This window comes from Manacus candei, unplaced genomic scaffold (genome assembly GCF_025592945.1).
Source record: "Manacus candei isolate 608988 ecotype Guabito, Panama unplaced genomic scaffold, ASM2559294v1 h1tg000043l, whole genome shotgun sequence".
Lineage (NCBI taxonomy): Eukaryota > Metazoa > Chordata > Aves > Passeriformes > Pipridae > Manacus > Manacus candei.
The window spans coordinates 4,046,631-4,311,531 of NW_026138091.1; the positions used below are offsets into that span (position 1 = coordinate 4,046,631).

Here is a 264,901-nt window from a genome sequence, read left to right on the forward strand (position 1 = left end):
ACTATAACAAAATTAGAAAAGCAACCTCGTTCCCCTGAATGTCGTCATGCTTGTGCAGCCTCCTTCTGCAAGAAGGATGACCTTACTTCCTATTCTTATGACCCTAGGGCCAGCAAAGCATGCAGAGACAAGTAATTGTTTCCTTTCAATGACATACTGCTGAAACAAAACACCAAGCATTTGCTTATCATAGGAAATGTCATAGGAAATGCACCTATCCATGATGAAATAAATATCAATTTACTCAATAAATTATAGAGATTAATGGAAAACCTCAAAAAGAAGTAAATGGTCCTGGTGAGAAAACAAAAATCTAGAAATCACATTGCTTTATGTAATTCAAATCAATCAGCAACAATTTAAAAACATATGCAAATATCACTTAAATTCATTCTTTTCCACTGAAATCTGTCGGCCACAAGAACAATAAATATCACTGGAGGATGACATTTTGAATGCTGAGTGCGTTTTGTACTAATTGTAGTATTTTATTTTGTCATCAAGTGAAGTGAAAACTATCAATGTTCTCAATAGCTGTGTACACAATAAATGCCTGAGAGAGGGTTGCCATGAGTATTATCTGTCAAGCAAATATCAGTGCCTCAGTTATTGTTTCCTTTCAGTAAATATCAAATCAACCTACAGAGAGTGATAGTGGAAGAGCATTGCCATCTTTATAGCTCTGTAATTATGCCAGATAATGATTTAGCCAAATACCCATATGGTGTGAATCAACACCATTCCATTGACTTCTGCAGAATTAAACTACTTTAGACCATTCAAAAACATAGCCCATGGAAATCTCCAGTAGGTCTTCCTGTCACACACGAGTGCAGAGGTGTCCACTGTACTCTCAGCCTTCCAGCCTCTCTCAGACTTACCCTTCATCTGATGCTTTCCAGGCGGTGCCACCACTGATAGGAAACTTCAGCATCCATGTGGAAAAAAACAATATTCTGTTTATAGCCTAATGCTTGAAGAAGATTGGTATCAGAAATCTTAAAAAAAACCCACAACCAAACCAAACTAAAAAAAAACCAAAACCCCAAAACCCAAAACCAAAACAAACAAAAATTCAAAAACCAAACCAAACAAACAAAAAACCCCAACAAACAGCCCCAGAAATCAAAAGGTGAATAAAATGATACTGCTATTTGGGAATTTTTAACTACAGATATCATCTCCTAACTTCTAAACCACACCTACTTATTCTTTGGACATGACACAGTCTTGCTACTATGTTTCAATTGGTTAAGATATTAAGACAAAAAAATCATGCTGCTTTCACATTTTCTGCAAGAAATCAGCATGCACTCTTCATTCTTCAGGATGTTTTTCCAGACAGTGTCACAGGTTTTTTCTTCAGAATTTCTCTTCTCTGAGTATTTGGGAGCATTTCAGATTTCAGGCACTTGATATTACCTATTGTTTGAAATTCTCTTTTGGAAGTTGATTGCTGTCCATTTATTGGACAAATGGACCAAGAAAGGGATGGCATTCAAGGAAAAAACTCCATGTCGAAAGTTTTGCAGAGCTAAAAATGCATCATCCACACAGACATATAACTTAATCTTCAGTTGTAAGGACTGCAGTAGCTGGTAGTACCAATGTGGCTTTAAATGGTACCCATTTTCAGAATCTCTTTGACTTTTTTCTGCGTGCAATATCTCCTTTCATGAAGTCTTCAGTTTTGATCAAGTTGCATTTATGAAAAGAGAGATGACTCCTGCAACCAGGAACCACTTTTTGAAGTAAATTCCTCCATCTTTTGTGTACACAGGCTACTGTGGAACAAATCAGCCTTAGCAGAGTTGATTTCTACTGAAATACATAGGGGGATATGTAAAGCACTGAGAGGCCTTTATGAATTACTGGTAAATACATTGCCCACAAGATGACTGTGTGATAGTCTGAGTAAAGAGTTCTTTAACATGTTAAAAAACCATTGTTGTCTATTTCAGTGGTTTTCTGACATGTTATAATTAATGACTTTTTGTGCTGATGAATTTTTTCTATATTCATTAAAATGATATAATCAAGTCATTTGGGTGAAATATTTAATACAGTTTTTTGAAAGGGAATATCGTCTTTAATTTTCATGCTACTGAATAATTACAGAAAAAATCAAATAAGAACTTGTTTACATGAAAAATTAGAACAGCTATTTCATTTTAAATTCATGTCCTTCCTTAAGCCTAAATAACCCTCAAAAAGGCCTAATTTAGGGATTGAGTAGGATAGTGAGGTTACACAGGTTATGACTGTGTAACTTGGTTTATATTCAGGACCTAAAATATATTATATTCAGGCCTCCATTTGCATTTTAATGAAATGTTATGACAAGTAGGGGATTTTCTAGGCATATGCTCCCACCCATGTGCAGGGCTGTGCCATCAGCAGTTTGTCAGTCCTACTCTTAACACGCTGTGTGTATGTACATATCTGTGAGTACATACACAGCATTTCCTACTGCCTCAAACGCCTGATGTGCACTTCATGTATCTCTCTGCTGCTAGACATAGGGCTCCATGCTGTGGCAACTAATGAATTTTTTCCCGGTCAAAGGATTGTGGGTTCTGCTTATACAGCAGCAGGTTTTACACTACACTAATGCCCTACACAGCTTGATAAAAGACTCAGCCACTGTATTTCAAGGTATTTCAAAATTTCATTGAAATCCCTTTGCACATCCTTTCTCCCTTTAATGTATTTAAATTTCTGTCCTGAATGATTCAAGAGCAACCTCTGAATTCAATCATATCCTTTCAATTGTTTCCCAGTATATTTCCAGCCCTGCCTGAAGTCAAGTTCAAATAATGGCCCAACAGGAATGTTGTGAAATTCAGCAAGGACAAATGCAATGTGGTTCTCCTGGGAGGAATAAAGCATTTCAACAAGGCAGTCTGGTGAGCAGTTCTGCAGAGGAGGTGTGCCAGTGGGTCAGCCCAGGCCCACAGTGAGCCTTGGCAGCAATGAAGACCAACAGTGCCCTGGGCTGTGTTGGCAGGAGCACAGCCAGCGGACAAAGGAAAGCGATTATTCCCTGTACTCAGCAGCTGTTAGACCACATCTAAAGCACTGCATTCAGTTTGGGGCTCCACAGTATGGGAAAGGCACTGATAAACTGGAGCGAGTCCAGTGGAGGGATTCCACGATGATCAGGAACAGAGCATATGCCCTATGAGGACAGGCCTTGTTCACCTGGAGAGGAAATGTCTCTGAGGGGACCACAGAGAAGCCCCCAGCACCTACAGGGAGCTTGTCAAGGAAATGGAGATAGGCTTCTCCCAGCAGTGTGTGTCTGGAGGCTGAGAGACAAAGAATATTAAGTGAAACTATAGAGGTTCAAACTGGACAGAAGAAATGTTTCCCATGAGGACAACCAAGCAGAGGACCCAGGCTGCCCAGAGGAGATGTGCAGCCTCTGTCCCTGGAGGTTTTGAAGCACATGCTCCAGGTACATCCCAGAGCAATCTGTTCTGAACTTTTGAGCATGAGGCTGGGCTAGAAGCCTCCTGAGGCCTCTTCCAGTCCAAATTACCCTGTAATCCTCTATGTGTTGGAGAGGAATTAGACTATGCAATATATTCCCTTTGTGATTAGGTCAATACGAAATGTCACTGATGTCTTTTTGCTCCTCAAGACATGTATTGTTTCAACTCTTGCAGGTATGTCATAAAGCTTACCTAAGCAAGTCTTTAAAATAAGCTGAAAAAAATTCTTCCTTTTTTTTTTCATTCTGAAAGATATGAAGCATGAGCCCAAGATGAAATAATGCTTTGCTAAAAACAGAATAATTTGCAGCTGCATTCAATCAGATAGTTGAGGAGGAAATAAAGCCCTAGTATTGGGTTATGTTAAGTATAAAGGGCCAAACCAAGTCTGGGCTTCACTCTTTAGGGTTTTGATTAAATAACTTGATACCTGAATGGAATATGAAAATACTTTTGATTTTTTCTACCACATAGCTAATGCACTACTGGCCTGGAAAGGGATTAGAAATTGAATGACACAAGGAGAATTGTGCCAGAGCAAGAGTTTGGCTACAGTGGAACCTCAGAGCATCTCATAAATGCTTTAACTTAGTGATCTGTCTATGACTAAGTGTCTCTGCCAAACATATAGAGCAGAGAGAACATTGAATTAACACGAATGTCTTATCTGTCTGACTTGGATATTTAGACTGAAATCTTCAGATACAGAACTTAGCACAACAGAGTCATTGCTTGTTGATTGAGTTTCTGAATAATTATCTCCAGACAAAAATTTAATTATTAGTTATTGGCAATATTAGCATTCTATGATACTACTACTAGTTCTTATCAGCTGATCTTTACCTGTCTTGTACCAGAATCTAGCAAGAACTCTGAATCTCCACACCATCGAGAAGGCATGGAAACAGAGCTATGTAATTGTAGTATAAAACCATTGCTATATTTTCTCAGCAAAATAATCAGTCAGTATAAGCTATTGGAAGCAGAGATCCTTTTCTGTTAGCTACCATTAGCATTCCTACTACTTAGCAAAATATTAAAACAAAAAAGCATCTTAGCCCGAAGTGAGAAAAAACCAATATGTACCAAAAAGCAATCTTCTCAGGTTCTTGACATGTCAAAAACAGTTAACTGCTCAGCAGTCCCAGCCCTAAGTTCTAATGGGATAAATCTAAAACCTCTTTGTCAATTAATTAACTTATCCCTGCATCTCAAATTAAGAAATCAAATAAAGATAAACATGTAATTTTCTTTCCTTCCATGCTTCAATTCCCAAAAGTAATGCAAGCACTTTTTTTTTAAACATCCTCAAATTATGCAAATTATGCAAAAGGGACAGTACATAAATACAGACAGAAATAACCCTCTGAAATTATGTTCTCTATATGTCTAAAAGAAGAAAAAAAGGAAGAAAAAAGTGCAGAGGTGTACAAGAGTAGGTGAATAAGACTCTATCCCTGAAAACTGACTGCAAAATTCCCAATGAAGTTATTTATGCACAGGGAAGGACACAAGTACAAAGGGCACCCTCCAGCACCTGGTTAATAAAATGTCAAACAAGGCTTCTCCTGCCATTAATTTCTAACAGAAAGATAAAAAGCCACTTATTATCCTCCTCTTCAAAATCCTTATCAACTTAGGACCTCCTCACCCAGAAGGGACTTGAGTCCACATCTGCTGCAAGAGTTCAAACCAACAGTTTTTCAAGAATGTTGACAAAAAAGTAGTGAAACTGAGACACTTTCGCTCAAATAAGAGGAGAATAAGTGCTGCTATCAGCAGCAACACTGGGTGTTCTGCTGCACTTCCCACACAGGTGTGTCTCTGAGCCAACAGGAAGAACAGCAGGGCATGGCAGTCACAAGGATCTCTATGATGGTGCAGCTCTGCCTGGACTGTAGTTCTGTGCTTGGGACCTTCAGAAGAGAGACAACGCCATTAATTTAGTTCCTGACCCTGGGACTTTCTCTTTTACATAAATGTGTGTTCTTAATTCCAAATTTCAAGGAAAGAGCTGTCAGTCCCCTTCTTTAATCAAATGGGTTCCAGGGACTATCCAAGAGAGAAAAATTTTGGCTGAGGATGGTGGTGCCTTTCTATCACCTTGAATTCAGCGCCAGAGCTCCAAACTGATGTTGAAAAAGCAGCTTTGAATGGGTTCCTCTTGAGTAATTCTGAACTGGTTCTTGTGACTAACTCTGCTTCGTTTTCCACTTCAGTGTAGTGCTCTTCCTTTACCACTCTGAGGCACAGTGTATGGGAGAGTTAAGTATTTTGCTTCAGGAGCTGGTAACCAGATACTCAAAAAGTTTGCAGCTTGGCACCTGACTCTTTACCAGTCATGTCCAGTACTGACAAATAATTTATATGCTCCTAGTGAATTCTGTACCTAAAATTTGGCACTGGGGAGTTCAAATCATGTGATTTCTTTTTTTTTTCTGAGAAGCCAGGAAGGAAGACTGTGGAAAGGAAAGGTACTTGTGGGGGGAAAGCATTTGGTTATCAATTAATAGATAATCAAACAGAATGGGTTTAAATGTGAAAATCCAGCTGAAGTAAATAAATTCTTAATCTATCTAATTTTGACAAGATGCTGGTAGGTTTTTTAGACTTTTTTCTCTTAATGGAGTCAATTTGGCACTTCTTCTGCACAACAGAAGCCTCATCAACCAGTGGTTGTTCTTGAGATATGTCCCTATCTCAGGGAGATTCCCTGTTGCTATTTAAGTCATGTTCTTTTCTAACACGCAGATCACAAATCCGAAAATGAAACTCTTCTATTTCTCAGTATAAGGTAAAGATATAAATAATTAATGTCAGCAGTCACTATATGAAACAGAAATTATTTCAGATTCCTTTAGGAATTCTCTAAGCCTAAGCCTATCAGCCCAGCAAGGTATTTGGATGTCCTAGCTTAAAGCATATGAGCTACCCTAGGATTTCATGTGATTTAGGTAACTTGAGTTCACTTACTGAATCAGGTTGGCATGAAACACTAATCCTTTTCTTGCCTCCCTCTGACATATATTACTGTGAATGGTAGGTACTCGTTTCATAACTGGGCTCAGAATTGCAACAGGAGTTGTGATTTTCAGAGAAAGCATTAAAAATGATGCTCAGGAACAGTTTTAACTGTTGCTGCATTCAAAAAGGTGACATCCAATTATAGGATTTATATATAGTGTAAAATTCTACATGTATTACATATTTGGAAAAGAGATCATTTTCTGTAGGCATTCAACTATGAGTCACATCAAAAGCCCTGCTACCCAGTGTGAACTGACTCCCTCAAGTTATCCATAGAGATAGCTTCAATTTATGGCTGAGGTAACTCCTAAGGCCCCACTGTTTTGACAGTTGGCATAGACCACAGCCCTGCTACCATTTTTCTTTGCTTTTTTTTTTTTTTTGGTAGCAATTATGCCCCAAGACCTCACTCAACTGATACCTACAGAAAGAAGCTGTGATGATGGACATAGGCTGGGTGTTTCTGCAGGCACAGCATGCCTAGGGAACTACGCTGACATCTAAAAGGTGAGTGAAGCTGCCCCCCGGGAGAGTGCTGCCTCTCCAATGAGCCTGGGTGTCAGACCTCATCCCATTCCTTCTCTTGGGATATTGAGTTTTTTCGTCAGCCCCGATGCCCTCTTTCCCTATAGCCCCATGCTATGTCTCCACATAGCCAGAAGGAAGCACCTTCACCCCATAACCGAAACACCAAGGCTGGCTGGCAGGTGCCAGTTCTGTGCTGCACTGTATGGTCAGGTCTATGTGGTGTCCTCTTATCCAGCTGGAAACACAACTTATGTAAGGAGAATACATGGCTGAGGTTCAGGGATCTCCCTGTCACGTGGAGAATGACCACCAATCTGCCCACATGATAGAAACACATCCTGGTTTGTGATGACAAGGGGCTAGATTATCCCCTCAGAATACCCTATCCAACCTTATCCAGTTGAAAGATTCCTGCCAGTGATGCATATCCTGATGTATTTTTATGCTGTTGTCAGCTGCTTCCAGGCCACTGCTTACCACGTAGTTAGTGTATCTTTGTCAACTTGATTCTGCACTTAAAATGCGCATTTTTACCCTAAAATCCTTGTTTAGGAGTAAAATGGGAGTCATGCACATGCTCAGGTCCTTGCGTGAACGAGATCAGGTTACCAGGAGAATGGCATGACCAAGCTCTACAGAAATATATGTCCAAGCCACCCTTTCCAGCCTTCTTTCTCTACCCACTTTTCACAGAAAGGAGGCCACATAGTTGCACCACAAGTGGACGGGCATCTCTTCTCTTTTTATCAATGGACCCAGCATATAAACAGAACTCAGCAGAGATCACAAGCTTCACACCATTCCCTTAACAAGTGCAGCCATTTAATGGGAGAGCCACTTAAAGGACCAAGTAAAGTGAAGCGAATTTATTAAAGCAGAGGCACAGAAATTTCAATTAATGTTGGTTGGCATCACACAAATTGCTCCTTTTCTGAAATATATGTTAAAAAGTGTCTTCAAAGGAATTATTTGAGTTTCATTAATACATTTCTATGATTATAGCTCCCAGACTTATCTCTCAACCTTCTTTATTTTCATTCACAACAAAAAGAAAACAAACAAACAAACAAAAAAAGTTGTAGGTTTTTTATTTTCCACAGAGGAATAGAGTTTATATCTCAGAGTTTATTTTGACAGAGTAAGAATCAGGGTGAGCCTAGTAAACAGTACAAAAGAGACATTTTTTTTGTTCATAGAAGGACTGGAAATTCCACTTGCTAAAAAGTGACAATTATATACCACATGAATAAATTGACTCTGGATACACCATGTCATATACATATCCTGGTCAGACAGAAGTAAATGTTTAATTCTTCATACACACGAGAATCTTAAAACATTCACTTTTAGCAAAAGAAAATAATCTTGCTTCCAAAGCAGATGAGTTGTGGTAGCCTAAAGTAATTTACAAAGCAGAAAATGCCTCGCTATTCAGTCTTTTGTTATTCAATGTATGTGCAGTTTACAATATAGAATCTTAGAATATCTCATATGTACTAAGCACATAAATATTTATTATAGTTTTATAATTGCGCTTTTACTGTGTGGTTCACTGATACGGGGCTTAGAAGCTTTCTCTGTTTTCCATTTTTGAATTTAATAAAATGTACACCAAAGTACACTTCTCAGATCGAATAGTGCTGAATGAACTGAGATGTACAGGCACTTACGTCTAGCTCTGCGTGTACTACATAAAACTGCCAAAGTGTATAAGACAAAAAAAGAGCATCTTAGAGGACCTACTATGATGTCTTCTAACAACACGGCAGATTTGTTTCAAGATGAAACCTTCCTTGCTGGCTACTTCTTCTAGAACTGTAAATATAAGCAAACATGTTTAGTAATGACAAATGTTGCCTTCCAAATTCCAGTCATATCTGGTTTTAGTTACAGCAATTTCTACCAAAAAAAAAAGCCCCCAAACCATTGCAGCTATATAGGCACTTATCATTTTTAAAACTTGGAGTAAAGACAGTCACTTAAATTGTGAGAATGTCCATTCTAAGTATATCTTCCGTAGAGATCATCACTGACTTGTCATTGAGATCTAATGGCTTTCTACAGTTTCTTTACTGCTGAAAAATAATTTTATTTTTTAGTATTTGACCTGTTACTTTTATAAGATTTTCTTTTAAATTAATGGAATATATTAAGAAAAAGAAGTCTTAGGGACAAAATACACATGCTGCATCCAGAATGCCCTTAAAAACTGAGATATACAAAATCCAGAATCATAGCAAAGGACAGTAACAAAAATTCTCAACTCACTTTGAAAAATTTGTTGACCATGGTATCTCTTTCCAAGAAATACAACCTCTTGAGAGGGGGCTTATGTCAGCAAAGGAACCATCTTCTTTTGACAAGACAGTTATATTCTTGACAACAGTGTATCAATGAACTTAACTTCAACCTTCTTTTAACATGTTTTATACATAGATTAATATTTAGGCATTGGAAAAGCAAAAACCACATATGCAAGCAAAATAAAACAAGGAATTAATTCACTGCTTCCCACGGGCAAGCAGGTAGGTATTCAGCCATCTCCAGGAGAGCAGGGCCCCATCACACACAGTGGTTACTTGGCAAGACAAATGCCATCACTTCAAATGTCCCTTCCTTCCTCCTTCTTTCCCCAATTTCATATACTGAATTATGATGTCATATGGTATATAACATCCCTTGAATCAGTTGAGGTCACGTGTCTTGGCTGTGTCTCCTCCCAGCTTCCCACGTACCCCCAACTTCCTTGCCAGCATGGCAGTACAGAAAGCAGAAAAGGCCTTGGCTCTGTGCAAGCACTGCTCAGCAATAACAAACATCTCTGTATTATCATCACGATGTTCAGCACAAATCCAAAACACAGCCCCATACTATCCACTGTAAAGAAAACTAACACTGCCCCAGACAAAAACAGCACAGCATGATATACAAATTGCTACCCCCTCTTCTCTGCATATTGGTGGAGAATAGTGAGTGGGCCAAATAACATGTTGAAGTCAGAACACCATCAAAAAGGCAGGTACAGGTTTTTCTCCTCCTTAAAAAATTTGTAAACCCAGACAACAACTGTGAATCTCCAGGAGATTATTCATTAAATTAGACTACAGCCATTAGCACAGCTTAAATAGACTTCAAGCAAGTTCAGGGCAAACAATGAATAAAGGGTTGAATACAGACACAGTTCAGCTGCTATCAGATATGAAGAAAGGGAGTCAGCTCTGATGCTCCAAACCTGCAGTGTCTCAGCTCTGACTGGGGAGTGAGATAGCTGGATCTCCTCTTCTCTTGCTGTAGCTGACAATATTTATAATAGTTTGCTATGTTAATTTCCAGCAGGTCCACATGGATTTTATCAGCTTATATATTTTCCCCAAAAACAGTTTTTACTTTATCTGCTTTACTAACATTGTGATTTGCAGCAAGTGGCTTTGTTTTGATCTACGGATTTCTTGTCTTAACTTTTCATGCTTTCTCAAATATAGATTCAGTTCTACAACTGAATAAACATACAAATAATGCAGCTTGTGGTCTGGTGATTGTATTTTTAAAGAAAACAAGGAATCATTGAAATCGTCTTTTACCTTTAGAACCAGTTATTCTTTCAGCTCTGCTCAATCTAAAAAAGAAAACTCTTTTATTTAACACAAATAAAGCATTTACAAACAGCATGATCTGTTCATGCTATGTTTTTCACTGACAAGTGTTTACAGAGGGTATTTTCATCCCTTCCTTCTTTCCTTAGTGTTCTTTAGCAATCTCGTTCAAGACTAGCACCAACTTTAGTAATATTCACTATATTAGCAAGTAAATGAGAGTCCCACTCAGCAGTAGAAAATTGATGTCAGTACCATCTGACATGTTTATAGCAGCATTTAATTATTTAATCAATTTAATAACAGAATATTTAAACCAGCATTAAAAAAAAATCACTGAGTATAACCATTTCAGTCTATAAATCAGACATTTTGCTCTCTATTCTCATTCTTCAATTACATTCTGTGAACTAATCAGCAACATTTGATGGGAATATAGGATGTAGACAGACTATAACAGGTGGAGCAATCAGCTCTTCACAAGAAATTAATTTGTACAGCCACTATTACTTTCTCATACACACACATTCAGATTTGCACACACAGCCAAGCAAATAGCCCTGAGTATTGCTAATTGTGATTACAGCCAAATGTCATAAAACACATTTCATTATATTCAAGGGAATAATAGCTGTGCTCATTCATTATCTTTTTATTTTCTTTTAAATTATCTTTGTAATCTTCAGATATGCTTTTGCTTCATTTTCTTCTTGATTTTTGAACAAAAAAATTGTTTTGCATTCCAGTATTCATACTGGGTTTATTTGAACTTCATTAAAACTACACTGTTAATTTCTGAATTGAATAAAAAGTATGTCAAAATGTCTAACGATGGTTCTCATGAGACACAATGAACACTTCAGTGCAAAAAGTAATAATAAAATGTTTATAAGAATATTCCATCAAGACTAAATTTCTCCCATCACGCATCCTCATTTCAACCAGCTAAAATCCTTACTTTATTAAAGCAAGCAAATCTGGCCATGGGAAACTCTCTTAGGCATTAAGATTACCTCTCTGGGTGGCGTGCCATCTTTCTGAAGCCCCCAGGTGCTTCTTTGCACTCACGGCACGTCTGCTGCTTGGCCCCTCCAGTAGGAGTTGGAGCTGGTGACTTGTCCATGGGCTGGACTTTCACCAGCAAACATCAAAGTCTGGCAGGCCTGTAAATGGTGCTTGGGAGGGTTCAGCAGCTCATAAGAAAGCCTCTTCCAAGGCAAACTGTAATTGAACCTCTTTTTCAGAGAGCTGTTAAAATCAGCATACAAAAGATAGCACTGCATACAAGGTATCCTGTACTGTGTTTGCTGGTCCCAGGGACCCACACTTCTTAATGAGCTGAACTGGGAGTTGAAGGATGGTCCAGGTTATTTAAAATTTGGGGATGGCTTCAGGAGCAGAGTGGTTAGTCAAAGCACCTTGTATGGACTGGTTCTTCAGAAGTTCAGCACAAGAAACTGCCAAACAGCCATTCAGAATGGAATTAGACAGGAATGCTTAAATCTCTATCCTGAATAAAAACTAGATTTCTCCTTTGTGCAGCATCACTATGCTGGAGCAGTGTTGCAGCAGAACCCTTGAGATTCTCATAGGAAAGAATAGATACAAGATGCATATTCGCAGCCCAGACAAAAGGACTGGCAGCCACATGTGGTTTCTAACTCCCACCATCTCTTATGCCACTGACATCCCTTCTCAGTTCACCCACACTGCACATCTCCACTCACACAGGAACTCTCTAACAAGTGGGACTTTCAGATTCCTGGAGGGACAAAATCCTCTCCATCCTATGTTTGAATAGTGTCTGGTCCCCTGCATCACCCAAACAGATCTTGTCTTCAATTTACCATCACTGTACTGAAGTACATCACTGAAAGAGGGAAGCATTTACCTTTTAATCATCTGACTGGAGAATAAAAAGCCACATCAGTCATCACAGTTGTATTTTGTGTTTCATTGTATTTTGAACTGAAAGACATCCACTTGCCCAGAGACTCTGGGGCCGCTTTATTGGGGTTTATCTTTCGTTCTTTCTACCTGCCTTTAAGAAAATGGGGAAATACTCTATTATTCTCTGGGTAGAAGGAAAAGAGGAATAAAACAGAAGGTGATAGAGGAAAAAAAAGGCTCCTTGCCATCGGTATGTGTCTATCTGAGTTCCCAGTAGAGCAGAGACACGTCACCAAGAAAGTTGTGTCTAGGGGTGCATTCTCTGAAATCTGTGCTTGTGGGTAGTAATAGCTCACATTTAGCAACAAACTTGTTATTGCCATAGCTCAGCAAGATGCTCTGTCTTCCTCTCGCACAAGCCTCCCATTTTGGCTGACATTACTGACATTTCCAAAGCAATCAGAGCTACAGACAGAGCCTGGCTGGCAGTCAGCTTCAAGAACCACCTTTGTGCTGAGTACTGTCACCCAGAGGGCATTTCTAGCACGGTTTTCTCAACATCAAACGTTGTTCTCCCATTATTTGGTGGTCAATAGTTCATCATTCTCCAAAGAGTAAAGTGAAGCCCATATATCTGCTGTCAGGGGGGAAAAAATGACGGAATTCTGTCATAATACCATCCAGATCATATCCATCCTCCTGGCTATGTCATAATACATGCAGGTTATTTGTTAAGAAGTAATCAGTTTTTATAACCACATTTACAAGAAGTGTTGGAGCACCTACAGCAGAGAATTCAGGCTGCCTGCTTTCATTTTACAAGTGTACAAATGCAAAGAAATACATTTGGAACCTGAATTTACAGCAGCTGAAATAAAGACCTTTTGTTTTCACTTTCAACTAAGCTCAATAGGAGATGGAGGACAGTCAAGCTAACTTTTGTATATAATAACTTTACAAAAGTAAAATAAATTTTGTACTTAATTAATAGCAAACAGAATGGCTGCAAGTGATAAATCATCCAGAGCCAGGAATGCAGAGTGAAATCTGACGTGGTGTCTCTGCTTCACACCACTAAGTTTTTGCCACAGCTTTGGGGGTTAGAGGCAGAGCATCAGTCTTAGCCTTAAAATAGGAAATATGTCTCATCCTTCACATTTTTTCAGTTTAGCCTTTATATTTAACTGTAGATCACCCTTCTTATGCAGAGAGCTTATTACGGTTTTCATTTTCTCTTGTTTTCATACCAATATTTTCCCACCAATCTGCAATTTAGAGGCTGTCCAATGACACTAATGTTAATGGCATATATTACACTTCTGTTCCACAACAGTGCATGTTTTTTAAAATCATGAAGTGCCCATTTTGCAGATGCTCTGACAGTCTCATACTTTTATCCCTGCCTCCACTCTGCAGTTATACAGAACCTTGACTTACCCAAAAGCAAACTCAAGAGATCAGAAATATCTAAATTAATTCTATCCAAAGTTTTCTCTCACGATCTCACCACAGTCTTGTCAATGCAAACAAACAGCTTTTGAAGAGCTAAACAAAAGTGGAAGAGCAGATGTTGAAAAGAGGAATTGTTCCCCATTTATCACTGGGGAACTGTCCAGTGTCAGGATGTCATTGGAGATCACAGCGAGACTGTGAAGGGGATAAAATACAGGCAGCACATCTGCCTTCATAGCTTAACATTCAAGAAAGTTTAGGTGGGGAGGGCTGCAGTGTTCTCAAGAATAAGGAGATTAAGGTCTTCCCTACTCAACCCAAGTTGAGTATTTTTCCTAAACAAGCCTGTGAAAACACAGAACTGGCAATCCCACTGTACTTTATACCCCAGAGTGAGGGCTTTTGTCAGGCACTCACAAAGCTTTCTGAGAATTTGTAGAAGTCATTTCAGAAAAGATTCTCGTTTCATGGGATTTTTTTTTAAATAGCTGTATGGGGCCAATACAAAGGGTCTACCCAGTGCTTGCTACAGACAACACCAAGGACAAATGTTGATCTGTCATGCTAGCAGTAATGGGAGAGCTGTAGCTGTTCTTACTGCTGAGCAGCAAGATCAGGTCTGCTCATACTGAGAAAGTATTCAGAACCTGTTCCAAGGAAAACGGATGTTCACTTTTATTGCTCTTTTTCAGCAGTAGTGGTCACAACTGCTGATTAGGCTTTTTGTTCCTTCACAGAAACTCGAGTTCGCACATAGGTGTGTGTAAAAGGGAGTGGTGTAGAGGTCGCAGGGGCTGTTGTGGGAAGGAATGTTTCAATTTTTCATAGAACTGTTTTTCATTACAAACTTAAAATCCTAAACATTGAAATATTTTGTATCCAAAGCACTAAAATAAAAGGTCCATTCTTCTTCCCATGCCTTCCATAAAGTCTCTGTTTTGCCTTACCTTTTCAATACAGGCTACATATATCCCTCCCCTTCTCTCCTGATCAGAATAACTGGGTCCACAAGAGATGGATTTATTCCTTGACAGAGGAGATGGGATACAGTTTTCCTACTGCTGCATCTAGGAAATTTAGATGGCCTTATGTCATTTGTGCATGTCACTACTAACATGGGGGACCTTGGCTAATAGATTCTACTTGTTATCTTGGACATACAATTTTTTTTCCCTCCTGTGAGGAAAACTAGTGGACTACATCAGTGGTTCAGACTGTGATGTATAACACTATGGGGAAAGGGATGCAGTGTGCATAGATGGACCGAATGTTCTCCAGAGACTTGATCTTACCTCTCATGAATGAAAACAGAAGACCTCTGCTGTGCTAGCACTGACCAGGTCAAACAGGAGAAATGTTATTTGTTGGTTTACTGGTTTTTCAAGGTATTGCTTAAAGTATGAACAGCTGCCTACATACATTCACAGCTGGCTTGTCCTCATTTCTCGGTTTTCCTACCTACATGCAGCTGTGAAGAAACAAACTACAGATTTTGCTGTAACTTTGCACTAATCTTCCCCATTTCATCCAGGCTGTTTCTCCCTTTTATTTTTTTTTAATTAGTTTTGAGCTTGATGAGGCCCATTAGAGGCAATAATTAAGACAGTCTTATTTTAAGATTATGCCAGATACAGGTAACTGGCAGAATTTTAGTTCTTTTAAAATTAAAGTCAATTCCTTGTACTACTACAGTTGAAAAAATATTTACTACCCCGAATTTTTTCAACTCTCCGTCTTTTTTTCTTGTAAAACTAGCAAAGACAGAAAAGTGATATACTCTGGTCCACCCACTGCAGCAAGATATAAACACTTGATTGTGTCCTACTGACAGGGCTATTTTAGACTTTAATTATATGAGTTGTCCTTGCTCATTAGCAGTATACTACTGCAGTGCAACAAAAATAAGTGATTCATTGCTGACACATGGCACTTCATGAGCAGTCATTAATTAGCAAAGTAGCACTTGGATATAAATTGGTGAGGAGCATCAGTAAATGGAACTTTAATCAGGATCTCCCTTAACCCTCCTCTTTTTATGTGCCTCCATGGCATCCAGAGGCTGAGCTCCAGTGGAAGCACAGCACATCCCCACAGCAGCATCCCCCTGCCAGCATCACCACCACTCCAGCTGCAGCTGTGTTGACATACACCAGCCAGGGCCAAAAACCTGGTGGGGTGTTTTCTTCTTTAAATGAAGAAAAAAGGAAATTTGTTCCTTGTCAGACACCCTTCAAAAGCCCTTTTCATCACTGAAGTTTGCAGGCTGGGGGAGGTGGGGGGTGGAAGTGAAGTGGGTCTGCCTGCTGCATGCAGTCCTTTGCTCCTCCCACATCCAAATGAACACTGGCAAGTGTTCATTCAACACTTGATGTATTTGCAATTTTGACATAAAGTGCATTGAGTTCAATAGACAAGAACAAGCAGAAGGCTCCATAATCTAGTACTCCAGGTTCTTTACAAGGTATGTGTAGCAGGCTGCTCTGCCTAAGTAGGAGTGAAACAGCTCAAACTTTACCCTATTTGCATCAATGGATGGAGAAGGGAGGTCATACTGCTTTTGTTGTTGAAGAGTGCTGAGATCAGCCTAACTCAACAATCCCCAAGTTAAACACTGAGAATGTGAAAAAACAACATTTCCTGACAGAAACTGTCACTGGTGAGGATGTGGCAGAAAAAGTTCCTGATAAAGAAACCAACAAGAGATAGTACTGATAACTTATCTAAAGCTGCTGAGCTGAAGGCTGCTGAGCTGACACAGCTAGGCTAGAAACATATGACTGACAGTCAATCATTTTATACTACAAAAAGCACAGTCCCACTTTTTAATGGCAGGGATTTCTAGCATCCCTGTAAGGACAAACCTCAAGGTTACACCTGGAGGCTGAGTGAAAGATATTTGGTCACAGTCTTTAGAGTAACATCAATCTCTACTTACTAATTATTTTGCTAGCTTTGAAATTATTGATTTAATAAATAGTTCACTGTTAAAATCATGAAGTAATTGTACTTGTAATTGTAAATATCTATATTGTGTAGTAACTGATTCAGATTAAAGTCTTTTAGTCTAATCATTATTATCATCAATTTAAATACTTTATTGGTTTGCCATCCTTAATCCTGCAAGACAAAGTCATACAAAGGCTCAATTACACCTACATAATCCATTAGACATAAACCGTTAACCACTTCTAGGACTAGGATTAGATCCAGCTGCACCTAGCCTCCTCCCTGAGAAGGAGTTCAGAAAGCAAGGGGGGTCCTTTCTGCACCTCATGACTCAACAGAAGGGTCTCCCTGATAATCTTTGTCTGAAGCTTCTAAGACCACAACAGTATGTAACAGTGCTTTAAAAAGAATAAATAAATAAAGGTGAAAGTATAAAAGCAAGAGCATGAGAAGAGGGATTTCCTCACCATGACATGTAATTTTTGCTAATACAAATGGACTTAGGTTCGATAAATTGCACTACAGTGAGAATCAATGGAATTAATGATTTGTCAATTCTGCAACAAGGCTAGGACAAATCTCTATTCTACTTTCCAGTCCCAAGAAATGGAAAATCAAACTTTTACAACAACAGATCTTTGCGGTCCCCTCGCAGTTAGTAAATGAGGCATTTATCCACATGACATTACAAAACTGGAGAATGTCATTTACTCAAAAGCACTTCGCTTTAAAGGGTTTAAGAGCACTTTGTAAGTTTGTGCAGTGATTCTGTGTATTGCTCTAGTGCAAGCACCTTTTGTAGGAATTGTATTTATAAGAGAGATGTAAAACTTGTGCTGGTTTCAGCTTAGGCTGATTATGTATTCAGGATATACTTGCGGATACCTAAGGCTGCCAGCTAGTAAAGCAGAAGAGTTTAAAAATCAAATTGTCTTCTGAAAGTTACTGTTATTTTTCTCAGCTGGAACATCAATTTAACATTTTAGGGGAACTGCTTCCTTTTTAAAGTGATGCTGTGAAGAGAAATTTCCACTGGTAGGTGACTGAGAACAATTTATTCATCCTTTCATAGCTATGCTAAGTTCTATCATAGATAAAGCATTATTAGACAGCAGATCGAGGCAACTCCCTTCCTGGAATGGTCCTGCTCTCTCTGCAGGAACATATCTGATATACTCTACCAACTTTACTCATGAAATTATTTTAGAGACAACTTATCACATAGAAAACCTCAGGGAGATTTTTAGAGGAGTTGTGAGGAGTAGGCATTCCTTTAGAAAAAAATACAGGTTCCACTAAAACAAAAACAAAACCAGGAGAGAACTTCTAGTGTAGGCAGTTTTGGTGATTTGTGCCCTGAGCTAACCTGTACATGTTACAGTGTTATTCTAGACTCACAGGGGAGAGCAGATATTTACAGATGCCACAGCATACTAAGTCTACAAGGAAAGAAAACTGTTTGTTATTTGAGAATTCACACTTGTAATGTCAGGGCTGTAAATATAAGCAGAGGGGTCTAAAGTAGGGGCACTTAAAAAGGATTGACGAAATAAGCACTGGCTCATGGGTTTTGGCAAAGGCAGCCCCAAATGCATTTTGGAGAATACCCAGTCCAGTCTGACAAGGAGGATCAGGAAAGGTCAGAGGTACGAGGTCCAGCTACATTAGCTACATTATTTCAGATCCATAGCAAAGTTTAGCCATCACCATGAGATGTGGCCCAGCTTGGGAGTCTCAGGGGATCAATAAGCAAATATAAATCCCTTTATCCTCAGGCAACCAGTTAAATTCTTGTTCCAAATGTTGCCATTAGTTGACCCAAGCCTTTCATTTGCTCTCTAAGCCAGAGTGAGGGTGTTTTGAATTCAGCTTCACACAGAGTTGCAATGTCATGGCTGCAGATCCTGAATGGCAACTGTGAGACCGAGGCCAATGATTTAACAAACACAAAGACACTTCACCTTTTGTCGTGGATAATGAAGAATAAAGGTGAAGTTTATAGAGTTGGGCATGGATTCAAATTTGGCTTTCTTGCACTGTTACCTTTCTTTTCCAAACTCCCTCACAGTACAATTCCTCTTTCATGGATCAGGAGAACAAACAGACCTGCATTTCCAACTCTCCAGTATTCCTGACAAAAGCCAAAGCCATATAGGAAACACTGGTAAGGAACTGTGCAAGATTTTTATTCAAAACAAACTGACTGAGGAGTGAAATTTAATTGCTACACCTGTGGCAATGATCCATCAAATGGTTGATATTTACTTCTATGTAAGAAAAAAAAATCTTCATTTTCTTGTGTTATCATCTCTTGAAACAAAATAAGATGCAAGAAAAAGATACTTCTTTTTAACCAACATAATGATCAATCCTGCGAAAACCTTGGGATTGTTTCTATTGCATTTTCACATTAAATGAAAAATGTACTGTCCTTTGATATAGCCTGAGGCACATTTAAGATACCAATAACAGAAGATGTCATTAGTCTCAGCACTAAAATGGATCACGAGTACTATCAGATCACTAATTATTTAGAAAAAGTAATAAGCAATATAGAATTTAGTAGACATTAGAATAGATCAATTAAAAATTTGCACTAAAATTTTAGCTAACAACTAAGTTCAAAACTGTGTTTCCTGAGAGGAAAATAGAACAGCCTCTGCAAATTAGTAAGAAATACACTACATACAGAGTATATTTTTTTGCACATACATTACGAGGTCTGTTAGTTTATGAATTCATCATTTAAAATCATCCTTAGAATACTCTAGGAATATTTACACCATTCTGACAAACAAATCAATTCCAGGTCTTTTAGAAGTGACAACTGACCTACCTAGTTTGTATAGGTTTCTAATACATTATGCTAAATTACATTTGTGTTCTGGTTTATGTTTTACATATGTCACAAGAAACAGAAGACATTTTATAAAATAAAGACAAGAGAAAATCAGCATCTCAACCTGTAATTGAGGTTAAGCATATATCTCAGTTAAAAACTTATTCTTCTATGAGTATGTAAGGTGTTGCTTTAAGATCATACAGATCTCTATTTGAGATTCAGATGAGATATCATGTGGAAACCAAGTCCTGTTTGTTGCAGAATTGCCTCTGATTTTGAGACCAGAAGACAGGACACAGAACTTAAGTCTTCTCCAATGCTCTTATGATCCTCTGAAAATCACTAATAGTTTCCATAAGTGAATTGAATTATTTTGTTTTAAACTAGTCTTCAAATACATGCACATGCTAAACCACAAGCAACCTCATAGTCTGTCCTCATTGGATGCTGACCTGTTCTGGCAAGGACAATCTCACATCTAATGATCTACCAGAGAAACTCAGTGCAGCTCCTGTTCCTATTGCAGGCATCGCATGTGACCTTAAGAGCTCATTTACTCCACCTCAGCTACAGTTCTCTTTTGTGAGACTGAACAAAATATCCCACAATAACACCTGGAGACCACACTCACTTAAGTGCTGTGTATATTATGAGTGTAAACAAGAAACAGGTAGATTTCAATATGAGTTTGTATGTGGTCTCAGTTAATGGTGAATCATCCTTTGGTCTAAAAACCATTACATATTTTAATAAAACATATTAGAAGCATGAGTTTAGGTAAAGTAGAATACATAGAAGAGATCAGCTTGGTTTGTTTTTTTTTTCTTTTATGGTAAAATTTATGATTTTTGACTAGTGGTGCATTATCACTGCACTAAAGGTCACTGATGTGATGGTATACCTGAGCTGCAGCTGTACTTGCCTAATGTTTGGTGATGCCTCTAGCAAGAGCCCTAAATGTTTTCTCAATTTAGGATTTTTTTGCACTTCAGATTTTGTGTTTTTTTTCAAGACAAGTGCTTGTGCAGCCTTAATTCTCTGTGCCCTGTTTGTCTGTCTGCAGCAGTTATATCAGAGAAGAGGTTACAGATAGACAAATACATTTGTAAGAGCCACAAACAGCTTTAAATGACAATCCCTTCCTAAAACTTTGAAGACTATCACAAACATCTTCGCTAAAAAAAAATGGGCCAAACTCCTTGTACTCTGTGCCACCATGTCCCCCACCACCACCCCACAGAGGATGAAATTATACATTAGCTCAGCACTTGACATGCCTCAAACACAGTGAACTCTGCAGTTGCTCAGCCCAAGCTCAAGCCAGAAGTCACAGCAGGCAGTGAAGGAGATGGAAATGTGAAACAGGACAAAATTACAACATGAGGAAAAATTGTGCCAAGAGTTCTGCCTCCGAAATGTTTGTTGTCCCTGCCTCTGAGCTAAGGATGGTGAGCTTCAAAGAAAAAAGTATGGCTACTATGAAATCACATCAGAGTAAACCCCAAAGAGAGGAAATATGAGACCAATGCTGATACATTCTAGATATATCTATTTTATTTCTCTGATGGAAAGCTGTATTCCCTGAATGCATAAAGTATTTTCTAACTCCCTTGCAGACAACTGATTTGGATTACACAGAGATCTCATGGGTATATGTATCATTTCTCTTCTTTATTTTTGATGTTTATATCCTTATTTTCATCTGTGATATAGGAACTAATGTTCCAAGAAGCCAGAGTTGCCACTAAGGCTCCATATATTTACTGGCCATATCCTAAGAAACTAGCATATATTCCCCCAGTTGCATATTTAAGCGAGATTGAGTACGTATTGATATGCATTGGTCCATTTTGGTTTTTTTCTTGTTTGCCTATTTTTATGACATTTCTTTGTTAAAAGAAAAAAAAAAGATACTACCAGTAAATCATGTGTTACCATTTACATATACATAGTATAGCTGCAAATACATCTTCCTTTCCCTTCTGGGTTTCAGATTTTATCTTTTTATAACATCTGTACATCCTGAATTCAAGATACAATATGACCTTTATTTTCTTAGTCTGCTGTGACCTCTGGGATAGAACCAATAGTCTCTTTTTTTTCATAAAAGCCAATTCAGATGTTAATTGAGCTGGATTCAGCAACTAGCTGACTCATATAAGTGAAGTGAAAATACATAGCTCTCAGTCAGACTCATTTTATGAGTTTACAAAGGAAAAAAATACTGAGAAAGATTATACATCATCTACTACTGAAACCAGAACTGCACTCGTGCAAATGAGTACAATTGGATTGAATCACAGGTTTAGGAAGAGTCCAGATCTAGATCCATCAGACATGACAGTCTATCTGGAAGCTCTCACCACTGCCCCACAAAAAAACTGACAGATGCTCATCAGAATCATTACAAAATTTTCTGGCTAATCCCTAACAATTTCAAAACAGATGCTAAAGTCCCTACTTTAACTCATGCTGAATTCAACAACTGAGGACATAATAAAACTGGATCAGGTGGGTATTTTAAAGTATAAACCATAAAATGGTATGTCAAAGTGCTGTTTTCCCAATGATAAGAGAACAGGGAAATATAATAGCGGATAAATGGTCTGTGTGGGAAGAAGATACAACACATTGTAGCCAGCTCCCCATTGATGTCAAAAATAAAGGACATTGAATATAAAGGAGAGGTAAGGAGAAAATACATCTTAGAGGATTTAAATGGCACAGTCCAGAGACCATTTCATTAGCAGTTTTGAATAATATGATGTTCTTTTTGCCAAAGTTTATGACCAAAAAAAAAAATCAAAATAATTTATGAAACCATTATTAAAACATTTCAGCTTCTGAAAACTGCTTTTCCAGGGTATCTTTTTTTTCTTTTATTAGACCATAAATATGTCAATACAATTTCATTAAAGGTATAATGAAAGACATTACCAGCAATGGTGGAAAATGGGTTCATTTGACAATTTGCAAAACAAGAACTGTCAGTATTCCTCTAGCTTTTCCTAATGACACTTCAGGCTTTGGACTACTTCCCCAGGGGAAAAAGCTGATAAAATGAATACATGGCTTACATTCAGTGATGTGAGAAGTCTGTTAGATGGCTTTGTGACTGTGTGCTTTCTAGGAACAGGTGTTTGGCACAGCAGAAGGCGACAGCCTCTTCTGAACTAAACCAGGTAAAATTTAGGCCAAAAAAAGGGGCTCAATATCTGCCTCCTCCCTAGGTGCTGCCCTCCAAGGGGGTAGCACAGCAGCACATTTCCAAAGGCATGAAAAGCTCCTGGGTAGGGTCACTGCATTGGCAGAGGAAAGGGGAGTTGGTGAGGGACAGAGGACCCAAGAGGCCAGAGTGTACCACCAGATCAGCTCCCCAGGGAGGAGAGGTGTTCCCTGTCACGGAGGCAGAGCACCAGGAGCTGGGCCACCAGCTGGCCACCCAGTGCTGGGTGCTGGCAAGGCTCCCTAGGGGTTTGTTCAGTTTCTCTTACCCTCTCCCTGAGGACCTGCTGACAGCCATCAGCACAGACAGGCTATTTGGCACTCTTCATTTCTTACAACACCGCGGCTTGGTAAGGCAAACTGTAATTTTTCCATCTCTGAATCCAGAAACCATAGGAGGGCAGCAAAAGCAGTGCAGAATTGCTAGAAAACATTTTTTTAAATAATCTCAGTTGAATCCATTGCATTTCAGGGGTCTTGTTTTGATCAAACTGCTCTTGAATTCTTGACAAACTATCTCCTTTTCTAAATATACTCCTTCTTCCTACTTCCCCTACATCCCAAGGGGGGACCAGTCTAGGATATTAAATGACATGGACTGAAGCTACAGTGCAGATATAATTTTTCCTACAAGCAGAAAGAAATTAGAGGAAAAGAGAGGAACACATATTAATTCACAATTCCCTTAGGAGAAATAGCTCCAGCCTCAGCCTCCCTCATATGTACTATTACTCTGAGGGTTGCCTTCATTAAAGAATATTCCCAGTGTAAACAAGTAAGTCTATATTTCCTCAATATTGAAAAACACATTTTTGCTTTGGTTTAGTTGAATGCTTCTGCCCTCTTCCTATTTAAGGAAAATCAAGCAAGAAAATGGCAAACACATCATCCTTCTGCCACCTTTACACTATGCATTTTAATCTTTCAATCACCAAATACTTGAAACCTGTCACATCATGAAACACCAAAAAAAAAAAAAAAAGCCACGCAGAACAAAAATATTTTATCCCTAGAGATACACAGCTCAAGCACAGGTTCATGAAGGAAAATATTTTTACAGCATTCCCTGAAAAATTACACATAATTGGATAGCCTCTACAGTGGAGCTGCCTCTTTTTCTGCTGGCACTGAACAAACTCTTGCAGCATGGAATTACTTAGTGTCTGGCAGTGGGACTAGCAATAGTCTCTCTCTGTGTCATTATGACTGAGGTTGGACATGGCACTCATGTTAACACACCTTGTGTTTGAAGTCCTGCAGACCACAGGCAGGCAGTTTTTGTGCTGGAATTCATTCATGGGAAAGCAGAGTTTGGGATGCTTTAGGGTTTGCTTTATGAAAGTTTTCTATTACCACTTACAATGAAATATACAGATTGGAGAAGAATTGACTGTTCTTTTCCCATGACCTTAAAAGTGGACCAATTTTTGAGAGCTTTTCTGGTCATGTGGAGGCTGGATATTAAGTGAAATTGGAGAACACACTGAAGTGCCAGCAAAGAGGGTACGTGAGCAATTAGATTGTATGAAATCTTGAGAGGGGCTTCAGAATTGTTTGAACAAATATTAGTCAAAAAATACCTAAAATGTGCCAGTCAATGCACCTCAAGTTTTTGCTTAATCAGTCATTCTGACTACTGGCACACCTGGCCCAGACTGGAGATGCTGAAAGCTGTGTGGTCCCTCAGCTGGAGCCAGTCTGCTGGTGGCTTCCCTCAGAGTACCTTTTCATGGCAGACACTGGCAGCTGCTCAGGGAAATTGGCATAGCTGCCCATTCACACTGGAAGTGGCAGTAAAAGTGACAAGAACACCAGTCTCAGCTGAAATGCCCTGTCCTGGGAGCTTGTCACTTGGCACAAATTTCAAAATCAGACAATTGCTTCTACCCCAAATAACACTATCATCAAACCCAGAGAGGGAGGGAAGGAGAAGTTATTTCATATTATGGAAGCTTCTCTTTTAGGCTGGCGCTTCTCAAGGATAACAAATATCTTTGGTGGTTTGAAAACATGCCCTTTGCTTGGCTCCAAAACTGCCACACCATCTTTCAATTCCACCTTGATACTTTCCCCCAAGGAATCAAGAGTTTTCCAACCCATCTGAATTAATTTGAACACAATGAATTTCAATCAAACAAGGCTTCCAAAAATGTATCTTAAACACTTCTGATTAAAGAATGCAATGAGTAAAAGTGGCTGGGAGGACTGACAGAGATTTACTTGGGAAATTTCTCCTGCAAAGGAAATAAATAGAAGGTTGTTAGATACTTTTGCACTGCATAATCAGTTTGTACTGCTAACATCCCCAGACAGTGTACAGAGGATGCTGCAGTTGGGATCATTACTCCTCGTTGGCAACAGCTGCAGTAGCATCTTTCTGACACCAGTTTTCTGCAAGAGACCCAGAGGACAGAACAGTGGTAGATTATAAAATTGCTGTGAGTATAATGTTATTGTCCTCTCCCCGGAGTATGACCTCCACATGCAAAAGCTCCCTCCCCAGGCCCTGAAGTTACAGTTAATAAACTTCAAGTCTCTGTCCTGCCAGTGAGACTGCTCTCCTGGAAACGGGGACTTGGATCCCACCCCAAATCTCAGGACCATCCACAGATTTTACATGAAGCAGTCATTGCACAAAACATGGAAATAGCTGGCAGAACGAGGTGCTGCCTGCAGTGGATCTCCAGCAGTCCTCCCTCTTCCACATGCATCTCCCTCCTGCACTGTAAATTAACAGGGATCCCCCCACTGCTCTCTTCTTATTTCAGTACTAGATTTGAGCCTCCTCCTCCGCTCTGGGAAGGTCTCTCCTTCTATTGTACCTTGTTGTGCTGGGCTCCTCCAGGAGCAGAAGGAGGCTCTCACTATGAACCTGTGCATCCTGAGTCCATAGGAAAGGTATCCATATGCTGTAACACAGCCTGAGATTTCAAATCAAGAATTCTTGCTGCAGCAGAGTTGAAGCAAAGCTTTGGAGGCTTTCTGTGGCTCTGCTAAGTGAAAAGTGCAGAATGGGTAGGAGCTGGGTCCAAGTCTTTCGCCAACATGCAGCAAAACAAAACCTCCACAAAAGTATTCCAGATCTATGATAATCATTTTCCTACATTTGAAAATTACTCCCACTCTGCGTCATTTGAACCACGTCTGTCTTCATAATAGAGACTTCCCATCTTCCACATCAATACATTTAATTCTTTAGTGTTCTGGTGTCAGCAAGGACATGGTTTAAAACTGTTAAGAAACATGCCAGTAAAACATACGCCCATTAAGTAAATTCTATGAATGCAGTGGTACTAAAAGCTGTGCCATTATGTTAATACTATTGAAAACATGTATGTAAATGAATAGATATATGTATGTGTGAGTAGCTATTTTGATACAGTAAGTGTATGTGTGAAATCCAGCCTAGTGCTGTCAGTACCAAAATTCCCTGTGGATCCAAATAGAACTTCATCTTATATCTAATAAACAAATTTATAGGCATTCTAGCTGAGATTTTGAAGACCACTAGGAGGAATTGGTATCTGAATTCCATATGGAATCTCAAAAGTTTTTGCTTTGCTTTGTGTCTATGTAGTCAACCACGTTAATCAGTAGTCATATACAACTCCAGGTTGATGTCAAATTATTGTTCACTAATTGCAAATAATTTCATGTGCACATTTGTATGAACTTTATTTATGAACATGTTTTCCAAGAAGCACAGCTGTGAGTGCAAATGTACACATCCTGTCCTGACAATTCAGTCCTTATCTTGGATCTGCTATTTAGTCTCTCAAAATAAAAAAAAGCCCACAACAGCAAACAAACAAACAAAAAGAATTAAAAAGCTTTTCCTCAGACTTCCCCTGGAGCAATATCCAAAATATACTGTTGGGTTTATTCCTGATGAAATCTTGAAACAAAACAAGAAACCTCCCTTGGATGAACTCCCCAGGCCTGAGCAGATCTAGTTTAATTTGCCACAGTCCTTTGTGGAGCTGCTGTTCCTGGGAAAGCAGCAGGTCTTGATCTTGGCCTCTAACAGATGGCCCCAACAATATGACAGTAATAGCATCTGACATGTGTTGTTTCAATAATCTCTCTAACTCTTGGAGAAGTATGCAAGCGTTACATACCGTGTGCTGCTTCAGGTTGCTATTTTTGGCATGGTTCTGCTGGCATATGTTATGATGAAGCATTCACAACATCTTACATTTCCATCATAAAATAAAGGGGAATTAAGAGAGTAGGTCCATAAGCCTATCATTTAACCTTGTTCCCAAGGTAACTCTTCCTTCGCATAAGGACCAGCTCCACAAAAACCAGAAGTCAAACTGCATTTTGAGAGATTAGCTGTATTGCAGAAAGTGGAGTCCTGGGGGTGTAAGAGACACAAGTTGATGGAAATATTTATGGCCCAGCTCTCCAAGTGTTTCACACTGAAACATAATCAGAGTTTTCTACAATATGTATTAAATAGCAGCAATCTACAATCTGAATGGCACTTGGTGATTAGGGAGCTGTGAGGAGGAGTATCAGAGGGGACTGAGTGCCCTGTCAAGATGAAGTTTTCCTGCTAATTACAAGGGTAATGAACACATTCCCTTTCAAGCCCAGAGGACTTTCTTAAGGAACTTGTGATTTTACTCATTGCCAGGTTTAACAAAATAGTATTTCAGGCAGGGAAATGCTTTCAACTGCAAGCAGCAAAACCTAAAGGAGAAATATCACTGATTTTCACTGAGTGCAAGTCATTGAAATGTCTTAGCATCATAAACTACTCTTGATCGCTTTTTTCACAAATGAGCTGCTGCCAAATAGAGGACAGACGGCAACAAGGAAACCCATTTCAGCTGCTTTCCTCCTCAATTTGCAGTTACACCCCCTACCATTTTTCCCTTAAAATCTTACCTAGCTCCTCATAAAATGATTTATTGTTATTGTCATGTGGGTTGTTTATTCAGCCGATGAAGGACAGGCTCCAACAGCCCTCCCTTGCCTATCCCTTCAGGCCCTTACCTCTCCGTGACTTCGGTCGACTGCCTTTTCCTCTGTCTTGACTCAGCCCTGCTCAGCTCCTGTATCCCCATCTTCCCCTCACAGTCCTGTGCCTTTTTAACTATCTCTTCTCAAAGAAATAAAGACTCCTTTTAGTGCCTCTGAAGCGGTTCTTAAGTGGAGAGGTGTGAAAAAGCTACAGCATAGAAAGAGAGGCAGAAAAAAATCGTGGAGTTTGGTTCTTAGCTTTAAAAGAAGAAAGACAACTATTTTGCAGCATAGCCATGAACTCTCCTCCATCATGCATCCAGAACAAAGGTACCAAAGCTGGAGCACACAAAGCTACAGTATTCCCACCAGAAGCATCAGAGGTATTTCAGAAGTCATAGCCCCTAAAAGTGGCCACTTTTCTAATTCTGGTACAGATCAAGAAAACAACTTAGAAAAAACCTGAAACTAAAAACAAAGAGTCTCATTCAAGTGACATGTAGAAGAGTGTCTGACTGAAGTATTGAAAACCCTCCGGGGAAAGGTGAGGGAAAACACAGAGAAAGCAGGGAAGGGGAGGTAGAAGAACTTGAACAGGAAAGGAACCACTGTGATGTAGACATGGCCAAAAGCAGACTGCTCTTTGGATATAGGGAAGACAGAAACTCGAGCCTCCATGGAGCTGCTGGGGTGTCACTACCAATGCCCATATCTCTGCTCAGGGTGTTCACAATACGGGTACTCACACGGGTCTCCGTGATGGCTCCAATTACAGCAGAAAGAGTGGGACAAAGCAAAAGGACAAGAGGCAAACAGCCCACTTTGCAGGAGGGACAATCTCAGCTGGTTTTGGGGAAAGATTTCTACCTTTGGCAGCAGCGCAAGATGTGAAGGGGCTGCCCTCAGGAGAGGTCGTGACGGGTGAGCTGGTGAGAGCTTCAGCTCCCATTTGTTCTGCTGTCACCAGAGGGGCTCAATCCAACAACTATGTGCAGAGGACAGCTGATGCCTTCTTCCTTTCTATGACATTGCTCTTCTTTCTTGTGCTTTTCCTACCCTGCATATCCCAGCATGCCCTTCCAAACCTTCAGATAAAACACTCAGCAATACAACAAGCGGCACCAACACTGAGCGAAACTAAGGAGTGTGAGGCTGGTACTTTGCTGAGAAGAATGGGGTGGAAAGGGTCACTTTTCTGATAAGGCTGTCTGCAGACTCAGACAGACAACATTAATTAGACTGTGGGAAGGAAGATTCTCTTAAACAAAATGGTTAGAAATTCATTTGTTTTCATAGAAGCTTAGGTTTGGTACTCTATGATGCAGTCATGTCAGTCAAATAGCTGGACACATTGCAGTTAAAACAACATCCAGAATTCTTTATTTTTTTAATCAGGGAAAGAGAGTTTTTATGCTAATTCAAATTCCCACTGTACCTCTGGGAGGAATACTGACTCTAAATAGTGATAGTTAAGCTAAAGGAGAAGTAAAACGCAAGTAACTATGTCCTAACACCAGGCTTCATATTGCTCCCTCCAGTTCTTAATGCACAGTGCCCAAGATGGACCATCTCTTGGAAGAGGTGGACCATGCACTGGTGGCTGGGATGTCCAGCTGACGAGCAATGCTGGGCTCTCTTCTTATAGGCAGAAAACCTCTTATGCCTTGGGTCAATTCTGCTTCCAGATGGTTCCTGTATTTTGGAGGATGAGGGAAGAAGACCCTCCCTGCCTGAGTTTTAAAACGGAAAGATCACACATTCCTAATTTTGTGAAATTAGTCCTGATTCAAATCAACTTGTTCATGACTTTCAGACTTGCTAAGGGAAATGCCTGACTGGAAATCCCATTTGAACTCAGGCAGTTTTCTAGTCCTAATAATGGCACTTCTGGGTTTTTCCCCAAGATTTAGGCACTGGGAAATGCCAGAGTCAAGCCTTGAGGCCCTTAAGGAATTCAAACACCTTTCGAGTGTAAACAGGAAAGGAGGTGGTATTTTTCATGTGTTTCGACTTAGGTGTCTACACTTTACCTAAACTACACTTTTACACCCTCTGTTTTGACACTGATGCCTAAGTTCAGGAAAAGACCTGTGGAAGAAACAGCTATTCTGCCACATTAATTAGCTCCTACGTGGACAGAAAATTGATAGCCTGTTGTCAATGCTGGTGACATTAAGGTTGACAGTAAGTGCTGACAGTAAGTGCTTCTCCGTTCCATAATGAGATTGGTACTTCATTGCCTCAAGAAAGCTGGAGAACAGGCAGGATTAGGCTGGTAGAAGATGAAAATTTTATTGGGAGAATCAATCAAGGAACATTATAAACAATCTTTGAATAGAAGGAGTATTACTTTGGTTTGCAACTGAAAGGCCTGGTTAGCTGCCCAGCCAGCACCCGACAATCATGTAGTTGCATTAGCTAGCATGGGGTCTCTCAACTCCAGCTGGTCAGGAGCTTGCAAAACTACTGTTCATTACATCTATTATCTCCCAATTATTCTATTTACAAGATGCTCTCCCCAGGGACCCTCCAGGACAAGCTGCTGCAGAACCACTGAATGCAGCAGTTGTACTGGGGAGGCTCCTCCTGTAAGCACACACCTTGGGCACCCAGGAATCTGCACTGGCAAGCTGTTAGTTTTCACCTATAATTACCAAAATGGCTTGGGATCTGCCTGTCTGCAAGACACTTCTCTCCCCAGGTGATCAGACTGTCACAGTGGCACTCAGTGAATGTGCTCAAGCTGTCACCTTCCCAATTTAAGAAAGGGCAGGACCTGCTCGCAATGATTTTGCTGGAAAGGGCTCCAAGCTTTGAGACACTTTCCTTAGCTTAAACAGAAAGGTAAAATTCCCTGAAATCTCCTGACTTTTACAAGTACCCCATAAAATCTAACAAAGCTTTTGTAATGCTGATAGCAGTGGCAAAAAGGAGGCATGCAATCAGTATGTGTGAGTTGGGCAGATTATTGTTTATCTATATTTTACTACTCAGCATTTAGTCTGTAAATAAAAAGGACACCACTGGATTATGCATCCAAATCTCTTTTTGGAGAACTTTAAGGAGGAAGGAAGGAAGGGAAAATAGGGCACTGACAAAAAATAAATCAAATTAATGGTAAGACTTGCACTGGCAAAGAAATTTTACATTTAAGAGTGGGACATGAGAGCCCTTCACATTTTCATTAACAAAAGAACTCATGACCTACTATTTCTGAACAATCCGCCCACAGCATACAGATCAAACACCCAAACTATCCACGCAGTGAGAACAAAAAATGTAGCTTGAACTTAATTTGGTTCAATTTTTTCCTTTGAAAATCACCACACATCTTAACCTGATATTCGTTTTGCCTGCAACTCCCTACCTGATTTACATTCACATGCCAATATACCTGCTATCAAATTTGCTCACACCATTTCCTTGTAGACCTCGAGAGCTGAGCACAGAAAGTTAATGCTGGTAGTTTAATGCCTTGAGAAGGAGAATTAAAAGCTGTTCTGCTGGCATCAAATTAACCCCAGGTTGTTTGAATATAAAGTATATAGCATCACCCATCCTTATCAGATGGGTGAAATATGCCCACATGTATAGAGACTGAGATTAGCATGAATTTACATTAAAGAATACGGACTTGTGTGGAAGAGTGGGCTGTATGAGGAAATACAAGCACAGACACACTGCCCATAGGCAATTGCTATTCAGTAGGAACAGTCACGTTTGTGCTATGTGATCGATGAACACTGACTGTGTTTTGGCACTAACTTTGGAACAGAATCTTGAAATTAGCTGAAGTCTAGATAAAGAGGTCAAAGAGATTGACGATATGAACTTACAGACTTCAGATAATAATTTTTCCATCAATAAAATATCCTTGCTATATGTCCTACTTCACCACCTCCAGCAGCTCAGGAGAATGAGGTTCCACCTGTGGCTCTCTGGAAGCTCCTCTAACCCAAGAGATTTCCAATGCCCTCAATGTGAAGGGTGTGACCTGGCACAAAGTGACCTGGCCTTTGGACTTTGGGCTCTGACACACAAAGTGCTAAGAAAATTCTTCTGATCTTTGTCCACAGTGGGAGAATCTTCACAAGAATTCTTTGCTGACCTGAAGGAGCTGTTAGACTCTTTAACCAAAGCTTCAGCTCACTCTTAGGAATAAGCCAGTAGCAGCATTATAAATTTAATGAGCTCTAAGTTGCTGCTTTCTTCTGCAAAATCGCATTGCTCCATGCAAAACTTTGTTTTAAAGAAAATTTAAGATTTCTTTCATCCACAAGAGAAGGAGGAGAGAAGGATGTCCTGGTGCCACCTCGTGCTATGGACTCTCCTTCCCTCTCCTGCCTGACCAGACAGGGAGCATAAACTAAAATGCCACCCATCCTTTGTGCGAGTCACAGTAACAAAATACAGCCTCCTCACACTTTCCACACATGCATCAGCTCTGAGACATCACTCAGGCAAAGATTTTCCCAGCTTTGCCACTAAGATGGTGACTGACCTCTGAGGACTCCCATGAGGAGAGCCCTCAGAGCAAGGACATGAACCTGTCATCAGTGGTTCCCTAGGGTTAATTACCTCCTTTGACACAGCAGCTGTAAGTTTTTCAGGATTATATAAACAATGCCTCTCTTCTTATCTATCGAAGTTCCAATCTAGCCCCCCATCACTGTACTTTCTGGGCTGTAATTTTAACACTATTAATGGTTATCCCTCCTCTGTGAAGTAAAGTAATCTTGAGTACACCAATTAATCAATACTTGGACAAATGAACTGAGCTTTTCCCTGGGCTAGGATAGTAATTGTAATTATGAGATGTGATCAGCTGGCAAAGTATGGTTACTAACACTTGCATCTGGCAGAGAAGTGAAGTTTTAAATATCTATCAGAAGATTCTTGTTTCACAGAGACAGTATTTCTTTAAGTCTAGTTAACTGCTTGTCAGAAGCCATTAGCTTTAGCTAATCGGTTATCGTTCTTCTGAGAAATGACAAGCAAGAGTCTAGTGGACTGACTCCTGAGATCCCTTGTTGGCACCATCATCCATCTGTCCATGAGCACTGAGCAGAAGGCATCGCATTTGCAGCGAGGTCACAGGGCATCAAAGGGAAAAGCATCAGAAGGCAGAAGGGAGACAGACCAAAGAAAACAGTAGTTTACTACAAGTCCTGAACACTTTGAGGCATCTGGTAGTCAATATGGGTTAGTTACGTTATGTTTGCTCTGTTTTCTGCATGAGAACCACACGTGTAGCTTTGCAGAACCCTGGGCAGCAATTGCGATACAGAAGACCATGATAAAATCTGCTTGGAAAATAATCTGGCCTCTTTTTAATTTACATGTACATACATACACACACTGGAAAACTGTATTGCCTAATTGAGGAGCCACACAAGATTAATTAGGATGAATGGCAGTAAAATATCAGCTTGCTTGTTTGCTTCAATCTTCTAAAAAGACCAGAATAGGTTAGTTTTTGTTTAGGGTTTTACAGGTCCCAGAACTGTGAAATGTTCCGACAGTGAAGCACTTACGCAAATGTGTGAAAGTAGATTTACTGACATCTCAACAAAAAACATTTTTCAGGAATCTGCAAGAAAGAAAGTCTCTTTCTGCAGTACCAAAGATGAAGCCATCTTCTGAAAAGGAAACACAAGTCATCTTTCACCATGTTGTAGTGCTCCAGTCAACTGAAAATAAGGTTGTAAGAGGGAATCACAGGGAACAAATGCTGCCTGCAACAACTTCTGAGGTGAGAGTGGCAGGGAGGTTGAAAGTGGAGCAGTCACTCTCTTGAACTTGCTGATGCTGGAAAGGGAAGTTTTCTGTTGGTACCAGTTTCTTAACAACAGAGGAAAAACACTTTTTTCCCAGTTTGTGGTTTCATTCCTTTATGCTATGCCCAGTAGAAAGTAGAAACTCAAGAATTTAAGGGAATCCAGAGAAATCTGCTGTAGCTCCTTAGTCACAGCAATAGTTCTGTGCAAATTCTGCCCAGACAGCCCTGGAGCCACCATGATCTTCTTAGCTCTAAGAGTTACTGCCAAGGACCACCACAGCATGGTAACAATCTGGGCAGATTCCTCCTGCTTCTCCAGATACGTGACTTATTTCAGAGCTAACAAAATGGCAGATTTCACTTAAATTCAGAGCACTGCCAAGGTTTGTCTAGAACTTGCTACAGGCAGAAAGATATGGAGTGAGAGCCATCCAACTGAATGGAGGTACCTAGTAATAGCACATTTGTAGAAACTACCAGGACTAACTTCACAGAAAAAAGCACTCACAGGTTATGTTTCTTTCCACCCTGTAGTAAACACCTCGTAAAATTAACTTGTCCCTGTTGTCCTATAATCCAAAGAGAATGCTGCATTTCTCTGTTTTACAGGGAGCAGATTAATTGTACCACTGCAAATTCCAGCACCACATTAATTGTACCACTGCCAGCACTGCTGGCTTGCCCAGCTAACCCAGGCCTAGTGCACTGCTTCCAGAAAGGGCAGCAGTAAAATCACCCAGAGACTCCGTGCACATTTAACCCAGCACCTCTATCCCAGTGTCATTGAGGGAGGCAGCCCTGGAACTGAGGATTCTCCTCTTGCACTTGGACAGAGGTACTTATACCTTGCGACTTGTAAGGAATTTTTAAGGATTTATAAGAATGCTTTTAATAAATACTATTTTCCTTAATAGGCTAAGATTAGATAACTCTTCTGCTATTGATAATCCCCTACAAAAGTCATGTAAGACCTTCTATCCTTTTTCTATTATATCTATAGGAAAAAACCACATACTTTACCCCTGCTCTGCAAAGTTCCCCCTTGGGTCTCCAGCAACAATGTGCAAAATGGTGCTATGAAATGCATGCTCTTCAGGTGCTCTGAAGTCACAGGTGGATGCCGTTCCCAACAAGGGCAGGTCACCTCTGCTGCCCACCCTACCTCCTCAGGCAGATCCCAGATTTCAGCACCCACATTGACAACTGCTGCTGCTGCTGCCGGTGCCATCAATTTAAGTGGCTCTCGGACTAACAGCATTTTAGCATCAACTTTATACTCATATTTTATGGTAAGCATAAGGAGTCTCAGGTTCTTCCATGAAGTGACAGTCTCGTCACCATTTAGCAGAAGGGGCTGCAACAGGTAATTGCTGCAACTGACCTCTATTTTTTTTTCCATTTTACCTCTGCAATTAGAAATAAGACTCCTAAATCCTCAACCATTCAACTTGTTACGCTTATTAATAACTTTCGTATCCATCTTTATAGCCATAACCTTCCTCCACTAAACCCACTGACTCTCACTGTTTTTTAAAAGCTCTATGGAATTTATAATTTGGGACAGGGATTTCCCTTTTACAATATCTTTGTCCAGAATCTCCTTCCAAATAACTCTATCTGATAAACACTAATATATCAAAAATAATCAAACTTAACAAGCAACTAATTACACTTTTCTGGGAGGCTGTTCCATTCAAACACACTGTTCCCATGAGCAAGAGATATGTGCAGTCAGGGCTGGCTCACAAACATTTCCAGTTTAAAAACTGAAACTCCTCATAGTCCAAATGATTTCTGTTCTCTATAAAACTGGGGTTAAAGGCAGAAAAATATCCTCCTGTCTTTTAAAGCAGCTTAGCACATTTACCAAATGCCTCTGGGAGAAGCATCCCTTTTTCACTAGAGTTTTATGTGACCAATTCAGCTGTAACAGTTCTGGCTACTTTACTATTGACAATTTGACAAGTGGACTCAAATGAGAAGTTTTTTGTGATTTCCTTTCACAAACCTGTATGGGGAAAACATTAAACAGAAATTGAAAACCAACTTCCATTAGCATTTTTCTTTTGTACCTATTTTCTCTGGGAATTTAATTTTAGGGGAATGTTCCAATAGACTGCAGGAAAGGTAACACCTGCTTCATTTCCCTTCCCTCCAGCCTTAAACATGCAGGATTTATACAGTTATTTTTCTTCTTTCCTGATACCACAGCCTTGCCTGTTTATAAAATGTAAGAGGTAGATAGATAATTGTACTATTTCACTAGTAAACAGGGAGGTGAACATGAAACTGAGCTCAGAATTGGAAACTCTGTCAGAGTGTTGGTGAATCACTGTATGAAATAAATTGTTCACTTTCTGTTCAGTCCATTAGCTACAAGGACGGAAAGAATTGCTCTTACAACGCATAATGCTGCAATTTCCTACATTCACTTAGCACTTCCCCTCTCCCTTCTGCAAATCAGAAGCATTACATTTGAGGTTTAATTTGCTCCCTCTACCCACGTTTTCATTCCTAACCAAGCTATTGCTCAGTGAAAATGCACCAGCTTTTACATAGCATTCATGCATACAGTGCTCTTCCTCCCCTTTGGAAATTAGGTAATGGCAGGAAAATAGAGGATATATAGAGGCCCCTATGCCTATCCATCAGCAAACAGATGATCTTTTGTTTCTCCTGAGCTTTTTGAGAGATGGTGTAACACAACTGAATTCACAAGACCCTCATGTCATGTGTGTGCCAGATTTTGTGCTGACACTGTAATGAGAAAATCCATACTTGCCTACAGGTACCACACAGTTGCCCATGCCCTTTCCTTGTAACTCTGGGGGAGCCACTGACATTTTTAATAGTCTCAAGAGTTAGGCTTGCTAAACAAGCTATTTAAAGTAATTCTTCCCTGAAATGGGGCAAGGAAGATTGTATTGGCACCGAGACCCCTGACTGCCCTGGAGGGCTTCACTCCAGCAGTGAGGCTGGGTTTAACATCTCAGACAGACCTGTACACTACCACACTACTCAGTGCAGACCTGCACAAGGCTGCCCACCTCTGCACAGCAGTTCTGCAGGAGGACTGCAGTGGGAAGGAAGCATGGAGGGATGGTGCTCCTGGGCCTCTATTTTGCCTTTTTTTTTTTTTTTAAAGCAGAAGCCAGGTTTGAGAAGATTTGAAAAAGGAGATCTATGAAATAAAATTCTTGGCACTTCTCAGCTTCTCTTTACTACTTTTCCTGCACATATGACAGCATGTGTTAACTGATCCCGCTACACAGACACCCACAGACAAAGCCTGAGGAGTTGCTCCTCAAGTCACAGGAAGACAAACAGTGGCTATTTGAGACCACAGGAGCAGCTTGGGGTGGGAGCTCTTCTCTGGGACTCAGGTGGCTTTGTAACTTCTGCCTGTCAATTAGCATGGACCAAGAGTCTTCCCTTGGATGCAGGAACTGTGCTGACCAGCACTCGAAGGGAGCAATGAATGAGATCTCAGACAAGATCAGACCATGTTGCCTCCCCATCTTCTGCACACTGCATTTTTATTCTGGAGTTAACATTTTCTTTTAAAAAATACCTACAAAAGAAATAAGGAACAGCCTTTGCATGCCTGACTTATTACTCTAGCTCTGCTCCAGCAGACATGGATCTATTTCAGAAAACAGTGGCTGAGTTGAGACCTGCAGGTAAAATTTAGCCTTTCTATTTCAAGCTACTTCTAATTGAACTGACTGGCGCTGGCACTAGAACGCCTCTTGGAACATGTGCTGGCTTTGACTCCCTGATTCCCATTTGATGAGAGACACTTGTTTTTTCATAACTCTACGGGCAAGTGATCTATCAGGGGTGATCATTAAAAGGGAACTCAGATTGATCCTCCTGACAAATTCTGCTTGAGTGGCAAAACCACTGTGTGTATAACCTTAAACTCATTTACCATTATCTGGCCTTATTCACATCTCTGAGGTTTGTAATTCACTGCAAGAAGGGATAGTGAAGAAGGGTAGCACTAGATGTACCCACCAGTTGTCAAGCCCTGGGAAATGGCAGCATCACATAATCAGCATTACTCTCACATAAAGTATCAAGACCGGGTTTTAGTGGCAACTAGAAAAGCTTGAGGCAGAAAACGCTAAGAGCATCAACCATTCCATAATTAACATGTCTTTACAACCATTATGAAAAAATAAAATAGTACCATATTCCAAAAGTTCTAAAAGGAAATAAAAGTGATTTTACTTCTGTCTTGTTGGTCTCAAATCACTCACTTTTTCTCCTGTGGGAGAGGAGGGCTGTTTGGCTCTAGAGCGCTTGATTGCTGCTCTGTTATAAGGATTGTATTCATGCTGGAACTCTCATAGAAGCCGGCGATGCAGGCATATTTGGGTTGTGTTTCAGGTCATGTGCCAGTTTAACACACTGAAATCCTGCTGCTTCACAAACCCAACTCCTTACCTCCAAAGGTGGAGTGTGGCAGTGGCAGCTTCTTCTCCATTATTTTCCTGGACATTTGAGATTTCTGACTATATTAAAAAAAATGTCCACCAGAATATCCATCACCCACTTGCATTTTAAAGTATGTGACTATGTAACCATTTCACACTTATTCCACCTGAACAGTCCACTCCGGGCCAAATTCCAAGAAGATGCCAACACTTATTTTTAGTGTTACCCTACCTCAGCTGTTGGCAAAGAAATATGAATTCTTACTCTAAGACGCTGGAGGGCCTTTTTAAACTAAATGTAGCTCTTTTGAATAGACATCACTGAATCCTGATTGTTTTGTGTTTAGTTACCTTTTCTCTAGGACCAGATCCAAAATGAAATAAAAGAGGTTTCATAGAGCATTTCAACTGAGAACAATGTTTACTCTTCAAGCTCAGAGAAAATTGCCAGTAAGGATGCCAAGGACACCTCTACAGCCTTCACTATGTCATTAGAGGGACTCATTTCTAATAAATATGTCCTAGTATAACCAGAACTTTTCTCCTCATGCCCTGTCCCAAACATACTTTGAAACCCATAAGAGGAATCAGTCATTGTTATCCAACTCTTCACTGAGAAGGTGAGAATTTGCCTGTGAAACATCTCCAGAGTTGGAGCGATCGATACCACAGAGCATAGTCATTATACAATAGCAGAATTACTCCCTTCACAAATTATTTGGAAATATGATCATGGTTCCTACTGAGATAGAAGGGAAGCTGTCATATTTCTAAAAAGCAACACACTGACAGATGAAACAAGAAGAGACGTTTCCACGTTGGTAAAGCTGATTCCCTGAAAGGAAGAGCATTGCATCAATCCTTACCTGGCCCTTAATGGGACACCAGGCTGGACAGCAGGTGCAGTCCCCAAGTTCCCCGGGAACTTGGACCTAAACCAAAGTTCCCTTCTGGACTACACCAGTGGGTTTCTTCTCCTTGGAAATCAGGGGAGTTAGGGAGAACAGGCTGCTCTGCACCCAGATTCCACCAAGACACAAGGCTTATATCTGGCTGGAGCACTCAAGTTCAGCAGCCTGGAAGACCTCCAGATTCTCTGCATTGTCCAAGGAAGCACAGTCTTCCTGACAGCCCAAATGCAGGCACAGATAGGATGAAATATGCATTTCTGTTTTGTTTATGAAGTTGAACAGATTTAAACCTTGTTTGTAAAAACCACAAATGCTGACTGCACCTCAGTCTTCTGACTCTGGGCAGCTGTAACTAGCAGGTAAACCACATAGAGAGTTCTCTCAAATGGCTGATGAACTTAAAATAGAACACCATAGTCAGTCTTTAAGGCTACACTGAACATGCATTCTACTCATTCTCTAAGCAAAGACGGAAAGATGAAGAACCACCCTTTAGGGCTGGTCAAAGACTGAAGGAGGAGGCAGAAGTGCAGGTGACATATAAATGCTCTACAGTGGTGGCTGTTGACCATTACTGCTCTTATGAGCCATCTGAAGCCTTTTCCAGGTTGTTGCTCTAAGGGACTTCAAGATGTCATATTCCCTCTCCTCTGTTCTCAAGATGGGACTGACTGTGCCAGCATCTTTCCTGAGAGGCAGCAGCCTAACCTTGTTCACTTAAAAAATTATGGAGGCTCTGCTGTCTCCCCAGGTAATCTATCCCTCACATTTCACTGTTACATAACTTAATGTTCCTTTCCTGCAACTTAAGTCCATTAGTTCTTGAGGCTGGAGAACAGCCTGTCCCTTCCATTTTGCAACTATTTCTACGTGTTTGAAAAAGGTTATCGTGTCTCCACTCAGCCTCCTCTACTCCAAACTAAGCAATCACAGCTTCCCAGTTCATCACACAGAAGCCAGGCTGCTGCTGGCTGGTGATAGCTTTCAGTAACTGCTGACTGGGCTGGATTTGCACCAGCAGCCTGTAGGTGAAAGCCTTCAGCAGCTTTAGCTCTCTGAGCCAGGCTGTCCATTCAAAGACATGAAACTTTTTTCTGTAATCCAATACAGTGCATCAGTAAATATGCATTACAGTACAGTAAATTTCTGGAATTTTCTCCATCACATTAGGATATCATAACAAGAAGAAAGGAAAAGACACCTTATTTCACAAAAGTGCATTTTAGGGCCAAACTTAGAACAGGATTCCCAACAGGTCTTGAAGAGTGGAGAGGGAAAATGCAATATATTGTGTTAATACCTTCCCCATTCCACCCCCTCTATCAAGTAAATTAAATGAAATGCATGAACCATGTCTCGGTTGGCAAATGAAACCTGGTATTTGTATTTGCTGCCATGTCTCAGTGTTGTTTTTCATTTTAGACTTTGCACGGTAGTAAAACACTGCAATGCTTTACATTCATTAAGCTTGGGCCCATTTAGTCTGTGCAGGCAAAGCAAGTGCATATATCTCAGACTCATAAAGCATCAGTTCAGAATTACACAGGAAATAAATGAGACTAAGCCAGAAGTCCAATTTCCAGAGTCCAGCTCACTAAAGCTAAACAAGCACCTTAGATAAATATGGCCTATTCTAAATGAAATGTTAGTGTAATTTTGATAACTGTCAATAATTCCTGCATTATGCCTAAATGAGCTTGTCATCCAAGGAGATTGCTGTATGGCTGATCTTAATTTGCTAATAAAAACTGCAGAGAAGAATTTCAGCTAAACTGGAACTATTTGATTCATAAAAGTGCAACAATGCACATTTTAAAGCATTCCTTCCCAGTCCTGGCTCCTGACTGGCTGAAGCCCAAAACCAGTTTGCTCTGCAGCCTGTAAGAAGGCCGCTTTGTTAAGTAAGAACAATGAGTGATTGTCTCTCTAAATCACTATTATTCCTTACCCCATTATAGTTAATTTATTTTTAATCATGTTATATAATAGAAATAAAATCATTGGATTAAGCATATATCTAGCAGTGGGAGCCCATTATCCTTTGACAATGTTCTGTTTCATTGACATTATATCTTCATTGTAGACAGTTTCCTTGCCATCATTAGTCCTAAAATGACTATTGGATTTCAAGGGTTTCTCCCTAATCCATAATAAGATTTACTTGCTAACAGCACAAAACAAAACAAAGATATGCTTCTGTTATTTTACTGCTGTTGAATACTTACTTTAAGCTATTAAGAAAATTCAAGTACAAATTCAGATATTATAAGTATTTAAAGTTTTCCTGCATAATTCTGATTCAAGGGAAAGCCTCAGCAACTTTGAAGCTTTGGATCTTTGTGGCTCTATTTTACTTAAGCAAGCAACAATACTTTGTCAGTTCTTGAATCAAATAAGATCTACTATTTCTTGCACAATGATTTTTTCAGACCAGTTAAAGCAAATCTCAGTACAGTTCATTTTCTCCAGAAATGGCTACAAGGGTTCATCAGATTTCACGTGAAGAAAGAGGCACAAACTTTCCTGCTAAGGTTGCCAGCAATTCCCCTGTGCTAAGTGCTAGCGAGCAGTCAGCACTAATGTTGGGAAGTTAAAAACTCCTTTGGCATGCTGATTCCCATGGGATAATTCAACAGTTATCCATTTGTACAAATGCCAGTCACAGTTAAATCTAAAACTAGATTTGTCCAAACCCTATTAACAGCAGCATAAGAATGCAGCAGGGACCATCCACAGAAAAGAGCCTTTTCTGTTATCTCATAGTTATCTTTGAGGAGGTGGCAGATTTCCCTGTGAAAATTATCCTTATAGATTGCCTCTTATTTAAGGATATGCTGGCACTATCAAGTGGTGCTCTTTTTATGCTGAAATTGCTAGAAACACTTAAGAGTCTTTGCATGACTCTTTCATCTGGGAGAGTAGCTTCAATAGATACCTATTTTCCATATATGTAGACAAGCTGTGACACTTTCACCCATATTGACATAATCCACGTAAGCCATATGGTTTCCATTAAGAAGGGTCCATATAATATAGTCAATTCTCCATTATCTTGGCTAATAGGAGAATAGAATAACCCAGATAAAGGAAGGACATGCATAATTATTGCTTCCAGATAAGAGCTGGCTCAAATATTTCTGCACTGTGCTCCCCAGACAGAGCTTGTACATCTGTCAGAGCTTGACAACTTAGAGTTTATTAACTCAGGCGTTACCTGCATCCATCCAATATAAGCAAGGCAGTTTGGGTGTCTCCATGATTTAATCACTCCACAAGTATTCTACTAACTGAAAATAATTTTGTCTATAATTAAATAACAGCTTCCATATTCACCGTTTTATATGTTCTGATACTAATACAGCATAGACCCAGTCATGCATAGACAAGTCAAGGTTGAATGGGGAATAATGAGGAAAAGTAAATTATGCATGAATTGCAAGAGGAGTACGTTCAAAACACAAGGGAATGCACAAGGCACACAGTGATGGAGAAGGGCCTGTGGAATTATCGTATTCTCAGACAGCACTCGCAGAGGAAGCATGCTCAGGACTGTCACAGGTAGCAAGTGTGAATCAGAACTATCTTTCTACGTGAATTGTCAGAGGTTTCTTTTTTATTGTGTTGCAATTACTCAGCCACACTGAACTTTTGTCAGTTGAGAGTTCTCATAACGTGTAATCTCTGAGACCTTTTAGTACCAATACACAGCCTTCCTGATCTCAGCACTGGTACACAAATTGTATTGTTCAGTCACAAGAGACACTCAGTTCTGTTACAGATATATGGACAAAACAGTGTCTTTACCACCATAGAAAGAAATACAGATTCTCTTACAAAGAAAACAAAAGTGTCACAAATAATTTTTTCTGGATTCTTATGGAAGGAAAGGAATTATAAAGAAATAGACTTAATGAAATCAACAACATCATTTCTTAAACATTGAAGTGAATCATCTTACGGAAACGAAACCATTGCCAGTCAAATTTTTAATGGTATACTTGTACATGGCATCGTGTTGAGGAACTGATGATTATATTCTGCCACATTCCGTGTTGCATTTACAAATTAGCATTGCCTTGGTTTGTCTGCACATTACATCTAGACAGAGGTACACAACAATGCAAGACACAGGCCGAGCTGTAGAGGGAAAACTGATGGGTAAGAGAAGTTAGCCATCTCATGTGATGTAACTGGCTACAGAAAGAGCAACTGAGAGTAAATCACAGTGCCAGACATATCAAATCCCTAAATATCTGTTCATTTTGCTTAAAGCATCACATACAGTGTTCAGATCGCTGCGGAGGTCTTGGACAACATTTTCTATACTCCTGGTATCCTTCAGAATCTCAACGCTTTGCGTATATGGATTGAAATACACAGAGAAGGGACGATTGATTGATTTGGCAAAGTCCCTGAAAGAAAAAAGAAAATTAACATAACTTTTTTTTGAACTGCTAAAGAAAAGAAAATTGGATTTTTGAGTCAGGGGAAATAATTTACCTCATCTTTTCTTTGGCTTCCTCAAAACTTTCTGAAACAAAGTAAGCCTCCTGGAAAGTAGTGATAAGGCATTCTTGCAAACAGGTTGTCTTTGGATCGAATGCTTTCACATTGGCCTTGTCAGAGAGAGCATGCTGCAAAATATACCACAGGACCTGTTAAACTGTGTTTTGATACTGCTGTGTGTCTACATACAACTATTCATATATACAGCTTTTATATCGCTGTGCTGTATATTTCCCATGAGCTGGTAGCCCCTCTTGTTTTACTACAATGTTTTTTTCAGTTTGACTAGTGAACATGGTGAATTTGCTACTTAAAAGAGCTCTTTCTATGGAAAAATTTTTTTCCCCTAATAATGAAATAATAAGGAGGAGATTAGAAATGCACCTGCCATGAAGATATACAGATGTAAATGTTCAGCTGGAAACAGGAAAGTCATCAAATAACCATTCTTGAAACATTATCTGTACAACTGCAAATATGTATGTCCCCAAAATGTCATTTAACTGGTAGAATTCATCATTGTCTTGATGGGTAAATTGAGTCTCAACAAGCAGTTCATACAATCTGTGCTTTACATTTTCAGGACAGCATCATATACTATTTTCCTGACAGTGAAAGTGAAACTATATATCTGAAAACCCATTAAATAATGCCAGTGTATTGCATAGTGATGAAATGCACTGCCCTTCTGCCACATACACCTGAGCAATAATGCTCCATATAGTACTGCAAAAAAATAGCTAAACAGACACAGCTAACTACAGGGCAGACACTGGGCAGATGAGGCATCAAATGCTGCTACTCAGAATAGAGATTTCTGATTAGATTTCTCTTTAAATGACTTGCACAGGCCACTAGAAGGACACGAAGGTTTCAAAACTGGAAAGCAGGTACTGAGACATTTTCCAACACAATCTTTTCTAGCTCCCCTTTCGACTTGAATACTTGTGTTAGCTTTTGGACCTACCTTATCTTCCAGAGCATACATATTTTCATTCTCAGTGCTCTGTTATGGCAGTGCAAGGTAAGGAAGAAGAGTATATTTAGGTCACCTTTCAACCTTCTTTAGTCCCCTTATATCTATACACAGTGGAAGATGTGCATGAAAAGCATAAAGAAATGACAGTGAGGAAGCAGATCCCTGAGGTCCAAAGGTGTCTCTGATTTCTTTCTATCTGCATGGACATTCTTTATAGTAGAGTAAGGTATTAACCACAACTTTTATCCATGCTCTTGCTTATGCTCATTCCTAAATCCCTGTGAAAGGCACTGAAAATATCACATCAGCTCTCAACCTGCAGTCTCCAAATAACAGGACAGAAAACTGGAACAAGAGCCTCTTCCTCCCACCTCCTCTCTCTCCAAAAATAAATACATGAAAAATTAATGTATGGAATCATGAAATGTCAGAGAATTACCTTTCTTTAGTGAATGTATCTTTTCCTTCTCACAAAGTTTGCTGTTTCTAGCCAGCCATCAGTTGAACAGGTTTGAAAACAAATATTCAAAATGGTCTGTCAACCAGCATCCTCTTCTAAATGGACTGCAGATCAGGCTCACCTTATTAGGCTACTGCCTATATCCCTGTTGTCACTTTCTCTTTGCAGAGCCACCATACCAGTGAATGCCTGTAAATTTAGGCACTTACCTCCTTCTATCAAAATGAATTTGCTTTTCTTCACTGAAAATTATAATAGATTCCCTGGGAGGTTAACTATAGATTAATAAAATCTCCTCTTAAGGTGTCTTTGTACTTCCAGGTGAGACTTGATGCCTCAAATGTCTAAAGCACAAAGTTTTAAAACTCTGACAGGACTGAGTGAAGCCCTATGCCTGGAATCAAGATTATGATACAGGCCATGATTTCTTAGGAACTGAATCAGTAGGTGACCGCTTCTGGCTTATGGATTCTTTCTTGTACTGTGAAAGCTTCAACAGAAGGGTTGACAGTGTTATCTTCTCTACTTACTAATGGCCTCTGCCAGGCCAAGTCTAGTCTTTGGGACTGAAGCCATCAGAGACGAGAAGGGATTTAGGCTGTGGCTCCTACATCATGAACAACTCCTCTAGTCACTGAGCCCTGATTTTATAAAAGGAGAAAGTTTAAAGAGGAGGAAAAGTTGATTAGTTATCACAGGGGACATCCTCTGAGAAAGCCTTTCTAGCTATTCTCCTCAGATTAACCATATGAAATGACTCATACACTCTGGATTCCAGTCTAGTTTACACATGAGCAGAGCTGTTGCTTCACAAAGCAATTCTGCAGAGACTGGGATGTGAAGACACCAAAGAATGTGCAACCTGGAAACAGAGGGTAAAGAATTCAGACATGCCTTCAAAGTTAGGTGACAACTGATCAGTTCTTCTTAAGATTGCAGTTTGGGAATGAAGTGCCTAAATTCCGATGAATTCCCACCTGAGTCACCTGTCTCCCTTCTAGGACATAGTCTTCGGCTCTTGGATCAATTAGGCATTGTCATGGCTACCAAAGCAATGTTTCCACCTTTGCAAGTCTGGATGGTGCTTTCAAATTCCACAATCTGGCATCTGTAACATCTGCTATTGAGTTGATACGCTGACACCAGCAATGCAAGACTTCAGCAACTGAACTGAGCCTGCAGACAAACCTTCAGAGGGATCATAAACTGTTTAGTGTAAACTAGAAGGGTCAGGACACTGACTCAAAGCTGACTATAGCATTTTACAGAAACATTACAGTGTTCTAAAATGTTGGTCCTTGGCACTCTCAACATTATGAAGTACATAATCTCAACAAAAAAACTTGGTCTGGTGAGTCCAAAAGCTTTCAAGTTCATGCTATTCACTTATGGTTTGGTTGGACATTCAGTTCTTCAGTGAATTCAAATGAGAAAGTAGATTTCTCCAACAGAAACCTCTTTTGTTATCCCCCTCCAATGAGATGTCAGGGCTAATACAAGGAAAATAGGTTTTGGTAAAATAGAGCATCTTACCATCTTGTGGATCTGTAATAACTGTCCCTAATGGCCCATTCATATGAATCATATAACTGCTTATACCAATAAAACTACTGGGGATTCTCCTTCCATTCGAGAAACAAGAATTTGGAGTGAAACTTCCAAATTAATCATCACTGATTCTGAGGAAAAGCAGCAGTATCAGACAACTGGACAGCTTAAGAATTAAACCATTACTCATTACAGGTCTCTCGGGTCTAGGTTGTCTGATGCATTGTACAGAAGATGGAAGATATAGCACAAGATCTAAAGAAGACTTACATGTTTTTGCAGTGGCAGCCGGTCAGAAATACTGGAGCATGTCAGATGGCACCAGGCATTTACACACTGCACAACAGTGAATCATTTCTTAAGTGACCACTATCACTGACACATGAAAAAAGTTTGGTCTTGTAATTTCTCTTGAGTATAAAAATTGGAGTGTAACAATACAACCCAGAGCTTTTCAGAATTGAGAAAAAATAAACAAAACAAACCCCAAAAAGTAAAAGTTTCAGCCAGCAAGGGGAAAACTTGAGTTGAGAAGTTGTGTGTGTACCAGTACTGATTTTATCGCCTTGTTATTCCTGGTAGAGTACACACAGTCTTGGAAAACCCTGCTCTTAAATGTTTTCCTGCTTATCTACAACCTAAGTTGCAAATCTGACAGTGTCCTGATATTACCAGAAATTCTTTTTCAGTGGTACAATTTTATATATTGTCTAGACAAATAAGTAAAAGACTTTCTAAAGAGTACTAAAATGAACATCTGGGATCCAGGAGTTGTTTTCTTCATCCTCTTCAGAAAACCGAGCCAAAATTTGCATTTGAATCTTTTTGGTGCTAAAGGCTAATGCTGGCTCTTCTTAAAATAAACGATCATTAAAACAAAATAATACAACTAGATATTGTATTCGACCTTAAAAATTTATACAGAAAGATTTGAAGACTACCTCTCCGTTTAATATAGAAGCATACAACAGGGATATATGACTTGATCTACAGCCAACTGAAATGGATAGGAGACTCCTTTAATGAAAGAGTTCAAGAGAGCATCATACAAAGTAAATGGATTAAAATTTCCAAAGACATTTGAACTGCCTTTTAGAAATAGTTTTAATAATTGAAATGTACATTATTTCCACCTTATCTCTAAGCCCCAAATACATACTGTGTAATAGTGTTAGCTAGAGTTAACCTGACTATATTAAGCAGAAATTTTATAACTACTTACTGTATTATTCGTTTCCCCCAGGCTTCATTTTTAATCTTCTCTTTCTCCTTATTTTGTTGTGCTTTCCAAGTTTTTTTTACTTGATGCTTCCCTAGCATGCACATCAGGAAATGCACTTTTCAGTATCTGAAATTCTAACTCTAAGTACTGAGTGGGGAAAAAAATTTGAAGGGAATCCTATATTGATAGGTTGGTGCCCACATTTCTCTAGCTTTTACAGTTCTTCATTACTAAAACTGTTGACCAGATTTGCAGAGTGAAGCAGTGTAATACAGAAACAGAGAAGACTGAACAAGCCATTCACTGCACTGAAAGGACCAAATACTGCTGACCACCCTGCAAACAGTGTGGCTCATTCATTTCTAGAAATTATACATAAAATTGGTCACCATGTTATTTCCTGTGAATACCACTGCATTGAAAAGAGAGTTGATGGGGAGAGCAGTTGGAGAAAGCCTTTTCTTCTTGCCCTCAAAAGCATATTAATAACAAATGCCTCTGCAGTCTCGAATGCACCCTCAGTAAATTTGGAGACAAGACCAAGCTGGCATTATTGTTCTGCTGGAGGACAGGAAGGCTCTGCAGAGGGATCTAGATAGGATGAATTGATGGGCCAAGGCCAATCGTTGAGGTTCAAAAAGGCCAAGTGCCAGGTCCTGCACTTGGGTCACAACAATCCTATGCAGAGATAGAGGCTTGGGGAAGAGTAACTGGAAAGTGGTCCAGCAGAAAAAGACCTGGGGGTGCTGGTTAACAGCAGCTGAATATGAGCCAGTAGCATGCCCTGGTGGCCAAGAAGCCCGATGGCATCCTGGATTGTATCAGCAATAGCATGGCCAGCAGGACCAGGGCAGTGACTGTCCCCCTGCACTCAGCACTGAGGCCACACCTCGAGTTCTGTGTTCAGTTTTGGGCCCCTCACTACAAAAAGGACATTATGGCACTGGAGCATGCCCAGAGAAGGACAGTGCTGAGGTACCTGAGGTTGTTCAGCCTGGAGAAGAGGCGGCTCAGGGGAGACCTTATCACTCTCTCCAAGTACCTGACAGGAGGTTGTACTGAGGCGAGGGTAAGTCTCTTCTCCTGAGTAGCAAGTGACAGGACAATTGGAAATGGCCTCAAATTGTGCCAGGTGAGGTTTAGACTGGATATTAGGAAAAATTTCTTCACTGAAATGGTTGCCAAATATTGGAATAGGCTGCCCAGGAAAGTGCTTGAGTCACCAATCCTGAAGGTATTTAAAAGATGTGTGGATATGGCAATTTGAGGACATGGCTTAATGGTACTTGACAGTGCTGGGTTGACGGTTGGATTCAAGGATTTAAAGGCCTTTTCCAATCTAAACTATTCCATGATTCTATAAAGTCAAGGTATAAAAATTCAAAACTGAAACAAGATCTGCCTTCCTAGTGACAAGGATACTTAAGTACTTGAACTTCTTCACAGAAGTGACTGTGGGCCCACAATCACCCTGTCTTAAGAACGGCAGTAATTGTTTCTGAAATATTTTCACTCTGACACCTATGAGAAGTACGTGTGTTGCACACACAAGGGTGAGGCTTCCTGGCCATGCAATCTGACTCTCCTATTCATCCCCACTCACCACTGAAATAGCTGGTATTGTCATCATTTTCAGAACAATTGCTGCCATCCATTAGGATTTTGGTTATAATCAGGATATTGATATAATCAGTATCTCCAGAACAGTCTATTAGCATGATTTTTCAGAAACTTTCAGATGAAAGAAGACATTTTCCCTCCCGACAGGTGCTAAGAGAAAAGGCTAGTAAGGGAGGTTGCTTTCCCACGAAACAGCAGAGACTGGCAATGGCTTGTTGCAAGGCTGTGCACCGAAGTCATGGGTGCCCAGACATTCTCCTACCTAAGCACCTGCCTGATGTATCTTGTTGACAAGAAGCACATTCATGCCCATGAATGTGGTCTAGAAACAGCTTCTCCCATGGTCACTTTAGCAGAAAACTTAGTCATTTTTTGCAATTTTTTCCTTACCTTTTACCTTCTTTTCTACTCTGGGGCACAGTCCCACAAAGGCTTTCTGGACATTTTTCACCTTATCAGGCCCTTCATGGAGACTATGTCTACTTGTGGTATAGTGCTGTTCTGTTCCCACAATACACAAATTTTCAGTAACCAAAATGTCTCATTTAAGTCTCTAAGCATATGCACAATCTGGTGAAATTTAATATCTTATGATACACAAGAGATCAAACCAAATGGTCTAATAGTCCCTTCAGGCATCATATCTACAAGATATATATGTAGAGTAATAGAAAAGTATATAATGTTACTGATTTATGGTAAAATTACTATTTTATATATATATATGGCCATACCTTTGAAGAAGATCAATATAGTCCATTAATGGGCAAATTATTTAATTTATACTGTTGCTTTTCAAAAGGATTATTCTTTGCACTTAAACTCTGAGATTATTGTTGAGCAAAGAATACGGACCTGGGATCACAAATGTGTGATACCAAAATATGCACACTTGACAAGAATAATGCGTTTATTTATAACAGTGATGGTAGAAGACTTATTATGTTCTTGACTATCCATTTCCTCATTTTTATGCCCTTAGATTTTGTAAATTATGTGACAGGTATTTTCAGGGTCATAACCTAGCAACTATATCTCTTAGTTTAAATAAAAGGCCTGATTCTCTGCAAAATACTGCACAGAGTTTGGGGCTCAGCACTGAATGTTGCTAGGCCAGATGAAAACAAGCAGGACATGTTCATCTCTTTGCATTTAACCATCTTTGCGCTGTGAGTATAGAATATTGCCAGGCAGATAAGGAATGCTTCTTTGGCTGAAGTATGCACAGAACTCAGAGCATCTCTAGTGCAGCCAAGGAAAAAATACTGGAAAAGGTAATTTTCTTCAACCTTTTTCCTTCTACTGAAAGAACAGCAGTTTGACTAAGGAGCTTCACCACAAATACTCTGTTATAGGTGAAATAAACAGCAAAAAGAGACTGGGGTATTTCTATTAATCTGCCAGACAGTTCACTGAAAGCCAGCCCAGGAGGCTGGGAAGATGTTTTAACACAAATAAACAATAGATATATTGCAAAATAGTTTGAAATACTATTCCATATATGCTTTTGAAAAACAAATATTTACCTGCAAAGCCACCAAGAGGTCATTTGGGTCCCTGAAGATAGTACTCTTACCTCTCTTTACCCTTCCCTCCCATCTTGCCAACAGAGAGATGTACTAAGTCTCAAAATACTACATTTGTGACAAAATACCTTTTGCTTGTTTCCCATGTTTTGTAGGCATAAAAAGAGGCAATAAATCATCTGCTACAACTAATCACACCATGCAAGGTTAAACAGTTTCACCTTTATAAGAATGGGGCTCTATGTATTGTCTAATAGGCAAGTCTAGCATGAGTTTATACACATTCCTTAATTGTAAATATGAATAATCTACTGAATGGACCTTAATGAATGTTGGTTTTTTTCATATCAATAATGAATCCATTCAAATACACTTACAACACAATCATGTCTGATTTCTAACACTTTATTGTGGGTGTTAAAAATATATGCTTCTCATACAAACAAAGCTTTTAGAGGCCCAAGGCAACCTTACCTGCTAGAAACCATAAGCCTCCTTTTACAAGAAATGAAAATTCAAACAGAAATAAGTTTTGTAGTTTATAGTTGTTTTGGTACTTTGGGACTTACAAGTCCGTTTCATGCTTCAAGTGCCAGCTGATACTTTTAACAAAGCTTTTAGGTCAATACCACATTTTAAGTATCAGTTTTTTATCTTGAGAATTTTAAGTGTTATTTGAGAGTCAATATATCTATATCCAACTATTATTTTGTTAAGATTAAAGGTTGATTCTGCTTTAATGGTACATACCTTTAATTCTCCAATAGAAGACAGAAGTCCTGCCCCATAAGCACGTAGTTGTCCTTCTTGCTTGCAAAGGCCAAATTCAATCGTAAAAAAATAGCACTGTAAAATATACAGATATTCAGATACATATAGTGTAGTTGCAAATGGGCACTTAAGCAATGACAATCAGTACCATATTCATTCACTTGCCCCACTTCTTCAGGATTACCTGTCTTGAATATAAACTCAGATACAGTACATTATTACTGCCAAGTAATTTAAATGTCATGTTCTGCAGTAAAGGAGCTTTGAACAAAAATGTGAGATTCTGCTTTTTTTCTGGGCAACCAAGCAGTTCCCAGGAATGGCCAGTTAGGAATGGACAAGCAAGATCATTTAGGTATCAAATGCATTGATAGGAATCTGCAGAGATTTATGAAACCTTCTGAAACAAATGAGATGACTTAAAATAAAATTCTGCAAGGAAGTCAGTCCGACTGTCTAGGAACCTCCCAAGATCTCCGGGATCTAGTTCAGTTTTACACTCAAGCTGATACCCCTTTAAAGTCTGCAACATAGTGAATTTACTTAAACGCGTGTGCGTAGGAGCCTTCTTGAGTTCAGGCCTTAGTCTTCACTAGATTTTACTCTGTCATAAATGTCTGTCATAAATGAAGAACTAATATGGCATTTGGCTTCTTAAATTACAGAAAGAAAATTATAGTCAGTCAAATGAGTTTACTTGACCAATCCATTGCAGTTGTTTTTTAGGTCTACATTCAATCAGGTAACATATCTGAGCTGTAAAATTGATGAGAAGCTGTGAAAGAGATATGCTAACTGAGAATAATATTGTGGTATTTAACTTTGCTGTAGCCACCCAACAAAGTTAAACGTTAGGAAGACCTTAAGAAGCACAGACAGCCCACTGTCCACTAAATGCAGAAGATGACTCATCTTCTGAGTTTTAGTTTGGTTTTGTTATGAGACATCGAGATTGCTTTTTGATATTAGATCAAACAGTTGAGATTAAGATAGTAACTATTTCTACATATAAAGGTTTTAGGAAGCTGATTTCTAACTTACATGAAAATATTGCACATATATACACACACATCTGTACATACTTGAGTTTTTTACATTATCTGACAATTTCAGGTTTTGTGTAAAGAGACATAACTTCACTGAACCTAGCAGATTTAATTGTCTTTGCAGGAAACATGAATTTAAGATAAGAAGCAACCCAGTATTTTGTACTAAATCTTGAATTTTTCAAATAACTTAAGAATGGATCCTAACACAATGATCTTTTCCCATACAGGTCCTCCTTAATACCCCACTCTTCCAGTATTTAGCATACTAAATGTAAAAGAGTAGAAATTAACACCTCTTTTAAGTTCAATAAATGTTTAGAAATTCAGAAATTATTAACTGCTTTGCCGCATCAAAGTTTCTGCAGAGCTAGTGATTCATGCAGCATGGCACTGTGCAGAAGGATGTAATGAAAGAAAAAATAAAAACATGAGCCCTGTGTCTGATCCAAACCTGCTAAGTCAGCTGAGAAGAAGAATCAGTTGCAGAAATTTCAAATGTTTTAAGTCAGATTCCATCGCAGCAGTCAAAGGCACAGACATCCACAAGGGGAGGTGAAAACACAACATCATCAAAGAGAACCAAAAAAAAAATCAAATATCCACCTCTGGCTTTGCTATTGACACAGCTAAGTCAAGCTGGCATAAAATTTTTCAGTATATGCAATGAGCTAATGTCCCCACTTAGAAGAAGACAACTCATTTCCAAAAATGTCATCTCAGGGACAAAACACCAGGTACACAAAATGACAAAGGTATTGCTGTAGGAGCAATGAGTGAAGCTGAGAGACCTACCACCAAGAGTACAAACGCCGCTTTCCTGCCTAAATATTTTGCCAGAAAAACCTTCAGGAGGCAACAGTCCTTGTTCTCTACATGCTGACACTGTCAGCAATGAACTACTCAGCTTTACACTTAAATCTCATCTTTGAATTTGCCCCCTCCTTCCCAACTCCTTTAAAGGAACCCATCAGGCCATATGCTGTAAACATAAACATTCTGACAGATACACAGCAGGATTTGGCTCCCAATAAAACACAGTGATCATGCTCATTTTCATTCTTAAAAGCAACAGTGGCTAAAAAGTCTAGTGTTTGTTGAAGACCTGTAAGAGCAGCCATGACTTTGTCCCCATATGTGAGACACCTTTCCTGTCGACCTTTCTCAGGCTGAGGAAGACAAAATCAATGTCATGCTGGTCCCTGGAGAAAGTCCAATGCCCACTTAGCAATCTATAGGACCAGAGGAGCAAGGGAAGAGAAACATTCTCCACTCCCCTGAGGATGTGTGCTCCAGGGAATGAAAGGGGCAGAAGGCAGAGAGCTAACACAGCCACAGGAGAGAGCAATCCCTGCCGTCCAGGGTGAATGGGTATCCTGTTCGCAAGACAGAGAGACCTAAATTCCACTTCCTCCTTGAGCTTCTTTTACTTTAGTTCAAAAATTATTATAATCGTTACTATTATAAAAGGGAGTTGTATTTATGAGCCAACGCTTGCTGATGAGAGCCAAACTTTATTATTTACAAGACTTGTACTCGCAGTATAACCAACCCAAGTAAAACACATACAAAATGGCAATACATCTGCCTACTACTAACTTGTGGCATCCAACTATAGCACTGAGAAAAGCCCTTCAAAAGAAAAGCTGATTTTTTTATAAATTTGCCATATGGAGCAATTACAATTTACTATTTAAGAGAGTTCTGCTTAGCCAAGAAAATGCGATAGTTCACCCAATGCTGCCATCTTCAGATCATTAGTAAGTGATACACGATTCCTCCCACCTTCCCACTCACAGACATGCAGAGATGGCTCAGTGCATCAACAGAGTTTGCAGGCTCGGTAAGCTGTGCTCTCAAGTCTACAAACATCAAGGCATACTGATAAGGAGGTTAAATACTAACTATATAGAGCCACTTTTCATAGACCAGACACAGAGATACCCACTAGATGCCTCTCTTTGTATGGTAAACCACAATTGTGTTACTCTATATTTACACACAGGATAACCATTTTGGAGTGGGAATGACTGAACAAAGAAATGGCTGTTGAGATAAATACATTTTTTAAAGCCTCACCTGAAGACAAAAACTGGGTATTACACTGTTGTTACAAATAGGCTGATGAATGCAAGCACAAATGGGGGCATCCAGGTTCTCCTGTTCTGATTTCAAATCTTGGACCTGTCTCTGGCATACTTCCTAGACTGCGGCCCCAGACATTTGGCTCCACTACAAACTACAGCAATATCCTGTCATCTGCCTTTACATTCAGTTCTACCTCATCTTTGGGGTGAAGTGTGGGTTTGCTACAACCTATAGAGAGGCTCTTGAAGTTTCTGTAGTTTTTGAAGAGCCTTACACTAAAGTGCTCATCTTGTCCAGGAGCTGCTTTATGCTGATGACGCCGCCCTTGTTGCCCACACAGAAGCAGCTCTGCAGCGTTTAACATCCTGCTTTGCAGATGCTGCTGAGCTCTTTGGGCTGGGAGTCAGCTTAAAGAAGTTCTCTATCAACCTGCACCTCAAGGAGTCTTCCTTCCTCCCCATATCACCACTGGCAAATCAGTGCTCAGTTGAATCAGTCCAGCAGTTTAATTACCTAGGCAGTCTCATCTCCTCGGATGGTAAGATTGATGGAGAGATAGAGAACAGGTTAGCAAAGGCATACAGTGCCTTCGGAAAGCTTCATAAAAGAGTTTGACAAAATAAACACTTGAAGAAAAGTACCGAGATCAGTGTTTACAGAGCCATTGCGCTGTCTACTCTCTTATACGGTTCCAAATCATGGGTCATCTACTGCCACCACCTGTGACTCCTAGAACGCTTCCATCAACGCTGCCTCCGTACAATCCTAAACATCCACTGGTCAGATTATGTGACCAATACATCTGTTCTAGAACAAGCAGCAGTCACAAGTATTGAGGCCATGTTGCTGAGAACACAGCTGCGTTGGGCAGGGCACATCTCCAGGATGAAGGACCACCGCCTCCCTAAGATCTTGCTTTATGGTGAACTTGCCACCGGCTGCTGCAAGAGAGGAGCCCCGAAGAGAAGATACAAGGACTCCCTGAAACAACATCTCAGCCTTGGCCATATTGATCAACATAACTGGTCTACTCTGGCCTCCAATCAGGAGACCTGGAGACATACCATCTATAATGCTGCGGATGCTTGTGAGAAAGCACGCAGGATCACTCTCGAGGAGAAAAGACAACGCAGAAAGAATCGTGCCTTGCAGAATACACCATCTAAGGAGTCTTTCTGCTCTGCCTTTTGCAACTGGACATGTCTATCTCATATTGGCCTTTTTAGCCACCAACACGCCTGCAACAAACATGGGTAGAGCCCTTCCCAAATCTTTGTTCGCGAAGCCTGGCCATGATGAGGATGACACTAAAGTGTTGCTCTGTTAGCAAAATGAGCAAAATGAGATGAAGAATCAAAGTGCCAAATGAAGGATTAGAAACAATTTTTATGCCAATTGACATCAATGTAATGATCAAGACTGCGCCAGGAGCACAAGACAGTGTTCAGTATGATTTTAATTTATTTCTCTTATTTATCAAAAATATGTGAAAGATACTTTACAGTCCTGTTCATAAAACATTGTCTACATGGGTTTAAAACCTGTTAATCAGATGCATGGAAGAAAATCCTATTAAGAGCTATAAAATACTAATACAGATTTCTTCCTTCAGAGTCCTTGAAACAAAAGTCATTGGCAGCCAAAGCAGTACATCAAGAAAATATCACCGTATGGCTTTAGACATACACTGTCCTCCAGATGTCTGCAATTTGCCTGTGTCAGAGACAAGATATGGGGGTAGCTGGTCTGGCAAAGTATATGTGTGATTTCAAGAGTCAGATCAGTTGTCCTGCTATTGACAGGAAAGATACAGGGAAGATCAAGCCCTGGCAAACTCCAAAGTTGGTTTCCAGGGTAAACACAATGTCTGTTCTTCACAATCAGGTACTGCCCTGCATTATAAACTGGACTACCAAAAGAAAAAGAAAAAATCAGTGACAGCTATGACAGCTAACAGAAAAAATCCTTATTCAAGGGTGCTTAGAAATTTTCAAAGGCAGGAAAAAAGGTCTGATAAGCTCAACTCTTCTCACCTGTCTGATTTCTAAGGCTTTGAAAATCACTTCTCACATCACATCATTTTCCATTTGAGAATCTCCCTCTTGGGACCTGTGCAAAGAGCTTGTGTATGGTATTGGATGCTAGTGTCATAGAGTCAGTAGTTCAAAATCTGACTTGTCCACAAAAAGGCCTTTCAAGCCTTTCCACTTTGCCTAACTTTCTTACGGTATAGCTTAGAGACCAATACTTGTGTTCACTCGGCAATTTTGAGCACGATGTATAGCATGAGATTTTATCTGTTCTCTAAAAGTACCTTATAAAAATGTTGTCAGGATGAGTCCTGAGAACACCACGTCAAGCACCGATTTGTTTGTGCTCCCTGTCACGAGGGGGGAAGAATGAGAGATTGAGTAATTGCATGACTGCAACCCTGGCACATGGGCAGGAAGAATCACCACTACAGGAACTGCCAGTGGCAAAGGGCTACAATCCCAAGCTGACATGTAGTAGCACAATCACATTATACATATAGAAAATTAGTTGCTATGAAGACAATACAATTACTAATGTATGTAAGTACTTGCAAGACCAGGGCCAAATAAATATCCTTAAGAAAACATCTTTACATTGTTTCTACTGGATTTAAGTTTTCAAAGGATATTTGAATAGACCACTCAATTCAAATGCATGTGATATGTTCACAATATGCAAAGATTAATTCCTTTTTCTTTAGGAGTCCTTTGATATTTTAGCTCTAAAAACATTCACATAGAGATAAAATCTCTCATATAGTTGTAATTATCTCATAAGTAAATAGTTATATATAGCTGAAAGACTTTTTCTAACTCCAATTATTAGAAATTAATCCTAAGGATTAATGAAATAAAGGTGTTTTCTTTCCCCCTGTAAAAGTTGCTCAAATTGCAACCAACTGTTGACTCAGAAATATCTGTGACTCTCATCTGTGCTTTCTTTCTTCATTCAGAGCTAGTGCAAATAAATTTTTGAATAGTTGCTTATTTTTCAAAGACATCAACAGTCTCCAAAAAAAACCAGCTGGCATTTCACATTTGACTGAATTATTCAAAATTCACAGTCTGTTGAGTAGTATCAGGAGTGCTCCACTACAAGAAACAGATAGATGTAACACAGGTAACCCAGGCAACTAGCCAATACAGCACAGTGTTAGAGTCCGGACATCAAGCAATACTGGCTATTTGACAGCTATTCATGCAGGAACATTACTGAGTAGAAATGCAGGGAGATTTTTGAACAACAAATAAATCTCATGATGAGCTTGTGAATAGATCAAAAGCAGAAAAGAAGTAAAATTCAATAGCTAAGTCTCATTATAGACAATTCACCTACCTCCAACAAAGGCAGTGACCCTATTCACAGCCAACAGCATTTCTAAATAAGAAAACAAAGTTTAATTTTTCAGAGTTACCTTCTTAAACTATTTTGTTTAGTCTGCCACTTTGAAATGCATTTAGGCTTAGTGAAATGAGGTTTCCTTTGGGGATTTCAAAGTGAATATATTTAACAATATTATCCTTTTTCCCTCAGCTGACTGCTTTGCATTCAGACCTTTCGCTAAGGGTGAATGCTCGGAACAATCTCTTTATAAACAGACATTTGGGTAGATGTGGTGCTGCTCATTAGAGCACTGGGGTACAGATACACACCAGCCTTCGCATTTCTGTTGACAGCCACAGAACTCAGCATCACCACATGCAAATTCCTCTAATGCAGAGGCTTGACATACTCAGAGAAAGCACGGCCTACAGTGAGCACAAGGGGACTCAAGCCCTTGTGAATACTTTGAAATTATGTTTCTTTATTCAGGAGTTACTGGAGAAAAACTCATAATGGTAAACCAAATAAAATTATCATCATGAGTTTGTAAGGAAGCAAAAGTGTACCTCAAGCAACACAATGCTACAACAGTATCAGTAAGGAGGTAACTCTCCAACACTGGGGAGCCCAGACAAGACAAGACAATGTCTATGGCAGCTGCCAACCTTGCAGGTGCAATACAACTTCTGAAATAAGATCTGGAGGACAGCCCTACTAACCATATTGTGTCTCCTGAGAGAATGTGTCTTTCTATTGTTCATTCTCGCATGAAGGAGGCCCTCTTGCTACTCTGAAGAGCAAGCAGAGAGAGCAGAGGAATGAAGCATTTTTGGGATTTTTCTGCTGTTCCAAAAAGTTACATCCCACACAGTTGAAGCCACTGGATATCCCACTCCATGTTTGAATTACTTCAAAATAATCTGAATTTAGGTTTGCTCTGCACAAAGATGATGTCTGCCCAGCCTTCTCATTTTATCTCAGTTGAAAACCTTGGAAACCTTTGGAGGTGCAGAATCAGGAACTTCAACACTTACACAGAAAGTCTTTCTGTACAAAAAGCTGTGTTTCCTGGCAAGGCAGCAAATTCCTTTCCACCAAAGCTAGCTGTCACACAGGTGGTGCAAAAAATGAATGCCCCAAAAAGCACACTTGCCTCAACTTGCTCAACATGGCCAGAGAAAGAACTTTTAGCTTTTCCAACATAACTAATAGTGCTGAAGCTTAATATGCAGCACTTAAACTGTAAACTGCTGTTTAGGTCATTTGTTAAACATAAGGCCTAATGCTTTGCCCTTCCTATTTCCCTTCTCTATCTCATTTGACTCTTATCTTGAACAACTTCAACTTCTAAAACCTAGGGGTTTAACGTTTTTTAATTTCAAGTGGAGTTACGAAGAAAAAATGATGTGCAATAATAACCCATTCCACTTTATTTTACTACAGATAACATGAATTCACATTCAGCACTCCGTACATTTTAGCTAAGTGAGTATTTGCTCATTTCTTTTTCAAGCTGTTGCTTCAAATTTCAGCCATGCAGAGATTTCACACAGGTATTGTAACAGGGATAGTGAGGTCTTCTGACATGATAGTTGAGACTCCAAGAGATGGGGTCCTCTGAAAGTCAAACCATTAAAAAAAAAAAAAAAAGTTGAGTAAACACATGTCACTGCTGTCCAACCACAGTCTTCAGTCTGCGCTGCTTATGTGACACACTTAAGTTTGTTACAATCCTTCACAATTCACAGGCTGCAAGCAGGCATTGTCTTTACAGCTTTGCCATTCCTGTTTTCCAGATCTTTGTCCTGCTACTCTTACAAGTGAGGAATTGGCATAAACACAACCTATCAAAGCAAGAACAGTCCTGATTTTATAGGCTACAGGGACAAGGGTTGGCACCTCGTAAGTGTTCTCCTCAGCCTTGTAACTTATGCTACAGCTTGGAGAGTATGACTCCTCCAGCATGGGCCGGGAACTTGAACACTGACGTGTGGACATGGAGGCATGACCAAAGCGAGAGCAAAATTTGAAACAAATAAACACACAAGAGATCATTTGTCTGTCCTTTGCCTGACAGCATGCTCGTTTTATGGATCACTGACCCTAGGAATGTTGCCCCAAACTGAATTGCATTGCTTAGGAAAACACTCAGAGAACAGACAGGAACAAACTCACTTTTCTTCCTACAGCATCCAGAGCCAGAATCTCTACAGAAGCCTAGCCCAGTCATCAGGATCCATTTATCACAGTTACCTCTAGACTTCAGCACTGGTCCAACATTGTTTGTCCTCTAAAAAGACCAACTTCTACACGCTAAGAAGGACACTCGGAAGAGAAGGCATAAAGTTGCAACACTCCATGAAATACCAAGAAAACATCTTCAGACTAGGGAGGCAGAGTTCGTTCTTTTGAATAAGCTGCAATGCCAGAAGGAAAGCTTATGGGGAAAACTGGCAATGCCACAAGGAAACCGAGTAAGGGGAAAACTGACACAGGATTCTCTTCCACTTATCCTGGGACAAGCTTTTGACAGAATGGTAAAGTAAATCCACAGCTTATCAAGAAGCAAAGGTGCAGCAATTAATCACAGTACAGGCAATCCTCATTTTATAAGCAGGGAGTTTACTGAATCACTGCCCTATGCCAGTCCACTGTCAGAACTGATTACTGCAAGATACAAGGCCTCTTTAGTAACTACCCTTGGCCAGCCCAGAGAAAGACCCCAGTGTCCTCCTTTACCGGAATTCCCATGGGGAAGGCACCAGGCTCATGTGGTGCTTCCCACAATGCCATTCCCTGGAGCAGGTTGTGCCTCCTCTAACTGACAGGCCAGTTACTGTAGATGACACTTGCACTGCAGGGAGTGATGCAGGAGAGCCACTGAGCCTCCCACAACATTTTAGCCAAGGAGGACTACGAGGTTCTTGTATACACGATCAGCTCTAAAAGTCCTAATGTACCTGCTAATGAGAGAAAGTCATATCTTCAGAAAGGGGAGAAGTCTCCTGGGGTTGAAAGGATCTCAGAACTTTTGCAAGCCCTGAACCTGTGTGGGCAAAAAAACACATTGAGGAGACAAGAACAACTGCCCAGTGAAGTTTCAGAATTCTTATTTCAAGGAGAAAAAACACTCTATTTCTTCACAGTCATATCAATTTCAAATTTATTTCTGAAGAGAAAAAAAGGGTAGGACTTCATTTCAAAATTACCAGCATCCACACTTATTTTCTAAATATTTTAAAAGAAAATTAAGGTCTTGCATCTATTTACTGAAAACTGATTTAATAGCTAAGACTTGTTTTCAAACATCACAGTTTCTAACAGCAACACTGCATTTAAACTCAATGTTCTTTTAATCACATAAATGCCAAGGGACTCCCAAAAGCTTTTGTGACTCTTAATGCATTAGCTCAACCTGCTTTGCAAAAAAGAAGCAAAAAAAGATAGCAGGCATAAGTACAAAAGTGTTAGTTCTATTCATGTCAAGCTGACAGACAGATCAAAGAAGAAAAGTAGCTCTGGGAATTTTAAATATCTATTAATTTTGCTACTAAAAATATATTCAAATTGAACATGTTTTTCACAGCCCCAAACAAAATCTTTCTCAAGTGCAGTTGAGCATCTCCTTACAGCACCCTGATTTTCAGCAGTTAGGACATGAAATGAATCTATCATAACCACAGAATAGTCAACTGAGTCACCACTGAGTTACTTGCCAAAAGTGTGTAAATTCAAAGTGAATCACATTCAGCAATACATGGAAAAAAGTTATACTGAGCAAGTACCTGTGAGCAGAGAGATCACAGTTCTTCACTGTACCAAAGTCAAAGGAATTTCCAGTGGCTGTGGTCCAGGAATAACTTACCAAACATGAAGATCACTCTGAAATGGTCACTAGTGATCAGCAAGAATTCTGTGCTCGTATAGGTCCTAAATTCATTGCAGATGTATAGTATGGATCTGTACGTAAGCTAATATGCTTACTCAAAGTCAAAAAATTAATCCTGCAAAGGTGTTTACATTCTAGAAATGTAAAATGTCTTGTTAAACTATAATCTTAGCCACTTTTATGTAGTCAAACTATATAATTATTACAATTACAGCCTACTGATTCAAGGGAGGGAAGAAAAATCTTCAGGGAAAAAAGAGTAGTATGTTTTATGGGGGAAAAAATTGTAATATGTGAGTGCCCATTCTTTCCAGCACGTCTTGAAAAAGGTCTGAGCTCAAACTGCTTTATTTAGCACTATGAGCAGATGCCATCTTTATGAATGTCATAGTGATGATCTATAGAAAGTTCTCTGTAAGTTACAGAATATATAAAACTTACAGCTAACAACTGAAACAAGGTTACCCAGTCTAAACTGATGCTTTGTCTGATGTAAAAGCAACCTAACAAACAGAATGAGGAAGTGGAGGGGTTGTTCAAAGTGTGCCTGAAAGGGCGCCACGTTGATGTTCTGTTGACCTTGACAACTTCAGCAACATCTGGAATCAAACCAAAACAACCAGTCACAGTCACAAGGAGGCTGTAACCTTCTCTGTAACTTTTTCTTTGGCTTCAACAGTGCTCTCAGGTTTAGAGTATTTGCTTTAACTTCCCAAAATCATCAATAAATCAAACAAAAACCTTTACAGAGTAACTTCATAAGGCCTACTATGTCTAAGGAGTAGCTAACAATTTTGTTGTATGCTGTACCACACAAAGCTGGACAAAGTTTGAGTTTGGACAAAGGAAGAGACACAGCTGCAAAATCATGTGTCCTCCGGAGTTAATTCTTTTTCCACCAAAATCCATACTCCTAAATAACCAGTTTGGGCAAGCAAATGATAAACATTAATTTTACAGCAACAAATTCTCTTTTGTTTGCCTGTGTACAGCTCTATGAGCTTTTAGGAAACAGTGCACATAGAAATGAGGTTAGTATTTCGCCCACAGACCTAAACTCATTGAAAGAAACAGCAAAGTCCCCACGGTGCTCTGTAGCATCAGCATTGGACCTATAAATATATAATTAAGATATACTTACAAAATTATTATGGTAGATCATCCAAAAACATATCAATTAAAAATTTATGGGACCATATTCCATCCAGCACTTTGATGCCATTTGATAGAAAGATGATGACAGGCACAAGAACCACTTCCAAAGTTGCAGCATTAAGTAATTAAGCCCTAGGCATACTTAGCTGTTTATGGATACCAGCCATATTTTGTCTTACTTCCATACTTTAATCTCTGCATACAACGAAAATACCCAAGAATATGCTGGATGAAAGAATTAGACTGAACGCATGAGTCAAGTCCAGTCCTTGAACCAACATTTAAACCATTTAGGTTGTGAACATTGTTAGGATTTTTTCATCTCCGTACAGATATGTATTTGAAGACTCTTTCCATAAGGTAGTATTTGGGTTATGCATAGTAGCTACATGTATGAATGTCCCCTTTTGGAAGTAAAATTATTTACTGAAATATTCCAGACAATAAAAGGAATAGTGCATGGTTTCAGGACTTCAGTGAGGCTGCATCTGGAGTACTGTGTCCAGTTCTTGGCTCCTCCATACAAGGGAGACACAGAGCTCCTGGACAGGGTCCAGTGAAAGGTTACAAAGATGATTAAGGGACTGGAGCATCTCTCTAATGAGGACAGGCTGAGAGAGTTAGATCTGTTCAGCCCCAAGAAGAGACAAATGACAGGGGACCTCATCAACATCTCTATCTGCAGAGAGGGTGCCAAGAGCATGGACCTATTGCTCTGCTTGGTGGTGCCAGGCAATAGGACAAGAGGCAGTGGGCAGAAACTGATGACAAGAAGTTCTATCTGAATTTGAGGAAGAATTTCTTTTTTGTGTGGGTGACCACGCACTGAAATAGATTGCCCAGAGAGCTGGTGGAGTTTCCCTCATCAGAGATATTCCAGAACCATCACGACACAATCCTGTGCAATGTGCTCTGGGATCATCCTGCTTTAACAGGGAGGCTGGACCAGATGACCCACTGTGGGCCCTTTCAGCCTTACCCATTCTGTGACTCTGTGATTACACATAACTGGTTTAGTTTCTGCCTGAATGCAGAATCTCCTGGCTTTCTTCTCCTGATGTGGTCGCCGACCCCCAAAAGAAGGGTGGAGGGTGCAGGATGGCAGCCATGGTTGCACCACACAGCACAGCAGAATGCACAGATCCCTGAGTACAGGGAACCTGGAGCTAGTCCGCCCCAATACCACTGTAGGTCCCAGTCAGCTAACCAGGTACCTGCATTCAGGGAGCTGTTCCCAAGAGAACCCCACCTGCAGTCATCAAAGCTATTTTTGCACAGAACTCCTCGGCTGCTATGGCTCCATGGAAAGCATGGGGAAAGCCAACTCCTCCACCTGCACACCCACAACACAGACATTCCCTCGGCCCTAAGCAAGACGTAGAAATGGCTGAAATGCGCCACCACATGCTGAAGTCCTTTACTTCCCCATATACCTGTGTGCTGCTGCCAGAGCATGTCTTGTACAAATGACTCAAATAATGTGTCAGTATGAATGATACCAACACAGAGCCCAGGATTATCTCTTTCCTTCTACATACACATGCAGTTAGGAACAGCAGTAGCGATATATTCCAAATCTTTCCTCTATTGCTTTTTTCCCCCATTATTTAAACCTTTATTCGTGTAATTTATGAGTACTTTGTTTATAGTTGTTACCCGAAATGTTTGTCCTATTGTTGTTCACTGGAAGCTTATGCTGAGTACTTTCTCTTGTCCCACTTACATATGTTGTATAAAAGACACTTTATGCCTTTTTGCTAATACATTATCTACTCTAGGTCAAAAGCAAAAACAAATACGCAAAAACCCCTATCAAAATTCATAGACTCCTTTCACCTATTCCTCAACCTATCTCAACTGGATCCCACACCAAATCAGCAGATGTTTGCCAGTTGCATGCACTCCTAAATTCCACAATTTTTTTCAAAGCTGTTCTTCAGGCTCACTTTCATTACTGTTGTAGCAGAGCAAACATTCAGAGTGTGAGCTATTGAACTACCAGCAAAGATTACTATTGCAGAATCTGCAATTTCTTAATGAAAATGAAGTTGCTTCCAAAAATAAACAAACATAATTAGTAAGCCAGTGCTGTGTGAAATTTGCACCATTCTCTTGTTAACCTATATGTCAAAATGTATACTTGTGTGCATGCAAATTTACATTCGCAGTTCAGTAACCTCACAGATTATGATCTAACCACTTTCGGAAACAAAATGCTACAAGAAGTAAAAGCAAATCCAGTGTCTGGTTGCAATTTGTTATTTTAATAGAGCCTTTTTCTTTAGCGTTTCTAAGTGCTTAGGGCTTGATCTTCATAAATCACATCCTGTATAAAAGGAGCTATATTATTTCTACAGCAAAATTTCTAATTTCTTCCCTGATCCCAATTAAGTCAAATTAGTTCTCTCTTGCATTGAGCTCCCTCATTACAGGGCTGGGCCCAAGCATACAAACTTACAAGCACATTATAGAACAACACTATTTCTAGCTACTTGTGAGCACAAAATTTTGTCTCTTAAGGCAACCTGAGATCCTTTCAAGAAGCAGGTTACTGACCTGACCAACTGGTCACCCTCACAGCAACAGGTGAATCCCCCTTCACCTCCTTAACTTTGAGTGACACAGTACAAAGCACAAGATGTTTATTTTTCACATTAATATATCCTGCATTGACCTACCCTTTGTACCTTCTGCTGATCAGAAACTGAAGGGACTCATATCCTTGAATAGCAATGGATCCACTGAATCCTACTTCTCTCCTGCATGCAGCCTATTTCTCCCATCTCTAAACTGCAAACCATGTCAGCCCTACAACATCAGGTTCACTTTTCTACCATACGAAAGGTTCCCACTTCTACAGCAAGCGCATCCAAAACTGGCTTAAGTCCACAGTATTACTCTTAATGAAAACTCAGATTAGGGTTCAAACTGCTCATTTACCCTGCTCCACAGACCGGTGACTGAGATATCCTCCCTCTTTTCCAGTTCTAGCTGGAAAGGTGGAAAGGGTTCTGGGAAGGAATAACATCTCAATAGCATGAGGAATAACTAAACAAACTATTGGGTTTTCAATCCAGAAAAGGCAAGAACTAAGCAAGAAAATGTGTTCTGTAAAGTCATGATGGCATACAGAAAGCCTACAGGGATGATTTGATCATTCTCTCCTCAAATACAAAAAAACCCAGCAGGAATCAAGTTGAAAACAACAAAAGGAGAGAGTTCACCAGATAGTGAATAGTTGAACCACAGAGCTCGTTGCCAAAGTTACCACAGGTACCAAAAATCTATATGTCTTCAAACATAAAGAGCTGTTTCTGGACAGAAATCTTTTCAGGTTGATTACATACATAGAAACTACATTTGGTTCCCAAGTTTCTGAATGGTCACAAGCTTGGAAAAACTTTGAAAATAATCAGAGATGGTCATCTTGTTCTTACATCTCCCCTAAGTAGCTATTTATGACTTGGGTACAAGGCATCAGCCATGGCCTGACCAGCACAGTAAATCTTACAGATTTCAAACCTGGAAACAGACTCTTCAAACACAGAAGAAAGGCCTCAGCAGACTATCACAATTCCTGTAGAAAACATTGTGCATTTGCTCCCATTCTAGCAACAAAACTCTTCAAATTCTCCTTGTAGTAACTTCTCTGGAGTGCTAGCTTATTTTTATGTAATACACAGCCACCTGTGTATTTGAGCTACAAAGCTGGTTAGATATTTCTGCTAAGATTGTTTTTTCCCTTGTGCCACGAATCCCTGATGTGATGACCGTGAAAATGCACTGCAGGAGAACACTGCAGTATTCTAAAATATTAAATACTGATCCCTGGAATCTACAAATTTGTTTTTTCCCCCTTTAGTCCTGTTCTGTGATAAATGTACTATCTTTTCTGCCCATCTGCTTGATTATGCATACTGTAGGAAGGACTTCACATCAGTGCTTCAGCTACTTTATCAAAAAGTATTGCTGAAAGAAACCCTTAAAAATGGACACCATTACTTTTTATTAATTCTGTTGTAACATTTTGCAGAGCAAATCCACAAATTTTGGAATGGTTTTAGAGCAGCAGTCAGTGAGCCCAGCAACACCTCACCAATCAAAGGAAAGTAATCCATCAGTAAGTAATCCTTCTCTCCTGATTCAAACACACCTGTGTGACTCTGTAATGGTTAAGAGAGCCACAAAGTTTCATCAGGTTCCTCTTCTGCTTCTTCTGTAAGTTTCAGGTTTTCTACCTGGGCAATTTCCAAATACATCTGCATATGGGTGGTTTTGCTTGGTGAAAGTCAGGAACAGAAACATAGTCCAGGCCATTTACTGATGAACAATACAGATCATAGTATTTTGAGTCTCAAGCTGAGTAGCAGGACAATGTCTGGCTATAGTAATCCATCATACCTGATTGCACATTTATAGTTGTAGCTTTTACTCTGGGAATTGATCCATCTTCCCTAAGGGACACACAGCCAAAATCAGAGTAATTTCATATGTCTCCTGTAAGCCCATCAAAATTTACTCAAGCAGTTTTTAAGTCATATTCACTCCCAGCTCTTCGTGCTGCAGCTCCTTTATTCACTAACTACAAGTGTAGCTGGAAGTAACTCTTTTGCTGGAAGTAACTCAATTATGTCACCCCTGGTACTCACTCTTGGGATCTGTCACACACGCACACGGCATGCTACTGGGATACAGAAAAAAAACCAAGTGGAGATTTGAATGTTAAACTTCAGTATGCTCAGTGACTGCCACAGCTCTTGAGCTGTAATACCAGGTTTCAGTTGACCAATACCTAAGTATTTTTATATGTCAGAATAGCTTCAGCAGGGGAACTGGTCACAGACCTACAATGGTGGTTAGTTCTCTATCTATCATTTTGCACCTATAAATGAGAAACACACGAGTAGTTCTGATTTGTCAGACATATAGTTGGAATGTTCAAAATCTCACCTACTTTCATACTTTTCTTCTCAGCTCCATTTGCTCATCCATGGAGGAAGACAGTAATCCAGTTCACAAGCTGTACTTATGGCCTAGCACAACCAGTTAGCCCCTCCGGGAAATCTAATCTTATGTTTGTGAAGATGAGAGACTGCAACAGTCAGTTCTGTCTAGTGAACTGACCACGAATGCTGTATCTTCCCAAAGTTACCAAATGCAATTCAGTCTTTATCCGCAATGCTCCTGTTTCTTCCATTCTGGTTATCTCCTCAACAAACATAACGGAGAATTATCCTGAATTATGTGCCAGTTGTTCAGCATGAGAATAGGACTAGAATGAAGCAAACAAGACCAGATAACACAGATCCTGAGGGAAGACAGGCAAGTAAACTCACAGGAATTACCACCACCCGGAGAAGCAGCTCTGAATGTTGGTTTTATCCCATCACATAATTTTAAAATATTTTGTTTCTGATACATACACAGCTTTAGAAGTGAACAAGTCAGCTTTAGAAATGAACCATTGTCCTCAGTCACCATGCAGGCCAGATAAAACACTCAGATCCATAAAAAGCCTGAAATGCATTTAAAAGATCTCATCACACACAATTCCTTCAAATTCAGAAGCAACTGTTGTGGTTTTCCACATAAAGGATAGTAAGTACAAGACTAATTTCTTGATTTCTACACTGTCCCGTGCTGTTAAAATACAAGAACTAATATTAACAAGAAAGATGAAAAAGTGACAGTTTTACAGCTCTAAAGAACTTAATGTTTAAATGTAACTTCCAGTGAGAAATAATTTGAAAAAAACTTGCTGCAATTAATTAGGCCCTAATGACCAAATTCTTGGGTAGAAAGATTTGGTGATAAACTGCACACAAAGACACTCTCTTATCCTCTTTTCTGAAACACCACCAGTTACTGTGCCCCACTGAATTTTATCTATACAAACACATCCTATTCATAGAGCATCTCAAAGAGGCAACCTGAGCTGTGCTGAAACAACTTAGCAGGACTCAGGTATCATTTCTGCCATTAGCAAGAGAGGCAGGTTCCTGCTTATCAACTTGCAGCTTCACAAAGATAGCTGCTCTCTGGCTCCCAAGTCCACAAATTACAAGGTAACACTGAAATGTAAACCAAGATGTACTTTTTGTACAATTTTCCTGACAAAACCTTATGTTATGTGCTGTTAAATGTGTTGTAAATTATATACTATATAAATTAGTTGAAACACCTCATGTCAAGTCCTCTCTACAGCTTATGGTTTGATAGGTAAGCAGAAAAGACAGCCTTTTTTATTTTTGTACTATGTGAAAACAGAAAGACCAGGCATGCTTGAAAAAGCAGCTCAAAAGTGGTTTTAGAAAATCAAAGAGAACAGCATGAGTAATGAGGATGATAATAATTAGCACCCAGACGTGCACAGCCAAATTGTGTTCCTCAAACAGTAACTGCATTATACCACACTACAAGCAAAAAAGTGGATTGTACAAATATTTTGTTCTGTTTCAGTAACATATCTCTCAGTTACTTTTTCCTTTATGTTTTTCCTCTTTCTTACTGTCCTAAAACATCGTAAAGGAAATGGAATCTCTCAATAAACCTCTACAAAGACAGCCTTTCAGCTCTTTCAATATTCCACTCTCATGATAAAGCAAAAGCAATTCCTTTCTCCTTTTCCCTATCTACCAGACTCCAAGAAGATGAAGGGACTTGAATACTTTCTTTTCAGCCCTCGTCCCCTGCAGTCATCCCTCTCCCTCCAGCCGGCCAGCACCAGGGCCTCTGCAATGCTCTCCCATTTAATTCTTGTCCTCAGTGGGGCTGCACAGACATAACCAATTGCAATTTACCAAACACTTCTAGTCTGCCCAAGGCACCAGACTCCAGCTTGTTCTACATCTAGTGTGTCAACCCCGTGGGGACAAAAACATCAGACATTTCCTTTGCAGCTCAGGACTGATGGGGACAAAGAGCAGATCTATCAAAGCTGATACACAGTGTCTTTTTGAGACCAGAATGGAACAAAAGATTATGAAATCACCTACAATAATTCTTCTCTTTCTGGTTTGAATTCCTAGGAGGTGTTTTCCTGTCTTCCTAAAGCCATTGTCCTCCCTGTAATGGCTCAGCTGTTAATGTCACTGTCTTTTGAAACAGGTCACCCTAATGGCAAGTTTGCTTTAGGCATGTTGATTCAAGCTCATTAATATGCATGCTCTCTCTCCATTCATTTGTTTCTCTATTTACTTTGAAGTCGCTTTGTTGGAACCTGCACTGCTTTTCTGTGTTAAGACTCTTGGCTGGCATTTCTCAGCTTGCTGCATCTCTGTTTTTTATCCAGAACGGAAATGGGACCGAATGTTGCAAAAGCTACTAAATGGCACCTCAAGTGACATTTGGTGCCCAGCTGAAGGAATTTCTTGGCCTCCTCACCCTCACCACTGATAGATATTTTTAATACTTGTTCTCAAGTTGGCTGTTTACATTGCACATTTTAGGGCAAGTAATATCTCTGTATTTGTTAAGCATCTGCCCCAGGAGAGTACAGCCCCTCACTGTGCTTCTACAAAAAATAACACCACCTGGGTTACCTTAAGTCTCTTTCTAGATATTTCTTCCACCTGAAAGAGCTATTTCCAGCATGAGAGGAGAAATCAACTTTGACTCAGATATAAAATTCTCAGTGTGATAAGGGAAAGTGATTCAGCTGTCTTCTTTTATTTTTGGCTTTGTGATTCAGGAGCAGCTCATTGTTCAGATGACACAGTCAGTCATAACTGGAAACTTCTGTGAGGGGGAGGAGTAAAAGCATTTATATAATATTAAGAGGTCACTTTATATTAAGATCTCTACACAAACAGATCAGTATCAACTCTGTCCTCAGCAACAGGCCTATGTCATCCAAGGTTATTTTGGGGTAAAATATTTGGACATACCATTTTCCTCGAAGTACCTACAGGAATGGTCAGTTAGGTAGTTTCTCTTGAGACTGCATGTCATGTCAACATAGGTCTGCTTACTACTAAGTCCTTTCCTAGCAAACGTGGAAATAGCCACACAACCTTCATGATTCCCTCCTACAAACACCACTTTCTTCTCCAAAGCCATCTATTAGAAACACCCTGAAGTATGTGAGAGGAGATGGCCATGAGCAAGACACTGAGTGTATCTAACTAAAGGAGTGAAGCCAGTTTGAATAACTAAATTTAGTGGCCTTTTCTAGAAGGCTGCAAGACTAAAATCAAATAGGTACAAACACCTTTTTTGGCAGATGGGACTCATAGTCTCCACTAAGCCAGTGCACCAAAACTTCTACAGTTTAAATGAAACTGCTTTGACTCCACTCCAGCTTCAGCACAGTTGTTCCCAACCCTTTAAATCCCACTGCGCTTCTTGTGGAGAAAAGCAGTAGTAAGCTGGATAACGTTTAAAGTAGACAATTCTTCCATTTGATCTCACAGAATTTTTCAGGAGATAAAATACTTACATATGGAGCGGGTTTTTAATTTAATATAATTCATTAAATTATTTACAGCATTAGTTTTAACAGGATCCACAAAAGGAAGCATATAGTAAATTAACACAACCAAACAAGAGCGAGTGGTATAGAGCAGGAGTCACTAACCTATGTCACAATGCAAAGGGCTGCATGAGTTACTGGAATATGGCAAGACAGCAGGGCTGACAGGTGGTCACGAGCTGAGAGTCCTGACAGTTTGACAGGGTCCCTCACACAAGGGCCAAGAAGGCTCCAGTTACAATAGCATCTAACAGCTTTAACACACAACCTCTTCCAGTTCACACTGTCTACTGGCTTGTGCCTCACTTGATGTAATACAGAATCCATCTCCCAGCTGCTGGCTGAAGTACTTGATCTTGGTCTAGATCTACTGCTGCACAGCCTTGGCTTATTAACTACATATTCTCCAACAGGAGCAGTAGCAAGGATGCAATGTCATCTGAAAATCCATCACACACTGCAATACAACGAAGAGCTGCAAAACACAACAGTGAGTACAGAAATACCAGTGCTATGAGCCAAAGTGGCCACCTGTGGAGGAACGAACAGCGTAGGGATGAAAGCACACACCAAAATGTTTCAGGTTAATTTTTTTTTCCAGGTTACCTTCCCTACTTATTTTCAGCACCTTAAAGTATACAAAATCCATCTCAGCTAGCCCTGAAAATTGCTGGTTATTGCACTTAAAAAGTAAAACTCACTACCTAGTGTGACCAGCTTTTGTCTTACTAGAAACAATGGAAAAACACCTAAAGCTCTGTGATTGTCATGTCATAGTCACCTGGAACCTGAAAATGTAGTCAGCTCTAATAAGACAATGCCCATCACTTCATCAACCAAAGAGGAGGACAGATGAAAGAGCATGCCACAAAAAGATTTTGACTCACAGTGGCTAATTTCTGAACATCTTCATCGGATGCTCCCAGTGAAGCAAGTCCTATCTCTTGTGAAAACTGTGCAAACTTGGGATCAGCAAGTAGAGGCACATGTCCCAAGAGTTCATGGCACGTATCCCTAAGGAAATGGAAATGAAAAGAATGTCATTACAGAAATTAATACCATAATAATTCCATAATTAATTTAACATAAGCCATTTTACATGGGTCTGACTCCTACTTTAAAAGTCTTAAAATGAAACACGGTTTTTAGTGTAGTAGTTCTTCCCTGTGAATGGTTTCTGCATGTATGTAGAAACACACACATTTGCTTCTGTTAAATAAGTTATATGTCATTTAACCCTACCTGTTCTGTGATTTTCTCATCATTTCCACATTGAGTGGGAGAGCCTGAGCACTACTGACTTGTAGACTTAGTGACATGAAGACTGAACTGCCCAAAGGCAAGAAAGCCAGGTGTTTAAGTATAATTTTCAGCATTTCTTTCCATACGAATCAAGTTCAAAATCCAACATATTCCCTCTTCCTCTTCTCCATTCCCCTTTCCATACCTGGGTAGATCTCTACACCAACATTTTGCCACTTGGCCCTAGAAATTTGGAGCAATATTCACAGAGGTTTCTGTGTGCTTAGTTTCTCATTTAGTCATGAGATCCTACTGCAATTACTGTGTACTTTTGTTATGCAGTCCACTTCTCAGCAAATGGATTTAAGAAAAAGCAGGAAACCCAAATCATTTCAGAAAGAACAGCTGTTCACATCTGTACGTGCATTATTAGTCATGACAAAGTGCAGACATAAGTGCACAAAAAACTCCTAACAAAAGTGCACATGCATCATCTACAAAAGCTCTCAAACAATTCTGAAAGTTTTGGTGTTTTGTTCACAAGAAATAATGGACTTGATAGTAAAGTTCACTTTAAAAATCCAATCTGACATTTCCTTTGCTTTTGTCTCTTCAAAGACATTTCTCTTTTTTTTTTTTATCCTAAGCTGTAAACAAGCATTTTAAAGGCAAGGAGAAAACATCAAGTTTTCTGCCTTCTACCCAAAATCATCCAATTTGTGTTTTATAAACTATTTTTGTTTGAAAAGTCACAGAACCTGACACTTCAGTTAAATAATGAACAGAAAAACAACCTCTACGTAATTTAAAATCATCTTACTCGGTATCTTCACCAAAAAGTCTGCACCAACTATGTGTAAGTAGAGAGCAGTAGACATAGTTTCTAAATATGCAAATGAAGATTAAAATTTTTGGTATTCCTAGTCTGCCTCACCCAAAGTTTATCAAATATAGTTCCAGTGCTGGAGGGTCACATACAAGCTTCCTTATGAGTCCAAATGGCCTCACTGACAGATGTGTAGCATCATTTGCTCATGTTATAGTCACACTTTTCGGTGAGACAAGCATCTGCCTGAAGTTGTGTGTGACAAGTTTGAGCCAACGTCATATATGAGTAATTCATTCAATGAGATCCACAGCTTAGACAGGAGTCCCTTTCTCACTGAACCTCAGACTTGAAAAATTGGTTAGCTCCGCTGGTATCCATTTCTTTGTTCCCAAGGTGGTTTGCATCACCTGAGCAGATAATCATTAAAGGTTAATGACCCTTTTTTAATTAATTTAGTTCCAGTCACAACGATTTCTTCTATCATCTCCTGCAAGACTTAGCTTACTAACAATACAAAGGACCGCTGGAAAATGTAGTTTGAAGTCTGACAGATACGTCCCAAGAATTCTCAGTACCAAGTAAACCTCAGTTTACTGGAGGAACATGACTTCTCCAACCATCATCTTTCAACACAGAAATGGGCCAAAAAGCCCATTCTCTGGAAGCCCAGAGCTCCAACTCCAATTCTTGCTGTCACTGAAGAATCGACAGTAATTGCTGAGCACCCATGCTACACTGTATCAGTCCAGATATATTTAGCTTTGTATCAGTAGTTCAAACAACAAAGGCAAAGACGATCCAGTGGGACCGGCTTCAAGTTCCTGGCTTCAGGTAAGCGTGGTTGTCTGCAGGCAGGCTTCTGCAGCAGCAGTACTGCTACTGATACCTGAGCAAGTGTCTACATCTCTGTTTTCCTGTGCTGAAGCCGCAACTCCCAGAAACAGATAAGCAAAGATGTGTTATTCCCAGTTCTGCCCTGGGACACATGGTCTTTGTTGCATCCACCTTTGCGGACAAAATGAGAACAGACAAAGCCTAATCCTATTAATTTGTCTCTCTTGGCAAGAGGAAGAGAATGAGGAGGCAGAAGATATTTCTCTCATGCTTTTAGCTCATATATTCTTCCATTAAAACTAGGCAAAGTGGTATTTTGCTTGTGCAGTTATAAAGAGGAGAGCCTGAAGTAAAAAGAGCATGAACAAAAAAAAACAAACCCAGAAAGTCTTTCAGACAGAAACACGAACCAGCATTTGGGATTGTCATTAGAGACTCTTAGACTTCCTGCCACTCTGGTCCTTTATAGATAGTCTAAACAACATAATTCTTTGCCTAACTACCAAAGCTTGATTCTTTTGTTTTGTTTTATTCAGAAAATAATTAAGTTCCTTTAATTTATTCACACACATTGCTCTGAGAAAATAAGACTTTTGTAATGCACTTTTTACAGCAAAAGATTTTTCTTGGAGTAAATTAGCTGAGCAGAGGAAATCTACATAGCCTTGTGAATGTAGCAGAAACATAATGAAAATCAGGAAGGAATGTTTTAAAATGCATACAGTAGTGATACAGATCAAACCAAATGAACTCTCCCATTTTTATCTATAGCCTGGGTGTTAAATCTGATGGAAAGCCCGCTGAAGTCAAAGGGAGTCTTTTCACCAGGTTTATATCATTGAAATGCAATATTCACCAGCCAGGGACCTGCAGCAAACCTCATTATGACCCCATATATCAACCAGCAGATCTCAGGGCATAGCAGCTACTGCAGAAGACGAAGAGCTGTCCCCACTCAAATCAATTTAGTTTTGCCATTGATTTAAAAAAACAGCCAGGATTTCACTGTACATTTCTGGTAACACTTACTATTTGCTCTATGCTATCAAAAAAACCTAAACATTTTAAAAGGGATTTTCAAATTTTCCCTATGGAGTTCCTGATAGTTAGTCTACTTTACTTAACTAATGTGAACAAGTAAGTCTAGAAGAAGAGAGTATAACATCATTAGAAAATGACAGCTTAATTCCTCTGTTAGTCATATTTAGCACTGTTAAGACCATAACCTGGATTTTTAAGTTCAGCCCAAATAAGGAATAAAAATCTTCATTCTAACTGAACTATTGTTCAGACTTCCCAGACATCTAGACCAGAAAGGTTACAAAAAAAAAGTAGCTGCCATTACTACTGGGGATCAGCTGTGATCCACTGCATAATTCTGAATGTAAGCAGCATCCTGAAAACTACAGAGCTCTCAAATGCACAAATCAATGAACCAGAGAACATCAGCAAAGGCACAGACACGCTTAATTGCTTCTTGGAAAATATTTCTTCCTTTCATTCTGTTGAAGTTATGCACCTAAATCTCCTATCAGTAGATGAAAACATTCTTCTAGTTTGTACTAAGCTAATAAATGTCATTATCCTTTTACTGAACATTGGTACATGCTGCAGTCTGAAACTGGCTTCCCACAGGAGAAGAAATCATTGGTGCAAAACCTGGTACTTCCTAAGTATCATTTATTTTTTCGAAATATCTACAGATATTTTTAGATGGACTGGAAGAGGTTCAGCATCACATATCCAAGCCCTTCTTTCAGGATTTTATGTTGTAGCAATTTGGCTACAAAATTAAGAGATTAAAGCTTAATTACAAAGGTTATAGAAGTGAATGAATTCCTTCAGGGATCACCATCTCCTCCCCAAAAGAAACACGTATACAAAACTAGCCTCAGAGCATTTCAGCAAATACTTTGCCCAGTTCAGATGCTGACGACAAAGGTAGATAAGTGTCTAACAGCACCACCTGGTGACTCCTGCCAGAATAATACTAGCACATTTTTAGATACAGCTTAATATGCAGTTCCGTGAAACCTTTTATATACAAAAATATTACTCCGTGGTTTTGGCTGTCAATTCATCAAATCCAAGTTAGGCATGAGTCCAAATATTTACAGAATTGGAGCTGAATATATATGTATAAATCCTTTGTGTAAATTTGGGCAAAAAAAAATCAAATACACTCAGGTAGTCCAAGCTGTTTAAACCACAGCTACAATTTCATGCTAACTGCCTAATGACTGATTCACTGCAAAAATGTCAGTCCTGTGGTTACCAGATCAGCAGATGCCTTTGGTAAAACTACCTCCATATTATCTAACTGACATGTATTGTTCTGTTATTAGTGCACAGAACACACAAGACAAGAACTATAGTCACTTTGATCTTCTTCCCCACTTTTCATCAAAAGATCCTATGCCAAAATATTTCATACAAACTCGCAATATTCTGTTTTGGAAAAGCTGCACTGCTGTCCCATGAAAGCTGTAATTAAAACGTTTCTTATTTCTATCATGTTCCCTGTAACAGGTTTCATATCTAATATTCTCTCTTGGTGAGAGACCAGTGCCTCATGACTTGCTTGCATTTTGTTACAGGAGAGAAACAAAGTTCAGCTGTGAAGCCTGGTCCAAAAAGAGAAAAATGGGAACACGGAAGTCCAAATTATAATTCTAAAACCAATGTTTTTTCAGGAGATTCAGGGCTTTTTTTCACAACTTCTTTCTAGTTGTCCAAGAGAAAATAAAACTTTATACATTTTTCTCAAAATTTCCAATTGAAAATTCTATTTTCCCCTGAAATATAATCCAAATAGGATTTTTGACACACCACAATATAACCCAGTTATTCAAGATCATTGTAAAAAGTCACCAAAAAAGTCTTTGAATTCAATTTTGGCTCACCAACATAAAGTATTTTGTCATCAAATCCTTCATCAATGCCATCATGGTGTAAGAAGATTTTCACATTTGTAGGAAGGTTCCTCTTTTCAATCTTGGCAAATTCAGTTGGGTCTTTTAAGAATCTAGTGAGTGTATTTTTTCAGTACTAAAGCAAATGCAGCAACTTACGGTTCCGGTGTGTAGAGAGGATCCGAGCCATGTCGTATATACTGAGTACAGTGAAAAACTCTATATGCTAAGCCAGCTAAAAAATCCCGGGGAGACAGGTATCCAGCAACTGGTCTCACTGTGAAGCCAGACCTTTCTGAAGTGAAGGACATAATAAAAGACCACATTATACATATATCACTATATCAGTTTCTGGTGACAGATCTGTTGTTAATTATTCTACCAGAAGCATGACATGAAGAATCTTGGCTGAAGATCACTGCATATCATTTTCAATTATTATGCACAAGAAGCATTTTGCATTGCTAGCATATGTATAATGAAAACAGCTTAAGATATTTCAAAGTTGGTTTGAATACCCCTGTCTGGAAAAAAAATGCTAGGGTGCCATAAGTGATGTTCTTAATATTTTTATATCTAGTACCAAATGGGAGAGAAGTTTCCATATCAGAAGATGGTCTCTGTAAAATATGTTAAAAACTAACAGAATAGGATTATAACAAATTTGTCATTATTTTTACAGATAAAATATTGCTTGTGACAATAAAATACTGGTTTTTATAGTTGAGGTCCTCATTTAAACATTTAATAGTGTTCCTTTGACAGATTAGTCACAGAGAACAGCTTCAGATTCAGTGACTTTAAAAAGCCTGTTTCTCTCAAAAATTAATTCTTCACTCTTTCAAAGTTTTTACAGGAGAATGTTTCAAGTTTTTCTGCAACAGATACTACTACTGCTATATGTAGTCTGAAAACATAGTTCTGAAAGAAGTGTGAGATCTTGAATTTCTAGCTAGGGAAAAAGAATTTAGCATCATTCCTTAGAGACCATAATACAATATATGACAGACCCAGAAAGACACAGTCAAATTCAAAGAATGATGAATCAGCTATTAGTAAATGCAGATGTTCACAAAAAAGATTTATGGATGAAGCACGGACTGAGGAAAGTTACCCTGTCATTACAAATTTCATTATTTCTTTTAGCTAAGGATTTTCCACATATATTTGGGACAAAATGCTCTGCTAATTATTCTCTTAACAGCACATAATTTTTTTTTCAAACACTCATCTCTATAATATTTTAGTTCCTGAGCAAGAGGATTAAGGAACAAATATATGTATCTGGGGGGACCTTTGAGAAGAAATTAAAATCTTAAATTAACTCTTTGGTGGCTTTTTCTCTACAGCTAAACCCAACAAGTTTGTGTCTGCCACATCTTCCATATGGGATACATTTCCACTACAGATGAAAAATAACACTATTTTCAAACTTAAATATGTAATATACTGATCCTTAAAAAATTAATATGAAAGAGAAGTATCAGATCATCTAAAGTGATATATTTTTTTCATCATACAAATATAACAACTAGCTTCATGAGGTCTTAAGCACTCAGGAAAGCTTCATATTCATCAGGCTGTAAAACAATATGCCAAACCTGCTTCCCTCTTTAAATTCAGTTATCTTTGCATGTGATTCCCTCTTTTACTTTCCTGGATATTTGGGGGATGCCCACTGCACTTATGAGAACTCCCAATCTGTGGCAATGAGAGAACACAGCTAACTCAGCTCTTTCTTTTCATTATACTGAAGGGCTTTTCTCCCCATGCAAGATAATCACAAAATCATAGAATCAACCAGGTTGGAAAAGACCTCCGAGATCATCAAGTCCGACCCTTGATCCAATACCACCGTGGTTACCAGACCATGGCACTAAGTGCCACATCCAGTCTCAGCTTAAAAACCTCCAGGGACAGAGAATCCACCACTTACCTAGGCAGCCCATTCCAATGTCTGTTATTCTCTCTGTAAAGAATTTCTTCCTAATATCTAACCTAAACCTCCCCTGGCACAGCTTAAGACCATGCCCTCTTGTCTTGCTGATAGCTGCCTGGGAGAAGAGACCAACCCCCACCTGGCTACAACCTCCTTTCAGGGAGTTGTAGAGAGTGATGAGGTCTCCCCTGAGCCTCCTCTTCTCCAGGCTGAACAACCTCAGCTCCCTCAGCCTCTCCTCATAGGACTTGTGCTTGAGTCCCTTCACCAGCCTTGTTGCTCTTCTCTGGACCTGCTCCAGCACCTCAATATCCTTCCTGAACTGAGGGGCCCAGAACTGGACACAGTACTCCAGGTGTGGCCTCACATCATGCTTTACATGTTCAGCTGTTTAACTTCTCTCAATTTCATACATGCAATACATACATAAAACTGTCTTGACTAAAAAAACTCCCTGCCATGGAGAACATCAAAACCAGAATATTTCAGGCTAAACCAAAGACCACTGACAATGCTGAGAATCTTTTCATTTAATGTGCTTTGCATTCCATACTAAGAAAAAAGAGTGTTTTCATTGAACTATATCTACTGATAAACCAAATATGAATCTTACCTTTAAGAAAAATAGAAACATCTTCCAACTGAGGCACATTATCCTCTCTGTATCCACAGTACTTGGTCAGCAGAGGAAAGTTTTTTAAATATTCACGACAGGCATGGGTGGGATAGAGTTTACTGAGTTCCCTAAATACCACCCCCCACGTTTTAACTTCTTCAGCTGTGTACTCCACTCTAGGAATGGGTTGACCACTGTAAAAAAAAATTAAATACAAAATACATCTGAATACAACTAGGTTCTAGACAGATTATGGAGAGCAACATTTCTGCAAAAAGTATTATTTAAATAAGGCAAACAGAGACTACTAAAACTATTTAAACTATTTTAAATTGACAACTAGATGCTTTTTTCTCAGATTTATTTCTTGATGTTATGATGTACATATTCTATCATTTTCTTAAGAACTGTATTTCTTTTTAAACAATCACATTGTTTCTTAATCTTTGTACATATCATAGTAGAAAGATGCATTTCTTATATGCCATATTCCTATATCATGCTAGTATTTCTCCACTTATTGCCAAAGATGCCTTTGCAAGTGGACAGCTGAAGATCCTGATTCAATCTAATGTGTAGTTTCAGTAAGACAGCAGACTGCATGCTCTATACATTCTTTAAAATACACAATATTCACACAGCATCATTACCTAGCATTTTGTGAAGATTAGGCAATTACATAGATGCTTAGAAATGTATAGATCCAATTTAAAAATATATATTCATTGTTTAGACTGTTGCTTACATGTGAAGATATGTTTGGAATCCCAAATTCATCATCAGGAAGCTCACCTCAGAGCCAGTTTCACCTGCCTAGTTGAAATTAAGTCTGTAAATACATCTCTCCTTTTTTTTTTTAATTCTGCCCTGTTCCTCTGCCCTCTCCCATTTACAAAGATGTACAGAAATTGCAAAGCAGGAGCCTTCCAGGGTACCTGCTAAACTGTTTCTGACATTCAAGATTTGCCTTGAGTAGTTACAGCTAATTCAAAACTGACTGATAGTGTGAACAGTGCAAAGAGTTCCTTCCAATTTGCACTGCCTTGTATTTAGCTGTAAGGAATTTTCCATGTCATGGTCATGGGGCATCATCTCATGTCATTAATTCCCCCTAGAATGTTATAATCTTTCTCTAGATTTAATATTCGCAATCTATGATATGTAATCTCTGCCATCTGCCTTCTCCTCAGGTATCTTCTTTTGCTGCACTGTAACGATGATGTACAGACTGGCAAAGGGATTCATATGATCCTCCTCCCTTTCATCAGTTCTTATGTCCCATCCCCATGCCAGGGCTGGACAGGTGGGCACTTCCAGCCCAGTACTGCAGCTTCCACAGTATCCCAGACAGCAGCTGAACAGGTATACTGGGCACGGGGAACCCCACTGCAGCAGAAGAACTGCAGTGCTGGGATTTGGCTAGAGGTTGTTGCCCAGTTCATAATCCTGCCTCCACTGTACAAGGTAACAAGGAACGAGCCCTCATGTCACATTTGATTGGTGATATGCAGTCCCTTCATGCACACGAGAGGATCACCTGCCCTACATTCATTGTGGTTGTCCCCTCATCTTTACAAAAAACTTACCATTTAATCCCCCTGCCTTTTGCTATATCAAAGGATTTTCATCCATGGCAGTTATCTGTCAGTCAAAGGCTACTTTGTATGAGGTACTTATACTTGTTAAGGTCTCACTGAATACCCAATACATTCACTAGTGTCCTGTCAGCCACTCTTGCAGATGTGACAAGAATTGCAACACATTTAGTGAAGTATTTCTCATCCACAGAAGCTGCACTGGGTTCGTGCCCATCCTGCAGTGGGAGTCAGTCCTACAGGTCTAGTATCTGTCTTCCCCCTTAACACTTCATCAGCCTTAAACTGCCTGCCAGCTCATGGAAAGCGTAGCACAACTATTCTAAATTGTACTTCACACGACAAGCACAAGTAGGTTGCTACTCCATCCACTTGGTGTGCCAGAATACCCAGCCTCATCCCTTTTCCTTAGGTCTGACCTCTACGATGGATACTGCGGTATGGGTCAGCACTGGCCCATCAAGAAGACACACATGCACCAGTGGAAAAACTCATGTTTCTATTGTCACGAGAAAGGTATAAACACAATCAAGGATTTGAAGCTTGTCCACTGCTCACTAAAAGGTTTGTAACTTAGTTATTGTTTCAATTAATTCATTAGTAAGTTCAATTAATTAGTAAGTTTCAATTAATTCATAAAGTAAGGTTCACTGAGCATTAATTCCTTAATAGGATTTATGCATAGGAGAGCTGATCTTACTTCCAGCTTATCATACTGCTTTCTTTATCAAGAGAATCAAGGCAGCCAGACTTGAGGGAGGATCTACGCCTTTTTCCCTCAGCCCTGCAAACCTCATTTTTCTTACCCTCATATTTCAACAAGCAGGACCCACCTTGCACTCAAACATTTCAATAAATCACAGAAAAAGTCAGCCTGCATAGCCAGCTTCCTCGTGGCTAAGATGACTCTACAAGCTAACCGAATCTGAATTTTTATTTCTCCTTATTAAAATAGGGTCTTTCCATTTTGCCATGGGCATGAGCTATCAATTCATATAATAAATTCCGTCTTAAACATCATATGTTTCCTCCACATTTAATTTTCTCAACACTTTTCCAATCCCTAATCAGTCTCAAAGGACTAATTAGGAAGATTAATGCATTTTCACTATCTTTAGGATAGAAGCTAAGTGAAGGAGGGAGAAATATGGGGGTTTATGGGTTTTTTGGTCCATTTATTTCATACAGCTGATCTTCACTCCTCTGCTCTATTAACATGTCTTCCCCTTTAACACCCAGCTCCAGCAAATATCTGCTCCTCCAACCTCACTTCTTAGTGTTTTTCTCTTTCTCTCTCCATTACAGATGCCACTTTATGTTCAAACAAAGCAGAGCATCTACCACTATAGAACAGTCACAATTCATAAAGAAAACGCTGATCTGGGCTTTTCAACTCAACAACCTTTTACGGAGACAATTCCTTGCAGTCAAATATCTTTGTTAATTTTTTTAAGGAAACAAGTGTGGTTAGGGTTTTTTTTACGCTGGAAAATGAAAGGTAGAAACACATCAAGCTTCAGTAAGTGATTAGGAAGGTCACTTACCCGGAAGACACTGACAGGTGTTTATCCCCAAGGAAGCAGCCTTTATAACAGAGCTGGTCATTTTGCATAAATAAGTAAAGAGACACTAGACCACAGAGGTGAGTGTGATGAGACTGCAGTGCAGTGTCAAGACACCTATAACTCTAGGCTCCACAGCAGGGGTAGCAGAAACAGCTCAGCTGTAGCAGCACAGAGTCCTCCCTGAGCTGATTTGCCTTTCCTCTGTATGGCTTAGGCTGTGCTGCAGCAGAATGCCAAGCATGTCTCTACACACATACCCAGACACATCCTGACTGTACATACCAGCACATATGGCACATCCCTGGGGTTAAGGATAACCACTGCAGGAAACCTGACTATGAATGAGATCTTGACACGTTAGGTAACTGCCCTAAGCACTGGTCTGCCAGTTATTGTGGTCCTGGCTAAGAATATTTTAAGCCTCCTGTTTTCTCTCTGCTTGCAATAAAAGGACAAGTTTGAAATCTTTTAAAGGTTTGGAAAGAGCAGTGAAATAAAGGAGTACATCTGAGTAACTCTGCTGAAGTACAAGATCTGGCCCCTAAATAATCTCTAGTTATTTTATTTTTGTAATGTGCCTGCAAAATGGTTCTTAAGCCTTCAAAATCCAAAGAAGGAAAAGATTTTTCCTTTCTTTTATCTGTTGTTTTGGGGTTTTTTTTCTGGGAATATGTAGGATTACTTTATGCGATTTTGTGAAACGATGTTTCTCACTAGTTTCAGGGTGAAAAAAAATCACATTTTGAAGCAGAAGACCAACTACACCTTAGTATGCCAACTGCATGACCTTTCCAGCACTAAGCTGAGAGGAAGAAGGGAGGAAGATATTTCCAGCAAGTGAGCAGGTGTGAAATGCATGGCACTACTGCTACTATCATGGGTAAATGGAGAACTATCCAACATACTGAAAGAGCCTAGGAGCACACACAGCCTGTCCTCATGCACAGGTATCCACTTGACATTTCTCACTGCACTAAATGCTAGCACTAACTTCACTGCAAGCATTAGATTGAAAAAAACCCTAATAAATCAATCAGCTGAAAACAAATATACAAACAAAAAACTGTCTCGATTTACATCTGAAAGCTGCCTAAACTCAGGACTTACCTGGGCAGCCTAGAGAGCTTCTCTATCAAGCAACACTGTCCCAGCAGGCAGCAGCTCAGTGTGCTGGGTGGATGTCATGAGCATCCAGCTAAACAAATGCCACTGTGGGCAGAAAGGGGAACAAACACTAGCACCTACACATTTGTAAGATTGGTAATAGCTTAATGACAGGAATGGGACAAAAGTAAAGGAGAATTATAATCACAATTATATGGTCACAAAGCAGATTTAATACTTCTGTCCCCACAGCCTTCTGCAGGCCCTATACTAGCCTTATAATGAAAAACCTTCCAAAATCCAGTTTTGAATGCTTCCTGACAGGACGTGCCTTCTATAAAGGGAGAAAAAAATTGTGTGTTTCATCTTCTTTAAACAACGTAGGTAGAAATCTCAAAGGAGAAAAATGAAAAACCTGAAGAAGTGTGGTAAAATGAAAAAGATCATGAAATTAGTATGTTCTTTCCCTTGAGAATGAGTGCTTAAGCCTGTTGCAAATAAAACCTAGAGTAGGATTAGAATTAGTTGAATGCTTCTGTGACAAGAAAATTGCAACACAGTAGGTGTTTGTAGGTAGAACAGAAAGTTTCTTAACTTCCAGGGACTGTAGAAATTGAAAATACTGACTTGAAATGGGAAAAAAAATCAAAATGAAAAAACACATGCAATGCATTTATGCACAGGCACCAGCTCCACTGCAGAGAAATGCACTGACTAAATTCTAAGAAATTTGGAGCTGTGTAGGCAAAATTGATAAATGGCACTTTGTAGCATGCAGTATCATCATAGAATTATTAAGGCTGGAAAAGAACTCTACAATCATCAAGTTCAACTGGTAACCCAGCACTGCCATATTTGCCACTAAACCTTGTCCCCAAGTGCAACATCCACCCATCTTTGGAACACTTCCTGCAATGGTGATTCCACCACTTCCCTGAAGAGTCTACTCCAATATCTGACCACCCTTTCAGTGAAGAAATTTTTCCTAATATTCAATCTGAACCTCCTCTGGTGCAACCTGAGGTCATTTCCTCTCATCCTGTCACTTGTTATCTGGGAAAAGAGACCAACTCCCAACTCAGTGCAACCTCCTTCCAGGTAGCTGTAGAGAGTGGTAAGGTCTCCCTAAGCCTCCTTTTTTCCAGGCTAAACAACCCCAGCTCCCTCAGCTGCTCCTAAACCCTTCTCTCTAAACCCTTCACTAACTCCACTGCCCTTCTCTGGACATGTTCCAGCACCTCAATGTCCTTCTTGTAGTGAGAGGCCCAAAACTGGACACACGACTCAAGGTATGGCCTCACAAGTACAGAAGGATAATTACTGCCCTGGTCCTGCTGGCTACACTATTTCTGATACAGGCCAGGATGCCACTGGCCTTCTTGGCCACTGGCTACACTGCTGGCTCGTTCAGATGCTGTTGAACAGCACCCCCAGGTCCTTTTCCGCCAGGCATCTTTCCAGTCACTCTTCCCCCAGCCTGTAGCTCTGCATGGGGTTGTTGCAACCCAACCTGGCACTTGGCCTTGTTGAACCTCACACGACTGGCCTCAGCCCAGTATAGTACATGCATCAAAAAAAGAAATAATAATTTTGGGTTTTAGTGAGCTCTTTCAACTACACTGGGATGCTAGATATGTGTACTCAGAAGTGTGTCAGTGAGACATGCAAACATTTGTAAAATATTTCCTTAAGTCTAAGCATCTGTGAATAAAATGCTGAAGAGAAAGTGCTTGCCTTTCAAATGTTTTACTTGCCTGTATCTGTATCAAAAATGTAACAGGATTCAAGCATCAGGTTTGTAATTTATAGCCCACACTAAACAAGTCCAAGTTTAAAAGATGACTTTGTCTACCGTTAAACTTTATTCTACAGAATTAAATAGAGCATGAATTCTAATTAGTCAGCAGCACAGGGAAAAATTATGCCAGTACTTACTATTTATAGCTCATGGCAAGATCCACAAAGTACTTTCTTCTCTGTCGATAGACATTGTCTTTAAATCCCTTAAGCAAGGAAGAAGAGAGTCATTTACAATAAGGACATAAAATTAGCTGTGAGAATTATAAAATAAACCATTACAGTGTTTATTTAGTACTTAGTTGCACTGTATTTTGATTAACACTGTCTACTGGACTGCAACAGAAAAAAAGGATTTCTTCATTTTTTTGTTCACCAAAGTCCCATAGGAGACCATTCAAGACAGTTTTGTGCATAGGTACAGTCATTCATCCAAGATGTTGATAAGGGAAACTTTTTCTTGTCATTTCATCTCATTCAAGTTTTCCTTGATCTGAATGGAGATCTACATGCAGGCACATAGCAGAAGAATTTACCTATCCTTAATACATCTTTCTTCACTAGAATCAAGCGTCTAGAGATCATAAGCAACTCATTTTGAAGATTCTTATTTCAGCAGTTGCCATCCTAACCAACACATTAGAGATTGAACCATCAACATCCAGCACTATATAGGCATATTGCTTCAGTCTGAGTTACAAAGGAAGGGCTCTACCTCATGGGCTACAGTAAGTTCATACCTTTTCTATATTAAGTGCAAAAGAGTTGTATAGCACATACACACTGGCCATTTACAACTCTTTGTGCTATTCAAAATTAGAACAAGATCTGTTCTACACATATAAAATATGCAGACACTTCAGGTTTTGCATTACAAGAGTTAACTTTTTTCAAGGTAGAACTGTCAATCTCTTGAAGATAAAAAGGATAAAAACTTATCTAAGTTCCCCAGTTAGTGGTCCACAAAGTGCATTTAAGTTTCCCTTATTCAAAGCTGAAAATTAAAATGTCTTTTTTCCTTATTGTTCACATACACAAACGCAATCACTGAACGGAATGAAAAGATAACATGGCTAGATTTGAAATATTTGTATGAGGTTCCATAAAGCTCTGAAGACATTTTACTGCCCCATAACCAAAGCTGTGCTGCTGGGGGAGAGTAAGTGAGGATTTCAAAGGACTGCAGAAAACCTTCCTACACAAAGAAGTTTGTTTGCTGTAATGTGGGGGAGTCTCCTTGTCTCCTTAATACCTTTTGACATAAATGATGAGTTACTCAGGTGAAGACCATTCAAGACCTGGAAAGTCATGGAAGACAGCACAGGGGACTTAAATGCCTGTCAAGTGTAGTGAAACTGAGACTGAAATCATTAGCCAGTACAGAGTGGGTTAGGGCTATGCTGCTGAAGCAGTACTATCCTTACAGGTTCTGTACTAGGATAATTGTCTTTGGTCCTCTGGCACCAAATGCCACCGCTAAAGAAAAGGGCAGATATTTTTAAAAGCCAGCCACAGATTTACAGGTTTTTACCCCATTTCTAACACCTAGCATACTGTATGGTGTGTAAATTATGTTTGTAAGAGTTCCCCCAAGGGTAAAATATATATTCATATAATGCAAATGTCTTTTTTTCATTTTCTGTAAAACTGAAGGCAAATCTTCAGCAGAGTGCTACAGTATTTAATGAAGGTACCAGCTCAAAATATAAACAGTATCCAATAGTCTGTCACAGTCATAAACTCAAAGTTGGAATGAGCTGTCACTACAACCTCTGTTTGAACCAAATTATGGTTAATGGATGAAGATAATCAACAGGCTTTTCCCTTCTGAGAAAATGTGAAGCAAATCCTAGTTTGTCATCAAGAAGCACATGGCAGAAACCAGGATCCTCAAACATGCTCCCTGACTGTGGGCCCACAATGTGGGAAGGGCTCACACATGGCAGAAGTAGCTGTGAATGAAGCAAGATGATGATTATTATTGATACATGGGCAAGTGACACCAGACAGGGAAATGGAGCTACCAGGAGACATTGTGATGGCGTTCTCCTGGTATGAGTGCAAAGGTGTGAGAATCTGTGCCTAAACTCCCACTGGACCACAGACTGTGTGTAACAAAAAACAAAGCAGACTATCACCTACAGCTGCAGTTTAATCTGACTGTATTACAAAACAGTCTCATGGTCAGATATCTTAGTTTGCCGCCTACTTCCTTTCAGCTGGAAGTTTCCTACAATACTAGTTTAATCCAGCCTATTTTAGGAATTAATACAACTAGCTACCACCACTATCTTTCAGTCAAGTCGTACAGAGGTAGAAACTGGGATTATAAACAGAGAAAATATTTTAACACAAATGCTTTCAATCATCTGCCATCTAAAAACTCAGAGGCTAAGCGTTTATGGAAATTAGCTGAAAGAAATAAAACAATAACAAAACCATTTTTCTGTCTTTTGCACTGAGCATTTGGCAACACTGCAAACACAGCTTGTGTGAAATGCAGGCTCATCTCCTGCCACCAAAGTCAGGAAACAATGTGAGACACCTTCCTACCTGCTGCATTCATCAGAAGCAGGAACATATTGCTCTGTTTTATTTTGTAGTTACCTCCTGAGTGACAAACTATTCCTTCATATTTCTTTCCTTCATATTTCCTTTGTTATTCCTTCATAATTCTTTCTTCTCTGACACCTATTGACAATATCAGTTCTTATCTAAGAGCTACTTGTGGCATAACTGAAGGTCACATTGATCTAAACTCTTTAAAGTTTGAAACCTTTCTATCAACTAGGTAATTTAAAAAAAACAAGCAAACAAGCATTACAAAAGGGGACATACTTGTTAAACAAAGAATAAGTTTTCTAGAGGACCTCCATCTTGTGTATCCTTCTACAGAAAAGGAAAATTAATCTACTGAAACTACTGAAGAGAGAGTAGTCCCCACGTTCTGAAAACAATCAGCAGTCAACAGACTTTTTATCTGACTGGTAAATAACCTGAACAAATTATCTACGGGATAATTTTGTGTTACACTTACAGGGTGATCTGCATCCAGCTCAGATCCATACATCAAAACTCTCTGGGAGCATTTGTCCAATTCAGATATCTTCCTGGGGAACCAAGGGACACAGTCGAGATCTGCAGAAGACAGAATGCAAGTTGAATGTCCTGGAGTGTAAGATTATGGAGAGACTTGTGCAAAACGTTTGTCAGTGCCTAAACCAAGTGATATGAAAACAGCCTTGCCTTCTTCGTCAGTCCAGATGTTTTCTGGTGGATTGAGAGATACGATATTAGTTTGAAACTTGAGCAATTGGATTAGTTCATTAAATTCTTTCTTACTGCAGTCACAGTCCACAAAAATTTCCACCTCCGAATTCCTTCTCTTTGATTTTCGTGATTCAATATGAACCATACTCACATGTTTTTCCTGTGGAAAGATGAAATAACAGATGAAATACAGGCATACCAGCAGAAGGGCAATATTGATAGCACATTCTTCAGGAAAGTTTTTCCAGTTATTAAAAGACCGTTTTATTGAAAGTAGTCCCTTTTTGTATTTATAGAATCAGTTAGTGACACATAAGAAATACTGATGAAAAAAAATCTGTACAGAAAGTAAAAATAAAATTATTATATAGTTAATGAAGAAAACAAACTAATGATTTCATTTTATCTACAAAGACAGTCTCTTACAGAGGACAATATAACAATTTTATATTATTACTTTTATATTGCTATATTAAATTCTAATGCAATTTTACTAGGTAATGTGCATAATAATAAATAGACTTGAGTGTGCTTCTTTAAATAGATGCTATTAAACATGTATGACTTTAGTCTCTCTTATAAACATGCGAGGAAGAAAATATTTTTGTGAGAATGTGTATCAGCCTCACCTATCTATTGTGTAGCAATTATTGATAGCAAAAAGCATTAACAGTAATAAAATTGTATTAAAATTGAAATGTAATTCAATTTATTTTCTATTATAATGTCCCCAGCGAACTCAAATCATGCATCAAAGATGAGAGTGTAAGTACTTCTAGCATGAAAACTTTCCTTTGGGGTACCTCTCAACACAACTACTGGTCTGCCAAGGGTGTAATACAATGACAGACAACCATAATGTGCTATGGTTGTCCTGATCTAGTGCTGTGACAGCCTTGCTTCTAAACAGAAGTTGGATTAGATGACTGCTTTCTAACAATACTTCTATTAACTCTGATTTTTTCCTTTTTTTTGGTCAGACAGAAACTATCTGTTACTTTTCACAACTATCCTTTCACTTACTCAGTGAAGTCAATAAAACATTTTTTGATATCCAAATGGGATGAACTTTGTTCTTGTACTTCCACTTGCCTGCTGTATTTTGAAAAAAGGCTTAATACAATTTTACATAAATACCATTTCAGGTGAAGGTCTCCTCTGGTACCGCCAACTAGCAGTCTCTGCTTTTACACCTCTGGCTGTACATACATAATTCTTTCACTGGCATGCTCCATTACATATGTATACATTGTAGCTAACTCAACCATATAACAAATTCACTCTGATCTACCCTAGGTTAAGTGGAGAACAAAACCCCACACTCCCCCGTACAATACTCAAATTGTTGTGACTATATGAATGGGGGTGATGTCTCTGCTACATCTTCCAACCATATTTTGAGAGACCAGAGTGACTTATACACCTATTCCCAAGAAGGGGTAGTTGATGTGCAAATACAAAATTTCAGATATAAACTCACACAAGCAATTAAGCCAGAGCTGCAGTCAGACATTTAACCCTTGGAGAGAAACTGCATTGAAAACGTGACTCCTTCTGAAACTTCTGTTCACTGCCTTAGGCTTCCCCTCTTCCTATGAAACACCCTGCTTCCTGGCAGCCTCCCTCCTGTGGGTCTAACTCACCCCTTTTCCCAGGCTGGGGAATGTAAGTATCTAATCTACATCAGCCTTGGGGATCTGCTCCCAGAGACAGCAACTCTGAGTGAGGACTGGCAACATCTTCTAAGCCCTCTTCCATTCATTAAGGTGGCAAGCAGACTACAAGCAGTACTAGCAAGCAGTCTGACTGAAAAGCATCAACTGCATTGGGATCTATGAGGAAACAATACTTCACAATTTACCTTCCAGTTAGACACATATGTCCCCTACCCTGCACGTACTTAAAGGTCTCTTTAACTTTGTGACCAAATACTGTCCTGCAGCAAGGCTGCTGCCACCACCACCTGATTGTGTGTAATTTAGGTTTCAAAGTGCTCTCTGCAAGTGCCTCATTTCATTGTGGCCTGCACAGACTGCAAATCTAATCCCCGGTGTTGAGTCACACATCGGAAACCTAAAGTGAACGGTGTAAACATCAGCATCACTGTTAAAACTTCATTCCAGAAAACCCTTCACGAGCCCAAAATGCTTTGTTGAATGGTCCATAAAATTTTAAGTTACTTTCATTCAGTTCTGCAGAGTGAGCGTAACTGCACTCTATTCCTTCCGCCGCAGTCCATTAGATTTATACCAACAAAGAGCCTGACCTCAGTAGCCTTCATCAGTTCAGTCAGTGTAGAGATCTGTAAGCTTTACCTGGAAGAGTCGGAGAGCTTTCACCAATCCACCAACTTCATTCTTCAGGGAAAACACCACAGCTGTCTTTCCACCTTCAGAAACAGATTCATTTTTCCCATTTCCCTTATTCCCTTTCTTTTCCTCATTTTTCCCAGAACTCGATCTGTTTAGCTACAAATGGATAAAGAACATCATTTCAGATGAAATTGGGCATTTCCCACAAAGAGAAATTTTTGTTAGAAAACAACTGAACGGAACTCATCCAGACTTTACTTATTCAAAAGGTAGTGTGTTTACTTAAAATCAGAATCACAGATCAAAGGTAGCTGCTAGAGACAATTGTGTAAGAGGCCATTCCATTAAAAAAAAAGCTTAAGGAAAAGCATATAAATAGGATACAAATACGATGGTATTACTAGGGCAATACTATCATTAGTAATAAATATGAAGCAAATGAAGACACTCTAAATTACTGGAAAAGCCGGCAGCTCTGTTATTCTAACCTGACTATTGCTGCAAAATTGCAGGGATGCTATTCTAACCTGTACCAGTCAATTTACGAAGATTTGCATTGGTCTGTACATTTGTATTAACCATTAAATTTAAAACATAAACTTTACGGTCTCTGTTGCAGTACAATTTGCTGTCATGTAACTTTTCCTGAGAAAACAAAACCTCTGTTCATTATACAAACAAGGTGGAAATACAAGCTCAGACTGCACCACAGAATATCAAGTTGGACAGGACCTCAAGGATCATCTGGTCCAACCTTTCACAGCAAAAGCACGGTCTAGACAAGAAGCCCCCAGCACCCTACCCAGCTGAATCTTAAAATTGTCCAATGTGGGGGATCCACCACTCCCTTGGGAAGATTATTTCAATAGCTGACTGTTCTCATTGTGAAAAACTGTACATCCCATAAAAGAGGAGTTAGCTGAGGAACTCAAAAAAAAATACAGAAAATTACACCATCCTTGGTGAGTCCTACATTCTTTTCACAATCTGGGAGTCAAAGACTGCTTTAAGCCAAACTTCAGCCAGCATTTTCCAAAAAAAATGCAATTTTATCACCTTAGATCTTGTCAAGATGCAAACAGTACAGTTTTTATAGACAATTTTTATAAGATGATTTTCAAAAAAACAGCCTGTATTTTCCAATACTGTGTCACAACTTCAGAAGTTTTGACTCCTGAAGAAATTAAATCTCCAGTGAGATGCTGCTTTTTCATAATCCATAATACAGTCACTAAAAATACAAAGATTTAAAATCATACACAACTATTTCACATGTATTGAACTGTCTTTTACTAATTTATAAAGCAGCTTACAGAAAATAACCTGAAAATGAAGCTTTTCAAACAGGTCTTAGAACACCCTTCAAATGGCACAGGTTAAACCAGCCACATTTAAACTAGTTACGGGACATGCTAAGAAGCCTCCATGGTCTTTTCTCACCATTTATTAGACTACATGGAAACAACCTGGAAAAGCAATTAAGTTTGCAGAATGATATATGAGTGATTTCACACATGTTTATTTTTTAGCAATTGAGCTCATATGATTCTGCTCAGTAGGAGATTTGCCCAGGGACAGTAATGGGGAAGGTCACTTTCAACTTCAGTAATATTTGGGATTTGGCTAAGTCATATACATCAGGCACACAACACCCACATGAAGCGACAAAGGTTCCATTTTTATAGCATCTGTGGTTTTTCCATGTGTGCTGCTTTCTAGAAGCTACATACAGATGATCATGGAGTCAACTGAGTGTCTGAGAATCTCAATATCACCAATTCCTCTGGAAAACAAGGGTACTTGGCACCTTCCAAGACTGTCACAGGTTCCCTAATACCCTGATGAAATCATTAACTAAAGTGATGACAAAACCCTCTCGAGCATTTGAAACCTATAACACCTATTTGTTATGAGCCCAGTAGAAGAGGCTGAACTCAAATCTTATTAGCCCTGCTAATCAGTACATTTCATAATTAAATAACAAGTAAAAGATCAACTTTCCTAATGAAAATTAATTATCTGGGGCAAGGGCAAGTACTCAGGAAAAAAAGTCATCTATAGTGGAACTCAGTGAAGAAAGTAACTCAAATATAAAGACAGTAAAACAGATTTATTCCATTTAATTCAATACTTCCAATAGAAGTAAAGCATGTACAAATAGCAATATTTCACATTTCAATGTAAAGACAATATGCCAGTTCACAACTGGTAGAAACTGGTGCATTCCATTGGTTCTACTCAATTGATCCAAATCTTCATATGCTGCAAAATTCTATAGGAGGCAAAATCTTCATAATCCTAAATATTTCACATATTCAGATCAGGTTGCCTTATTAGCCCCTATTAACATTCTTTATTCTTAGTTAGGCATACATACATTTATTTACCTGTAAGCACACAGAAATTTATCCCATGCTTGAAATGACCCAAGCATCTCTTGCACCCATACCATCACCTTACAGAGAACTATTTCTACCTCCTGACAGGGTTTTCAGCAGTCTCTGCACGATGCTCCCAGTTGCCCCTGCACCCCTGCCAGCAGGCAGAGGCTGGGAACACAGCAGCACAGCCATCGGCACCAATGCAGTGTGAGTGCAGGCGACTTCTATTTTACCAAAAAAGCTTTATATATCGTCCTGTGAGGTTTACGAGTGCCTTGAAAAGGCAGGTTCTGCTGATGCAAATAGCCCGCAGGATTTACCACAGACTTCCAAAATCCAAGCATTTAAAACCCTCTGAATGGGACCCTGCTGCTTTTCTGTTGTTCCAGTAGCAATATGGTTCCTTTCTGTAGTAAGGCTTGTATCACTAATGAAACTTTTTCCGTTATTTACAGACACTTTTCAGGCAGCGTTCTGAACGAGGCAAAGTTAATTTCACCGGGCCCTGCAACTGCTGAAAAACTACTGACTGGACCACGAAAAGAAGCGGACGGGGGACGCACGGCGCCCGGCATCGGGTCCCGGAGGCGCCAGCGGACCCGACCTCGACCCACTCGGCGGCTCCCTCCCGTCCCCGCCGGGGTCGGGGCTGCCCCGTTCCCAGCCCCGCCACTTACGGTGAGGCTGCCGGCGGCGGGGCGCTCCTCCGGCAGCGCCGAGTCCAGCGAGAAGCCCCTCCGCGCCCAGTACTTACTGGAGAACATCATCATGGCGGGCTGCATGGGGCCGGCGGGCGGGACGGGGGCAGCGCCGCGCTCTGCCCGCCTCGCCCGCGGCCGCTCCTTTTATACGCCCCCGCCGCGGCTGATGGAAACACGATTAGGGGACACCCGTCTCCGGGTGACGAGAGCCGCTGGCAGGCGGACGCCCACGGTCCCCGCTTACCTCCGCCGCCGGGACGGGACGGGACAGCACAGCGCGGGAAGCGAAGCCGCCCCGGGCGCTGCCCGCCCCACGCCGGCGGGAGCCCCCGGGGGAAGCTGTGCCCACAGCAGCCGCGGAGGTCCCGCTGCGGAGCGGCTGCCCCCGCCCGCCCCCGGGTCTGCCCTGGGCGGTGCCTTCCTTTCCCCTCACACCGATGCCCGGCCCGAGCAGCGGCGCCGGCCCGCCCTGTGCCCCGGCACGGCAGGGTGGGCAGCGGGGCAGGGCCGCGGGGCAGGGCGGGCAGCGCTCACAGCGTGGGGGCGCTGGGACAGGGCCCAGCAGGGCAGAGCACTGCGGGAGCTGAGCTTCTGCACAGGGAACTTGTGCAGAGATAGTGATGTGAGAAATTCTTCGATGCAGAAATTCGTCTCTCTCCATTTTATAGAGTAATGCTTTGAAAGATATATTAAGGGATAGAAATTAGATCTTGTAAGGAGGACTTAACGTGCCTTATATATCGACGGTAGGTAAAGTCTGACTGCAAGGAGTACTTCCTCTGAAAAAGCGCTTCACTGAACAAAGCTGTTTGACCGAGGCAGCAATGGCTGTGGTTTATGCCTGAGCTGTGCAAGGGCCAGATGCTGATCATGAGACTCTCTTTTAACCACAACATCAGTAAAACAATTAATTACTTGTGAAGGTAAAACAACCCCATAGCACTCCTGAAGGTCTTTTATATATATGACAACTTTACTTGTCTCTAAAATACTCATGTCTTGGGGTAAAGATTTATTTATTGAGGTTAAGAATTTGTTTACTCCTTAATTTCAGATTAGTACCGGCTCAGAAATTTTAAGTGAACAGAAGGGGCAACCATTGAAACAAGAACTTGACTGCAGTGTTAAAGGTACTCAGTCTCTCAAAACTACTTGTGAAATTTAGGATTTTTAATTTCTCTTACATTCTGAGGTCAATGCTCATTTTGTGACCTGCCACTGTCACTTGCTCTCCCACTTCCTTCTCACTTCTATCATTTTCCAAAACTTCTCCTCTACATCCTTTGAATAAACCTTACAGCATGTAACACTGAACAGCTCATCTGGATTGGGAGCATTATGCCAGTTTCCTTTAAATACATACCGTTTTCTCTGTTCCAATGCTCCAGGTGGGGGAAACTGTCACCACTTCCCCTTGAAAAGCACCATCCGTGACTCACCCTGCAGCCTGCCCAAAGAGGGGCAGCCCAGCTGAGTGCAACAGCTGGCTTCACATGGCCCTGAATTGGTATGCATACAGATCACACAGATTAAGCAGGAAAAGTTTAAATGAGATCCACCGAAGGTGGGACACTGAGCAGGGAGCTGCACAAGGCAAGTAGCAGGAAGTGTCACTGACAGTACAAAGCTTCATGTCACATCTAACTCAGCCTTCCTTCACAACCTCAAAGCCCTTACTTTTGCAAGACAGCACCTTAGAACTAGGATTTACATATCAGCATCAGCAGGGAATCTGTGTTGTTCTTCTGCAAGCCAAGACAGAAGCACAACAGAAGATTTGAGACTGTTTCTCCCATGGAGTAGCATTGAATCTTACATTTTATCATAACAAAGAAAAAACAGCAAAAGTTTCCAGACTAAACTGACTGCTGTCAGTTAGATGCCCCCCCTTCTAAAAACAGATGGTCATGCTTGATGTTCAGGACCAGGCCAGGTTCACAGATGCCTCAGAACTCCTGGGAGACCTGAAGTAAACCCTTTTAAACTCACCTCTCCAGAGTTTCCCAAGTGTAGCATGCGATAAGGATCCTTTCGTCTGGTTGATACTAAGTTTGTAATAATATTTGGTTCCTCTAACCAAATGATTTGCCTTTAGTGCAAATCAATAATTTTTGTTATGCTAGCCCACGAAGTTTTACTTCATTTTCCCAGTCAGAGAAAAGCATGTCTTCATGTATTATTAGCTCTGTGTCATATCCTAAGTTATCGAGATACGTTCTCTGTCCTGTTTTTTCTTTACTTTTGATGATAGGAAAGCAAGTTGGAGTGTTTGGATTTTGATATTCCTACCTACTATGCATGAGATACATAGACACTGTTCCAGCAGTTGAACAATTTATGAGAGTAAGATTGCTTAGCACTCTTCAAATGCTCCACTGACAAAACTGAGCACTACTGAGCTGACTTTTCACCTACTGGCATGACAGAGCATGATTTTATCTACTCTTAGATGCTGGCTCTGCAGCTGGGACATCACACAATTCAACGACTCTACTACTCTGTAGCCTTGCTACTATCACAGCTCTGTGCAGTAACCAGAGCACAACAAAGGTTTTCTGTCTCTCTCAACCCCTTCAGGATGACTCATGAACGCAAAACAAACAAAGGTACATTGTGTCAGCAGGTGCTATGTAACAGGCAGGGAAGACTCAAGTGCTTCAACTATTTTAACCATGCTGTCTGCCCATGTATCCCACAGGGAGATTGCTTCTCCCTGGAGAAGTATTGCAAGTATTTTATAGGTGGACTTTTCCATATCAGTGTCACATCAAAGAACATTTATGGACTGAGAGTTTATTTCTTCTTTGTTCTAGCTGCTGTACAATAGAGCTGGTATATGGCTCTGGGAATACTGCTAAACTACAGATTTTGTTTAGAGCTCAGCTCCTTTTTCTATAGTTAACAGTGCTGTATATGTAAAACAAATGAGCACTCAAAATCACAAAACAAAACACAAAAAATTAGAAGTGTATTCAAGCAATTCAAAAATATGTGTTCTAGAAAATGTCAGGGTGGCACACAGCAATGTTTTGTCACCTTGGGAAATAGAGCTAATGTTGGTAATAAGAAAGAGATAAGCTTACTTTTATTACTAAAAGGCACCTTATTCACCTATAATAAGAATTCAGAAACTGCAAGGTCCTCTTTACACACATATTTTCCTATCCTCTCACAAACAGTAGAGTCACTGTTGCCTGAAATCCTTAGCTATGCACTTTTTAAGCTTAAAAAATTGCTGAATTCTCAAGTGAAAATTTAAATCTAAAGCAAACCTATGAGATATTTTCAATGTTTGAGTCATATCCCCCTGCTGGAGATACTGGTGGCCCATTTCAGCATAGTTTTCCTTAAAACTATTTGTAGCATTTACTGTAGTTTAACAAGAGGATTAAATTTGCAGTGCAGAGCAGCTAGTATTGACCAGGAAACTATCTGAATTTACCTCTGGCTCTCCCAAATCACCACCAAGTCTTTGTCCAGAGGCACTACAGCAGGAAGGAGAACTCTAAAGTCATCATGTGGCAGGACAGAGAAAGAAACAAAGCTATGAAAACATATTAAAAAAACCATAAAGAAAGATGGACTCCACAAGGATCTTAAGTGAAAACAACAACATTATTCAATGTAAGGTCAAAAAGACAAGGTGGAGAACAGATGGGCTTATTATTAATGTAAGAGATGCTAACACAAGCAGAAAATAGAAGTCTCAATACCTAATCAAACCATAACTTAGTTGGCAAAACAACAACTTTGTGAAACAATTGACAAGTAGACTAGCCAAAGGAGCTTTTTCAATAAGAAAAGTTATACAATCTGTTCCTGTTTATCAAACATACTCACATCAACTCCAAAGTCCATTTCTCTGAGTGATGTACGCCTGGTGAAAAATCTGTGATAAGAATGTACACTTAATTTTTAAGTCATGAAGATATGGGAAGCACAGGTTTTTAAGCAGCCAGCAAAACCATCCCAAGCTCTAGAAGCACTAAGGGGATTTTAATCAATTAACAACTACTGGGAAAGGATATCTACCAAATGATAGACTGGCTAGGAAGACCTGGAAATACAGGTGATATGAAGAACATAAAGTGGATTCACAAACTTTGGATAAAGAAAGGTTCTGAGAAGGAAGCAAAAACTGACAATTTCAGAAAAAAAGAACTTCAATAAATTCAGTTATTACAAGTCTCAAGGAAATGAAACCTAGAGCAGAAAGACAGTTCTTTCCTTGCTTCAGAAAAAAAAGCATTTTCATCAGGAAACTATTTCATTATAGAGGAGTTGTGGTCCTCCAATACACTTTACTAGTAGTATCGAAAGTCATTAGTTGTCATTACCTTCAGTTCAAAAGAGGTACAGGAGATGAAAACTAGGATCAAGCTAGTAAATGCAGGCAGCGCAACACATATACAAAGGCTGTAGTACAAAATTCAAAGTAATTAGTACAGGACATCAAAAGCAACTATTTAAAAAAAAATATATAAATACAGCAGCAGTCAGAAGAATTGAACTATCAGACAACTACTGAACACAAATAAAGGACAAATCAGAAAATAAACTTGAAATTAATTAAGTATTTAATGCACTCTTTTTACATCATTCTTTGCTAAAGAATCATCTGTGACCAGCTGTCTATCCTAATTAATAGCAATGGCAGAGAGGTAAGCTCTTTTCTTTTAACAAGGTGAAGCAATGTTGGAGAATACTTGGGATAAGTCTGACCATAGTAAATGACAGCACAGTAACCACACTTCCAGAGTAGGCTCACTCAACCTCTGCCATCAATAACTATTTTAAGAACTCAGGGGATGGACAAGTGACAAAAGACTGGGAAAAGGCTAAAATAATGTCACTTTCCAAGAAGATACAGGGAGAAAGAAGGGATGAAGATTTATGGACCAGTCTAATTTCATTTGTTTGAGAAAACAGAAGTACCAAAATTATTTGTAAAGATCCAGAAGATAAAAGATGATTAAACAGTCAAGACAGATTTGCTGGGAACAAATTGAGTCAAGCAAATCTCATTTCCTCCTATGACAGTCCTGTGGACCAAAGCAAAACAATACAAATCATTCATCTAGATGGTAGGGAAGTATTTGGCATGGTCTGTCATAACATTCTCACAAGAGATAGAAGGAAACCAGGTACAGATGAAACAAAGAGATTGTACAATTTTGCAGCTCCTTTATGTTGTTCACCATACGCTGCACGAATTAACCATAACAGCATAAGAGGTGTAGCAGCCCAGGGTAGAGTCCATAGAACCAGGACTGCCACTTTTGGTCACAGTAGTTGTACTGTTTTGTAGCTTGAGGAATTATCAAGTCCTTGAACCCAAATACTTGTGCCTTAAGGATTTTCTTGGTGTCTTGCATGAGTTACTCTTAACAGTAAAACCAGAAGAGTGTGTGGAAGCTCTCCAAGACCAATGCCCAAAGGCAGCATGCACTCATGTGACTTAAAAGTCATCTGGACCAACTCACACACCCGAGAGTGTTTTAGAAAAGTTTCTGGTGTTGCATCTCATTGAGTTACGGCAAGCAAAGCAGAACATCTGAATACCAGTTGCTTACATGTAATGCATTTTTGCACCAGGTCTAGATGGGCACTTAAAATGTGTCATCTTCAATACAGGAAGGATTTTTTTCCTACTATGATCTCAGACATCATCAAGAATGGCTGTCATCACGCCAAACTGGGTCAGTCTGGGATGAAGTTCACTTTCTGCATAGTAGGACATATGGTGATGTGCTTTGCAGTTTGTGCCTAGATCAGTGCTTATACCACACCAGGGTTTTGGCTGTTGCTGAAGAGCCTGCACAGCATTGAGGCTTCTCTTGCTGCTTCCCCTGGGGGTGGGCATGAGCCTGAGAGCAAACACAGCCAGGACAGCTGACCTAAACTCACCAAAGTGATACTCCATACTTGTGGGAACAAGCTGAGTCAAGCTGCACCTGCATTCAGTTAATTAGAATCAAAAAGGAGTCTTTCAACCTTGACGGGTGTTTTGACAAAGAGAGTGCCATGTTCTCAAAGTGGAAAACCACGTAATGGTCTGCATAAGGGCATGCATGGTTTTTTCCCGTGGCTGAAAACAGTCACGACATGATACGAGTGTGAATATGTGGAATCAAAACACCAGTTTAGCAAGATCCTGGGAATTCTAGTTAACTGAATGACACTACCAGGTGCTGTTTACCAAAGAACTCTAATAAAACAGAAATGCAGAGAGAGATCTGCGGAGAATCCCGAAAACTGAATGGTGTGTGTGCAGCCTTGTTTTTTCACTGCCCACACCATACCATGTGCCATTGTGCTCAGCCATAAACACTTACAGAAGGGAGGAGGAAGAAGCAGGGACATTCATGGTCATGGTGTTTATCTTTCCAAGTAAACCTGTGGTGAGGTCTTGCTTTCCAGGAAGTGCCTGGACACCTGCCTGCTGATGGGCAGTAGTGGATGAAATCCTTTGTGCTTTGCTTCTGGGACCAGCATTTGCTTTCCCTGTTAAACTGTCATTGCCTCAATCCATAAACCTTCCTGCCTTCCTGCTATTTTCTCCCCATCCCATGGGAGAGGGGAATGGGTGAGGGGCAGGGTGGGTGCTTGGCTGCTGGCCAGTGTCAACTACAGCATACCAAGAGGAAACTGCCTTTTGCTGGACTGCCAGAGCCTGGGCAGCAGTTTAAACTCTAAACAATAGGGCTCTGCAGTTAGTTGGTTAATAACAAGATACATCTGTAAAAACAGTCTAAGAACTAATGTTAAGGTAGGGTATACGTGAGCCTGTATAATCAAAAATATATACTATAATTGAATTCTTTCAAAACAAAACCCATCTAGAAGACTTCATTTATTTGAATTACACAGACAGTTTGAAATATATATTTGATTCAACTGTGAAATTCATTTTGGATGAGGCAAAAAAGTGACATCCTACAGTATATTTTTTGTTTGCCATTCATCAGAAAATTCAATATGTGCCAAAGATATTCTCATTTAACATGAAAAAATAGCACACATTCTCTAAAAAATGTTTAAGAATAAAATCCTCACTTGAACAAGAAATAAATTCAAGCTTAATTTATACAAGGCCTGCACTGCAATAATATCATTTAATTGAATAGCGCATTTTCAAGTCCCACTAAACACGAAGCACAACTCATCTTTTAAAACCATAAAAAAATCACTTGAAAGCATCTTTAAATCAAAAACAGTATCACACATATATGAAATCTGTCTGTTAAGTGCTCAGTTATGTATCTGTGTCTTATCACCTTATCAATGCTCATATTACATCAACTATTGAGCCAGACATAGGTACATAATTGCACAGAGAGAACCAAGGGTTAGGATTTTCTGCATTAATCCCAGCCACCATAGGGCAGCTCATGGAATTTTTCTTTTAAGAACAAGCACTGGTCTCTCTGCCATACTTCTGTCATACAGAGATGGCATCAGCCACTGACCAAATGTTCAGAAAACAGACAATAGATTTGAAAAATATATTTTAAAGTATTTTGACAGGCACACATAGAATTATTGTTACTAACCACTCTTCTGCAGCCCACAGACCAAAATTCAGTTTTAATACAGCCCATTTAATTACTTTTTTCGAATCCTGTAATGCAGATGCATTTTTAAAGTATCACTAACCTCTTCAGCACTGTCATTTCTGTTGTCCAGCAGGGAACGGTTTGAGGAAAACATAGCTTCTACTTACAGAAATTCAGTCCCATACTTGGTAGGGCTTCATCTGCACCACAGTAGGATGCACAAATCATGCTAGCAATACCAAAACTAGTTCACAATCCAAATTCTGAATGATAAATCATTCCCCATAAAATCTTTTTTTCAAGTTAGGCAAGTGTCTTGGAACAGAAAATTATCTAGAAAAGCAAGGAAAAAGTGCCTCACCTATTTTGAACGAAAATATTACTTCAAAAACTGGAAGCTAGAATACTTTTTATGGGTTTCTGAAAAGTTTCATCAACGGAGTTTTAATTTGGTGCTTAAGAATATATTTGAAAGTAATGAGGAATCTGGTTCCTCATTGTTTTGGCTAAAGGGGGCCAAAGAATTTTTTCGATTAATATGTGAGGAAAAACTGGAGAGAATTATTTATGAGGCACCATCAGCATCTTAAAATTGTCCACCAGAATAATTCAAAGATTTTAGGAAAAATCTTGTTAGCACCAAAATTGGGCTTTGTTGAACATCAATGCCTTAATTGTAATTAATCTACAGATCAAAACAAACACATTGCTAATACAATAAACATCTGATTCTGAAAGCAATCAGGACCCATTGTGACATATATATAACATATATAGTCTTAAATTCCTTAGGAAGATTACCCACAACAACCAACACAAAACCTCCACACCCAACATGGGTTTGAAGGCCACTGGCTCTGATATTCACTCTGTGCAAACACTGTCACTGTAGGTGAACAGGACTGGCACTACTCAAGGTAACTGAAGTCCTAAGTGATTACTGTGGGCAACTTAGAATCATCTTTTTATAGTTTTCAACCTCCCAGTATCAAAACCATTCCATAAACATTAATATTAGTCTAAACTTGCAAAAACCTCCACCTATTCACCTTTTTGTAAGCTATCATCTTGCCCACAAACAGAAGAAAACATCAAGAGTGTATTTTCAAAACAAATAAAATTGTCCAAATAGACAAAAGAAAAAGGTCTGTCTTAAAAAGAACTTACATAAATGTTAATTTTCCCCTTGGAACTGATAACACTGGAAAACTGCTATGCCTGAAAAGTATTAAATTTTAAATACTTGCCCCCAAAAGATAATTATCTTGAAGTCAAGCATTAAAAAGCAAAACAGGTTTGCAGGAGCTATACAAGTATTCCCTCTTTTATAGTCTGACAACTGTAACAAAAACCGTGTTCAGAATTGGTTCATATGTAATAATTGTAATCTAGATCATTCACATACAAAAGAAATTTGCACATCCTGAACCTTCCTGAACCCATGGCATTTCAGCCATCATGATCCTCATTAAGGCCTCTCACAGCATTTGTAGTCTCCACTTAGACTAAATCCATCCCTAACAATAAGGAATAATTTGGTGGACAATGAGGTTCCTTTTGCAACTCTTGGCAAGGCTGCTTGTCAGCAGGAAGAAAACTACAGATAAGGAATGCTGCAAGGGGCATTGAATCTTATTGTTGGGAAGCAGAACAAGCCTACCTACCCAAGCCTTTCACAGCAGCTGCTGCTCACTCTTAATTCAGGCTGATAGTCCTTCTTAGCACCATAGCTGTAATTCTAACAAATGACAGAGTTCCACTTAAATAAGCTTTTCCTAAACATTCGAGTATTCATGTTCAGTCAATTATGGTTTTCTTCAAGACCTTAGTGTCTTGCATATAGTTTTTTATAGCTGCATATCCTGAATAAGAAAGAACCATGCACAATTAGCTGACAGGCTTGCCCACTGCATTTCTGTTGTAGACATTTCCCTCCTCCTTCCATAGTTTCGTTTAACATAATTTTTGATAAAAACGTTTTGCAAGTACACTTCAAAGTGAACTAGGTGCTCTAAAAAATACTGAAACTAACTTGCTTGCTGTATTTGAACCAAAGTGTTGAATATCCAAGTTCTAATGCCTTTCTGTATTGTATGCCATATTAAATTTAACTGCCAAGAAGTACAATGCTTACCAGTGAACAAAGGCATGATGCTTCACAGTAATTTCCTGAACAGGAAATGAAAGGCTACAGATAATGCTGAGCTGTGAATCCCTGACTTTCACTGCATAAGATTCAAGTTCTTATTAACTGATGAGAGATAGCACATTGACAATATTAAAACCAAAATCTATACCGATTCAGCTGTCCAGTTTGTTCACAACTGGTAAGAGAAGTTTAATCAGCTCCCAAATTATTGTAACAAGTTGATTTATCTATTAAAGCCTTTTTGTATTACTTATATTTGCTTAAGATGGCACAAATAACATTTGTAAAAGTAAACTGCTTCAGAAGAAAAGAAAGCTCTGCCATGTCCCACACATCAACCGCCTAGAGAGGAAAGGTGTGTTCCACTCCGTAATATACTCCCACTGCCCTTCATTACTAACAAAATATATAATATCCATGGACTAACCATTAGCTCTCCCCTCTATCTCATGTTCTTATATCAACAACCAGACAACTAGATTTTTTTCTCTAAATATGATTTAATTAAAAACACTAAATCAGCTTTGACTTTTATTTTATATATGTACAATAGTTACCAAATAATGAATACACTTAATCAATTATGTTAAATTTCACATAACATCAAAGGACATCAGCATGGCATGGAATAAGCTCAATGCCTTTTGCAGATACAAAAAACAAAAGCATTAATGTTAATTGTGATTATTATTTTGGTTTGTGGTTTGTTGGTTGTTTTTTTTATAACCTGCTTATTAATTCTCCAAATTATGTTGCCATACAAAACAGTAAGTATTTAATTGATCAGTTAATATATTAGCAAATATGAACATTTGTAAAGTTTGCAAGAAATCAATTGCAAAATTACCTCAAGTGTAGAACTAAATGTATTCACGTGAAAGTTACCTGAAGTTAGAAAAATTTTGAAAAAGAGCCCAGGTTGGAGCTGTGCATTAATTTGGTCAAACTGATTCATATGAATGAACAGTCAAGTTTATTCTGATATTGAAAATATTACTATCCTTTTTATTATTCACAAACATTTGTGTATATAGTGTGTGTATGTGTGTAAATATATATAGGTATATATAAAGTGAAGATATGTTAATGTAAAAATATACTGTTCATCCGCTCCCAATTACACAAAATGCAGTATTTGGACATTAAACTGTGTAAGTATGAATGTCCATTTCAAATCTACATTCAACCAGCAACAAATACTTAGAAGTATTTTTGTAAACATTTGAGATAGGGAAAATCCATTTGCAAAACAATCTTCCTTTAGCACATCAGCATCTCTTCAGCTTGAAAACTTTGTACAGCAGCTTCAGATGGCATATTGTGAATCTGCTCAAATCAAAGAGCTCACACTGTCTTAGATCAATGTGTGAAAGCTCAGCAAATGCAGAATTTTCAAATCCATTCTTAATCACCATCCATTTCCAGTTTTCCAGCAAAAACAAAATGCACTTGGCTACAAAAATATTAAGGAATGTTATTGAAAACAAAAGGCTATCTTGGTAGAAGAAACTACAAAAATAGTTAAGTTGAGTCATGTTGTAAAGCTTTAATGCAAGAGCATTACAGTACAGATTTTCTTTACAACCTTAAAGCTTAATCAACACCAATTTAAATATCCATCTCTCAAGTGCTTGAAAAAATGTGCTCAGTGAAAGTCTTTCTTCAATGTAACCAACTGATGTTACGCAGGTGTCAGGCTCTGCGTCTCAGACATCTGCTGAGCGCTGTCTTGTGTTCCATTGGCAGCAATTACAGGTGTTGAGATACTCTGATATAACGACGTTGGACAACTCAGCTCAGCTCCACTTTCATCCTCTCCAGTATCTGAATCCGGTGTTACAGAACTGCTTTCTATCCCCAGAATCTCACTAACTGCTTGAGGCAATTCCTGGAAAGGAGGAGGCAGGAGAAAATATTAAAAATCACTGTAATAAAATGAAAAAAAGTTAATAACGGCAAGGTCCCCCTCTGTCTGTCCTGCACCCCCAGTAACTAATAATTCATCTCAATTTAGCTGTACTGAAAGCTACTCTCTCAGCATTACTTGCATTACCATCTTCTGTAGCTGCTTTTCAAAAAGACAGCAAAGGGAACAGGCTCAATAATCAATTCTCACTTAACAGTATTATTTTCATTACAAAAATAAAAGTCTTATCAACTATTATAATTACACTTCATGTTATTGAAATTAGTTTTATCAGGTTACCTTTTAGTTTTCTGCCTAATAAGTCTGGTATGCCTAATAAGTCAGCAATCCACACTGAACATCAAATTTCTTGCAATGAGGTTATCTAGTGAGAGTTGAGAAATCACAACCAAAATGCACAATCCAGCTTTCCACCAGTGAACAGTATTAGTCTATAAAATCCATCACTCTCGCTTACAGACTTTCAGAATATAGGTGCTGCATAGCTACAGAACATCCTTTATTTAGGCATTTAGTTATTTCACAAGTCATACATGAACACTTACAGCTAACTACATACTTTTACTGTCTATAAATATTCACAGTAGATATATTCAAAATATCTTTACCTTGCAATTCATCATCTGCATGGAAATTGCTTCTGCTTTGCAGAGTATATATTCCACATCGATTTTCATTGACAGTTCATTGATATGCTAAAAATTCATTCACAAAGGATAGTGAGATAAATGGTAAGTACGCTTTACTGCAAAATACACTGCATATAAGTATCACCTTATAAGCCTGCCCTTAAGCTATGAAATGCTAGACATAGGCTATTTGCTTTAAGAAATGGCTACTCAAAGATATAGTCTGCAACAGCTGGCTTTCACCAGTATCCAAGATCTGCAAGAGGAATCCATGGTACTTCTAAATGTGACAAACTATCTAGGCCTCCTACGTACTTTCCCAGTTCACATTTTCAGAGATAAATTAGATGACAGAAGAAAAAGCAAAAGTTAAGATTAAACATACTAAGCAGTAGTCTGAGGGGAAGAACCATTTAATGATCTCATCACTAAACAGACATCCAATAAACCATTTTGAAAGCATGGAGGATAGACAATCAGTTGACATTTAACCCCTTGGAATATAGTATGCATCTTTTCCTCCCCCGATATAAACCACAATCATCTTGCATTAACTGCAAAATGTTAATTAATATTTAACTTAATATTCAAAACACAGCCCCATACTAGCCACTAGTAAGACAATTAACGCTACCCCAGCCAAAACCAGCATGATAATGCATAAGAATTCAGTACCTTTAATATGTCATTAAAGTCATAATGCTTGTCCATTATTTGCTGTTTTTCAGATTCTAAGATAGCACAACAAAGGAGAAGATGAAAATTTTGACAAGGCAATTCTGTCCACATGACCTGTTGAAATAAACAAAACACATCTGAAATGCTTATACTTCTCATGTGAAAAGCAGATCTTAGAAAATAAATAAGTCCTCAAGCCGAGTTGCTTAACTAACAATAAACTGTTTTTGAAAGCAATTAAGCATTTGGACAATTATTTGGAATTTTTGTTTTGGCCTATTAGTGATAAGTGCAAGTCTGAGTCACCAAATGCTTATCTGGTTCTTTAAGACTTCTGTGTCTACCACATTGTCCACTATAATGCTATTCAGCTGCTTGAGCTTGTGGTCTTGTGAATGTGTGTTCTGCCTCAGCTCATGTGAAACAGAAGTAATTAAAACTAAAAAATTATTAGTGTCTGCAAGTGTGAATTAGTAGAAGTGTGTCATGCTCAGCAATGCCTTAAAAAAGTTCCTATGGGTTATAAATAAGGTGATAAAGTTGTTCCCAATCCCCCCACTAGAAGAACCTAAAGATATGTACATGCACGTATTTGGGGGTGGGTGGGTGTTACTTTCTGACTGCAGACACACTAGCTTTTGGTCCTGTGAAGGATACAATTAACCATTCTCGAGTTCACTGGGACTAAAATTTATGCAACCTCAGTACTAATACCCTACTTTAGCAAATTCAGGAAAATCTTTTTTAAAAAGTATTTGAAGAGAATGTGTGTGGTGGGCAGAAAGCTGGAAAACAGTTTTGACAACAAAACCAGAAAGAAGCAAAAATCTGTTTGCACAAATCACTCTGACAAACAGATGCAGGATTTAAGACAATGGATTTAGTCTCAAAAAAGGCAGATAAGAAAGTAGACTCATGAGGATTCAGTTTTACTTAATTAGTAAAAATCTTTTTTCATCATTATTGATGGAGTACAACCTTAAAGCTGAGCAAGAGCTTACTTCTACTTGAACTATGTAGCCTGTAAACAGAACTGCATCAATATGAAAGATATCCAAACCAGGTTCACCCAAAATAAGGTGCAATTAATCTTGAATGTTTCAATTAAGATTCAGTTCCTTTGGTCCAGAATTAAATTTTCCATCTTTTTCAGACATCCAATATTCTCTTAAAGCATTCTCACTCCAGCAAAAAGACTGGAACGCAAATAGGCTGATTAACAGTAAAAACTGAACAAAAATGCCTATAGTCTACCAACCTCAGCCTGTCTACACACTACTGTGTTGGGGTTTTTTAACTTCTACTTCATAAGGAAATATTGACAAGTGTACATTGATTTGGTTCAACATGAAATTGCTGCCAAAAAAAAATCCATACTTTTTGCTACCATTTTTGATAAACCTTTTGAAGTCTGGTGCAGAGCATGCACTTAAGTCTATAAATACGTAACAGCAGCATTACAGTGTGCTGAAAGAATGGAAGAAAAGCAGCATTTAAATTATAAAATAATATCAAAACATACCACTTAAGAGTGATAACTCTTTTCTTATTATTTCTTTCTGATAAGGCTGTACAAGTAAGGATGCATTTGTTCTAGAGCTACCTCAGCATCCATTAATATTTGTAATCAATACTAGCACGTATGTAAAGTAACTCACCACCAGGTCATTCTGGCTTTATACTATGTGAGCAATACTAGAATAACACTGAGCTAGCTGAGTCATTCTGTTACAGAATTTTTCTTTTGGGATTCTTCTTTTTCCACCCAGCCTTCCTGCACCATCTTGAGAATGAAGCAACCCCCTGTGCAATCTAAAGATTTAAGAGTTGGGTGGAATTACCAGGTGATATTGCCTGCCTCTCCAGTGTCAAGGAGGGACTGAACTGCTCTCAATCTTGGGACATCTAAGCAGTAGGTCAGTATGCTGTCTATCTGGGCTGAGTTTGAGAGACAATGCTAAAATGTAAACCCACCCACGGACACAGCAGTTTAACCCACCTTCATATTTCTGTAAGAAGGCATTGCATGTAACATTGCAAATAACTGCAATCACGTAACATGTCGCAGCTTATCCACACAAGGCAGAATGCCTCCTCTCTATCGTGTGCAACTCTGTCACAGAGCGCTGGTACAACCACCCACATTTCCTACCACAATCTGATTATGGCTCTTGCTCATCAAGTGGGAGAGCTTGGATTTAGCCTCTACTCCAGCTGATGAGGACTGGCATCTCCCATCTCCAGGGTGAATGTCTAATAACCAGTCTACTGAAGAATCTTTTTCATTCATTTTTGAGATAAAACACTGAAAGTCATGAAGCCAATGGGAACAGGGACATACGAGTCAGAGGACAGAAACAGAGATCCACAAGAACACCCTGAAATTACCAGATTAAACAGAAAAAGCCCCAGAAGTTCTGGAACCTCAGATGGTACCTCTCCTTCCCATTCTACCCTCCACAAGTGAGTACGTCACAGGATAATATCGCCTTTAAATGGATTCCCTCAATACACGTGCTATTACAAAAGAGTACATGAGTTTTGCTCAGACTGAGATATCAAAAAAATACTGAGATACCTACTGATTACAATGCAAAAATTTCTCCTGTGCCTATAGCTTGCATATATCCCACTTATACATATCCCTGATACCAGTGAAGCTGCATGGCTACACACAGGAAAAAAACAACCCACTGTAAGCTGGACTTCAACTGTGATAAAGGTGACACTAGCTTTTACATAAAAACATCAACATAATGTCTTAATTAGTTTGCTTTAAAAAGGAAAACAAGATCTTCCCATTCTATATCTCCTAGCAAAGAAATTTAACACTTGTAGTAAACATGATGTGCAGGAAGGTACCTACAAGACTATCATATCAATAGGTTTCCATCATCTTCCTGAGATGAAAAAAAATGCTTGAGAGAGAAATATAGTGTGTTTCTTTTCTCTATGCACACATATACACACAATAAAACAGAGGTGATAAAAACAAACCAGCCTAGGACTATAAACTGTAAATAAAAATATTGTTGTCATCAACTTAAAAAGAAAAATTACTGTTTAAAAAAAATACTGAGAAGATAACATAATACTGGGGATAAGAGATGACTAAATTTCCCCACCGAAGCATTATCCTTTATACCTTGGCATAAGAGAATTCTTTTGGTACATATTAGTTTCCTTATTTATGAATGTTATTCGTAAACTTTTCCACCATCTGGTTAAAATACCACCTCAATACTCTATGATAGTAAATTCCACCAACTAATGATAAAAACCTAAAAAAATATTTACTTTAGACAGTTTTAAATACTGGTCCTCCTCTTTATGTGACTCCTTTTTCATTAGTAGAAAAAGTGAATAAAAGCATCAACATTATTTCTCATCCCACCGGAAACATTTTTCATTATATTACAAACTTTATGCATCTGAGCCCTGTTCTTTTCATTACCCTTCTGTTCCCCAACACGTGTGATGTTATGTCCTAGAAAATACTCCTTCCACTCATCTGAACATTTATTCTCTTGTTTGAGTTTTCAGTGGACGCAGTGCCCTTGCTAAATGCATCTTAGACAATAAACCTGTACTGCTGACAAGACTTCTCAATTTTCTTGGAACAAAGAATTAAAAAGTGTTCAACAAAAATATTAGTTCATCTTAATTATTCCATCCTATCCCAATATTGCCTAAATCAAAAAGGATCTCAGTAACCTGGATTTATTGGAACTTCAACATTTTCATGTTTTACATCATGTTTTTTGGCATCATAGGGCCTTATCATCAAGATTACCTAGATCTTCTGACATCATCCTCCTTATGGCTTTGGCTAACACAAACTACCCTGACAGTGCTTTACTCCGCTTAATCTAATAAAGTCCTACCAATCCCAAGGAATTAATCAAACACACATACACAAATGCTCTTTCTTCTAGCATGAACTGTTTTCCATTAACAGTGAACTGGTACTCTCCACTTACTACTTACACTCAAGAGTCTGATGTGAAGGATCCTGTCCAAACCTTTTTGAAAAAGCCAATTTATCCCCACCAGCTCCAGTAAGTATATTTTTTATTAACTTCCCAAGTTGTTCTTTTGGCTAAAAAGTCATAAAATATGCTCATTTGTCCTCAGATCATTGCATTAAATATTTGAATTTTTTTTAAATCTAACAGAGTATTAACACTTTTTGTTCTAAAGTCAAAAAACTGCTGGAGTTTGTGTGATGAAATATCTCCTTACCTCCCAGAGTCGAAGAATATCTTGAAAGCTAAATTCCCTTTTGAATCTGATGAGAAGCCACCGGAAGCAAAAATAAAGGTAGCCTGAGTCTTGAGATTCTAGGAATAAGAGTGTTACATTTCATAAGCACCAAATTTGGTAAGACAGCAGGTGAAAAAAAAAATAAACAAAAACCCCTCCCACTTTACAGGTATCCATTCATACCACTTATTTTAAAGATGGTAGCCCCTTTTCAAAATCAAAGATTTTTGCTGGAGGATGGCATATTTTTAAAATTGACCCTGTTTTTCAAAAGGCATGGAGCTATTAATTGTGCTATCAATGCACACAGAATGCAGTAAGCTGTTTCAGCTATTGTGCATGAATAATACACCTACCTAAATAACTGCAAAATCCACTGTCTAGCAAACGAAGTAAAGTACTCAGTTGAATTAGTTGTGTCTTCATACCCTGCATCTGTTCTTCAAAATTCTGATGCTGTATGGAATAAAAATATTAGCACTGTCATTTTTATTAACTCTATGATAATTTTGAGATTTGCAGCTATTTTTAAATTTTAAAAAAGTTTTGTTATTGCAACAGTGATTCTCATCCTTTTGGTATTTAACATATGGATATTTAACCATATTTAATACTTCTATCTAATGAAATGTCTGCCTTTTACTGAGAAGTTTAACTAAAGCAATGAACTCTATTTCTTTGCTAGCACTTTTGTATGTAATAAATGTTAGTTTCAATCAGTCCAAGCTCTGTACTTCCAAGCAGCATGACTGCACTCAAACCAAAAAGACAACTTGTTTTTTTTACAGTCACATTGTTTTGCCACATGCACATATAAGTTTCAATTTGTGGAAAGTCTAAATTGCATCTAATAAATACCAAAAGGCAGGTATGACAGGGAACAATTATCCTGAACAAAATCCTGCTTAAGACTCCCAATAAATACAACTTTGTCTGTGATGGCTCTGAGTTACTTCGGAACTCTTAAGGAGACAAGTTTGTCTGTACTGCACAGCAATAGTATTGCAAACCCACTGCAATGTGTAACAATCAGAAAAAGTATGCTGACTCCAAATATAAAAATGACTGCTTTAAAAGAATTCAAAAAACCCAATGCAATTTATAAATTACAATTAACTCCAAATGCTATCTGTAGCTTATCTGTTTACGTGGACTAAAAAAGCCTTATTTTACCATTTGATCCATATATGATACGAAGCACCAAAAGGCATCTACTTCATTCTCCATAACATACAAGACAGGTGACAGCAAGTCGCTCATCCCCTGCACATAACCTTGATGGAGAAAAAGGAGGAGGAAAAAGAAGATACGAATTTAAAATCATCAGTTACATAGTAATTTTTCAAGTGTGATTAATGACTGCTAAGCATTCCAAGTTTGTACAGATACTGTAATTCTACAATTCAACAATGATTTTGTAATCCAGAAGATCTAATAAGATTTATTAGCCATTTCTGCCAATCTAAAAAGAACATGAAGCAAACACATTGTTCTAGTAGTAGTTAAAATATGTACAAACTGAGCTGACATCACAATAGATTTTTAGCAAACAAGTTCCCATTTAGAGCTCAGGAACATATATTGATATTTTTAAGAAGATTAAATATATACCTTTCACCATCACAAATACAAACTTGTAAATAGTTTCCTTTCTATCTGTAATTGGTTGCCTTCTTCAAGACATTTAAAACTTTCTACTGTCTTCCCACTCCTCCACCCACTCCCAACTGAAGATTTTCATCTCAAATTAATTTAAAGAGATGTTGAGTTTCAATTCCAGGAATACATAATGCAACAGCTTTTATGAAGAAAATTTCACACTCTACACCTTTTTTTTTTTTTTTTTGGCACTGAATATGCTTTAAGGATTCCTTTATTTAGGGAAGTAGGGACTGTTCTACTTGGATGGTACTTAACACCCAAGCCTAAGACCATTTGTGTAACCAAGTAGACAACAACAAAGACTACTACGTATCAAAGCAAGGAAGGGAATTAATAGCAAAGCATTGCTTGCAAGAAGCACAAAATATATCTAGACCTGAATCAAGGATGTGCTTTTACGTTTCTATGCCTAGAAGTGGTCAATCAAGTTCATACTCCCTAAAAAGCACTTGCACGCCTTATAAGAAAAGCTTCCACTTAACAGGAGAAGGAAATGCCCAATAAAGCATATAATTTTTGCAAACACCTGTAACATTTTAGTTGTATATAAAAATTCACGATTTTATAGTGCCTCTTTCAGCTTTCTTGTTTTGAATTAACCGTCCAATTAAGACCAGGAGAAGACAATGATTTTTACAGATCATTTTTCCCCTTCTTCATGACTCTTCCAATTACCTTATCACTGATGCTAGTGTCAGCTTATCTACTGCCTTACTGCTGACCTCCCTAAGTAAGAGAAGACAATTAATGTGTATGCCTATCATCAGTGGTTGGTTCAACGTGACATTTCTCAGTTGGCTGACTCCATTTCTTAATGAAGTAATGGTAACTGAATAACTTTAAAGAGGATTAGAGTTAATGACTGAAAATATGGAGCAGGTGTGAGAAGAACAAGTGAGAATAGAACAAGTAACAGCAAAAAGATAACTGAAAGGTCAAAATTTCAAAAAGTTTTATTCCCCACACATTTCATACTACAGCCAACTAAAAATAAATTCAGAGAAAATTCTGTTCAAGACAGTTGAAACGTCTCTTACATAATAAAAACAATTTAATTAATGCAGACTTAAGGAATTTATTCAGAAAAATATTGTATCAAAAGCTGTTCTGTCCCCTTCCCTATCTGGCACAGTTTGTGGCATTATATAGATCTCTCTACATCTGCTGTCAAAAGATTAAGTGCAGTACTGCACCAGCACTTGAGTAGCTTAGAAGCCTTAGACAGTTACTATGTCAAATTTACTATATTTCCATTATTGTTATTCTTGCTTGCTTATAAAACAAAATACTTACCCACATTTAAGCTGTTTTTAATAGAGTGGGTGGTGAATCTGCTTTAATTTCACTTAAAATGTCACTGTGCATTAATGCAGGTTGAAATGTGGAAAGATGTGGAATAGAGATACATGTTTAAACCATCTCAATCAGTTTTGGTTTTCTCCTTTTTCCAGCCAAAGATCAAGACACTCTAAAGACTTTCAGAAAGGACAAAAGCTAACAAGAACTAAAGCTCTGCAGCATGTTTACTGGCAGTTAAAGATTTATTCCTACTTTCTGTCCTCAAAATCTGGCACGAAGTGGGCTTTTTGAACACCAAAACTTTTCTGAGACAGAATACCAAAAAAACCTCCCAGGTATACAATCGCAAAGTGTCATGCCATGAGTGGAGGGGGAACCAGCTAGAAGTATGTTTTCCCTCCCTCCCAAGACAGTTAACAAAAAGCAAGATTTAGGTATCACATGAACACTATGATTAAAGCAAGATGTTATATGCTCTTCCCTCTGCAACAGATGCATGCACTAAAGCGTAATTTTTGACAGATTGCTAAATGCAATCCTCAAGAACCAGCTTTTAAAATATTCACAATGACACCATGCTTACAAACAGCTGGTTCAGCATGCTGAGCTTTAATTACAGCAGTGGCAGCTTGTTTATAATTTTTACTGATATATCAGTCTTAAAAATGAATATAACACTCATGTTCCAAAGACCCAAACCCATTTAAAACTCTGAAAAAAGAAATAAGGAAAAAAAAACCAAGCAAAACCCACAAAAGCAACAAAAAACCCCCCACAACAGTAGGTCTATGGTGAAGACAAACTGCCACTTAATTTCCAATCCCATCTCAGCTGATGAATTCAGATATCTGCAATAAGCATCAAATGGAAGAGAGGAAGAAAAGCTGAACAAAGTTATCTACATTATTAAATACAACTCTTGGCATTTACAAAAAACACTGTAATCAATACAAGTCCAATTTTATTAGGAGGACTTAACATAAGCAAAGTTGCCCCATCAGAAATCAAAACGGTTTTTACATTCAGATGGACACAACTTACCTAAGTCAAAGTCATACATGCAATAGGTCATCAAAATATCGTGAAGTAAAATCAGTCCTGGGTTATCTTCACCTTCATAGAATTTATTTGTTCGATCTGTCCTGTTGACATCTTTTTCTAAGAAAACAGTCCAGATTTAAAAACATTTTCAAAACCAGTTCTACAAAGCCAGTACCAAATGAATTCAGAATGTTTAAGCTGCTGATTTCTTCCTCAAAGTGTTGCAAAGCTTTGAAGTGTTTGAGACAACTGCATAACTGATTATCATTGCAAAATAAAGAATATTTTAAAAGAAAAAAAATCCTTCCTATCTGCAATAAAAGGATTTGCTTATAAACATATTTTAAAGCTTTCTGCCTTTATTTTTGTTAATACATTTTATGGTAAAATTCCTGATTATAATTCAGCAAAAATGTTTTACATTTATGAGGATTAAGAAAAATTTGATGTCAGCTAGCTATACAATGCCAATTATGAATACTTAATGCGATGCAGCATAAACTATAGTTGGAAAACTACCATATGATCAGCTCGAAGACACTGTGATAGTTCATGACAGCATGTTAACAAATCCTGTTTAACAAGTTCCTATAACTCACAGCGAGATGAAACTGCTCTTTCATCAGGCAGTTTTGATGCCTCAAACATACCAAGTACACAGCATACTCTTTAATAATCTGAAATTCAAAACTGATGTCACGAAATCAGCAAAATTTTGAATGCACTTTAATAAAAGGAGTATTTTGTATTTTTGGATCTATTTTACAATATAAGCTTAATATTATCACCTACATTTCAAATACTTAAAAAGCAAAAAAATTGCTTCAACAGAAACAAGCAACTGGCCTTTTTTCAACTCTGAATATTATTTTTTTCTGTTATTACTCTCTAAAAATGTAGTTTACTAACCTACCAAGACTCTGATCCTTTCAGCTTGCCTGTTGAATAACTGCCTGAAATAAATTTAGTCTATATCTCAGAATAACACAAAAATCTTGTCCTGCCTCCTGAAGTAACTATTTAGTAATCCTAAACATTGGTGCCCAGATCTCACTACCAAAGAGAACTGAGGATACAAACCGCTATTAGTCAGCATAATTTCATGAAATTTTTAAAAGTAGATATAAAACCCTGCAAGTCAGAATGCACATACGCAAATCCCTGTAAGAAATTATAAAATATGGACAGACACATTTTCACTGTCTTATTGGATGTCATTATTTTAACAACATTTCTGGTAAAAACAAATCATGACATAACAGAAAATGAAGAGTCTTTTGTTATCAAGTAAAGGAAGTTTAAAAATCCAGCCATTTTGTAACACCAATGTGTAAGGTTCTGAATTACTCTAGTTAAAAAATATTTAGTATTAAGTATATAACAAAGTTTGGACACCTCTGGAAAGAGAAACATGTTAGTTTTTAGTGTTTCTACATACAGGTTCCTCAAAAGGGTACATTTTTTCAACTTCATATTAAACTGTAGAAGTGTGTGAATTTGTCCAGTTAGATATATTTGCAAATCTAAATTTACCTATAAGACTTCGGTAATCTCTTAATCTTGAATTTCTCTTTTCCTGTTCCTCACTGACAGATTTCCACTGCAGTTTCATCCTGAAATATTCATCCCTGAAGAAGAAAGATAACTTTGAAACCAAAACATTCTCAATTACTACATTTCTTTGATTTTTTTAATTTAAGCATTCATTCCATTTGTTCTTTGACATAAATGGAATAACATCACCCTGGTTATATAATATTTTTACTTTAATATAACAATAATTCTTAAGAAAGTCTCACATGCTTCTTGCATTCAACAATTTTAGCAGCTTCTTTCACCATTCCAAAAAGCTTTTTATCTTAAGAAAAGATGCAGTTTTTAAATTTATTTTGTAACAAAAAAATCACTGTACTCACGTTTTCCTTTTCTGCAGATTTGCTCTCTCTTCTTTAGAGCTATTCCAAGGAAAATACCCCAAGAGAAATTTCCATGCCTCCTTTCTTAAAGTATGGCAGAGACCCTAGGGGAAAATGGATATGAAATATCAACAAAAGACTATTTTCATATTGTGAGGAAAAGTTCCTAAAGCTATACAACACTTCTCAAAGTAACAACTTCATAGAATTTTTATATGTTGGTTTCTTCTTACAGTGTAGTCAAATCTCATGTGCTAACTAGGTATCACATCTGAAGAAAACAGACAGAAGAGAGTATGATTAAGCAAAAACTGTAGAAGCACTGGATTCATACTCAGATAAGAAAGCAACCTTAGAAAATAATTTTCTCCCTATGTTTTTGCTTCGCTGATAGGAATAAAAAACTTACAGGCATTACAGACTTCAAAAAGAAAACAAAAAGTACCTTTAAAATGTGTATATTTAAGTATCACACTGCTTAACTGCCAAATTTCTGGTCTTGCCACAAACTGATCATGAGGACTAGGCTTCCATATATTTATTTTTTTAAATAAATATTTTCACTTAACAAGACATGGCCAACCTTCAGACCAGTCTTCCATTTAAAGCTACCAATGTCCACTCAAGAACAGTGTTTGTCAGGAATCTCTCCAAGTAATGCTCAACATCTGTAGATGACAAAGCTGTAGATGTACTGGCTAATCACAGCCTGCTCTCATCAAAGGAGTTTCTTTCAACTCCTGTAGTACAGTTGTAAGAATGAGGTACTTTTGCCATGAGAGTCCCCAGTTTACCAGACCAAGGCCGGCTTGATTCCTCACTATATTTCTTCATTTACCAATAGCATCATCCAATACAAAACTAAGTAGAAACTAGAACTTTTCCAGTAACAGGCCAACAGTTTAAGAGATGCATTTTAACTTCTTTCATTTCTTTTTTCTTTAGTCAGGATGTGCACTTAATGTACTGGAAGTTATTGCGATCTTAAGTCACAAATAAAATAGAGCACTCACTCCTCTGGCAAGGGCAGAGATAATGGGAAAATGGGCTACAGGAAGAACAGATTTGTAGTAATTCTCATGATTGTGGAAGGGCCTTAACTGGGCACCTCAGGCACATGAATATTAAGAAACAGTCACAGAAACCAAAAAGGGCCTCCTTTTCACTCTACCCCCTTTACAGTACATTACTTAATATATACAGGTGTTTGAAATACCTGTAATATCAACACTATCATTCTCTACTTCTGTTCAAACAGACTGCATGCTTGCAAATATGCATCAACACACACACAATGAATGCACTAAGGCAGCTGGATTCCCACCAAAAAATAGAAATATTAAAGTAACATTAGGTAGAAAAGCCACAGGACATAACTACGGTTTTCAAAATTTCCATCACTGAGACTAAATTCACATTCATATTGCAAAACCCTCAGTTCAATTAAAAATATCAGCAAAAGTGTTTAGGACCGCTCTGATAAGGGTCAAATTCAGGCACACTCCTGGGCAAAAAGAGAAGTTTTTGCTGGAGAAGGGTAAAAAAAAAAGGAAACATTTAAAAGAAAAGAATAAACCCAATATCCTAACACCAAAGCACTGGTCTTTTCCGGAAAGCCACTTTGCTTTCTTTTCTTTATCACTTAAGCCTCTGTGTTTTCAAGTCACTCACTTCAGCTACCCACCACAAGATCCCTCTCCTCGTAGAGCACTTTGTATGTCTGCAAGACTGCTGAGGTATAGGTTAGCATGAAATCACGCTTTATGAAGTCTCTAACAATACTGACCGGGTCATGCTCAAAGTCCTGCATAAAGCATTACAAATATAATGAAAACAGCATAACCATGGTTTGGGAAGGAAAGTAAAAGGAGCCAGAACATAGGTCTTTCTGAAATTTAGAAAAACAAGTTACCCCTTTGAATATTGCTCGCTTTATGTAGTCCACATCTAAAATTCTTCCTTCAGAATCCATATTCTTAGCCCACTCTTCAGCTGACACAGGTTCTCTTCTACTAACTTCAGGCTGTTTTCCTAGATCGATCTGAAACACAAACGCATTATATTAATCCCAACAACGTGCTTCAGTAGTTTCAAACAACTGCACAAAACTGCCCAAATAGCACTAAGCTTGACATATTCTTATATTCAGTGCAACAACATTTTCACATGCACATACCTCAGCAGCAACTCTAAGGATCTAAGGCTGTGTCCACATGAGCAGGAGTGTGGACCAACACAAACAGATCTTTAGAGTAAGATACTCTGTACTGAAGACCTGGCTATACATGTTAATATTTCAGATTTTGGAGGATGTATGTGTGTTTTAAATAAACTTCTATCCCCAAAAATCTCTGAGCTAGCTTCTCATAAACTAAAAGCCTCTATGCAACTGGAAATGTATTAGGTATGTGCAACTCAGCAAACAAGGACAATAGAGAACTTCACTTCAAAAACACATTCCTGATACACAGTAGTGCATCTTGAGAGAACTGAAAAACAACTTGTGCTCAGAGACGCTATCCCCACACAGACTGCACAGTGTGACTGAGAGATCCATTTCAGTACACTTAAAGGCCTCTTGAGAAGCCGCAAGACTGTATGTACTTCAGTGTCGCAGGACAGAAATTGTGTGAACAGTTTCTGTTGCATTTCTGTGATTTCTCCCCTGGCATGGCTGGGTGCTGATAGTAAAAAATGCTGCGCCACTAATATGGCTGCAGGCCTTGTGCCAAGATGCCAAGGAGGAGTTTTGGGAGGTGAATAAAGTTTTCTCATCTCCTATGACCACCTGTTGTGGTCCAATTAGCAGGGAACAGCAGAGCATGTTTTCCTTATGTAACCAATGTTGTGTGAACAAGAAGCTGAGCGTCATGAGCACTATATAATCTGTCTTTCTCCTAATAAATCCGACATTTGCCTGATCATATTGATCCTGGAGCAATCTGTCCATACCCTTCCATCAACACTTCAGAACTTCTAACACCCATCCAAAGTTTCAGTTTGTGGTTAGTCTCTCTCAGATCCCAAATTGCATGTTTAAGCACAGCAGAATTCAGCAGACAGTAATTCCTTACTTCCTACAAATATTTTTATGACAGCAAGCCCCAAATGAATTTGTGTTTCAACTCTTTCTTCATAAGTCCAAGGCATTTGTCAGATTAAGACATATAGGTCAGTGTTTCCATATGTCACATTCCTTATACTTTTTCTCATGGATAAATTAACTGATTAAGTGCTAGGCAGCAACTTCCTAGAATTACCTAGTTCAAACAGCTACTGCTAAGATATTAACACTACCTTGAACTCAAGAAAAAAAAAGCATAAAACAGATAATGCTTTGAAAACATGTAAGCCACTTAAATAGTAATCACAAGCACTTAAAAATAAACCTTTTCCACCTATCTGTAAAAGACACCAACAGGAGCCCACAGTGATTCATGGTCCAATTATAAGTTCATTCCAGCTTTGGTTCCAATCATATATAAATCTGTAATTTATACACCCTAGACATTAATCATCCAATTAAATACTTTGTTTTAATCTTAGTCCTCTTAAAAGAAACTGAAATGTTAAAAGTGATTAGGCAAAAAAGTTAGTTATTAATCTGCATTCCCCAATCTTATTTAACCTAGCTCTGACATCAGAGTAAATATAAAATCAGACACTTTTTAAGGGAGTGACTCTAAGATAACTATAGTCAACATTTCCTTAGTTACAAATTTCCTTTCAAAGCAAAACTTGGACTTGCATGAATAAAAATGACGTATTCAGAAGTAACTGATGATGATCCTAACTCTCGTGAATAAATGGCAACGCAGCATGTACCACAATTGCATAAACGGTATAACTCACCATGCTTCAAGTCCTACCATTCCTTTAAAGGAGTGCATAAAAACAATCAATGCCTCTCTATCATGCATTTATACACTCACTCGGGTAATGACTTCAAATCCTGGTTCTTCCTGCTGATTTATCTTCAGCCCTGGAATAGTATCATGGATAAGGTCTGCCATCTCTGATGGTGGTCGCCTTTGATTTGATGGGTCACTTAAGCGGAAACTGTCAAAAATATAGTTTGTGACTTTGGAAAATCTTCCCATTGTTACGGTGTATGGATCTCTCTTCAATTTCTGTGTTATAACAAAAAAAAACAAACAAGCAAAACACAAAAAGCCTCAGACTATTTGTAATTCTTGCACTCAAAGCAAAGCATCAGGGAAAGTCCCATAGGTCTCAAAGTTACTGAAGTTTCGTGTATCAGTAGTAACACAGAGCAGTCATCACATGATTAAAAAAATATATCTTAAGTATGAAGATTAGACACCAGTGTTCTTGGTAAGCCTGAGCTATGTATAGGACTGGATCAGATCTCCTGTTTACCTTCCAGTGATTAATGGCACAAAACATCATCCTTATGCCCAGTCTCCCTACCTTCATAGAAAAAACACTTTTAGCCATCACGTACTCTGCTAGGAATCTCACATAAAATTTGATTTGACAACTAAATCCAGAAAGTAATGTAATTCACTCATGAAGATTTTCTTTAACTAAATAGGTCAATGGGTCAAAACTCTGGCCTCATTGAAGCCACTGAAAGTTTTGCTGCTGACTTTCAGAAGTCAATAGACCCCACCAAATGATAAGCAGTTTTAGCATTAAAAAAAGCCTTTTTTTAGGCAATATTGTCCTCTTTGCTGCTGTATTTCCAGCATCCTTTCAAAAGTGTCAGAAAATATCAATGAAAAAATATTTAGTCAAAGAAAACTTAAAAATTATAATTAATATATTTTGGTAACAACTAAAATTTTTCCTTTTTCCTCTAAAATTTTCTCTACACAAGTGTATAGAATCATAGAGAACATGAATAGGTTTGAAATAGTGCCAGAGGGAAATAAGAAGTTATTAGATCATAGAAAACAACTTATAATTAAGTGTACTTCCTATAGTAGGCATTTGGTTTAGGATACAGTCAATGCTTCTACAATGTCATTATTATTGGTAATAATTAATAATAATGCCATAAATGGCATTGTTACTTCAATAATGGCATTAAATCATTATTCAGGGAATATTTCTGTGACATGGTAGGGTGGATTTTTTTAATGCATCTTCAGAATAAAAAATTGCAAGATAATACATACTTGTAATAAACCATACGACGGTTCATCAAGGAGATTTTCAAAAGACTGAGACAGTGACTTCTGAGTCTTCACAAGAAGAACCTGTTCATGATCTGGAGATCTGCAATAAAATTAAAAAAGGTTGTCTGGGTACCACCTTTATTTTCTGAATATATTTTTAGAACATTTACTGGTTTTTGAAGTCACATTTCAGGCTTTGTGCAAAAAAAAAAAAAAAAAAAAAGGCAGATTTCATGCAAGATCACTCTTAGTCCTTAGCACAGGTTAACAAGCTAATGCTACACAGAACAGGACTTCAATTTTTGAATTGTGCTTTTTTGTTCTTTTAATAATGAAGCTTTTAAAAGCTTTTGAGAAATTACTCTGGAAGATAACTCCATTTACCTGTAAGTGACAGAAGTTTTCTTCAATGATAGTTTTCTATTTTTGACAATGGACAAAAAGAAGATGTGACACAGGAAATACAGTGAGACACAGTCAGCTTCAACACAATATATGCTGAAACTCCTTTAACGTAACAGAGGAATTGAAAAGAGCCTATGTCACCTTATACAGTTAAGGAATTCTTTCTACTAGTTAGTAAATCTTACATTAAGGAATTACATTACATCAAGGAATACAAACTGCTTTTCAATGTATGGAAACACATCTATACATTTCTAACCCAAAGTATTACAACAGACACTGTCAGAATAATTCTAAGATTCATACTGATAGGAGCTTAAAAAACACTAGAGCCATTGTATTATGAAACAGAACCATTTCAGTACAAATGTATTTCTGTGTAGACTCCAAAAGCTAAAGGAACACAAACCTGATTTGGCCTAACACTGTATTTGCTCACTCTCATTCAATACAGCATTTACTTCTCAACAGGTTTGCACAGGCAGATGAAAACAATAACAAAGACAGTGGAACCATGCTGCTCCTAGTATTTAATCTGTTCTTTTGTTCTCACACCCTCTCCCAGTGCAATATCCTATTTTGTCTCCTTCTGCACAGGCACCCCATCACTTCCTCAACCAGCTCCTCAATCACAAATTTACTGCTCAGTAGGTGACAGAAGACAGAACAGCTCAGAAAGCAGGCTGACATTCAAGCCTTGGAGTTTGAAGTCAGACAGGAGAAAGCCAAGCACTTTGCCATCTGACTCTAATCCATCACACAGACTTACATTTATAAAATACCTCTCTACTGCTCTCTCCCAAAGTTTAAATCCACTACTTCTAGTCTTTGAAAGAAAAATTACTTTTCTTTTTATTAGCACCTGCATCATCTACCATGTTATTAAAGTCAAAGATAAGAACTTTAATAAGCCTTATCTCTCTCCTGTTCCAACAGGACAGGACACTGTTAACACTGACGGATATGAAATGCAACAAGAGATCTCATTTTGAGACAGCCAGACATCATAGTCATAGTTCTGAGGCAGCAACGGTTAATGAAGCTGAACTGGCTTTTGCTAAAAAGCAGCACAGGGGCAAGGACAAGTCATGTATTATGTTTGCCTTAACTAAAAGAATGAAAACTTTATACCATATCTCCTTTTTAATTAAACGCTCTTTCTGGACAGTCAGGTGGGCATCAACAGCTACTTCGGTAATGTTCAAAAATTGGTGAGCTAGACACTTTCTTAAACTTACTCATAATCCTGTGAGTTAGAAAATGTCACCCATACACATAGTGTTTTCTCAATACTAGACCAGTGCAACCAAATTAGGAGGCACATAATCCTTAAAGCAACAAATTACAAATATTTTGTGTGAGTTTAGCCACTTCATAACCACTAATTTCATCAATGATGTGACATTTTATAAGGAATGGTGTTAGAGAAGGGCAAAAACTTTTGAGGTAATAGGAACATAAGAAAATACCTATGATAGAAAGATAATTTAGAGATAAGCTAAAATTTTGGCCTTAATATCAATATCCCACATACTGTAAACTAGAAATTGGGATAACAAGTAAATATGCTGCCAAGTATTTGCTTGTGGCATCCAAGAAGCTGAGTAAACATATTTTCCTAAATGAGATTGTGAGCTTAGATGCATTATGTACTAAAGAATGAATAAACATTAGGAAACAACAGAAACATGCAGATTAAGTTTGTTATTATCACAACTTGGATGGCATATTTGTTTTTTTCTCCTTTCTCAGAAAAAATTATCATCATAATTCATGACTAGATCCCAGAAAAGAATTTGGTGCCAGAAGCAGACTTTAACTGGATAAGAAAACTAAAACTGGAAGTTCCTGCTCAGCTCAATGCTGAAGTTCATCTATTTTCCATACTGCCATTGCTTTCTGCTTTAAAGTTCCTGAAGTATCTGCTCTTGCATTCATTAATGCTTAGAACTGTTCAAGGTGACAATACTAAACTAAGCAGCTCAGCACACCCTGCAAGCTTGAATAACACCTCAAGTTTCCCTGTCTCATTTTAGCAATTGGGTTAGAAAAATTGAAATATGTTGCTGCAGTACATAGGCAACAGATCACACAGATCTGATATAAAGCTTTCAGTGACTCACCATACAACACAGGTGTTTTTCAAGTGGTTGCTACACCACTTGTCTCAAAAACCTGCCCCAGCCTACCAGCAACTGGTCAGAAGGTATCCACAAATAAGTTAACACAGAGCAGTCTGCTCAAAAAGGAACAATTTCCTCTGGGGGAAAGGGAGAGAGTGGGGGGTGGCACAATGACAGTATTTCTCTGTGCCTGCAAAGCTGTGAAATTATGAAACTAAGTGAAAGGAGGCTTAAGGAAGAATTAATTTGGAACCTAGAGAAAAACTCAGGATTTAAAATGAAGTTGTCATCCTGGATTTTTTAATCTACAGCTGTACAGAGAATATTCTTATTTACAAGTTCATCCTGCCGCCCCAGTAGCCTCTCCTTTGGTCCTCTTGACTTGTCCCCTTAAAAAGCTCACATACATTGCTACAGCCAGTACCATTTCACCAGCCGTTCCCACTGACCACTGACAGCTTCTGATTATCAGCAGCTCCAAAACCATGTCTTGAGACTGCTGAAGTGTTTCACAAATCAGTTCAATAAATATACAACACTCGTGTCCCTATTGGCTTGCTCTCCATCCTAGCAGTATTACTTGGCAACAGCCTTCCCTACTTGCTGAAGGCAACTCTGACCTCAGTGGTGCTACCAATGTGAGCAGAGCCCTCTGTAAGGATTCTGACAGTCATTTCACTATCCACCTTCAAATCTATCAGACTACTATGTTGCAAGTGACAACAGCAAAACACTTTTGAAAACAGAATATCTGTTACACTGATGTTACACCTGTTATAGGTGTACATGTTACACCTCATTTGCTTCTTCATGCTCTAGCTAGTCTTATTTACCCTACTACCTTCTTAAATTATATTTATGTCTACATGGTCAGACCAGAACATTTTATTTTATTCTGCACTTATGCAGAATCAAAAAGGCTTTTATCCAAGTGATAAACTTGGAGGTAACACAGTATAAATACACAACAATCCCCAAGTATTTAACACTGTGATAGGGTCTAACTATGTTTACACTCAGAAAGTTGATTCACAGAGTAAAGATCAAGCGTGAAATATCCACCATGCAAGAAATTACAGAGAAACAGAATTCTAGGGGAAAACATTTATATACAATTTGATTTAGTTGACAGTGCTGTAAGTTACTCCCACACTCATGTAAATACTCATATATATTTCCCGCACAGGAGATGATCTCAAATTGTAACACAAATTACCCCATTTAACACAAGTGATTCATGAAGGATTTAACTTTTACAATGAATGTTCATGAGCAGCTTCTGCACCCACTAGAGGGAGCTACCAAGGCATTCGAAACTAGTAACACTTCAACAGATTCTAAAGTATTTCATAAATCAATCCAACAATTTTAAAACTTCAGCTTACATTCCAAATGTATACGTGAAATCACAGTTTTAGTCACCTTGAAAATTGATTCTACTTATCTGAAATTCATTACAGGATTTAAATAAACCAATAATCTGTATTTTACAGAACTAAATTGTCTGATACTTACTCATCCAGCGCAACATGCTTTTCAAGGCATTTAATCAATAGTTTGCTATCTCCACGATGAAAGTGAAGAGCCGGAAGCTTCACATCATCCTTCAGACAGAACACCAAATAGGACCATCCCATGCCTTTTTTGTTTTGTTTGATTGATTTCAGATCTGTCAAACTGAACAGGAATGACCACTTGCTTTCTCCATTTGCATGAGTTGTAGCATCTTAAAAACAAAATTACCACATGATTTCAGTTTGACTTCCGGTGTTAGCAAATACAAATGCATCATATCTGTCACTGTTCCTAAAAAACAAATCCAAAATATAAACCCCAGCATTGGTTCTAATAATAAAATGCACACTAACTGCTATTTCTGAAGTTAGTCTTCTACAGACTTCTAAAATAATGAGCAAGTCCATCAGACTGCTCCCCTAAAGCTGTACTTATAGCTTACAGGAAAAGGTTTTTCACCCAGAGGATGGTCAGGCACTGGAACAGGCTCCCCAGGGAAGTAATCACCAAGCCTGACAGAGTTCAAGAAGCGTTTGGACAACGCTCTCAGGCACGTGGTATGATTCCTGGGGTTGTCTGTGCAAGGCCAGGAGTTGGACTTTGGTGATCCCTGTGGGTCCCTTACAACTCAGGATATTCTACAATTCTATGACAGAGGTGATCCAGCAGTTAAACGTACAACTGCCATATCAAATACCAGCAGCAAGCTAAATCCAACCAGTACCTCCACCATGTAGTGCATGATATACATTACAATACTGACGCCCACAGTTATTAGCCATGTGTTGTGTAAGACTGCTACCAAAGGAAGGGTGAAGGAACTGAAAACCTTCCCCTCACCCCTCTCTCCCGTACTGTGGAAGCATGTATACGCTCTGTGCAAGACTGTATACATTTACAGAGAAGGAATTAAATTTTACTTTACTAGAGGACACAAAATTGCCAGCATGCCTAGAAGGAATTTGGCACACACCCTGGCCTACTCCCATCAAATTACAGCAACTGGAAACAAGCAAGAAGTAGCAAAGAGCAAAATTCAAGTCAGTAGTGCTCAGTGACACTCACTGGGGATGAAGACATGCTCTGGTGCCTGAAGATGAAAAATCAGTACAAACTACTGATGCAATAAACTCTCTATACTCAACAGAGATGCTGGGCTTAGCTATATAGAGATAAATCTCTCTCTCTACATATATAGATAGATAGATATCGCTAGAACGGAAAGCTTCTCTCAAACAGAGTATTTAAGGAGCAAGGACTGTGCTTTACCCAAAAATATTTGTAATCTGAAGTCCAAACCCTGCACTCATACATGACATAGGTGACATTTAAAACTATCATAAAGATGGTGAAACAAGCAAAATAATCCCCAGTTATAGGCTGTGAAATAATACATGGAAAACAAGTAGTATAAAAAAAACCACAATGGGAGAATCAGGAAAAAAAAAGATTACTTGAGAGTCACTGTCCTTTCTCCACAACTTGTTTTTCAACATCTCTACCGAGACACTACAACAAAAATTGTGTAGCTACAAAATTATTCTGCCAAAGTAAAAAAAGACCATATAAAAGACCCACGAACACATAACTGCACATTCCATCTCCCCCTGCTGCTGCAGTATGGAAAGGCATTTGAGTAGTAAACCACTTATTTTCTATTTTTATTTCTAACATGACCTAGTTCGAATTCCATTTGTTTCCAAGAATGCAAGAGTCCAATGCAGATAAAATTGCCACTTCATCTAATGATTGTCACAGCAAGAAGTCTGGTTTAATGTTCATTTTCAATACAATTCTCTAGTAATTCAAAGGAAAAAATAGATTGGAGGCAGATGACAGCTATTATATTTGTGAATTTTTTTCCACATCCAGAGATTCACCTCTTACCACAAATGAATCCTAGCTTTTCAAGTTCTAATAAAATCCATTTTACTGTGTCTAAAAGGCAATTCTTCAGTTACAAGTTACAATAATGAAAAAACAACCCAGAACACCATACAAACAAAAAAGCCCTCCACACTTATTTTTAAGTACCTCCATTTGAATGAGGTTTCTTCTTAAAAGAGACTGTGGTGACCATGTCCCATTCTGCTTCATAACTACTTGGACGGTCTGCTCCTCGGGAACATTTTTCTTTAGGAGTTTGAGTCCACTCCACAACAGAACTAGAATCCTGAGAAAAACAACAAAAGCAACTATCAAAAACCACAAGGCATGAAAACTAAGCTAGTTTCCCAGATCCAACATGAAGAACCAGCATCTCCATTTCATATATTAAAACAAAATGTATTAAAATCCTCAGAAACATGACACAGTTCAACACAGGAAATTTGGACTTATGACTAAGTGGATTTACTTAATGAATTCAACATACTAGAATATCCTTGCCTCTCTTACAAACTTTATCAACATAAACTTTTTATTTAAATGTAAAATTTAAATCTTTCATCTTTAGTCACATTCTCTTAATACCACTTAAATACCACATACCATTGCATCTTGCAACCCCCCCAGACTTCTATTTTTATTTTGCATTAGAACAGCACCTCTCAGTTTTGTGTCTAACTATGAAGAGTGATTCACCAGACTATAACACAGTAGATGCAGAGGGACTGGTGACTGTGATATACTTACACTCACTTCGTCTTTGCTGTTCATATGGTTAGTCTCTATTTTATTCGTGAGCCAAGTAAAAACTAAATGCAGTCAACCTACACATGTATCCTATAACCTGGGCTACAGTACACAAATAAGATTCCTACATGAAGCTATTAATATCAATGATAAAGAAGTTTTGTTTCCAGTTACAAGATCACCTATGCATTAGTTAACACAAAATAAAATCTCTGGAGAAACAGAATGAAGAACATAGATAACTAACAAACATACCTTTCCAGCACAGAGAATATTAGAAGTATCCAAAGTCTCATCCAGTGGTCTCCAGTCTACTACTACTTCATTTTCCTACAATACAAACAATCATAAAACATTCAACACTACACAACAAAGTACCTATCACACTATTTATTCATGGTATGAGTAATGGCACAACTTACATATACATATAAATGATGCAGACAATGTCAAACATTATGTGACATTTGTTCATTTACAAAATCCTAAATGCCTTTTTAAGTAAAGGGCTTGCCAACCATTTTATGTGTTTTGCCAACAAATATACAAAGTTTCCATAACTGTATTATGCAAATACCTTCTCTATGACACGTAGTATTCCTGCTATTAAGCTGTCCTGGTCATCATTTTTTCCACAGGATGAATGAATGAAAACTCCATCTTGCTCATACACAACCTATAACAAAATGGTTAATGAAAAAAAAAAAAAAGAAGGTTTTAAAATGTTTAAAATTGTTTCTCTCTCCTGTGGTTCTCATTATCATTTTGACTCGCCTACAGAAGTTGAAATGAATACCTCTACCTTGTTAGGGGTTTTGTTACAAAGGTAACCCACCTCCAAGATCTAAGTATTTCACTTACTTAAATCAAGAAACCATAGAAAATGGAATTTGTCAAACCTCCTCTCTAAGCAACATACTGTTACTACTTTGTCAGTAAACCACAAGAAAACACACTCCATACCTAGCACTTTTTAAATCAGCAGGCAGAAGTTCATATGGAAACACTATACAGCTTTTAAAACATTAGAAGGCTTTCTTATATAGTTGCCCTTCCCCCAGATGCTGTTAAGCATGTTGAAATTATAACCTTAATCTTAATTTAAAATGGACCACCTGGTTTACGAAAGATGAACTCCACAGATCTAAGAAATTGCAGTCTGAGATTAAATGCCTAGTCCTACATTCAGGGCCAGTGGCAAAGATTTCGTCTGAAAGGTAGAATACATGACAGTTGGATAAGAAAGGCTTGTGGGAGTGCACACTGCCCATGTAACTTTTGCATTTAAGCATTTACAAAACTCCTCACAGCATCCTGATCATGCTCTTACAAAAAACAAACAAACAAAAATTCAGAACTCTTGTCTGTCAAAATTCAGCAGGCTCTATAACAATGCAAATGGGTTCTGTTTTACACAACTCTAAAAGAAGAGTGAAAAGTCCCTTCAATTTTGTGAAAGTGAAATACATCAAATAGTTACAATAATTGTTTTAGAACCATGTTCATTTTCAACCCAAGCTGTGAACACTGATTTAAGAAATACATATTTTTGAAGGCAAAGCCTAGTAATTCTCAACTGATCAGAAAGAGATAGTGTATTCCACTGGTACTAAAATATCAGTATCTCTTTTTCTCACTTACTTATTTGTCAAGTTTTTAAAATCATCACATTTGCAGTCAGGCCAGTAAACTAAAACGTTAAGTGTGTAAGCTTAACTAGCCAGATGAGAAAACATGGCTTAAAAATAGCAGTAAAATTCACTTAAATCACCCTTTCTGGTTTAGTTTTCGTTCTTAAACTTCCCTTCCTTTTACACAAGCAAGAAATTTCTGAAGTATCCTGTTTAAATCACTTGGAAGAAAACTCTAAAGGTCACTTAGTATATTGCCCTCTTGAAGGATTATTATTACCTTTCAAATACTGGAAGCCTTCTTTCCTTTTCTCTATTAGTGCTTTTTTCTCTTTTCTATCCAAAAAAATCCTCCTTCTATTTCTACCAACTATCTGTTTTCAAATTCAGTTCCTGTTTAAACAAGGCAACCTTGAAATTTATTTAAATTTTACCTTCTAGTTATTTGGGCCTGATCTATCACGACAACTAGTTAGAAATATGAACCAGTTATCTATCACTGAGATAGCTGCTCCAGAAAAAAACCCTATTAGTATTAGAGTTATACTGGTAGAAGAGCACTTTTGCCAATAATATATCACAAGGTATACCTTCTCAGTCTAGAAAGTATGCAATCTAATAATTGCTTTTATCATTTTCAATTCATTAATCTCTCAGAAGCACAAATGATTCCTTTCATGGAAAAAGAAAATGTGTTCCCAATGCCACAGTTGTCATGCAACTAAAAAATCTTCATAACAGCATCAGCTCCCTGCCCTGCCCTCCACCAAAACAGGTGATAAAACCAAAGAACATGCTCAGAAGTTTGGAGGGTATCTGTAAAACAGAGGACTTCTCACAATGCAGCTTATTTCCCTCCTACTATTACTTAAGAAAAAAACTTCTCCAAGTTTGAAAGGCTAGAAGGCCAAGCTGTTTAGATTTTTCTTATCCAATAACAAGTGCAAACTGGTATTTATTTTTTCCAACTGTTGACTGGAGTCTAGAAGACACAATAACATTACTAATTTGAAGAAAGAGATGGCATTAATCATACAAAAGAATATCTAGAAAGTGCTTTTTCACAGTTAATCCCAATGCAAAACATTTTAGAAGTTATCATCCTTTAATTTTTGCAAATACTGAGCTGCTCTGTTCAGCAGTACTTGTAAGATTAACTCCATAACTGTGTTTGAACAAATAGATTTTGAAAAGATGATTCTACAGTAGTAGCACCTGAAGATTAGCTATGCTGGGCAACTGTATTTCACACAATGTCCTTAGCAAGCTTAAAATTCAAAAATGCTACTAAGTATTGTTACAGCACCTTACAGTAAAATGTAGTTTGCAACACATTCTTTTTTTTATGGTATTGCAACACTAGCAAGCTATTCAAAGAGGAAAAGTAATGCTAAATTACACATACAAGTAATTAGTAATACCGAAAGTATAAAATAAAAAGAATGTCAATGGTTAGGTTTGAATAAAACCCCATCCAACAGTAGACAACTGGAATTACACTGTGTAGCTCAATCCCACGCATGGTCCACAAAGCTCCACAAAGGTTCATTTGCTCAGTGCCTCTGCAGCACAACAATCAGGGAAATGCCTGGTCAGCCAGCACACCTGGACCTCTTCAGTAGCCAGGAGAACAGACATTTCAAAACTAGGCAATAGCATCATACACTGCCTCTTGCCTAAAGAGTAGGTTACTGCAGAACATGAAAGATGAATGTCTTGAAATAACAAGTGAGAGAAAAGACAGAAAATGTTAGAGGACAATCAGAAGCATCATTAAAATGCGAAGGACTTGTGTAAAGTGTGCATGCAAAATCTATGTAGTGAGATCCTGGTACATATGGAGACACTAGAAGGAACTACATACAAACAGGGCAGGATAATGAGACCACTGCCCCCTTATTAGCAGTTGGAATAACTATAATCCCTCCAAACCTGACCTAAATCTGCCTCAGTATTACCTCTCAACACCCTCTGCGCAGAAAAGCAACCCAATCTCTTTACATCTTTATAACTTTTTGCCTTTAGTGATGGACATTTGTGAACCACGAAGGCCTCATTACCCACTGTGTGAAAGAATTAAAGAGTTTTAAAGGATGCCATCAGTTCAATTAGTCCATTATACTTCCTATATCACGAGACAGCAAAACACACCACTGGCTCACCTTCGTTTTGTACTATTCGTTATTTTACATATTTCATCATAGTCTCTTTTTCAAAGGTGAGAAGCAGGTAGAGTCAAGCTCTATCTTTCATTTGCTTTTTCATATGATTAGAGCCATCACTCTTCCTCTAAGTCTACACAAAATCAATAAGCACATCATGAAAAAAAAGACAAGTTCATGTCAATAAGTGCACACCACAGGTGATAAGTTAACACGTCCCTTGGGTTTTAATCAAAACCCAAAGGTTATCCCTCACCCCAGTATCACGGCCCTTCAACCCATCCACCTAATCAGAATTCTGTGCTCTGCACAGTCAATCCACTGGTTGCAGAAATAGAAGCCCAGGCAAGAAAAGCAGCATCTGTTACTCAGATGCTCAGGGCCAAAACAGCTGTCCAGCAATGAAAGGCCAAACTGCACATTTAAACAATGACCATTTTGTTTTTTCTTCCATACCTGTTTGCAAACATCTGTTGAACTGTCCAAGAGATTCATGTTTCTCAGGTTTAGATGTTATTACATAAATGAAAGCCAGACCCTGCTGGTCCCACAAAAAAACCACAAATGAAAAAAGAAGAGTGTTTGTCAAAGGCACACACCAACACATCCAAAGCAAATGAACATGTAATGTGACAGGAGCTGAACAACTTTGAAAATTACTTGATTTCAAACAAATTTTAATTATACCTGGTAGCTGTACATGTATCAGAATTACTGAAAGGTTTTCAGGCATTTAAGACATTTAAGACATTTCATTCATTAAAGCTAGCTCTATGCAGAACAGTTTCCAGATTTATCCATCCCTGGTATCCTAAAGTTCCTAGAATGCTTCAAATCATAAGCATGACTACCTAAGGCAACTTATGACTGTGAAAGCATTCAGCTGGCAATGTTTTTCTATGAGAAAATTATGGAGAAGGATTAGGAAAAAAGATTATTAAAGTATTACTTTTTAATAATCCTAAAATTTCAAGTTTGAAATACTGTGTACCCAGGAAGCTTGCACTCATCAGTCTTTCCTGCTTGTTGAGCAAGTCCACGCTGTCAGTCAGCAAGCATGACTCACACCATATTTATTTTTCCAGTTCTACAGAATAAAAACTAGACCTATTGCCTGTCTGTTTCAGAATCCTACCAAAAGCTAAAAATGGATGAAAGAGTTTTCGAATGCTGGTAAGCCACCTTGACCTGATTGTTTGGGGTTTCTTTTTCTATAGGTGCTACAGAAGTCAAAGGTGAATTCACAATTCATTCTAAGCAGTCATAGAAAGCATAGTGCCACACAGAGATAACAGCTATTCCAACTCATAGGCTGACTGAGGGTCTGTATAAACAGGGAACCACAAGAGAAAATTCAGGAAAGCTGCACAAAGCAATAGTTGTCTATCCCCCTACTATGAAAAAACCCCAGATGGAAGCAGCAGGATGTAGGCTCAATTTACACGTCATGGCATATGCTAGTTAAGGTTATGGAAAAACTGTTCAAGTATTTATAGTCCATGTCCAGCAAAAAATAGCTTTCTGAAGTCCCACTGTAACCCCAGTAACATTTTCTGAGAAAGAAATTGTATCATTCTTAATATCATAAGGACACTCCATATCTTTACTGTATTGCTAACAATGAGCAGTCAACAGGACATGTTTGTAGCTTTTATTGCCAAAGATACCCATAAGCAGAAGCCTCCAGCATACCACACCCACGATTACAATATATGCCAGAACACAAGCAAAGCTTTGTGATTTAATGCTTGCCATTTGATGGCAATTTACAGCCCTGTGCTACCAGCTAGTGAAAGATGACAACATTGCACCCTAAGCCTATGAGGTGTAGAAAACAAAAAAAGGAGAGCTAAGATCTACACAGAACAGGATGGTCCTGCCATTTTCCACCTTGCCTGTGCTGGACACCTAAGTACTAGCTGTGACCATGGCACTGATCATTCATAACTTGTAACTCCTGTTCTTAGGTCTGTAACACACACCAACAACCTGCCAAACTGAGGACATGTAAGAGAATGGAGAAGCAGTGCAACTCTCCCAGTTAGCTCATCCCATGTTTCAGACACTCATACCCTACGTTCTTGGAGAGTGTGTTCAACTCACTCTCCTTTTCTGCCAGAGAGTACAGCTTGGGGCCAGCATTACTCTGCCAAGACGCCATCCAGCTTCTCACAACAGACATAGCTTGCAGCATTTGTATAGTGAATCAGCCACTGCTCTGGAATCAGTAATTATTGCACTGTGCAAATCCTGATTTTAACAATTTTTCAATAACAGTTACTTCATTTTTGCCTTGTATTAAAGAATCAGGTAAAGGACCTCGCTGTGGATTCAAGAGCTGAAGCAGCAAGCAGGTGTGCTTATAAGAAAGTCAAAGAGTAAGAAAATTTGAATGCTCCACAGACTACAAATTAAAGAAAAATGGGTCTGTCTACAAACAGTAACAACAGATATAGCAGCCGTGCAGTACCTTATTTTCAGATTCTGAAGGGAAGTAAACAGAACAAAAGATTCAACACCATAAGGAGACAATTACAGGCCATTAAAATAAATTCAATTTAGGCAATGGTTGGCCTGAGAGACCTCACATCCACAAAAGAAAGCATCTTAGTTTAGAATTAAGCTTTAAGTAAGAAGAAATATAACTGAATTTAAAACATAACTCAACTCTGCATTTTGCTGCTTGAATTTCCATCTCCCTCTTTGGAATAGCCGAGGTTTGCCCAGAGCTTATTCACATATCCACTGCTAAACTGTCACTGGGCGCGTTGAAGTACCTACTGCATCAAGAGCCTGCTTCCAATGCCCAGGTGCGAGTACATTTGAGTGCTCCACAAAACATCAAGTTAACATTACTTGACCAACATGATCTTCTGCTCCACAGAAGATATGCTACAACTTCTGGCATTCAAATTTTAATAAAATATAAATCATAGATTCATAGAATGGTTTGGGTTGGAAGGGACCTTAAAGATCATCTAGCTCCAGCCCACCCTCCCATAGGCAGGGAACCTTCCACTAAACCACGTTACTCAGAGCCCCACCCAGGCTGGTCTCGAACACATCCGAGGATAGGGAGTACAGAGCAACCTGTTTTAGTGTCTCACTACCCTCACAGTAAAGAATTTCTCCCTAATATCCAATCTGAACCTACTATCCTCCTTCAGCTTAAGGCCATTCCCCTTCATCCTATCACTACATACCTTTGTGAAAAGGTATATCCCTCTCCAGATGTCTTGTAAGCCCCCTTTAGGTACTGGAAGGTATTCTACAGTGTCTCTGGAGCCTCTTCTTCTCCAGGGTGAAAACCCCCAACACTCTCAGCCTGGCCTCATAGAAGAGGTCCTCTGATGATCTTCCTGGTCCTCTTTGCTCCAACAGGTCTATGTCCTTACTTCTTATGCCAGGTGCACAGCACATAGGGTCTCATAAGGGCAGAGCAGAAGGGGAGAATCACCTCCCTTGATCTGCTGACTACGCTTCTTTTGATGCAGTCCAGGATACTTTTGGCTTTCTAGGCTGCAGGTGTGCATTGCCAAGTTATATTGAACTTTTCATCCATTAACACCTCCAAGCTTTTCCCCCCAGGCTCGTCTCAATCCATTCTCCACCCAGTCTGTACTTATGCTTGGGGCTGGCCCAACCCAGGTTCAGAACCTTGCATTTGGCCTTGTTCAGCCTTTTATGTCTTTTGTTTGCTTAGCCTATGGCTCAACTTTTTTCCTAAGACAGGAAAATTTCACACCCTGCTAAAGTCTTAAAAACACCAAGTTTCTAAGTGGGGGTGGGGTGAGGAGGGACAGAATCCCACAAATACTGTTCATACTGTGACAAACAGGAGAAAGTTCACAACACCAGGAACCATGTATCATACGAAAGGTTTCCTGCTTGACAACAGTACATTTTTCAAGCTCTGCCGATCTCTTGAAACACAAAATATTTCTGCTACATATATGTAGTGGGTTTCTGTGGCTGAGTTTTGGTAGCGGGGGGGGCTATAGGGGTGGCTTCTGTTAGAAGCTGCCAGAAGCTTCCCCTGTACCATGGAGCCAATGCCAGACGGCTTCAGGACAGACTTCCTGCCACTGGCCAAGGCTGAGCCAATTAGAAGTGATATTAACAGCTCTGTGATAACATATTTAAGAACAGAAGGTTGTTGCGCAGAAAAAAATTCCAGTCAGGGAAGAGCGGAGTGAGAACATGGGAATAACAACATAGACACCAAGGTCAGTGCAGAAGGAGGGGCAGGAGATGCTCCAGGCACCAGAGCTGAGGTCCCTGCGGCCCGTGGTGCAGCCCATGGTGGAGCAGCTGTGCCCCTGCAGCCCATGGAGGACCATTGGGGTGCAGAGACCCACCTGCAGCCCATGGAGGAGCCCACGTTGGAGCAGGTGGATGCATGAAAGAAGCTGTGACCCTGTGAGAGGCCCAGGATGGAGCGGGGTCCTGCCAGAGACCTGCGGCCCGTGGAGAGGGAAGCCCACACTGGAGCAGGTTTTTCCCGGGTAGGACTTGTGGCACCTGTGGGGACCCACGTCGGTACAGCTCATTCATGAAGGACTGCACCCCATGGAGGAGTGACCCATGGGACAGCAGTTTGGGAAGAACAGATGCCCGAGGGATGGACTCACACTGGAGAGGTCCATCAAGGACTGTCTCCCATGGGAGCGACGCCACGGGAGCAGGGGAAGGACTCCTCTCCCTGAGCAGTGGCAGAAAGAACAACTAACTGTAACCCCCATTCCCCGTCCCCCTGCACTGCTTGAGGGAAGGAGGGAGAACATGGAAGGAAGGAGGGGTGGGGGGGAAGGTGTTTTTAAGACTGTTTTATTTCTCACTCTTTGGCTCTTATCCTGTTGGTAATAAATTTAAGTCCTATCCCCACTTTGAGTCTTGTTTTGCCCGTGAAGGTAATCAGTCACTGACCTCTCCCAGCTCTTATCTCTACTCATGAATTCTTAGCTGTTTTTTTTTCTCCTCTGTCTAGTTGCAGAGGGGAGAGTAAGAGAGTGGCTTTAGTGGGTATCTGGTATCTGGCCAGGGTCAACCTACTACAATATCCATTAATAGTGGGATATCAGTGCAAATACAAGTCTATTCAGGGTACCGAGAGTAAGAGCTTGGGGTGGTAACATGCTGTTCCTATTGTGAACACTTTTGTGAAGAGAAATCCTTAATGAATAGAAAACAGAAAGAAGATACAGAAATTTCACAATTATCACTGAACTGCTTTACGTTCAAGCATAATGACCCTTAACTAAATTCAAATTTAAATTCTGTTCAAATAAAACCTACAAAGTACAATATAAACACAAAGAATAATGATTGTATACATAGTAAATTATGAAGGCTGAAAAAGTTACAACAAACAAGCATATTATAACAGCCTCTGTGCACCCAAATTTAACGAGTACAAGGTGGAGCAAGAAACTGCCTATACTACAGAATACATATACACTAAAAATAATTCACTGTATGTGTGCCAACAAACTACCTGAAGGATGCAAAGCTAATTTTAACATACCACATTTGAAATCTCTTGGCTAGTCCTGGTTATAAGAAAAAAAACCAAACTCAGCTGTAAACACACATCCCATCCCCCAACAATACAGCACTTAGAACATTATTGTTTAGCAACAGCTACAGTACCACTTGAACACTTCTAGTTCCTGAACTGGCCAAACATCTGAGCTTAAGAACTAAAGCTCAGACGTTTGGCCAGTTAATGCTCTGAAGTTTAACTCCAAGAGCAAGAGCATAGTCAAGTGCAAAATAACTTCTCTGACAGCCCACGTGTCAATTGGTAATTCGAGAAAGATCTAACAGCACTTGTGCTGAAGATACTCTGAACTCCAAGAACATAAAAAAAAATTGTTACTGTCTTTAGACCAGTTGCAATAATAGCCTATACACTGACAGGCTAAAATTGAAGTTTGTACTTCTCTCCATACACAACTTTTTACCTCTTTTTCTAACATGGTTATCTGTTATAAGTGTGAGTCCACAGTCAGTTCTCCAAAATATAGTAAAGAAACTCCCATTTGCTAAGCAACAAAAAGAGAAAAAATATACCTGTCTTCATGCATGAAGTCAAAAGCTCTGAAAACAAAAGACCTTATTGCCAAGTTACGTGCAGAAAAAAATGGCAACTCTAAGAAAGGGCAAAAAACTGAAACACACTGTGTTCTAGGGCAGATGGTCATTAATAAAGAATGAGTCACAACTCCAGAACTCAACTGCATTAACTTAAGTTTTCCTGAACTGAGTTAACCATCCATATAGAAAAAACACTGATAAGAACATTCTGAGACAGGAAACAGTAAGAAAAAAATAACAGAACAAAAATCCAGGTAAAGTAGTATGTGAGGTAACCAAATTTATAATTCATATCCCATTAATGTATAGAGCAGAAACCAGAGACTATATTAAATAGCCAAGTTCTGAATCCACTGATATTAATCATATCTAGGAATTTAAAAAAATGAGGAAGAGGAAGGCAAACAGAGTAAAAATATAAGAGAAACCACAATCTTACATAGTTTGCTAAAACAAAACTTCATGAAAGCTGAGACAATGAAGGCTCTCCCAACTGCTTAATATACTGTCATGCACATTCCACAGAATTACTTGGTGTAATATTTTGCAGAAAATAACCCATACATTAAAATACATCACTTCCATGTGATAAGATATGCCAAGTGAGACTAAAGCACCCCAGAAACTAATGCCTACTACTCTTGCAGAAAGGTACCACGTGAAACACCTCATTACAACACCACACTACCATAATGAACAGTGTAATTAATTCACAACACCAACAGCTTGGAAACACGCTGAAATACAAAATGCCTGACGTGAGAATGCTGTACCAACTTACACAGTGTTTATTTCAGCTGGAGTGGAGTTCCACTAGTTTGTGAGCCCTTCTAAAAACATGCTGCCATCCAAAGGACCAATCTGTGGTCCAGTGTGCTCCCAACAGAAAAGTAACGCGGATAAAAATAAGCACAATCAGTTTTATGTGTTATTTCAGCTCACTAAAGCCACTGAGAAATCAAATTAGTACAGTATTCAAGAAAGCAGAAGTGTGACACACAGGTGGGGAAACAAAGAGAAGGACGGAACTGTTCCCAAGAGCAGTGAAACTTCAAACCAGCCCATCCACTTCATGCGCTTTGAGAAAATATAAGTCATTTTTCCTCTGCATTAAAAGAGGCAAAGAATGTTACTGAATTAGAAGCTGCATTAACAAGTTGCATTAGTATTGTGGATGTGGAATAACTGAAACAGAGTTTTGCAATGCTTTAAGAGATTTAATCTCATGCAAACGGGCTTCTTTTAGAGGGACAATGAATACATAGCAAATTCACAAGCAACTAATCCACAGTAGTTTTAGCCTCTCATATAAACTATGACAATACAGCTGCTTTCAGGAGAAACATCATGAAGAAGATTCTGACAAAAGCCTAAGGGGGGGGGAACCAACCTGCAAAAATTAAAGTATTTCCCATCATCCCATAAACTTCTGAATTGAGCTTAAAATACACAAAATCAGAAAAAGAAATTCTCTGTATACATAAAAACTGGATGTGCATAGCTAGAAACAGCTGGGAGGGCAGTAAGGCTATCTTTACATTTACAGCATCTAACAACAGTAACGAACATAAAAATAAAACTGGATCAACTCCAGATGCGCGAATTGCCTGCTCCACGAGTTCTGGTTGAAATAGATATGGTAAACTGAGACAAAGCAAGATCTCTACCGAATTTTTACACTAGCTGGATGCACTATTCAGCATCCTCGGAGAAGTGCCAACATGGTTAATTATACATGTTCTCTTGTGCAGAGATCAGCATGAGCTGAAACAATCATTTTCTGCCTTATGTTGGAAAAGTGATTCCACAGCCTATCACACACTCACCGCGGCTACATACGCAGTCAGACACGACACCGAGATTTTAAATCCTAAATAAAAGATCCACGTGCTCGGGAGTCCAGCACTGTAAAGTAATGCACTTAGAAGACAGTAATGAAATAAAAATATTTCTACAATAAACCAATACAGACACAATACCCTCCCCCTGTTGGCGGGGGAGGAGGGAGGGAGGGAGGGTTGCCAGTACCTTCCCCCTCCTGAGATCTGAATCCTTGTCATGGTCTACTGCTTCACTCAGGAATACTCGGCAAGGGTCCGCGGCACATAACAACCTTTCAATTACCAAACCATTCGACTGCCAAGGCTACGTACCCGCGCCAGGCGGGTTCCCGCACACTGCCAGCGCGCCGGCGGGGGAAAGGCCACCGCCGTCCCTGAGCACCGCTGGGACACGCGGCCACGTAGACGGGACCAGTCCCGTTCCTCCACCTCCGGCTCAGCGCCAGCGCGGACGCGGGACCGGCCGCCTCCGGCGGAGAGCGGTGCCCTGACAACCCGGGACCGGGGCCAGAGCCGAGGTGCCGCGGGACGCGGCCCGGGCCACAGGTGTGGGAAGGGCCCGAGTCCCGCCCGCCGGCTGCGGCCCCCTCCGGCGCACAGGGCCAGCGACCGGTGCCAGGGCCCGGCCCGCCCGAGGGGCGGCCTCAGGAGGAGACCCCGCACGGCGGGGGGATAAAAGCCCCCGCCCGGCCATGCAGCGGCACAACTGTCGCTAACCTGGGACTCCCATCAGCCGGGGCGGCCCAGCGCCGGTCCCGGCGCGACCCCCGCGGGGAGAGGTGAGAGAGGCGACGCCCCCGCCCGCCCCCGTTACCTGTCCGCTCGGCGGCGCCGCCGCCATGTTGCCCACGAGTGTTTATGGTGACGTCGCGCTCCTCACGTGCTTCCCCGCCGCGCCACAACAACGCGTCACCCGCCGCGTCCCGCGCATGCGCACTGAGTCGGGGCGGGGAAACGCGGGACGGGCACTCCCAGGTGGGGGCGGGGCTACGGGGCGGGGCGGGGCTAGTGCTACGGGGCGGGGCTGGATCGCTCCGCCCCCGGGGCGGGGCTATGGGGGAATCCTTTCTTGTTTTGCAAAGGGTGGGGTTGTTTTCCTCGGCCGTTTCTCTCGTTTTGAATTCCCTACACGTACGCAGGCCTCCGTGAGGCTGGCAGGTGCCCAGGTGCAGGCCCTACAGCGGCCGGAGCAATGGTGACCGCCCCGCGAAAACGTGCGGGTGCGGCAGCGAGAGGGAAAGACGGGATTACTGGTTTGTTTTTTTTTTTTAATTTTTTTTTGTTTGGTTTTTTTGTGTGTTTTTTAAAGCTTTTCCTGAGCCACCTGAGATCACAATTATAATTTGAGCAATGTTGAAAGTTTTATATAAAATACACATCATATTCTCTGTAGTTGTTTTCTTTCCCTTCCTGCTGTTGTCTAGTCATAGAATCATTGAGTAGTTTGGGTTGAAAGGGGCTTGAAAGAACATCTGGTTCCCACCCCCCTGCCTTGGCAACACCACCTTCCACTAGACCAGGTCAGAGCCCCATCCAACCTGGCCTTGAACACACTGTGGATGGGGCACCCACAGCTTGTCTTTGCAACCTCTTCCAGTGTCTCACCACCCTCACAGTAAAGAATTTCTTCCTAACAGCCATTCTAAACTTACCCGCTGCCTGTTTGAAGCCATTACCCCTTGTCCTGTCACTACATGCCCCTATAAAAAGCCCTCTCTGCCTCTCTTGCTGACCCATTTTAGGTACTGGAAGGTGTTCTAATGTCTCAATGTAAATATCAGGGTACCCATAGGCACTACAAAGCTGCCCCAACACTCTCATACCAGATGTTTCATCACACCTGGGCTTCGCGGATGAAGATTTGGGAAGGGCTTTACCCACATTTGTTGCAGGCACGCTGGTGGCTAAAAAGGCCAATATGAGATAGACAAGTCCGGTTGCAAAAGGCACAGCAAAAAGACTACTTAGATGGTAAATTCTGCAAGGCACAATTCTTTCTGCTTTGCCTATTCTCCTCAAGAGTGATCCTGCATGCTTTCTCAAAGGAAACAGCAGCGCTATAGATAGTTTGTCTCTAGGCCTCCTGATTGGAGGCCAGAGTAGACCAGTTATGTTGATCAATATGGCCAAGGCTGAGATGTTGTTTCAGGGAGTCCTTGTATCTTCTCTTTGGGGCTCCTCTCTTGCGGCAGCCGGTGGCAAGTTCACCATAAAGCAAGATCTTAGGGAGACAGTGGTCCTTCATCCTGGAGACGTGCCCTGCCCAGCACAGCTGTGTTCTCAGCAACATGGCCTCAATACTTGTGACTGCTGCTTGTTCTAGAACAGACGTATTGGTCACATAATCTGACCAATGAATGTTAATGTTAGTGAAAACTACATCGTTTTTGAGATGATGGCTTTCACCAAGTAACACATTCATATTCATCATGGGACAAAGGCAAATCTTAATTACAATCTCATCCATGTTAGCAAATATTCAGCTTTCGTATATGTACAGATTTATAAAGCCTGAAATAATTCTTCTGATTGGTTTGATTGGTTTTCTTTACCTGGAAAAGTATATAATGTGTGGTATTACTTTAAAAAAACCCTGGCTTTCACTTAATGTCTGCAACATAGGATGCTGCTGAGAGCCATAAATAAAGATTTTTTTTAAGATATTGGTTATATTCCAACACCATTATAAAATATTTCGAGCAAATAGTATATCCTCAAATATTGTTTATTTGAAATGGACAAATGAGATGCTTGCATGGAAGTGATTTGCTACTCTGAAGGAGCAAAGGTAATTTGCTGGGGTTTGGGGTGGGTTTTGGTTGGTTGTTTGTTTGGATTTTTTGTTTCTGTCACAAAATGGCATTATAATTGCTTCTGACCTCTCAAATTAAAAACTCATTTGATTAGATTAACACCCAGTACTGTACTTTTCACCATGGAAAACTAGATTTGCAATTCTCAAGACAAATACTGATTTGTTTCAAAGTTGGTTGTGACTGTATACAAACATACATAAAGATGAGAAAATGAAATAAAAACACAGTCAGAACACAAGTCCTTGTATTAATGTCTAGATCTGGAAAGCTGTATGGGTGTAGCAAAAATGGACATCCTTTCTTTGGTTGTTTCTTTCTTTGAATTTTGAAAGTGCAAAACTGTGTGTTATGGTGAATATAAAAGAGAAGGCTACACATTAAAAATGCATCACCATTAATTAATTGCTTTGAGAGATGCAGTTGTTACAGCCATCTTTCACACCCACGCTGGTTTCATCTCATTTGGTCTCCCATGTGTCCATTGTAATCCTTTCCCCTTCTTATCTTTTTCCTTTATTTCTTTCTCCTTGCAATATAACAATACATTAGTTACACACCCATCTGTAATCCTATTTCCTTCTGCATCCCATTGTCATCTCTAATCTCCCTGAAATCTGCAGTGAACCCTGGGGACTTTTTCACTCAGCTCCATTGCATCCCCTCATTCTGGCCTTTCAATGAAATTGCTTTGTCAAGGTTTCTTTCAAAGTTCCTTTCCTAGAAGAAGCCCAGAGTTAAGATTCCCATCTCAGTATTGTTAGCCAAATCACAATCTACAACAGACTCCTTGAAGTCTGCTTTCTTCACTAGCATGATTGCCATCTTCTAGTTCTCCTGTCTCTGGGACTTGATCATTAGCATATTGAATCAAAGCCTCTCTTTCTTTGTAGGAAATTGTGTCAATAAATACACATTTATCTCATGACTCACCACCACGTTTCTACTACAACCATCAATCCTGATCCAAATTAGAATCTCTTTTTATAGTCTGCAGGCAGCTAATGGACAAGATGGTTTTATCTTTTTCCAGACTCTCTTGGCACTCATCTCTCTCTCTTCAATATCAATATCCATCTATCTCCAAGGCCCACAGCTCGGTTAATGCCTCAGTCTTACAGATCTCTCTGGACTCTGTCTTTCATGTTATAGCTCGCTCCCTTGCAGACTTTTTCTTGTACAATAACACCAAAACACAGCTTTCCCTATCTATCCATACAGCTAAATATTTTTTCTTGTACCATTTCGTTTGCTGACAGTGACTGACACGATTTTGATCTGTTTGGACTTCTGCAGAATGTTTTTGCCATTTGTCTAGCCCATGTTACTTTACCCCTCTCATCTAGCTCCTCTTGTCTATCTACTAACTCTCACCCTTCTCCAGGGACCGACATAAAATGCCATTACTCATTTGAAGGACAATTACTTTCCACTCTCACTCACTGCCAAAGGTCCCGCTTCCCTATCAAGTCAACTCAGTGCTAGATTTGCCTATTATTTGTAAAATTTTCATTCAAGAAGTTGTATGGAAGGCTTTTTCCTCAAGCTGACCTTCCTGGAGCTGTCAACTAAGTAAAGAACTAAAAGATAAATCCCATTTGTATTACTGCTGGACATCAGTTAATTCTTACCTTTCCAAAGTTAGCCCCAGGTTCCTTTCCATGGCACTGCTTTCCAGTGTCTCATTCTGCAGTCTATATGAACATCCAGGGTTGCCCCATCCCAGGTGCAGAATTCAGCACTTCTCCTTGTTAAATTTCCTATTGTTGGTGATTGTTCAGTCCTCTGATTTGTCGAGTCTCTCTGTAGGGCCTCCCTGCCTTCGAGGGACTCAACAGTTCCTCCCAGCTTTGTGTCATCTGCAGACTTGCTTAGTATCCCTTCCAGTCCTGTGTCCAAGTTACTTATGAGTATGTTGAAGAGCACAGGGCCCAAGACGGAAGAGCCCTGTGGAACCCCACTAGTGACAGGTCACCAGTCTGATGTTACCCCATTCACTATCACCCTCTGTGCTCGACCCGTGAGCCAATTGCTCACCCACCACATGATGTGTTTATCCAGCTGTGTGCTGGACATTTTGTCCAGAAGGATCCTGTGAGAGACAGTATTGAAAGCTTTACTGAAATCCTAAAAGATTACATTACTTGGCTTCCCTTGATCAACTAGGTGGGCTACCTTGTCATAAAAGGAAATCAGGTTGGATAAGCAGGACTTTCTCTCATGAAGCCATGCTGGCTGTGACCAATGACTGTGTTGTCTTTCAGGTGTTTGTCAATACTTCCCAGAATAATCTTCTCCATAACTTTACCAAGCACTGAAGTGAGACTGACAGACCCGTAGTTTCCAGGGTCCTCTCTCTTGCCCATTTTGAAAATCGGGACAACATTCACCAGTCAGCTTCCAGTCAGCTGGGACCTCTCCAGATTCCCAAGACCACTCAAAAATCATCAAGAGAAGTTTTGTGATGACATCAGCCAGCTCTTTGAGGATGAATCCCATCAGCCCCCCGTGTTTGCCCACTTTTGGAATGCAAAACATTTTTCTTACGCTTAAATAAAATTTCTTGTATTTCAGTTTGGGTCCATTTTGTCATGTTCTTTCATTGGATACCACTGAAGAGATCAGCTCCACCTTTTTTACTCTGTCTCCTAATGTATTTTTAGACATTGACAAGATCTTCTGAGCCTTCTAGAGACTGAACAGTCCCCACTCTGTCAGCCTCTCTTTGTATAACAGATGGTCCAGTCTGCTAATTATCTTTGATAGCCCTTCACAGGCCTCACTCTGGGATGTCAGTGTTTCTGTTGTACTATGGAACTCAGCAGTAGACCCAGCATTCCAGAAGTCTCTCACCAGGGCTGGGGGAGTTATCATCACCCTCAGCCTGCTGTCAGTGCTCTTCCTGATGCAACTCAGGATGGCTTTCTTTTCTGGCTCATCACTAACTTATTGTGCACTGCGACACTCAGGTACATCTGTGCAAAGCTGCTTCCCAGCCTGTAATGATTCATTACATTATTTCAGTTTACAAACCTGAATGATATAGAATATCAAGTTCCATAGGCCAATATAGTGTTAGCAGGTTCCTCTCCCTCCTCCATAAGCCCATTAATGAAACAACAGGACAGTCAGTAGCGCTATCCTAAAGTCCAATCTTTCACACACTACACAGATGGGAATCTAAGAAGGAAGGTATCTTTAGCCTAGGGGCTCACTCTTCATTGGATTTTAATTAACCATCTGCTCTAATAAGGAATCTTCTGTCACATAAAGGTAGTCACAGCACACCAGCCAGCACTGAGTGTGCAGCCAGAGTGTTCCTGGCTTTCCTGTGGCTTCTGTTGCTGTCACAGCTGCAAGCATAGCTATTACTGCTGTGCCAAAAGCTGCAGCAGCTGCTATTGCTGTTGCTCACACAGCTATTTCAGCAGAGTTCCAAGATACTTTCCTGTATTCATAAGTGTCAGCTGCCCACATGCTCAACCACATGAAAACCTGGCCCACACAAGACTAGTGCAGATTCTGTCAAGTCCTTCCATCACAGGCTTAATTTATACAAACAAAAACCCCACAGCAGAGGAACAAAGACAAATAGTGCCAAAAATGTCTTGCCCTTTGGTCTTTTTTTCTCCTCACAAGAAATGGGTATATTCCAAGCCTTGCTTTGACAGATGCAACTCACAATTTTTCTAGGCTACTCCAGTTTGTTGCAGATCATAAGCAGATAGTAAATGGGGTGCTGTCCTGGACTCTGGGTGCAGCAAGACACCCAGGAGATAGCTGCAGACCAGGCTTTTTAAGTTCCCCATATTTTAAGAGGTACCAGTCCTCAGAATGAATTGTATTGTAGACAGTAAAGGAAATGTCCAAGGATTTAGCTGTCAAATGCTCTTATTCTCCACACACAAGAGGAAAAGGTTAAAAAAAGAATCCTCCCATCCTACTCCAGAATGAAGAGAGCAGGAGGGAGATCAGGCCCTGGCTACATCTATACAAGTCAACCAAGTAAGCCTGGGGTACTGACCTACAGTCAGCCTTTGTGTTTTATCATTAGCCTGCTCTTTTATATAATTATGGCCCATACCATTTAAGGCTTCTCAGACTAATGCCTAGAGACAATGTAAGGAACAGCACAGCCACTCCAAGCAAGCAGCATAAAAATATGATTTAAAGGGCAGAAGAGGACTTAACCACATGGATTAAAGCTCTCAAGGTCAGAGCTCCTTAGGCACCCTGGCCTAATTTATTCGTCAGTAAAAAATCTAGCCTAACTCACCAGTTAGGATCTTCTCTACTCAACAAATGTTTCTACCTCAAAGCAGAAACTGAGAGATGAAGATATGAGAGCCTTTCTAACCTGTTCCTCAAAGAAAACATAACAAACCCCTAACCTGCACAAGGGGACAGACAAACAAATGAAGTACACCTAGACCAAAATTAAAAGGAAGGAAATGCCATTCCCCAGCAGCACTTATTTGTATTTAGAGTGTAAAGGCATGGAGATGTAAAAAGACATGAAGGCAGTACGCTGGATGATGAGCTTTCTTGAAGTATTTGCACTACATCACATTTTGTATATCCATAACCACAGCTCTGAGTTCATGTTTGTGTACTTGATTTTTTTTTATCTGTGTATCAATAGAATTCCAGAATATGAATCCATGCAAAACATACAGGAGTTGTCACATAAGCAGATATTATGGTTGGTACAACTGATCACCAGCTTACAATAGCTTTGTTCTCTCAGTGGGACAAGAACTTTTTTTTTAAATATAAAAGCAGCAGAGCAGATACCAACATGAATGCTCTACATTTGTCATGCAAGGAAAGATTCATGATTGCATCAGGCTCCACAGAAGGTAGTTGGAAGCTATCCGAGAGTGATGACTAAACAGAAACTGATCTGTTGTTTGCTGATTGGCACATGAGTATTGCCAGAGCTAGGAATGCAGAGGGAAAGACAAATAGCCCACCGCTTCTACATATGCATTACAATACCAACAAGCAACATTTCCTGGAAAGAGTAGGAAACAAAAGGAACAATTGTTTGGGGCAGGGAAAGAGCAGAAGGGGGGAGGGGTCAGGCAATACTTACTTCCTGAACTTAATTCGTCATCATAACCCACTTCAGAGTCCATTTCCCATACAGGCTGAAATCCCTAAGTCCCTGAAAAAGAATCGGTGTCCCATGGTGCTAAGCACTGCAGTATACACATACTAAAAGAATGGTCAAGATTCCTTGAAGGCACCTTCACTGGAGTAATTTTAAGCCTCAAACCAACTTCGGCATGGGCACATCTTATAGTTGAGGATTGTTTTGCAACTACTTTATGTTGGAAAACAGTGGGAGAGCAGACTTGCCATCAGAGATGCATTGGATACTCTGCTGTCTCTTGTTATTTGAAATATTCACCATAGGACTCCGATTGCAGGGTGTTAACTACAAGTAGTACACTTGCTCTTCACCACTTAATACAGTCCCTTTAATAAGATGCTGACAGACTTTGGAAAGACTAAATCTGTGAAGTAACTACATTTACTCTAGAAACCTCTAGATTTTAGTTTCTTGGTGAAAAAAATCTCACCAACTAGAAAATATGCCTTCTGACAGAAAACATTAGAGGTTGTGGAGACACTCGCTGGCGATATTCAAGAACTGCCTGTATGCAATCCTGTGCAATGTGCTCTGGGATGACCCTGATTGAGTAGGGAAGTCAGACCAGATGACCCACTGTGGTCTCTTCCAACCTTACCCATTCTGTGACTCTGTGACACAAAGATAGTAGGATACAGCTACTGACTTTTAAAAAAAGTGCAAGTGAAAGGGCTAAGAACAGCCAAAACAAAAACTGTGCAAAGTCCTCTCATCTTGCCCTGCTTTTCCTGTTGCTTGCCATTTTCACTCAGAATGTCCATTCAATTCAAATCCACAGCATCACCTGAACAGCAGTTTTCACTAGGGAAGCATTCATTGTGGAGGCAGGACAACAGTAGATTACAAACACATAGCTGGTAGAAAATTCCCCTTAGTCTTGGTTCCATGGTTGACTTTGTTTTGCTGCACATATGCAGTAGCCCTGGGGCTATTGCTAAACTGACAAATGTGGTTCAACAACTGTTTCTTCCTCATGAACTTTTCTGAACTGCCAAAGACCAGCTCTGAGAATCAAAGCTGCATTTTACTTGGGCTATGCTCACACTACACTCTCTGGGGTGTATGATAGCATAATTTAGAGCCACCTTGCTGAGCCTGGTTTGACATCTCAAGGCCATCTTTCATCACATCATGCTCAGGTGGGTTCAGAAATATTACATTTGTAACAAAAAATCTGTGATCTCAGTTTTTTAGCAAATCTCTTTGTAAGCTAGGCCACTGCCCTAACATCCAGTAACTTTCAGGGTGACTTTATTACAGACTGTCATCAAGTTACATTTTATTATGTTACAGAATTTGAAAGATATAACAATTTTTAGATGTGACAGTGTTTTCTTTCTGTATTGATTTTCAGTACACCTTTTTTCCTCCTTTCTGTTGATCCATTTGCATGAATTGATCACTTCTAACATTAGGCATTGATAGACTAGCAGTCATGATAAAGAAGCTCCGTTTTTTGTAGTCGATTTATCGTTTGGAATTAGTTTATCACAGGACTACCTTTTATGAAGGATACTCCAAGATTTATTTCAGAACTCTAGCTGGAGCAATGCACTGGGAAATTTGAGATTCGTGAAGCCTCTGTCAGATACTATTTTTTAATATGATTTTTCAAATTTTCCGTATTCCTACATTTGACACTGTCAAGTTACTTGACATTAAAAATGCTGTGTCCTTTTCGGTGTTTGCTTTTGCTCTGCTAAAGTTTTCTTTCTAATTGATTGAGCCTGCTAAGCTTAATGATCTTATCTAATGAGAAAACTCCAGTAAAAAAATCATTACACTGCCTGTATGATCAAATAGCACTGATAGCACTTAAAGATTTAGGTATCATGTGTTTTCCTCTTCTTTTTACTAAGACAAGCCTGATTAGGCAGTTGTAAGTTTTCTGTTCTGAAAAAGAAATTACTTGTTCTCTTCCACTGTGAGTCTCAAATTTGTTGATTTTTCAGAATGCAGTGATAGCTAACTTGAAAAAGGGCCTGCAAATTAAGTTTCAACATTTCAAAAACATCTGTTACCTGTCTGTCACAGAATAGCAACTATTTGGCAACAGAGGAGAAAGGAGTCCTTGCTCTTTCCAATCCTCTGAACTTGGATTACTTACACACGACTTCCACTATCCAAGAACCAGGAGTCAGATACAGATGTAGCAAGGACTCAACATTAAACTTCCAATACTCTCTCTTCGCTGGTTTGGAAACAGGATATGACCAATTGCCAGGGAAGATTGCTGTAATACTGCTACTCATCATCCATCCTTGTCACGCCTTCAAATTGCGCATCTTCTAGGTAACCTAACACAAAGAATTAAAACCCCTTGAAGGGAGCAGCGAGACTAGATACACTGAAAAAAACAGACCTGTCAAGATGCAAGAAAAGCTCCTCTTGAGAAAAAAACCCCAATGTTCTGAAACTGAGGGGAACTGTGTATTACTGCTGTCTAGAAGATCTAGGGAAGCAAGCAGAGAACACGTGTTTCCTTTCTTGTACACAGGGATCCCCAGCACCCAAAGTTTCCTGTAGTAGTAATTCACTAACAACAAGGATCAGTGCAGCCAACAACCAGGAAGCAAGAAGCCCTCTTTTCACAGTCACCCTGCAGCATTAGGTCCATGTTACTTGTCTGAGTGTATAAAGCATTGGAAGTAGATTAAAACAATTTTTGCAGTCTATCATTCAACATCCTGGTACTGAACTAACACAATCAAAGCTTGAAACTGGCCAGTGGAATATGAGTGAGCACCAAGCTCCTCCCTACAAAGATTATTTTATGGCTGTAGAACATGGCACTCAATTTTAGGCTTTGGCCAATTTTAGTAAACTTAAATCTTAAAATTTTAAGATTAAGAATCAAGAGATCATCTTGAAGTAAGTTTTCATTTCGGAAGTAGAGCAGTTTAACATTTTAATCAGATTACAACAAAAACTTCCCCAAGCCAAAGTATTTTCTGTTCTCTTGGACAGAATAATACTTTGTCATAATGGTGAAAGTTTCAAAGATTCCCACTTTTCAAGCCATCTTACAAGAAATACTCCTGATTCTCCATAACTCTCAACACCATTTCCATCTCATTCTGCTCAATACAGGGGCAAATGACAGCTCCAAAAATGCAGGAGCAAAGAGTATACATTGCTATTTGATAGAAAAAGTCTACATTTAGTAGACACCTACATCATTGAGACATACAGGCTTCTCTAAATAGAGAGAAAATCCTGGTGTTGAGCAGAGTCCTCCAAAGAATAGCATAAGCAAATGCCCAGCACAGTTAAGAGCTAGCTTTGGGGCCTTGTTGAGCTTGCACAGCAAATACTGCCAAAAACTACAGTCATCATCTGGAACTCGTGGACGCAACTGTAGCTAAAGTTACCCTCATATCAAGATATACTTCCTGACTTCTCAGGAAAAAGAAATCCTATGATTTGATGCAAACTAAGATTAACAAAGTCAGTGAACTGTAAATAGTTCATATATTGGCATATTCTAATGAAGTTTTAAGTAGGTTAGTATTGTGTCTACAAGCCTGTTCAAAGTTAGTTCTATTCTCTTTAATGAAGCAAAAATAGTATTTCACAGAAGGAAAAACAACCTAGGAAGTGACCTTATAAGCCTTGAATTAGGCATTATCACTGATGAGAAGAGTTGCTAGCAACTCAAAGAAATGGTTAACTCGGCACCTTAATCAGCAGCCTACTGCCAGCACCCTCAGTTTTTCCTATACGCGTTTTTCTTCCTACTTCTCCTTTTCCTTCCACTAAAAGCAGTAAAGTAACAAGAGGAGGCTGCTTCTAACTCTCTTATTCCCATACTCTACTTGTGGAGATTCCTGACCTGCATTTCTCCTCAAGGATTCCCATTCCTCTTACCTTCTTTACACTGTTGGGTTTGGGTTTTGTCTTTTTGGGGGATTTTTTTTTGTTTGTTTTTCCTTTTTTTTTTATTTTGAGGGTTTTTTTGTGTGTGTTTGGGGTGTTGTGAGGGTGGCTATTTATTTATTTATTTAGTGTGTGTGGTTTGTTTTTTTTTTTCCTGACAGCATCTAACATTTGCAGAGAACTCCATTTGAGATCCAACCACATTCCATAACCTCGTACCTTTTTGCAAAGCTTTTTTCATCTCATTGGGAACCTTAAGTAGAAATTTAATTACTAAGTTCTTCAAGAGCTGGAGGCAGAAATACAAGTTAAAACACCTGAACAATATAAGCAGTAGAATAAAAAGGACTAAGGGATACTTTTCAATGTGGTAGGAAGCAAGAAGACCTGTCCCCAATGTATGAAGACTGAAGAACAGCATGTAATCAAGGTAACACTCCATTACTTGACTGCTTCAAGAGATCATTCAATACAGTTCATTCAGACATTAGATATCCCCATCTTGGAATCCTGTGAAAGGTCAATGCAAAAGATGAAGTCATCATCCCCAATCTTTACAGCTAGTTACACTCACCTCCAGGTACTACACATCTGAATTTTTTTAGTGTCCTTGTCTAAACCAGTCTATCAGGTCTTCTATAAATTCTGAACTATGGTCTAAGAGCAGTATATAGTGTCCATAAATAACTCCTAGCAGAGGCACATACTGCTCCATTGAAGTGGTTGGACTTTGGTTTGTTAAATTTTATTTCAGCAAGTGATAAAGTTTCATAGGTAGCTCAAGTACTCATAACAGCAGCATCAAGACTGCGAGCAAGTCCTTAAAAGTTGTTCTAGTATTTGTAGCAAGTCAGACCATTTTATTTTAGTATGTGAGTAATCTTTATCAAGATTTACTCTGAGGAAGTGTGCTCAGTGTTGACTTATATATGCTGTAGTGGGTATTTGGATGGTTCTATCTGTCCCACAATAGAAGTACTTTCTAAAGACAGACGGCCTTGTTCTCTTGCACTCTTCTCAGAAGAATGAAAAATAGCTTACTTGCTTTCAGCCACAGAAGTCCGCAAAAAGAAAACAGTTCTCCTTCAGATGTACAAACCAGGCAATCTAGATCAAATGCAAGACTCTTAAAAAGCAAACCACATAGCAGTAACACCAGGTTACTTGAGGAAGATCCTGCTCAAATATAGAAACCCAAGCTATTTGTGCTTTCCTATATATCAAATGCAAAGAACATTCTCAGTACCTTTGGTAAAAATGCTTTTTCCTGGAGCTGTTGTATTTTGTCTGCTGACAAGGAATAGCTGAGGTCTTACGTTAATCATTATAAACAATTCATGTTTTCACTTCTCTCTTGGAAACCACCTTCCCTGACTTCGCAAAGCTATACTTTTGTAAGGTTATATAACAATAAAACCTGTGTTTTGCAGGATAAGTTTCATAAATGAAGTCCAACCAAACCGCAGCTTAGACAAGAAGGTTTCCAGTGAGTATTTCTTATATTGTAGCTTAAGTAAGAAAAGTAACTTGAGAATTTATTTTAAAAAATATTTTCCTAGTAGTAACCAGAACCTTTTTAGCATTACAAAATTGTAGGCTTCCTTACTCCCACCTAAGTTTTCAGCAGTAATAGTTTTAATTCTGTAAGAGACATAAGAGTTAGTATCAACGCATCTTTGTTAGTTTTGTAATTGCCAGAAGTCACATGGAACACCCCTACCACAGAATACACTAAATACTTTTAGCTACAGGCAGAAAGATGTATTCTATACACTGCTTCAACTAAGTCTAGCTGAGGTTGGGTTGTTTGATTGCTTTTTTGCAGAGATTGAAAAAAATTAAATTTGAATCAAAAAATATGGAACTCCTATAATGACGAGATTCCAGTCTTGGACATTGAGTTTTGCCAATTTCACTCCTCATATCACTATTTTATCACTTACAAGACTGACTGTTAGATACTGATTTTAGATCAAACTGACCCGTTTTTCAATTCGTCAGAGTTCACTGTTGTTAGATGAGAATGTTAACTGTGTTGCTACATATACACACATATAATCACAAATTTTAGATTTACATCAAAGCTCTGTACAGCCAAGAAACTTGACCTTCACTAGCACGAACATATCACCTTTCTCCATCATGCATACAATCATGTCAGAAGAGCACAACAATGGTAGTCTAAGAGAAAGCATCTACACCACAGTTAAGGCAGAAAGGGAAAAAATGCACCAGGATCAGTCTGTATGAAAGCCATCTATTATTTCAGAGAAAATAAAATCAGATTCAAGACAGCACACTTCTCTTACAGAGACTAATTTGCTACTACTACTCTTTTTGTGTATCAGAACATACCCACACCATTCAATGCATTCATATGCCATACTAATTCTACCTTTCAGGAAAAGGAAGGCCAAGGATATTCTGCTTTGTCATAGACATCACCTTTACTGTTTCTCCAAGCATGACAACTGAAGTAAAAAAAAGTCAGAGCACAAAACATTTTGAAGTTTCAGGTACTACCATTTTGTGTTTCTTTGTGATAGTAGTTCATACATTTTTTCCTGAAAAGTGTCCTCCCAAAACTTAAGTAGGCTTCAAAACACTTTACAGGAGAAAGAGTAAGTCAGGAATAAGTTCAATTCTGCCTAGAATCCCCAAAGTTACAGCTACATCTGGCAAGTTTCACATCTTCCATTTAATCACTCCAAATCAGAAGCAATTCTAGTTAATGCCAATTAATTTGTTCACTCAAGCCCTGCAAAACAGGGGGGGAAATGATGTTCACAAATAGTTTATAACGCTGTCTTGGGACACAAACATATTAAAACAGCTAAAGAATTTCCCATGCATCTGGTTTACTGGCTACCAGACAGATGAGGGCTAAAGTTGCTTTGACTTTCAAGGGGTATTCTGAGAGGGCAAAGTAACTGCAGAGGCAAGGTATATGCATGCATCAACTGTTTTAGCTGGGAGTCAAACACCTCAACGTTAAACAGCAGTCCAAAGACACATTCTCTTCCCAATAAGGGGATACTCTAAATACTGCTGTTTGCCAGAAATGGATTAAAAAATTGCTGTACCTATGGATGTACCCAAAACAAAGCTGTTTTCAGGTAGGGGGACTAGAATGAGCAATTCAACAGTACACATGAAAAGCTTGCATCTTTCACTGACTTATTCACTTCACAATCACTGACAAGACTGATGTACATATTTCTGCACCTGCAATTGTAAAAGCAGATAAAATATTTAATATGTAATTTACAATGTATTTTACCAGCTTGGCATACAGGATGAACAGAATATATCAAAGTAGTCGAGTTATAGGCTTGTGGAGGCCCTGCAAAAATATTACTTCATATATTTGGTAATTAAAAAAAAAAAAAAAATCAATTTGCATTTTAGAAGTGATACAATTCCATCTACCACAAAATACAAAGAGCTGCAAAAACGTATACCATTCCAACAACAATGTATATAAGTTATTAAATAATGATCTGATTTAAAAGAATATAAATGAAGCCTTTAAGTAGGTCTTTTCTACATGCATATTATTCCTCATTAAAGAAAAATATGTAAAAAGGCCATTGGTAATTGCTTTGTTAACCACTGTAGAAAATGCCAATTCTCTGGTCACAGACGCCACTAGTTTAGCACTTAAGGTCTCTGCAGTGTTACATGTGATTATTTTTAAATACTGTTAATTCTATTACTCCATTGGTAAAGAATGCGTGACTTGGAATATGGCAGTCTTCATATCAAGAGGGCAGTGATGCACAGTTTTATAATTATCCAGAAGAACAGCACCCTCCAGTGCTCTGTACTTGTGGCTCATCATCAATGATCTGTACACCTCGCCTTGCCATTCCTGACTGACTGGAACCATTGCCTCTTGCTCTTTCATCCACTTGAGCAGTTTCTATCATTCCTGTAAAGAAAGAAATGTATTAGATGACATTCCACTGCATTTTTACACAAGACTTTGAGATCTTAATCTGTCTGTGTTACATGCACAAAGTTCAGCAAGACTGGTTCTCCTATTTGCTATGCAGAACTAAGTACTCAGGTATCACATGGCATAGCTGTAAGAACATATTAAAATCTTTCTAAAGCATCAAACGTCCAGCAGCTCCTGTTAACTAAGGGAGACCTTATGATGTTCAGATGGAGTTAGCAACTTCAAAATCTAGGTTTACTCACCCATATCAAGAACATTCTGGTAAAAATCCAACCAACCAGCCAAAAGCTCCCACTAATAAAAAAAAAAAAAAAACAACACAAGAACCCCCACCCTCCAAAACAAAAAAACAAACCCCAAGCAACTCTTCAGACACGCAGGATAAGTTTTCCTTAAGTTCTTCTATCATAGAAACACAATTAATAGGCCAACCGCCCTTTGTTACATTTTTATCCCACATACCATCTTTACCATTTGCCTAGACTGCTGTGTAAAATTTGCACCATTACAGCTTTGAGTTTATGATTTGTAATTGGCAGCATCTGAGAAGGTCTTTGAAAGAGGCTGAAACAGAGGGCTAGAAGCAGGCAGTCACATGAAGTTTGATCTGGGTTACTATTTACGCATGGTAAACGTAACAGCAGTTGGTGCTCCAACAAATGACAGCATGAATTTGCAATATTGTAAGCATCCACACATCAAGCTTCCAGAGCTATTACAGTATACAAGTGGTTTAAGTAGATTCAAATGAAGTCAGTTCTTCGTAGTAGTTTACATCAAAACTTTTCTGGCCTTACAAGCATTTTTTTATATGGCCTTAAAAGCTTTTCTGAATTTATTTTATGAATGAGCTCTGTACCAACAAACTAGATAATACCTACTTTTACAAAGGTCAAGAAACAGTTCTTCAATTCCTTTGTTCTGTTTAGCTGAAGTATGATAATGTTTTGCTCCAACAGATTCAGCATACCTGTAGAAATGCAGATACGGAGCTTCATTGTAGTAAAAAGACTCAATCTTCCTAATCCACTTTACATGAAGCAGTAAGATGATCACAAGAGGTTTTATTCTGACTTCAGAGTTAATCTACACATGCTGATTTTATATAAAAAAAGGAGTTGTGTTTAAAACTGCCATGATTGATGCAACACACTAGATGAAATTAGGAAAGCTGCTTAACTAGAAATGCATTTAAACCACAAATGTTGACTGTAATCACATACAACTCTCAAGTTACAGTTTGGTCAATAAGGGGACTGGGACTCGGACAATAACAGAACACTTAACAAGTGGCAGGCATAAACCAGCAGTGCCTAGCTGGGCAGCATAACAAGTTTATTACTCTAGCATAACTCTGCAATGACTGTTTCCATTAATAATTGGTGTGACTTACATTTCTGCTTCTTGCACTGAAACATGTCTCTCTTTTTCCAAGTCTATTTTGTTACCTGTTGGAAACAAGTTAATAATTCAAGTCTTTGTACTCCAAAATTACCCCAAAATAAACCAGACATATAACCATTGTACCCCACATTTTTCTCACAAGCTGCCCCAGTAAAGACCAGCTCTTTTCTAAGTCTCAGTCTGGAGCAAAACGATATGATTTGAGAATCTCCTTTCACACAAGCATTTACAGACAATGAAGTGCTACTTCTGTAGAGAGATCAGGATAGCTAAATACCTCCATATAAGCCACTTAATTCAACCTTTTGCTTTTCTTCTTTGATTTACTGGCAGCTTCCCTGTGCTGCAGACATAATTTGTATAGGATATCCTTATATCTAACCTCATGAAAGTGTTTTAATAATTAGATCAGATTTAAATCTAAACCCAGTATTTCTGTTGCATTCCTTTACATTGAAATATCCAAGCTTTAAGACTATCTCCACCCCACAAGCACTTGATTATGAAAACAGACAAGCACCTAGTCTGTGGCACTGAGAACAGTAAATACCACGAGTCTGAGTATTTGAAAGAAGGATAATACACATTTGAGGTATGTTTCTCTTTATTAAACTACAGTCTGCAGGTGTCTGTACCATGCACTTCCAACAGCATCATTAAACAGCTTATTGTTTTGAATTGAACACTTATTTTCCTCCATGTGATCTACTGAAACTTCTAGCTCCAATTCAATTTCAAATATCAAATTAAGCTTTACCTCTTCACACGTACAAGCTGTCAAAGCAGTGTTTGGAAGATACTGTTAATCAAAAGAGATGTTTCCAGTTAAGTCATTAGAATCACATGTTGAAAGACTTACCTACTATACACAAACAGATTTCATTTCCCAACATTTTTCTTAATTCCTTAACCCAGTTTTTTACCTGCAAAAAGAAGAGAGGCAAGTTTATTTTCACTGGATATACTACTAGCTTAGGTTATGCAGAACTATCCCACTTCCTTCATTAACCGTTTACTCTAAACTCGAACCAAACATGTTTAGAGCAACATGGATGCAAAAATATAGCTCCATGTCTCTTGTTCAGCAGCTTTTAGTTCACAGGTGAAATTAAGAGCAAGTGACTTGGGTAAAATGGTTCAATTATTCCAGAAATATAACTCACCACACTCGTGTTAGCCCCACTCCAAAGAACAAGTTCACTGCATGGGCCACTTTAGGTCAGGCATGAGATCTTTCATCAACAGGCACTTACTGACAGTGCTGGAGGTCTCAGGTGAGGCCAATCAGCTGACTAGGGGGCAGCACCCAGCACCCAAGAGGGATTTAAACGGCTGCTGGGAGCACCAGCAACCCAGAACACAGCGAACAGGAGCAGGCAAAAAGGAACGTGGCATGGCAGTTAGCAAGGAAGTTCATGCAGGCAGAGCAAGCAGGAGGGGTCCAGCCGCCTCCCAGATCTCTTGGAGGAGCTTTTTTTTTTCTTTTCCAATCATAACTCAGCTTAAACCAGTAATGGTTTCCAAAAAAGCAAAAGCTGTTGCTGCTGCTGTTAAGACAAAGGGTGTGTCCACACAGATGGAACCCCTTAAGAGGGACACCAAGACAGACACAGCTGTTCAGGCCTCTGGCTGCACAGAGTGTTTGAGCCTGGTGTTAGTACCAGAGGACAGTGTGAGTGGGGTCTGTGTGCGATGTGAGCAGGTGAATGACTAAGAAGTATTAGGGAAAGTGAAAGGGAAACTAACTGGTGGAGTCACACCCTTTTGCCCCCAAAAGAAATCCAGCAGGAGATGGTGAAGCCCTGCCTCTCCTGCCATCAGGCAGTTGGAGCAAACCAGATAGATGGAGGGGAATGGAAACGGGTCCCTCATCGGACAGATAAAAGAACCCCCTCCCAACCCCCACCATCCCCCCAGGGTGCCCTTAGGGAACAGATAAGAGGCCCTGGACTCAGAGAATCAGGCAGAGGACAGACAAGAGGAAGATCTGCCTGGAAGGTCTCCTGTTTGCACCCCATCTACCAGACGGGTTACAACTACAGCTACAAAGAAAAAAAGAAGGGTAGTTGTAGTTGGTGACTCCCTTCTGAGGGGAACTGAGGGCCCTATGTGTTGACTGGACCCATCCCACAGGGAGCTCCTGCTGCCTTCCTGGGGCCCAGGTGAGGGATATTAGTAGGAGACTCCCTCAGCTAATTCGGCCCTCAGATTATTATCCACTTTTGGTAGTCCAGGCTGGCAGTGATGACATCAATGGAAGAAGTACCAGGGCAATTAAAAAGGACTTCAAGGCACGGGGTCAAATAGATGATGAGACAGGAGCACAGGTGGTGTTCGCCTCAGTTCCTGCAGTAGCAGGGATGAATGAAGAGAGTAGAAAACCCATCTTATCAATAGGTGGCTAAGGGATTGGTGCCACTAGCAGAACTTTGGGGTTTTTGACCATGGGGCAAATTCCATCATACCTAGTCTCTTCAAACCAGATAGGCTTCATCTATCTAGCAAGGACAAAAGGACTCTAGCCCATAAGCTGGCAGGGCTGATAAGGAGGGCTTTAAACTAGGTTTGAAGGGGGAAGGGGTAGAAATTGGGCTCTCCAGAAAGGAGCCCAAGGGTGGACAGCCCAAGTTAAGAGTCAAATCAGCAGCCCAGCTGAAGTGCATGTACACCAATGCACACAGCAGGGGTAACAAACAAGAGGAGCTGGAAGCCATCGTGCAGCAGGAAAGCTGTGATGTAGTCGCTGTCACAGAAACGTTGTGAGATGAGTCGCATGACTGGAGTGCTACCATGGGGGGCTACAGGCTCTTCAGAAGGGACAGGCAGGGTAGGAGAGGTGGAGGGGTAGCTCTATATGTTAGACAGTCTCTTGACTCTGTAGAAGTTGAAATCAGTAACAATAAGGCTGAGTGCCTGTGGATCAGAATCAGGGGAAGGCCAACAAGGCTGATATCCTGGTGGGAGTCTGTTTCAGACCACCCAATCAGGATGATTGGGCTAGCAGTGCCCAGGTGGCCAAGAAGGCCAGTGGCATCCTGGCCTGTATCGGGAACAGTGTGGTCAACAAGTCCAAGGAAGTGATTCTTCCCCTGTACTCAGTGCTGGTGAGGCCACACCTCGAGTACTGTGTCCAGTTCTGGGCCCCTCAGTTCAGGAAGGACATTGAGGTGCTGGAGCAGGTCCAGAGAAGAGCAACAAGGCTGGTGAAGGGACTTGAACACAATTCCTATGAGGAGAGGCTGAGGGAGCTGGGGCTGTTCAGCCTGGAGAAGAGGAGGCTCAGGGGAGACCTCGTCACTCTCTACAACTCCCTGAAAGGAGGCTGTAGCCAGGTGGGGGTTGGTCTCTTCTCCCAGGCAACTATCAGCAAGACAAGAGGGCATGGTCTTAAGTTGTGCCAGGGGAGGTTTAGGTTAGATATTAGAAAGAATTTCTTTACAGAGAGGGTAATCAGACATTGAAATGGGCTGCCCAGGGAAGTAGTAGATTCTCCATCCCTGGAGATTTTTAAGATGAGACTGGATGTGGCACTTAGTGCTGTGGTCTAGTAACCATCAAGGGTTGGACTTGATGATCTTGGAGGTCCCTTCCAACCCAGCTGATTCTATGATCACAAATGATACTTTAAAAGTAGAGGCACCTGAACTGAGGTTAGATTATAACAGATGTTTGTTTCCTGAGAGAATGGATGGGACAAGAGTGTCGAGTCAGCTGATGGTAAGGTATCTATCATCAATTCTGTTGTCATTCTTTGAAATTGTATGATCACTGCACTGACTTAGGAAGTGCTATTTTAAGGGAATTTAATCATGAAGAGAGGCAATCTCTTCAAGAACCTAGAAATAGTTAGGCTACATGATACAGTAGTAGCTATGCAATAACTTTTGCAAATCAGCCTTCCCTATTTTTTTCCTGCAAATTTAAGTGTTTTGGTATCACAGAGTTTTTACTAAGTAGGGCTCAGCATGAAAAGGCACAAGTTGAAGTAAACTCACAAGTCACAATTCTGCCAGTCGGGGTAAGTGTTTAACTACCAGCACAACTGCTTTACTTGCCTTACACCAGGCTATTTAAAATAGTTACAACCGTTGTGGAACTGCACCCTTACACTATTTCTATCACTGCTAACCCAAGCCTTGCTGATAAAACCACAATTTCTTACTTCTCTACACAGAAGTCCCATGAGTTTTGCCACAATCTAATCAGAGACAAACTTTAAAAAAAGAGTGTCGCTAGTTTTCAGCTGGAACATCCTACAGAGTGATAGCACAGCTTTGACACAGGACTGTAAAAAACTCACGGCTCAAACTGATCAACTAATAATGCTATTAAATAATTAGCTATCAAATTTCAGGTTTTGATGAGGATTTGAAGTACAAATATCTATTATCCCAGAGAACATAATGTTGTTGTATTGCAATTTCAGTGTTCTCAGATCTGTAAGAAGTCATGTCACTTAATATCTTTTAGTAATTTGGTTTATACAGTAGAGATCAGTATGGTATACTATAAAAACAGCACTGGTTCGTGTTTACAGCCTGCCACAGGTAACTCACATATCTAATTCTCTGGTATTCTTTGAATAACCCTGCTAGAACATCAGTAGACTGAAAAAGTCAGCCTTCAAAAGAATACTTCCATTCTATGGTCTAAATTTGCAAATGTAATATATATTGCTGAAAACAGAGGATTTCCATTTATACACATCACAGATTACCCTTTAATCAGTTTACATCTCACACAGATGTAAAAAGCTGTCCAGTACCTTTTGAAAAGAGTCTTCATCTGTTATATCATATACTAGAATAGCGCCATTGGAATCCCTGTAGTAGATAGGCCCCAATGCATGAAATCTTTCTTGACCAGCTGTATCCTGTATTTAAAATACACTTGTTAGCATTTAAGACAAAGCAAACAATACTTCAAGGAACTCATAATAATTACAAATTTTACTTTATTAAGAAGTGCCTAACATTTGAGATATAGTAAGCCTAAGTATTTTTTTTCAGAAAAATATTCTAATTAGCTATGGGAGAAAAAATAGGGGAGTAAACATACCCATATTGCAAGGTTTACTCTTTTTCCACCAATATTTAGCTTCTTTGTAAGAAAAGATGCCTGGAAAGCAAAACAGATTAGAGTTAAGTTTTACATACCAAATGCTCCATTTGACTTCAGATGTTTTTATTAATAAAAACATCTGAATCAATAAAAGACAAATTTCCAGATCAAAATACTCTGTAAGCCAGAAGGCTGAGTCAATACTAAGCCAGTTAGTCATTTTACTATAGTTTGCCAACAGTCTGTTCTAAATAAATTTGGCTTAAGCCAGTCATTTACTACATCTTTTTGCTGTTGTTTGGAATGATTTAGAGAGGATGAGTTGTGTGGGAAGAGTCTGAATTCACAACACTGATAAGTCTAAGCTGAAATCAAAGCATTTCACAGGAGTATGTGAAGTTTGGGTAGGAACCAGCCTAACTGGATTTTTAATTTGCAGTAATTGGGCAAAGCACTTCACTGTTAGTGAGCTACTAGAACAAAAAAATAGTATGAGTTAATCACTAAACATCGTGGAACACTAGTATTCCCCAAGTTTCCTTGTCTATATCTTTTCCCTTTTTTTTCCCCCCTCTAAAGTGAGCCCACAACTCACCCTCCTCTGCTTTTTGGTTCTGTGCTTTTGTTTGAGGTGAAAAGCCTCAGAATAAGCATACAAGCTACTTCAGAATCCCACTACATTAACTTCTAGAAATGTTTTACAGGTCCAGAGCATATTGCAAGGTTAGTCTAATTTCAGTAGCCTGAGTAGATCTGGTTGTCTCGCATGATCCACATTTTCAAATACCATCTTTGTTACCCAGTCCATAATTCAATGGCTAAAAAGGGATATAATTTAATACCAGTTTAATGGACCAGAACAGGGTCTGAAGGCATTGATGCATTAGGAACCCACTCCCCCCATTCTGAAGACTAACTAATTGTCTGTTAACATCAGACAATTCAGTTGCCAAGGGTTAACTTTTGTTTTCTGCCTTAAATTATATTCAGTTTTCCTTTCAGTTTCACATCAACCTGCATCTGGGTTCAAACAAGTACAGTGGTATTTTACAATACACTCATCATAGATTATTTTAGGCTGGATTGTAGCAGTTTAAGAGGAGTTCTCTGTATGAACACTGACCAGCCATAGAACCAGAGTCACATATGTGGAAAGTGCCATGGGCCAGATGAGGTGCTTGGACCAGCTTGCTGCTTAGCTACACAAGCAACCAGTATGTACACAGAAGACCACAACAGTTCAATTTACAGCAACCTAAACTGCCGTCCAAGTGCCTGTTTGGAGTGCTGCCTGTATTACAGTCAAAGTCATCCAGCACTCAACCGCTAGAGCAGCTCCTCCTCTTCAGATACTTTCCTAATATCAACTCTGGCATCTGTACGACCTAAGGTGAGATGATTAAAAAAAAAAAGCCCCTTTTCATATTTAAGTTGTACCTTCCGCCAAAGCTTTCCATGAAGTCTGATGAACAGAATAGACAGAGAAAGAACATACCAGAAGAAAAACACTCAGATATTTCCCAAGAGCAGATAGCAAAGAACTCATCACTACAACCATTGTGTTCAACATAACAAAACAATTAACCCCTTCAGTATACAGTAAGAGGACATAAGAGTCTGGAAAAAGTTCCAGGCAGCACGTTAAGTGGATTTGATCCTCTAGCCAACCTGTAAACAAACAGCTTAACAGCAGAATAGCAAATCTTAAACATCAGAAAAGATTTAATTCTTTAATCAAAACCTCTATAGAAAGTAGTTGATAGCTTTCAGCTAGCTGTCCTTGAGGATTATCTGATCAGTACCAAGTCCTCATATCATAATTTGTTCTAAGTTTAAAAGCCAAAGGCTTAGAGGTGACTTCAGAAGTTTTAATTCAGCAACAACTGGGCCATATGGAGAGAAGATATGTTTAGGCACAACGAATCAAGCTTACCTGCCAATATTTTATTGATCTGCTGTACTACAGTACTCAATATTCTATTGCAAATCTCAGAGGAAAAGGTCTTCTGAGCACTGTTTGCTTTTGTCACAACACCAACAATCCAAATCTGCTTAGATGATATGAATTTCACACACAGGGTTTAGAACCACATTTTGGCACCAGTATGCATGAACTTATATCATTGTAGTTACACTGACCCAATTAATAGCACGAGTATATTTCCTATCTGACAGAGCAAATATCAGAGTAGGTTCATCTGCATACTTTTGCTTCACTATCACCAATCCTTCAGGTACTACAGCTTTTGATAGGAATACTGTCTTTTACCACTAAGAGTAGAATATTCCATCTTCTATATACCCCAGTACTAGAAGACCCCTACATTCAAGTAAGGCTTTTTAGTGTCTCCTGCAAAAATATCCATAACCACAGGAGACTGTGTCAAGGTATTTACTATTGGGCTATTGTACTTCCTCTCTGTATTAAAACTTGATGAATTTGTACTGATTAAGTTTTAGTCTATCTAAAGTCTTAAGTCTATAGTCAAAAAAGGATCCTATAGCAGATACCCTGATCACAAGCATGTTTGTCTGATAACAACAGTGGAAGCCAGTATTTGAAGCAGTCATCATTAGTAATGAGCAGAAAGCTTTGAACATGCTGCAAGAAACCATCAGTTCTACATTACAGATTAAATGCTTAATTCTTCTTTATTGTGTCCATATACTGGAAGAATACAGTTAGCAGGATCTGCTCTTAATAGGTATGGGTAAGTTTGATGCATTTACTATCAGTAAAATGCATTTTACATCCACAGTGGCAAACATAGTGAAGACAAATCAAGTAATAACCTCCTTTTAACAAACACATATCCACCCCCTTCACTCATTCTGAGGTGAGGAAAAACAAAACAAAAAAAAACAACAAAAAAACCCAACCCATGTGAACAGCAGGACTATGCAGCTTTTAGAAATCTGGGGAACCCAACCTGTAAGGAAGAGTCTCAGCTTCTATTTTGAGATAATTTAGGGAAAAAGTCAGTTGCCAAGATTCCAAATTTTGCCAAGTTTCAAAGTCAAAGCCTTTGAAATCAGAACAGTCTACACAGTGTTGGGTAATTACACATGAAAAAGGATTCAACATTTTCTCTAATCTCCCAAAAAATTACCAAATTGAGTACTGCAGTTTTAATTTTAAGTTGTGGCTTGATTTACAATCAGTAACTCCTTTCTGTATTGATTTAATTACTATGAAAATTAATTTTTGCTACGACTTTCAAAAACTCATGGATATACAAAACCACCACTAATTCAAAGATAAGTAATTGCAAACAACTCTTTGAAGGAAGCTACTAACTTTGGTATTTTGACTCTAGTGTCTTATGGCTGGTCTGAAGAATACTTAGGCACTTAGAAGAATAAGGATAATGCAATTATAAGAGTTAAAATTCCAATTTTTCTATGTGTCTGTAGGAAATCTTTTCTTTCTTTTAATTCTTACTTCTAAGAGCTCAGTTTCACATGTCCACCAGGCCCTGTTAGGAGCTGACAAAGGGGCTTGAGTAGAACACAAGAAAGACCCAGCTGGAAGAGATTCTCCTGAAGTCGATGAATAAAAGCAGGTCTATGTCACCTGCCCCTGACTGTTTCATGTTCAACAGCAGCAGGCCAGGCACACAAACACTGCATACAGCACTGAACTTCCTTGCATTGTCTTCTGCCAGTCCCCAAGTATCCTGAAAGCCAACACAGCTTTTCCAGTTTATGCAAGTCCAGCAAAGCCATTGGGATCTCTATAGTATGATTATATCAGCAGTTCTCTTGGGTTGGATATTTTGAAAGTCCTCCACACATTTGAGAGATCAGTACTCAGAAGTTGTATTTATATTGAGTAACTAACTAATATGAAGTATCTACCTGATTTTAAAAAAAAAGTTTGACAGTAAGATTATTATTGGAGTAATTCTAGCACAGTTCCCCTGGTATCAACTCATAGCTTAGAATTATTATATCAATATGAGAGCACTGACCTCAATATTTCAAACAATGGGAACCAATTCTAACTGTCCCACAAGATCTGATAACCACGTTATGGATTGTATTCATTGCTTGCAAAAACCCCTACCTCTCCTGCATCAGCTTTTCCACATTGTTCCACCTAGATGTTTTCTTACATGAATCAGTACCTACCTTAATTTCCATCTGCAGGCCATCAATATCTTAAGTACATGACCTGACACAACTACAGCAACACGTCAAAGGAAGTTCCAGTTCACTCCAGCTAGCATTTAGAGAAGGGGGGTGTGGAGAGAAGAGAAACTGCTCCCTTTTAGTTAAAGTCTTCTGTTGCACAAAAGAAACTTTCCTGTTTAGGTGTACACAGAATAACTTCACAGTAGAGTAACATCCTAAGTGAAGTTTCCAGAAGGCTTCAGTCTCACCACCCTTTTTGTTGCAAGCATATTGGAATAAAGCACTATGCAATACTTTCCTTTTTTAAGTCAGAGAAAACTGTGGATGGAGAGCCTCTTGTCTCAATATCTAGTCATCTCTTCATATGATTCATCACTGTCACTCCTTTGCTGGACCAGGAGCAAAGCATTTATCTAATTTTGGCTTTATTGGAACAAAACGAATTTGTTGCAATACTTTGAACTCTTTCCATGAAACAAAGCAAACTTATCAGATTAAGCCTTTAATCTTAAAAGGAAACAAACCAAGGATGCTTTCCAAATGTGATACTTCATTGCTTAATCAGATAACCTAGTTTCTCTTATTTTTAAGGAATATTTTAATTTAATAGTGGAAGAACGTACTTCAACTTTGTTCTAGAACTGTACGATGTAGGAAAATAGGAATAAAACAGATAATACTTCACAAGTGCACATGATGCATGGTAAGGTTCAACAGCAACTGACATTATATTTTATGATCAATAAGATGTATCAGTGGCTAAGGAGGCTCAGAACAGAAAAGCAAATTACTTGAGAAACACTATGCAATCAGTCAGAAGACACAGGTAGCAACCAGAAACCTAGTAACAGTGGAGAAACAAAATCTCAGTATGAATGTGAGCACATGCTTCCACTCCTTTACACACACCCTCCAGACAGTCAAAACCAGAAGCTCTTGAGCCACACTATCTACAGATATTTTCCTATCAGCATTCTGGAGCTATTTAAAGTTGCATTTTATGACATTTGTGACCCCAGTCTGTATTTCAAGCTATTTTTGCTTATCATTTAAGGGTTTCCACTACAGATTTAAGGAAAAAAACCCAAACAACAAACACGCTACATCACAACAACCTACTCAGCCCTATTCATTTTACACGGGATATGAGAATTCAGCTACACATCATTTTGTTGCACTTTAAATGATTGTTTGCTCAGTGCTGCACTTCAGCTGCACCTCTGACACCTACAAGCTATTAGTCACATCTGTAGCATTCCAAATATCTTCTGTGGCATCAGAGCTACAGTCAGCTTGCCATAAATACCACACCATGCCTAGTAAACCTACCAACAGATTAACCCAAAAGCTAAGTATAAGCACAGGGTAACAGAGTTTAAAACATTCTTTTTAGCTCTTCAGAGCAGAACTGGAACATTATCTGTTTAGGAAACATTCACTGTGCATCTATAATGCTTCTTTGGTTTTAGGGAAAGTTTCACTATTAAATACTTCTGAGATACCCAATTAAATAATTTTCCCCTAAATGCACGAGAACAGCACATAACTACCCTAATGCTCTTTTTTTTGGCATCACCCACTATTTCTTCTGTACTTTAAGAACCTCAAAAGTAGTTCAAAACCCACTAGTGGCCCACCAAGTGGCAGGGTTTGTTTCCTTATTTAAAAAAAAAAAAATATTAAGAGCAGTATGTATTAAACCCCACACTTCCATATACATGCTCACAACTGCTAAGAAAGATGCTGTGCAACTGGTGTAACCACAAATAAAAAGGTTAAGCAAGCTGACACATCCCAAAAGACTTAACATACCACCCCTACGCTAAGTTCAAAACATCTTCTGACACCATGCACAATATAAGCAGTTTATTCTGTACCATGCCATCCATCACTAATAGGTCATGAAGAAAACATTGTTTTCAAGCAGACACCCTGCCACATTTCATAAGTGGAACAGCACTCTGTAGTTCTTTACAAATTAGCAGACAGTACTGCTGATAATCTGACCATAATTCAGGGAGCTATTGTGACAAGCAAGTAAGCCTTAAGAATCTTTCCTGTTATTAAATCATAAGCCTTAATCTTATCAATCATTTTGTGAAAGCTTTTCTCTTTAAACAGTAGCATTTAGGCAGTTCCAGTGTTGGGATTTGAGAACATGGGGAAGACTATGATTAACAGACATGCAGCACACATGAAACACTTAGTCATCAGTCCACTAACAGCGATTACAATAACAAAATTACTTTCGCATCATACCTCCTAGAACTCACATGAAGACATTCATACAGATAACTGGAAAAAACGGAGCAGTTAGCATGCAGAGTAGAAACGAGGCCTTAAAGTATTGAAAGCTTAGATATGAGGCGTGAAAAGAACTAGAAAACTGGCTTCCAGAGAATACGGCCTGGGACAGCCACCATTAGAGAGAGGAGATGGTTACTCCGGCTTCTGCTAAGCTGTAAACAAGGCACGGGCCGGCAGCCCTGGGAGGTACGCGAGGTGAGGGGAGAACAACAACGGGACCCCCTCACCGGCACTGCCGCTCGCCCCGGCCCAGCCACCCCGGCAGGCGCTCCCCGCCCGCCCCGGCCCGCACCTGCAGGGTGGTGATGTGCTTGTCGTTGAACTTGTTCTCGCAGTAGCGCAGCACCAGCGAGGTTTTCCCCACGCAGCCCTCCCCGAGCAGCACCACCTTGAAGGAGAAGCTGCGGCCCCCGGCCGCCGCACCGGCCCCCGTCGCCATCCGCGCCCCGCCGCCGAGCCGCGCCTCACATCAACGGGCCGCCGCCGCCCGCCGGGACGGGAGGCCCCGGGGGAGCGGGAGGAGGACTGGCAGGGACGCAAAGGCAGCGCCGAAGCCGCGGAGGAGGAACACAACCAAAGCTGCCCCGCGGCCGCAGCCCCGCTGCCCCTAATGGCGGCTCCTTCCTCCTACGTCACGCGCTGCTCGGTCACGCGCAGCCCCCGCCGCCAATGGGAGGGGGGGACGCGGCGGCGGCGGCGGGGCGGGGCCCGATTGAGGGGGCGGAGCCTGGGGCGGGGCTTGGGGCGGCTCCTCCTCCTCCTCGGAGCTGGAAAGGCGGGCGGGCTTTGCACGCGCGGGTGGATTTGTTTTTAAGTGTCAAATTAAGGCTTTCTTATGCAACGAACGTACCTGCCAAGCGTTTCCCCGTGGAAACGAAAAGCCCCTAACAAACAGGCTATAAACGTCACGGGCACGGATTTTGTTCCAGCTTCAAAGGCCCCGTTGCAGTGGATTAAGTTACACTAGTCTATTACACTGGTCTGTAAATGTTTGCAAAATAAAAGTCCATAGTAAAGTACTTTAAAACAGAGATGTGGGAGCAGGTAAGGAAAAAGGCACGAGAAAAACGTTCTTCGGTCGAGTTCCTTGATTGTAGGGGTCTGGTACTGTTCCATACACAAGAATTGGATAACTGCCTTGTAAAACTGGGTATCATTCCTTAATTAAAAGCAATCCTCACAAACCGATCCAAACAACTACGGGCAGCGTAGTCTTTCTCTAGTGATCACGTAATGGCAAGAAAAATAATGCTTATGAAAAGGCTCCATAGTGCAGTTTCCTTTGTCAGATAGTATTAATGCTCTGTTGTGTGAGAAAGAATAGAGGAATGAACAGAGAATGCGTCCAGGAGAACAAAGATCAGATTTCCTGCAGCAAGAAGCAATACATTCACACACAAAATGGATTGGTTTTATTTCCTCCAGATGTAAATAAAAGAAGCCTTTTTAGTAAATGAAGGAAATGGGACAAGGTAAAAAAATGAATGAACACACAGTCTTCAGGCATATCTTTTCTTTAAATAAATTTCCAGTTTTATTAGAATGTAAGTACTTTCAGCAAGTTACTATAAAAATACTGTCTTGCTGGAAAGTGATGTTTGTTTCTGTCAGTCATGCCTTCTGTATATAGTCAATAAAACTGACTGGCGTGTTAGTTATTCTTTCAGGCTGAACAGAAGAAGGAGGCAAAACGGAGTTCAGATTAAGATTGCCAGAGACAATGGAAATCAGTGGTCATGAGCACAAGCTGCTTCCAGGGCCCAGCAGGTTGAAGCTTTCCTGGGTAACTGCTGGCAAATGCACCTGCTGAGACACAGACATGCTGTCTTTAAAAACCTTCTTGTGCTTACAGCTTTTTACTGTTGTCAACAAAAGCATACATACATTCTTTACAAATACATGGGATTAAATTGAAGAATAGACCTCATTTGTACTTTTCAGTTCTTCTTTGAATGGAAGCAACCCACATATCTGTTACATCTTATTCATTAAAAGGGTACTTTCTGCATGGGTGTTTTTTAATCAATCCTAAGTGTATTATTATACTGAACACTGTAGCTGAAACAGAGGTTATCTTCCAGTGAGAAAGAGACCTGAAGCTTTGGAAAGGGCTGCACAAGACACACCCTGTATGAAGTCTATGCGCTGAATGCACCTGACAGCATTTTTCTGAGGGCACAGCAAAGCATAAGGCACCAACTGAAGCTCAGTTCTGGCTGACTATTTCTCTAAGAATCCTCTGCTGTGGTGCAGAGGCAAACGATGCATTTCCCACTGACAGTAGGCTGCTGTGAGTAACTACAGTATCCCACCATTTTTGCTCTCCTTTCTCTTGTCTGGAACCTGTGATTACTGATTTTGTTGTACTTTCCAAAACTTCAGCCACCAGTGCTAAATGAAATTAGAAGGCTGATCTGGCTGATAATAGAAAGTTCTGTCAGAGCTACCTGAAGTGTCACATTTCACTGTAATCTGCAGGTTTAAATATCTGTGACAGTTACCAGGTTATTTTAATGGTGCTAATTTAACTTGGGAAGTGTTTCTTTTGTCTAAGTGAATTTGAGAAGAGAATGGCTCTTTTTCCTTTAATTTAGTGCACTTCTCCTTTTTACACAGTTTCCAAAAAATGTTTTTACAGACCTTCTGTGTTAACTGTGTTGCTGATTACATCTGCATGAAAAATGTCTTTTGAGACAAATTTTATATTTCACAAAGATGCTACAATATTCTGTATGTTATTAAGTGGTGCAAACAAATAACACCAGTCTATCCATTGCCATGACCTTTTATCATTCTTGGTAATAGTTGGACTAAATGATTCTTGTAGGTCCCTTCCAACTTAAGAATATTCTGTGATTCTGTGATTTTACTTAAGTCTTTTACTTCACAGGTGGTGTCATCTCCGAAAGTGAAAATAATGTACTACTTCCAGCTTTCGTTATTAGATCTCCTTATAAAAATATTAGATGTATTAATTCCACTGTGAACTGAAGTGCATGCAGTAGTTGTCAGAGGAGATACTCTAGCTGGTCAAACCTATAACAGCATAAGCAGCACCTCCCATGCCATGGATGACACATAACTGATTTCTGGGATAATTATAAGTTTCCTGCAAATTATAAAAGTAGCAGTTGATTTGCAAATAATGTCAGTCTTATATTTCCATTTTTTCCCTTGGAAAATATTTTTGAGCATAATTTGCCATACTTGCAGTAAAACGTTCTGATTTTATCAGATTTACTTGGAAAAGAAACATAGTACTAAATCTCTGCCAAATAATGTACAGTTGTATAAGATCAATCTCCACAAGAGTACAAGATGTCCAAAAAAAGCAAGAAATCAGAACAGGGAAAAAAACCCAGCCCAATAACAACAAAGACCCACTTAAAATGAAGTTAGCAGTATTGTCAAAAAGAAAGATGGCTATTCAGGTTCAGAAGATAAAGAATAAAGATGAAGAGTAATGCATGGGGACCTGAAGAGAAAAAACCCCAAATAATTCAGAAAGAATCTTGACTGAGAGGGACTTTTCTGAACGTGTTTCACCCACTCATTGACTGCTGAGAGCCTTCATGTACCCACAGGGATATATTTGACAGGTCCAGTAGTGCCCTTGGAGGCTTTGTGCAGCGTGAAATTAATTTATAATTTAGAAATAAGCAAAACATAGAATCTAATTTCTAGCTAAGAAACAATGCCAATAAGGAACAACGGAGGTTTTTTCTTGTAACAAAAAAGATTAGTATTTTCTAAAAGTTCAATTCTCCATGTTGAATAGGAATTGCCTGTAAATGTTATTCCCCCAGGGTAAGCAGTTCTGAATTCTTTGCCACTTTGCATTATCTTTTTCATACCTACAGGGCAACACATATGGCAATGCCAAATATCATCCCCATGCAATTGTGACAGATCCTCTCATTGACAAGTGGATGTGTGCTAAGAACAGCTGCTCCACCATGCATTGACCCCTTGCTCTTGGTGTTTTCACTTGCAGAGGCAAAAGCTCTGTTTCAACTCTAAATGAGAGGCCCTAACCTTCTAGGAGAGGGTAAACCCATGGCTTACAAAGTTAATAAGTATTAAAGTGTCAGAGTTAGAAAGACAAAACTTCCCTCCCCCAGAAGTCTGTTTACTAGATCTATGTTATAACCATACTAAGAATGAAAACATTAAAAAAAAAGGAAGAAGAAAAAGTGGAAATGCTCATTTTAAACACATTAAACACATGCTGGCAGACCAGGGAAATTCCAGAGGAAGGCAGAACTGGTCAAAATTTAAAAAGTAAAAATGGGACCCATGCAATCATAAACTATCTAGAGTAATACCAGGCATTGGCAAACCTTATTTAAACAATCATGACGATGTTTTCAAATACAGAAGCAGACACTCAAGGACAGATCCACAGCTGTATTTACTTCCCGGAGTGTATAACAGATGAAACTTTCTACCAGAGTAACTTGTTGCTGCATGGTGCAGCAGGAGATAGGGAAGTCAGTGGCACCATGGGCTTGCTCAGACTCTGCTCAGTGACAGTGGTGTGCGAGCAGATCCGCAGTGAAATCTTGCATTTTGCTGACTGTGAGTCAGTCACGGCAGTAATAGTAAAAGAAAGGGTTTTATTTACTGGTTGATAAGCCAGTAAATTTTCCAAGAGGTCTTATAGCACGAATGAGAACATGGAAATGAAGCATGGGAGCCAACAGAGTTTCTCAGGGACATCCTAAAGCCTACTGGTTTCAGTGCTACTGAGCTTCAGTTAAGCAGTGATTATCTGAGAGGATAGGAATGAGCTGCTCTGAGCAAATCTGTTTTGAATCATGGAAGGCTTACTTAATCAACTATATATCTTCATCCAAATCATCATCTGTATAACAGCAACCAGCCTGTTTGCTGACCAACTATTTGGTAATGATAATTGCCTGTTGCACATAGGCTTGCACAGCCTTCTGTACACACACCTTCACACCTTGATACACCCATCTTCACCACAGCATTCATACCTTCCCCTGTGGGGAGGAGCAGATGATGACATGAAGAAAAGTAATGATGCAAAAGAAAGACTAATACTTGGATGAAGCATTCAAATATTATGAGTGCCAGTCAACAAAATCTAAAGGAAAAAACAGTTCACATCAAAGGAGACTGAGATGAGAGTACAGACTTGACTGTTCAAAGGTAATGTCATAGCTGTACTAATTTTTTCTGGTTCTTGACTTAGCACCACATGTCAACAATCAGAAAAATAATTGCTTTATAATGCAATAAACCACAAATTCACTGCGTCAAGAACTGGATGAGTGGTTCAGAGTAGTTATCAGTGAGACAGGTGTATTTGAAAACTGATGTTTCCTTTAGGGCTTTTTGGGTTTCCTAAATGGCCTGTAAAGTAAATATAAAATTAGTGCTAATCAAACTTGATGTGGTACTGTCAGTGTGATAAACAGTGATAAGAATAGGGTAGCCAGCAAAAACTGTATAAAATGCTGCCATCTGAAAAGTAGAAACATTGTAAAGAATGTAAAATTGTTAACTCTTAGTCGATGTAAAGAATTACAGAGTCAAAACCTAACAGGTATCTAAGTATATGACTTCAGCAAAAGGGTGGAGGTAATTCCTGGATATGAAATAAGGAAGTAATGAAGAAGTTATTTTATCTCAGTGCATAGCGTCGATAAAACTAGTACTGGAATTTGGCATGCAGTTTAAAAATAGGGCACAGAGCAGGAAAAGGCTCACTTTGGTCAGCTCATCAGTGCTGTAGCAAGAGTAGGCGCAAAGAAAGAACTAATAGGAGGAATCTAAAACCAGAGCATTCAGATTCAAAGTGAAACAAAAGTTGTTAAAACAAAGACAAATTATCAAGTGAAGCAAACAATTCGTCATCTTCTGGCAGCTTTGCATGAGGGCTGATGGGTAGCTCGATGGCATGACTTTGGCCAGACACATATGGTATTTCAGGCAGTCATCAGGCCCAGTTCACAGGAGATTGACAATCTCTACTAGCTCTGAAACTTAATAATAATTTTAAAATAATTTCTTTTTTTATAATGTATTCATCATATTTACTGCTGAAAAAAAAGCTAGTCAGAATTACTAATGGCTCAAATGAAAACCACATCTCACCGAAATGTAGTGCCTTCAACTAAGACTTCTAAAATTTGGAGGAAAACTTGTATTCTAAACATATACTTCATGGGAATGTGTGGAGCAACCCCAGGACTACATTGTATGGTTTAAATTGAAGCAATTTATCCTAAAGCAGTCCTCAAAACAAGAAAAAAAAATTAATATCACCATTAATATAAATTGATATAAAACTTCCTGCTACTCTCACAATATATTAATTTTATAGACATTTTCCTTTGTAAAGTGTTCCTTGAAGCACTTTCCTGTGCAGATACTGTCAATGAGCAGGTAAACAAACCAGCAACAACAATTACATGGTCAATTACTATTCCTGCTTGGTCCTGCATTTTAAAATATTGTATAAAGGACAAGTAACAAGACACCAGGATTATCATGCAAACTGTTAAGGCAAGTGCTTTCATTTCTACTGACCAAACAAATAAAATAGAATCTGCCAGCCTATTCCTTTCCTTCATAATTTCTTCCCTTAGAAATTTCTAATTAATGAATAACCCAGTTTCAAGAAAGTCACACAGACAAAATGCAAAAAAGAGTTTATCAAGGTCAACTGCATATTACTTTCAGCAGAATGCATCCCATTAAAAAAATATCTTCTTGCTGCTTTGACCAATCAAGTATTTTCTTTTAAAATGTTTGCATTTTGTTATTAGAAGTGGAGAGCTGTAGTGATAGAAATTTTGATCTCACTTTCTGTCTAGAAAAATGCTTAAATATGACTCCTGCCCCCACATATGAAGCAGGTGATGCTCCAGGGCATTATGAGGGACTGTGGGGTTACATCTGTCTTTTCTGTTCTGCAGGAAACAAATCTGTGCTGTCAGAAGAAGCTTGACATTAACGGTCCCATGGGGTCTCAGGCTGCCTGATTAGATTAGGATTACATTTTTAAGAACCATGCTGTAACAAGTGACAGGAGTGATGTGTTTCTGGCCAAAATCCTCCACTCACATATGAGTGAGAGCAGTACACCAAATTGCTGTTCCATTGTACCCTGAGCAGGCTGCCTGCCAGCACAGGGTTAGACAGCCTCCGGAGAGTAAATGCAGCGGTGTATGTACACTGTGTGCATGTATATATGGACAGATAGGTATGTAATTTTCTATTATATGTATATATATTGTGCATATAAAAGGTGAGATTAAGAGTAAGATTAAGCTCATTATAGTAATTCAAATAACAATCTATGTCTCTTCAAGTGGGATGGCCTTTGAAAAGCCATTATTTATATCAAACAGTTTCTTCATTAACCAGTAAAAAACATCCCTGTGGCAGGTTTGCACACCCAGCCAGCAGCAACTTTGACACTGTAATGCAAGATGTCCTTCAGGGGTGGCAGCTTGGCTGGTGTCTCCCCTGTCCCAGTTGCAGCAGTGTCGGAGCCAGTGGCCTCAGCCCAGGGGGACATGGGAAAGACACTTCCCTGGCCTGGATCACAGGGGCAGAGGGTCTGCAGTGGGCACCAGCCCGCTCTACTATGGCTCTTTCTTGTATGTGGGGGCACCTGCCCCCTCCTCTACTGGTTGTGTGCCTGAGGCTGCATCTTCAAACCAGAAATGGGTTTTACAGACTCCTCAGGCCTGAAAGCAAAACCAGGGAGAACAGGCCTGGAGGCAAAGATAGCAGTCCGTAGTGCTGGGAATAGAAAATATGCCATTACACACAATGAAGATGAAGTCACAGATCAGTGTATGGAACTTGCACAGTTTCCCATACCCATTTTTTCTCTATGTTCTGCTTTGGGGTTTAGATTTTATTTTAACCCTCTAGTAATAGCCCTCATACCGTTACTACAAAACATCTCTCAACCCACGTTGAGGTCTTGGGCCTCAACCCAGTTTGCTCAATACAATTTTCCAAGGATACATTATGCAAATCTTTAGTGTTTCTTTTTCTGGTAAGCTGCTTGCTTTGAAACTTACTTCTGGAGTGAGACCTTTGAGACTTCGTAGGTTCATGGGAGTTTCACAGGAAAGGTCTGAAATGATAAACCTCCAAACAGACCTTGTCTTCCATTGAATGAGGATTTCTGGAAGACTAGTCCTCTCTAATCTGTAGATAGTCCCGATGGCATTGTACCATGTAGGCAAATTTATACAGAAGCTTGAGGTAGCAGTTAGCCATCATTCAACATTTTAACATTAGCATAATTAAACAGGTGAAAGCTTCCTTTTTATATTGTTTAATCGAGTGCTTAATACAAAAAGCATATTCCCTTTATTTCCTTCTTCTGAAGCTCTACCTGAATCTATATGGAGGAATAAAACAGTTTATGTAAGATGTTAGTCATATGTACTTCAGAAAAAACAACTAATAAGAACATAAAGAACAGTTCTCCTGAGAACTACATTTTTTAAAATGAGTGGATCAATGGTTAGGGATTCTCTGCAGTATTTTGGTAGGGTTTGGGTTTTTTTTTCCATTGGGGAGACACTGATGGCTACCAGACATATTGCTGCGTTCATTAAAAAAAAACCAAAACAACCCAACACAGATTTATTAACAGATTTTTAGCAAAGAACAGGTTTTGCCAACTAGAACAGCCAAGATCCAGGAAAAAAACCAACAAAACCAACCAAAGCAAACCCTCTGGTGGAGATCCAGTTTTCCAAGTCATCTTTACAAGTACTCTGATTCAAAATATTGTCCTTGGTTAATGCATTTTTTCCATTAACAGGGGTAGGAGTTTGGAAAGGTTTACCAAACAGTACTTATTACAAATAAAAACATGAAGAAGGGAGGGAAGGTGTTTTTGTGTTTATAACTCTGGTTATTAGTTGTGAATTGACCAAAAGGACTTTACTGCCAGTATCTGTTTTCAGCAATGAAGGAAATCCCTGCTCAGGCAGGTGGAGGCAGGGTAAGCGAGCCAGGTGTTCTCCTCCCCACCCCACCATGCTCAGTGCTTCCTGAAGCACTGAGATTTGCCCAACAGTGGGAGAGCAATGCCTGGAATTACCCATAGCAGAAGCTGCATTCTCGGAGTGTCGGCAGGCTCACAAGATAGCGGGCGTCACCGCAAAAGGCAACGTTGTCCTTTGATGTGAAGCTTGCAACCAACCAGACAGCATGAGCTATCTGCTTTTTATACAATTAATTATTGATGTCTACCTGGGCAGGTGTGGCCAGCACCGCCCAACTAGAGGCCTTCAGTCCCACCCCCTGTTATGCAAGTGGCATCTCTTCTGCGCATGAGTGGGTACCTTGGAATTCCCCCCGCGCTTGCGCACTAAACCTCAGGGGTCTTTTCTAAATGAGTCTGGGGGCTTACTTCATCCTCCTCCTCTTCACTTTCTCCTTCAAATGCCCTTGGAAGGCAGTCAGCCAGCCAATAATAAGACACCAATTAATTAGAGTTTGTACCAAACTCTTCCTTTAAGGATGAAGTTCTCGTTTATCAGTGCTTGTTTTCTCATAAGTTGGCAGGAAAAAGATAAACTCTCACAGGTGGCTGGGCCAAACACAGACCAAAAGTATCAACATCTAATTAAGCCCTGATACATACATCATGAATCAGCTCCTTTCACTTCTTCATTTTAAATTATATTAGGATGAGACACTGAATGCAATGAGGTGATGCACATCTATTGGGAGTACCATAACCAGGGGCATTTGGCAGTTTAAGGCAGACCAAAACTACTGCTGCTTTGGGGGAGCATTTGATGATATCAGCTTTCAACAGTGGAGTGATTTCAGGACTTAGAAAGTCAAAAAGTGGAATAATAAAATATCAGGATAACAAGTAGTAGTAACAAAAAGAGCAGGATGACAGAAGTCATTGCTTTCCTAATACTGGGCTGAACTCAGCATAAGTCACTGCAGCAAGAGCTCTTCAGCAAGAAAAATCAGAGCACAGTCACATGATTTTATATGATGTCCTTCTCAGCTTTGCAGCAATGGCTGCAGCTGTAAAGACCTTACAAAACTGATTACTGAAGGTACTAAAATGTATTAACAAATGAGCACCAGAAGACTTTTTTTACTGCTTTCTACTGATGTTTCCTCTAATTGCAGGATACATTTCTAAGTTTTTAAACCATTCTCATACTTGCTAATGGTGTGGGTTTGAACCTCCAAGGCCAATTTGGACAGTGATCACATTGCAGTGTTTAATTCTGCTTTATGATTGTTTGAACAAAGCCACAAAAATGCAGCTACCAGGCAAGAGAGGTGCAAACAAGTTATGCAAGGTTTCACAGGTGACTCGGCAGGTCCAGCCAGGTACCTCCCCGCAAACTGGCAGTTCTTTCCATATTGGTGGTATTCCCCTTTCCAAAACCCCTTCCCTCAACATGGGTCAGGCTGGTTCTTCCACATTTCAGCTAAATCCAGTCTTCTCTTCTGCAGTTGACCAGCTGGATCAGGAAACATCCCTTGCCCCTGCTCTAAGATGGCAAATCCCAGAGGAGCACAGAGCAAACATTCCTGCTAAGTGGTCTGCTATGGGAGGATACATTTATCCTAAAGATATTTTCCAAGTGATAGTGTATGACATTATTGCTTCATATCATCAGTCAGTCACGTGGAAGGTTTCCTGGTCAGAACTCACATAACGGTGGTCACCTACTTTCCTGTGTATCCATCGTCTTGTGCTTCAAGGAAAACTCTGACATTTAAGGATGTGGTAGACTGCCATCACCAAAGGTTTTCAAATCCCATTGGACAGATCAATTATTGCTACATAATGTCACTCAAGATCCCTTTCCCACAAAAGGTTGGACCAGATGATTTGTCAAAGTCCCTTTCAACCTGGGTGGTTCTGTGATTCTACGATTTAGTTAGTGGTTGTAGTGGCAAGACAGTAAAATTGACCCATCTTCTCCTGGGGGATGAATATTGTAGAAAAGCTACTGAATATTTCTGGTGGAATTTCTTTACTTGGAATCAAGTTTTACAGACATAGGAGTACCCAGGTACAAGCTGCAATTTGCTCAGCAGCTTTGTTTCTACATTTATGTATTTCATCTTCCTTTATTGGCATTAATATTTACTGAAGATGGCTGCAGGCTTGGGAACACTGCAGGGATCTACATAGTCTGAGTGAATTCATGTACCTTCTCTGATTTATGCATTAAAACAGGCTCATAATTGTGAGAGCTGCACCCCATCCCCCAACAGAAGCACTATTTAAATTGAAAATTATTATCCAGTTACAGCAATAGCCAGAAGCGGAGACTGTAATGTACCTACAAAGCTTTAAGTGAATAAATTTTCTGTAAAAAACAGGTTAATTCCTGCTTGAAGAACAGCTACTTAAGGTCAATTTGAAATGTTAGATAATGAAATGTAAAAAAAAGGCTGAGTGGGGACCAAAGTACTGCTGGTACTTCTGGTAATCCTACTTACAAATCTGAGATGCCCAACCCTAACAGATTTTCATATGAATAGTGCCAGAGTTGGTGCTGTAGTTCATAATGTTTCAGCCCTTTATTGTCAGAAAAAGTCAGTCTGTTGAACATCAGCTAGTGATGTTCTCACCAAGAGAAGTGATATATCCCCTTTGCTTTTGTTGTCCCAGAGAACTATGGTTTATATCTGCAATGATGGACCACTCAACAGCAGCATGCACAGACCCAAGACCACCTATAGCTGTAACAAAAAACCAGAAATAAAAAAAATAAGTGCATACACTAGTGACTCTGACACCAGTATACTTCAACAGCCAGAATCAAGGCACCAAGCCTAAGCGAGACCTGCCTAAAGATTTCTTGTATTCAGTTATGCCAAAATTTTACTTGAACATCTATCACATCCACAAATCAAGGCAAGCATGAGTACCTATAATTCACAATTGTAACCTTCTCAATTAAAAAAGTTTTGAGTGTACACTCTTGGTGCTGTGAAAATATTGGTGTCACTTCAATATGAATGGAAAATCAATGACAGAGGAATATATTATGGGTACTGATGGTTCTGAAGCAAAAGAATTATTTAAGCGCTTAAAGAATGGAATTAAATTTGCTAACTGCAGTAACTTACTTTGTAATTCCAAATCTACCAATTTCTCTGGTTTTCTTCTAACTCTTCCTCTTTTTATCCCTTTCCTTTTTACTTCCTGCATTATCTGTCTCTCCAAGTAGCATATGGACAGGTGGCATCTCTGTCTGCTCTCTTCTGAACCCAGGAACTGCTCTTAGTGACACACATCAATTTAGAGGCAGTTTGTCACATTCTGTAACTTCTTCCCTGTATCCCATACTCTCCTCTCCACCTCCTCTTGAAGCTATCAGTCAGCTACTAAACAGTTAAATGTAACCTTATTTCCATAAGCTATGGTCCACTCAATATTATATACCCAGAGTTAACTGTCAGAATAACTGTCCTTTCCAGAGTTCAAGAGTGCTCAGGTCTTTCTGTATACTGGAAACATATGAGAGAGAGTTTCAAAAGCAACTCAAGTGTCATCACTAAGACATGAGAAATAAAAAAATCCAAAATAATGGCCTTTGAAGATCCTAACTACAGGAGTTCATTCAGATCCCATTCATTCATATGATTATAGATCAAAGGATTTCATGCTGCGATGAATTAGAAATCACAGATGTCTTCTCACTATAGCAAGCTGGTTTTCAAATGAGACTCGTATTAAATAGTCCACTTCACTGTCTGAAAATATACTTCACTTCAGGAAACATAAGAATCTAAAAATAAGGCATTTAATTGAAAAAAAAGTATCTCACAAAAATTGTATCTCTCTCAATTCCAGAAACCACAACAGTATTAATAAAATCTTAAAAGACAACTAATACAGCTTTTATTTAGAAGCAGCATAAATCCAAACAGTGCAGAAAATTCCCAAGGGTTTACTGTTACAGTTTAAGTGCATATATTCCTTCTATAATTTTGTGCCTTTTCACAGGAACAGACAAAGAGCAGCTACAGAATTTGTTCTTTTCAGAAAGCCTTTACTACTTCGAAATCTCATCTTTATAAGTGGGTAATATAGTGAACTAATTCCAGTGATGAATTCCAGATTTATATAGACTTGATTTCTAAACTCAAGGTGTTAAAAATTTTTTAATATTCCCACCAAAGGTGACATAATAAACAATTCAACTGAACTAAGACAGGCAATATACACAAGACATTTGTAAAAAAAACCCAGATGTTCAATACAAAATACTCACCTATGTCTAAAAATAAAAAGCTTTTTATAAGTTAACAGTATGGGCCCCAGTTTCTGAATGTCAACAGTGAGAGGTTATTATGAAGGTATCGCTAAAGTTTAAATACCATCTGTACTGGCTGAATTACTTCTACCTCTTTTATAGATGAATGATGGAAGACACAATCACCTAACATAGGAGCTTGAGCATCAAAAATTAAATTTCCATTTTTAAATGGTTTATAAGTGTGACTTCCACCATTTACTACAAGGATAAGCTCTGTAGCTTCTTTGGCTGAGGCCATCATCTCTGGATAGAAGCCCCAAACAAAATGGGAAACATTTCCACTGCTGAGAAATAACCAAGGAGTATAGTTTGGTCAGAATGGTAACTGTTATGGAGCAATTCTGTGCTCATAGAAAAAACGTTCTATTTTTAAAGAGATGAATGTGAATTCACAACTGTTATCTTTAATTTTACATTATTTAATAACTACCACAGTATTGACAATCTTCATAAATATCATTAGTTTTGAAATAAAGATGCCAAAAAAGCACAGAAAAATTTATTATTCTTACTGGAACAGCTAGTCAGTTTCTATTTTAAATTTGGATTGTTGCTTGACATTATGGAGCAGCATCACTTTTATGAATCCTATTCTCAGGAAAGTGGAGATATTATCAGGATACCGAATAGACAACAAGGCTTAACTCTCTCTTCCCTGTCCAAATACTTCCAGAAGATCTTACGTACTGTAAACTATGGGAAATAGCAGAACTCGCCCACTTCAACCATGTTGCCATTGCCTATATAAAGCTGCAGTGTACTTTGTGTCTGGTTTGGACAATAGCCACAATGCTCCATCACACCAACTGATATGGATTATATTTCTATTTCCAGCTTCTTGCCTTTCCAGATGCTGAAGACTGGAGAGAACACAGATGCCAACACTTCAGCTCCATGAAGATAAATGAAGCAAATGCTTCAATTCACTTGGCAATGACCTACATCCATCTGAAGAGCAGCAAGAGCATATTGACAAAGTGCCTTCCAAGTCCTGAGAGATGCTGATTGCCACGTGAGGCTTACAGCCTTAGTAAGTTGGCTCTCTGAAAGTTCCAGATCCCTCTCTTCAACAGAGTTCAAGTAGAATCCCTTCGAGTCTTTGAGTAAGACTGAACATACATCAATCACATGCAGAAAACCTTAGACCATTTCAACCCCTTGGCCAGAAAAACCATGCCATGCCTGGAAGCACCAAAGCAATGATTACAGAAGAAAAAAGATTTACTGCGTTGTTGTCTAATATAGGTTTTCCAGATATGTGCTTGGAGTGTTTTGTTTGGTGGTTAACAACCATTCCAATGTTCTGGTCAAAACCTGGGAAAAGATAAAGACTTCATTTTACAATGCCAACCAAGCTAAAAAGACACTTAGTAACCAAGTGTATGCAGCTTCCTAAATTTATTTTACCATTATGGTGTTAAACCTCTGTAAGAAGACATCATCAGACTAAACTAAATTACAGTCGGTTTAATTTGGTACCTTCAAAGAATGGGGTATAAATGCAATACTTTATGTTAGAAATTACTTCTTTTGAGAAGTTAGTTACACTTCTGTCAAATCTACTTCCCTCTTTATGTAATTTCACAGCAAAGAAATGAGTGAAACAAGCTAAATCAGAAGAAGAAAAAGCTGTTCCAAGAGTCATACTAAAGCAAAGGATGCTGTTTTGAACAGAAACAACTGATTAGCAACATGTATTTCCTGTCAAGATGTATTTGTTTTCAAAGGAAAATTACAGAAACAACATTATTACTTGATCTGACAGAAAGCAAGCTCCTTCCAAAGGTTGAATTTATAAATTTTATTTACAGAGCAGTTTTATACTACCAGCAGCTGGGTTTTTTTCCCTAGTACGTAGGTAATTTCTTGCTCTGCCTCTATATTATCAATACTCTAGTGTTGAGCTTCATTAGCTACTACTGTACACACATCACTACCCTGTATTTTGTCCAGCTGTACTACTCTATATGCTGATACAAAGATAACATTCTAGAATGCTTGATTTTAATACCAACTCACACTGTAATGAAGTATACCTGGGTACATCTACATGCATACATTTAAGGTTCATATGAAGGAACCAAATCAGTATATTTTATATTAACTTTTTTTTTTTCTTCTTAGATTTGAATATCTGCCAACACCCACAACCTGGAAATTTCAAAATAAAGCTGCTGTTTTATTAAAAAAAAAAATAAATTTGGCATCTCAGACCAAACTTAAAAAACCCCACACCACAAACCTCCTTGGCAGGTATATAGCTGGTGTTACTGTTACCTTTGAATCATACAGTTAAATCTCGCTTTAGATAACACAAAAAAGCTACAGAAAAATCAAACTTCAAAGACTAACAGTTTAACCCTTAACACTTGCTATATTTTAGAAAGTAGTAAGTTTCCTTGGGAAAAAGAGGGAATAAATTTTTCTAAATATATCCCTCAAATGTACATAAAGTGTAGGTTCAGAGCTTAAACAAGTAGGTAAAGTAACAGCAAGTCCTTCCATTAGCTTTGTTACTTACAGAATAGGTACAGCTTGAGACTGATAACATGGGCAAATTTTAATCTAATTCTGTACAGCTATTCAAAGCTTTAATTAACAAAGGTGTGGGCGGGGATGGACCTTCTTTTAGAAACAGTAGGTACCACAGGCTATTAGATACACCAAATCTAGGAATACTACCAAAAGGAAAAACGCTGAGAGAACTAAATAGCAGTACAAGTTAATGTTTTCAAAAAAGACACAATTCTTTATCACCACTGTCATATCTATTGTTTCTCAAGATGCTGCAGAGACTAGAGTATTCCTTATGAGTCCACATTGAAAAGAGACTGGAAAAGTAGGTTAAAGTGAGGAGGCACACAAAACCAAACAGCATGCATGACATGAGCAGCACAATTTCATCTATGTCACAGCATTTATGTGCATAATATAGCATACATACTCCAGCAGTCCTTATGAACTTGTAAAAGAAACTATGGAACTTGTATACTGTCCCTGCTGGAGCTAGCAAAGGAAGTTGCTGAGCATGAAAAAAATACATGAAATGAAGAAGAAACAGATGCTGATAAACGCAAACATGTATTAGCTAGGTTTACCCCATCCTCTTAATGCATCTGCCTCATTAGGAGCCTGAAACATTGTCTGACTGCTTAAGTGTTTTCTCTTTAGTAGAGAAATATCTAAAAATTCAGCAAATGATTGAACACTCCACTTTGGTCTTTCCTGGAATTACAAGGAATAGAGCATAAAAAATGCTGGAAAGCCAAATACAGAGCATCAACAAGGGTCTGTACTTCTCACTGCAATGGTAGATCTAAGGGCCTTGTGTATCTCAGGCAGTTCATCTGCACATTCACACCTTGACTTCCAACTAATAAGTATCCAACAACAGAACCTGGAAACTTAAGTTCTCTCTGTAAGCAAGCTGTTAAACACAACAGTGTCAGATATGGTTTTTAAATGATTTTTAAATGTAGGGTAAATTTACAGCTTAGCCTAAAGGTTGTCTGTAGTGTTTATTGACAGGCAATGATCCTTCAGGGCAATGAGTAAACACTGAAATAATTTAGAATCAGCCAGCCAACAATTTTTTTAAAAAAAGACATGCTTTTTTTTATTTACAGTCACAGCTAGTTTATGATAAGCTTAACTTATAGGAAACAGTAGTCTGTGAAGCAGAGAAAAAACTAAGAACATAAAACATTGTTCACATTTTCCTGGAGTTTTTCCTATTTAATTCTTAAAACTGAGACTATTGCTAAGACTTCAGAGTTAGGAATGGAGCTTCTGCAGTGACAACTTAATCCAAGCAAATGGATAAAATTAAACTGACATTTTCTCTTGTAAAATGCTACAATAATTAGACAATAGAAAAGGAGAGGGCAGCAATGACTTCTTCCAAGGTAACATGTTGGAGATCTCTGGTCTCTTTCACTAATCAGAAAGACATTAAGCTACAGTAAACAAATCAAAATTTGGAAAAGGAGCCACTGCCCTTGCTGGTTGTCATTATCATGTCCATTACTTTTACTCCCTTTGTCCTTTGTGCTGCTACTTCTGTATTTTTTCCATTTAAAAATCATGCCCTCAACCCTTCTTGAAATTCAAGTCCAATTTTAGGTTACACTAGGAAAGGGGGGGAGGAAAAAGGAAGAAAAGAAGAATCTTACCACTGTATTGCATCGTAGCTCCCAAATATGAATCAACAATTGATCCCAGTAGGCCAGCTGCTGCACCAAACACAATAATGGGCCATTGTGGAGCAGATATTTCCAGATCAGTCACAAAAATGAGTTGTGTTATGAAGTAGGCTATACCTACTGACATGCCCCCAAGCAAACTTGAGAGCAGGCCTACTAATGTAACTGCTCCATTAGTACCTAAATCAAACAAAACAAAGCTGATTTAAAACCTTTTTTTAAAGACTTATATTTATTCAAATGTTTTACATAACATCAAAACTGTTTGAACTGACCTTCTCCCCTTCTATCCACAAGACTCTGCTACTGCAGCTTTTATTTACAATTCTCAGTGTGTTGTTGAGAAGATTAACCTGAACCATTATGGTCTATTACTACTCTTTTCCTGTCTCTAGGGCTAGTTATCTAGAAATATTCACTAGCATTAAATTAAATAAAACCAAACAGCACACCTTTCACTGTCACCTGGTACTTGTCTGTTGTAGGTCATGGTGGGGGCGGGATAATAAAAAGAGATTTGCTCCAAAAACCAGACCTCAAGATGTGCATGTTATTAAAGCAATACCTCCCTAAGAAGTAGTATTTTGCCAACACATTTAAAGAAAAGAAGAAGATCCATAGGAAGATATTTGACAGCTCACTGAATAAAAATCTGAAGAATGCATGTAAAGGTAAAAAAATACTTCCCCTGCATTGAAATCCTATCCAACAAGATCTGAAACTGATCCATATGCCAGCAAGGCTCAAGATTAGACCCACTGCTTTAAGGCAGCAATGACATTCACTGTGGAGACAAGGTTTGACAGACAAAAAGTTCACTTGCACACCCTTGGTAAGATATTAAAGGAAATGAGTGATTTGGTTAAGAAGTGAATTTTCTGCATTGTCTGTGTTGAATATATGTATTCTACTCATTAAAATATGAATGCCTGAAAAAAATGAGTTGGTAACTTGTACTCTTTATATTATTAGCAACATAAACACTTTTAATAGAGATGAGAAATGACAGTATTCAGAATGATTTTAGCTCCGTGGATCCTGTGTTGGTGCATCCCAACCAATCCCAGATTTCTGATGTTTTTCTCAGTCTTTCTTGGAACTATTCAAATTGGATGCATAATTCAAAACAGATTAACAAAATATTCAGAACATGTAGAATAGGTAACACCTTACCTACTGGAACCTGTTCCCAGGTTGTTATCAATCTTGGTTTACTTTTACTCATAACACTACCAATCTCCGAAGCCCATGTATCACCAGCAGAGCATGCCAAAGCTCCCAAAAGGGATAAGCACATCCATGATGCTGTGTATTCCTTTGAAAAGTCAATAGGAATTTCACCTGGCCCATTTTCTATCATATATAAGAGAGCCAGCTCAGTAGGAACACCACCATTACAGAATACTTGAACCCAATTCCTCTGTCCACCTGAAGTAATAAAAAATAAATTTCAGTAATTTCAGGCAACAGTAACTGACAAGCAACAGCACGAGACAAAAGTAAAACACACATATATAAAGTTAAATTTAAAAAGACACATGTTCCAAACAGAAACTATATGGCAATTTATTAAACAGAACAGAAGCAAAAGCAAAGTCACTTGCTAATGTTACAGGGATAAGGGTAGAGGGAAGTCACAACAACAGTGTTCCCTACTGTGGATGTTACATCTCGTCTGACCCTTTGAAAGGAATATGCAGTATTTATTCTCCACAAGGGATCCAAAAGCACGAAAGTATTTTGGCTTACCTTCTTTGTATTCTGAATCTATTTGCTTCTTTCTATCTTTTTTCCATTTAGTAAGTTTTGAAGAAGTAACAAAAAATACAAACAAAGAAGAGAAGAAACTGTAATTTGCAACTGTAAGGATAAATCCAACCACCAATCCTACAAAGAAAAAAGAAGTATATCAAGTTTCTCCATGTAACAATACTTGCTTTGCAAAGCAGTTGAGTATTCTGATTTTTTTAATATGAAGATTATATTCATGATACCTAAGACAATCATGCAGTAACAGATTCTACTGCTAAATTGCTAATTTAATTGCTACTGCTTGTGTGATTTTTAAGACCTTCTTTTGCCACAAATCAGTAATATTGTGCAAAAATAAAAGACATAGCAATAAAAAACCACAAACCAAAATCCAGAGGATATGTAACTGAAATTTAAGTACTCTGCCTGAAGAACACTCTTACTTGTATAAGGAGCAGATATAGAGCTGTGACTGTGACTTTATCAGCAAGTTTGTCATCAGTTTAGGTATCAAATCCCATGTCCAAGGTCTCTAAGATAACCACTATAACCCTCCTCCATATCTTAGCAGATGTTGCTTTTCCTTTCTGTTCTTTTCTTTTTCCATTTCTGATTTTCATGCCATCTTTTAATTTCTGTAATTTTTTAAAGTATTTGAGCTTCTGGAGGTGATTAATTTTTATGTCCCCCTTTACAAAGGAGGTCTCATTTCACTCCCCATCATGAGATTACAATTCTAAATGACTGAAAGAAAATTGTCTGCACTTAGGGCAGATGCCAGTATAAACCGCCTAGCAGAGCCGTTACATTAAGAGGTAAAAACAAAGAAGAGAAAAAGAGTTTTTTTAATTTAGAAAATGTCACAAGACCAGGGTGAATCACCTCACCTGGAAATCTTGTATCAAATTTCAATAAACACTATTGTACACCGTGCTGCAGTTTTTATCACGCGGTCAAGAAAACTTTATTGAAATGGTCATTTGTTTGAACTAAAGTACAAATTTAATTTTCTTATTTTTGGCAGGCCAAAAAATGCCTGGAACTGCTTCTATTACAGTAAGGAGAATCATGTTCTCTTAACTGGTTCCCCCCCTAGGCAGGCAGGGTGCTGACATGGATCAGTTTTAGGGTATTTCTTTACCACTACCTCTGCCATTTCTTTAATTCTCTGTGAATCCATCTATATGTTAAACCAAAACATGTGATTTAACTGCATACTGTACTGAAGTTTAAAAGAATTCTCTAGGTTTACATAAATCTAATGACAATATTAATCAGATTACAAACAGCATCACAAAATTAACTTCCCTGTTTAAACAGGCCTGAGAGAAAAAATCAGTATGAATTTAAGGTATATACGCTTATATTTATACTTTTATTATAATAGAACTAAGTAGTAAAGTCTTAAAAATTACAAACAACAAAAAGAACATTAACTTCGTTTACTAAATGTTTAGCTTAATAGTCTCAGAAAAAAACATACCTCCCAATGCACCACTGTGATCAAGACTCTTCTTCTTAAAACCCTGTGCAGCAATAATTAGTGGAACCAAGACTGAAAAAAGCCAGCGCCATGGAGAAATGGGTCGTAAAGTACCTGATAAATCAAATAACAAGGTTACAGATGATCCTTATAAGACTTTCCAATGCCTTCATATCTGAAAAATTATTATCTTCTAGTATATACTTAAAGTCTGACCTTAATAGAGATTAAAACTTTTTACCTTCTAGAAGAAAGGCAGTAATTTATTGAGTCTTTTCTGTTTAATATAACATACCTTTTAATTGGATAATAATAAATCCTTTATTAACATCTTTTATTTTGGTGAGTGTTCTAGAATTTCAGAAGGAAATAAATACATTTAGGACATTGATAATAAATTGTCTCCTTAGAAGACAGTTGCTGTGGATACTAGTGCTTTATGGAACGGTGTGGAATTACAAGAGCCAAGCAGGATATTATTTTCCTGTTCTGCAGATGCAATAAATTACTGCCTTAGCAGTAAGATCCTTAAAGCCTTTATATTTTAGCACCTCATTTTTACTTTAAATTGGAGGACACAAAGTTCATTGCAAAAGATGCCAAAAGTACATCTTGCAAAACACTGAAATTTAACAGTCCGAAAAGAAATTATTCCTTAATACTAAAGTTTAGAAGTCTTCCATCCTTGTTGTCTGAAGAGACAAGGAAGCTATTGATTATATCCTGAACTACACTATTTACTGTGATAGAATTTCAATACCGAAAAAAGCCAAGAAAGACAATCCATGAGGTGAAAGTGAAAGCAGTGTGACCACTTTATGATAAACATTGACACTATCAGTTCTTCTGAGCTTGATTTAAGGCTCTTAAAAATATCCTTTAAGCTGATGACTATACAAGTTACAGTTTTTGTTTGAAAAACCCACAAATTTTAAAACGTAAAGCCAATAGTTAATCTAGTTTTGAGCTAAATATGCTTACATATGCTATACAAATACAAGACATCACAGATCTTGCTTTGAAGTAAGTCTCAATCTTATAAAATAGAGACTTCACACAGGTACAGCTTGGCTTGCTGGAGAGCTAAATATGATGGTTTTCAACAAGAACTTTTGTGTTAGCAGTACCCCAATCTTCTCACATACACAGGCTCCTTGGTGCAAAGCAGGATAAACGTCTGTGAAATCACAGTAAGACACTAATTGCAAGTGTAGATTCACAAGACAAAAACTTCTCTTCTGTGTACTGAAAAGCCCCAGTCCATAGCAGGTGAGCAAGGGAGTTTTGCAGACAAGGGCTGACTCAAGAATTCAGAAGACAAGCAGTGGCTATGTATGAAGAGACCTCCAGTGCTGTAGTCTGGTATTGCTTATCACAGACCAAGGCAGCTCTTAGTGTAAACTTCAGTGTGAGCAGTACTGGAAATCAAAAGGTTTCTTCTTCCTTGGCTAACAAATAGAATTTTCATCTCTTCAAGGACATTTTTAAACTAACCTTTTTGTATTTCACTGAAGGGGTGAAAAGTATTGGTATTGAATTACTCCTAAATATAAGCAGTTAGGACTAAGATTGAACACATTCATTGGTTTATTATGGATTCTTTGGCACTCCCACTTTACCAATATTTTGGTTACTGTTTGGTGCTTAAGCATTACTATAAATTATAAATTAATTAAAGTATGTCTGTAATATTTTTGTATTTATGTTAAAGACTGTGAATTTCATCACTTGTATGGGCTTAATCTACTAAGCCTACTAACTATTATACATTTCATTCACCTCCTCAAGCCAAGGTCTTTACACTGTCTCAGGCAAATGAACAATAGAAGTTGTATGTCCTTCTTTTTCCATTATCATTCCCTACAAACAGGAGGATTAGTCTGCAGTCCCCTCCTTTCTATCACTCCCTATATCTTGATTCACTTGATACCAGGTGTTCCACTCTTCACTGCCAATCACCTTAGATAGCAGGGATTGGAATATCCTAATTATCAGAAAACCTCAGAGAGCTATACCTTTAGAGAGCGGACACAAATGAAGTTGCATGTTTAAATACAACTTGGTTAGCTCCAAATGACACAAACAAAGCCAGGTTGTGAAGCCCACTTCTGCCTATCTTCTGCATGTGTGGCATCTCACTACAAGCCAAAGAAGTGTCCAGACAACATAGGTTTAATGCTATACCAGAACTAATATTCCACAAAGCACTGAAAAACACTGAGCAGAGACATCCAACTGCCATTGCAAAATCAACTTATACTGGTGGTATATTTACTCTAGCTTCTGGATTCAGAGTGACACTGGGTAGTCAAGGGTGTTCATTCCGCATCCCTAAGCACTCCCAGCAACACTGCAATGACACTGGAGCTCTTCCTGAATTAAACTGGTTGAGGTCTTAAGGACCTGCCCTGAAAAGCAGTTAAACTCTTCTAGACTTGAACTGATACTGAAGGCTGTACTGCTCCTTTCACACACTGCTTTAAGAATGGCCCTAGAGGCAAAATGACAGACCACAAAGAGCACTTGCATCCCTGCAGCTATACACAACTAAGCCTCAGCTGCCTCAACAGAACATTGAGCTGACAGTACACACCTATGGTAGCCACTCCATGCATACATCCCCAACTTCTTATACTATTACCTCTGTTTCTGTTTTCCTTGACTAAGGAATTCTTCTTGCATGCCCTGTTCTGCATGTTGCTGCATGTGCATTCCTAGAACAGGCTGGCACACTCCTCCCGTGCTGTCACATACTTTTCCTCATCCAGAAAGACCTCTGTCAGCTCGCTCTTTATTTTCATTTTTTATTTGCTTTCTTTTAGGGAAAGAAATCACAAAGGATACCAACATCTTAAATTCTACAGGATCCGTGGGCAGAGCTGCAAGTAGGTGGCTGTCAGCACCTTCTAAACCACTATCACGTACTGTCAGCGGTGAGATTTTCAGTTCTACTGACAAAGAACGGGGCTGTGCACACCTCTCTTCCCATTTTTTACGTTAAGCCTGCAGGGGTTGGATGGGAGGGTTCGCCCCTGGTCATGCCATGCCTGCCTCTGCCCGGCCTTTGGACTCACCGTAGTACGTACTTGCAGTCATGGACACGATCCAGAACGCCAGCGAAATACAAATGAGCAAGTTCAGGATGACCATATTCGCCATCATCTTGAGGTACTCTCTGAAGAAATCCTCCTGGTAATAGGGCATGGGAAGCCAGGGGGAGAACACCTGACGGGAAAACAAAAGGCGCAGCACATCAGAGACACCATCTCCTCTTTCTGCCGACCGGCGAGAGCCGCGGCCGGGCCCGGCCCGCACCGCCCCCGCGGCGCTGCCAGGAGGCACCGAGGCGCTCATGGGGAGGCTCCTGCGGGCGCCCCTGCTCGGCCCGGGGCCGGGCTGGGCGATGCGTGGCCGGAGGCGCTCGCACCGCCCGGCTCCGTCACTGACCTGCTCCCCTGACCGTCAACGCCGCCACCATCCCGCCCCGCGCCCGCGCCGCGCATGCTCCGCCCGCCGCCACAGCCCCAGCCCGGCCCGGCCCCGCCGCCGCCGGCAGAGAGCGGGAGTCGCCCGGGCCCGGGGGCGCCACAGCTGCGCCCGGGCGGTGCCTGCGCTCTGCGCAGCCCTGTGGAGATTTCTCCCCTCTCCGGTATCGGGATGGGGTCTTCGCCAGGCGCTGCCCATATAGATCCAGTTTGCGAAATAAAACCAGCAATGACACTCATGAAAAGCATGAAATCTGTAGAAAATTGTCGATACTGAAACAAAGAATTGTAATTGGACTTAGCATAAGCAGGCCTTGTTTAGTGTGACCTAGCAAATTGGAACACTTAAACAAATAGGCAAAACTGCTAGCTACAAATAGGGAACTGCCCTTGCGCGAGAGACAGATAGTTAACTAACTATTGCTTCAAAAACACATAAACAGGCTTGGAGAAATAGATAGGTAACGAACCCTTGCTTTTAGGCACAAAGACAGGTGTTATCAAGAAAGCCAGAAAATGTGTCTAAGGCATAAGTAAAATAGAATGCTATTGTAACGTGGGCTTAACTGTTTAGTTTATCAGCTACTAACCATAGAAATGTAAGAGTGAATGGCATTTATGATAAAACTGCTATATAGACCCACCGAAATCGTGGAAAGGGAGAAGACATATTTGTGGGGTTAACTCTGTGTCTTTGGCAAACAAACCGTTTGTTGGTTGATTCCTTTGAGTCAGTACCAATGAGTGTCTGGATGAGGTTTGAAGCTCATTGGAACACTGCAAAGTTCATTAGCACCAGAAGAAAGAGACTTGAAATGTTTCCTAAAGTTGCCTTGGGATGAAAACATGCCAAATCTGCCTGAGGGCTTTTCTTGGGGCATACCAGACTTACTCTCAAAACACTCAAGTTGTAAATAAGTTGACAGTTGTTACAGGAAAGGCTCCCACTTGAACACATCAGAGGCTTTGTCAACAAAGCACAGAATGAAGTGAAACTCCACAGCTTTTCAAAACTCCATTGTTTTGAGGCAGCAGCCTCAAACAAAAAATAAATAAGAAATAAATGAAATAATCAAGACTTTGGGTATCACAGAAGATAATGTTGACGTAGCAGTTATGTATTCAGGATTTGTTCAGTGGAAGGTAGACCAAAACCTTCAAGTTTATAAACACTGGTACAGATGAGTCATCTCATGAACATCACCAACCTCAGGTGCTTTTTGTTTGTGGACTTGTGGGAGCAGCAGAATAGAATATTTATTTAAGTATTCATTGAGAGGCAGAGTAATAGGAAAAAGAGAAGTAAAAGATCTTTTATATACAACAGGAATAGTTTTTAAACTAGAAAATTCAAGTGAATATTCTTAGTTTAAGAGTTGATAATTTCCCTACTGAATTTAAGATTATTTTTGGCTTGTTGGCACCCATTTATCTTTGAGGCATGTTCTATTATTTTTCATTCAGCCTCTGGAGTAGGTTTCTAACAGGATTTGAACACAGTCCAGGTTGTGGATTCTTTTGCAACAGAAACTTTGGTATATGTTTGTGTGAAAAAAATAGTTATCACTCAGAGCTTCTTCAGATGTTACCTAAACTAGGGACCATATTCTGTAAAGATTTTCAGATACCTGATTTTAGCTGAAGACAGTAGGCCTATCCCAAAGGTAAAAGTTAACACTTACGTGTTTACAATGTATTTTCTCCAGGCAATTAGAACCAAAACTTGGAAGAGGTGCTTTAGACAAGGCTTTATCTTATTTCTGCTGTATTTATTGATAACAAAGACAGGTAACAACCAAATTTTATCCGAACTAGAGATCCCTAAAACATTAATACTAATGTAGTGGGACTAACTTTTGGTATATCTAGTCTTCCTTCTCACCTCCCAAATTTTTATTAAACTTCCATCTGAGCTCTGAATTTGAGATCTATGAATCAGGGACTAAGTAGCTGGGCTACTTTGTAAGCAGCATAACACTGACATGACATTGCTTAGACACTCCTGCCAAAATCTAATTATCTGAAATTTTCAATCAGGCCAAGATCAACTCTATTTAGATTGATGGCTGAACAAGTAGCTGCTTGTTCAGGTGTAACCAACTCCCATAAACTTATTAATTCAAATACACCCTTACCTGCAATAAATTGTAAAGTAGCACTTGGCACTGATTTAGGAATATGCCAGACTATTGTACTGGTTTATCCAGAGACCTTGCATCTTGGTTTAAAGCCAAAGGTGCTGCTGCTGCTGCTGGAGTTTACTTAAGTGAGAAAAGGAAAAGGGAGTACTGCTCTCCACGCTCGGTGTGAGAAAGGTGGTTCTGGTCATGAAATCTTTAACATCCATGGCATGAATAATGTTGGCTTTGACTCCTTTCTCAGCTCTAAGTCTTTTGTTAAATGTGACTTCATACATTCCTCTTCCAGTGTTTTTAATTGCCAATAAATTTTCCTGCAGTAGCTCAGTACACATTAAATGTTACAAATATATTAGAAAACGAAAAAGGAAGGAACTCTAAGTTAGTCTTCTTTCTGCATTTAGAAACTGAAAGAAGTAGCCACGGTTTTAAAAGTATTCAAAAATGTCTACAGCAGTTACTGTAGTTCGCCCATGTGTTTAAAGTCATCTTTTCTAGATGTTGTCCTTTTTTTACTAGGTCCCATATTATTATAATAAGAATAATATCACAACACTTTTAATAGGTAAAAGTTGGGGTTTTTTAAAATTTAAATGGCAATCTAGATGCTTGCAATAATGTGCATTCAGAATTAATGTATTTAAAAAGCCATCCCAAATCAGTAAGAAGAGTATTATGTATATTTAATACATAATATGTACATTTCATAATCAATTTTTACTTATAAAAACCCCACATTCCTCATTCATACCTAATAATATTGATAAGCTTGAGAATTAAAAAAAATGGCAAGTAAAAGTTGCTTGAGACAAATAGACCTGAAAGCTTTTCCTCACACTTTCCCCTACAAATACATACTTGGAATAATAAAAATCTGAGAAATTAAATAAGAAAAAGATTGTCAGAGCTATAAGCTGCTCAATATTTAGAAGAGTTTCTTCCTACCTTTTACCCAAATGTACAGGATGCAAAGCACGACCAGCGCAGTCTAGAAGGAGACAGGAATGTGAGATGATTAAAAGCAGCATGACAAAATGAAGATAATAACATGTTACTGCACAGATCATGCTAATCACTCTTTTATATGCATTCTTTTCCCAGGAGTACATTAGAATTTAGTCGATTTGCCATAATACAGCATAACAATTCCAATTTTTCATGAAGATACAAAGATCTTAGAAGCAGACTTTCTGGGTTTTTTTTGTTTTGGTTTGGTTTTCTTTTTGTTTTGGTTTTTTTGGTTGGTTGGTTTTTGTTTGTTTGTTTTGGGTTTTTGCTGTTGTTTTGATTTGGTTTTTTATCTCTGAGATGGTATTTTCCATTTCTCTTTACTGTTTAAAACATTATTCATATTTGTGCTTGATAGAATGCATTATGAATAATATAGATTGAAAGTGAAATACCAATTTAAACATCTATTCTCCATTGTTAAACTTGTCCTTTCAAGTGATTGAAGACAAAACACTGTGAAATACATGAAATTAAAAATCTGTAAATGTTGTTAACATTGTACTAAGTATAGCTGTTTGCAAGGGCCTTGAATAATATTCACGCTCATAGAAAAGAAAAATAGTAAGACTGTAAAATTTTATGCTTGTAGTATCATTAGATAGTTACAGAAAACAGAAGGGAAAAAGTAATACTGCAGATAAATATTTCCCTTAAGTAGAGCATCCATAATTAGTAGTCGCCTGTGAAAATACCAGTGAAATTGCAAACAGTAATTTTCATTCCAGAGGAGTTGCTATACAGATGAATTCATAACATTTTTGAGGCAGTCAAAAATGTCTGTAATTAGCATTATACGGAAACTATTCATAGCAGGATTTGTGGACTATAAAGCAGCAAATGAAGAGTAAATATACAACTGTCTCACCGAAAAAGAACAGAACACAGAAAGAAGCTTTAAATATTATATTTATTAAATGTGTGTGGACAGGTTTTAGCTTTGTGTCAAATCAGTTTATCAATGACACCAATTAAATTTATTCATAGTAGCCTAAAATGTTTTCAGACATTTTCAGAGTATCCAAAGTATTACTTTGCCTTCCAAAATTGATTTGGTATTTCAGTGGGTATATCAATTTTATTTCAAGTTAAGCATTTTGTACAGTGTGTTGTCAACACTATTCTCATCCCAAATCCAAAACACAACACTGTACCAACTACTAAGAAGAAAATTAGTTCCATCCCACCTAAAACCAGGATAGTGTTTTACTTATTTCAGTTCATGTGATTAGATGAAATCAATTCTATACTCTTTTCTCGTGAGATTCTGGGATACTTTCAGGGATATAAATCCATCCCTTCTGGTCTCACATTTTCTCAGTTGGAAATACTTTAGGATGGCATTATATATCCTGAGACTACCCAGGATAGTTTTCTGATGAAGCAAGATTGTCTTTTTTCTGGTCATTTACTACACATGACCTACATTTTTACTATTTGTTTACACTGTATTTTTCTACGGCAGCAAGAAATTCAGGAAAGGACCAATATATTGAAAGCAGCAGGTGTTCAGGCTTCTCATATTTCTAGTATATTTTTACTTTACACAGGGAAGTTAAAGAGATTGATCTGGATTGTAAAAATAAGATAATTAAAAGAAAAAAGGTTCAGCAATGGGTAATTCAGTAATGGGGAAGAGTAAGTAAGGCAGGTAAAGATCTGAAAGGACTATGCACAAGGAATCACCATCTGTCCTAGTTAGGACAGCTGAGATCAGTTCATCATGGTGGGTGTAACCCAAAACTGTATTCTATAGCCTTCCATGTCATTTCCCAGAAACTAGACTATTGTTGTCAATAGACTATTCGCACCTTCTGCCCATAGAGCCTGACTCCTCAGGCTATAAACTAGGTGTTAAGAGGCCTGTGAGATAGGAGGATGTTTCTATCCTCACACCCTTTGTGGAACTCCCTGTCCTGAGGGGAGCACTGAACATTCCTGCCTGAACTGGAGGATATATAATCTTGGAGTTTTGGAACATTTTTCAACCCACTCGTGGGATCCAGAGGACGGCTGCATCTCATCGCTCTCAACCAGACTTAGACCACCACTGGACTGCGATCACCAGTTCTGGCCAGACTGCAGCAGCTCTCCCACCAGCAGGTTCTTCCCCTCTCCCTTTACTTTGGACTCAAACAGGGCCCAAGGAACACCACTTTGTTCATGCCCCAGGGTACTGGGTTATACATTTGGGTTTTTGTGGGTTGAGACCAATTGTTTGTTTGTATTATTGTACTTACTGTATTATTTTAATAAATTGTTATTCTGACTTATAATCTCTCCTTTGAGTTGAGTTCATTCCCCCTGCTGGTTAACTTTTAAACCAGCACACCATCTTCAGTCATAGGCTTGCCAAGATGGTAAAGAGGCTTTAAAGTTGCTGAGAGAGGGGAACCTCTATCCATCCTACTCCTACCAGTTTGATGCCAGTGCCAGCAAGAGATGCCCAGAGTCTGGAGAAGGATCATAGGTCATCATGAGAGCACCTGAAGAACAGCACAAAGGAATTCCAGGCACTCCAGACAGAGAGTTGGCTTCATCAAGGGGACCAACTGATGTGGCTTCACGCAAATGCTCACAGCATGGGGAATAAACAAGAGGAGTTAGAGACATGCACTCACCTGCAGGGCTACAACCTTACTGGAATCATGGAGACATGGTGGAGACAAGACTGCAGTGTTGGAATGGAAGGATATAGACTCTTAAGGACAGACAAGGGAGATGCAGAGGTGGTGTTGCACTCTTGTGAGATCCCGGATCTGAATCTCACTGAATTATCGATATGGGTTGGAACCTACTCACTGTGTGTGTGTGCATCTAGGGACGGGCTGGGCCTGGACCTGCAGGGACGTAGCAGAGCCGGAAGGCCTGCACATAAGGCCTGTGCTGAGGGCACAGGGCAGAGCTAGAAAGCAAGGCCTGCTGCCCATGCAGAGCACATGGCAGAGCTGAAGGTCCTGCAGCCGGGCCGTCGGTCAAGGCAGACCTGTCTGGTAGCCGACCCACACCACACCCCTGCAGCCTGTGACTGCTACAGCACAGCTCACTCTGGCCTAGAAGGCAATGACAGGATGTCCTGCTGGGGAGGGAAAACTGAACTCTATAAATATATGTGGTGTCTCTCTCTCGCTCTTCTCCCTCTCCAGCTGGCACCATGTCAATCATTGAATTTTGTTGGTAACTATTCTCTCCTTTCTCTCCTCTCTTTCTTTACCCCTCTTAATCTGTTTCTTCTGTTACTCTTTTCCTTTTCTTGTGGGTAACTTAAAACTAATGAACTGTGTTTTACTAAAGCTGGTATATGGATTGTTTTTAGTGGGTGTTTCCTGTGGAATGGGTCTTTGTGCTGCATGTTTTAGTGATATGGTTTTTTTCTTGGTTGTATTTTACTCCTGTAAAAACCTTTTGCCAAAATCTCTCATTTTTCTCACTATATTAAAAAGAACTTCTCTTAGAGAAGGGTGTGTGACTGTTTCTCTGGATGCTAATTAGAGGTTATAATGAACTAAAAGGCTTTTAAAAAAGTCTTAAATAAAAATGTAACGGCTCTGGGCAGTTTATAGCTTAATCTGGAGCACAACACCTCTATGTCAATGACCAGTTGGAGTGCGTGGAGCTCCACCTGTGGATAGATGAGGAGCTGACTGAGAACTTATGGGTCAGGATTAAAGGCAGGGCAAAGACAGGTGACATTATAGTTTGGGTCTGCTACAGGCCACCTGACCAGGAAGACCAAGCAGATGCACCTCTCCTGGACTTCCAAACCCTCAGGAAGTCCCGAAATGCAGCAGCAGCTAGAGAGAGGGAGAAAGGAGCTGAAAACCCAGAGTTTGTCCTGAGAGCTGAGCCAGGGCGGAATGCGGAGGAGGTGGCCATGCCCTCTGCTGCTGCAGCTGCTGCTTCTATCATGCTACTGAGCTGAGACAGAGCAAAAGAGCTTTGGTAAGACTGAACTGAAAGCTGCCTTCAATGTTCTAATCCAAGAGGAGTGAAGATCTACAAGGAAATTCCCCGAAAGGCTCGGGCTCGGGGTTGAAATTTCCACAAAGTAAGAACAAAAATCCTGACTGCTATATTTAAATCTGCTGCCCTTGGGAAAAATGGAGGACACTAACCAGTGCCACCTTGGCTGGATTCTAGGCACCCACTAAAGTCACTCTGAGCTGGGAGAGGTCACACAGGCAAAACAAACTCAACGTGGGGTTATTACTAAAATTTATTACTAACAAGATCTAAAGAGTGAGAAACAAAACGGTCTTAAACTTTTCATCCATCCCTGCTTCTTTCCATATTCTCCCTCCTCCCCCCACAGCAGGAGCTTCAATCAGCTCTCCCCTGGCTCGAGAATTCTTCTGTGCAACAAACTTGTTCTTAAATATGTTATCACAGAGGCACAATTATTGACTCTCCCTTGGGAAGCAGCAGGAAGTCCCTCCTGTAGCCAGCTATCATTGGCTTCACTGGGGGGGAAACTTCTAGCAGCTTCTAACCGAAGCCACCCTATGTAGCCCCCACCACTACCAGAAAAAAACCCAGCCACCTCAACTCATGCCATCTCCATAGACAGATAGGAGTGACGTCATGCTCATGGGAGACTTCAACCATACCAGTATCTACTGGAAGGACAACACAGCAGGGCATAAGCAATACAGGAGATTCCTGAAGTGTGTTGATAACTTCCTTCTCCAAGCGATAGAGGAGCTAAGAAGGAGAGGGAGGTGCTTTGCTGGACCTTGTTCTCACCAACAAGGAGCACCTGGTGGATCACGTAAAACTCGAGGGCAGCCTTGGCTGCAGTGACCATGAAATGGTGGTGTTCAAGATCCTTAGGGCTGTGAGGAGGGCACACAGCAAGATCACTGCTCTGGACTTCAGAAGAGCAGACTTTGGGCTCTTCGGGGATCTGCTTGGCAGAGTACCATTGACTGGCATCAAAGCTGCATCTTGGCTCTTTATCACTGTATGAGGTAGAGCATAGTCTATGCTGACAGAATAATAGCTATGCAAGGGAACAGGATTGGCTGGCTTTTAGATTTAGATAACTTTTAAATGATTCAGAATCATTAAGTTACATATATTTTTATCCTGTGAAAACACATGTCCTTCCACATATGCCTCAATACACATGGGTGTAACTTGTAATACATAATGATTCAAATCAGCAGTTTGACCTGTTTAGGCAGACTGAGAAGTAGTGATGGAACTATGCACATATATATTTTTTCCACATAGATCATAGTTCAGTTTTAGGATCCTGTTCTGGTTTAAGCCCAACTGGCAATTAAGAACCTCACAGCTTGCTTACCTCACCCCCAACCCCGGTGGCATGGGGAGTAGAATCAGGGGAGAATGGGGAGGTTGAGATAAGCACAGTTTAATAATTGAAACAAAGTAAAATATATTAATAATAGTAAATAATAATAATAATGATAATAAAAAGTAAAACAAGTTGTGCACAATACAATTGCTCACTACCCGCTGGCCAATGCCAGACCCAATCCCTGAACCCACACTGGCCCCCCTTCCAGATAACTCCCCAGTGTATACATTGGGCACAATGGTCTATGGTGTAGAGTACCCCTTTGGCTGGTTTGGATCACCTGACCCAGCTATGGTCCCTCCCAGGTGTTTTTTGTTGCGTACCTCCTCACTGGCAGAGCATGACACACAAAAAAATCCTTGGATAAACACAACTTAGCAACAGCCAAAACACCAGTGTGTTATCAACATTATTGGCATACTGAATCCAAAACACAGCACTGTACCAGCTACTGAGAATTAACTCCATCCCAGCCTAAAACAGAACAGATCTTTACCAAAAGAACTATGTCACATTTACCTTTACGGTGTTAGCAAACAATTCTCGTAAATACTGCTGAAGATTATTTTCTTGTTCTCCTGACTTCAGAGATCCACTCAGTGTCATAAATGGGTATTGAAGCCCCGGAAAACCCTGTCACTGTACACAACACGCTGAGGTAGCACGATTGTTTCAGTCTCTGAAAAAAAGTTTTGAATAGCTGGGGGGGGGTGGGGGTGGAAAGCATTCTTAATCTGTGGAAAGAACCTTCATTTATTCCCTAGCATGGTCATAACAAACATAAACAAAATGTAGTGCTCTGCTTTTCCAGATAATATGAGATCCTCCAGTTTTGGGAAGTCTAGGACATCACTATAACAACAGGAGGTTGCCAAATCTTGCTACATTTGTTATATTTTCTTGATGACATTGACATTGGGTAATATGATGCAGAAATGAGAATGACTTGGATTCAAACAAAATCGTCCCAGAAGAAATCTTGAAGAAATAATAAAAAGTAAATATTTTTGATACCCAGGATTATTTTAGTAGAATGGATCATGATTTTTTAAAATATATTTTGCACTCTTCTGTCTTGAGACTTCACCAGTCTGCTTATTATTTGAGACTTCCACCTGTAAATCTGTTCAACTATCTGAAATTCATCCTAAATGTTTAATTTCTCTTATGTCAGCCACTGATTTAGAGGTAAGCCTTAGGCATGCTGGAGCTGTTCCAGTCCTTGTGAGCAAAGTACTTGCATTGAAAAAACCTTTTTTTTTGTTCCTAAAGATTCAAACCCAAAAGAACTTTTGTCAAAGGCTTTGAAAACAAGAAACTCAAGAACTCTTCCAGAGTCGATACTGCCACATGGACAGCTTCTGAATTTATTTTTTTTTCCTGAAAACTGATCTTACAGTTCCACTAGAAAATGCTCACATCCAAAATATAACTAATAAAGAAAATGTCTCTGTACAATAATTAGGCCACTAGTAGCTGTTGGCTGACGTAAGGTACTGAAACTTTTGCAGAAATGGCTCATGGCATGATGTTCAAGGATTCATTGTCTTGGGACACTTGTATATATGAAAGTTGAGTCTATAGAAGTCACTTTCTCCTATTAATTAAAACAAGGAGATTCCTGCAATGTGTCCCCCCTCTAAAGTCAATTGACATTAGGGGAACTGAACAACAAGTAAAGAAATTTTTCTTTCTCCGTTAACTAAAAGAGAACACTTTAATGATAAATTTATACTGCTAAATAAAAAAGTAAATAGCAGCTGGGTACAGATGAAGCACTGACCTCTCAAGAATTGACATTGCTTAATTATAAACTTAATTTCCAGATGTATTTGGACTGCCCTGAGGAGACATTTCCAGGAATTCCCTAGAGAGTGGGCTAGTCTAAGCACCAGTTGGCCTTGAGGGACTGTATCCAAGCCCACTTACTTAGCAGCGCAGCCAAAGTCAAATATTAACCTTCTGTACCATAAACTGGGGCCTCTGTGACTGTCATCACCTTCCACTTCTGTTTTCTTGTCAAGTTAAGGTTCCTGAGCTTTCCTGAAGACAGCATAAAGAGAAGATGTTTGGAACTGGACAAAACACTTGAAATTCTTTCATTTTCCTACATATTCATAGTTCAGATTACATTTAAGAATAACAGTAAAGTGCTGCAAGAAAAGCTGAAAAATTGTCCTGGCACCAAGAGTCATGTCTTTTTCAGCTGGTATGAAAAGACATCAAATGTGAAAAACTAAACAAAACCCAAACAAAATAAATCACATAAGGTCATTACAGATAGTTTTTGATTGAAAAAACCTCCACCTGGATACTCTGGTCCTGAGTCACACCCTAAACTGTTGCTGTTCCCCAACCTGCTGCAACCCTCTTTTTAAAAGGGAAAACTCAGCATGTTTCCAACTCGCATGGACATATTTTTGAATAAAAATTGTCTGACTCCTGTCAGCAGCCTCCTGTCTCTTGCTGTTCTGTCCTGCCCCTGTCTATGGAGATTGCCATGACTGTCCTTCTGTCACAGAACAACTCCTAGCACCCTTTCATGACATCAGAGATGTTCTCCTACAAAAGCCAGACATAATCCTTGTAGATGAGTCCTGTCCCTGTGGCTCTGCAGGGCATCCATAGAATCACAGAATGGTTTGCATGGGAAGGGACTTTAAAGATCATCTACTTCTACTCACCCTCCCCTCCCCACCATGGGCAGGGACACTTTCCACTGAACCAGGTTGCCCAGAGCCCCATCCAACACGGCCTTGTCACTACCAGGATGGGGCATCCACAACTTCTCTGGGCAACCTATTCCAGTGCCCCATCACTTTCATAGTAAAGAATTTCCCTAAGCCTACCCTTTTTCAGCTTAAAGCCATTCCCCCTTGTAAAAAGTCCCTCTCCAGCTCTCCTGTCAGTCCTTGTTTCTAGGTACTGGAAGGTGCTATAAGGCCTCCCTGCACCCTTCTCTTCTCCAGGCTGAACAACCCCAACTCTCTCAGCCAGTCTCCATTGGAGAGGTGCTCTAGCTCTGTGATCCGCCTTCATTATTGCCAACCATGTACAAATTGCAGAACTTGCTGTCCTGACTCACACCTCCGTACTTGCACAAGAGCCATCGGTTCTCCTTAGCCATCTGTGTTACACTGATTTCTGATATGCCTTTGGGGCTATGCACAACTGTGGGTATCTTTGAAAACAACTGAGCTTCTTAACATCCCTTGGCACTCATGCAAGCGCCTTGCTGCTATGTCGAAGGTCTTCTGCAAGCGTTACTATTACCTGCTCTTCTAGCAATAGTAAAATGCTAAACTCATGTTTTCCTTATGATGATATGAGAAAATGCCTTAACTGATCAATCAGTGGGCCTTTCTGGCTGGCCCACTCCTGAATATGCTCTCATCAGCCTTTCCACAGACCAGTCACCACTTCCTTCTCTTTCAGAACAGTCTGTTTTACAGGACCCTGCCCTGGGAGATGAAAACACTGTCTGGTTTTACCAGGGCTGCCAGTTACACCTTGATTCCTTATGGTCCTCCCCTTGTTGAACCTCAGGTTCTCCTCCCTTACCTTGCTGGTGTGACCCACCTGGTGGGGTTATTGTAGCAGTGTAACAAACATGGTTTGCCCAAAATTTTCTGTAAGAGCATAACAATACTGCAGCACTTGTCCAATTTGTTCAGTCCATAACATCAGATAAAGGGTGAAAACCGAAGTTGCAGCATACCCAGACCCATGGGTTTCTTTTGTAAATTTGCAAGTGGATTTTATGGAGATGTCCAAATGCTGTAACTACAAATACACTTCTGTAATCATAAACATTTTCTTAGGATGGGTAGAGGTCTGCCTGTGTAGAAACACAGATGCTACTACTGTCACCAAGAAACTTTTGAGAGAATGCATCATTTTGATTCCACACAGTGGAATACCCCTGGTACTACAAAGAAACCAGGGGACTAATTTCTCAGGATGTATTGTCCAGGGGTTCTGTAAAGCCCTACAAATCCAACAGGATTTACACTGTGGAGCTGTTGAAAGGAAGAAATCTGTTTAAGAAATATACTGGCCAAAATATGTGAAAAAGCTGGCCTGAAAGGGCTGGATACTTTTCCTTTGGCCCTAACATACGTCAAGATCACTGTGAATAAAAACATATACTATGTCCATTTGAGGTTATAATGGGTCAACCCATAAGCTTACTGCATATCCCACCTAACCCACCACGTAGATCCAAGCTACAGGTGACTGTTGAGGTTATGTTGAATTACTGCAAGGCTCTTACACTGGGAAGACTATTCGTTCACAGGTTAAAAAAAAATAATCCTTCCATAACTTGCCTCTGAATGTGACACTGTTGGGGACCATAGACCTGAGTCTACACTGAGGTGCCACACAGATGACTCAAGACAGACAGCATGGAATCCATAAAGATGCTCTGTCCTCCAACAGTTGAAAGTCTATATCTTCGTATAGACTATTAAAATAGCTTTCTTCAGTTGGCCTACCATTATACTAAAGACTTAAACGTTTCAAAATGTTGGGTGTGTTCTCATATCCCTCTTCACTCTAGTGAAGGTGTCATCATGCTTCCCATAGCATGTAATTTGTCAGTAAAACAACCAATCCGGAATCCCCTGAGGGCAGAAATTCCTTGTCCAAGGTCATCCTCACTGAGAACAACTGGGAACCGATCCAAGTTGATCCAATAAAAACATGCATGAAGCTTCAACTCCTACTCACCAACTGGGATTACTTGCACCTAGGAATACTTGTTACTTTAAAGCAAATGCAACATGCCACCCGGGACAGAGTAATTCTCAAAACTGCAGGACATGATAGGATATTGCTTCTATATGTTTCTAAAGTGTTTTTAACAAAAAGAATGGTACTCTACCTTTCATACATAGATTACAATGCTACAGTACAATTTCACACTCCTCATCAGAAAAGAACCTAAAATAATTGTATGAAATTAATGGGAAGTGTATTTTTTCACTCTTTCTCCTTCCAACATTCTGCATGGAACCAAACCCATTGCATTATTTATCTGTCAAATAGAAAAGTTACAATTGCTTATATTATTTTAAATAATGCTATTCTGAGCTTTTAGTTTAGATTTTATGTTTTAAGGAATATTTGAAGTATCTAAAAAGCACTGAGGAAAAACCATGAAAATATCAAAATCATGGAAAATGGTGCAACTTAATCTTCTGTATATGTACTTGCGTATATATCCAAGTGTAAAAAGTTACCACAGACAATTGATCTGTTAAGTATCTCTAACCTGGCTGTGGCATCCACACACTATAAATAGCAATATAAATAACTATAATCAACCATGTACACAATTTAAAGAATGAAGGAACACAAATCATCCCATCAAAGGGCAAAAAAAGCATTACACACCACAATTTTTGGGGTTCACCTTGGACTACGTGTACAATACAAGTACAAAATCAACTACAATACAAACTCAATAGAAAAAGCCTACAGTCTTCTTTGCCTTAAAGAGGGCACTAATTCTATGGTTCAGTTTCTGACCTTGCTTGTTTACTGCTCCTCAACATGCTATTCACTTCTAGGAGTCCTACTGAAAGGCTTGTGTAGAGTCTCCAGTACCAACACAGGATCTTCAGCTGAAAACCTGTCTCAGTTTGAAGAGACTGGAATGTTTGCTAAAGAGGATGAGTTATGAGATAGACCAAACTTCTCTCTCTCAGCAATTGTAAATTCAAAATTAAGGGGCTTTAATAGAGGAAGTGTGGAAAAACAGAAGAAATAACAACCCTTTTTTAAAAGATATACGTATGTTGGCAAAAACAGTAACAGAACACAAAAAACCTAGACAGTAGTCCTGTACCCAGAAGTCCCCTCCAAACAAAAGAAAAGGTCTGAACACCTCTCCGTCTTTAGCGCAGTTCCAATCCCGGCCGGCAGGGGGCGCTGTTGGGTCGCTGGAGGTGCAGGGCCTGCAGTGCTCTGTGTTGTCCTGCAGGGGGCGCTGTCGGGCTCTGGCGGTCACCGCGGGGGGGGGGGGGTCTGAGGGGTGGTCTCGGGCGTGGGAGAAGATGAAAAGAGAATGGGGACCCTTCCCCAGTGGAAGAAGGGGGAAAGGAAAGCAGTCCACCCCCATGGAACTCACTGTTGTCCTCAGATGACGGGGTCTCAAGGCTCCTCCTTTCTTCTCCCGATGAAAATGCAGCAGGTCCGGGCCGGAGACAAAGACAGCCTGCCCGCAAGTCGAGGCCAGCAATCAGGGCTGACCAGGGCCAGAAGCCAGAAAGACCTGCCCCCAGGCCTTCTCTCCAACAGCATGCATGCAAGACCCCAGTCTCCATCCCAGAGCAAGAGCTCGGCCAAACCTGCCCTCTCCCTTCTGAGAAGAGCCAGCAAACGCCTCCCCCAAATCTCCTCCCCTCTCCCCCCAGCTTCTGATGGGCCACCCATTAGGAATGTGGTTCGGCCAGCTAGGTTCTTTTGTAAAGCTAATTGCCCCCCCTTTCCATTCAAACTCCGGTCTTTCCTACGGTGGGGGCAGGGGGAAGAAAAATTCCCCCCTTCAGATTTCTAACCTATAACAAAACCTCTGGGGATACAGGGTGCTGAGGTTCCCTAGAGGAAACTGCCATTCTTTTTAGCAACATCTAACAGGAGGAAGTTAACTGCTACTTGAGTGTGTTACATCTGAAGTTACCTACAGTGATTATTTCATGTTCCTAAAAATAAAGCCTCTTCCAAAAGAAAAAAGCTTCTTGTACGCACTTTGTAAAAGACAGAACTCTCAGAACCAGCTCTTTCATCAGACTATTAATACCTGATGTGAAAACCTAAAAACACATTCTCACATCTTCCAGATTTTAAAGAAGTCTTCTTTAGTAACTGATAGGTACTGAATAATGGAACAGTCATAAAAATGAGATTTTTCTCATCACCAAATGAATGTCTGAGAGCATATCAGTGTGACTGATTCATATTTTAGCATTAACTCACCATAAATACCAAAGTAAAGATTACAGTCTACTTTTTTATTTGAAAAGCTTTTATAAATAGTCTTGTTCAAAATATCTCATTTTAATCTCCAATCTCATATAAGTATCTCATATTTATACCTTGTAATTTTAACACATCCAAGGGAATATTCATTAAGGCATTTAATATAATTTGCTCAGATATATCTCTTGGTAAAATACTATTTGATTTTAAGCATATAATGAGGCAAGTATTTAATTCTATCATTTACTGTGCAGCTCTGTCTGCAGTCTGAATGTGACTCTTTGTTCTTTTCTTCAAACTTACTGTTTCCTCTAATTTTTACTTCTTTTTACTATCGTATGCCTTTGAAGATAATTAACTGTGTTCAATAAAACTTGTTTACATTTAATGTTTATTTTGAAGTTGGATGTTCCTTCTTGGATAGAAACTGCTTTCTTCTTTGGAAGATTTCACACAGGTTTCTGTTAAAAAAAAAAAAAAGGACAAAAAGAAAATCCAGAAGAAACAGAACAACAAAATGACATGAAATTGTGCAACTACTGTAGTGCCAAATTATGGATTAACTGAACATTGTATCAGCTGGCACAGGCAGAACACAGGAACAACCACAAAACCAGGGAAGAAATGCAAAGAATACATTTATTTTTGTTACCTCACCAGCAGGGGGATCCCCCCTGAACCTATGATTGTAATTGACACTTACAATGCCGGAAGAACAAAAACAATCATACAATTAGCTTCAGTCAAACCTTACAGTACCAAAAGATACAAAATGTCTTTTATATTCGGAAATGTGGCCCAGTCTTTATAATTCATATGGGGCTTCTGTAAAAACAAAGTTCACTTTACTTCTTATAATTGAATGGTAAACATGTTAGTAATTTTCTGCTTCAGACTTTGAAACAAATCAAATTCCATGCTCCAGTATTAAAATGTATGCTTTCCTATATTTTAAATTATTCAATTTGTACTTTACTGAAAAAATTGTTAGTATTTAATACAAAAATTTCTTCTTCTGCAGCAATATAATGTTTCAGAGGTATGAAGTCACATTCAGCTAAAATAAACTTTTTCTTTTAAATTTACACATTTTTAGACATAATGAAACATTACAAAATTTTTTCATCTATTATCCATGCCATAAGCAAGAAAGTTTCTTAATGTTTTCTATTTGAATGGCAGCTCCCTTGCAGTTTTCGAATGCTTATGGCCTCTGTTCAAATGTGTAGGTACCAAAAATATCAGAAAAACACATTCTTTTTACAGGTGTCATTTTATTCCCTTTACAGAAAGGAATTTAAAACTATCAATTTTTCTGTTGACTGTGATGAATCTGCTTCTTCCTGAAAATTTAGAATTACTTGCCTGATAACCCTGGATGACATTAAAAAGCAGGCAGTATCAGATGACTGAAATGAAAGAAGGGACATATGATACCACAGGGTATGCAAAACCACTGGAAGATTCTCAGGATCTTCTTTTACAAACGGTTAAGTGCCTCAGAGAGAAATTTATAGTACAGATCATATAGCATTGTTGAATAAATGCAGCATACTTGTTAGATGAACAATAGGCAAACACACAGAAACAACAGAGTGGGAATACCCAGATTAGGTTACTTTCCCATAAACAGCTGCTGTTTTGCCAATACCAATTTTCCTTCCCAGTCTAGAAGATACTAATACTAATTTCCTTCTGATGTGCGAAAATACTTAGAAATAAAGGTAACTGTACAAAGGAAACAGGAAACAGATATGCAAAGTTCTGGGGATGCCCAAGTAGGAAATGTGTGCTGGGAGGGAAATTTCTGCAGCTTATATGTAGTGATACTGAAACTTCTTTGTAACTACAGTGGATTAGATTTCAGACACGGTCATAGGCACCTAGCAATGTTTAGGAAACCTGCTTGACCTCCAGCTGCTACTTCAGAAAGTTTTCAGTAGGTCTTGTGTCATATTTGCATAAGTTTTAGTGTTGTGGGTTATGTATAATAGTGTAAGCCTGATACTTAGAGATCCCAATTATTTAAACAGAAGTACTGACACAAATAACACACTACTGTAGAATGACGGATAGCTGGGGGAAGGGAAGGGGGAAGGAGGGAAGCAACAAACTTTGAACTTACTTCATTCTTCCCTGTAAATATCTTCACAGAATCTACACTTTTTTAAACAGAGGACATTAGAGAAATTTAGAACATGAGATACACATTCCATTACTTTACCCTGATTGTATGAAGGCAAGTCATAGTTTGTCCAGTTAGGTGAAAAGTGTTTTGAGCAAAGAAAAGTAATCTTTCTTGGCACAACGTTTTGGTCTTTACAAAGCATATACATTATCCACTCTCTCTATTCTAGTTGGATCTAAAGAAAATCTAGAGAGAAAGGCAAAGAAGAAAAAAAAATAGTAATATGATCCTAAATTTTATTTTGGTGCTTGTGATTTTATAGCACATTATTCACTAAAAAAACCCACCAAAACACTTTAATAATTCACCTTCAGGAAAAGCACAAAGAGGCAGCCTTCTTTCTCCAAGTTTGAGAACCATGGCAAATCTGCAAAGACATTTAGCATGCGTGACAATTGAAAAGAAACACTCAGGGACTGTGCTAGAAGTTTAAAAAGTCAAGTTTTGTGAATTTTCCCGGAGACACCAATCCCCCTTAGAAAGGTTTTATTTAAAATTAGGTTTCTCCTTTCATGCCAAAAAGCCATCAGTCAGCACCTTGGTAGGATGCTGCATCCCTAAACAACCAACAAGGTAGTGTTGCCTAAAAGTGGCACTTAAAAGAAACCTCTGAAACTCAATCTGTGAGTTTTAGCAGGCAGGCTTTCCTTATTACAGCGTGCTGGATGATTTCATCATGCTAGGTGCCCTGGTAATCATTTTGCCAATGTTCACACAGAGGTATCTTCGCTACACGTTATAAATTTACATTGCGTGAGTATTCATTTTCATTCCCTGCATTCCTGTTACATATTCTTAACTTTTGACAACACTTATTAGCATATATACAGAAGGTCTCTGAGGGGCTTTGCCAAGGGTCTTTGGAGGTCTTTTCTGTTTGGAACCCCCAAAATTCTAAGTGACCGCCTTATGAAAGACTTCAAGACAATTGGGTTGTAGAGCGGTTATAAAGTGACTTGGTGTTGCCTGCCTGGCTGCTTCAGTTCCCTTCTTGTTTCTTTATTTGGCTTGGCTGGTTTCTTTAAATGGAGGCTTTGGCTACACATATGGTACATTTCTGTGGCAAGCAGTACTCTGTTATGAGGAGCAACAGGATGCTACTTTGAGATATGAAAATAAAACAATGCTTGAAGGCGTTTATGTAATTGCTCTACCCTCTCCAGTGCTCATTTGTCACTTCTGTCACAAAAGCCATTAGGGCCAATCTGAGTTTCCAAGCAGTTATGGGTCTGGACAGCTTTGCAGAAAACTCCTTCTTAAAAATTCTAACAGCAGTTTAGCTGCTGCGGAGGTGCGGGGGGTTAATGTCTGAACATTGACTGTTTTCTCTTCTTTAGAAGCCTGGGTTCTGTTTAAGGGAGGAGGGCAGGAGGGCAAGGGCCCCACCAAACGAGAAAGGGTAAACAGCACCCTCAGTGAGCACCCAGGAGACCCCAAGCCCCGAAACACCGTGGTTGGCGTAGCCCGGACGGCACTAAGGGGAGCTGCCATTGACACTCCTGCGGCCGCCATGTGACACAAGCCTCCTCACGCAGCGTGGTGCCCTTCAACAAGATGGCGGCCTCCCCTTGCCTCCGCTACCAAGATGGCGGGCCGCACCCCCATTGGCGCTCGCCCCGTGCCGCCGCTACGCTATAGGCTGAGCCTCCGGCTTTCTCCGCCCCCCGCTTCTCACAGTCTTGCCGTACTAGCAGAGAACTACAACACCCAGGATGCCCCGCGCTAGGGGAGTTGCCGCGCTAGGGGAGTTGCCCCACCCCTTTTCTTACGCAGCACGGCGCTGTCCCCCCGGGCCGGAGGAACGGGGCGTGGTCTCGCGAGAGCCGGCGCGGGCGGACGGGGGGGCGCAGGGCGTGCCCGGACCGTTGTCGTGGGCTCATGGCGGCCGCGGAGGCGGCGACCGCGCCCGACCCCAGCGGGCTCTCCCCGAAGGAGGAAGGGGAGCTGGAAGACGGCGAGATCAGCGACGATGACAACAACGGCTTCGGGCCCTGCGGCGGCGGCTCCCAGTCCGGCGGCAGCCGCGGCAGCGGCAGCAGCAGCAGGCCGTACTCGAGGCGCCGTCCGCCCCCCGGGCTCCACGGGAGCGGCTCCGTGTCCTCCTCCCCCGGGCGGCCCTTCCCGCGATCACGGCACCAGCCCCCGCCCGACACGGGCCACGGGCACGGCCACGGCGGGTACCGGCCCAAGGACTCGTTCCGCTCCCACCCGCCTGCGCCGCGGATGCCGCCGGGCTCTCACTCGGAGCCGGGCCCCCGGCTCTCCTTTTGGGAGCGCAGCCACAACGCCCTGGACCGGTTCCGCTTCCGAGGCCGGCCGTACCGGGGCGGCGGGCGCTGGGGCCGGAGCCGAGACGGCAGCGACCGGCCAAGCAACCCTCCGGGAAGGCCGCCTGGAGGGGGTGGCGGCGCCGGGTTCAGTAGCAGCCAGGGCTGGAGGGAGCCCTCGCCTCGGAAATGTATCCTTGAGACCTGGGGGGGAGCGGGGGCGGGGAGACGGAGCTGCTACGGTGGGCCTGGGTGTGGCGGTGCCGCGCTACGTGGCCGAATGCTCTGGGAAGGGGACGCGTTTCCCTCCTGCTCTGGGAGGGGGATTCCCGCAGCGATAACGGAGAGGGAGGTTCCCGTGCCAATCCCGGGGGTTGGCTGGGGCAGCCAGCCCTGCTTCTCAAGGCTGCTGGGAATCTGGATTACCGCCGTGACCTGGCTTGCGACTTGGTCGATCGGTCCCGTGTAGGGAAAAAGAAAAAGCGTAGCCTGTGAGGAAGCCTTTGTCGATTGGATCCCGGGCGGTTCCTTTTCTAGCCCGAAGTGGAGATATTGTGAAGCGGGGTCAGTCTTTGGTGCGGCAGTTTTAATGTGTATAATTAGTGTCACAATTGTAAAGCTAAAACCCTGAGCTTGTTAATTCCCCATATTGGGAAATGAAGGATCTACTGTTTTTTTTTTTTCATTTTTGCTTCCTGCCTTTCAGAGATTTAGCTTTAGTCAGTATTAGCTTAGTTGAACTGGGTCTGCACACGCGAAATGTGTTTTATATGGGAGTTCAAAGGAAAGCCATAGTCAACATTCCTTGTAGGATGTTCTCCACTGACTATTTTTAGAGTTGTTTAGGAATAGAGTTCTGATATTTTGTCCTTTTATGAATGCAAATGTTGGGAAAAGCTCCCCAATTTTTTCTTTTTTACTATAGGAAGAAACAGAAAAAGGTGATGCTGAGTGTAGCTTAGGGCAGTTTGGTTACTTGATGTAACTTCATTGTTGCCTAACTGAAAATGTAAACAAGTGTACAAACCACTCAGAGAGATGCTGGTTAAATCCTACTCTCCAGAATTTTACAGTGTTTTATTGTCCTCCATACCAGTAGTCACAGGATGTGTGTTTGCTTGACTGTGCTGGTTGATCCTGGGAGCAGGAGTTTTCCCGACTTGTGGCAGCACTTAAGGCTTTAAAAGCTACTCCTTGGATCCTTGTATTCTTTCAGATACAAGATTATTCATCCATGTAACTTTTTTATTTGTTGAAATGTGGGTGGAATATGTAAACTAGTGATAGAGATGCTTTTATTTAATCTTGCCTGGTACAGTTACAGTATAACTGAAGTCTTCGTTGGAACTCTTCATTTAAGGATGCTATCTCGAGTGGCAGCAAGCGAAGAACTGATTTGCCCAAGGTTGCACAGTAAGATAATTCTAGTGCTGAAAATAGATTTTAAGGCTTGTAATTTGGGATGTTGCTCTGAGTAGCTGAAGTACTCTTTCTGCCTAAAGAGTAATTTTCAGATAATTTTCAGGGCAAATATATCTATTGTCCTAAACAGACCCTGCAATGTTTGTTAATACTGATACAGAGTCTCCTTCTCACTTTTAATGAAAACAACTTTTAGAAACTACTAATTCCATTTTCAAACTGAAAGTAGAAAATGAGGAAGTTGGAAGTATTTTTATTCCTGATACTTAAGATGCACTCTTCTGTTTAAACATGGTAAAGAATGTTCTAATATTCTTGCTCTTTAATAAGTGAATATTCAGTTTATGGATCATATAGTTAAAGAAGGCCTATGATTTTCTCTTGATACAGGTTCTTTTCTGTATTTTTCATATCCTTGCCATCTAAAGGAGTCAATATTAAGAATTCCTAAATGTTAAGGTACCTCCGTGTTGCTAATATTAATGGAGTAGGGGTGTAGTTTATTGGAATGTGATTTCAGAAGAGGCTTTCATATCAGCTGGTACAGGGAGGCTCGTGGCCCAGAATTGTATTTGAAGTCCCCCAGGAAAGTAAAATGTTTTAAGAGGCTGAGTCCTGGTTTTGGCCAGGAAAGAGTTAATTTTCTTAGTAGCTGGTATAGTGCTATGTTTTCGATTTAGTACCAGAATAATGTTGGTAACACAGTGATGTTTTAGTTTTTGCTGAGTAGTGCCTACACTAAGTCAAGGGCGTCAGTGTCCTGTGATCTTCCAGCAAGGAGATGCAGAAGAAGCTGGTAGTGAGCAAAACTGAGACCCAAACTTTGCCAAAGTCATGTTCCATACCACAGAATGTCATGCCCAGTGTATAAACTGGCTGGGAGCCACTGGTGTCTGCTTGGGGACGGACTGGGCATCTGTCAGTGGGTAGCGAGCAGTTGTGTTGTGTATCACCTGCCTTTCTTGGGCTTTATTCCGCTTTCTCTTTTTGTTATCTTTCTTTTAATTATAATTTTACTTGGTTTCTATTATTAAACCATTCTGTTTTCAACCCACTTTACCTCAACCCACATTAGCTTTTTCTGAGTCCCCAGTATGGAGGGGAGGGGAGAGTGAGAGTGTGGCTGCGTGATAGTGAGTTACCGGCTGGGATTAAACCAAAATAGTCTGTTAAGACAGAAATTGCTTACTTGCTTTATCCTTGGAACTAGTGCTTTGCACAATGTTTTGTAGGAATATATATGTAAGTGGAGTAAAGGACACAGTGGAACGCTTAAAGAATTCTTAGCTTTTAATAGGCTTTTCTCTTTTAATTCCTGGCAACTTTAACATGAAGCTGTTAGATAATCATTCTGCAGTAATTCTTGCATGGAGAATTGTGGAATTTGAGTCTGAAATATGGAACCAAAACGAGACTTTCTATTTCCATTGAATTGTGAACTCTTAACAGTGTACATTTTTCTTTGTTTCTAACCCCCCAGTTTTCCAGTTTCTTCAGTTAGTCCTTTTTTTTGGTTGTAGGATGATTTTTCTCATGAGTTGATTGAAGCACAATTGTTTTAATATATATATATGCCTCTCTGCCTTTCACAGCACTCCATGGAGTCTTGCATTCTGTGTGTAGAACCACATATAAAAATTTTCTACCTATGCAAACCACAGAATTTCTGGTTAACGTCATTGTGGGAGCCTGAATGATTGTATTATCCTGAGCACGGAAACCATTGCAAAATTTTGTCTTATTACCCAGCTCTAGATGACTTTAGAAGCTATTGAAGGATTTCAATATCAAATAGTAGTTACTTATTTTTATAAATTATATTGTCACTTAATTAGCTTCTGAATTTCCTGTGACTCACAAAATCACTAATATAGCCAGCCTTTTGAAAGTAGAAGTGTGTTGGAAGTGAATTTGACAAATATGCTTATTGCATAATTTGGTGTTATACTGCACACAGCTTTTAGTATTTGCAGCCAAATTATAGAGATTGTTTGATTGCTTTCTGGATTTGATATAGTTTATCTTTGGTAGTTTATCCTTTTTGGGCTGACACATGAGAAAGTATCGTATAACAAAACGTTTGCTGGTATTATGGAAGTTGCTTTTGTAGGATACATATCAAGATTCTTCATACTTGTGTTAGAACTTAACATAGTGAAACATCCAAGTAGTTTGATGCATGTTATGAGCAGAAGACAAATACAAAGTTAATTTCCTCAGAATTCAGTATGTCTGATGTGGGAACAAGCTGAGTCAGTCTGCACCTGCATTTAGTTAATTGGAACCAAATTGGATCGACCTTGGCTAAGTGTTTTGACAGAGAAAATGCTGTGTTTCTCGAAGTGGAAAACCACTTAATGGTCTACATGTTTTTCTCATGGTGGGACACAGCCACCACATGATGCAAGTATGAATGTGTGGAATCAAAACACTAGTTTAGGATGATCCTGGGAATTCTGGTTAACTAAAAGACAAGACCAGGTTCTGTTTATAAAAGAATATAAATAAAAGGGAAACGCTGAAAAAGATCTGTGGAGAAATCCCGAAATGAAATTCTGTGTGTGTGTGCAGCCTCGTTTCTTCAGTGCCCATATTTGCCATATCTGACACCTATTTTAGCTTTCAGTTTTAGTCCATTTATTGTTTTAAGGGATGATGTTGATAAAAAAGCATTTTGCGTAACTGGGTCTGAGTCAGCTGTTATCACAGTGAGGTTGATACTGAAAGTTGATTGAGTCAAACCTGGCTTGGTATCCTAAAAGATTTCCTCTGGAGCGTGATTATTTTTCTAGTGTCAGGTTAAGGTGAGAGGAATTGAACCTCTAATATTGAGAACTTTTATTCTGGATACAGTTGCCTAAGAATATTTCCATCGCCTGTATTCGACAGCATGTTGTTAAGAAAGTCTATCCCTTGGGCATGCGTGGACAATCTTTTCTGAGTAATTAGTAATTCCCAATCCTCTCTAGCATTTTTGAATGTTTTGATTGCAAGTCTCTAGTCACTTTTTTAAGTTCCCTGCAGTTGTTGATTGATTCTTCTGTGCTTTTGCTGAGCTAGATTTACTGCAGTGTGTAATTGTGCTATGGCCAGATGTAGCATTTTATGAAAGGATAAAATGAGTAGGAATGAATTTAACTAGTCTTTTTCAGAATGTCAGATGGGGAATCAATACTTGAGTTACGAACACTTGAAGTCTGATGGGTTTGTGTGATAGGGAACAATCTCAGCATTACAGCTGTTGTTTCTGGGAGGATGGTGTGAGCAAAAGGGAAGACTTTTCAGCAATTCATTACCTTCTTGTCTTAAGTAGGATATTTGAAATTGTTGGTTTGAGAAAATGTTTATTTAAGCTGTCAATATGTAATAATGGTTATATGTTTTTCATGCTGTTTGTATTTATAAAGGATATTTTTCAAGCTAGCCTTAAGGTAAAACAAAAATGTAATAGAATGATCTTAATTTACATTTGTCTTAATTTAGTCTTCAGTGGTACTATTGCCACTGTGTTGAGGTTATACATTTCTTGTCTTAAATTTCTTGACCAGTAATTCAGCCAAAACTTTTGGAAGGTCCCCATCTAGAAAGCAGAACTACTCTTCTAAAAATGAAAGCTCTGTGGAAGAAAGTTTTGAGGATCTGCTCTTGAAGTATAAGCAGATACAATTAGAACTTGAACACATTAATAAAGATGAAAGACTGGCTTTGAGCAACAGGGAAGAAAATGAACAACAAGATGATGATAAAACAGTGGACACTGAGGACCAAAAAACTGTAGAAAATGACAGTATTAAAACGGATGCTGTAAAAGAAGTACCTCCTGAGGAGAAAAATCCGGTTATGGGCTTTCAGGCATTTGAACTGAAACCTCTCAGACAAAAGCTGCCTACTCCAGCTGAGAGGAGCAGATTAAAAAAAGGCAAAGAAGGAATGAAACAGTCCTTGCAAAAATCTGAAGTTACAGAATCTGGCCAAGGTAAATACTTGTAAAGTTGTTTTAGCTTGTAAAGTTCTATTTGCTTGCTATTATTATCATAGTGTTTATTAGGTGTTGGGGAAAATTTTACTTTATGAAATTGTTAAAATTTCTAAGTTAAAGGTTTAATGTACTTTTGTGTTTTGTAATTCCTTCAATTACATAAACATGATTGGTAGCATGTTTTTCATTTTTTTTTTGTTTTAAATAATGTATTTTCTTAGACTGATAGTTTGGCAGAAAGCATGAGGACAAGATTTGAAGGTTTTAATTGCTGTTCACGGTAGAAATCATTGACTTTTCACTGAAAGTTTTACTTCTGCTTTTCCCTTGTTCTTTCTTGCAGAAGCAAAATGTGGTTAATTTTTAGCTGAAAAGAGAACATTTAGAGACCTCTTTTTCTGCATTTCATCTTTGTTTGCTTTCTTTAGTCTTTATAAGATATTTTCACCAGGATTATTTTGATCATTATTGATATCCACGAGTAGTGAAGAAATCATAGGCCAGGAGTAGAAAAGGTTTGTGTAAGAAATGCAGCCAAAGGGTAGAGTAAGTGTCTTGTCAAAGATAGTTCTGGACTGCAGACCAAAGAGTGTAATTGCTCAGATGCATTAACCAGTTCATGAGAAACAAGTGACTGTGTCCAGCTGACCTGTGGTAGAAGTCCTTGAGCTTACTACTAAGTCTGCAGCAAAATAAGACAGCTGACTTCAGCTCCCTACTCTAAGGCTTCATGTAGTTCTAATAAGTGTTTGCTGTGGTTGAGGGTGGTGGTTGTGGATATCACTTGTCATCTGATGTTAAGTAATTTGTCAGTGTGTGTCAACTGCCAATTTGAGTGGGAAGAGACATAGTGAATGAGTGGATTAAGAGCACTGGTGTGTAATTAGGAATGCGAAGAAAGGTAGGACTAGAGCACTGAAAGTTAGAATGACTTATATGTAACTTCAGAATGAGAATTTGGAAGACAGAACCAATAAAGAAAAGAAGAGAAAACTGATAATTACTAATCAAACCACCTTATTCTAGGTAATTGTTCCCTTTTGTGTGTTTCCTATTAATAAAAAGAAAAAATAATTCTGATATTCTTTAAGAGGTAATATAGTTTTTATTGGCAGACATGAAGAAAACCAATGAATTTTTACCATAGAAGAAGAACTAGTAGCCTACGGGAAGACAACATAGCAGGGCAGGAGTAAAACAGCTATTTGAAAAGCAAAACAGTCTCAGAAAAAAATCCAGCTTCAAAATGTAACAGTACTGAAATTGAGAATACAGTTCATACAATAGTGAAAATAGATGCTATAGTATATATAGATGATATATATGCTATATATATTATATACTATCCTATATGTATATTATATAGATACTTTAATAGATTCATATTAAGAGCATTTAATTTTTGCATGCTGCTCAAATGCATGACATGTGAATGATATGAAAGCAGAGAGATTATGTATGAGTACCTGTTTATGGCAGTGTAATACAGCCTTCCAAGGAAAAAATAATCTGATTTGAGTTTTTGCAAATTCACATGTATCAAGTGAATGTATGCTATATGATTATGCATGTTTTGGGAAATCAGCAAAATTTGATTTTCCTGTTATATTTAAATGGTGTACTGGATGTTTCTACAGACCTGTCGCATTTTTTAAGTTTCATTTTTGTTTAGGTGTAATGTCTTGATATGTTTTAAACAGTGCCTTTCTGAGTGTGCCTTTCATAAAATGTTAGGAAGAGTAAAAGCTGTACAGACTGCAAATTTATTTTCTACCAATTTGAATTATGGGAAGGAATCTCTCTTTGAAGAAAGACTAATATAGGAGAAGAACACCAAACGTCCCTAAATGTGTACTTCCTTCCTCTGGTGCATAAAACATATATATCTGTGGTTAAATAAAAATTATGTAATTATATATTTGCCATAAATTATATTAATAATTATTGGCTGTAATAATTATGTAACACTACAATATATACAGCATTTTGTATGTTATATATAAACCAGTATGTTAATATGTGTGTACATACATTACAATAATCAGATGGTTATATTGTGGGGAGTCAAACAAATTAATATATCAATATCTAAATGTTTAGTTGGATATCGTTACTGTTTACTATTCATTTATATAGGATAACCTTTTTCTGTTTCCATTTGGTGTGAAATGGAGCAAGTGTGTTCTCACTGCAGCTTTGGGCCCTTATATTTAATTCTGCAAAAGAAAGACCAGTTACTCAAAATAGCTGCCAGTGGAATATGAGATGCTCAGGACAGCAGCTGATACAAGATGGTAGTATAAAACAGATGGCAAGAAGTCTTCTTTTTCCCTTCTCTCCAAATCCATTTTTCTCTGCTTCTTGGGGAAGTACCTACCAACCTTAAGGCAGAGAATTATTAAGAAATGACAAATACTGCCTTGAGCTTATGGTGTTATGATGATGTGGATTTCATCAGACATGCCCAGTTTATGGGAATGTTTGTTAATGTGATCTTACATGTACATCTGCTATTCTGTTTTAGACTATGTATCAATTATACTGATAAAATAGGTTTGTATAAATTAAATTTTGCATATCGTTTTAATGTGGCTCTACCTCTTGAGAAACAGCTTGCTCAAAAGTGTGGTATTTTTATTTTTGAAAGGTACAGAAGACAAAGAACAAACATCAGTGCAAAAGCTTAGCAGTTCGGATGTTACATCTGAAAAGGTAATGAAGTATTCCTGCATAGGTGAGGCATGATTGCATTGTGATACTCTGATGCCTTTTTCCAAATGGCAGTCTAAGAAATGTCCCAGTAATAGAAGCAGTTAATTTTTAACAAATGACACTTATTAGTAAAGCAGGATTTTTAAGCCTTCTTTTGATAAGAACATTTGGGAAAGACTTCAAAAGACCTTGTAAAGAAAAAACTATTAAATGATGTTTCTTGACTTTATCTTGTCTTTTCTTCTGTTTTCTTTTCAAGAAGCTGCTTGATGATGAGGAGGAGATGTCTGAGTTGCAACTTAGACTTCTTGCACTTCAGTCTGCTAGTAAAAAATGGCAGCAAAAAGAACAACAGGTGATGAAGGAAAGCAAAGAAAAATTAACAAAAATGAAAAGTGTAACGCAGAAAGTGAAAGCCAGTACAAAAGCACATTCGACGAAAAAACCTAGTGCCACAGGTAATAAGTTTAATGTTACTGATATGGCTGTCAGTGGCATGGCCTCAAAATACCCCCTATTTCTTGAAACCTTGAGCAATGAGCCTTTAGTCGTTTTAAACCCCCATACTTCTACTCAAAACTCTTGAATCTAGGATTAGGTGGAACCAATTAGATAAGGTGGAGTTAATCATGTATCTTTTTATTTAAAGGCAAGCAAGCTGTGAGGAAACAACAGACAAAGACATCAAAGAAGATACAGCAGCAAAAGGAACTAGACAGGCGTCAGAAAGAGGAAGATCAGAGGAAACAAGAAGAAGAAGAAGAGAGAAGAAAGAGAGAAGAAGAAATCAGAAAAATTAGAGACCTCTCAAATCAAGAAGAGCAGTACAATCGATTTATGAAGCTAGTTGGAGGAAAGAGGAGATCAAGAAGCAGGGTAACAAATTTTGTTAGTGTTCAGGTGTTACATTTAGGATTCAGGAATGATTTCTGTCTTGCCCTACCTGGTTCTATGTGTCACCATCCCATCTACATCCTCCCCCTTTTTTCTCCCTGCTGTCCCTACCCCCAGAACAACCAAACCAGAACAACAAAAGAAAAGCTCCAAATATTTCAGTATTTACAGTGTTTTAATCCCATGCTAGATGGGCATTCCCTTTAGGTTTGGAAAATCAGTTGTGTATGAGTTGTACATTTGCAAGTCAATGGTAAAGCGTGTTTCTCCTAGAGACACTTTGGATGTTGTGATCAAGGAGCAGTCTGTAATTTAATACTAACTGATCCATGAAACTTTCTTGTCTCTCTTCTCTTGGATTGCAGAGGTTTTTCCTCCACATTTTCAAACTTTTTCTGTCTATACTTCAGTGGCCTGCTTCTTTTGAAATGTTGTTTGAGGGTTTGGTTTCTTTGTAGTATTTTTTAATAGTAGTATTTCAGTTATTTTGTCAGGGCATAACATATGCTCAGACACAAAAGATAATTAATTACTTTAGACCTGCTACAGGATGACAGACTTCTGTGAAATTTATGAAGTAATAGAGTTACTGCAGTGGTTGTAATGCTGCACTTGTAGGCTGTTCTCATTCTTTCATTTTGAGATTAGCAAAAGGCACTTGATTAACTAATGTTCTGTCTCTAAAACATTGGTACATTACAGAAAAAATGACTGTTTCTTCAGCATTCTTTCAGCATGGAAGCAGTACAGCTGCTGTAGCTTGATGCTTGAAGTGCTTGGAGCCTACTGATGCTGTAAGGAGAAATGAAACAGCATCTAAGAGAATTGGGACTCCCTGTTTGAGGTCATGATATGGAAGAGTGTTTTATTATAAGTATTTAATTATAATAATACTGAGTGGAAAATTGAGACTAAAAATGTTTGACTGTAAACAGTAGGAATTGTAAAAGCTACCTAAGTGTCTCCTGTATGCCTCTGAAAGATAGAAGCTGAGGAATCTACGAAGTCATACTTAGGTGTTCTGCATATATTTGGTGCTGAACATGGATTGGCATCCATATAGTGTTAGGAGTTCTTTAAATAATCTGATTTATGACTTGGCAGTTTTTGGGATTGTCTCAGAGTGGTACATGGCTCCTTGTGGGACAGTAAAAAGATTCTCTACCTGAGAATTGTTTCTCGGAAGTGTAGCTCAAGTGTTTTTGGTAGTTGCCATGACAGATTAACAGAAATAATAAAGCATTTAATTCTCTTGCAGCGTTTCAGAAATATATAACCTTGCCAGTTTACCAAATAAATAATTACCTAATAGGTATTTAAAAATTTCTTCTGTCCATCATAACCCCCTCTCCCCATCATCCTGGAAGAGATCTAGTTTTAAAACTGTTAATTTGTCCAGTCACTACCTGCGATAGATGTGATTAAAAGGTTTGCTCTTTTTGTACAAGAAAAACAAATTGTATTTATAAAGCAATAAAAGACAAAATCGTAAGGGCCTTTTTCCAAAGTATACTTCTTAGCGGTTCTGACATAATAATGTAAGATCAGCTAAATAAAATACTTTCTTTGTGTATTTAGTCTTCAGATACGGATTTGAGATGGTCTTTGGATAAGCAGCCTACAGAGAGTGCAGGAGGCATATATCAGTATGATAATTATGATGAAGTTGCTATGGATACAGATAGTGAAACTAACTCACCAGGTAAGACTGATTTACAGTTTTCTTCTGGAGTGATTGGTGAGAATAGGTTAAAAGCAGGAAATAAGCCATTCTTTTAGAAAGAAGGTGTTTGAGATGTCTCAGTTCTAGAACTAACATTTTAAGGTTAATTCTAATTCTGTTTTGTTTTAACGTAGACTTTCTATCTCTGCTGGAGTGGTATTTTTTAAGGTCTGCAGGGTTATACTGCAGTGCTGTAGCATTGTAGTGCTGTAGGTTTTATTCTTGTGCGCTTCCAAGCAACTGTTGCAGGAAGTGAGGTTCCAGGCTCTTGCCTGGATAGACAGCAGCTTTGCAAGAAAGAGGGGGTGTCCCAGTGAACATTGAGTGACATATGGGTCAGCACTATGGCTTTGGGTGATAGAGACCGACTGTCACTGCACTGTAGCACTGTGACTGTTAAGGGTTGGAGGGGGGCTGTTAAACACTGAGACTGTGGCAGCTTTCTAGTTTCACAGTAGGAGAAAGAGAGTGACATACTAGAAAGAGCCTAGCAAAGGACCTTTTTGACTAAGTGAAACTGTTTCAGGCCTGTTTTTCATAGAGTTCATTGTGAGACTGGAGCATTTGGCTGATGGGAAGAAGACCAGGAGAGCTGAATTTGTGTTAAGAAGGCGTGGGAAAGCTTTTGCTCCTGTCTTCAACTACTTAGTGGTCAGTTACAGAGAAGGCAGAGCCAGACTCTACAGTGGAGTGGGCAACAGAAGGACTAAGAGCAACACTTAAATTGTAACAAAATAACTTTGGATTAGATATAAGGGAAAACTGCACAGAAGATGGTCACATACTAGAACAGGTTTACTGGAAATGTTGAGGAATCTCCATCCTCAAATATACTTGGAACTTGACAAGTCCCTTAGCAGTCTGACTTTGGGGGCAGCCCTTGTGCTGGGACATATATCTCTTTCAGAAGTCTCTTTCAGCCTAAATCGTTTACTGACTCTTGAGTTTGAGATGCATTTTAAGGTTTCCGTGTTCCATCTCAACATACGGAGTATTGAGAAAACGTCACTAAGCATACTACTTGGTTGACTACTTTTATTCTCTTGCTTTACATCTTCCACCTTTTTTTTCCTTTTTATTTCTTTTTCTTCTTTCTTGTTAGCCTTCCCCATACGTTACTTTGCTAAAGTACCACACCTGCTACTTTGTGAGCTAAATGAATCTTTTCTTGATAAAGTATCTCAAACTCTAGTTTTATGTTTCAGAATTTATCAGCTGTGCTTTTGGTCTACTTCTGTCTTAGTTTGTATTGTGTTGTATTTTTGGTGGCCAGTAATCAGGAGACTGAGATAGCTTGTTTTAAAAGGTAAATTCTTGCAAATTAATTCCAATATGAGGGCTGAGTCATTACCTTATCAGTACTATTTGGCTGTACTTACACATTGTATGTAAAATAGAAAAAGTTCTTTTTATGTACATATATGTAAGAAATAAATGCATTGTACTATGTCTGGTGTTACCTTTGAAATTGGTGCATAGTGAAAACATTTGTCTCCTGCTACATTAAATCAGTTGAAGTATGAGTTGCTGTTTAGTAAATACCCATCAGATTTCTTACACTCAATATTTTTTTTAATTACAGCTTCTTCCCCAGTGCAACCTCCTTACTTTGAATGTCCAGTAGGATATTTTCCACCTCCAGTACCACCAATTTCTTTGCCACTGCCACCTCCAATTCCAGTAAGTAACCTTGAAAGGAGTATGCTTTTGAAAATGTTGATAATTCTCATTTCTGATTTATAATGCTAAAGTTAAGATTAAATTTAGATTCTGTTTTTGATACAGTTCTCTATTTGATGACTCCCTTGAACTGTCTGGTAGACTTACAGTTGCTTTTTTAAAACTTCTTTTTAATCTATTGGCTGATCCAATTCTTGTTTAATGTAAGTTTTCTCTATTGAATTAAATTTTTCTTTTTGTTGTTAGAAGCTGTGCTTTTTCACACAGAAAGCAAAAGTTGTCTGAAGTACATAAGGAAAAAGAATGAATTGGAACTGTTAGCATAAGGCAACTTTGCCTCTTATCTCTAGGCCATATGTGTAGATAAGCTTGTTCTCTGACTTCTTGCCTAGAGGGGGGAAAAACCAAAACTATGGCTCATCAGTCTTTTGTTCAGACTTTGTCCTTTTGTCTGTACATTGTCTGTCTTCTCACCCACAGAGTCCACGTGGAAATAGAATTAGTGTGGGGTTTTTTTTCCCACCAATTTTCTTTGCTGAATGATTGTTACTCTTCTTAGTAAAGCAGTAGAAAGTTGCCATTCCCTCTCATGACAGCTTCTGAATTTTTGACCAAGGGAAACTAATTTTGTTAGCTAAGAGAAATTCATAAAACTGGTTGAAGACTGCTGGTCAACTATATTTGTGTGGCTAGACTCTCTCTGGTTCAGAAGTCTTATTTAGTTTGTATGTCTCCACAGCTTCCACTATCCAGATGTAACCTTGTTGTTTCCATTAACTTGTGTGAGTAATTGTTTAGTGACAACCTTTGACTGTGATCTAAATGCAGTTTGAATTTTAATTAAACTGTCACAGTTTGTTACTTCTAAACCATGAAACAATTTAAGTCTCAAACTCTGTTAAGTAATCATAAAGCAGTAGTAATTTTCATGTTTCAAACCCTTGTTTTACTTCCCAGCCTGTACCGTCTTTGAGCCATCTCTACATGGAGGGTATTCCTTGTGTTTCTCTTGAGACGCCTCCACCTCTTCCCCCCCTTCCCCCTGAAGAACCTGAACAGCCACCAAAACCTCCATTTGCTGATGAGGAAGAGGAAGAAGAGATGCTCCTAAGAGAAGAATTACTCAAGTCTCTAGCCAACAAACGTGCTTTCAGAGCTGAGGTACTTCTTTGGTTTTTGAATGTAAGCCTCTAGATGGCAATCTTAACCAAAACTTAAATGTGACTTGCTGATTGAGGATTACAGGGGTTTTATGCTGCCTTTCTCATCACTTTAAAAAAGAAATCAACAAAAATGTCTCTGAATTTCCATCACCCTCTGACCCCTAAAACAAACTGAAACAAAAGCTACCCTGGAACATCCTTTGAACTGTAAATTGTAGCTTGCTGTTTATTTCTGAAGAAATTATGAAACTTCAAGGTGCTGAAAATTGAGTAAGTTCAGGTGAATGGGGATTTTCTGCTAGAAAATGTTTATTATTTATCAACTGCTCATTAGAAAGCGAGACAAGTAAGTTTATTTTAGACTTCTAGCAAGAGGAGTTAGGAGAAGTTAGCTGTTTTTGGGTTTTTTTTTGTTGTTTTGGGGATTTTTTTTGGAGTGAGAAGCAAAGTTTGTGGTTTTGAAAGTATACATTGGTTTTGACCTTATTAAAAGGTTGTGATCTTTTGCAACTGACCTGCGAATAACTGGCATGCTCTTGTGTGCTTTTTTGATATTACTGCAGAATTGCAATGTTTGTCTAATACATTTGGGTAGTCTGCCTAAATCTCAATTTCAAATTCCAGGGCATATATGAAAGAGTCTCATTTATACTGACATCTTTTTAAATAGCTGTGTTTAGTGTGTATTTTTAAGGCTGTATTTTTGATTTACTTTTTTAGGAAACATCAAGTAACAGTGGTCCACCTTCCCCTCCTGTTCCAGATAACTTACAGTCCGTGCCAAGAAGCAATCTGTCTGCTGTCAGTATTAATACTGTGTCTCAACCACGGGTGCAAAATACAAAGTTTGTTAGAGTACCAAGGCTTCCACGAGCGGTGATCACAGTAAGGAAATACTGGTGCTTTCTACTAATAAGACTGTGAGTTGAAGGTGACCTCACTTCAGGTGAACAGCAAGTTCAGACTTAGGTATTCTAGTGATAGGACACAGAAAAGTGGAGCTTCAGTTAAATGTTTGAATTATTAGCAACTTAGGTAATCCATATGCTCTTCTGGAAAGAATTTGACACTGAAGCAAGAATTTATAGCTTAAGAGAGCATCAAAACACACCAGCATGCAGTGAACTAAAAGATCATAAATACAGTTCTCTTACTTTCTTTTCCAGATTAGCACAGACGCTGTTGCCAAAGAAGATGTAGCCTTGCTCTTTCTCATGCTCCTGGCTATCTTTGCTCTTTGTCCTGCTCTCTTCTTTGAAAGTGGGGTCTGGAGCATCAGTGCCACTGCTTGATTATTTAACATGCAAAACTGGTTAGAAAGCTAACCTTATGTGGGAAAAAGTACTTTCCCTCTAGGGGGAGTTTTTTCAGTGAGCAGTGTTAGCATGTCTGAGTGTGGATGGATGAGAATATTTGTGAGGAGTGGACCAGTGCCTTGTTCTGTCTTCTTGCACCAACATAAACTGAGATTTCACCTACCTGTCCTATTGTCATGCGAAAATGATGCAGCTCTACTACATTCAGAAGTAGTAAATATGACTCATATTTTAAGAATTGTCCAGAAAGAGAATATCAAAAAGAACTGAATGTGGAAATTGAGTATTTTTCATTTTAACAAGCAGGGTTTCTTTGATAGGGTTAATGTTTTAAAAACCACTTAGAGCTTTGAAGAGGTTCTGTCCTGAGGTAAAGGTTAAATGTATAACTAGAGTTGTCCAGACCTACAGTGGGAGATGTGAGAAGAGCAGTCCTGGAAATGCGAAATAAGTTGTTTTTTTCCAAGCTGTAATTCCAGAGCGTTTGAGGTTAATCTAAATTGTCTGCTTGTTTCTGCATCTTTCTTTGTGCTGGAATTGGCAGTTATCTGATCTTCAGTGAGTGTTTTAAGTTAGTGATTTTGGCAAAAAGTGATTAATTTTGTTTCATCTGTTCTTTACATACTATTGCTGTTCTGCCAATTAAACTGTCTCACTGTAAGGTCAGCTAAGTACAGCTGTGGGACAAGAGGCATCACAACTGTGTAGCAGAGAGATGAGGGACTTTTGGTATGTCTGCCACATTTCTAATGCAGATTTGATTGATTGTTACCTCTCAGTTATTTGAGAAAATTTCTTGCAAATGACAGATGATGAGTTTAATTACAATTGAAATAATTCAATGAGTATAGGAGTTAGAAATTTGAGATTTGTATGCTATGTCCATGGAGATGTAAGTATGCTGCAGATACTTGGGAATAGGTTTGGCACTTTCATCGTAGTGCCAAAAATGCGTACAGTATTACTTTCTTGTAGTGGAGATGTACAAATGCTTATTTTTTTTCTTATGTGGAATTGATGTGCCATAACAAAAGGAGTTAACCTCCTTTTTGTCTTCTAGTAAATATGTCCTCAGTTATACCTGTGCCTCTAACTTTTTCTTCTTTCTATAAAACTTTACATTCTCCCAACAGCTTCCAAAACACAAGTCTGTTGTGGTTACCTTAAATGACTCAGATGATAGTGAATCTGATGGAGAACCATCTAACTCAACTAGCAGTGTGTTTGGAGGACTAGAATCTATGATAAAGGAAGCAAGGAGAAATGTTGAGGTAAACACTATCAGCGTTTTAATAAGTTTATTTGGTAATGATTGTGCTTTGTAATTTGGTCAAGAAATACTAGATTATGTCAGAAGTGGGCAAGAGTGAGTATATTACTTGTGTCTGGACAATTACATTGTAATTTGGATTGCACAAGCTAATCAAAATAATTTTTTGTTGGATGGCATCCTGGAGGTAGAATTTGTAATATATTTTGGTTTGATTTTTTTTTTTTCAATTAAAATTCAGTGCATCCTTAAGCAAAAAGTACGACCTGAAAGATCTTACTAGCCTTGCACAGTTTTAAGTTTGTGCTGAAATACCTCTTAAAAATGCTAGTTTGTAGCTGTATTTTAAACCAATGTGACTGGTATTGACTTGAATCTCATTGTAACAGGCATCAAAAATCAAAGCCCCTCCAAAGTCAGAAAAAGAAAATGATCCAATGAGAACTCCAGAGGCTCTACCAGAAGATAAGAAGATAGAATACAGACTTTTAAAAGAAGAGATTGCCAGGTACAACTGAGTTTAATTGTTAGTGTAAAATGTGTATTATTGGTAGCCCTTTACTAGTTTATGTTTGTAATTGGAAGGAAAATCTGAGTTTGAAAACCTTCAGGTTTTTCTCTCATGCAATTTTTAGTAGGACAACATAGAAGTCTAAAGAAAATCCTTGTTATGAACTGACTTAACGTAATTGATTGCAGTTGTGGAAAGTACTTTTTCTTTTAACTTTAAATCTTGTTCTGCTACTCTGTTTGAAGATTTTAAAATTATTGGGAGTACACATCAAAAGGAGTGTTGAAGCTACTGAAAATCTTTGCTTTTAACATTTCTGTTTCAGTCGTGAGAAGCAGCGCTTAATTAAGTCTGATCCACTGAGGAATAATTCATCCCCTGCAAATTCTGATGGTGAAGTTGATGGAATTGGGAGAATAGCAGTAGTGACAAAACAAGTCACAGAAGCAGAAGCAAAGCTGAAGAAAAACAGGTATGTATTTCTCTGTCATAAGTCCTACCTTCTTTACTTAGCAGGATGGAAATAGTAAGTAATGTTTTTTAACGTCCAACATTTAAAGTACAGCAAATGTTCAGTTTCCCGTTGTCTTGAGCTATTCAGCCTTTAATTCTATTGCTGTGCAAAAGGAATTGTGTGGTAGTGCCAGTGTGGTGTTTGGTAACTTTTAAGTGTGGTTTATCATTCTGACTGTTTTTAGCTGTGTTCAGTGGTTAGAATATGATCTGTGCCACCTAATAACTATGAAATATGAAAAAATGAGTGTTCTTTTCACTATTGGTACACTTTGAAGTTAGTGAGTTATGCTTGATATATATATACATATATATACATATACGTGTGTGTGTATGTGTATATATATATATGTGTATATATATATATATATATGAATGAGTGTTTCTGCGGAATAGGTATGCTGTTTGAATCTTTCCCTGTGTGGCTTTTCTCTTTTAGCATGCCTCTTCCATGTTTCCCACCCTTATTTCAAGTTACTGTGGAAAGTATAAGTGCTTTGCATCCTGTTCTCAGCTTCTCTTGCCACTGGATTATTTCTGTGTGGTCTTGTGAACAAACTGATTCGTGGTCAGTCATCAATTGAAGGACAGCCTTCCCTCCTCCCTTTATCCACAACCATCTACTCAAGTGTTTTTCTTGCTTCCTTTAATGCATTTAATGCTTTTTGTATTTATCTACTATTGTGGCATAATATTATGGCTTCTAATCTGCTCATGTGCGTATGCGTCCTAAGGAGGATCTGGGTTGTTACTTTACAGAAAGCAAGAACATGTGTGTTTTGGATGTCATAATATTAAAAACAGTATTAAAGATACATACATACATTCCTTCCCTTGTCATTGTAACTAGAATGTTTTCATCTGCATTATACTGACATGCTGAACTTGGGATGCTGAAAGACTGGAGAAACTTCAGTTGTTGTTTGTTGCTGCGTGAGGAGAGCTGTGTTTTTAAATAAGTGGGGTTTCAGAGGAGCAATGTGAGCAGCTCCCCTTTGGAAAAAATCTTACGATGTACCTTTTCTACTTCTAGAATGCTGTTGATGAAGGATGAATCTGTCTTGAAAAATTTATTGCAACAACAGGCCAAGAAGAGAGAGAATGTTCGAATTGCTGAAAATAAAATTAACAAACTGGCTGAACAGCTACAAGCAACAGAGAAGATCTTGAATGCTAATAAGGCGTTTCTCAAGAGGCTTCAGGAACATGTAACTTGCACTCTGAAATATTTCTGTTTCCTAGAGTTGGAAACCTTGAAATGGGAAGCCTGATTTTTGGAGGCAGTAGGCTTTCTTAGAATTAACCGTTAATTCGCATGTAGTTATATTATATTTCATTGATTCATCTAATTGTACTTTATTATGTGGTCATATCTGTAAATTTGCACCTTACTGTAGTATTTTGTTTGTTTATTTGATTTTTTAAGATTCATAAAGTTCAACAGCGAGTTACAGTAAAAAAAGCTCTGGCACTGAAATACGGAGAAGAACTTGCTCGAGCAAAAGCGGTAGCAAGTAAGGAAATTGGGAAACGGAAGCTAGAGCAAGATCATCTTGGAGTAAGTCAATGTGCTCTTAAATGAAACTGTACTTGAAAAAGAGTAGCAATTTTGATTAAGAAAATTCAAATGGAATTTCAGGAAAACATTTCAAAAGCACTGCAGGGAATCTTCCTAATGATTGTGTGCATTTTTGAGGATTCAACAAAAAAGGCATTAATGAGTTCAGAAAGAAAACTGTTGAAAGCCTACATTTCTATGGTAGGGGAATGCTGTGCATAGATAAATAAGAGGAGCTATGTTCCTGTGAAGGAAGGCAGGAAGTACTTTACTGTCTATAGGCATCAATGATTTTGTTAAAACTGTCAAGCAAAGTTGCTGAAGAGAGGCTCTGATATTGTTTTGAAAACAAAATGCAGAAAAACAAGGCTAAAATATTTTTGTAAATTTTTGTGTTTGCGCTCCCAACATCACTGTATATACTTGCTTTATAGCTCACCTTTCAAGTGTGACCAAAACGTCTGTTTAAGCCTGTAAATTATGTAGGCTGACTTTTATCGCAAAACCTGCAAACCTACCAGTGAATTGTGACAAACTCTTTCATGGTTTTTCTGCTGTTTATTGAAATCTTCAGGCAAGACTTTTTAAAATATGTTTTTATAAATTCTGAATTAAACATTTTGTCTATTTTTTACTTCCTGTCAATAACCAGTAGATGAGAAAATGAAATAAAAGGAATTTTTTCTTTTCAGCCAAGCAAAATGTTGAAATTGGAGACCTCCCCTGCATCAAGTCCGAAAAAGCATTCAGCAGAATTGATCGCACTGGAGAAAAAACGACTTCAACAACTAGAGTATGAATATGCTCTTAAAATTCAGAAATTGAAGGAAGCCCGTGCACTTCAAACCAAGGAACAATCAAATGCTACACCTCATGCAGAAGAGGAATCTGAATTTACATTACCTCAGCCATCACTTCATGACCTTACACAGGACAAGTTGACTTTGGACAGTGAAGAAAATTACTTTGATGATGAAGTTCTGTCTAATTCAAATCGAGAACGAAGGAGATCTTTCAGAGAATCTAATTCTTTCACTAAACCAAATCTTAAACACATGGACACTCCAAAGCAAGAAACTATAAACAAAGTTTCTAAAAAGGCTTCAGAGGAGCCTGAGCTCTTCCTTGGGTTGAATATTGATGAACTGAAAAAACTTTATGCTAAAGCTGACAGCTTGAAAGAGCTGCTGCTGACAAGTACTGCCTCTATAGTACCTAAGGAAGATCTGTTGTGTGGTCAGGTAAGTGTTTTACAACTAAACAGGAAACTTGTCTTTATTAGGTGGTGTTGCAACTACTGTGTATCTGTTTATCTGTTTCCTAGGAAATTTCAGTGGATGTGGATTTTCTTACATCTCAAAATAAACAAACCGAAGTGAAACCATTTCCATTTGGACCATATCGTAGTCCTCTTCTAGTATTTAAATCCTACAGGTACAAAGACTGTAGCTCTTTGACTTGTGTCTGTTTTCTTGTTCAAGTATTCATCACTGCTCTTTCCTAGATACCCAGGCATGTACAGAAAGATTAGGCGTAGTGACAAACTTGACTATCCTTAAACAATTTTGTCTATTTTATGGAATCTAATGATTTTAGTCACATTTTCTGGTATGTACAAGTCCCTTGTTTTTGTGCAGTATGCTGCTTTTACATTGCATTGCATGCTGCTTGATATAACTAAATTAAAAAAAGTAGTTAAACATTTGAAAACAGGATTTTTATATCCAATATGAATATGTAAATCCAAGAAGCATATTTCAGTTATGCCGTCTCTGAACTTGGCTAGGATTTACATTGTCTGAGTCGAGATTTATCCAGTCATCTATTTTTGGATTCCTGCTCAGTGGAAAAAGGCATGAGCACAGTGATTCATCCTGACTTGACATTAACACCTGCAAGTGTAATCAATTTGGCACATCTGTTTTTTGACTAAAGAGAATTTTGTTCCTACACATCAAATTTGAGAAAACAGAAGTCTGGAATTTACAATGGAGCAGTTGAATCCTACCATATGCTTCAAGTTTTTTATTTCTATGCTCTTAAGTAGAGAAAGATGGAGGATGCCATCTTTACATGAGTATTCTTTTTAACTTCGTGTAGGTTATTACTTCAATTCCTGAAGGAACTAGAAATCCCGAAGTTGACATAGTCAAACTTTAGCTCAAGATCTAAAATAAGCATTAGTCTGCTCAACTCAGACTGAGTTTTGTTTGCTTACACATTGTAAAATCTGTTCACTGTTTCTTCAGGTTAATCTTTAACAATTCTCTTTACATTTTCATTTGATGTCGATCTTAGGCTGCCTAGAGCATGAGATTTTCTAGAAACTACTGAAATATAGTTTCAGTTGTTTGCTTTCCGTACTGGGTCATGACTACACTTCCTGTTTTCATATGAATGAAGTTCTGCACCTAAAGAAGAGAATACTAGAGCAGAACTTATTTAGATTGAGAAGTACTGTGGTGTTCTCTTCCTCTTCCACTTTTTCTTTACCTTCTTCTTAACTTGTAGGTTAATGATGCTTTTGGTTAGTAGCATGGTTTTGGAAATAATGAGATTTAATACAGAGAAACTGAGCTTTGATTATTTTTTTTAGAGAACTGATGTCTTGCCTTGTACACTTCATCACAATAATGTGCTCTTTCATTTTAGGTTTAGTCCATATTTTCGAACCAAGGAAAAACTGTACCTCAGTTCAATAACGTATAGCAATATGATTGAGCCAAAACAGTGTTTCTGCCGTTTTGATTTAACAGGCACATGTAATGATGATGACTGTCAGTGGTGAGTTCTCTTTAATTTTCTTAATTTCAACTATACTTTTCTTCTTGATTTCTGACTGTCCGAAATAAGCATGGTTTTCGTTTCTTTAAAAGGTCTGGATATATGATCATATGCACGAGTTCTGGGCAAGGTTATTTTTTGATACCCTATTGCAGATACTTAGTTGGAAGGGAAAAAACCCATTTCTATCTAAGCCATGAAGAAAAAGGAGGCTCTTTAGATGTATATTTAGAAAAGTAGTATAGCCTATTAAAGAATATTTCATCTTTTGGTTACCTAGTAATTCAGATGGGACTGGTCTCACTTCATAGCTTCATAACTTCAGGCTATCATAGAACCTTAGGAAGTGGTTGATACTGCTAAGCACACTAGAGAAGAAAAGCATACACCAAATACATAATTAAAAAAATAATACTATCGTAGAAGAGTAATTCTAGTTTTCTGGGAAAATACTGGCTAAATTTATTTCTTGGAAGACTGGAGTTAAATTGTATTTTAAAAATCACTTGTTTAACAGTGTTGTGCACTTAAAAGTGGATATGAATTGGTTAGGATTAAACTCAATTTGGAAACTTATAATTGCTGGAAAAATATAATAGGAGTGAACTTTAGCTCTTCTGGATCAGCTTTTAGCTGTTGTCATCAAACCATCATTTGATTCTTCTAAATAAAAAGTGATATCTAATTCTTGTAACTGCCTTATTTGAACTGTGAAGTTCTACATACTGTGGTTTTGTGTTATTGCAAAATGAGTGTATAGACATGTATTTTAAAGAGTAAGTGAAATAATGGGGACTAGGATTAAGTTCCTGATGCAGACTTAAGTTTAGAGAAGGCCTAGATATATTTGACCAAAATGTCAAAGCAAGCTGTAGTGTTTTCTGTGGGTATCATTTTCTTTATGCCTCACCCAACTGTGCACTAAAACAAACTTTCTTAATAATTTGCTGCTGTGATTAATGTATTAATTGCTTGTTTGTTTATTTTAGGCAACACATGAAAGATTGCACTCTCAGCCGCAAGCAGCTGTTTCAGGATATTCTGTCTTACAATTTAGAACTGATTGGCTGCTCAGAAAAAAGCACCGATGAGGAGATCAGCACTGCCACAGGTTTTTAAGAGTCTTTTGTTCACTTTGGTATCCAAAGATTCGCTTCTGAAGGAAATGGCTTTCATTAAAAGCCCTGAGCACAAGGATTTTGATGTGAAGCAATATATAAGTTACAACTATGTGAAACAGTAGGTTTCTTCAGTTGTCCAGTTCAGTCCTTTGTAGTGGTTAATTAACCTTGGTGTCTTTACAAAAAGAAAAAAAATCATTGATCTGAGGAATATTTCACTCAGTAAAGCAATACTTTTATTGCTGGGATTCAGGGGACTGGGGAGGAATGAACATGGAATCTTTCCCTCTTTCCTTCCTCAGTTTTGTAACTACTGGATCTGTTTCAGTGGAGCTGGAATTTCATAACAATGCCTTTGCCATATAGGCAAGTTACCAAAGAGAACTTAGTTATTTTTTCATTTCTTTGTGCTAGTGTGTTAAATTACCATACCTCTTGAAGCAGTCACATTTTATGAATTTAGCATATATTGTGCTGAATTGCTGTTAAGTTACTTGAATGTTTTCATTTATATATTTACCTAAGCTACAAATATTCTTGTTTCAGAAAAATATGTTGAAAAACTTTTTGGTATAAACAGAGACCGTATGTCAGTGGATCAGATGGCTGTTCTTCTGGCCAGCAATGTCAATGAGAGTAAAAGTCACAGTAAGTAACTTGGTAGATGAAATACAATATATATAAACTTCTTAAAACTATGTAAGTACCTTGGTGATTTGGGAAATCAAGAATATTTTTTTTGTTGCTTAGTTTACCTCAGTATTATAAATACTGATTATGGTAAGTTAAAGGCAGCAGAATTTGTTTTAAGGCAATAATGTAATAGTTTTGGAGTGCAATTTGTAGAAATCACTTATGCCCTTGATCACAATAAATTTTAAATAAGTAGTATTGAAATGTATACACTTGTGTTGTACTCATAGAATCTTTTAATCTAAAATCTAAATCTAAAACCATTTTGTTCCTGAATACAGAAAAGGAAAAGAATTTCTATTACTTTGTTTACAGCACCTCCACATACAACATGGAAAGAGAAAAGGAAGTGGAGGCCAAAGTACTGGAGAAAACCCCTGTTAGATAGTAGCAGCAGTGAAGAGGAGCAGTTTGTTGGACCTATTAAATATGGTAATCTGGATGTGTGGCTGGAATGAAAAAGAGCACTGAAGGAAAATACCTATCAACCTCTTCCAAACTCCTGATTTTCTTAAGTAGTTCTTGAAAAAACTAGTGATTTTAATAGCTCTCTTGGCTTTATACTTCCTGCATGCAAACTTTATTTTCCATACGTTTTTGGGTAAAGTTTGATATAAGTCGGTTGTATTTATACCAGATTCTTTTTCCTGTAATATGTGACTGGAAATAAAGGTGGAATTTCTAATTACCTGTTATTAAAGGAGCATAAGGAACTAATTCCCTAGAATGTTTCAACTTTGTCTGAGTATCATTAGGATTTTTTTAAATTTTTATTCCACCCCGAACCCTTAAGATAACCTCGTGTGTTCAGTTATCTTAAATTCTTACAGAGTTACAATTTGGTGTGAGGTCAGCAGTTAAAAAAGTGCTGGTAAGCAGCATTTGAGACTTGGAAGCTTGCTAGAGTATCAGTAACATGACAGTGTTTCACATGTGACTCATGCAAGTAGGAACTTTTGGATTTGTTAGCAAATCCTATAAAAGGATTTTTAGAGACTCGGAATTTTTCTTTGTCAAATGGGTCTAGTTCCTAATGCTGCCGAAATAACAGGCTTAGTTGATGTCTCTTGATCAAGTCAACCTTTTAGAGCTATTTATTTTTTTCTTCACATTTGAAATATAACCAGTTCTCTACAAAAAGCATGGTTTTAAGTTTTAAAGGATGTTGAAATAACCATATTTTGCTCTGGTCAGTAGCTCTATTTGAAATATATAAATGCACCTCTTGTGTGAGTTCTGATCTTACAGGTCACTTCTGTTTTGAAAATAAACTTTTTTTTTTTTTTTAATATTTTTTGCAGCAAATCCCACAGAACATAAAAAAAGAGTTCCAGTGCTTGATGCCGTGGTCACTCCAGATGATGTCCGGTATTTTACAAGTGAGACTGATGACATTTCCAACTTGGAAGCAAGTGTCCAAGAAAACCCCTGTGATGTACAGCTTTGGATTAAACTTGCATATAAATACTTGAATCAAAATGAAGGGTATGTCTCCTGCATTTTAGATTGGATTTTAGACACTTGCTGCATTTAGGTTTGATTTAACCATGCTGCTATGATCAGGTTTCCTTTTTGATATTAAAGAATTTTCTTTAACAGCACCACAAATAATTAATTACTTAAGAGCAGATTAAAAAATAGATTAGATCAGATTTCCTGCTGTACGTAGTATTGCATATGAGTAATAAATTGCACTGATGGTTTATTTTTGGGTGGATTCTGATTCAGAATGGAAGGTGATGGAAAGCAGTGTGGGAGAAATAATTGTTCATGTTTGAAAAGTGCCCAACTTAACGTGTTTTAAGATTACAGTGGAATGTTGTACTTCCAGTGGTCAAGTAGTGGACCAATAAACTCAAATCAGTTACTCCTCTACTACAGAGTGAATGGTTGGAATAATGTTTGAAATTACTGTCATCAGAAAGCTTTCTTATAAGAACAGTTCTGCTAGGTGGTTTTATCCCTGTAGAAATGGCCCAGTTGAGTGCTCGGTTTCTTATTTTATATTTTTTAACTTCTGGATTTCTAAGTTTCTATAGCTTCTCTTCCTTAAAATTATACTGCAGGGTACCACGTTTTTGTTGGCAGTCACATCATTTCAGTGGGAATTCTGTCATGATGGTTTCATCCATCATGATGATTGACTTCAGTTTTAATAATGAGGTACTGACTCAAGCAACTGCAACAGGGAATGGAGAGGAGCAGCTCTGCTTTACAACTGTAGATAATGGAAAAGGTAGCAAAAGATCAGTTTAGCTGTATCAGTAGGTGCCTGAACAATAGAAGGAAAGGCTGGTACTCAAAGGAAAATACTACCAGCAAGTGGCAGTGTAAGAAGAGCACACTTTTATATTTAAGTGTTCTTGGGAAAAGACCAAGAAAAGAAGGGAGAAAACCTAATGGAAATCAATGAATCCTTTTCTTTAAACAGCCACCTCCTCTCTCAGTGCTCTGAAGAAACCTGAGTGGTGTGGTAGGTGAAAGTCGTGATAGAAGGGGTTGGGAAAGCTTCAGACTTATGGTTAATTCTATTACTTTTATTTTGGGACTTCTTTTCCTCTCTGTCTATGCAAAATGATTTCGAAAGATGTTTTCAGAATAAATGTGGCCTCAGAAGCATTCTGTGGTTTTATGCAAGTTTGTCTATGAATTAAAGCTCAGCTTTGTGGTTTGCAGTATAGTCAGTTATTTGAACAAATACTACTTTGTGGGTATCATCTCATGATAGTTATCTCAGAAAGTAAAGTTTCATTTTTTTAAATGGTTTGGAGGCAGAGAACCTGTATGACATGCTTATGTTTAATGACTGTAGAAAGTAAATACGTAACAAAAATATAACTTACTTTACTATACCTTTGAAATTCCTGCTGAAGTTCTTAAACCTGTGCAATGTAAATGCCTTTATATGCTTGCAGCTTGAGAACTTTGCTTACAGATGAATCTTACCCATTTTCATTAAACTGGACTCTTATTTGAATTGGCACTTTTTTCCTATTTGTCTTGTATTTCTGTGTACTGTGATAATTGCACGTAATAACCTTTGAAGGGTGAAAACCTACTGAAACTTTGATAGTAAAGGACAATACATTTTAAAAAAAAGATGGCTAAGTGTGTATGACTTCCACTCTAATTCAAAGCGTTCATTTTCATATTTGATATTGTGTAAGTCATTATACCAACACAGGTGATGCGAGTGCTTTTCTTTTTAACTTCTACAGCTCATCATCTGAGTGTTTAGATTCTACTTTAAATGTTTTGGCTCGAGCCCTTGAGAACAACAAAGAAAATCCTGAAATTTGGTGTCATTACCTCAGACTTTTCGCAAAAAGAGGAACCAAGGAGGAGATACAGGAAATGTGTGAAACAGCAGTGGAATATGCTCCTTCTTATCAAATCTGGTGGACTGTAAGTAAAAAAAAAAAAAAAACGTATGTGAAATGTTCCTGTAAGTGTGCATTTTCTACTGTAGAAAGCCAGTACATATGACAGGGGAAGTGTGAAATGAAAAGCATTTTAGCTTTTTGAAAACTCAGAAGTTGCTCAGAAAATAAAGCGACTCAAGTTCTGCTTGCAGGTTATTTGTAGAAATCATCACTTTTCCTCAGGTAATAAAAGTTATTTCAAATCAAGATGTTTTGTTGCTTATTTTTTGTTTCTTAGGCTTTGCAAAAATTGGCTATTATTTCTTACATGTATTAAAAGTGGTATATTTTGAGGTTTAATGTGAAAATTTGGTGTGAGGGAGGGAAATACAGTTCATAAGATAGTGAAAGACACTATTCAAAATCTTTGATTTCTGCAATTTTTAAACATTGGCTTATAAGCTTTACTTGTATTCTGATTGTTATTATTAATGTGACTTATTTCTCCCTAGTTTTTGAATTTGGAGAATTCCTTTGATGGAAAAGACTATGTATGTGGGAGGATGTTACAGTTCCTAATGGATGTGACGAGGGGAGGAGAAAATCCGAATCTTGTGTCCTTTCAGCTGCTGGAGACTCTCCTCTACAGGGTTCACTTAAGCCTGTTTACAGGAAGACATCAGAATGCTCTTATTCTGCTGCAGGTAACTCCTGAGTTACACCCCAGGAGTGTCTTCATACCTTCACCTTTTTAATGCCTGTGACTCTGATAGTTTCAACTTGAGAAGAATTGTTTCTTCCACTAGGAGAATTCCTTCAGCAAATAGAGGATTCTGTTTTGAGATATGATGCCATTGTAAAATCTGGATATACCTTTGGGTTTTTATCTATTTTGCCTTGTTTGTGTAGCTAATAGCCTAGACCACTATGTTTCAAAATAATTCCTAGGGACATGCTGTATTTCCTGACTTCCAGTAAGTCATTGAGCAGTTTTTGCAGTGAAGGCCCTGTTGAGTAATGTATTGCCTCAGGTATTCAAAATTACTACAGAAATTATCAAACCAGTAGTTCTTGGGAAAAAGCATAGTATGATATTATCTAACAGTATTGCCCTGCTCTCAAATCTGGAGACTGTTTAAATCAGATTTTATTGCTCTCATGAGCTCCAAAGTCACTGAGTTACCTCAGCCTAAAACTGTGACTGTAGAAAGAATTTAGGTGACTTGTTATTTTTGTGTAGGTAATAAAAGTGGTGGCTGAGGGTGAGATGGAGTGCTGACATCATCCTCTCCCCAAAGTGGGAGCTGCTGTCCTTTCAGTTGCAGGTTTTTATTCCTCCCAGCAGGTGATGCCTGTTTGCTACAGCCTGACATGTTACTCGAGGTTTGAGGCCCTCGCAGTTTGGTCTGGCTCCAGCTGGAATGGGAAGGTGCAATACTATGATGGCTTCCCCCAAATGTACTGAGAAATGTAATTCTGAATTACCAAAAAGAACAGAGGGAGAATTGTCAAATTGAGATGGAAATCCAGAGTATATGGGAGAATAACACAGATTGGTTTCCCTTACCTTTCTGCAATGCATAATCACAAAACCAAACACTTTTTTGACACTTTCTGTTTCTTTTAATAATAATCTGGAATGTGTAGTTGAAAAGAATGTCTTGAGAAGTGATTATTTAACCGTATTTAAGTAGCTGCTACTTCAGAGTAAATAGCAGTGTGTCTCTTTAGAAGACTTGAAAGCAATTTTTTTGAAGTAAATATTTTCAAGAGTGAATAAGTGAAGTTGTTTTGAAACATCAGTTTTCATCTATTTCAGGATGTGTGTCCTGCTGAATTTTGTATAAATTTGCAAGTACATTCATTCCCTTGAAAGTGCACTCTTTGACCATACTGCCTTTTGCCCAAAAAATGTTGACACATCACTAGTCATGAGATTCTGTTCTGTTTCAGGAGCAGTTTGTGTTTAGACTTTATCTAATTGCTTGCTCCAGTTGTTTTATGTGGGATCTGCTGATTTAACTGGACTGTTCTATCTTTGTGTATAATTAGTTGAAAAATTTGAAACACTATCCTTGTACTTGGTAAAGTTTCCAAGACATTTTTTAAAACAGTATGTCTAGAGGTGGTGGTCGCTTCAGTTGATTTTTGATTAGCTGTAGCTTAGTAGCTTTATAGCTAGACCTTAATAAAGAAAAACCTCAAACTAACCAACAATCCCAAACCCACAAAACCTAGTAGGATATATTAAGCTGAATCCAGCTTGTAGATGAATTGTCTCTAGAGCTAATGTATTACTTCTGCGGAACTGGAAGTAACTGGAGAATTATTCAGAAAAATGGAACACGTTGGGAGATGCAAGTTTTCAAAGTGTCTCTCTTTCCAAAGTAACAACCTTCTGCATTTTTTCTGAACCTATTCCTAGAAATCATCCATATGATTTGCATAGTCATGCATTCACATAAACTGAATATGATGATGATTGATGTAAAGAATTAGTTCCTGTCCTTTCTGTGGAAAAGATTTGAGAATATTAAAACTCACTCTTCCTGTTTCTTTTTCTGTTCTTAAATCTTAAATATAATGTATTTCTTTTAACCTTTACAGAATGCTTTAAAATCAGCAAATGAAAAGATGATATCTGAACACCTTACTGTAAGTGACCGTTGCTTGGCTTGGCTGGCTTACATACATTTAATTGAATTTGGTATTCTCCCAGTCAAGTTCTATGATCCAGCAAATGTCAGTCCTTCAAGGATTGTGCACAAAGAACCATTTTTAATACCATGGCAAACAGTTCAAGATGTGAAGACTGATCCTGATGTACTGTTAGCTATGTTTGAAGGTAAGCTTAAGGAGGTAAACTACTTCATACATGTTTTAAATCAAGAAATATTATCCAACTTCTAGAATTTCAAGGCAGTGCAATATTGCTGATGACTCCGTTGAGCCATTGGATTAATCCAATGAATATTTAATTTTGATTTGAATGGAGCAATGAGGAAACTCCATGTTCTCGTGTCCTTAACAAATGCACTGAGTTTTTTTCGTCTGTGGTTCGAAGCCACAGCCTTATCTTGATAGAATATGACAGTTCAGAGAAAAAGACCAGTCAGTGGCTTGTGACTGCTAGTTTTCTTGGGCTTAAGCAAGCATAAAGCCAAGCTTCTGTCATCATTCTTTCTTACCCTTTCTCCTCTTAACAGGATGTGTTTATTGCAAAGTTATTTTCCTGGAATGTTGTTAGTGTATTTCCTTAAAAGAGGCAGAGAAATGCATGTGTTTATCTCAATTCAGAGTTTAAATAGGGTTTTTTTTAAAGATGTAAAATGAAGATATTAGAAGAAATTGAGTTCTTGATTTGTGTTGCTGCCAGAGGTAGACTTTATAGTAGCAGACAAATGCTATTATGTAGCATTTATAGATGTCAGTACTTCGTGTGTTAGCCAGCAGCAGTATTGAGTTGCCACTGAGAATATGCTGCAGGTGCTAATGCAGTGTGGAAATACTCAAGGATCAATGGAATAACCCAGCTGTGGGAGTAAAGGCAGTGTAGCCATGGTAATGGGGATAACTCTATGATACAGAGAAGAAAAATAATATCCTATATTAGCTTTTGTCTCAATAGCTTTCAGCAGCTACGCTGGAAATCCTGGGATGTGATTTTAAATATGATGATATGCTTCTGTCTGTAATATTGCTTTAGTGTTTCATTGGTAGGAAATTGTTTTTAAAATGAATAAGAGATGAAACGGAAAGATTTTTGTCCTTGCAACATGGTTATAAGTGTAAAGACAACTTTTCTAAAGATTGTCTTTTTCTGATAATTTGCAAAAGCAGCACTCTCAGTAATATTTTTCCACACTTACATATTTTCATTATGTTAAAGGAGACTTTTTTCATGTTAAAACTTTAAATAACTTTGATGTTGCGTGAGGTCTAAAGGCTTAATTTTTACTTTTCTTTTAAAGATGCGGTCAAAACGTGTACTGATGAAAGCCTTGAGGCTGACAAAAGAATAGCTCTCTGCTTTCCTCTCTACAGAAACATGATAGCTTTGCTGAAACTTCTTGAAAGGTAAGTTGTTTCAAGATGGTTTTGACTGGAGTACTCAGCTGGTTTTTTTTGAAAATTTATCTTTACTTTTCTTTAAGGTGGGAGTCTGCTGCAGAACTTTGCAGGTCTTTGTTGGAGCTCTGTCCTAGCAACTGTCAGCTCTTGGAGAGTTTGGCCACCTTGTATTTGCAGATGGAGCAGAGTGACAGTGCCTACAAGGTGTGGATTGGAGCTTTTGAGAAGAATCCTCAGAATGCAGAAATTTTTTATCGGTTGTGTAAATTTCTTGTTTCACAGGTAATACTCCACTCCAAAACTAATTTGTTGGTCTGCTAGATTTATTAAATTTAGATTTTGTGTGTTGTTTGAAATACTCATCAAATGGATTAATCTTAATTATATTTTTGTAATATCTAGTGCTCCTTTATGTAGATGGGAGAAGTATAATTGGGAAGATAAGTGAAATGATAAAAGATAATAATAGAAATTATATAAAATCATAAATTTATAGTTTAGATTGTTCTAATTCAGTGTTAATATCCTTAAGCAAGAATAACAGAAAGTAAAAATAGAACCCGTAATATTTTTTCAGCTTTTTTCTACTGCCTACTGAGTGACCCAGTTAGACTTCATTCTTGAGAGAATGAAAACAATGGAGCATTGCAGAGATAGGCACACCACTTGTTATTTGTTTTGGTTAAGTTGTTCTTACCATTTTCAGATTGATGTCTGATTTTATTTTTTTTTTTATTTAAAACCCAAACAACGAAACAGGAAAGATCAAGCAGTATTCTTCCACTGTTGCAAGACTTTGTGGCAGCTTTCTTTGAGAATACATGCCAACAGCATGGTCCCATGGATCTCTTAAGGTACATTTAGAGTATTTTTTTAATTTAAATTTTGGCAATATTGGCATTTTCTTGAATAAGAAGATAGTCTAGAACTTTTAAACTCTTCTGTTTTTTAGCTTGGCGTGATTTGCCAAAACTTCAGTGAATGATGTTTATATAAGGTTTATACTTGTTTATACTTGGTTATACTTGTTTTTGCATAGACACTAATTTGTAAACCTATGAATATTTAAAGATAAAATAGCAAGCAAGTTAAAAGTCTGGATTTGGGCAATGAAAAATCAATCATATATATGTGAAAGTTGGTTTTGGTTCCCCCCCCCCCACCCACCCACCCTTAAAGCTGGGAGCCCAAAATTGCATATCTAAAACACTATTTAGGCACTTGCAAAAGAGCTCAGTCCAGAGGTTCAGCATGCTATTAATCAGATTATTATTGATGAAAAGACTCAGGTTTGATATGTAGCCTGATGATTTTCCACTTGAATTTTAGCACCTAATTGAGAGACTTACTGAAGTTTTGAAATATGCAAGTTTCTTATGACCAAAGTAGATGCTTCTGAAGGCCTTCAAAGCAAAAACCTTTTGTGCTAAAGCTTAGGCAGCTGAGGTTTTGTAATGTCTAAGTTAGGTATTAGATTTTATTCCTGCTTACATTTGTTTACATGAAATTTAGTACTGGTAAAGTAGTCTAGTTGATTGTATGTAGGCAATTCTGCCGTAATGTATTTTACTTGGGCCAGGGAAAGTCTCAGATAAAAGTCAACATTTAATTCTGTACATAATGAGGGAGTAAATGCCTTCTATATTAACTATTTCTATATTTCTATGTAATGCTTTCTGTACAAATTGTATCTAGTTAGAATTAAACTAAATCTAGGAAAAGTGTGTATTTTTTAGTATTTTTCATGAACTGGACTTTTGAACTGATTGTTACATCTACGTAGCAGTCTTCTATGTAGAATGATATTCTCATTTACTGCTACTTTTTTCTCTTGTAGATATCTCTTGAATTTTCCAATGCCAATTGAATTTACATCACCCCTCTATAAAGAACATCTTATGGATGATGTTATTAACCAGCAAATCCCATATCTGTGGCAGATATACTGGTGAGATTTTCGTAAAGAATTTCTGAGAAATAGCTCTTGGGTCTGAGTAAATTCCATTTTCAAAAAACAGAGTATTTATTATTTGCCTAAGGGTGTATCACTTTGGGTTCTTTCCGTAAAGGATCTGCCAGTCCTTAGAAAACCTACCAGCCTGCTTCACAATGGAGATAATTTTATGAAACTGAATTGCATATCAAATTCTACTCTTGAGAAATCTTTCAGAAATTCTGACCTATGGGAACAGTAATAGGTGTGTTCATCTCAAAATGATTTTTTTGGTTTACTTTTGTTTTAGGTTGCTACTGCTAGTAGTGTTGTTCTTTTTCCTGGCTTTCAGTTGTCTCCCTATTATTTTACAATAGTTTCCCCATTCTGTTTAGTCCTGGTCTCCCCACCTTCCTTGACCCGCTTTTTCAGCTCTTCATGGAGAGAAACCCCTCCACAGTAAACTGACCTGATCTTCTGCAAGAGATTGCAGAGGAACACATCTTTGTCATGTATACACAATCTTCTTTTTTCATTTCTTCCTTTTGATGGCAGCAGTATACAGGATTGCCAGACACCAAAGTACTAGCCATCTATAACTTATACTAGTTACATAACTATGATTACTGAAGTGTTGGCTTAGGCTGTTTAAGAAGTTTACGACTTCATGGTCTGGGTTTGTCAGTCTTCAGAAGTAGTTATTTGGCTTTTAAGATATGTAAAAGGGGCAAGGATGATAATGCTTCACGTACTGATTGAGGACTCCTCAGAACTTCTTCACCACTCTTGCTTATAGTTTTTAATTGGTAGACAGTGTACAGGTAAAATCTATGGTTTTCAAGTAAACTTAATCTAAACCTTATATAAAGGTTATCTTAATGTTTTCTTTTTGTCCATTAATACCAACTGAAATGCCTTTTTTTTTAACAGAAAGTACCTCTTCACAAGGTCAGTTTTGGGTTTGGCACTTATACAGTAGAAGCGTTGTTACTAAGACACTTGAGGTCACTCTTTAGTCATAAGGGACCTTGTCTTAAGCTCAGGTGCTCCTGTATTTTAGCACCTGCTTCTAAGAAGGGAAATTAGTGCTCTTGTATTAAATGCCTAAATTACTTTCAGAGCTAAATTACTTTCAGAGTGTCTCTCTTTCAGTTTTGCTGAAGGGAGTGTCTAGGTATCTGGGCCTGCATATCTGTCCTTTCTTTCTTCAGGTACAGAGGACAAAACACGTAAAAGTTCACTTTTAGCAACACAAAATAGGTTGAAATCAGCAAAGCGTCAAAGCTCATGTAAGAGTATTTTACTTGGGGAGATCACAGTGTGTGTACATGTGTGTGTGCACACAAATGTATACACTTGCTTTTTTAGAAAGAGTAGCAATTGGTGATTTAGTGCGTAGTTCTTGGGGAAAACAAGTAGAATCAGCCACTCTGATTATATGACCCTAGTCAGGAGGGTTCTGTAGCAAGGTAGCAACATCAACCCTATCTTTGTATTTCTGTAATCTCTTTCATGAGGGTGTTAGTTTTTTTGGTTTTTTTTTTTTTTTCTCCTCATGACTTAGTGAAAGTCTTACCTTTTTACCACTGTAATTTTACACTTTGAAATAAGGATTGTTCACCACCTCTTGATCAAAGAATGTGTCTACTTCTGTCTTTGGCGAGGTACTGTATGTTGGTCTTACTGTATGTTTTTTTGAGAGGCTGTTGAACAAAATTAAGGTGTTTTTTTTTTTTTACTTTTCTTGTCAAGTTTCTTTTTTTTCCTGACATGATCGGGGTGTTTCTGCCCCAGATCCTGGTAATACTTGTTTCAGAACACTAATTTTATTGCCACAGTCTGATACTATTTCTCAAGTGGCTTTAATCTGACTTTGAAATGTATTGTTCTGGAGCTCAAACAGAAACTCAAGACTTGTCTCCATTCTGTGGCAGTTAGAGCATTCATATTAGAAGGATTAGTAAAAGGGTACTTTACAGGAATAGAAGATAATTCCTAAGATTTAATTTGTTTTTAAGGGTTGCATTTTAAACTGCATGGTTGCTTTATTATTCCTTGTTACCTGCTTTTGACACTTACCCATTTTAATAAATTGACTGATAAATTAGTCCATGATACTGCTAAACTGAAAACACTGTTTTTTCTTGCATCTGAGGATGGGAAATTCTTCATCGTGTCTTACTCTTAGTGTGCAATAACATGTATTGTTTGTGACATACAACACTTTATCTTTTTATGTAAACAGTTTGTGCCAGTCTATTCATGCGAGTGTCGGTGAAGCACTGGATGCTTATGAAGCAGCTCTGGGGGCAGTGATGCAACAGGAAACTGTTCAGAACATTTGGTTAGAGTAAGTTCGTAAGGGAAGAAAGTCAATTAATCTCAACTATTAAGTGAAGGCTACCAGAACCATCTATTTTTTTTTCTTTTTTCTTCCAGTTACCTTGTTTTTATCAATAGCAAAGTTGTTGGATCCAACAACAAAGTTCAAGAATTCAAGCTTTTTACTGATCTAGTGAACAGATGTCTGGTGACAGTCCCCACACGATACCCAATTCCGTTTAGTACTGCTGATTATTGGACCAATTATGAGTTTCATAATAAGGTAAAAATGCATCTGTGGACAGTTTAAACTAAACAGAGGCTGATGACCTGTTAGCAGGTACCTGTAATCTACTTGTTCAAATACAGCACCAGTAATATATGAACACTGTGAAAGCTAGGAGTTACTAGGAAAAGAAGCAACAGTCTGAGGGTAGTAGTGTTTTGAGCAGAAGAGTACCTAGCAGCAACCTTTTGAATAAAGGGTGTGTAAGGCGAAGAGAAACTTTATGCCATGTTGTAACACTGTGAATAGAGCTGTTAATGACAAATTATTTTTTTCTAGAGAGAAGAGAAAATGTATAAGGGAGGGCAGATATGGCTGAGCACAAGTAGTCTGCAGAGCTATAATACTGGCAGATGGAAACAGTATTTACGCTGTCATTTTTTTCTTGGAAAGTACAGTCGTTGAGAAACAGGAGTAAAGTTATGAGTAAAAACAAGTTGAGCAATTACCCAAACAGACTAAAGCTTATAGAAATCCTGGATCCCATTTTGCTAACATGCAGTGCATTTCTCTTTGCTCACTAAATGCAGGCTGGAGGGACTAATATGTGGTGCTAGCAACTTTACACTAACTTTTTATTGTACAAATTGATTTCTGTACCCATGAGTGATAAGGTTTGAAGGTGGCAACTCCCTTTAGTCGTAGTGTTCATAGTTTGTCATTCCTTTATTCTTAGCAAAGTAAGAGCTATAAAGTGGATTAATGTTTATAATTCAAATTCTACAGGTAATTCTTTTTTATTTGAGCTGCATTCCAAAATCTCAGCATTCCAAAACCTTGGAACGGTTTTGTTCTACCATGCCTACTAATCCTGGACTTGCACTGAGGTATGTAAAAATACTTATAATCAAGACCAACAGACTGTTAACATAACTACTGTTTTTTGTGTAAGACGTGCATGATTTGCTTTCTACCATGGAAGTAAAACTCTTCCTCTATTATTGCATGTTGCTTGAGGCATATTGTGCCTTCTGACATCATCTCAATCTTGTATTTGACAAGGTTCTATTCTATCTACAGACAGGTTATAATTATACAGGAATTAACTCTGCATTGTACATGATCAGTGAAAGTGGTCAAAATTTCAAGTGTGTAGAGAAATGTCAGATATATGTTAAAATCTTGTTGTTACTTGTTGATCTATTACAAGTACAGTTCTGGCATAGAACAAACAAAAATGGATACACCAGTCTATAATAGTGCACCTTAAGCACTTAACTTGATATTTATTTAGCAAAGAGAAACGAATATTTAAAAAAAATCTTATGGGAAAAAGAACCAGTAAATGTAAGCATTGCACTGATTCTTACTTGAACAGTATTTCAAAATGCGCTCTTCCAGGATTAGGGAGTCCATGTTTTACTGTATTCAGGTGCAGTGAATGCATGAGTATTTGAGTAGTTTTGAAAAGTCCCTAAACACTGTTCATCATCAGCAATGACCCCAAAGAACTCAAAGCAAGACTTGAAATGAGCATGTGTGGTTGTGGGCGTGGGGAGAGTATACCTGCCTTTGGCACATGAAGTTGAATGACTTAATTTTAAACCAAGTTGCGATTCTGTCTAGATGGAACTTGCAGCTCCCTTAAACAATGTTGATACTGCATGAAATGGGTGAGCAGAACTGACTAAACAGTACTTCTAGCCACATGACTGTAAAACTAATTTACCTCCTTTCAAATGTGCAGTTACTTTGTGCATGCTAAAAGTGGATTTGTATTCCACTTGTAATCTTGTAATGTGCCAAGATCATATTTTCTCTCTGATTTCATACTTCTTAGTTATTCTCTGAAAGTGTATTTTAACATTTTTGTTTTGTTTTGTTCTGAGAGCATGATCAGTTAATATTGTATATGGTGGCTTGGGTTTTTTCCTACTTGCAATTCTCAGCTCAGATTAGGTATAATAGATTTTGTATAGTGTGTTTGTATCTTTGGACAGCTTTTATGGTCCAAGTGATTAGAACAGTGTTCCTTTCTCATGAATACCTTTTACAGACTGCTTCTGCGATACTGGGAGGAGAGCAATGTTCAAATTCTGAAACTACAAGCCAAGATGTTTACATATAATATCCCAACATGCCTGGCCATCTGGAAAATGTAATGCAACAATCATACATCTGTTTTCATAGATATTGCTTTTGTTTATAAGGTTTACATCTCAAAGGTAAATCTGAAATGTCCTTCCAATTGGGCTTGTACTGGAAGCCTCTCTTTCATTAGCTTATTATTTAGAGAGTAACTGTTTGTTACAGCAGACAGAGGTACTGTCACTTCTTAAAAATGAGAAATGAAATTTCTCTCTTGGAGAAACTTATGTGAATGGATATTATGCAGATAAATATGAATTATGTATTTACAAGTTGCCTTTTTAAATTCAACTATTGACTTCTGTCTCCCCCCCTCTCTACCCCTCCCCTTTATATATCACAATAGCAGTATTCTCCATTATCCAGTGATGCTGAACTGATCTTTTTCTTCAGTGTTTGTTCATAATGGGGAACAACTGAAATGTCTTGCTCATGTAAGGTTGTTTTTAAAAAATGGCTATTTTTATCTTTTCATGTAGATTAACCTCATTGGAATTTAGTCAGTTTCTTCTCAAGGAATTAGTAATTCCATTCCACAGTCAATATTCTGCCACTAATGGCACTTAAAATAATTCAAGAATAAATGTTTGTATATATTTCTTTTCCTCAGAGCCATTGCTGCCGAATGCTTTCTAATGGGACAAAGAGAAGTAAGTCAACACAGTGTACTAAAATGAGTAATTATGAAATTCTATAAGACTTCTCATATCTTGGCTTTATCCAAAGCAATGGTCATCTGTAAAACCAAGATTCCTAGGCAGTTGAAATATTCTTGTTTATAAACATCACAACATTTACCTCAAGTGTGAGAAATGTCTTTGACAGGCAAGGTAGAATGGATTGTATAATGAATGAGTACTTGGGCATACTGTTTCTGTTTATCTTTCCCTTACTGAGAGGGCTGTATTCTTCTCCTATTTGATTTTTTTTTTAATTTTTTTTTTTTTTTACCTGGAGGAAATTGCTAGAACTGAAAATACAGTAGAGGGAAGAAAGACTTGTTTTGCTGAAAGATGCTAATGACTGTCTTTACAAGTAGATAAGAAAGCTGGAGAGGAACTTCTTACAAGGGCATGTAGTACTAGGACAAGAAGGAATGGCTTCAAACCAACAGGTTTAGATTGGATATTAGGAAAAATTACTGTGAGGGTGGTGAGACACAAACAGGTTGCCCAAAGAAGATGCAGATGCTTTATGCCTGGAAGTGTTCAAGGCCAGACTGGATGGGCCTTTGAGCAACCTGGTCTAGTGGAAGGTGCCCATGCCAGGGGATTTGTAACTAGATGATATGTAAGGTCCCTTCAAACCCAAACCATTCTTTGGTTCTGTGAAGTAGTTGGAAGAGTGGGTCTGCCAAATGAGTGTATGTAAAGAGTTTGAATAGTTCCTGACCACCCAAAAGACATCATTTCTTTTTCTCCAAAAATAACAAGGTTACTTACTGGTACTTAGGGAAGGGAAAAATCACTATATACAAATACAAGAGGTTTTTGGCACAGCAACTGAATCACATTTCAGTTCAAACAGAATGATCTTCCTGGTATTGCTGCTATCAAAATATTCTTCTGCCTGTGGAAGGATGCTATGTATTTGGGGCTGGGGGGTTATCATGAGGGCCTAGATTTGTGACTCACCACTTCCTTGTGGTGTCTTTGAACTAACTTCTTTGCTGTATCTTGTTTTGTGTCATTCTTTTAGTGACTTCTTAGCATCCTTCTTTTTTTATCTGTGGTCTTTCTTTTGAATCCATGTTAAAGCTTAACTGATCCATAAGGGGTGGCATGGCTATTGTTAGACTTGCATATGAAATATTTTCTTTCCTTTTTTGCTGTCCCCTAGAATGTTTAAGAAGAACATCCCCCAAGCAGAGTTATTTGGTTTGTAAGGTCAAATAATTCAAAGTCAGGAGATATCAAAGGCATGGTTGCCTATTCAACCTTAATTCTGTCTCTGTTGGTTTGGTGTAATCTGTAATTAGTCACAGATCCCTGCTTCAGTCATTGTATTAGATGGACTACATCTTAAGGCACTGCCTATAGTAAGGCTGGTGACTGAAAAGATCCCTGAAAAGGCTGGTGACTGAAAAGATTTGTTTGGTTAGAAAAATATATTTCAAATGCATCAAAAGGAGGGCCTTTAAAGAAAATGAACCAATTAAAATGAAGGCATATGTGAAACATTGTAGCTGGATTACACCCAGAAGAAATCGCATGGTTTTCTTCTGCAACCACCTCACTAACTATACGGCATGTGGTAAAATCACTTAAGAAGGTACACACAGTGCAGTTGGGGTTTTTTTGGGCAGGGGGGAGGAGGGTCTTAGTTTGGGATGTAGTGAGCACTTAAAACTGTTTACACAAATCAGTGATTGTTCCAGATAACTAGATTTTTTTAGTAAACAAGTAGGATATTGGTTTAAAATTGAATTGTGATTCAGATTCTGGATTTCCTGTTCCTGGAGAACCTGTCACTTATTCTCTTCAGAGGTCATGTAAAGGTTTGTTAAAAGAATATAAAAATGGGTACAAGTATTTAAAATGCCAACAAATACCTCCCCTAATGACTCTGATTGAAGCTGGTACTTTAGATACCAGTAGTTGGAGACTTGAGTAAGTACTAGCATTAAATGTTTTGGTCCTCTATTTTGAACAATAAAATGGTAAAACCATTTTCTTTGAGAATTGCAAAAACTCAGACTGATTGTTAAAGTACACATAGAGGCTGAAAGAAAAAAACCCATGAAACAGTTATTTTTATTGCAGGATTGGGATGATATGCAATAAACAAGACCTTGAGACTACATATTGAGTGGTGAAAGAGAAATATTCAGTAAGCTGCTTCATTCTCTGAATGTGTTCCATCCTGTGCAATGAATGAGGCAAGAATCTTGTGAAGAAAAATACAATGTACTCATGTAACTAATCATGTTCATACAAGGGTCAGAATTAAGGTCAGACATAAACTTGCCTTTGCTTTTAGTAGCAATTTAATGCTTTACCTCAAAAGTATTTTAAAAATTATTGCAAGAGATTTTTGTGCTTCAGATCATTCATTTTGAGTGCATGAAATTGTGCTGACTTTTAATACTTACCTTTATTTTGCAGGTCCATCATTTATATCAGAGAGCCCTTCAGAAGTTACCTCTATGTGCAACACTGTGGAAAGATGTAATGTTTTCTCCTTATGATTCAGTTTGAGGTTTCATATAAATTTTCTGCATATCCCATATCCATAGATGTGGTGATGCTCAGGCTCTGGCTAAATCTTATATCTGCTTCCCCCTCTCTTTCAGCAACTCTTGTTTGAAGCATCAGGAGGAGGTAAAACTGATAACCTGAGAAAACTAGTTTCCAAGTGCCAAGAGGTTGGAGTCAGCCTAGATGAGCTTTTAAATTTAAACACTTACAGAACAGAAAACAAGAATTACTGAACACTCAGTATGGTCAGCCATAAGTCCTATAAAATGCCAAAATCAGTTGAATGGTTCTTCAGGCTGATCCATGCCCTAAGATCTGTGTAAGGCAGATGAGTATTGCTGAGCATATCAAGTCTCCGATCTGCTTTCCTTGAACCTGGAAGCAATTAACATGACCACCTTCTGGAAACATGAACTCCCTGTCTGGCCTTGCTTCTGGGCCCTGCCAGATTCTCATAACGTCATCTACGTAAGTATAGTTAATCAAAATGACAGACTTTATTTTTTTATGTTTTCTTTTTATTTACTATTTTCTTTGTTTTGCTGTTCCTGATTGACTTGACACTCTCGCTGATGCCTGAGAGATATGTGTTTTGGATTAATTTACTGGGCTGTGTTTACAGTAAAAAGCAAGTAGTCCATTTTGGGTTTTTCCTTTTTTAAACCTTTTTTGAGACTTTTTCATTGCAGGATTTAAAACAAAAGCAGCCGCTCTTAAGGAAAGTGTAACTGCCGTGGCCACAAGTATGCTTCTTGCACTTGAAGGCTCTAAGAGGGTTGCTTACTGCCCTTTTCTGCATTGGACTCATGGCAGAGACTATTAAACTTGAAGATTAAAGAAACTATTGCAAATGCCAGTGCATCAGAACCTAAGAGTGGTCAATTATGTGCAATTTTTTGTAAAGAAATTTTAATTTATAATAAAGTTTAACAGTTTAAAGAAAACTAATACTGATCTGTTTTGTTTTGGTACTACCTTGGGGTATTACGGGTGCTTTCACAGAGATAATCTCAATACAAGCTGACTTCTCAAAAAAAAATGTGGTGTCTTTTTTAATTTTGATCAAAAGGTAGGCAAACGTGGTTGAGCTGCCTATTGTGGATGTAGAATAACTACATCCCTTGTTTTTTTTTTTTTCATCCCCTTGCCTCAGGTACACAGATGTTTGTCCCATAATGACTATACCTATCAATAATACCATTTCAGTAATGGGAAATTCATTTTATATTATCCTTTTTGCCTTAAATGAAATGAGGCCCACTTTCCAAAGTTGCTCCATGTACATTGCAGAAAGATGCTGTCAGCCCGCTGAACCAGTGATGAGGCTGTTCACATGAGGTTGGCTTTCCACCTGTTTTTCCACCTGTGCAGAATCATATCAAAAGATGGTTGTAGTACCTATTGCATAGATGATTTATGAAGATGCCAGTAAATGGGTTGGTCTTCATGTTTGAGGCAAAGTGGTTTGTGACGTACAGCTTCCAGCAGCTTTCAAACCCCTTACTTTAGCTCAAGTTAAGCATGCAGACTACAAAACCGATATCAGAAAAGCTGACTCAAACCTGTTCTTCGTTGTAGTAGGGTAGTATCTTGGGTTTTTTCCACACTTATGTAGTATGACACAGACCACAAAAGTGCAATACTTAATTTTTTTAAATTAAAAACTCCTCAAGTTTGGTAAATGCTGGCTTGTATCGCCCAAATTTTCTTTCATAATTTGTCTTTAAAACTTTGTAGATAAACAGGTATTTTTCTGCAGCAGTGTTTATTTTAGTGGGATACCATTTTACCTATTCCACTATTAGAAATAGAAAAGCTGTCAAGGGTTACAGCGCTTTTAATGCTGCCCTGTGTGTTCCTTACCTTGGGCTTGTCTTACACTTAGGGCTCTTAACTTTGTGACCTTTCTTGCCTTGCTGTACAGTGACTTTATAACAAAAGGCCTCATGGCTTTTCCTGAAGAGACCTTAAGCTTTACATTACTATCGAGGATTAATCATGGATACACTACCTTAATGGCTTCTCATATAGCTGAAGATAAGGGCAGGGGGAACCAAAAACCCACAGTGTTCTGGCTTACACTGGCCTTAATCCATATTGTTTTGATTAAAATACTCATAGTTTATTAGTGTGGCCTTTTGACCCAATTTTGCTTGATGGTGTATGGAAGTGGCTAACCATAATGGGAATTGTTAATGTAGGAGCTGACATGAAGAAATATGAAGAAGCTGTATAATTTTTAGAGCAGCACAAGCATTTTCTTTCACCAGGCAAGAAATAAAATGCACTGCTGGGTAATGTAGAGGTGCCAGGAAGAATTTAGTGCTTCCACAGGTCTGCACTTACCATGGAATCCTCTCTAGGCTTTGGTATTCTCACAGCTATAAGAGGGATTTCTGTTTCTGAAACAAAAAAGGGGCTTTCTATCTATCATTTGGGAAACTTAATTCTTCACCAGGAAGAATGGAATTTACCAAAGGTATTAATATACATATTAGTCTTTCAAATTAGTGATCTTTCCTAAGGACTTCTATAAGAAATTTCTGATTATGAGCAATAGTGGTGAAGAAATGGGGATAAAGGATAACTCCAGTTAATCAAGCAAACTACTAGCAGCTTGAGAGGAAAAGTAACTTTAGGGGGAAAGCACAGTAATTTTTTTGTAAAACCATTCTGTGCTCAGAAGGGTTACTTTATGAATAGGGATTTGATTATTTGGCCTTTAGTTTAAATCTTTCTGGAAATAAAGTCTAGATTTTTAATAGTACTGCACCAAACTATTCCCACTACAGTATTCTTAATTTTCTGGCTCTTGGAAAGATGACACAGTATTGAACAAAACCTTCAGCTGCATTTATTAGGAAGAAAAATAAATGGAAATTATTGTTTGTTTTAGTTAGTAGATTCAATGAAGTCCCACATGAAGATAATATCTTTTGGTATTAGTCATTTTACTGCTTATCCAGATCAGTTTCTGGGATGGCATGCTGTTTACTTTTCACAAAAGTTGCATTTCAGCCTCGCTTTGTTATAGATGTACAAAGTGAGGGTATGTTTTAAGTGCAGAGGGAAGCAACAAGGGAAGGTAAGCAGGAAAGTTTTAAAGAATTGTTTAGGTAAGAAATTTAGATAGAAAGGTTACCACTGCCCTGCTGCCTTCCATAAGTCTTGGTGTTCACCTGCACACAGGGGACAGCTGGTGCTCTTACATTCTTACAATTAGATTCACTACCAGGCGCCGTACCTGACAATCTGTAAATGAAACAGTTTTCACACTGTGACTTACAAACAGTTCTTTTCACTGCTTCTAGAAATAACTTATTTTCATTGAATTACATTAATTTCACTTTCAATATGCTGCTTGTGTTTGAGGCCCTTTGGGCTGCCTCTTACCAAATCATAAATAATAGAAGAGCATCAACCTGCTCTTACTACCTGGGATTGTGTGGCAGAACCCTGTGATGTCTGTTTCCCTTTACTTACATGATTCTTCAATTCATCTAAAAGTTTCTTAAGGGGAAAGGAAGAGGGGAACAAAGGGAAGTGCAGAATCTTATGCTGAGGGAGAAACAACGCCAGGCACCTGTACAGCCTGGAAAGAGCTTTGCAGTAAAGGACCCGGGAGTCCTGTGGACAGCAAGTTGAACATGAGTCAACAATGTTCTCCTGTGGCAAAGATGGCTGCCACCCTCCTACTCCCTTAGGAAGAACATGCTCAGCAGGTCAAGGAAGGTGATCCTTCTCACCAGCACTGATGAAGCCACACATAAAGCAATGCATCCTGGACCACCCCACATATATTGAAAGGCTGGGACTCTTCAGCCTGGAGAAGGCTTGGGGGAAGTGCTTACCAATGTGTAGAAAAGGATATAAAGAGGACAGAGCCAAGCTCTTAGTGGTGTCCAGTGGTAGATCTAGAAACATTAGGCAAAACTGAAATGTGAGAGGTTCCGGCTGAATATCAGGAAAAGTTTTTTTACTGTGAAAGTGACCGAGCACTGGCCCAGGTTGGTCAGAGAGGTGGTGGAGAAATTAAAAAGCTACCTGGGCATAGTCCTGGGCAACTGGCTCTAGATGGCCCTGCTTGAGCAGGGCATTGGAGCCGGTGATTTCCAGAGATCCCTACCAGCTTCAGCCATTTTGTGATGCTGTTATATTCCTGGTGTAGGTAAATCTGTGTGCTTTCGTCACCTTTGTCTTATCAACCTCACCTGCTCCTTAATTGTCTTCTTGCTCCTTTAGTCAAGTGCAGAAAGCATAGGGCCAGGCCAGCAGTCTTGGTCCTTTCCTGTCATCTCTGGCTCAGGCAGAGTTGTGAGTATGTCATCTTTTGCAATTGGGACTAACTTTGTAAATGCTTCTTACCTTAGTATATACAGTAGCTGAAGAGCTAGCTATGGACTTCATAGTTTCTTTAATGCTTTTATCGAGGTGCTGCCCCACTGGACACCTTTTGTTCTATACAGTCAGTGCAGTGATTGCTGATAGAGACTTCCTGCCCAGTTTTATTCATTCTGGAGACAGCCGATGCCTTCAATGAAAGTTGTATTGCAGTTTTTTTATTTTAGCTTTTATTTAGATGATTGGCAGAAACAAAAAGTAGGTGGTTTAAACTGAGAAGACTAAGGAGGTGTTGATCTTGTATGGCAGGTGGTTGAGACCTTTCCTCAGCTCTGAGAGGGCCAGGTGTAGAACTGGCTTGCTTTCAAAATCCTTCAGGCATATTCTTTGTGCATCTGTACTGCTGCTGCTGTGCTTAGTAACTACTACTTGAAGGGAGTAGCTGGCTTCTCAAAGTAACAATATCCTGCCAAACAGTAGAAATTCACATCATCTTCAGAGGAGCTAAGTGAAAAGGGGCAGTGAAAACTTCCACATCGTGCAGCTTTCCCAAAGAGCCTAATTACAGCTCAAGCCCCCAGACATCCATTGGTCTGTGGTACTGTCTTGCATGTATACCATGTCCAGCTGGATGCTTCCACAGTATCCAAGATTGAGATTGTGTTAATAATGAAAGACAGGTGCTTTTCTCTCTATTCAGGAAGAATCCTGGATTTTACTACAAATGTTCTGTGAGATGGGTTTGTGTCCCCAAGGCTCCAGAATGCTCATCATAGAATCACAGAATCATTAAAGCTGGAAAATACTTGCAAGATCATCAAGTTCAACCTTTGACCTAATACCACCCTGCCCACTAAACCATATTGTGAAGTGCCAAGTCCAGTCATTTTTTCTGAACACTTCCAGGGATGGTGACTTCACCACTTGCTGGAGAGCCTGATTCTCTTCTTAAGCTGGTCAGATCCCAACTAAGCCCCTTCCTCCTCACAGATAATTTGAGTTCACATCCCATTACATATCATTCAGAATTACAGGGCAATGAAGTTTCTATTTTATGTCAATAAACAAGAAGCCTGATCACCCAAATTTGTCATGGAATAATTCAGCTGAGGGATGAGTCATCTGATCAGCCTTTTAGCATTGTGAGCTGACTTCTTCCATATGAACATGGAAACACAATCTGATTAATAATGTCATTTATTTCCACTAGTAATATTTCTTAGGATTTCAAATATAAGGTTCCCAAGCAATGGTCAGCTAGTAAAACCAATTGCAAACCCATTTTCCTTTGCAGTTTTATGTTGATGATTCTGATCACAAAGTAGACAGCTTTCTGTGCTTTGGTTTTGTCTTTTCCCCTCCCAATGGCCATTATCTTCCTGAGCTGTTGTGTAACAAACTGAACTCCTTGGTCTTGGTTTGAAGGACATCGTTTGTGGGTCCACAGAAAATCACAGTCTGTTTTAGTGATGCTGATTTTGGTGAATAGGGAGAGTGTGTGATATTTACATTGTTTTAGGAATGCAGAATTCTTAACAAATTGCCCGTAATCAAGCCCATTTATGTTTATGGAGTTTCCCTGTCAGTTCTTAAAACCCAACTTTCAGCTTCTGGCTAATAAAGTATTTTATTTCCTTGGTGCTGGGAGTCTCAAAAGGAAATAATTTGAATAATTTTGCTAGATGCTGTGTCATATTGGTGCATCTGAAAGATTTCAAAGGTAGTTTCTAAGTGAGTTGAATGTAAGCATCTATGTTTTGTATTTAGTTACAAGATAATAATTTTGTGGGTTATGTGTCCAGTGAAGAGACTGTTCATTGACTATCTCAACCTACTTTATCTCACATATAAGATACACTAGTTAGATCTCTATCCTTTAATGGGAGTGTAATTGTACATGCTCCTAACTAGCTCAGATACAGTACGAAGAAAGATGTAACAGCACTGACTTCAAAAATTTTCAGCACTTTCAAATCCTTTAGAAATTTGAACTAGGTTACTGATGTAGTTATAGTGTACAGAAATAGATGGAGCTGCATCTTGCCTGGGCAATCTAGACTGAAATCAGCGGGTGTCCTTACACGACCTGCCATTTCACCTGAGACTGGGGAGCATCCTACCACTGGTTTTAGGGAATGGTCAGGAGTGAGGTGAGAGCAGAAAAGGTTTGTTTTCCAGAACAGAGCAGGAGTGTTAGCTTATCTTCAGGATGGCCTAATGTTTGCAAGGAGCCAAAGATAAAAATTTGGCTTAAAAGAGGATATAAATGTTAACTGCTACTTTTTTATTGCATGCAACTATTTATTGTTGTCCTACCTGAGTAGCAGATAATAAAGCAAGAGTATGGCCTGTAACTGAAACTTAACCTTGTAAAACTATTGGCAATGAATTATCCGTGTGTCTGTTTGCTCTCTGTTAATGGCAGCATAAAATGCAACCATAAAGTTTGCAGTGCAGCACCTGGGGTACTGGCAGAAGTGACTGTATCATGGCTCAGTAAAATGTTGACAAAGAGTAAATGGGAAGAAGCCTTTCAGTGCAGTCAGCAGGGCCTGATCTAGAAGAAAATAGCACAGAAAATACAGTGATGCTGTGATATAAGTGACTTGCTTCTAAGAGTCTGAGCTGGGAAAAAAATGTGTCTTTGAAAAAGGGAATGATTTTTATGTAATTTCTCACTGGTACCAGCATGATGCCATACAAGCTGGAATATCCCTTTGACCAGTTTGGGTCAGCTGTCCTGGCTGACCAGGAGAAGCTGAAAAGTCCTTGACTTTGTATAAGCACTACTTGGCAACAACTAAAACACCAGTGAGTTATCAGCATTATTCTCACACTAAATCCAAAACACAACACTATACCAGCTACTAAGAAGAAAATTAACTCCACCCCAGCCAAAACGAGGACTTTGAAACATTCTGCAAACTTTCTTTCTCTAGAAGAGATGTTAAGGCACTTTTCTCTGCTGGGATAGACTGGATAGATTTCAGTAGGAAGATTAACACCATGACCTGACTGTTCAGAACTCTGTACAGTCAAGAAAAGTCAAACTTTGCCTGATATCTCTTGTTGGAGCATTCCTTACATGGCCATAGATAGATGAAGAAGGCTGAAGTATGCTCTCTAAACTATGCAGTTATAGGTATGATAACCATTATTTCTGGAAAGTGATTGAGAGAGGATCAACTACAAATCTCTCTACACAGAGGACAAACTCAGTTGTTAAAAAAATAATCTCAGAAATCTTAAGATAACTGAGGCTATGTCTAAAGATAGCTGTGCAGGGTATGCTAAAGGTTTGATGATGGATGCAGGAGATGGTGCATAGCAAGACCAAGTCCTGTGGTAGGTGCATATGACAGTGCTGTGTTGTCAGAAGCCAAATGCAGGAGACTTGGACAAAGCCAAAGACTGATTTATGGGCAACAATCTTGTTCAGACTGCAAAGAACTTGTTTTTATAGTGGGGGTCTGTTTGCTCCTGCTCAGAAATGCCCAGGAGGACTAGCACATGGAACTTGTGCACCAGCTCTCAGTGGAATAGTTTTGACTCGTTAAGTAGGAAGTCCTGCTTCCACATGCTTTCTGGTTGTAAAGCCCCAGCATAATCTGGTGGATTGTCTGGAGATTAGCATGGAGAAAGAAAGATACCACACCATATGTAACGTAAATGGATTTATAATGGCATGATAAGAGAGAGGAAAATGACCAGTGGAATTCATTTGGAAGGCAAAAATCAATGTTTTCTGTCTGAAATCAGGACATGAGTGAGGCGGTGTCTGTAAAGTGCCAGTGAACATAAAGCATGTGCTTTTATCACTTGTTCAGCATAATCCTTCCAGAGTGCTATATTGAGTTGTTTTTGAAGGCCTTGTGCCAGGGCTTTATCAGATCAATCAAGATCAAAGGTTAGGCTTGATTATTATTTTTGTGTGTCTTTCTGCCTTTTTTTCTGCCCAATTCTACTAAGCACTCCAGAGGCTTTAAGTAATGAAAAGCATTTGTTGGAAATGGAGCAATGAAAACTGCTTCAGCCTGGCCTTCTCTCAACCAGCATGTAAAGGGGTGCAGAACATGGAGGTACAACACCAAGGCCTGAGCTCACTCCGTGTATTGTTGTAAGACCCCAGATTTTGAGCTACAAGCTCATCAAAGGGGTTTTACTTTAAAAATATACAAGGCACCAAAAATATCTGCCCTCCAGATTCATTAAAAGGGCCTTCAGTTCTTTAAATACCTTGAGAGAGCACACGTGAAAAGACACTGCGTGTTTTCTCAGGAGGTTAAATAACACACTTTTACTTGCAAACTTTACAAAATAAGGGACCTTGGCAAAAGTCTAAAGGGTAATATTTAACCAGAATAAAGCATTCCACAAGGCAATGACTTGGCACATGCTAACCCATACCACTTAGCAAAATCCAACAGCTTTAAGTTACTGATATATGAAGAAAGGAGACTGGGAGAAGAAGTAGTAAAGAGAGAGAGAGAAAAAGAGATAATTAGCTACCATCCCGGGTCCAGCACAGATCCAGCTACCAGGAGTCCAAGAGATGGCAAGGCCATACCCACAGAATGGCCACACGGTGCTGTTTTTATCTGCTCTGGCCCCCTGTGGCCACTCCCCCCTCCCCAGGTGGTACCTCGGTGTTCCAGCCGATCCAGGGCTGGGTTGGGGCTCCAGAGGGTGGGGTGTGGGCAGTGCTCCCGGTGTCCAGTGACTGATGGCTGTGCCAGGGCTGCCCAAGGAGGCTCCAAGGGGCTGACATTTGACCTGTCCCTTCACCCCCTCCACATGCACTTGAGTTGGTCCGAGCCAATAATTAATACAATAATCCAGTTTCTCACAATGGTACACTAATTTTTGATGTAGTGGAAGTCCTAAATTGTAATTTGTGCAAATGGCTGCATAGAGAATTATCTATAGAAACCTGGAGTCAAGAAACCTTGATCCAGTCACTGATGAGGCTGGCTACTGCACCATATCCAACACTGGGCTTTGTGTTTCCTAGGTCACAGCAAGTGGACAATGGAGCAGATTGGAAAGTCTCTAAGCAAAGTCAAGAAATCCACCTAGTTGCCCTGGATATTGTGCATCCAAATCTGCTGGACACACTGATAGAATGTTAAGCCTACAGCCTGGACTCTATCCCTCTAAATCATTTATTTGTGCCAGAAACTCCAAAACATTAGTTGTATTAGTTGGATTGGGCAAGATACAGACTTTATCTTAGGCTAATAGTTCAGTGTGTCAGGCTCCCTGACATGGTTTGGGCTCATACAGCATCTGTCCCAATTTTATTTGGTGAATTAATGTAGATCAGACACTGTTCCCAAGATGTTTTATGGACAAGACAATTCTATTTTGGGGGAAAGAGGGATTGGAGGGAGTGTAAGTGTGTAGACTTGGGTAATGCTTTGATGGCAGACAATATTCCCAGATAGTTTAGTTCACAGTACAGAAGTAACCACTCTGTCTAGAGGCACATAGCAGGTTGTATGCTGGTACTCTAGAACCAGAGGAGCTCATAGAACCAAGCACACTGACAGAAGCCTCCTGGCTTTTTGCTGGATGGAACTGGGATCCTTGAAGTCCTGACTGCCCAGAGTGTT

The 264,901-nt window shown here is 38.9% G+C and overlaps 5 protein-coding genes across 12 annotated transcripts; 1 reads left to right on the top strand and 4 right to left on the bottom strand.

The window, feature by feature from the left end:
* Positions 1-8,819: 8,819 nt before the first annotated feature.
* On the bottom strand, positions 8,820-94,941 carry TPH2 (tryptophan hydroxylase 2). 2 transcript variants are annotated; one of them, XM_051795959.1, is made up of 12 exons: positions 94,805-94,923; positions 91,750-91,902; positions 89,411-89,594; positions 89,202-89,302; positions 86,303-86,370; positions 80,101-80,297; positions 77,708-77,843; positions 72,619-72,745; positions 51,706-51,801; positions 43,595-43,728; positions 43,377-43,506; positions 8,820-8,864 (listed from the first exon to the last, which is right to left on the bottom strand). In XM_051795959.1, exons 1-12 carry the CDS (start codon positions 94,907-94,909, stop codon positions 8,859-8,861), a joined length of 1,437 nt encoding a protein of 478 aa, XP_051651919.1. In that variant the 5' UTR covers positions 94,910-94,923; the 3' UTR covers positions 8,820-8,858. The 2 variants fall into 2 exon arrangements, with proteins under 2 accessions (XP_051651919.1, XP_051651918.1); XM_051795958.1 differs by lacking the exon at positions 8,820-8,864 and having other exon boundaries at positions 42,545-43,506; positions 94,805-94,941.
* A 10,073-nt stretch (positions 94,942-105,014) lies between these two features.
* Positions 105,015-142,432, bottom strand: TBC1D15 (TBC1 domain family member 15). Of its 3 annotated transcripts, XM_051795953.1 has the most exons (18): positions 142,311-142,344; positions 134,016-134,097; positions 130,344-130,442; positions 130,022-130,096; positions 129,167-129,305; positions 127,133-127,343; positions 123,090-123,189; positions 121,881-122,078; positions 119,861-119,989; positions 117,949-118,052; positions 117,566-117,660; positions 116,033-116,149; positions 113,204-113,304; positions 112,387-112,486; positions 112,010-112,107; positions 107,765-107,881; positions 107,069-107,155; positions 105,015-106,421 (listed from the first exon to the last, which is right to left on the bottom strand). In XM_051795953.1, the coding sequence occupies exons 2-18, from the start codon at positions 134,052-134,054 to the stop codon at positions 106,215-106,217; spliced, it is 2,016 nt and encodes a 671-aa protein (XP_051651913.1). In that variant the 5' UTR covers positions 134,055-134,097; positions 142,311-142,344; the 3' UTR covers positions 105,015-106,214. The 3 variants fall into 3 exon arrangements, with proteins under 3 accessions (XP_051651913.1, XP_051651914.1, XP_051651916.1); XM_051795954.1 differs by lacking the exon at positions 134,016-134,097 and having other exon boundaries at positions 142,311-142,432; XM_051795956.1 differs by lacking the exons at positions 134,016-134,097; positions 142,311-142,344 and adding an exon at positions 141,809-141,827.
* Positions 142,433-155,768: 13,336 nt separating this feature from the next.
* On the bottom strand, positions 155,769-170,840 carry RAB21 (RAB21, member RAS oncogene family). The gene is made up of 7 exons (XM_051795964.1): positions 170,500-170,840; positions 163,764-163,823; positions 163,471-163,578; positions 159,565-159,628; positions 158,695-158,749; positions 158,183-158,271; positions 155,769-157,271 (listed from the first exon to the last, which is right to left on the bottom strand). The coding sequence occupies exons 1-7, from the start codon at positions 170,644-170,646 to the stop codon at positions 157,132-157,134; spliced, it is 663 nt and encodes a 220-aa protein (XP_051651924.1). The 5' UTR covers positions 170,647-170,840; the 3' UTR covers positions 155,769-157,131.
* Positions 170,841-171,791: 951 nt separating this feature from the next.
* On the bottom strand, positions 171,792-194,479 carry TMEM19 (transmembrane protein 19). Of its 4 annotated transcripts, none has more exons than XM_051795963.1 (7): positions 194,408-194,479; positions 194,035-194,185; positions 190,961-191,074; positions 189,475-189,612; positions 188,899-189,153; positions 187,696-187,905; positions 171,792-172,013 (listed from the first exon to the last, which is right to left on the bottom strand). In XM_051795963.1, the coding sequence occupies exons 2-7, from the start codon at positions 194,162-194,164 to the stop codon at positions 171,910-171,912; spliced, it is 951 nt and encodes a 316-aa protein (XP_051651923.1). In that variant the 5' UTR covers positions 194,165-194,185; positions 194,408-194,479; the 3' UTR covers positions 171,792-171,909. The 4 variants fall into 4 exon arrangements, with proteins under 4 accessions (XP_051651923.1, XP_051651922.1, XP_051651921.1 ...); XM_051795962.1 differs by lacking the exon at positions 171,792-172,013 and adding an exon at positions 184,477-184,837 and having other exon boundaries at positions 194,047-194,185; XM_051795961.1 differs by lacking the exon at positions 171,792-172,013 and adding an exon at positions 184,477-184,837.
* Positions 194,480-213,890: 19,411 nt separating this feature from the next.
* ZFC3H1 (zinc finger C3H1-type containing) lies at positions 213,891-255,892 on the top strand. Of its 2 annotated transcripts, none has more exons than XM_051795879.1 (35): positions 213,891-214,541; positions 219,329-219,748; positions 222,399-222,463; positions 222,723-222,921; positions 223,113-223,339; positions 224,936-225,059; positions 226,663-226,760; positions 227,718-227,921; positions 228,644-228,808; positions 230,373-230,510; positions 230,899-231,017; positions 231,346-231,492; positions 232,567-232,741; positions 232,960-233,091; positions 233,784-234,332; positions 234,416-234,525; positions 235,744-235,875; positions 236,865-236,986; positions 237,543-237,644; positions 238,005-238,121; positions 238,991-239,174; positions 240,908-241,094; positions 241,564-241,755; positions 243,659-243,896; positions 245,023-245,128; positions 245,206-245,404; positions 245,882-245,976; positions 246,960-247,070; positions 249,301-249,405; positions 249,495-249,660; positions 250,390-250,490; positions 251,660-251,761; positions 252,362-252,401; positions 254,856-254,918; positions 255,044-255,892. In XM_051795879.1, exons 1-35 carry the CDS (start codon positions 213,962-213,964, stop codon positions 255,179-255,181), a joined length of 5,952 nt encoding a protein of 1,983 aa, XP_051651839.1. In that variant the 5' UTR covers positions 213,891-213,961; the 3' UTR covers positions 255,182-255,892. The 2 variants fall into 2 exon arrangements, with proteins under 2 accessions (XP_051651839.1, XP_051651840.1); XM_051795880.1 differs by having other exon boundaries at positions 222,726-222,921.
* The last annotated feature ends 9,009 nt before the right edge of the window (positions 255,893-264,901 follow it).

Coding starts and splice junctions, on each gene's coding strand:
- TMEM19 (XM_051795960.1), bottom strand. CDS start 194,314: ATGAGCGCCTCGGTGCCTCCTGGCAGCGCCGCGGGGGCGGTGCGGGCC. Junction 189,613..190,960: donor TCACAGTGGTGCATTGGGAG/GTATGTTTTTTT, acceptor TTTTCTTTGTAG/GATTGGTGGTTGGATTTATC. Junction 187,906..188,898: donor CTGGGAACAGGTTCCAGTAG/GTAAGGTGTTAC, acceptor TGTTTGATTTAG/GTACTAATGGAGCAGTTACA.
- ZFC3H1 (XM_051795879.1), top strand. CDS start 213,962: ATGGCGGCCGCGGAGGCGGCGACCGCGCCCGACCCCAGCGGGCTCTCC. Junction 233,092..233,783: donor TAGAGCAAGATCATCTTGGA/GTAAGTCAATGT, acceptor TTTTCTTTTCAG/CCAAGCAAAATGTTGAAATT. Junction 245,405..245,881: donor GTAAATTTCTTGTTTCACAG/GTAATACTCCAC, acceptor ACAACGAAACAG/GAAAGATCAAGCAGTATTCT.
- TPH2 (XM_051795958.1), bottom strand. CDS start 94,909: ATGCAGCCCGCCATGATGATGTTCTCCAGTAAGTACTGGGCGCGGAGG. Junction 51,802..72,618: donor ATGTTCAGAAATTAGCCACT/GTGAGTCAAAAT, acceptor TATATTTTACAG/TGCTATTTTTTTACGATTGA. Junction 43,507..43,594: donor GAAGCCAAAGAAAAGATGAG/GTAAATTATTTC, acceptor TTTTTCTTTCAG/GGACTTTGCCAAATCAATCA.
- TBC1D15 (XM_051795953.1), bottom strand. CDS start 134,054: ATGAATCTCTTGGACAGTTCAACAGATGTTTGCAAACAG. Junction 122,079..123,089: donor CGTCGTATGGTTTATTACAA/GTATGTATTATC, acceptor GTTATAACACAG/AAATTGAAGAGAGATCCATA. Junction 116,150..117,565: donor AGATTACCGAAGTCTTATAG/GTAAATTTAGAT, acceptor CTGTTTTCTTAG/AAAAAGATGTCAACAGGACA.
- RAB21 (XM_051795964.1), bottom strand. CDS start 170,646: ATGGCGACGGGGGCCGGTGCGGCGGCCGGGGGCCGCAGCTTCTCCTTC. Junction 163,579..163,763: donor GAGTAAACCTTGCAATATGG/GTATGTTTACTC, acceptor TTTTAAATACAG/GATACAGCTGGTCAAGAAAG. Junction 159,629..163,470: donor ATGAAGACTCTTTTCAAAAG/GTACTGGACAGC, acceptor TTCTTTTTGCAG/GTAAAAAACTGGGTTAAGGA.